The 286,099-nt window shown below is 34.8% G+C and overlaps 27 protein-coding genes across 45 annotated transcripts in view; 18 read left to right on the forward strand and 9 right to left on the reverse strand.

The window, feature by feature from the left end:
* Positions 1-32,707: 32,707 nt before the first annotated feature.
* LOC108215024 (probable serine/threonine-protein kinase PBL21) lies at positions 32,708-38,696 on the forward strand. The gene is made up of 6 exons (XM_017387337.2): positions 32,708-32,866; positions 33,264-33,351; positions 33,486-33,670; positions 35,120-35,309; positions 37,390-37,781; positions 38,136-38,696. Exons 2-6 carry the CDS (start codon positions 33,264-33,266, stop codon positions 38,412-38,414), a joined length of 1,134 nt encoding a protein of 377 aa, XP_017242826.1. The 5' UTR covers positions 32,708-32,866; the 3' UTR covers positions 38,415-38,696.
* Positions 38,697-40,199: 1,503 nt separating this feature from the next.
* On the forward strand, positions 40,200-48,298 carry LOC108210445 (uncharacterized). 4 transcript variants are annotated; one of them, XR_010289917.1, is made up of 8 exons: positions 40,200-40,496; positions 42,446-42,487; positions 43,450-43,578; positions 44,613-44,848; positions 45,617-45,653; positions 47,072-47,439; positions 47,678-47,735; positions 47,827-47,907. XR_010289917.1 is itself a non-coding variant. In XM_017381728.2 (7 exons), exons 1-7 carry the CDS (start codon positions 40,344-40,346, stop codon positions 47,901-47,903), a joined length of 732 nt encoding a protein of 243 aa, XP_017237217.2. In that variant the 5' UTR covers positions 40,203-40,343; the 3' UTR covers positions 47,904-48,298. The 4 variants fall into 4 exon arrangements, 2 of the variants coding, with proteins under 2 accessions (XP_017237219.2, XP_017237217.2); XR_010289918.1 differs by lacking the exon at positions 42,446-42,487; XM_017381728.2 differs by lacking the exon at positions 47,072-47,439 and having other exon boundaries at positions 40,203-40,496; positions 47,827-48,298.
* A 607-nt stretch (positions 48,299-48,905) lies between these two features.
* Positions 48,906-53,097, forward strand: LOC108210826 (uncharacterized). The gene is made up of 9 exons (XM_017382246.2): positions 48,906-49,352; positions 49,571-49,775; positions 49,960-50,050; positions 50,139-50,284; positions 50,594-50,837; positions 51,308-51,412; positions 51,519-51,701; positions 51,794-51,995; positions 52,375-53,097. Exons 1-9 carry the CDS (start codon positions 49,133-49,135, stop codon positions 52,884-52,886), a joined length of 1,908 nt encoding a protein of 635 aa, XP_017237735.1. The 5' UTR covers positions 48,906-49,132; the 3' UTR covers positions 52,887-53,097.
* A 4,070-nt stretch (positions 53,098-57,167) lies between these two features.
* On the reverse strand, positions 57,168-62,642 carry LOC108215458 (E3 ubiquitin-protein ligase ORTHRUS 2). Its single transcript, XM_017387965.2, has 9 exons — positions 62,113-62,642; positions 60,422-60,954; positions 60,028-60,153; positions 59,055-59,154; positions 58,907-58,968; positions 58,713-58,815; positions 58,341-58,485; positions 57,879-58,093; positions 57,168-57,749 (listed from the first exon to the last, which is right to left on the reverse strand). Exons 1-9 carry the CDS (start codon positions 62,530-62,532, stop codon positions 57,444-57,446), a joined length of 2,010 nt encoding a protein of 669 aa, XP_017243454.1. The 5' UTR covers positions 62,533-62,642; the 3' UTR covers positions 57,168-57,443.
* A 4,199-nt stretch (positions 62,643-66,841) lies between these two features.
* LOC108211191 (uncharacterized) lies at positions 66,842-72,863 on the forward strand. Its single transcript, XM_017382721.2, has 5 exons — positions 66,842-67,226; positions 67,829-67,956; positions 68,060-68,172; positions 71,864-72,049; positions 72,691-72,863. The coding sequence occupies exons 1-5, from the start codon at positions 66,913-66,915 to the stop codon at positions 72,718-72,720; spliced, it is 771 nt and encodes a 256-aa protein (XP_017238210.1). The 5' UTR covers positions 66,842-66,912; the 3' UTR covers positions 72,721-72,863.
* A 2,993-nt stretch (positions 72,864-75,856) lies between these two features.
* Positions 75,857-76,969, reverse strand: LOC108212237 (delta(12)-fatty-acid desaturase FAD2-like). The gene has a single exon (XM_017383963.1). The coding sequence runs from the start codon at positions 76,967-76,969 to the stop codon at positions 75,857-75,859; it is 1,113 nt and encodes a 370-aa protein (XP_017239452.1).
* Positions 76,970-77,642: 673 nt separating this feature from the next.
* Positions 77,643-85,516, reverse strand: LOC108211362 (lecithin-cholesterol acyltransferase-like 1). Its single transcript, XM_017382940.2, has 2 exons — positions 84,953-85,516; positions 77,643-78,587 (listed from the first exon to the last, which is right to left on the reverse strand). Exons 1-2 carry the CDS (start codon positions 85,348-85,350, stop codon positions 77,684-77,686), a joined length of 1,302 nt encoding a protein of 433 aa, XP_017238429.1. The 5' UTR covers positions 85,351-85,516; the 3' UTR covers positions 77,643-77,683.
* Positions 85,517-91,268: 5,752 nt separating this feature from the next.
* Positions 91,269-91,862, forward strand: LOC108212238 (uncharacterized). Its single transcript, XM_017383964.1, has one exon. The coding sequence runs from the start codon at positions 91,269-91,271 to the stop codon at positions 91,860-91,862; it is 594 nt and encodes a 197-aa protein (XP_017239453.1).
* A 2,452-nt stretch (positions 91,863-94,314) lies between these two features.
* Positions 94,315-94,893, forward strand: LOC108212240 (uncharacterized). The gene has a single exon (XM_017383965.1). It carries the CDS (start codon positions 94,315-94,317, stop codon positions 94,891-94,893), a length of 579 nt encoding a protein of 192 aa, XP_017239454.1.
* Positions 94,894-97,534: 2,641 nt separating this feature from the next.
* LOC108214127 (70 kDa peptidyl-prolyl isomerase) lies at positions 97,535-120,307 on the forward strand. 2 transcript variants are annotated; one of them, XM_017385927.2, is made up of 13 exons: positions 97,535-97,812; positions 97,914-97,988; positions 98,619-98,873; positions 99,000-99,080; positions 99,204-99,284; positions 101,034-101,228; positions 102,240-102,329; positions 103,866-104,041; positions 116,638-116,760; positions 116,851-116,997; positions 119,030-119,157; positions 119,246-119,408; positions 119,867-120,307. In XM_017385927.2, exons 1-13 carry the CDS (start codon positions 97,620-97,622, stop codon positions 119,987-119,989), a joined length of 1,830 nt encoding a protein of 609 aa, XP_017241416.1. In that variant the 5' UTR covers positions 97,535-97,619; the 3' UTR covers positions 119,990-120,307. The 2 variants fall into 2 exon arrangements, with proteins under 2 accessions (XP_017241416.1, XP_017241417.1); XM_017385928.2 differs by having other exon boundaries at positions 119,309-119,408.
* A 2,384-nt stretch (positions 120,308-122,691) lies between these two features.
* LOC108214129 (serine carboxypeptidase-like 12) lies at positions 122,692-129,221 on the forward strand. Its single transcript, XM_017385932.2, has 14 exons — positions 122,692-122,950; positions 123,266-123,411; positions 124,761-124,837; positions 125,373-125,495; positions 125,604-125,706; positions 125,799-125,836; positions 126,302-126,400; positions 126,494-126,580; positions 126,673-126,831; positions 127,674-127,745; positions 127,813-127,931; positions 128,602-128,715; positions 128,819-128,864; positions 128,978-129,221. Exons 1-14 carry the CDS (start codon positions 122,790-122,792, stop codon positions 129,059-129,061), a joined length of 1,428 nt encoding a protein of 475 aa, XP_017241421.1. The 5' UTR covers positions 122,692-122,789; the 3' UTR covers positions 129,062-129,221.
* Positions 129,222-130,426: 1,205 nt separating this feature from the next.
* LOC108214128 (serine carboxypeptidase-like 17) lies at positions 130,427-142,199 on the forward strand. Its single transcript, XM_017385929.2, has 14 exons — positions 130,427-130,681; positions 131,823-131,968; positions 133,807-133,883; positions 135,260-135,382; positions 135,496-135,598; positions 135,697-135,740; positions 136,350-136,448; positions 136,535-136,621; positions 136,708-136,857; positions 139,360-139,431; positions 139,493-139,611; positions 140,085-140,198; positions 140,295-140,340; positions 141,960-142,199. The coding sequence occupies exons 1-14, from the start codon at positions 130,458-130,460 to the stop codon at positions 142,041-142,043; spliced, it is 1,488 nt and encodes a 495-aa protein (XP_017241418.1). The 5' UTR covers positions 130,427-130,457; the 3' UTR covers positions 142,044-142,199.
* Positions 142,200-143,029: 830 nt separating this feature from the next.
* LOC108214130 (serine carboxypeptidase-like 17) lies at positions 143,030-161,416 on the forward strand. 2 transcript variants are annotated; one of them, XM_017385933.2, is made up of 14 exons: positions 143,069-143,346; positions 144,484-144,629; positions 144,992-145,068; positions 154,402-154,524; positions 154,595-154,697; positions 154,779-154,822; positions 159,186-159,284; positions 159,376-159,462; positions 159,537-159,686; positions 159,767-159,838; positions 159,901-160,016; positions 160,771-160,884; positions 160,989-161,034; positions 161,135-161,371. In XM_017385933.2, exons 1-14 carry the CDS (start codon positions 143,189-143,191, stop codon positions 161,216-161,218), a joined length of 1,419 nt encoding a protein of 472 aa, XP_017241422.1. In that variant the 5' UTR covers positions 143,069-143,188; the 3' UTR covers positions 161,219-161,371. The 2 variants fall into 2 exon arrangements, with proteins under 2 accessions (XP_017241423.1, XP_017241422.1); XM_017385934.2 differs by lacking the exon at positions 160,771-160,884 and having other exon boundaries at positions 143,030-143,346; positions 161,135-161,416.
* Positions 161,417-164,023: 2,607 nt separating this feature from the next.
* Positions 164,024-176,503, forward strand: LOC108214342 (WD repeat-containing protein PCN). The gene is made up of 11 exons (XM_017386293.2): positions 164,024-164,392; positions 164,482-164,631; positions 165,078-165,396; positions 165,487-165,550; positions 165,731-165,844; positions 165,952-166,114; positions 166,716-166,869; positions 166,968-167,563; positions 173,835-174,016; positions 174,561-174,821; positions 176,016-176,503. The coding sequence occupies exons 1-11, from the start codon at positions 164,228-164,230 to the stop codon at positions 176,326-176,328; spliced, it is 2,481 nt and encodes an 826-aa protein (XP_017241782.1). The 5' UTR covers positions 164,024-164,227; the 3' UTR covers positions 176,329-176,503.
* A 4,575-nt stretch (positions 176,504-181,078) lies between these two features.
* LOC108214343 (protein SOB FIVE-LIKE 5) lies at positions 181,079-182,285 on the reverse strand. 3 transcript variants are annotated; one of them, XR_010289731.1, is made up of 4 exons: positions 181,755-182,282; positions 181,574-181,668; positions 181,425-181,500; positions 181,079-181,350 (listed from the first exon to the last, which is right to left on the reverse strand). XR_010289731.1 is itself a non-coding variant. In XM_017386295.2 (4 exons), exons 1-4 carry the CDS (start codon positions 182,097-182,099, stop codon positions 181,340-181,342), a joined length of 504 nt encoding a protein of 167 aa, XP_017241784.1. In that variant the 5' UTR covers positions 182,100-182,278; the 3' UTR covers positions 181,079-181,339. The 3 variants fall into 3 exon arrangements, 2 of the variants coding, with proteins under 2 accessions (XP_017241784.1, XP_063944921.1); XM_017386295.2 differs by having other exon boundaries at positions 181,574-181,645; positions 181,755-182,278; XM_064088851.1 differs by having other exon boundaries at positions 181,574-182,285.
* Positions 182,286-184,067: 1,782 nt separating this feature from the next.
* LOC108212241 (nucleobase-ascorbate transporter 7) lies at positions 184,068-188,413 on the reverse strand. Its single transcript, XM_017383966.2, has 14 exons — positions 187,543-188,413; positions 187,097-187,194; positions 186,829-187,005; positions 186,640-186,740; positions 186,468-186,543; positions 186,325-186,384; positions 186,021-186,205; positions 185,764-185,860; positions 185,494-185,580; positions 185,355-185,413; positions 185,043-185,134; positions 184,765-184,842; positions 184,492-184,652; positions 184,068-184,386 (listed from the first exon to the last, which is right to left on the reverse strand). The coding sequence occupies exons 1-14, from the start codon at positions 187,703-187,705 to the stop codon at positions 184,168-184,170; spliced, it is 1,653 nt and encodes a 550-aa protein (XP_017239455.1). The 5' UTR covers positions 187,706-188,413; the 3' UTR covers positions 184,068-184,167.
* A 263-nt stretch (positions 188,414-188,676) lies between these two features.
* LOC108213454 (exocyst complex component EXO70I) lies at positions 188,677-191,237 on the forward strand. The gene is made up of 2 exons (XM_017385249.2): positions 188,677-189,616; positions 189,751-191,237. Exons 1-2 carry the CDS (start codon positions 188,816-188,818, stop codon positions 191,083-191,085), a joined length of 2,136 nt encoding a protein of 711 aa, XP_017240738.1. The 5' UTR covers positions 188,677-188,815; the 3' UTR covers positions 191,086-191,237.
* A 125-nt stretch (positions 191,238-191,362) lies between these two features.
* On the forward strand, positions 191,363-193,211 carry LOC108213583 (uncharacterized). Its single transcript, XM_064089791.1, has 4 exons — positions 191,363-192,016; positions 192,104-192,502; positions 192,632-192,719; positions 193,087-193,211. Exons 2-4 carry the CDS (start codon positions 192,470-192,472, stop codon positions 193,209-193,211), a joined length of 246 nt encoding a protein of 81 aa, XP_063945861.1. The 5' UTR covers positions 191,363-192,016; positions 192,104-192,469.
* Positions 193,212-201,767: 8,556 nt separating this feature from the next.
* Positions 201,768-205,938, forward strand: LOC108215082 (F-box protein At3g12350-like). The gene is made up of 2 exons (XM_017387420.2): positions 201,768-202,737; positions 205,388-205,938. Exons 1-2 carry the CDS (start codon positions 201,904-201,906, stop codon positions 205,826-205,828), a joined length of 1,275 nt encoding a protein of 424 aa, XP_017242909.1. The 5' UTR covers positions 201,768-201,903; the 3' UTR covers positions 205,829-205,938.
* A 3,605-nt stretch (positions 205,939-209,543) lies between these two features.
* LOC108211643 (U-box domain-containing protein 4) lies at positions 209,544-211,633 on the forward strand. The gene is made up of 2 exons (XM_017383297.2): positions 209,544-210,590; positions 211,300-211,633. The coding sequence occupies exons 1-2, from the start codon at positions 209,652-209,654 to the stop codon at positions 211,381-211,383; spliced, it is 1,023 nt and encodes a 340-aa protein (XP_017238786.1). The 5' UTR covers positions 209,544-209,651; the 3' UTR covers positions 211,384-211,633.
* A 5,319-nt stretch (positions 211,634-216,952) lies between these two features.
* On the reverse strand, positions 216,953-218,609 carry LOC108210530 (probable strigolactone esterase DAD2). Its single transcript, XM_017381858.2, has 2 exons — positions 218,165-218,609; positions 216,953-217,568 (listed from the first exon to the last, which is right to left on the reverse strand). The coding sequence occupies exons 1-2, from the start codon at positions 218,533-218,535 to the stop codon at positions 217,139-217,141; spliced, it is 801 nt and encodes a 266-aa protein (XP_017237347.1). The 5' UTR covers positions 218,536-218,609; the 3' UTR covers positions 216,953-217,138.
* A 30,745-nt stretch (positions 218,610-249,354) lies between these two features.
* Positions 249,355-255,692, forward strand: LOC108211837 (uncharacterized). 4 transcript variants are annotated; one of them, XM_017383538.2, is made up of 13 exons: positions 249,355-249,593; positions 249,765-249,936; positions 250,180-250,260; positions 251,726-251,808; positions 251,888-252,003; positions 252,093-252,203; positions 252,392-252,501; positions 252,771-253,080; positions 253,158-253,235; positions 253,321-253,371; positions 253,481-253,570; positions 253,935-254,012; positions 255,391-255,692. In XM_017383538.2, the coding sequence occupies exons 1-13, from the start codon at positions 249,584-249,586 to the stop codon at positions 255,442-255,444; spliced, it is 1,344 nt and encodes a 447-aa protein (XP_017239027.1). In that variant the 5' UTR covers positions 249,355-249,583; the 3' UTR covers positions 255,445-255,692. The 4 variants fall into 4 exon arrangements, with proteins under 4 accessions (XP_017239027.1, XP_017239028.1, XP_017239029.1 ...); XM_017383539.2 differs by lacking the exon at positions 253,481-253,570; XM_017383540.2 differs by lacking the exons at positions 253,321-253,371; positions 253,481-253,570.
* A 110-nt stretch (positions 255,693-255,802) lies between these two features.
* Positions 255,803-267,858, reverse strand: LOC108214938 (uncharacterized). The gene is made up of 9 exons (XM_017387200.2): positions 267,404-267,858; positions 266,806-266,965; positions 266,665-266,726; positions 264,503-264,597; positions 263,879-263,992; positions 262,058-262,123; positions 260,627-260,724; positions 258,890-259,320; positions 255,803-257,040 (listed from the first exon to the last, which is right to left on the reverse strand). Exons 1-9 carry the CDS (start codon positions 267,780-267,782, stop codon positions 255,959-255,961), a joined length of 2,487 nt encoding a protein of 828 aa, XP_017242689.1. The 5' UTR covers positions 267,783-267,858; the 3' UTR covers positions 255,803-255,958.
* Positions 267,859-267,963: 105 nt separating this feature from the next.
* On the forward strand, positions 267,964-273,425 carry LOC108192932 (alanine--tRNA ligase-like). Of its 9 annotated transcripts, XM_064088828.1 has the most exons (13): positions 267,964-268,305; positions 268,748-268,986; positions 269,084-269,224; positions 269,560-269,823; positions 270,003-270,052; positions 270,236-270,291; positions 270,512-270,680; positions 270,813-270,994; positions 271,170-271,248; positions 271,327-271,368; positions 272,078-272,211; positions 272,564-272,687; positions 272,961-273,425. In XM_064088828.1, exons 1-4 carry the CDS (start codon positions 268,164-268,166, stop codon positions 269,563-269,565), a joined length of 528 nt encoding a protein of 175 aa, XP_063944898.1. In that variant the 5' UTR covers positions 267,964-268,163; the 3' UTR covers positions 269,566-269,823; positions 270,003-270,052; positions 270,236-270,291; positions 270,512-270,680; positions 270,813-270,994; positions 271,170-271,248; positions 271,327-271,368; positions 272,078-272,211; positions 272,564-272,687; positions 272,961-273,425. The 9 variants fall into 9 exon arrangements, with proteins under 9 accessions (XP_063944898.1, XP_063944897.1, XP_063944899.1 ...); XM_064088827.1 differs by having other exon boundaries at positions 270,003-270,291; XM_064088829.1 differs by lacking the exon at positions 270,003-270,052.
* A 1,857-nt stretch (positions 273,426-275,282) lies between these two features.
* On the reverse strand, positions 275,283-276,895 carry LOC108212242 (transcription factor RSL2). The gene is made up of 4 exons (XM_017383967.2): positions 276,280-276,895; positions 275,916-276,176; positions 275,679-275,810; positions 275,283-275,570 (listed from the first exon to the last, which is right to left on the reverse strand). The coding sequence occupies exons 1-4, from the start codon at positions 276,841-276,843 to the stop codon at positions 275,478-275,480; spliced, it is 1,050 nt and encodes a 349-aa protein (XP_017239456.1). The 5' UTR covers positions 276,844-276,895; the 3' UTR covers positions 275,283-275,477.
* Positions 276,896-281,720: 4,825 nt separating this feature from the next.
* Positions 281,721-282,635, reverse strand: LOC108212243 (glycine-rich cell wall structural protein 1.0). The gene has a single exon (XM_017383968.1). It carries the CDS (start codon positions 282,633-282,635, stop codon positions 281,721-281,723), a length of 915 nt encoding a protein of 304 aa, XP_017239457.1.
* A 2,787-nt stretch (positions 282,636-285,422) lies between these two features.
* The window catches only part of LOC108213315 (G2/mitotic-specific cyclin C13-1), a 2,294-nt gene continuing 1,617 nt past the window's right edge, over positions 285,423-286,099 (forward strand). The window contains exons 1-2 of the mRNA XM_017385096.2: positions 285,423-285,870; positions 286,073-286,099. The exon at positions 286,073-286,099 is cut by the window's right edge and continues 206 nt beyond it. Coding sequence (XP_017240585.1) covers positions 285,559-285,870; positions 286,073-286,099 — 339 coding nt within the window. The 5' untranslated portion in view covers positions 285,423-285,558. The remainder of the gene's footprint in view (positions 285,871-286,072) is intronic.

A 286,099-nucleotide genomic window follows, 5' to 3' on the forward strand; every position in this document is an offset into this window, starting at 1 on the left:
ACTAAGTACAGTCTGGATTATATCTTACATTTTCCAGAAATCAAAAGTAAATACAAGTAGCCATTTGTTCCTCTAGCCTGAACTAATCTGTCCTTTGTTTCTTGGCTCTTGCATTAAGCAGCTTTTGCTCAGCTTTCCTTTTTGCAGCTTCCTCTACTCTCTTCTGAGTAAGCTTGTTTTCAATCTCTTCAATCCTTGTTGTAATGGTACTCAGTGCCACTTGCTCCAGTGTATTCTCAGGTGGAGGTTGCTCTAGATTTTTCTTCATCTTCTCTAAAGTCTGCAGGTGAACCATCTTCTTCAACTTCTTAAAAGTGACATTCATCTCCATTCCTTCAATTTTCATAATGATCCTTGATGGATGAGCACGAACTCTAGAAGTGTTGTGGACAGTCTCTACAGCTTTTCTTATCTCCAGAAGATCAACCAAATCTTTGAGCACACTCTTGTCTTCTTTTACCACTGACCACTTAACAGCTGCAACTGCACGAGTGATTCTTTTGGAATTGAGTTTTCCAATCTCTGTGAGTGGTATAGCAGTGACTTCAGAGTCTTTCTTCTTCTTGAATAGTACAGATGTAGGATTGTAAGTAACAACAGGTGCATTTGGATTTTCAGGAATTTCAGGGTTGAGTGGAGGCAGTGGATATGGTGGTTGACGATTGATGGCTGATAAGTCTAAGTCTCTCAGAGCAGCAAAGTTCAGACGATAGGCATATAGCAGTTCAGCAGTTAGTCTTCCCTTGCTAGTCCTTGAGCACTTCTCCCTGACTTGAGCTTCCAGATATTTCAGTATACGAGGATTGTATGTTGATAGTGCTTCATCAGTGAGTCCAATACTCTGAATCATACCATCCTTGAAATACTTAATAACTGAGGGCTTGTCATGAATTTCAACTCCAATATCAGTGATCCATTCTTCCACCATATCTCTAAATACTTCATTATGCTTTCTGCCGGTAGAGATGATCTTGTTTCTTACCACAAACAGCTCAGTTAAAGATAGATCTCTGAGAAACTGACTTGACACATGCTTGAGTCCATGGCCTTCTCTTTGTAGCTCAAATGATATGTTAACCATCCATCCTCTTCTGGGAAGAACAGCAACAGACACAGTAGAAATGATATCATTCAACACCTCGTGATAATCATGTAAATCTTTGTAGTTGTTCCTGAAGGAGTCAAAGATATCTTTTACTTCGTCATCATCATTATCTTGAGTGACCTCTGGAAAGTCAAACACAGATCTAGCAGCATCCCATTCAGCTCCATCTTTATGTAAGTTGGCAAGTCTCCTTTCCCTTCGAATCCGTCTTTGGTTTTCTAACTTCTCCCTTGCTCTCCTTTGCTCAGCATAATCCCTAGCAACATCAGCAATGTCTTGTGGATTTGCAATTTCAAACTCTTCAGCAGGAAAGATGTCATTGTGATATGCAAGTTCATCAGCAAAGACTTCAGCGTCTGGGATTTCTCCTTCTTCAAGATCTTCATTCTCAGCACCAACCATCCTTATCACCCTGTCATCCACAAACTCAGGGATGTATTCATCATGACTGTAACTGAATTGATGCCTAAGAGCAGAATCAATCAGTTCTTCAGACACCCCTGTTATCACCCTCTTTCCCTTTGCTTTTTCTGCTGCTCTCTCCCCCTCAGTTGAGTAATCCTCTCTGGAAGGTTGAGATGCCAGCAACTTAGCCTCCAGGGCAGCTAACCTTTGTTCCATTGTTGATTTGATTTCTACTAACTCCTCCCGTAGAACAAGATTCTCAGCTTCTAGATGTTGAACTTTGAACTTTAGAGCTTCAAATTCTGTCACAGATACAGTTGGAATAGCAGATTCAATTGTAGGTTGGGCTGAAGGGTTCTCACTTGTTCGTTCTGTAGGTGTTTCTCTCTTTTCACTCAAAGCTAGAACACTCAGTGGGTTAGAGGGTTTCTGTATAGCAAGTTCTGTTGGTGTTTCCCTCTCACTCAAAGACTTTCCAGCATCCTGAGATGTACCTGCAGAAGAAATCTTCTTAGCCTCTTCTAGAGAGGTCACAGAAGGTGCAATGAAGGTTCGTGAGCCTTCGTCCTCAGTTTCCTCGTCAGATGAATCTGAGTCATAAGAAACAAGTTGCCAACTACTCGAAGGTAGTGAGTCCTTAGTTGGATCCTGAGTTGGAATCTCAGGGTGGGTAGACACAGGGCTCGAAGGATGTGATCCTTGAATTGGCGAAGCACCCTGGTTTCCCACAACTGCCTTTGACGGCGAAAGACTTTGTGACAAGTCCTCTATAACTGGCACACTTCCTGATACGAAGGGCTCAGAAACAGATTGCCGTTCACCTTCGAGAGGTGAAGAGTCCTTTGAAGGATCTGGGAATGTTCCTCCCAGGGGGGTAGACAAGGATGTAGAAAGTGGCATGTCATCCAAGTTTCCCCCAGAAGCCTGTGAAGGCACTTGACCCTGAAAAGGATCAGAAACAACAGTGTCTATCCCTGACATGGACGACAAGGTGTTAGCAACCGTCAATTCTTCAACTGTGTGTGCAACCTTACTGTGCATTGGAATAGTATTTGGCTGAGGTGGTGAAGAAATAGACATATCTGCAGTTGTCTCAGTTTCTATTCTCCTTTCATGACTAGGAGACAGAGCTGCAGTTTCAGAAACAACCTCCTTATGTGGTGCACTAAAGGCACTTACTCCCCCGCTCTCAATTATTTGAAGTGGTTGGCTGAGGGGTTGAGATGTTTCTGCTTCAGGTGTTTGGGAAGTGGTGCCTTGGTTATGAATTTGGGGGATTTCAAATTCATTGGCACTTGTGATAGGTGGTGAAAGCTGATTGGAATCCAAAAGATTCTGAACCCAATCAGGTGCATCAAAGGACAAGTTGTCAGAGTCAGAAGGAATACCTGACTGTAGCAGTGGATTGTAAGTGTTGGTGAAAAGTTCATCAACATCCACCATTGCATCATTAGAAGGTGCAGCTACAGTGACTTGAACAGGAGTATCCACTTCATCTTCAGAATCAGTGGAGTTGTCTTGAAGTGAATCCTCTCCTTCAGATTGAGCATTGTCATCTGAGGATGTCTGTGCATCTTCCACTATCACTTCTTCTTCCATTTGAGAAGTTTGAGTCTCAGGGATATTAGCTTGATGAGATGACTCAGTGACTTCTTCAGCTTGTGTTTCAGGGGCCTCCTCTTCCTGAACCACTGGATCAGCAACATTTTGAATGTGTGGTGGAGGCAAGTTCTGGTTGTTTAAGAATTCTTGCATTGCCTCCGGAAGAACCACATCCTCATTGTTGGTGTAGTTCTGATGGTTTTCCAGCATAGAAATGACCCTGGTAGTCATGAAAGAGCATATAACATTGTCTATATTGGGATAGACAGCTCTCTCAGCAGGAGTCAGCAGTTGATTCAGCACAATCTGGAAGAACCTAGGATAGAGAAGTATGTTTCTGTTTTTCCTTAGGGAGTCCTGAAAAGCTCCCATGATCATGTGTCCCAGATTTATTCTTGAATTCTGAGCTATTGCAATTCCAATCTCCTGGTTGAAGGTTGTGATGCCATGGAACCCTCCAGTCTTTGGTGCAAATACATGAGAAATGGAATTAAAGAAGAAATTCCATTCTCGAGGTAAATGCTTCACGTACATTTTGCTTGGAAGATCACCATTTTCCCTCTGGCAGTGAATAGCAAAGAAAAAATTAATCCTTTCAGCTCGATCAGGAACTGCTTCAAAGTCTTCAGTTGGGAGTTGCAGAGCAGTGTTCAGGGTGTTTTCAGTAATTGATAGTGTTCGTCCCTGAATTTGACAAGTAATACCAAGTACCTGTCCTGCATTCACAACAGAAATAGAAGACAAGAAATCTCGTAGAAGAGATTTGTTAAGATATACTGACTCTGTCATAGCAAATCTAGCAAATGAATATTCAGACATATATCTTACCCAACGTCGATAATTCGCTTGCGTAATTAAATTATTATTTTCAACAATAGTGAAATTTGTTTTCGGAATCTCAAAATTTGCAGCCATTTTTAATTGAAAAAATTAAAAATGATTATAAATTTCGTTTCACGAATAAACACGAACAAATATTCACTTTATGTCACGAAAATAATTAATTAATAACGCTCCGAAAAACCCTAATTCCAAGAATTTTAGAATTTGATAAAATTCAAGTATGTTATACTACTCGAAATTCTAAGAATTATGGTATCGGTTTCGCAAATTATTGATGCCAAAAACACGTACAAAACAGTCCAAGAAGTTGAAAAGGTTCGAAAAACCCTCTTGGAAAACCGTAATGGATCGTAAAATGGTTCGGATCAAATCAAAGCTCTTGATGCAGGGAGTCTAAAACTGGTCTCTAAATCAAAAAAAGGCAAGGATTTGATGGTGTTTTGATCGATTTAAAAACGACGAGTGTGGTGGATTTGAAAAATGGCAGAGAAGAGTTTTTTTCGTGTGTATAGGCTGTGTATATGCGTCTGAGAATTGAAAGAAAACATACAAGTCGTATACATATACGCTCAGGAGAGGAGGGCGCAACTTGGTTAATTACCAAGTTGCCCCTTATACAGTAGAGAGGGAACAGCCGTGGCGCAACTAATGAATTGACGAAAATGCCCTCTATACATGCGACTGTATAGAGGCGCAAGTTCGTACTTAGCGACAAAATTAATCAAAGCGACCACACACATGTGAACCATGGGCGCAACATTTGACTTAGTCAAATGTTGCGCTTGGTTGAATACTGAAATTGTATTACTACTTAGAGAAGATCTAAGTCGAAAAGTCAGTATGAGTACATATGTATCAACAGGGCGCAACTTTTGACTTGGTCAAATGTTGCGCTCTGTTACCACTAGATCACAGAGTATGTACTTAGAGAATTTTGAGAAAAGTTCTCAAAAACTCACACCCAATTATCATTTTATTAAATATATTTTGATTAGTTCAAAATAATCTAATAATTTGATAAGTGGTAAATCACAATTAAATAAAATAAGGCTTAACCAAATTAGATTCAGCTAATCAATATTTACCTAATTATGCTGCAAATATAATTTAAATAAACACTAATATTCATTAATTGAATATAAGCACTTAAATAAATTAAGAAAATTAATTCTAAATATCTACCACTTAGCAATTAATCACATAATCACATAAATCATGCAAATCATATAAATCATGGCAAATAATTAAAACTAATTATCAGATAATTATGTAAAATACTGGATGCACTTTGTAAATTCACAAGTCCTGAAAATATGGACATTTTAAAACTTGTGAACTTACGAACAAATTGCAGTTATTTCTTGTCTAATTAATTAGACATATTTAACATCCCAAGTTCACCAACCAGTCTAGAGAAAGTGGATTCGTCTAGTGGTTTAGTGAAGATGTCTGCAATTTGTTGGTCAGTAGGTACGAAGTGTAACTCTACTGTTCCATTCATGACATGCTCGCGAAGGAAATGATACCTGATATCAATATGCTTTGTCCTGGAGTGTTGAACAGGATTGTTGGCAATGGCAATGGCTCTCGTGTTATCACACAGAATCGGAATTTTATCCAACATGAGTCCATAATCTTGTAGTTGATTCCTCATCCACAAGATTTGAGCACAGCAACTTCCAGCAGCTATGTATTCAGCTTCCGCTGTAGACGTAGACACGGAGTGTTGCTTCTTGCTATACCATGACACCAATCTTCGTCCAAGAAACTGACAGCTTCCTGAAGTACTTTTCCTATCAATCTTACATCCTGCAAAGTCAGAATCTGTATAGCCAACTAGATTAAAACCTGTATCTTTAGGGTACCAAATCCCTAGATTGGGGGTTCCCTTAAGATACCTAAAAATACGCTTAACAGCTATAAGATGTGACTCTTTAGGATCAGCCTGGAATCTAGCACATAAACAAGTTGCGAACATGATATCTGGTCTACTAGCAGTTAAGTATAAGAGAGAGCCAATCATACCTCGATACTTCGTGATGTCAACTGACTTACCAGATTTGTCCTGATCAAGTTTGACAGCAGTTGGCATAGGGGTTTTGGCAGTAGATGCTTCTTCCATTCCATATTTCTTCAGAAGATCCTTGATGTATTTAGATTGGCAGATAAAAATACCGTCAGGCTTCTGAATGACTTGAAGTCCTAGGAAGAAGGACAATTCTCCCATCATGCTCATCTCATACTTGCTCTGCATTAACTTAGCAAATCTCTCGCATAAAAGATCATTAGTAGAACCAAATATAATGTCATCGACATATACTTGTACAAGAATTATATCATCCTTATGTTTTTTATGGAAAAGAGTTTTATCGATGATACCTCTGGTGAAACCATTTTCAAGTAAGAACTTGGAAAGAGTGTCATACCAGGTTCGAGGGGCTTGCTTCAGGCCATAGAGTGCTTTGAAGAGAAAGTATACGAAGTCTTCAAATTCCTTGTCTTCAAACCCAGGGGGTTGTTCAACATAGACTTCCTCTTCCAGATCACCATTTAGGAATGCACTTTTCACATCCATCTGATATACTTTGAAGTTGGAGTGTGCAGCAAATGCTAAGAACATCCTGATTGCTTCAAGCCTAGCAACTGGAGCATAGGTTTCATCATAATCAATTCCTTCTTCTTGCGAATAACCCTTTGCCACCAGTCTTGCCTTATTCCTCGTAACAATACCATCTTCATCCAGTTTGTTTCTAAAAACCCATCTGGTGCCAACTATAGATTTTCCTTTAGGTCTTGGCACCAGCTTCCAAACTTTCTGCCTTTCGAATTGATTGAGTTCTTCCTGCATTGCAGATACCCAATCTGGATCACTTAGAGCCTCTTCAACTTTCTTTGGTTCTGTCTGAGACAAGAATCCAGCAAAGTTGCATTCATTCTGAGTTGCTCTTCTAGTCTGCACTCCTGTGTCTGGATCACCAATGATTTGTTCAACAGGATGGTCTCTACTCCATACCCTTTGTCTTGGCAGATTCAATCTTGATGATTCACCAAAATCATAGTTGTGTTGAGTGTGATGACTAGTAGATCCACTTTGACTTACTCCCCCTGAGCTGATGTATATCCTATTTGATGATCCTCCACTTTGACCACTGTGACCATGATGATCATTTGTATTGTTGCCAATACTTCCTCCAGATGGTTCAGGATCAGCATTCTCTTCATTTGCATTAGGATTTCTTATATCAGCTTCAGGTTCATCTTCTCCTAAGTAGATGTCTTCTAAATTCTCAAACTCCATAGAATCAGATTCATTTTCCTTTTGAAGACTTGGGAGTCTGGTATCATCAAATCTTACATTGATGCTTTCAATCAGCTTGTCGTCATTGATCAGATAAACCCTGTAGGCCTTAGACTCCAAAGAATAACCCAGAAATATGCCTTCTTCAGCTTTGGCATCAAACTTTCCCAAATGCTCTTCTTTTAACACAAAGCATTTTGCACCAAACACATGAAAGTAGCTCAGTGATGGTTTTCTGTTGGCCATTACTTCATAAGGAGTCTTATCCAAATCCTTGTTAATCAGGGTACGATTTTGAGTGTAGCAAGCAGTGCTTACAGCTTCAGCCCAGAAATAGATTGGAAGTCTTGATTGACTAATCATAGTCCTTGCTGCTTCAATCAAGGTTCTGTTCTTCCTTTCTACGACACCATTTTGTTGTGGAGTCCTTGGAGCTGAATACTGACGAGAGATGCCCTTATCAGTACAGAAGTCATTAAGAACAGCATTACGAAATTCTGTTCCATTATCTGATCTGATTGCCCTTACTGGCAGATCTGCTTCCTTTTCAATCTTCTTGATATGATCAATGATGACGAGTGCTGCTTCATCTTTTGAATGTAAGAATAATACCCATGTGTATTTTGAGTAGTCATCGACGATCACAAGAGCATATCTTTTCCTTGATATAGAAGGAATGTTGACTGGTCCAAACAGATCCATATGAATCAGTTGAAGGGGTGAACCAATGTCAGTCATGCCTTTGCTCCTGTGTGATGCTTTCTTTGACTTCCCTTTTTCACATGCATCACAGAGTCCTTCTTGACAGAATTCTTTCTGTGGCAGTCCTCTCACAAGTTCTCTTTTGACTAAAGAGTTCATAGTCTTAAAGTTCAAATGTGAGAGCTTCCGATGCCATAACCAACTATCATCAGCAGAGGCCTTGGTGTAGAAACACTTGACCTCCCCCTTACTTGCTGAGTCTATGTCGGCTATAAACAAACTTGATTTTCTTACACCACGAAGTGTAAGATCCTTGTTCTTCCGGTTCTGGATTAAGCAAACTTCCTTCTGAAAGATTACGTCGTATCCTTTGTCACAGAACTGACTGATACTCAGTAAGTTGTGCTTGAGTCCTTCCACCAGAGAGATATCTTCAATGATGACATTTCCAACTTTCAGCTTACCATATCCCGTTGTAAAACCTTTGCTGTCATCTCCAAAGATTACAATTGGGCCGGTTCTCATCACCACATCTGTGAGCAGGGACTTTTCTCCAGTCATGTGTCTTGAACAACCACTATCAAGAACCCACACAACTTTACTTTTCCTTCCTGTGCCCTGCATTCACAAATGGATTAAACTTTCTTTGGTACCCAAACGTTCTTGGGTCCAGGTGATTTAGTAGAAACAGGATTATCAACAGAAACTGGTTTAACATGTGCTTGTTCAGGGGTGACTGGACTCTTCTCCTTTTTAGTCTTAGCAGAAGTGCTTTTAGACTTGGAGTTGGGAGTTTCCTTCTTCTTAGAAGGACTAGCAGTCTTTGCCACAGGGGCAACAGAAGGTGCAGGCATATTCATATTCATAGTAGATGGTGCAGAAACAGATGCATTCAACATGGTAAAACATGCAGACATCATATTCATAGCACATAGCATGCAACCTACTCTACCACATGGCAAATGAACAGCATTCATGTTAACAGTATTAGGCATGCTAGAAACAGAATTATCTACTTTAATCACTTTACATGCATGAGTAAGATGATTAGTAGAATTGCAATTATTACAAACCTTTCTAGCATTAGAATTCCTAGAATTGGAGTTCTTAGGATCTAACTTGCCATTCCTGTTGTTCTTCTTTTTGTTGGAACTAGTACTTCCTAATCCAGTTTTATCTGAGTCATCTCTGACATGGGAATTAGAAGGTACATCTGGTGATTCCTGTTTTACTTGAGGCTTAACAACTTCCTCATTTTTCAACTCTTCCTTGATGACAAGGTCTTCTTCTATCAGAGGTTCTGTTTGTGCCATTCTAAAGATAGGGGTCTTGGTGTTCTTCAGAATTTTAGGTATATTTGTTCCTTCAGGAGCATTCTCAGTTCCTGCTGAAACAAATATGCCTTCATTCTCTTTTCTCTTCTTTCTTTTGGCTCTTTCCAAAGAACTATAGTCAAGGCCAATAGCAACCTTCTTATCAACCCTTTGACTATCCAAGATCTCTTTCTGTAGAAAGGCAGAATTCTGATAGGCCCTAAGCTTAGTTTCTAGGTCAGCAATCTGAGACCTAAGGGACTCCTCAATTTCTGCACTACACTTCTCCTTATTCTCTAGATATTCAATTCTATCTTTAAGGTTAGTGTTTATGAGTTTCTCTAAAGCTAATTCATCTACTCTTTCTTCAAGTTTAGCTATCTTTAGAGAAAGACTACTGTTATCTGATTCTGAAGCTAATAAACTAGTGTGCAAGTTATACATCTCTTGACCTAGTTCATTTATAGTCTTTTTATAATCAGCAGTAGTCATGTCATCAACAGAAATTTCAGGAGATACCTGAGATGGAGATTCCTCGACAGTGTCAGCCATTAATGCAAAAGCATAATTTCTCTGGACAGGTTCATCATCAGAATCTGTGTCATCCCAGCTTTTTCCCTCAGCAATGTAAGCCCTTCCTTTGTGCTTGGCCACCATTGCTTCCAACTTAGCTTTTAGCTTCTCATTTTCTTTCTTCAGATCCTCATAAGAATTCTTCTTATCATATGAGTTGCTTCTGACAGGAGCTGCTTTGGGTTTCCTGCACTCTGTAGCAAAGTGCCCTAAGTCATTGCAGTTGTAGCATCTGACCTTGCTCTTGTCATACATGTTTGGTTTGAAACTGCCAGTACTCTTTGACCCTGAGCCTGAGTATCCTCCTTTACCCTGAAACTTGTTCCCTGAAGCTTTCTTGTACCGGGGGTTCTTTCTGAACTTGATATGCTTAAACCTTGCAGCCATATAAGCCATTGACTTATCTTCCAGCTGCTCCAGCTCTTCTTGAGTGTAGAACTCATCCTCCGGTTCTTCAGAAACTTCATCAACTTCAGCTTCTACAATCTCAGTAATGGTAGAAGGATAGTCAGCTTTGATGGATGAACAATCACTCTGAGCAACAGTGTGATCATTGATGCCATATTCAACTAATTGTTGATAACCAAAGTATGGTTGATCAGCAATTAGTGCAGTGGTCTTCTGTAAGGCCATACTCTTGGATTCTGTTGATCCACCACCATATATAATCTTTCTCTGTTCAAGTTCCATCTCAAACGTCTTCAGTTTTCCAAACAGCTTTTCCAAAGTCATAGTCCTGAAGTCGCTTCTTTCCCGGATGGTCTCTGTCTTTACAACTAGATGGGGTGGCATCACAAATGAGAACTTTCTGTTTATCTCTTTCTGCGGATAAGTCTTTCCATGCAGGGTGAGTTCATTCAACAACAACATGAATCTCTCATAGATTTGAGAAATGTTCTCTCCAGGTATTGCCTGAAATGCTTCATATCTGGCAATTAGCATATCGTATCTGTTTTCCCTGACTTCTTCAGATCCCTCCATCAATGCCTCAATAGTGTCCCACATCTGCTTTGAAGTTTTCAGACTTAGTATCAGATGTGTCATTGTCTTGGTCATTGATTCAACAATTATGAGTTGCAGATTATGATCCTGTGCAACATATTCCTTATCAGTGTCAGTGTATTCACTTTTCTCTTTGGGAACAGACTTCTGTGGAATACGAACACCATTTTCAACAGATTCAGGAATAATCTTCATAGGCACAAATGGACCATTTTCCAGAATCCCAATGAACATGGGATTTGCAACTCTGATGTACAGCAACATCTTCATCTTCCAGTTGTTGTAGTCATCCTTGTCAAATGGAGGTACTTTGATTCCTAACTTGTGTGTCGACATTGTTATCAGATAAAATTACGATTGTACGGACAGCTAGCTTTTCAGATTGGTTACGGATCTCAGATCTGTATATCGATCAGCTAAGCTCTGATACCAATTGTTAGGTCCAATCAGACGTAGAAGGGGGGGTTGAATACGTCGTACCAATTTTCTTCGATTTAATTTAATTGCGGATAATCTTGTTTCAGTCCATGTTAAATCAATCGTAAATAAATAACTCCAGCAAGTCGGGGAATATTCTTGTATTAGAAATAATCCTCGGGTGCTACAAATTCCAACACAAGTGTCGGCTGCAGAGACTACAATCACTCTATTACAGACTCTCGATAAATACGATCTTCTAATTTAACTCTCGAGAATGTGTATAGTGTGTGCACTTACAAAGTGTGTAGTTGTTTTCAAATGAAAACACAAAGCCCTATTTATAGACTTTACAACAACTAACCATGGTTAACGAGTTCGTCCTGGACGAATTTGTTTTATAAAAATAAAACTAACTCCACTAAGCACAGTAGATGGCGCCACTTTCATATACACATATATATATAATTATATGTATATGAAAGTTGCGCTCCAAAGGCATATTATCTCCACTGTGGTCAAACTTGGCGCCTCGGTCAAAGTTGGCGCCAGTAGTGTATAACAGTGTGTGACTTAGAAGAATTATAAGAAGGTCAAATGTTGCGCCTTCTTCTTGGTCAAACATGGCGCCACTACAGGGCATCACAGGGCAAACAACACTTAGAAATATATTTCTAAGTGAATATATATGTCAAAGGTTGCGCTTTTGACCAGGTCAAAACTTGCGCTTGACCATGGTCAAAAGATGCGCCTGTAAATCCACAGAGGTGAATTCTTCACTTAGCATCTTTCAAGTGATAGAAACTAGCGCAGGTTTTGACTAAGTCAAACCTTGCGCCTGTTTCTTTGAAAGTCACTGTGACTTAGAGAATTTCTCTAAGTACAAGACTTAAACAAATCGCAGGTTTTGACTAAGTCAACTGACCCATTTGTAATTTGAATTTAAGATATATATGTATATGTATTGTTAATTGTTTTATGAATTACTTGAATTATTGAGGATTCAAGTAATTTCCAATTAACAATATATTTACATATATATATATAGATAAATTCAAATTTAATCCTTAGAGATGCAGCTTTAATTGACTTGATCAATTTAATTCGTTGATCGAATCCACTGAATTCTTTCGTACGTCCTGACGTCCTGTGCACTGGTCTGGTTCACGAACGACTCGAACTGAAATAATTCTTTGAATCCTTTGCTTGATAATATACTTGATCAGTCATTCCGGGTTAGATGTTGCTTCGATAAATTTGATTATAAATAATCAAATTAAGTATACTGGAATCTTCTGGTCTTTGATACTTGATCTTCAGGCAATCTTGATAGCAGAAACTGATTGAACTTTATTCTTCACTGAGGCTTGAACATGTTAATGAACTTCTTCCAGTGGACGGATGCTCGTCTCAGATATCTTGATTGTCTTTGTCTGTTCGTATCGAATCTCCAACCTGTAGATTCCTGTATTATACTTACGTATTGTTTCCTGTCTTTTGTTGTGTTGAGTTATCGAAATTACATTTACATTACATTATGCTTTACATAGACCCATTAGCCTAATGAATGCACTAATCAAACTTTTGTCCAAAGTGCTTGCATCTAGACTGAAAAGAGTAATGGGGTACTTAGTGGCGCCGAACCAATCAGCCTTCATCCAAGGTCGTCAAATTACGGACGGCATTCTAATAACGAATGAGGTTATTGCGATGTTGCAGAAAGGAAAGGCTAGTGGTCTGGTTTTCAAGATCGATTTTGAGAAGGCTTTTGATAGGGTCAAATGGGGTTTTGTTTATCAGATTCTCTCTCTCATGCAGTTTAATCAGCAATGGATTTTCTGGATTAAAAGAATTTTTGATACATCGCGTATCTCGGTCCTTGTAAACGGCTCTCCAACTAATGAATTTTCACCACGTAGAGGATTGCGACAGGGTGATCCATTATCTCCACTCCTTTTCAACCTAGTTGGAGAAGCACTCTCGCAAATGTTGAACAAAGGAGTATCGCTTAACATATTTGGAGGAATTCAATTGCATCCACAGATTGATCCAATTTCACACTTGCAATTTGCAGACGATACAATCGTTTTTCTTCAGGAAACTCAAAGCTCTGTAACAGGGGTAAAACGCATTCTGCAGTGTTTCCAGCTCATTTCTGGTATGAAAATAAATTTCTCAAAAAGCCAGATTTACGGGTTTACAAAAAATTCAGAAAGCATGAATAAGTGGGCGCAAACTTTGGGATGTATGGAAGGGACTCTACCCTTTAAATATTTGGGAGCATTTATTGGCTCCTCTCCTAAATCCCTGGCTTTCTGGTCTCCTCTAGTACAACGTTTTCGGAAGAAATTAGAATCTTTCAACGTTGGACACATATCTCTTGCCGGAAGACTGATACTACTTAAGGCAGTACTGGATAGTATTCCTGTGTACTGGTTTAGCCTATATGTTAGGTCCTATAAATTCACTATATAATCTGATATAGTGATCACAATCAGTAACACAGTAAGACAATATAAGAGATTGAAAGTAATAAACTCTTATATTCACAAAGCTCTAATGGTTACAAAAACTCTCTCAGTGATTTATAATGTATCACTAAGAGCTGCTAGGGTTCTGTAAAATATACTCGATAACTCAACTCATCTAGAGTAACCCTAATCTGTGTTTATATAGACACAGTTACAAAATCAATCTCTGATTTGATATCCTATAAATCTGCTATGAATTCTATCAATCAAAGATTGCTCCAGTTTTCTGTTTAGTTTCCATAGCCAGTAAATCACTCCTCCGCTTCTATCCTTCCTTGAAGTATATCCGCTTCTGAGCTCTTTCCACGTGTAAACTCTGACGAGTCTTGACTATGTAAACTCTGGTCAGACTTTATCAAACTCTGTCAGACTTTATCAAACTCTGTCAGACTTTACTAAACTCTGATCAGCTTCCAGATTAAACTCTGATGATTCCTGTTCTAAAACAGACTTTAAGAATATTAGTAATCATCAATTATATCTAACAATCTCCCCCAACTTGTGCATAAACAAGTTATGTGCAAGTTAACAGATAATTGATGATGTCAAAACATTTAAGTCAAATGCAACAGAGTTTAACTATATAACAGAAAACTTTTAAAACTTACAGATACTTTACTCCTTAGCTGCATAGACACCATTTGCTGTCTGTAGATACCCTCTGAGGAGTTCTCTCTCAGCTTCTTCAAGCACTGTAGTCATTTGTCTCTTGATCTCTCTCAGCTCTGGATCTGAAACTCCAGTTTGATAAATTGCAGCTCTGAGATCATAGATCTTGTTCTTCTTCAAGTCCCTATCCAGCCTGATATTGTAAGCTTTATCAGACTCTTCATTAAATGCAAGAGTTCTGATTCCACCTATTGTTTCAATTTTTGCTGAATTTTTCTTCATCTCCACCAGCTGTCCTTTATGATTGAGGTATTTAGGAATGAAAGGTCCAGCATTTTTATTTCCTGTAATCCCCATCTTTCTTCTGATTTGATCCTTGAGCAGGTTGGAGATGTGCTGGCATGACTTGTTCTTCACAAGAAATATGTGTGAGACATATCTCAATTCTTCCCAGTGTTTAGCATAGAGATCTGCTTCAAGTACTCTAAACACTGTTCCATCAGACATGAAGTAGATAAGAATATTATCTCCTCTGTCATTCTTCACCAGCTGGACTGAATCAAGCTTGTCCATTTTGTCTTGCAATACTCCAGTCTTGGGAGCACAGAGAGATGAGGGGTCATCTGGTCTTGATCCTATACTCTGATCAAATTTCTCATATTTGGATCCCAGCCCTCCTTTATCTCTTCCTGCCTTACGATGAGAGATTGGTTGAATTGAGCCCTTTTCAAAGCTTATCTCAGTCATCAGAGTAGGCTTTGCAAATCCAGCCAGTGGAGTAGTTGTTGGTTTAAACACAGCTTGAGCTTTGTCAGAGGTTGTGTCTGTTTTTGCATCCTTATTAACTTGAGCTTTGTCAGAGGTTAATATTTCTTTTTGAGGTTCTGCAACATGAGCTTTGTCAGAGATTGCAGCTTCTAATTTCTTTTCCTTTACAACTTGATCCTTGTCAGAGGTTGTAGACTTCTTCTTTTCCCAGCCTTTCTCCAGACGTTCATCTACTTTGCTTTTGCCCTTGGAAGTATATTCATCTTCAGAGTATACCTTTTTGACTGGTAAACTCTGATCAGCAACAGTAGGTTCCTTAATCAATATCCCTTTCTCTTTTGGCTTGGTAGTTGACTTTGCAGGCTTTTGGATCTTTCCAGAGTTTATAGCTTCAACATGTTCCTTTTTCAGCTCAGCTTCCTCTGCAGCAATCAACTCCAAATCCAAATTGGCTTCTGGATTTTCTTGTTCAAAAACCAATCTAGCAAGCTCTTCATCAGTCATTGGTTTGTCTGATCCAGTCACTGGTCTTTGCTTAGATCCAGATGTGAAGTTATGTGTTGGACCAGACTTTGTACTTTGCTTAGATTGTTTCTGACTGTCAGAGTTTGAAACTCTTCCACCAGTCCCTGCTTGAAATCTCTTGTGCTTGGTGAAATCATCAATATCATCATCATCATCCTTCTTCTTTCTCTTCAGAGTTTGAGTAGTAGACTTGCACTTGACTTGAGCTACTCTCTCCCCCTTTTTGACATCATCCTCATCAGGAATCAGTATGGATGTGATCAGAGAAAGTGAAGATTGGATGGCTTCAAGCTGTTTGGACATCTTCTCCTGAGTTGACTCAATGATAGTCATTCTCTTGTCCAGAGATTCATTTGCAGTCACCAGCTTCTGTACATTCTCTTTCAGAGGTAGCATGGTCCTTTTATTTTCCAGATCATTTGTCTCCTTGATACTTGCCACCTCTGTTCTGAGACTATCTATGGATTTAGATGTCTGAGCATGAGCAGGATGAAATGTCTTCAGATAAAGAATTGTGCCTTTGAGGCTTGACATAACATCAGAGTTTGTGATTTTATTCTCTGCCATAGACAAAAATTCTTCAGCTTTAGTTGTCTCCAGAGAATGCTGATGGCTAAGCCAGAGTTTATCCCATACTTCATTTGGAGGATCAACTTGAAGATCCCTGGGAAGTGGCTCAGAGTCTGTAGTCAGAGTTTGTAGCCTGGCATTATACTGGCTAGTAGACTCCCACTTTTGTTGAGTCAGAGGAACTCCATCATTTTCATCCTTGCTAGTATCTGAACTGTCATCATCATCAGTATCAGAGTTTGCCTTGTCAGTTTCAGGAACAGGATCAGCAACTTTCTCCACAGTATCTTGAACAGATTTTTCTTTAGCTTCAGACTGTGATTTGATAGACTCTGCACCAGTCTGAGCAAGAGACTGTAGAGCTTCCATAGCTACCCTGTCAGATTCATCAACTACATCAGACCTGTAGTTGTCTGGAGCTGTATCATGAACTATGGCACCTTCTGGAATTTTCATTGGAGAAGTGGGAATTGGATTGGAAGGTCCATGATCAGATTCTGGAGTATGAAGATCAGACATATCTGCTCCAGCTTCAGTTGTGGTTGGCTCCTTGCAAACAATTTCTTCATCTACCTCAGATGAAGTTGAAGATGCTGTAGGAGATGTCAGAGGAACAGCTGTGATAGGAAGCACCATCAGAGCTTGAGAATTTTCAGCTACTGTAGTTGATGGTGTTTGGTCTTCCTCAACTGTGAAATCTGTTATTTCAGTGATTGGAACTTTTGCCCTTGCAGGCTTTTGAGCCCTTCTTTTGAATCGAGCTGGCTTTTGAGGACTGGCTTGAACAGGTTCAGAGGCTGTTGTAGGAATAGATTCAGAGTTTACAGCATGTGCAGGTTCAAGATCATCATATTCATATGCTGCAACAAGTCTTCTTCTTTTCTTCTGCTTTTGAAGAGTAGCAGCTTCAGTGTGGACAGGAGTCTCAGAGTTTACTTGAGGGTCTGAGTTGAAATGAGCCTCAGAGTTTAAATGAGCCTCAGAGTTTAAATGAGCCTCAGAGTTTAAATGAGCCTCAGAGTTTACTGGCTCATCAGTGTTTGACTGCTCATCAGTGTTTGGTTTCAGAACATGTGTGGCAACAGAGGTTCTTGTTCTTTTTGCAGTAGAAGGGGCTGCATCAGACTTTGCACCCCTTTTGGACTTGGATGCAGAAGTTCTTGGTTGTTTGGGGTTTGTAGGGGAGACTGGAGGTTGAGGTTGTTGTGGTTGTGGTTGTTGGTGTACTGGGGGCATATCCATCCTAGCTCTTAATGGAGCTGGAATGTGTAGAGGCCTGAGTACTGGTCTCTTCTCATCTTTAGATATGAGATCTTTGAAAACCCTTTTATGAAGTTTAAAAGGTTTGATCTCATCTGCAGCATCAAAAGCCACTTCTCCAACAGTGGCATTAAACAACAATTGGCAAAATCTTGAAAAATATATAATCTGACGATTTTCATGCATTCTTTCACCAATATTTCTAATCACTAATCTACCAAAATCGAAATTAGTAGAATAGATCAGAGAATACCCAATCTGCAGCATGTCCATTGGAATAGCATCCCAGTTTGTAGATTTCTTCTGGAAAGCCCTGGTAATGCAATCAAAGAAAAAACTCCACTCCTTCCTGAGTCCTGGACGCTTTAATTGACCCAGTTTATCCAAGGAGTCGTAGTACCCCAAATCAATCATCATTGTTCTGAGATTAGCATCTCCATTTGTAATGTACGCAGCATGCTCTGGCAGGTTAAATGCTGTTCTGACTGTGGCTGGAGTAACAAAATACTCCTCCCCTTCATATGAAAATACAATTGATGGTGATCCATCAGCACCACCATTATCATATTTACCCGTCCTCCAAAAATTTATGATTTGGCTTCCTGAGAGTCTGGCAGGAGCGGTAAGGGCTGTGGCCAGGACACTTTGAGCTAAGAGTTGCTGAAAAGGATGATAATCACTTGGAACATCAGTGATGTCAAGGATGGCAGCATGATTGTTGGGAACAAATTCAACACCTGCAAAGGTAAAAGCTGAGGTCGCCATTAGAACAGAGTTTGTGAGTAGAGGAAAGTGTTTGAGAAAATGTGTGTGAGAAGATTTGAATTTCGGAGAGAAGAGAATAAGAGTTTGTGAAGAAAGTGTGTGTAGGGATTGAGTGTATAAGAGAATAATGAGCAATAAAATCTGATGTGATAAACCCTTCAGATTTTGTGTAGCTGTACACGCACGTCTCTTTGTGCACATGGACACCTGTCAGTTTTTAACTGGTGGACGAGAGTTAGTGGCATGGAGAAGAGAAAGTAATCATTATGAGCGCAGTAAAACAGTGCAGTTATAAATGCTGATTACACGTTCTCCTATTAAAATGTTTTTCATGTAAACCCACTAACAATACATCCGTTTGAAATACTCCCTTCATATTCTCTGAATATTTGTACTCCTGAAATGTACAAGATTTAAAAAATCAAGATTAAATCTCTCGAATTTTAAACTCTGAGATTTACATCAAATAAAAATAAATTTCTAAGTACCTCAGAATAAAGACATGATTTTTAGAAAATTCATCAGAAAATCAGAGTTTGTCATAAAATCTATAGCTCAATAATGTGCTTGTGAAATTATGTGTGGGATTGAACATATGAGATCAGAGACTTAAGAATTTCACAATTTCGTAATTATAAGGTAGACAAGAATAATTTATTTAAACTCTCAAGACATAGACAATAGGCATACTCTGATGGAGAAATGTAAAATAAATTAACCCTTTTTTTTTTTTTTTTTCAAGGACGCTTTTCAGTGTAAATGAATCACGACCTTTAAATATTATTGTGCAACAGTATTTCTCCAGTAATCAGAGATTGTGACTGGTCACCATAGATTATAAAATCTTGGCAATTACTTAATACCAGTAAGTGTTTGGGTCTTCCCAGTCACTGTCATATAGACATCTAAGATCTCAAAGGAGTACCATGCTTTATTTGCAGGGGTGTATATATCATCAGAGTTTATAATCACTGTCTAATTTACTGAGAGAAAATGCAAATTAGTCAGTCTCACTTATAATTAAGATATGTGAAATAATAGAGTCTCAATGATATCAATATGCATATAGTGTTAAGTAGTAGCACAAAATTGAGATCAAGATTAAGGAACTGAACTGAGATTTATGATTACTAATTCATATCATGCTTCATGATATCTTCACAGGTTTGTTTTCTCAGAGAAATAAAAATGAAATCATTAATCAAGATTCAGAGTTTACAAACATCAGAGAATATCGTCAGAGAATGACGATCAGAGAATGTCATCAGAGTATAGCACACAGAGTATATCATCAGAGAATGTCATCAGATTTTAACAATCAGAGTATATCATGGCAAATTTGTGAGCAATACATATGGTAATTTGACAATTGAAATTTGAAAGATCTGACCAGTATGTTTACTCAGTTCCTGATATCATTCCTAGCTCATTCACCAGCCTTGTGAAGGTTGCTTCACTGAGTGGTTTGGTGAATATGTCTGCTAGCTGCTGTTCTGTGGGAACAAAGTGAAGTTCAATGGTTCCTTCCTCCACATGCTCCCTTATAAAATGATATCTTATACTGATGTGCTTTGTCAGAGAATGTTGAACTGGATTTCCTGTCATAGCAATAGCACTTTGGTTATCACAATAAATAGGAATTTTAGAAAAGGATAACCCATAGTCCAACAGTTGATTCTTCATCCAAAGAATCTGAGCACAGCAGCTGCCTGCAGCTATATACTCTGACTCTGCTGTTGATGTTGAAATAGACTTCTGCTTCTTGCTGTACCAAGAAACTAGTCTTCCACCTAGAAATTGACAACTCCCACTTGTGCTTTTTCTGTCAATTTTGCAACCTGCAAAATCTGCATCAGAGTATCCAATTAGACTAAAGTCTGATTCTCTAGGATACCATAATCCCAATGATGTGGTTCCCTTGAGATATCTGAATATCCTCTTTACTGCAATCAGATGAGGCTCTCTTGGATCTGCCTGAAATCTTGCACATAGACATGTGGCATACATGATGTCTGGTCTACTTGCAGTCAGATAAAGCAGAGATCCAATCATGCCTCTATAGTTTGTGATATCCACTGATGCACCAGTATCTTTGTCTAGTTTGGTTGCTGTTGCCATAGGAGTAGTTGCAGCTGAACTGTCTTGCATACCAAATTTCTTTAAGAGATTTTTGGTATACTTGGCTTGATTTATAAAAATCCCATCTTCAGTCTGTTTAACTTGTAAACCCAGAAAATAACTGAGTTCCCCCATCATGCTCATTTGATACCTGGACTGCATGAGCTTGGCAAATCTTTGACAGAGTTTAGCATTAGTGGAGCCAAAAATAATGTCATCAACATAGATTTGAACTAAAAGCAGATCATTACCATGATTCAAATAAAATAGAGTTTTATCTATGGTACCTCTGGTAAATCCATTCTCAAGAAGAAATTGAGCCAGAGTTTCATACCATGCTCTTGGAGCCTGCTTTAGTCCATAAAGTGCCTTGTCCAATCTATAGACATAGTCTGGATGCTTTGGATCCACAAAGCCTGGAGGTTGTTCAACATATACCTCTTCATCCAGTTTCCCATTTAGAAAAGCACTTTTGACATCCATCTGAAATACCTTGAATTTCTTGTGAGCAGCATAGGCCAGAAAGATTCTGATTGCCTCCAATCTTGCAACTGGAGCAAATGTCTCATCATAATCAATACCTTCCTGTTGTGAATACCCTTTTGCCACAAGCCTTGCTTTATTTCTTGTAATGACACCCTCACTGTCGGTTTTGTTTCTGAACACCCATTTTGTACCAACTATGGATCTGTCTCTAGGTCTTGGTACTAGGGTCCATACTTTGTTTCTCTCAAACTCATTTAGCTCCTCTTGCATGGCTTGAATCCAGTCAGCATCTTGAAGAGCTTCCTCCACTTTCTTTGGTTCAGTTTGAGACAGAAAGCAATGATGTAAACACTCATTTGCTGTAGCTGTCCTTGTTTGCACACCTGCTTCTGGATTTCCAATTATTAAATCAGGTGTGTGAGATTTTGTCCACTTCCTAGCATGTGGAAGTTGACCATTTTCATCATTGGATCCTCCCCCTTGATCCATGCTCTCTTGATTCTGTTGATTATTCTCTGTAGCCCCCCCTGCATTTGTGCTATCAGAGTTTGAATCAGTATTCTCTGATGAGTTTGAGTCAGCATTCTCTGAGGAATCTTGGGTAGAGTCTGAAACGTTCTGATGCTCCCCCTCAGCAAGTGCTTCATCATCATGAACTTGTAAATTTTCATCAGAGTTTGCTGTATCTTGTTCACAGTCAGAGTTTGGCAGTTCATCAGAGTTTATCGAATCAGAGAATATTTCTTCATTTTCAAAATGCAGTTTTTCATGATCATCCATATCTGTTAAGCCCATGATTTTCTTGTCATCAAATGACACATGTATGGATTCCATGATCACCTTGGTTCTTAGATTGTAGACTCTGAAGGCCTTTGTTATCAGAGGATAACCTACAAAGATGCCTTCATCAGCTTTTAAATCAAACTTGGTAAGCTGTTCTGGATGAGTCTTCAAGACAAAGCATTTGCACCCAAATATATGAAAATACTTCAGATTTGGCTTCTTTTTCTTCACCATCTCATATGGGGTCTTGCCATGCTTATTAATCAAGGTTGCATTTTGAGTGAAACAAGCTGTTTGAACAGCTTCTGCCCAGAAATAAGTAGGTAACTTAGCCTCATCAAGCATAGTTCTGGCAGCTTCTATAAGAGTCCTGTTTTTCCTTTCAACTACACCATTTTGCTGTGGTGTACCAGGTGCAGAGAATTGTTGCACTACACCTCTTTCTTTGCAGAACTCTTCCATTGTTGAATTTCTGAACTCAGTTCCATTATCACTTCTAATGCTCTTCACTTTGTCTTCAGATCCATGGTCCAGTTGTGTCACATGATCCATCAGATGCAAGGCTGTTTCATCTTTAGAGTGAAGAAAATATACCCAAGTGTATCTGGTATACTCATCAACAATGACAAGAGCATATTTCTTCCTTGCAATGGATGGTACATTAATTGGTCCAAATAGATCAACATGTAGAAGATGATATGGTTTCTTTATTGAGAATTCAGTCTTACTCTTGAAGGATGTCTTTCTCTGCTTGGCCTTTTGACATGAATCACATAATCCATCAGATGTGAGTAGTGATTCAGGGAGTCCTCTCACAAGCTTTTTCTTTATAAGCTCATTTATAGAGTTGAAATTCAGATGTGAGAGCTTCTTATGCCACTTCCAACTTTCTTCTGCAGAGATCCTTGTAGACAAGCAGATTGCTTTTCCTTCAGAGTTTGTAGGCAAGTGGATTTCATAAATATTCCCATGTCTGTGAGCAATCACTGCCACTTTGCCTGTTGACTTGCTTACTATCTCACTGTGTTCTTCATAGAAATCAACATGATATCCTCTGTCACAGATTTGACTGACAGAGAGTAAATTGTGTTTTAGCCCTTGAACAAGAGCTACATTTGATATGATGACATTTCCAAGATTGATGTTGCCATATCCCAGAGTCCTTCCTATGTTGCCATCTCCATAAGAAACACTTGGGCCAGCCTTCTCCACAAACTCTGACAGCAGGGCCTTATTTCCAGTCATGTGTCCTGAACATCCACTGTCCAAGACTAGAATATTCTTCCTGTTGCCCTGCAATCACAAAGACCACTAATTGTTAGTTTTAAGGACCCAGACTTGCTTGGATCCCTTGGCCTTATTAAGTTTGTTAGCTTTTGCAGCGGTATTATTATCAGAGTTTGAGCTAACAGACTTTGCAACAGAGTTTGTACTAGAAACAGATTTTGTACTTGCAGAGCTTTTATTAAACTTCTTCAAAGAAGGTTTCAATTGATAATAATCATAATACAAACTATGATATTCTTTGCAAGTATAAATAGAATGCCATGAACTACCACAATGAAAACATGGATCTTGTGGTTTATATCTAATACTACTTTTTCTAACTCCAGACTTTGTAGGTAAAGAGTTAATGTCCTTGTTCTTCCTGCAAAAATTAGCAAGATGATTAGTATTACCACAGTTATGGCATGTCTTCCTAGGTGCATTTGGAACAGGCATGTAGTTATTACTCTTGTCTATTCCAATCTTGCCATTTCTGTTTTTCCTAGGCTCCTTGTTTTTGTCATCAGACTTTACTTCTTTAAGCTTGTGTTTAAGCTGTTTCTGAGTCATCAGTCCTATGTTAACCTGTTTGGGCTTATCAGATTTTAAATTTTTGTTAATCTCTGATTTTGGTCTACTCTGTTTAGACTTAGAGGATTCAACAACAAATTTGACAGGTTTAACCTTAGGTTTTTGAGTTTTAACAAACTCTGTTTTTGATGACTCAGCTTCAGAGTTATCAGTGTAACCTAGTCCCTTCTTCCAGTTTCCACTACCTAAGATATCCTGAGTAGTTTTGCCTGAATTAGTCCATGTTTTAATAATTTCCCTTTCCTTAGCAAGTTCTGATTGAAGAGATGCATACCTCTTTAATAATTCATCTTTGATAATGACAGCATCATCTCTTTCTTTCTGAACTTCCAACATCTGAACTAATTCTTTTTCAAGATAATCATTCCTTTTCTTTACACTTAGAGTTTCAGATTTTAATCTTTCATTTTCTAAAGTCTGATCTCTAAAGCTGGTATGCAAAGTTTTAAGAAACAATCTTAACTCAGTTATATCTTCAGTATCAAAGGCAAGAGTAGAATGAGGTACCTTAGCAGGAGATTCAGAGTTGTTGTCAGTGTTTGCCATCAGAGCATAATTGACTTCTTCTTCTGAATCAGATGTATCTGTCCAGTTTCCTTTCTTGGTGATAAAGGCTTTTTCTTTTTCCTTCTTGGCTTTCTTGCATTCAGATGCAAAGTGTCCCTTTTCACCACAGTTGAAACAGGTATACTTGTCAGCTTTTCCAGCTTTTCTTTCTTTGCCCTCATTCTTCTTAAAGTTTTTCTTGTCATAAACTCTGTCAGAGTTTCTGTCTTTCCTTGAAAAACTTTTGCCTTTGTTGAACTTTTTGTAGGCCAACTTCTTGAAGCTTTTCACCATCAATGCTGCTAACTGCATCATCTCATCATCACTTTCTTCAGAGTGAGGGAACATCAGAGTTTGAGTCATCAGAGTTTGATGACTCAATGTCAGACTTTGTGACATGAGCTTTTCCTTTGCTCTTAGCAGCTTCCTCTTGAACTTTCAGAGCAACAGACTTTGGTTTTCCTCCATGACGTTTGCTCCTTTGCTCCATTTCAAGTTCATGAGTCTTCAGTCTTCCATAAACATCATCAAGAGACATTTCTCCAAGATCAAGATTGTCTCTTATTGTGGTGACTTTCAAATCCCATTTTTCAGGAAGAGCCAGAAGGAATTTGAGATTTGAGTCTTCAAGATCATATTCCTTGTCCACCAGAGATAAGTCATTCAACAGTTTGACAAATCTGTCATACAGATCTGTCAGAGACTCACCAGATTTTGAGTCAAAGTGCTCATACTCCTGTGTAAGGATTGTTTTTCTGTTTTTCTTAATGGCCTGAGTTCCTTGACATCTGGTTTCCAGAGCATCCCAGATTTGTTTAGCAGTTTTGCACCCAATTACCCTATTAGACATTGCATTGTCAAGAGCACTGTGCAAAAGGTGTTTCACCTTTGAGTCTTTACTAATTGACAGGATGTCCTCAGGGGTATAATCTTTCTTTTCTTTTGGAACCATCTTCTGAGGTTCATCAGCAAGCCCAACAGAGAGCTTGGTGGGCATATGTGGTCCATCAAAGATCCTGTCAAGGTATTCTGGATCAACAGAGTCTAAGAATATTATCATTCTTTCTTTCCAGACTGGATATTCAGATGCCTTAAGGATTGGAACTCTAAAGGATGAAGCTTGTGATTTTTCAGACATGATTGTGTTTAAGATCTCACTGTAGTAATCTTAACAAACCTCGCTCTGATACCACTTGTTAGGTCCTATAAATTCACTATATAATCTGATATAGTGATCACAATCAGTAACACAGTAAGACAATATAAGAGATTGAAAGTAATAAACTCTTATATTCACAAAGCTCTAATGGTTACAAAAACTCTCTCAGTGATTTATAATGTATCACTAAGAGCTGCTAGGGTTCTGTAAAATATACTCGATAACTCAACTCATCTAGAGTAACCCTAATCTGTGTTTATATAGACACAGTTACAAAATCAATCTCTGATTTGATATCCTATAAATCTGCTATGAATTCTATCAATCAAAGATTGCTCCAGTTTTCTGTTTAGTTTCCATAGCCAGTAAATCACTCCTCCGCTTCTATCCTTCCTTGAAGTATATCCGCTTCTGAGCTCTTTCCACGTGTAAACTCTGACGAGTCTTGACTATGTAAACTCTGGTCAGACTTTATCAAACTCTGTCAGACTTTATCAAACTCTGTCAGACTTTACTAAACTCTGATCAGCTTCCAGATTAAACTCTGATGATTCCTGTTCTAAAACAGACTTTAAGAATATTAGTAATCATCAATTATATCTAACACTATATAAAATGCCAGTAAGCATAGCCAACTCCATCGAAAGCTTGCGTAGGCGTTTTTTATGGGGTTACAATGCAGGTATGCCAAAAGCTCCACTTATTAAACTGGGATAAAGTGTGTCGTCCCAAATCAGATGGGGGTCTGGGATTAGCAAAAATTCAAGATAAGAACATTACTCTCCTCGCAAAATGGTGGTGGCGAGCTTATCATGATCGAGACTCTTACTGGAACTCTTTTCTAGTATCTAGATAAGGTCAGTGCTGGAAATATGATCTGAGATTAATTCAAGAAAGACTGTGTTCTCCAATTGTCAAAAGCATTATATCTTTAAAGTCTGACCCAAGATGCCACAAATTTGTCGATCAATTATCATACAAATGGTCTGTCAGAGACGGAAAAAAGACGATGTTCTGGGAGGACATATGGATAACACAACAACCTCTCTGCATACTCTTTCCTGATTTATATGAATCCACGACGCTCTCTCACAATACGGTAGCAGCAGTCTTGAAAGTATGGGCTCTGCCGGAAAATTCGAGCAAACTGTGGGCAAATGAACTGCATGGTGATGGATTATTGGAATATGAACAGTTAAATGCTATCTTGCAAAGTGTGACTATCTCCAAGGGCCATGATATCTTAACATGGATCCCTTCTGGCTCCCAGTTCACTTCCATTTCGGCATAGGGATGCATAGAGCAAAGATCGCCTCTCCTCTCCCACGTTGACAAAAAACTCTGGAGCATAATATGGACTTTAAAGGTCCCGCCAAAAATCACCTTGTTCATGTGGAAGTTGGCCTGGAATGTGCTACCCACTAAATCTTTCCTAAGCTCTAGATTAAAAGTTCACAGTTTTTGCTCCTGGTGCAATTCTTCAGAGGAGACTACAGAACATTTGTTTTGGAAGTGTGAACTGGCCAAGTGGGCCTGGATTTTTGTTGGGGAATGGTGGAGTTGTAAAAACAGATTCAGCAGTGAAGCTCCTTTCTGTTTATTTTCCATGCTGAAATGTAAGTCCCCTAAGTTCTGTAAGCAGCCTTGGCAGTTGGTCGTCTCAGCAACGCTTTGGACTGTCTGGCTAGCTCGAAACGAGATGAGTTTTCAATCACGCAAACTAAAACGGAAAGATTTAGAGGTATTGATTCTGGAACGTGTAGCAAAGTGGGGCTTTGCCTCTGGAATATTAATGCAGGGCTATGAGCCTCTGTGGCGTATTAATCCGGTTGGATCTCTTCACGTTCACCATCATCGACAAATGATACAATTTTGGAAATATAAAAAAGAAAACTTTGATATTATCTGTTCGGTTGATGCTGCATGGGGGATTAATGCTCAGGATAGGCTGTGTGGTGGAATTGGTGGTTATGTAAAAAACTCTCTTGATAAAATGCTGTATTGCTACTCAGGGCCTGCCATCCGTTCTTCCAACATACATGAGGCAGAAATAGAATCAATCCTACATGTGCTTCACATCATACACAACAAGCATTTTTATGGGAAGAATATAGTCATCTGCTCTGATTCTAATGTGGCAATAAATTCTCTATACAAAGGACTACATGCAACATTCCCTCTGCTAATTCCATCTTTCGCTATTGAACCTCTTCTGAAAGTCGTTAGCATTCAATTTGTCCCGTCTACACTAAATGAACAGGCTGATGCTTTGGCTACTGAAGGTATTAATAAACTGGTCTTACACTCCTTCTGGGCAGAAGAGCGGGAATAAATTTTTGAGAAATTTTTTTAAGATAATTACCTTGTATCATATAACATGTTTGCTTATAAGGCTCCCACTAGTGTTCTGGTACTACTTTTTCAACTTCTGACTAGCAAAAAGTAGACATCACTTCATCTCCAGGTGGCCATTTTTTAATTCTTTCTTTGCCTGCTTTCCCTCTCGGCTGCGGTACGTTCTGCAGTGTATCTTTTCCTCCTGACAAAATCTTTCCCCTTAGGTTGTTATTGTCATATAAACTCTAAGGTTTCCGTTGGTTATTCCATGTATTCTCGGTCTTCCTCATTTCTTTTCCAGTTTTCTAGGAGGATTCCATATCCTTGGCATGCCTCCGTCTGTTTTGAGCCGTTGTGTGCTGTCTCGTCCGGCGTCTTTCTCAATGATTGTGGGTTTTTTCCCCCTCCTTTTATTCTGGCTTGCTCCATCCTCTTACTCATTCTTTCTCTTCTCCCCACTTTTCTTCTCTCCTTGCTCTCTTTTCTCATGGAGCAAATGTGGGAGATTCCGGATAAGGAATATGTCAAAATCAATGTTCATGTCATCGTTCTCCAGGAACCTCTCCCTAATGGCAACAGTGTTGGGGTGAGCTCTTTGATCAGAAACCGGGCTGGTAAGAAATTGTGGGGATCTATGGGTCCCATGAACGGAGTGGATGAGGAAAAAGCTATTATGGCTGCGATCCAAGCAGCCTGTGTCCATGCACATGAAAAAGAGTGGGAACTCACCCACATTGAAACTGAGAATCGAGACATGTATGACATGATCAGACTCCAACATCATGTCATGATCCCTGAGAATTTGCTGGAAGAGTTTAGACTCTTCAACTCCATCTACGCTAATCATTTCGTTGAAGGCTCGTCTGAAAGAATCATCTCATGTGTTCCCGAGCACATGAACTCTGTGGCTCGATACATGGCTGAATATGGGATGAAGCACATGCACTCTTTTGCAGAAGCCCCAGGTCTGTTTGGCGAACTCAAATTCTATCTGGACAGGGATATGGGTTTAGTGCATCTCCGATTGTTGAGCTGGCTGAAAACTTTGGTTTAGGGGAGGTCATTGATGGATCTCCGCCCAGACCCTCTCACAAAAGAAAGCGCATGACTGGTAATGGTGCCTTGTTCGGTATTGAGGAACCGGACATGCTGCCTTTTTTCAAACCTGAAGTCCCTCCATATCTTTACGAGTGTAACGTACCTACTTCAGTTTGGACCTCCAAAATGCGTGGACCAGGTAGCATGAATCAAACAATTCGTGGAGCTGGCCTTAACTTTTCTGGAAAAGGCAAAAAAGATCTTTATCATGATCTAGCTTTTAATGTTGATGGGATGCTCTCTCAGAAGGCCATCGACATTCTTGAATCTGGCTGTCTCAAAAGTGTGGCAGAAGTCTTTGGTCGTAAAGTGGTGGACCTGGATGAGCCGGTGGGAAATGGTTTATTCGCTAGAGACATAATACATCATGCAGTCAATGATACTCTTGGAATTATCGTTTCCATCCTGAAGGCGGAAGCAAAGGTGGTTGATCCATACTCTCCTGAAATCCTGAACCTACTCCCAGTTGACAAAGTAATCTCTGCCATGGGCTTCACAAGCTCATCTGATGCAGGCCCTTCCAATCAGCCAAAGAAAGTGTGCAGGTGTTCAAGCACCTAACCTATCCTAGCATAACCTATGTCTCGATGATTTCTTTTGAAATAGTTCTCTGCTTGTTATGTATTTTCTCGGTCCATCTTGCATGGTAGGCAAGATGTTTTCTTGGCTTAATGCCTTTTTGATAGGGAGTTTTCTCCCTCTTGTAAGCTTTTCCGAGATCCTAATTTATTATCTTTGATTATCAAAAAAAAAGCAGATGAGGGCTATCAAAGAGGAGCTTGGGGACAATGATGATGATGAGGATGATGTGTCTGCCCTCGAAAAGAAAATGCAAAGTGCAGGAATGCCTGCAAATATCTGGAAGCATGCTCAGAGGGAACTAAGGTACATATATTCTTGAGATGGCATTTGTCTGTGGAAGATTATATTTTTTTAATTGTATCTGCTTTTTTATACGTGAAAATATTATGTTACTTTTGAATCTCATCAAATTCGTTGCTTATTAGTGGTCTGTCTGTATGCCTGTTTTAGAGAAAGTAATTTAAAAATATGCTTAGTGAGTTCTTTTTTAAAAATATATGCACATAATTTGATATGTCAAAAAAGGCTTCAGGAGTGACCTCCGTAGGTATGTCTACGGCCTTACGGATTTGGGAGCCATCACCCCTCTTAGGTATCAAACTGAATTTCTACTTTTATTACAATCCTTGAGTTAGAGTTTTTCACCGATTACGAAAGGTACTCTTTTTCAAATCTCTCTATTTTACACTTTTGATTAGTTGTTCTCTGTATATATTTATGATTATTCTGACTTTTGATTTTCAATTAAATCATCTAGGGTTCTTTGTTTGTTAAAGATTGAATCTTTTTGCGAATCTGGATCGTAGACTTTGATTTTTGTGTTATGATTTTTAAAATGATGTCAAAGTATGCACCTTTGTATTACGTTTCAAGATTTGATTTTTGGGAGTGATTGTATTCCTGTGTACCGAGTGTATTCAGTTTTTATTATAATCCAGAAGACACTCAAATCTAAATTTTTTGATCCTGAATACTTCTAAAACTTGTTATGAGCCCCTTGATATGCGAGTGGCCGTATGTAGGGCTGTAATTCGAGCCGAGCCGGGCGAGTTTCGAGCCGAGCCTAATTCGAGCCAAGATTAATCGAGTCGAGCCGAGCCGGCTCGATTAACTAATCGAGCCTAAATCTTTGCCCGAACTCGACTCGGTTAATTTCACGAGTCGAGTCGAGCCGGCTCGTTTAGCTAAACGAGCCGGTTTTAACGAGTCGAGCGAGCCAGCTCGTATAATTTTACACTTAATCGAGCTCAAACCTCTACCCGAACTCGGCTCGTTTAATTTCACGAGTCGAGTCGAGCCGGCTCGTTTAATTAAACGAGTCGAAACCTTTACCCGAACTCGGCTCGTTTAACGAGTCGAGTCGAGCCGAGCCCACTTAAACGAGTTCGAGCCGGGCGAGCTCGCGAGCCGCCCGGCTCGAATTACAGCTCTAGCCGTATGTGGAGAAGATTTTGTCAGATATTTGTGTATCTGTGTGTATGATGTTTACATAAGTTATGACTTTGAAGTACGCAGTGTTGTTTTTAAATTGCTACAGTGAACACCGGCGTTGTTGTTTAATCATTATATTAGTTTAATGTTGAATTCCTTGTATATTGCATGCATATACAGTGATTAATTCTTTGAAATTTGAATTTTCTCTCCATGTTTAATTTGAATTTTTGTGTTTCAATTAGAAGATAATTTGATAAGATAATTGTTGTGTTTAAATTTGATAATTACTGATTATTGTACCTGAATTCCATAATTCACGGGGGCCATAAATGAGGTTTTATTGTGCCTTAATGAGGTATTATTGCGTCATTAATGGTTGATTTGTTGATTGGTGTATACCAAATTAAATTTATATAGTGTTAATAATGATAATTAGCTAAAACTGTGATACTTTTTCTTGTCAAGATTTTATTTTATTTTTGAGTAGATATATTTTAGATCTTTTTTCAATTTTCAATTATATTTTCCTGTTTATATTTTAATATTTTTTATATTAATAGTCAGTTATTTTGTTCGGATAAAATTCTATTATGTATCTAACCAAAGAGATCTCACTATCTCTTTGGTGTAGATTTTTTAATGATTTGATTTATATTAGTTTTTTATTACTTTCCTTGTTCTTTAAAAAATTATATAATATTCATATCTTTTAATGAGTTTGTGGACTTTTTCCGTCTTTCGTTTTATATAATTTTATTATTCTATTGTCTGTATGAACTTATTATGGTTTTTATTTGTATTGTATTTTTCAGGATACGCGAGGTGAAAGAAAGAATGATAGCGGGACCTTTTATGAGTGTTTTCTTTACGAACATTAAAGCTTTATTGTCTAAGCGTCCCCGGTCATCTTTGCATGTCCGAGGGTTAGATGGTAAACTTTTTTGAACGAAAGGAACTCCTGGGAGCGGCTATTGTATTCTGATACAATTCATCATACGTGAAAGTATCTTGTGACAAAAAAAAAAAAAGTTTCCAAACTGGACATAAATGAATCGTAATTTATCATATTCATTGCATATCAACTTAAAGGTTATAATCAAATCAAATGGATCGTAATTTATTATATTCATTACATATCAATTGAAAAAGATATAACCAATTTTATGTCAGATAATTTAAATGGATCTCAATTTAGCATATTCAATGCATATCATTAAATATACTCCCTCTATTTTTTTATATATATGATGTTTGACTTTTTGCACACACTTTTACATGCTTTGACCGGGTAGTTAAAAGTATTGTTTTTGAAATCTTTTTTTTTTTGAATAAAAAGTATGTAATCAAAATTTTAATTCACAAAAAAAATTAATTAAAGATATCTAAAGTTAGGTGCACAAGTCAAAAGTGACATATAAAAAAAACAAAGGGAGTATAAGCAAACTAGTTGTGAGTTAATCTTTTAGAAACATTTCATTAAGAAAATGTGTTTTCATAATACACAAAATTCACCACAAGATTTATGGGTTTCAATCAACAAAGTCATTTAATATTTTCAAATTCGAAAGATAATTTAAGTTTTGTAAAAATATAATTATATTTTGTTATTTTTTAAATTGTTGGTTAATATTATTAAATTTTAACGGACTATTCTTAAATTCATATAAAAAAGGAGTATGAATTGAAATAAAAACCAACAAATTTATATTAAAAAGCATTTCAAATATAAAATTAAAAATTAACAAAATATCAATTTCAGAAAAAAGATAACAAAACATTAATATAGAAAACACGTTTTGAGGACCGTCAAAACTACACCTCTTACGCGAAACTTTCTTCCATGAGTTCCATCAGTACACTACATGAGAAGGAATCCAACGTTGCAACCCCTGTGTAGTCGCCACTCTTGTCGGCTCACCCGACTTTATTACACAAACCCAATGGCAACTAAAGTAATTCCACACTTCCCCAAGGACAAAACTGTAAATAAGCACCGAAACGTTTAAATGGCGTAAGGAAGAAATGGGAAGAAAGAGAAGGAAGAGGAGAGCGACCTGCAACCAATTAATCATCAAACCCAAACCCCCTCTTTAAGGCCCGCATATACTTACATATATGCACACAAAAAACACACACTAAAACACACACACTGTGCAGATAAAGAGAGACTTTAAGCAGGTAACAAAATATATGTGTGTATGTGTGTACAGTTGAGGAGTTCAGCTGTACAGAGAAGAAAAATACTACTGGTCAAGTCAAACTGGTCACGGTTTTTCAACACTCTTTTGATTTTTTTGATTTTTTTTAATTTTTTTGTTTGTATATACAGTTGTAATTTTTGTTTTTTCTCAATGTGAATGTATTAATTTATATATGTATTGTTTGGTTTCAATTCTTTGGTTGATTGTAATAGATCTAAGATGTGCCCAGGATTTGAGTTTGTAGATGAGGGATTTTTAGTTTGTGTTTTGTAAGTTTCGTACTGTCTTGTATCATTTATTTTTGCTAAAATTAAAGGTGGAATTTTTCGTCTCTTTTTTCCTTGTCTGCATATATTGTGTGGATATATATACAGATGGGTTGCTTTTCTTGCTTTAGTCCTCACCGGAAAGATGTACAGAATTGCGATGATGAGACCGGGGTTCGTTCAGCTGAATCTTCAGGTTCTTGATCTTTGATTTCGGTTTAATTTGTTGTTATATTGATTTGATTGTACAATGTATAGAATTTGCTGGATGTGGAATTGGGAAGTGCTTGTTTTGTTGGATTAATCGGGTGTTTGGTGAATTGAGTGCAGAAAGAGGGAAGGGAAGAGATGCATTGAAAGGGAGAGGAAAGGAGAATGGTACTCGAAGTGGAGAAGGGGCGTGTAGCTATACGTTCCGTGAGCTTGCAGTTGCAGCTAATAATTTTCGAGATGTTAATCTGATTGGGCAAGGTGGTTTTGGAAGTGTTTACAAAGGTCGGCTTGAATCAGGACAGGTAAATTGTGGTTCATTGAAGTTCCCTTCATTTCTGCGCATGTTTATTAATCTTAATATATGTTATTATGTAGTTTACTAGTAGCCTTGCCCCTTTTGAAGTTAAATTTTCCATATTTATCTTGTTTGGAATCATGATTAAGGTTTAAGATCATCAAGTGGTCTTGTTATGTACAAGTAATAAATGGATGGGTTGGTTTATTATTATGACACTTTTTCTACTTTCGAAGCTATGGTCTTAAAGAATTCTCATTCAATAATAGGCGCGGTAAAAATTTAAAAAACGATATGAGGCTTGCATTTATTTAAACCTTTTTTCCCCTTCTTTGCAATTAAGTGTCTTTCTGTTTATCATATACTACTAGATTCTTGCATGATTTCTGGGGGTGTACATACTGAACGGGTGAAGGAGAACTCACTGGAACAATACTGATGATATGGTTCAAGACTATATTCATCCTTCAGGGGGGTTGTATCTTGTATGAATTTCTAGCTTGCTGAAGCCTATATATATCTAGATAGTTCCATCCTACTAGACATGGAACATAGGGATGACAGACACTTAAGCTTAAATGGAAATATAAAACACATATTTTGACTTGATGCGCAAAGGCGTATCTAGGCTCTAGCACTCTGTCAACCTCCCTCTATGCTCTTCGGTAATTTCAATATGATGTTGCTTCAAAGAAATATATATAAATAAAAAGGACTTTGACATGTCTTGTTTTTGTAGCTTTTCAGAGGACAACACCATCCTTCCATATTTGTTCTTATTCTGTTAATTTTTGTTCCTTGATTTTCACCAGTTTATGTGATGAATATACAAGTGCATATAGGATGATGGCCTATAAATACGAATAGCATCAACTCCATGATGCAACCGAATACTAAGCATAGGCTCTAAAAACTTGTTGGTTAAGCTTTTATATGGTGTTATAAAGGGGTTTCATAGTATCTTCTAACACTAAGAAAAGCAGATTTGAATTGACGCCCTATATGTAGGTGAAGATGCATTATTAACTGCTCAATTATCATCGCTAATAACTATATGCTAAGAGTAGCTGCTTAGTATACTTATTGAGAGAGTCCTGGTTTCCATTTTTGTATACATGGTACACAACTTAGATAACCAAACATATGCGTTGTACCACTCATAGAGCAGAGTCTAGGGCTAGCAATATTTTTGCTAACCTTACCTTTACTCCAAGACAATGGAGAGGCTTTTCCTGTGAAGGCATGATACGCCACTTTAATGTTTATCATAATTCTTCTACAACCTGTAATATGCAACATGTAATATGCACAAGGGTTGTGGTAGCTATTATTTACATTCTGGATATGTGCATGAGGATACTCCATATTAAATTGTATAATGCTTTCATCATAAAATTTCATTTTGCAATTTAAGACTGTCATAATATTGACTATGATACTTGAATTTCATGATCAGCTTGTTGCTGTTAAAAAGCTTAATCTGAACGGGCATCAAGGAAACAAGGAATTTATTATGGAGGTTCTTATGTTAAGTTTGCTGCACCATCCCAATCTTGTTACTTTGAAAGGCTACTGCACTGATGGGGATCAAAGACTATTGGTCTACGAGTACATGGCCATGGGCAGCTTGGAGAATCATCTCTTTGGTAGTAATTCACAATTTTTTTAATTTAAACCTTATAATCGAACATGCAATTATTTGTAGTTAGTTTTAAAAATGCCATTTGTTCTATGTTTTCATCTATATTAATTATTTTGCGACCACTTTTTTTCTTTTTGAGAGTGACTATATATCTTTACTGCATAATTAGTATTAATTCTGAACTAACGGTACACTGATATCTAATCAAGGCTGCTGAGGCTGTTGAATTTTGAAGATTATGTAAGTTGAAAATTCATCATTTTGATTCCTGGCATCTTATTAAACCCTTATTCCAAGATATGGTATTTGGTTATCCTATGAGTATAATAATTGTTATAGCATAGGGCCATAAGCTGCTCTTTCGAGCTTTTAGTTTCACTAATATGTATCTTAACATTAATTTTACCTGGCTGCACGTTGCTTGCGTATCTGATTCTGATGTAATTTGGTCCTTCAACATGTGATATTCCTTGTCTGTTTGTTCATCCTGTTGTTTGAGTTCAAAATATACTTTTTGGTTGAGAAGTATCATCTTTTTTAATAAATCACGTGTTCATCCTGTCTGTTTGTGCATTTTGGTCATAGTTTTTCTCTGAAATGGGATGTGTTGCCGTTTCCATCGCATGATTTACTTGTTTGTGTAGTTTCCTTGGGTAAGAGATCAAAAAAAATATAAATCCCTGCATCAGAAATATATAGTTGAAAAGAAGTGGAACGTGAAAACTGCAAATTGATTTCATGTGCTACCTCAAGTCCAGAATATTCCGATAAAGTAAATCTTTAACTAATATATCCTAGTATTTTCCTTTCTGCAAGTCAGAATAAGACGGCATCTCTCATTAAGTAGTAATTATGTATAAATTTTCTACTAGTTACTTTGTAACACGGAACTCTGGAAGTCGTATTCTACCATTTTGCTAAAGGCTGTTCTGCTTTGGCTATATGCATTCCTTTGGAAATTGCTGATAGCAGTTTCTGTTTCAGTTTGTCCTATAGATCCATCCATTAAAGAGATAATCCTGGTTGAGTTGAACTAATTTTGAGCCAAGTTGTTAGTATATCGGTGCTGCACATTATCGATTTCTCTTTCATTTCAGTGACTTAAGATGTATTTTTATGTGATTCGTTTGTTCTTAGATTTATTTTGTGTCGAATGAAATTTATCATGATGTTTTCATTTGGATGTTTTCTCTATATTCTTTTGAGTGAACTAATGTACCCAGTACATCCACCTATTTCCTTATGATTTAGCTGTTTTAAGTTTTATATTGTGCTCTTCTCAAAAAAAAAAAAAAAAGGTTTTATATTGTGCTGAGAGCAATTTATCACGATGTTCTTAGTTGGTGATCTCATATTCTTTTGATTTAAACAAAATTATATGAATATAGATTGTGCATCAGCTGATATATATGAAATGCTTAAAAGTCTTGAGGCTGTAGGTTTCCTCGGACAAAGAAGAACTTGGCTACGAGAGACACTTTGTTGTACTGTTATACATGTAGCACAAGCATCTATAGAAACTGAGTACTATGTCCCACCTAATTGCAGTTCCTATATTAAAAGGACAAACTTCTAAATTATATTACTACGACTCTTTTGTTTAGGTAGCCATACCCTTGTTCGACACTTGGACACTCGGACACGACACTTATTCCGTGTCAGATCCATTGACTGAAATGTTGACACTTTAACTAAAAGACCACATTTAAGTTTTATATACAATGTAAACCCAAAAAAAGAAAAGCAAAATAATAAGGCAAAATAAAAAACAAGCAAAGAAGGTCCCTAATTTGCAAAATTTCTTACATATTTGTCTTTAATTATGACTTGATAGTTATTTTGTGTTAAGGTATCTTGTTTATTAATGTATTATGTTGTGTCCAAAAAAAGGACAGTGTCCCCATGTCTCCAATTTTAAGATTTTTCAAGTCCGACATTCAGATATGTGTCATATCTAACACTTCGTACCTGAGTCAGAGTAACGAAGCTTCTATAAGCAGTTTAACTTTGTAAGTAGTGTTCATGCGGGTTGGTTTGGTTTTATGCATCATCTTGTCATTCTTACTGGACATGCATGTTGGCAGATTTAAGACCTGACAAGAAAGTACTGGAGTGGAGCACAAGATTAAAAATTGCTGTAGGTGCAGCTCGTGGTCTGGAATATCTTCATTGTAAAGCGAGCCCTCCTGTTATCTATCGTGATTTGAAATCTTCCAATATACTGCTAGATAATGAATTCCACCCAAAGCTCTCAGATTTTGGACTTGCAAAACTGGGCCCTGTTGGAGACAACACTCATGTCTCTACTCGAGTGATGGGAACTTATGGTTACTGCGCACCGGAATATGCCATGAGTGGAAAATTGACTCTAAAATCTGATATCTATAGCTTTGGAGTGGTTATGTTGGAGCTGATTACAGGGCGCAGGGCATATGACAGCGCTAGAAATCCAGGAGAGCAGAATGTAGTTGTTTGGGTGAGTTATATGTGAACATTATCTTGCTTGTTGCTTTCTAGGATTCCATTAAAGACTTCAGATAAGCAAAAATAATTATTATCTCTCGGAAGTACTTGGAAAGAATTTCATAAAACTTGATTAATTATAAGCTAGTGGTTCATATGATCTAAATAGTGTTGTTTAGTTAAACAGGTAATCTGAGTCATTACAGGTTTTTATTTATCCTACATGTTTCGTGGTGTCTGATCTATCGACTAATATTAGCTTTACTCTTCTACGATGTGATGTACCAGTGATGTGTCAACTTGTCCAGCAATTATGTTTTTAGTTTCATAGTTGTAATTTTAACTCTCATATTTGTTTTAACTGCAGGCTCGCCCTTTCATGAAAGACAAAAGAAAGTTTGTTCAGCTTGTTGACCCCTTGTTACAAGGACGTTTTTCTACTAGTTCTTTGCACCATACCGTTGCCATCACTGCAATGTGCATTCAAGAGCAACCAACTTTCCGTCCTCTGATTGGTGATATTGTTGTTGCTCTCGAGTACTTGGCCTCTCAAGCTGAGAGTTCAGACGCTACCAGAAGTGGATCTCGCACTCCACAACAGCCATCACCTTCTCATCGTCATCGATTGAATGTTCACTTCTCTTAAAAGCCAACAGAGGAACATCACTATGACGTTGAAGGAGGACCATCAGGAAATGCAGTAAGCAGGTCGATTTAAGTTGCCAGAAACACTGGTAGATCTTATGAGAACTAAACGAAAGCATGCTCCCATAATATAACTTAAAATTTACTTTATGTTTTAAGATATTTGGAGAAAGATGTGGCAAAAGATATCCGTGTACAGTTTACATGGTCAGAAATTAGTTCAGCTTGGGCATATTTTTATATTTTTACTTAGACAGGGTTTTTGCAGGCCGTATCAGACACACATGTTTTCACCCATACACAAATATTGGATTACAATACTAAGGATCGTTATATTCTCTATCCCCTCACCCTCTGTAGGTTAATAGTTTTATTTATTTATTTATTAGCGTCAAGGGAAACTATTTTTTACATATAAAAAAGAAGAAATTAGACACAAATTGTCATGGATAGCCTTATATGCAAAACTTATTCATCTCCTGTTCCTCGTTCATTTATGCCCATAGATTTAAAGACTCAAGATGTACACTAGGAAATGAATAGCCTTTTTATTTCTTTGTAACAAGTCTTGTTCTTTCTGTTCTACCCTAACTTTCGTTCGATGTTAGTTAAGGTCTAGAAAAATGCCAACCATCAGTGTATGGGGTACAGTAGAACCTCGCTGGATACTACTTCCATCCCAAAGGAACTGTCACTTTGACTATTTGCGGTGTTACTTCGACTATTTGCACTAAGTTGAGGTAAAAAAAACATGATTCCGTCCATTATTTTTCAATTTTTTTTTTTAGAATAAAAATATGAGCGTTAAATTTTTATTTAGAAAAAAAAATTAAAAAATAATATATTAAAGTATATTTTATTTGCACCTCAAATTATGCAAAAAGTCAAACGAAACTTATTTTGAGACGGAAGCTCTTTAAATTCATAAAAAGTCTGAGCACGGTTGGATAGCTCAGTGGTAAAGAGCTTATCCTCTGTCGTCCCAGGTCATGGGTTCGACCCTGGCTCACCCCGAGAGTTTCGTAGAACAGATACTCATATGTAAGGCTATAAGCCATATTTGTCAAAAAAAAAAAAAAAAAAAATTCATAAAAAGTCTCGATCTCAATTCGCAAATGATCAGCCTTTGTATTAAAATTCAATAACTCGGATCTCCCATGATAATCAATATACTTTTCTGGAATTTGATAAATATGGACTTCAACTTTCGCAAGTGATATTTTTGACTATATAAATGTTTTCTTATACACTTTGTGAAGATGAAGGATATTTTTTAATATTGATTTACGTATTTTTTTGTTGAATAACTTTCGCACAAATATATGTATTATATTTTGTTCATCTTCTGGTATCTTTTATATTGTGTTTTTGACAAATTCATCAATTTAGGTAATGTTAATGAATTTATAAATTATTAGATTCTTAAATAAATTTAATTCAATGACTTCCTAAAAATCACCTGACATTATTAATATACATCAACTCACCCATCATGTGATTTTCTGTGTTATTTATTTATTTTTTTCTAATCAGTATTTTTTTAAAAAGAATTTGTATCTTCATTTTTCGACAATCAGTTTAAGTATGATCAATTTGCATACCTATACTTCAATATGATTAAGAAATATATTTATTTTAATTTATAATTTAAGAAGGTTATCGGTAATGCCAAGTAAATCATATATATATTATACATATATTATAAATAAATATTTTAAATTAAATAAAAATTATTAAAAGTTTAATTATAGTTGAAATTTAAGCAAATCAATGCTTACATATTACGTTCCTACCAATTTATCAAGAGATTAAAGGCTGCCCTCCTGCATATCTACACACATCTGATAAGAACAGCCCATGTATTCAAAATACAAAATATATGCTTCTAGGTTTTGAATTACAAGTGATAATTAGATAAATCTAGTCTGAGATGAGCAGCGAAAATAATGATGGGCGAGATGAGAATTCATGGCCTCAATCAAATAGAAACAATAACAATAAAGCTACCAAAGAGTCTGAGGATATGCGTTTATGGGGTATCTTGATTTTTGGTTTTATTGGAGCTAGTGTTACTACTTTGGCTGTAAGTAATCTTGTCTTTTTTCTCTTTTTCTTGATTACCCATGTGTTATTTTAATTTGTTATTTTGATTGCTTGCTTACTCTGTTCTTGATTAGTATTTGCATTTATATGATTAGTATTGGGCGTGATTGTATTAGGTTGGTTTTCTGGGTTGTGGGTTTTCTTGATTTATTAGTACAGGAATTAACCGTAAGTTGATGGGGTAGTTTAGATTGATGGTATGATCAAGATAGAGAGTGGGCGAGCTTGAATTGAAGTAAAAATTAGTAAATGGGTGAGCTTGAAATATATATGGAAAGTTGTTGCCTGTCATTCCAAATCCTTGAAGAATTAGTAAATGAGTTCTGTTAGTACACTTTCAGCCTGTAGATTAAGACGGTCATCATGAGAATGTATTTTCGGAGTACCAACTGACTTGAAGAAGAAGAGGAGGTGGGTGTATTAAGAACGTTGCGCTGTTTTAGCTTCACTTTTGATGAGGGAGACTTGGAATAATTGATAAACATAGGCATTGGAAAAAGTTTGTAATATCTAAAAACAGGGTTCTGCTCTTTAAGATTATTAGTGGATTGCAAAATGCATGATGTGTGGAGATGTAGCCTTGTTGCTGGCTTTTGTTAGTGTTGTTAGAATGTTGCTTATTTTGGGAGAGAAACAATGTAAAACCAAATTAGATACTTTGGGTTAGTAAAGCTGTTATAGAGGTTTTAGTAGAATGGAATCAGACTTCTGTGTTGTGTCAGTTCTGGGTTCCATCATATTTGCCGTCACTTGTAAGGCTTCCTGGCGCCCCTTTGTCTTGTAGCTTTCAAGTTTGAGCCACGAATGACACATTCATCTACACAAAAGAGAAAAAAGAACCGTTTTGACTTGGAGTAGACGAGACTTGACGTCTTCAATCCCAATGTGTGGCTCTTCTCAAGTGTCTGATCATCAGATCATTCACATCAGTCTACTCATACTCCTTCTTAATAACCCTTGTGTTCATGTCTTCTCTTGTTTTATGTTCAGTTCAGCTTATAGATATTATTACATATAGAACCAAGATACCCAAAGTTCTAGTTATTGTAAGGTCTAAGGAGAGTGAGATGTGCACGAACCTTGTCTATACTATCAGAGTTGAGGTTGTTTCCATGGAGGGCCTGGCATTTAGAGAAAAACTGGCAAGTTTGAAGAGGACCAAGAGCTTACAAATTATGGAAAATTTTCAAGATATTAAGCAGCTGGATGAAGGCATAAAAGACAAAGGATAGGGATTTTAGGGGAATAAAGACATGCAATAACACAGTGTAAAGCAACATGAAGGACCAGTGCAGTGTATGTAGGCATTTCACCCCAGTGCCTTAACAAGTGATACAATCACGGAAAAATCAAAGAACAAAGATATTAACAATCTAAATAAAGATGACCAAATGATCTTTAAATCCATGATATATATAAGAAAAAAATGTTATGGTCCAAGAAAACAATAATTGGTGCACAACTAGAAAATTATCTGGAGTTGGTTATGTCATCTTCTTTCATGAGAGCGATTCTTGTGGAAGGTCTTGTTCGAGTAAAGGGCTTTCATCTGGTTGGTTATGGCCTTTGTTATCTGGGCTCGGCTGGAATGCCAGGGCCGGACTTGGCAATATATTTGTAATTCAAAATGTTCTTGCCTAATATAGTTGTCTGGGTGTCCATGCCCATATACTCTTGTCCAATTTTCGAGTGTCTAACATTGGTACTCAAGGCAAAAGAAAGAGTTGGGCCAACTGAGTTCTTTTACATGTCCATACATGATTGTGTGAAAATTTTGATAACTAATTATGTCACTAGATACTTCATATAATAGGAATATGAAGAATCATAAATAATAATAGATTTAGAAATACAATTACCTTTGTCTGCGAACTGTTACAAGTATGAAATGTTGCATGGAAAGTATGTGATAGTTGAATCATCTGGCAGGTTAGGCAGTTGCGGGCAACAGTTGATTGGTTCAGTGCTCAGGTAGTGGCCTTTTGTCTTGCATATAAAACTAAAAACTAATTATTGGTAGGTGAAGTATTCTACACTGATTTTCATGTTCGTATAGTTATTTGTCTTTTAGTTTGTACCATCCTATCCTTTAAGGCTTCTTATATGCTTTAAAAACATATTTTAGACTTCAGGTGTGAAACAATCAACAAACAAAAATTTCCTGTGTTAGATAAGGTTACGGGGCACTGGTAGCTTTTATATTTCCATGCTTGTGAATATCTTGTTACAATTTCTTATAGAAGCTAGCTATAATCTTCTAAGCTCAAATCTCTTGCATCCTAGGTTTGCCCTTACCAAAATTTTATCCTCTCTATTTTACCCGGGCTCTTTATCACATACCGACTTTTGAGTACCCATGTCGGATATTTGACACTCAGAAATTAGTATGATCACTCAACTGTGGGACAAAAATTGCAAAAATATTGAAATATTTTGTATAAAAAAATATTTTCAAATATTGCTAATTTCTGAGACATTTTGAAGCAAGTCTGGATGGCATAGTTTTCTTTATGAGAATAACACAAGAAAGACTGTTGTGTGCTCTTTAATAGGTCTTTTATCTGAAATTGCAATTACCCGCTCTTCCTACCTGATCAGTAATTTATTAACTAATGTATAGAATTGGAAGGTGAAGGACTTAAGAATCACTTGGGGTGGCATTTACCTTGGATGTTATTGTAGAAGTCTATAGTACTTGTGCCACTATAGGTTTTTTAGTTGGTTCTTTTAGTTTATTTTCATGCGTTTAAGCTTATATGTATGTATGAGAACCAGTGATGGATGTAAACTTACCCATCTTTTGGTGCATGACGATTATTTTTTTTGTTTCCTAATTTGCTTGAAGTTAAATCACAAGTTTATGCTGTATTATACATGTTTTTAAATGCATTTACCACCTAACCTGATTATGCATGTGATTCCAATATGACAAGATGACCAGATCTCAGTCATCGTGGAGAACAGCAAAAGGTGGTACATTCCGCACAAGTTTTCAGGAGGAAGCATGGAAAAGATATAATCGACGAATGCAGGAAGAATACGAAGAAGAACTGGAAAGAGTGGTAAGAAAATATTACTTCATTCTTCTGTACTTTTCTTCTTTTGCCTATTTCATGTCATATAAGTTTGAACTTAATATAGCATTGCAAAATTGTATGTTTCACTTAAACATGTTTAAATTTCTTTTTGAGTTGGTTACTCATTTGATGCTTGGGCACTTAATGATGATAAATGATATGTTAAGCTCTTTTTTGAATCCACAGATACAATATATTATAATATTACTTTCAAACAAGTAGGCATCAGAGTTTTTTTTGTTGCTAAATATGCATCAGCATTTTACTTGCAGAAGAACATAATTCATCCTTTTTGGAAGCTGATTTCAATTCACTAATTCAGATATATTTGTTTTACTAATTACTGCTATTCCTCTGCGTTGTACTGCGCTCTCCAGATATATCATAGATATTTGTAATCCAGCTTTATCCCATGTTTATATATTTAGTTTTAGGTATGTATAAACTTGTAATTTGAAGGAGCTATGTAGCTCAAAAAACCAACTAAAAGCTGGGCCTTGTTAATTTCTATGTATATAAGCATGTATGTGTGCCTCTGAGCTCAGATATGCAACTGTTTTGTTCCCCTGCACACCACACCTTGCCAGCTCTATTCTGTTTACATTTTTTCCAACAATAAATCCAACCATACATTCGAATAACATTTTAATATAAAAAGGCACGGCAAAAGGATATTTCTCGACAGTTGTTTATCACTTTCATGACTAAATGTACTCACAGTAATACTTCAAGTAGCGAGACACAGTCACTGTAAAAGACGGAAATTTGCTTGTTCCTTTGCATAGAGATATAGGTGACATGTATGGTTAAATTACATAATTTAGAAAATAGTACTCCAATAAACAAAAATCTAAAAGTGTGCGCTTATGCCATATAAGTGTCAAGGAATCATCTTCCCCTATCCCCCCCTCCCCTTTCCTTTATACTTTTGGTTTGGTGTTTGGTTTCTTATGTAACAGAAGATTAAATGTCTTAAGGTGAAAGCATGACTAATTAGTTTTCTCCTATGTGCTTCGAAGGAACGCATAAGACGCATGCAGAGTGTCTTCAATAGAGAGAGAAACAAACATAAAAGAGGGTATGAGAGCTGGAGGGAATATGGCCCCGGTCAATATCATCAGCATTTCCAGAGGGACGATTGGTACTGGAAGACAGACACATCAACTAGAGATCGAAGGAGTAACTATGGTCAGACTCCACAAAATAACATAAGTTATTCATTGTCCCACCACTACACAGTTTTGGGTCTAGACAGGTAATGAACTGTATGAATACTGTACTTGTACCTATATGTTCCTATGTACATGAGGGAATCCCATTCTGTATCATTGGATTCATTGCTATAGTTATTTAGTATTTTTCTAGTTCTTGATCAAGTTTTTACAGAGCAAGAATATCTTTTTTTATTTCCTTTTTATATAATTTCTTTTCTGGTAGTGTTGACCGGCTAATATGGGGATGAAAACTACCTATATCTGGTCAGGCTGGCTCTACTTTTATTCTTCCTGAGGGAGCTTTGGGATGTTGCCTACTCAAATAAATATTAAATGCTTTTATAAGAACTAGGATGACACAATGACCAGCAGTTTCCTGTTTTGATCAGTAAACAACTTAGTGAGAACCGAAAAGCATAATACCATTTGTATATATTATGTCTTAAGATGTTGAGTTTAGTTACCTTTATAACCGTAAGGAGAAAAGACCTTACCTTTTTAAGTTTTGGTCTTTGTAGTACTTTACCTAATAAAAAAATATATCAAGCAGTAAAAGTAAAAGGCAAGAAGTCTGTCCGATCAAAACTGGTGCTTCTGATGCCAAATATCGGCTGCTGTATTTTTAGTGTGTAGTGTTTTTATTGTTAAATGGTGTGGGTGGGTGTATTGCATGTTTGTTTTTACTTTTCCTGAAATTTAATGTGCTGATGTCCATATAGAATTGCATACAAGATATGTTACTAATTATTATTATGTGAAGACTGGTATGATTTGAACTTATCTTATTGTATTAATTCCCTTTATGACAGGTCGAGGACAAAACCATACACAGAAGATGAGATAAAGGTACGAATTGAGTGTTATCTAAGGCTTCTGCATTATTGATGATTAAGGTTATAATCTACTGCGTTGACTAATTTGTGAAGTTACACATTTCATATGTCATCACTCTTTTCAAATATAATTGTATCTATGTACTTGCTTCTGTTTGTATTGAATGACTGCAATAGCATCATGCTATAAAAGCACTTGTCATAGATGACCCTCTGCTTTATGAGCATAAACATCACCCTTGAAGAAACGCAACTACACAGTCACTTATTGTTTTCTCTGTGGACTCCCTTAAAAATTTACCTTTTGTCCAGTATTCTTGGCATACTTATCTCTATAGTTACTCTTCTATTTGTGGATCCATGATGAAGTAAGAAGGCTTTAATAATGTACATCTTGTCTTGGGGAGTTCAACAGATCCCTTGTATTGGTGAAGTCTATTCAATATTTTAGCGCATCCATCGTGGTAAGAAGTTAGGAGTGTTGATATATCCCGTAGAATTTAATATATGCAACGGGATGCCCATGGGGTCTAAAACTTATGTGCATACTAAGCCTTCAAATATTCCTCAAAAGAGTATATGCATATAATTTATTAATCCCCATTTTTCTAAAAAAGTATTGCTTGTTCTCTATAATCACCTTTCAAGAGTCTTGTTGAAAGAAAAAAAATTGTATTAATTGTTTGCTTTTTACCAAATTTGAAGACATGTTCTTATTTGAATTATCATAAATAGTGTTGCATACTTGTATATGTGTGTATTGTACTCAAAAGCACCAATTTTTAGCAAAAAACACGGTAAATTACAAATTTGCAAAAATGGTAGTTTTGGCAAAAGGAGTTGGATATCTCATATCAGACCCAAGTGTCTAGCAGTACAGGACCTGTGATAAATGGCATAGTGACATATTTTGTGCGGAATTGCAGAGTAGTGTTATTAGAATTCATGAAATTGATGTTTGGTCTTTAACAGTTTGTGCAGATGTGATTGGAAAATACCAGAATAGTCAGCTTAATCCCTTTAATGTTCTTTACCATTTGTTTCAATGGATGGTTACAAGAATATTAATATAACTCTAAGAAGAGACCAGTTGATATGATTTATCCTAAAAGGAGGATTATGTTAAATGTATTAAAGAGAAGATACTCCATTCTAATTAAAGAGGAGTTTTCAGTGCCACTCTCTATTATGATGTTACATGAAGACTTATCATCTGCGTGTCTTAGTTACATTATATTAGATTCTTAGTGCTAATAAACATATATCTAGTTACCAGTTCTGCAACTAATTGTAGTACAAAATATTCCTCAATTTTGAACTGACTGGCCTCCTTTCTTGTATGGGGAAAAGGTATTTTAGCTGATGATTGGTATTCAGTTGTCAGTACACTTCTTGCTGTTGTCAGAGCTCTGTTTATCTGTATTTATGTAGGATGCCTCAACGGCATACATCTTTGCACTTGTACAAGACAGAAATCTCATGGTGATAAATGGCTTATGTTGCTTTACCTTCTCTCAACTTGTTGGAACCTCTGTTGCTTCATTTCCGCAGAGTAAAACCACATCATACAACTTCAAATTGGTGACATGGTGTGAGTGTGTTACATGCGCTCACAGTATGAAGATGTGGGGTACCAGTTAAGACTAGCTAAGAACGATGTGCATTCTTCTTTCCTCTTCAAATTGCTTGTCAATGAGCCCACACTTTTCACTTTTTATATATTTATGAGAGGGTTGATACCATTTCACAAGTCTGAGGTGGTGTAATTGTGTTATTCTTTGTTTTCTCTTTTAGCAGGGGTAAATATCCTGTCTGTCTCGGCTTGCTACTGAATTATGTGTTTTTACAGAAATTCTTAATCTTCGTTTTCGTTAGAACATGTTTTCATATAAACTAATGACACAGATTCATATATTCATGTGCAATGTTGTGTTGCTCTCTATTTATCGTATTTCTATTGGTTCGGAATTATCAAAGAAAGCTTACCCAGTAAATGATAGGTATGTAATTGAGAAGTAATATATTCACATGTTGCAGACTGCATTCCGGGTCAAAGCAAAGCAGTTCCATCCAGATCAGAATCAGGATAATAAAGGTATTTCTTGATTAGCCAATGAAGTGAGCTTTTTTATGTTTTTACTTTGTACTGTTTTGATGTCTTTGTCTTGTTTTGTTGCATTTTGCAGTTGCTGCTGAAGAGAAATTTAAGGAGGTTATGACATCTTATGAGGCTATAAAATCAGAAAGGAAAGACAAGAAGTAACGGCATTACAGATATCGTAGTACTTGAACAGTCTGCTGTTTCCAATACTTTTCTAGCTCAGGAAATCGGGTAGTTTTCACGGCGACAGATGTTATTATGGTAGCCACTTAGTTGAGATTCCTTGTTGTAATTGTAGGGTTCTCTCAAATTTTTGGATATGGAGGAGAGGTATCTGTATATTATTTCAAAACTTCTCTGAAGTTTCTTGTATATTACTTATAATAAAACTTCTCCGGTCTCCGCATTTGCAACTATTTGAACAAGCATAACAGTCCTTGTTCCATAACATACATGTATATGTAGCCTGTGCTCCTGTAGTATTTTTGGAACACTCTGAGTTTGAGCAATAATTCTACTTCACAATGTCTTTATTGAATGATGATACAGTCATAGAATTTTGTGTTGATTACTGTTTTCTTTTTCTTTGACATTTGTGTTGATGCCACCATTTGTAAATGATCTCTCTTAGATTATTAGTCGCTGGGATGAAACTGGACACAGGAGGATTTTCCAAGGGGGATGAAGGGCTAAAGTAGTTGCTCTTAACTTTTTTTTTTTTTTGTCGAGCCCCAAGTCCTAACAGTAAAAATTCTTAAGAATTGGTATAAACTGTATGATTTCATAGCATCGATTTCTCGAATTTTTTCGAATTTTCCCTTCTTCTGATGTGGACATATTTTGCAGTGATACAGTGATGACCTGGATCGTTATTGCCTTAGCAGTGAACAATGATTAGCAAATTTATCTACAATGATTCACAAAGATGTAGGGACGACTAGGATGGGTATATATCAGTGTCTCCTGGCTCAACCCCCGGGTGAGTAAGCACTACCTACCAACAAAACTGTAAATTGGAGCTTGTGTCCAAGAACCCATACCACAGGTCCACAACTCACATACCATAATTTGATATAGCTCAGAGCTCACAGCACCCACCAGGGGTGTAGCTACCATTCTGCGGACCCTGTCAATTATATATATCTAAATACATTTTTTATCATAGCCACAAAATTTAGAAACTAGTTAATTTTTTTAACTTTTCACTATATGAACAAAATCTTCTGTCTGTTGCTTATCTTGAGCTTTATTTCTGAGAAACAAGTTACCGAGAAGAGCTGAAGTGCTGATGAGGAGTGTCATCTGAGTGACTGTGTTCTGTGTCGATACTGAGAAGATTTTGCGGTGAAACCATATACATTCCCTCTTTAAGGTGCATTAAGCAGAAGAAAATGGTAAGGAGTTGTGTACATCTTGTTGGGACTCTTATTGTTTGTTTTTGGGCTATCATGGCAAACTCGGAGTACATGAAATATAAAGATCCTGGCCTCCCCGTACAAGTGCGAGTCAAGGATTTATTGAGTAGGATGACCTTGGAGGAAAAGATGGGACAGATGACGGAGATTGAACAAAGTGTGGCATCGTTTGAGGTCATGCAGAACTATTTTATTGGTAAACTTCATTGCAAATATTCTTGGTTATGCCTTTCTACTTTAACAACTTGCATGATAGATGTTCGTTATCTAATGGCAAAGCTAATCCTAATCCTAGACCGATGTCATGAGTTTGAATCCTCTATGCTTAGAAACTAATGCATTCAAAAATAAGGTACTTACAAAGTATTATGATATTAAAGTTGCATAAGCCATATGATGTTATGGTATTTGCAGGAGCGGTGTATAATGATGGAGGGAGTGTTCCAGGCAAACAGGGATCTCCAGAGGACTGGGTCAATGTTGTGAATGAAATTCAAATGGGCGCTCTGTCAACACGCCTTGGGATACCGATGATTTATGGAGCAGATGTTGTTCATGGCCATACTTTTGCTTACACTGCAACAGTTTTTCCACATAACATTGGTTTAGGAGCAACCAGGCAAGTAGATGTTCCATAGTTTGCTGACTTAGACTCTAATATGACTGAATGGTGTTATATATTTACCTAGACTTGTTGGACTAGTCGCCTCTTCTTCTAGTTCTGTCAAGAGAAGGGTTAAATTGTACAATATAAGGTTGTACATCTGATGATGTGGTTCAATTTCTTCTGTTATGTTAAGCAGGGATGTTACATTGATCAAAAAGATTGGAGCAGCTACTGCTCTTGAAGTCAGGGCCACGGGAATTCGTTATGCGTTTGCACCTTGTATTGCGGTAATAAAATTTGAGGGAAATACAAAATCCAGAACTCAGGGATCCATCTTTCGTAGATTTATCTCTTATACCTTTGAATGCATTACAGGTTTGTAGAGATCCAAGATGGGGCCGCTGTTATGAAAGTTATAGCGAAGATCCCACAACAGTTCGAGCGATGACTGAGTTCATACCAGGACTACAGGGAGACATACCTGATAATTCTCTCAAGGGTTACCCCTTTGTTTCTGCAGAGTAAGGCCTGGTTCTTTTTATTAGTCTTTCCATGTTATTTTTATGAATATATCATCCTTATTGCAACTCCTCCCTCCCTCTCCAAACACCGGAACCAATGATCATTGCTCCAAATCATCAGTCTCCCTTGTCGTCTACTGAAAGATCTAATGAATTAAAATCAAGCAAAAAGATTTATAAGATGCAAGTACAACTTAAGTAGCAATTGATCCAAGACCCAAACTACCTTTACTTTGAATATATTTATTGGAGGTATATAGTTACCCTATCTTCGCTTTAAATTCCTGGAAACAATTTATATCTTTGCAGGGATAAAGTTGCAGCATGTGCCAAGCATTACGTTGGTGATGGTGGAACTATCAAAGGCATTAATGAGGGTAATACTCTTGCAAGCTGGGATGAATTGCTTAACGTCCATATGCCAGCCTACTATGATTCCATTAGCAAGGGTGTGGCAACTGTCATGATCTCCTTTTCGAGTTGGAATGGAGTAAAAATGCATGCCAATCGTGCTCTTATTACTGACTTCTTAAAAAATACTTTAAAGTTCAAGGTACATCAATTCTTCAATATATTTTAAATGTCTGTTTATTGTTGTATGACAAGGTGACGTTTGTTTAAAGAAATCATAATCCTCAGACTATAAGCCTATATACTCTAAATTTGAAGGTCTACATATAATCTCTGAATTGGATTACAATCTTCCTTTGTTTTCATGTTACAATGCCTAGCGAGAGACAGCATTACATAATCCTCCAAGATGAATTGGAAACCAGAAAATGACAAACAAAAAAAATCATGGGATTATTTCAAGGGATTGAATATGCTAAAAATGAATGAAAATCATTAATATGAAAGAGATTATACTCATTGCAACAAAATATAGCCCCAGATATTAGGAATATAATTAAACTGCATAGCTTGCTACGCATGTGTTGATAATGACTCATATATTTTTAAAGTTTGGATGAAGCATGAACCCATGATCAAGTTTTTGAAATCTTGTGATTTGACCTTTTCCAGGGATTCGTTATTTCAGATTCAAAAGGTCTTGACAGGCTGACATCTCCAATGCATTCAAATTACACATATTCCATCGAGACTGCAATTAATGCTGGCATTGACATGGTCTTGTCATAACTTTCCTATCTCTTTGAACTCGAAATTCTGGACTTTGTTAAGCAATTAGAATAAAAAAGATTACCAGTTTTTAAAGTATTTGGGTGCATTGCAGGTAATGGTACCATTTAACTATACAGAATTTATAGATGGTCTATCATTCCTGGTGAGAAACAACTTTATTTCCATGAGACGTATTGACGATGCAGTAGAGAGAATTTTAAGGGTGAAGCTTCTGATGGGTCTTTTTGAGAATCCATTGGCTGACTATAGCATGGCCAAGTATTTGGGTTGTAAGGTCAGTCTTCCAGTTACCAACTTCATATATAGTACTCAGCTGGCATCTTCTTACCAGATGCTCATTCTTTTAATCATTATACTGATGAATAGGAGCATAGAGAACTGGCAAGGGAGGCTGTGAGAAAATCACTTGTTCTGTTGAAGAATGGAAATTCCGCAAAGCAAACTTTGCTGCCGCTTCCTAAAATTGCATCAAGAATTCTTGTTGCAGGAACTCATGCTGACAATACTGGATACCAGTGTGGTGGTTGGACAATTGAATGGCAAGGTCTTAGCGGCAACGTTAAAGGGGGTATGATTCCTACCATTGCCCTTGCCTACTCACTTTTCACCATTGTAACACTGCGGGGAAAAGTGTTACTCTGCTAAAAAGCTAACAAGTGTTTGGTAAATACATAAGGAACTTACAAGTTGAAGATCGAAACATATTAGTATCTGATTTATTTTTTTAATCTAAGTTAAAGCTTAGAACTTGAGACCCTCCTTATTGATCCTCCTTGTTACCCATGTCAAGTTTCCAACTCTCCAGAAAACGCCTTATGATGTTAGGGACATTCAAAATTTGTACATATATCAATGATTCCCAAGGTCAAAAGTAGCTAGCCGTTTTGCTCTGGAGAGTCTTAAGTATAGTTCATTGAAGGAGAAAGCTAAAAATATTCATTTTACAGGTACATCTATACTAACTGCTATCAAAAGAACAGTTGACGCAGCAACTGAAATTGTGTATCAAGAAAACCCGGATACCAGCTTCCTCAAGTCCAACAAATTCTCTTACGCCATAGTAGTAGTAGGGGAGTACCCATATGCAGAATCAGACGGAGACAATACAAACTTAACAATCCCCGAACCTGGTCCAAGCATCATCACAAATGTTTGCGCAACTGTGAAATGTGTGGTAGTCCTTATCAGTGGCCGTCCAGTAGTTGTTGAGCCATATTTGTCTACGGTCGATGCCCTGGTAGCTGCCTGGCTTCCAGGATCAGAGGGACAAGGCATTGCAGATGTTCTGTTTGGAGACTATGAATTCACAGGCAAGCTTCCGAGGACGTGGTTTAAGAGTGTTGATCAACTGCCAATGAATGTTGGAGATGAAAAGTATGATCCGCTGTTTCCATTTGGTTTTGGTCTCACAACTGAACCTATCCAGACTGTTTCAGCACCAAGAGACCAGTTAGAGTAATGGAAACACATGATTTGTAGTCCCGTGGATATCCCTCGTATCTTGTTTAAGTTTTGTCAGAGGCATGTGTAAGGAATTAATTTGTGTAATTCACCATACCAAAAGAAACATTATCTGTTAGTATCTTGTCACTTGTCAGCTCCAGGCTCCAGCAATTTAAACAGTGTTGTTAATTCTACAAGTCCTTAGAACTTGTAGAAAGTTTTATGACTGTTTTCGTCTCATATTACCTTAAATAGTTATATTATACTCCCTCCATCGCAAATTAGATGGCCCGTTGACTTTGGGCACACAGTTTAAGGTTCATTGACCGCATAGCTACCCGACTTATTTTTCAAATTTTATTTTTGCAAATAAATATTTAGATATGAAATTTTTATTTACAAAAAAAAAAAAAAAATTCGGAAGTAGACGGTCAACGCACCTAAAGTTACGTGCCCAAAGTCAACGGAGCCATCTAATTTGGGATGGAGGTAGTGTATCATATTTATCCTTAGATAGTTATATATTATATGAGTAATAGTGATAGTGTAACAAGTGCATGTGATGTATTACATTATCATCACTTGTTTTCATTCTAGAGTATCGAAGTTTAGAGTTTATATGTTAGGTGTCTCTCGTAGCTCATATCCATATTTTCGTATATTTGTTGCATAATGATTATCTGTATCTGTATATTTGTTGCATAGTGATTATTTGTGTTTTCAAAATTTTGAGATAAAACAAGCTATAAGATTTAAGAGGAATTTAATCACATGTTCAATCCCCTTTTGTATAAAGGGAAAATAAATTTTTTTGCCACTCAATTTATAGTCTTTTTAGAAACTTGCCACCCAACTAAATTTTTTTTCTTTTTACTCACTAATGTTAGGTTTGGAATTTTTTTTAACCACCAACTTAGGTTCGGATTTGATTATTAGCATTATGATAATTTTTGTAGCATCATTTATACATGGTGATAGTATATAATATTTTGATGATGTGTCGTATGTTATATTTTTATATATAACAATAACAATATAAAATGAGCCGATGAAAAATTAAAACAAGGAAAAATCGTAATTAGAATTCTAAAAATTCAATAAATCATGAATATGAAATCAATAACTTCAAATAATTCACTCTCCCTAATAAGATAAGTGTAATTGAGTGATATGATATTAAAGTTTCAATCGACTTGCTCAGTCAAAGATCTCTGTCAATTTTATCTTCATAAATTTTAATAACTTTATCTTATTGCAATTTTAAAGATAAATAAATAGAGAGGTTAACTTAATTTTCGATGATTGTCCTCTATAATGCATCATTTTATTATTATTACTCCCTCCGTCCCTCTCATTAGTTTACAGTTTTTGTTTTTTCTCTACTGCTTAGCACGTATTTTAAGACTTTTATAAAACATAGTTTCATAACTTATTTTTGTGATTTTTTTTGTGTCTAAAAATTCAAACGCTGAATTTTTATTCGGAAGAAAAAAGTAAAATTATTTATGAAACTACATCTTTTAAAAGCCATAAAATGCGTGTAAAATTCTTATCACCCAAGGTAAACGACATTAGAGACATAAAAAGTACTATATATAAAGATATAGACATATACCAAATCATCAAAATATTACAGACTACCACTATATATTAATAATGCTACACAGAATTAATGTAATGCTAAGAATCAAATTCAAATCTAATTTCAGTGACAAAAAAAATGAACCTAACATTAGTGAGTAACATAAAAAAAAATTATATTTGAGTGGTTAATTTCTAAAGACGCAATAAGTTTAGTGACAAATAAAATTATCATAATGTTAGTAATCAAATCTGAACCTAAGCTGGTGGCCAAAAAAAATCCAAACCTAACATTAGCGAGTAAAAGGAAAAAAAATTTAGTTGGGTGGTAAGTTTCTAAAAACACAATAAGTTGAGTGGTAAAAAAATTTATTTTCCCTTGTATAATTAATATCAAACAAGTGATAAACAAATATAATTTTAATTAAATCTAAGCATTATCAGAATTGTCGTATTTGATTAGAACAATTATAGTTTGGGAAGAAGATAATGACAATGTTCATAAAAATGGTAAATTACATGTATGCTGAGATATTTATGAATGGACTATTCACTCGCATGATGTTATTTCCAGCTTCCACAATATAGGCTAAACAAATATGATATTCATTAAATCTAAGCAGTATCAGAATTACCGCATTTGATTAGATCAATTATAACTTGGGCAAAAGATAATGATGATATTCATAAAAATGACAAATCACATATATTTCGAGATATTTAAGAATGGACTATTCATCACATATATTCCGAGATATTTAAGAACGGATCATTCACTATGTTGTTTTCAACATCCATAGTATACTAATAATGAAAAAGAAAAATGTTGGGCCGCAGTTAATTTTTATGGAGCCATTAGACAATATCATGTACGGAAAAATGTTCAACGAATCTCCTATGAAATGTGGAAAAGATTGAGATTTTGTGTGGAAGTACATAAAAAGCTCTTAAGCAAATACGGAAAATATTGAGACATTATGCGAAAATATATAAGAGGTGAGCTTGCTCTAAATAAACAAATATTAGTTGACAAATCTTATGAGAGTTTAAAGCCAAAAAGTGAATCAAATATTTGTGTGAAAACATGGGCTTATTTTAGAAAACAATCACATTTACATAATACTTTTTAGTAGTCAATATTTAACAATATTAAATATTTTTTATTTGTAGCAATAAGTTATTTATATTCACAAATTCTCAAATATAACCTTATTTATAAATAAATGACTTATTTCAATAAATTAAGATAAGCCAAACAAAATTCATATAAATACCGCTTATTTTATCTCAGATTTTTTGCAGGGTTAAATCTCAAATTGGTCATTAAAGTGAAGGTCATATTTTATTTTAGTGACTCAATCTATCGGCGACTCATATGCACCACTATAGTAATGGATTATTACAGAAACGTTAATTTTTTTATTTACCTTGACGGAAACCAAAACGTGGCATACATGGCTTGGACAGGTAGGATTAGACTACTTAATTGTCCTAGGTGCAACAAACAAAGGTAGCTTGTTTGTGTATATATATATCAGCTAGGTTTTTAACATTGAATCAATTATACTACTCACTAAAATCATTTTAATTATTTTGTCCAGCTGACCATTTTTCCGAAAACACAAATTAAAATAATATAATTTTGTCAGTTTACCTTATTCGTATTTTTCTGCCTATTTTCTTGGATCTGAAATTGAGCAGGCATGGCCTAAAGTTGGACACACTTCACTAAGGGCAAACTTAGCATGATCCAAGAATCCAAATTTGGAACACCTACTTTATTATAAAATAATGATTTGTTATTATTATATCTTTCATTTATCGGACTAAAAATTAATCTATGATTAATATTTAAGTAATATTAGTTTATAATTAATAATTAATAAAATTAATGTTTTTGTTAAAACTTACAATAGGATGAAAGCAAATTTCATTGAAATTTAAAAAAAGTACATTACATGCATAAAATAAAAAAAAAATAAAATGCATAAAATAAAATCACGATATTGGAAAATGACTAGAAAACAGTACGATAAATATAAATTTTGATTTAAACGAACATAATATTTTTGTTTCCTCCGAGATAATCAAAATATTGTCCGTAATTATTCGGAAAATTAGTATGCATCAATATATTTTGTTTATTAATTCGAAATATTAGTTGTTTCTCTTTTTTAAAAAATCGACAAGCATGTTATTTTGTTTAATAATATCAATAATTAAGTATATAATTTAATTACTTTTACATATGTTAAAAAAATGATTTAATTAGTCAACAATTATTTAATTAATTTAATTAATTAACGGTAATTTAATTAATTAACAATGATTTAATTCATTAACAATGTTAAAAAATAATTTAATTAATTTAATTAATTAACAATAATTTAAATAATTAACAATAATTTAATTAACAATGAATTAACAATGACTGAATTGACGTACACGAACTTATGTTTCTATTACTATTATTAGCATTTCTGGCTGAATTGACGTTAGAATAAAGACAGTTCCCGTCAGATCAACTAGTCAAACTAACGTTTTTTTGACGTTTTTGTGATAATCTGTTAGTATAGTGGTGCTGGTGCATGTGAGTCCGTGATAAGTCAAATCACTAAAGTGAGATATGGGCTTCACTTTAGTTACCAATTTGAGATTTAACCCATTTTCTGCATGAACACAACTTTGCAGTTTGCACCAAATATAGAGCAAAGGATTCCATAAGCTTAATTTATAGCAAAACATTGTCGAATGTTTGATGGAACTCAATTAAAAGACTAGTCTTCGAAGTTGTATCAAGAACTATAAGTAAATATAAAGCTATTTGGAAACAATAGAAATTTACATAAATCATTTCCTTGGTCTAACAGCTTAATTTCCCTTGAGTCTTTGCCTTTTAACTCTTCCATTTGGTTCAAACTGAAGCTTTCCAAAAGAGTGGTGTGTAACTGACACCATCAAACATGCTCATATCAAGAAAGCATTTGGTCTTTCAGCAATTTGTCTTTGTTAACTTCCTTTTCTTGTTCTTAGTTGGTTTCGCATCAGCTTCTTTTCTCTTCTTGTCCACAATCTTTGTCTCAGCTTCAGAATTTGATAATCCGTTTTCTTTGTCTGGATCCTCGGATGAAGCCTCCGGAAACTCCTCCACAGTCTTTGCCTCACCTTCAGAATTTGATAATTCATTTTCTTTGACCTGTTCCTCAGAAGAAGCTGCAGGAGACTCTGCAGGTGCATCAGTTTCCTCCTTGCTAGATTCTTGAAGTTTCTCTATTAGATCCATGAGCTCTCTGTTAATCTGTACGACAAACACATATTGGGAATATTAAAATATTTGTTCTTTATGAGATATAATTGGAGGTAGAATACTTTAAACAATCTGCATGGCCCAGTTTATGAATAACTAGTAACAAGTACTTTTGCAAACCTGGGCATTCTGAAGGAAGTCGGAGATATCAGTAGGACATGCAGGGCAAGTCATGGTATTCTTCTGTGATCGAAGAGTTCTCCCACCCCTACTCCTCTCTCGAGTAAAAGACTGTCCAGCAAATTTTCCTTCTAGGCACGACTTGCAGAAGTTGTGCGCACATGGAGTTGTGACAGGGAGGGTCATCACATTTTTGCACAGGAGACAACTAAACTCTGCACATGAAAAGGTTACTAGAATGAATATTTTGGTGTAATTTAATCCGTCCACATTGTATAAATGATGCAACAAAATAATAATTAACACCTACTTCAAAAATACTGCACTGGTATTTTCCTTCACACAAAAAAAAGTATCCTACTAGGCTATGAAAAAATACATCAACCATAATGACTACTATATATCACAGGCCAAGTTCAAGTGTAAAGGTGATTAAAATAAAAGCAGTTTAGGGCACAAGACCTTTCAATAGTTTATCTTTTGATGCTGTTTTTTCTGCTTTCCTTATTGCTATCCTTGCATTCTGTATATCTCCGGTCTCAGCATCCCTTACTGGCTTTTGGCTCGTGGGTGGTGGCTTTTTCCACTTCCAAAGATTGTCTTCAACCTAAAAGTTGATATATTGTATAATTTAAGCAACACTACAGAAGATTGCATAATAATATGCAAGAACTACAAAACATTGTCAAGAGATGTGGATAAAATAAAGATGGAAGAGACAACAATAAGTTAAGATTCTTACATTTTAGTGCACAATAGAAGCAAAGGACCTTACCATGAAAACTTTATGAAAATATAATAAAAGTATGAGAAAGGGTCCATATATGTGCTTACATCAAAATCCCACGAAGGACTCTCCTTTCTTTCAAATATGTCAACTGCCGGTTTAAGCTCCTTAACTGTTGGCAGGGGTCTGGGCCGGTCACCATGCTCGTCGCTGAATAAGATTTGGATTTGGTGAGAAGCAGTGAAACAATTTATTAGAAAGCAAAATTACAAAAGAAGAAAACCAAAGCATGGCAACAAACCTTGTCCATGGTGCAGGCTCATTGTCACATCTTACAAATAAGTATCTGCACACCTTAAAACCCTGGCACATAAAAGTCGTTGTATTAAACCTAAGATAAAGTGATGAACTAAAGGGATCTTCCAGGAAAGTCCAGAGTAAGTATTCACCTGTTTTCCAACTTTTCGCCAGCACTTCTCAATCCTGTAGACACCATCATACCTCAACCCAGTTTCAGGGGCATAACTAGATCGCTTCTCTTTATGTGATCTGCCATCGAAATATCACTCGACATTATATAAAAAATAGAAGAAACCTAGAAGTCAGAAATACAATAAATAATCTGAAAGGACTCCCTTTTCTAGGTTTTGGTGATGTGTCCTGATACAAGTGCAAATTACATTTGGTTTAGGTAACCAGGCAGCTTGTAAGCCATAATTATCCTCAAATAGGAAAAATATTTAAAGGTGCCTCTCGAGACACGTCAATATATTTCATTTATTAGAAGGCAATTTTAGTTATATATTTATTATTTATCCAAATACATTCTATATGCTGTAATACTGAGAATGCTTCTTAAGAAAGGTCTATATATGAGCACTATCTATGCTCATTTTGGAATAGATAGGCAAGTCATGAGGTGATCATTAAACTCAAGGATCTATCTGTGAAACTTGGCTGAACTAATTCTTATGTTGGCTGCTCTGGGGGTCCCGAGAATGATATTAGGATTCCCTACACAAACAAATCAACTTCATTTTATATTCAACCACCTTGCCATCATTGAGTTCGTTTGACAAAAAAAGGACACGTAAAGCAGACCCAAATTGAGGCCAATATTATTGCACTACATGACCAAAAAGGATGTGCAACTGGTATGCCAATAACCTTTTAAGCAACTGTCCATTTTAGTTGTTAGGTTAAATATTAAGAAACATTTCTAGCCTGTACAAGTTTGACAACTGACATTGGTCCTCTTTTCTAAACCACAGCAAGAGCCGCATTTTGCATACCACTGAAGGTTTAATCCTGATTTAGTTTAATCTGAAAGGCAAGAAGTTTAATATGGTGCTACAAAAACAAGAATGATGATAATATCAATATAAACACATATAAGTTGAGCATCATGCAATAATATAATACCTGACTACCCGTACTGGATATCCCTTTTTGCAGCTAAATCTCAAAGACTCGTTGTAGCTTTCGAATTTTTGATCAGATGATTGATCCTTGTTAGTCCTTTTGTTCCCACTAAGGTCTCTTCCTCCACTGCAGCATTTATTTTGTAGATAAGTCTAATATTAGATACTAGGATCTAGATGCACACAAAGAAACCACAAAACCATCAGAAATGCAAACTCATTTGCTGAAACTGGGGATATCAGTACGGAAGCACATGGATATAACTAGAAATGCAATTAATAGACTATGACAACCCATATACAGTTCCATCCTATAATTGCTGCGTGCAAGTAAAAGATTGTACATTTGGATGGTCACAAAATAAAAATTGAAGTTCTATTTGATGTAAACAAACCTTCCAGTGTAAAGAAACCATTCACCGTGATCCTCATCGTCTTCGTAACCACCAGAAAGTACCACGGACTGAGCACCATATTTGGCCTGTCCAGCAATTCCAGAAACATGAGGATAGTGAATACCCCATTGCCTGCAGTCCATACGGAGATCCCAACTTTCTCCAACTAAAACACCCCTATTTCTCACTGGATCATACTCAGCAGTGATAGGTCCAAAGTGATCAGATGGTGTAGTGACGAAAATTCTCCCACTCGCAGCGTTAGCCATCCCGTTCCTCTTTGCACGGTCTGTAGTATATGCCTTATCAGGCCGGTGTTGGTTATGCACAAAATGAGAAATTTTCGCCTGTCCCCCCGTAGAATTTGCCATCGACATCCTGGCCATTCGAATGGCGGCAACCAGTGCAGAGTTAATGCGCGGCTGGCTTGCCATTTTGGCAGGAATGCTAAAGCGACATTTAATGCAAGTATTCTTTCCTTGCCGGGTCCACTTTTGAAAACAACTTAAGCAAAAGTTGTGGCCACAAGGTGTCTTTGAGATGAAATACAAAACAATAAATGAAATTAACCTAATTAGTTCACCAAGTTACAATCTCAATTGTCAAACTAAAATTTGAATGTGGCAAGTCTCAGATTGCAAGAACAATAAAATATCACTGAACAATGGATGTTAATGGTACATTCTATGAATTTGCAGGTCAACATTTCATTAATCAGTTCTATAAAACCGAAAAAAAAGTCACTAAAAGTCAGTTCGATTAACAAAAGAAACTACACTAGAGTTCAAGCTAAGTCGATTAGAATAAACTCCAATCACCATTATATAGTACAAGGCACTGAGTAATCAACTACGTTGTCAAATAATAAAGTTAAAAGAAAACTTTCAAGAGACTACACATATGCAAACTTTATGCGCAGAAACTAGAAAGCAAGGCAACGAAACATAATCCACATCCAACAAATTATAGCAGAAAGAGTATAAAAACAAGACAATCTACAATATAATTTAGTAACCCTAACACAATCCATGACTTAAAAATCCAATAGGCATCTTCTTTAAATTCAAAACAGCGCTTTAAAATCTTTTCCTAAAACATAACAAGTATGACTACATCTGTCGATATATAAAATATAGGAAGCACATATAAAAGTAGGACAATTACTGGGTCACATTGTGTTTGATCACTTGAAACAGCCATGTTAACTGTAACCATCATTAGCATCGATCCAAAGGAAACTTGTTTCACCCACCCCATCTCATACTCAACACACAACTTTCATTCAAATCAGCACGTTGACCCGAAAGAAACAACATACCCAAATCGACCAACATTTAAAGATTGATACATTATTCATTTTCACAGTTGACCCAGAAAAACCAAAATACCCAAATCAACCGTTGTTTCAAGATCGATAATACAAGCATACATTTTCAATCAAATTCAAAAAAAAATTATATACAGATACTAAAATACCCAACCTGATCATTTTAACCCGACCCAACTTGTCAAAAGCTCAAACCCTAACCCTAATTTGTTCTCATCCACAAATCAACAAAATCAATCAAAAAACCCTAATTCAAGGCCCAAAAACACACAAATCAAACCAAAAAACATCCACAAATCAACATAATCAATCAAACACACAAAATCAAACAACAAAACCGAACCAAAAGTAATCGAAACCATACCGTAACAGGGCGCTCAGGCAACTGAATACAAACACAGCACTTAAAATTGGCATTGATCATGCCCCCCACTTCATTCCTCTCCTCTTCATCCTCCTTGTCCCCCGCCGCCTCTTTCCCACTCAAAAGCTCTTGCCTCCTCCTGGCCTTCTGCTTCTCCGTCAACGTCGCATCGGCCTCAATCGCCTGGATCGCCGCCACCAGCTCCGACTTCTCCCCGGCCGCCGGAGCTCCGGCGTCCACCAGCGTAGTGCAATCGGGACACTCCCACAGATTCGACGACGACGATTGCGCGTTGATCGCGAGGCATGCAATGTGCCACGGCGTGACACAGGTGTTGCAGGTGAGTGTCTGGTCACTCGACGGCGTCGTTTTGCAGATGAGGCAAACGCCATCGTTGTCGCAGGGGAGTTGTTGAGCCATGGAGAGATGGATAGATACAGAGATTGTGTGTATAGATTGGATGACAGCTGCGGAGTGAGATATAAGAGTATTTAGGTTTGTTTGGATGTGCGTAGATATAGTATTATATTACGAAGGATTTATGTAAAGAGAGTCGTGGAGGTGCTAGGAGGGAGTATTTCAAATTTTCACAGATGTTTTCAGGAAACGCGGGATTTTGTTTCTATTTTCACATTTTATTAAGTTTACTATATTAAAAAGGTTTATTGCTCTTTAAATATTACAAAATTATTGTTTTAGTCTATTATAAATTATCCCGTTCTCATATAATTTTCTGCATAATTATTTAAGTCTAGCTACATGAAATAAAATGAAAAGAAAAAATAATATAATTTATTACATACAACTATATATTGAGATTTTGTTATTATTATTTCTTATATATCTTATCATATATATTCAAAATTGTGTAATACACTCGATTGATTGTAAATATTTAGTAAAACTTTTAAATTTTTAAATATGTGAAAAATGTTTTTTATATATTAGATGACTATACATTAATTTATAAAATGAGTGTATAAGTTATTTACCAATAAATAAATTATAAACCTAAAAAATTTTTGTAACATATATATACACGATGCATCCAAAAAATTATTTTGAATGAGTTGTGTAGGCTACTTTTATAAGTTAAGAATAATATAGTAATGTAGTGGAAAAAAAGGTGGGTGCAATTAAAAGATATAATGGTGCGAAAGGAAAGTTTCTACTGTATTGCAGTTAAGATCATGAAGGAGATTCATTTGTCAAATTCAATATATAGGGTCTCTATATCACATTTGTGCCGGTGGTTGGCTGATTTACAAGACTTCAGTATGCTAATCTGCGAATGAGAATCCCATACGCATACATTCCTTCTTGTGACAGGTAATGTTACATAATTCATCGTTCTTGGGTGTTTTTACGCATCATAAATAGTCAAAATCGAAGTAAACTTACAATATATCTCTTAAATTAAACAGTTGTATTTTCATATTGACAAGACAACCATGTCCATTTGAGTTTTTTTAGCATTTATTAAACAGAGTACTTCGTATAACAAAGTTGCAAAAAAATAAAAGGATGAGCCTGGTTATTTTTTTCTTTTTCTAGCCGATACTTGTTTTTATAACAAGTGACATATATGATAATAGTAGAATGATAAAGTAAGAGTTGGATACAGACCATATGGGTTCAATTATTATAGTCTATATTTATGGCATGCCGGATAAGAGAAAGGATGTTGCGAGAAAAGTTATTGCCGCCATGCAAACGGAAAACTTGCCGCTTAAGTAGCTTGTTAATCTATATCTCATAAACTATGCTTCTGTTAAGGTAATTATTATGCTAAAAGCAAGTTTGGTCCGGAAATTAATGCCCGACTAACGTTTATCCTAACAGAAGTGTATCACTGGAAAAGTTTTTATATCAGGAGGGTACCATGCGTAGAATTCAGAAATGCAGTGGTCCCGGTGGGAAAAATCAATTCCACAATTGGATCATAGAGAATATCCATTTTCATTATCAACAAATATTATACAATATCATGGATAACATCATATACACAAGCTACTGAAATTACACTACATTGATTATAATATAGAATCATAAACAACATGTTACCTAATATATCATAAGTAATAAAAATCAGGAGACTCTCGTAATATTTAAATCCTAAACAAGTCTTGTATATATTGCTCGTTGAATATAATTTTGAACTCGTTCCTTGATCATAGTTGTCCAGGTTGTTCGAGAATTCCATGACAATAATCTTATACTTGACTCGAAATACTGTCATACTATCCCATAAAATATGATGTCAGCATTATAAATTTTATTATCATAATTACGGCCAAATTTTCTTTCATGAACTTCAATTCAATTGTATTTTAGAATAATCATTGACATTTCTTGTACCGTCAATAACAAGTTTGTTGTCATTATCTTATGTTATACTCTGAATAAGCTCATGTACTCATTACTTGTAAGTTCATTGTCAAGCCTGATAACTTCGGCTCTGTTATCATGTTATTGTCAATTATTATATTTGGACAAAATTATAAACTCTACGTACGTGGACTTAATTTATAGTTTCAATCATGAAAATAATTTTAATGTTTGTTGTACGTGTCCAACACCCCAAGTCACAAACAATATTCCAAAGACCTGATATTATATCTTAAGTTGTTATTTGGAATTATCTATAACATCTAACAGTAATTAACACATTTATTACTAATTAGGAAAATAAGTTATAAATCAATCAAATACATATATACACATGAGAGGTGTACGTTACCTTATTCACTTCCAATTACAGTGAGAATATTAATGTAATGAATAGTGTGTAGTTTGGAGGAACGAAGTTGTTTAAAAATTCAAACATATACATGTAAAACTGAAGTCACACACACGCTATATATCCTTTTAGATTACTTTAATTATTTATCTTAGACTGTATTAAATCTGTTAAAAGTGTTCACCCCTCCATCATAATGGTACCAAAATAATGAAATTTTTAGATAATCTCTGTGGTTTTTTTTTTTTATAAATGAGTTAATTCAATAATAAAAAGCCATACGGCATCTTCATAAACAGTCGCGTCGAACAAACAAAATACAGAAACAATCACTGATTAATTCATTCATCCTGGAGATAAAATCACGTGATTTGTTGAAGATGATGTGCCTGTTTGGAAACCAGAAGCAGAAGCTGCTTCTGGCTTCTACTTTTCTTGACCCGTTTGTGTAAAGAAGTAAAAACACTTTTAAAAAGCTGAGAATGCTAGCTTCCCCCTCACAACTTCTGCTTCTGTTCCAAACATTTTATTAACTTATTTACTTCTCACTTCTACTCCACTTCTTTACTTTAAGCAGGAAATCACTTTTTTTAAGCTTGGCCAAACGGCCCCGATATCTACACATACTTCGCCACTTTCGCTTCCGCCACAAACAGTTCGAGCTATCGACTGAAAATGCAATCCCTTGACAATTTCTATTACTAAATCAAGCATCATACTCACACAAACGGTGAGAAAATAACAAAACTCACACAAACGGTGAGACAACAAAAAAACCAAATGCGTAAATGAAATATTGGCTAAACCAAGACAATCTTAGATTTGGGGAACAAAACCCACAAAAACAAGATAACTCGGACCACTTTCGAGGATAAAAGCACTGAGAAGAACGAAAATCCGTAGTTCCGTGGAATTGAGATCTAAGAAAAAAGAATACCAAATCGGAAAAGACTTTGAATCATTAGATCCGAAAAAACAAATGCCAAAGAAGTTTTATTGAAAGAAAAAAGAAAACACAAAAAAAGAGAAATAAAAGATTTTGGGGCTTTCCACCGGTAGAGATCCAGTGGAAGCCCCCGCCGCTACTAAGCAAAAGTAAAAGACAGAAGAGGGGAAATTAGGGTTTGCGGAGGATTCCCCAAGTATCAAAAGTATCTCTATGGTTGTTTTAAAAACAATTTTTATTTTATAATAGAATTTAAACATATTAATATTATCTCCAATCATGATGAGATTTATCTTCATTTACGAAGCAATACACTATTGAGCTTTATATTTAAAGACATACTCTACATGAAGCAATATATTATTCAACAAGTCCTAAACCATTTTTGTATAATAAACTTTTTTATTATTTTATATGTACAAAAAGTGATTTTGAAGTAAAAGTTAAAAAAATGATCGGAGAAATAAATTAGACGCTAACTCGTATGTGTAATTTTGAGTATACGAACACGTCTTTGCAATATGAAAGTGGGAAGATCATGATGATTATTATTTTGAAGAATGTTTCATATATTCCTTATTCTTCTCGTGGATAACTGAAGAAAAAATTACTATTCCATGCTTAGTTGGTGAGTCGGGTTGAGTGAATTTTTTTTTTGTATAATGAGTTGAGCGAGAACAATTTTGTACAAGAAACCTACATTATAACACCTGATTTATTATAGAGTTTTATTCTAATTCATTTGTCTATCAAATTATTGTGATTTGAGGTACTTATTTATATTAGTTTATTTTTAAATATTATTTTCAATTTATTTATATTTCTTAGTTTGTTTGAAGTTATATAATTCTATTATTACGTAGAGGTCCAGCTCTGTCCCGTTTATTTCTTTTCCACATGTAAAAGTGATACAAAGTTGAAAAGTTAAAAATTTAAAAATAAATTTAAAATAGACTAACGTTTGGAAGATGATCTTAGTACAACAATCTATTTTCAAATTTAAAACCAAGCTCTATAATTATCAGACCATAACTTTACCGAGCTGGACAATTATCCCATATTTATCTCCGCGTTGTAATATCAGAAAACCTGAGAAACAGCTTGTCCAATAAAAATGTTTCTGTCAAGCCAAACACCAGTTGCTCCAGTTTCCTCCTCCACTGTACACAGATGCTCACCATTAAAACCCACTCTCCCCCTCCCCCCTCTTTTTTCTACTCGAAGACCCCCCAACTTCTCTATCACCACTCGCAAATCACCCCTTTTTCTCGTTAACTCTGAAGCAACTAGCAATAATAACAATGCCCCTTTGCCTAAAACTGCTGATTCTGCGCCACCCATTACTCTTGTTGGTCAAGACTCTGTGCCTCTTGAAGGTGTCATTCAGTTTGAAAAGTCCAGCTTTTCTGCTCGCCTTGATAAATGGGGGTAACTGATTTTTACTTTCTTTGATGTATATAGATGTATGTGTGTTTGTTTCTGTAGTTTTTTGATGTGTTATAGGTTTGTCTGATTGTGAGTGTTATTTTTTCATGAGATGAAGATCTGGAGTTTTGAGTTTGAATTGTAATTTTATGATGTTTGTGTGTTTTGTGAATGTGTAGAGATTGGAACATGAGCTTGGAATTTACGTTTTGTAATTTAGATGTGGCCCATGGCTAATTTTTTGAAAATTAGATGAAAGTCTTGGATTTTCTTGATTGTAGTATTGTTTAAAGAGGATTAGTAGATGGCCTACAGTGGTTAAGTTAGTCGCGAGTGGTAGGAGCCCCCTCCTTTACAATACCATTTGCCTGAAAAAAACAAGTATTGTAACTTTGTAAGTGTGGAAGTTTTTCAATAATTTATTTCACGATATTAGATGAAATTATTGGAATTTTCTATTTCAAGTGTGTGTGTGTGTGTCTGTTTTGTTTGTAATTTGGATAAAAAATATTTATGTTTTGAATTTGAATTGCGTTTGTCAGTATGTGCGTGTCTGTCAGTGTTTATTGAGTAATTTTATGGTAGTGGTTTGTTTGTGGTTGCAGACGTGTGGCCTTGCTTGCTGGTGGAGATGTGCTGGCTTTGCTTCTATTCTCTGCAATCGGAAGGTTTAGTCATGGTTTCTCAGTTGTTGATGTTGAAACTCTTCGGACTGCTGATCCTTTCATTGCTGGTAATGTATTTACCGGGTTGTGTGAATATTCTTTGTTGGCTACCTATTATTACATTTGAGAGTGTGAAATGTTATAAATTATGGTATCTTTGGATTCTGGCAGGATGGGTTTTGAGTGCTTATTTTCTTGGGGGATATGGAGAGGATGGTCGGGGAGTAAATGGCCTTTCACAAGCTGTGATTGCTGCTGCCAAGTCCTGGATTGTTGGGATACCGGTAAGTTCAGACTTTTCATAGTTTTGAAGTTGAAAACCCAAAAAATTAAATGAATTTTCAATAGAAGTACTATCATTTGTGATTACCCATACAGTGATAAAGACAATAGATATCACGAATGGTTTATGTTAGCTGGTGATTTCATTATCCGAGGACACAAGTAAACATAGATGGATATTTTGCACTTGGTCTAATCTTGGAGCTTCAGGCAACGGATTAGCTGATATATTTTTTAAGTTAATTGTTGATGTCTCATTATTTATTTTAGAAATGGATTGAAGAAAATTATAATTTGCTATAGAGCAAGTATTTATTTCTTCTTCCATTTTCTTTGGACTTGATTCTAAAATACAAGACAACATAAGAAGAAGAAACCTTAGTTAGTGTTGTCAATTGGCTTCCCAAAAAAAACAAAAGAAACAAAGTGACGCTGAATGTTACTTCTACCCCCTTCCCATTTTCTTATTTTTGTCTGGAATGTACTCTTCGCTTGTGCAAGTCGCAAGTCGTGGAGTCGCGGTTTAGGCAACAAATTTCATATATATTGGTTTTAATGCTCCTTGAAAGATCGATTTAGCTTTAGTCTCACTCAAATCATAATTTCTCCTTCCTTGCCATTGGCTTCTTTTCCCTATGAAAAATTCAGTGGAAACACTCTCAATTTTGTCAGGCGTACGCTTCTTTGCATATATAAACTAGTATTGTTAGTGAGCTTAGTCACCCTGTGAACTAATGATTAATACGGCACCTATTAATGCGATTAAAGGCTTTGCCTAGGAACAACTCACACATGGTGTAATATTGGTGCCTTGCCTTGAGCGAGGATTGAAGGATGCATAGAACTGCATGAGACCATGAGTTGTGCGGCTTCACGATTTAGTAATTTTACATGCACTATCAGCTTATCCTCACGTTCAAATTTTGTAATGGAATTTACTAAATGACCATTAATTTTATGGCATTAAAGTACTTTCTTTACGTTACCACCTTCATTGATATTATCGACCAGGAGTGTAAACAAGTTGAGTTGAGTCGAAAAGTGCCAAACTCGAATAAAAATTTTGGTCTTGGGCTTGAGTGAGCTATTATATTTTAGCTCGAAACTCGACTCTTGAAACAAAATTTTGAGCTTGAAACTCGCCTAGACAAAAGTTCGATATGCTTGAGTTCAACTTGAAAGCTTTAATTTTCTCTACTAAATATTGACAAGAGCTCGTATATGATAACTTTTGCTCAGGTTCGACTTCATTAAATATGTAAAACAAATACTCCCTCCGTCCCATTTTACATTCCCCTTTGACTTTTGCATGTAATTTGAAGTGCAAAAAACAAGATATTTCCACTTCTTACTCTATAATTTCGTAATTTTTAAAATAAATGTTATATACTACAAATTTTTATTCACAAAAATAAATTTCAAAAACTAATAGGTGGAAGTATCTTAATGCACCTTAAATTACGTGCAAAAGTCAAAAGGATGTGTTAAATGGGATGGAGGGAGTATTAGTTTTAAATGCTTATGTAAAATATAATTGTGACATATAAATAAGATCAATAAAAGAAGCTCGATAAGGCTCGCAAGCCGATTGGAGTAACTTGAAGCTTGAGCTCAAGTCGGTTAAGTATTCGAGTAGCTTGAGCTGAGATCGATTATTTTTAATTAAATACAAATATTTTGCAACCCAAGCTCAGTAGCTCATGAAAAGTTTGACTCATTTACATCTGTATTGACCCTTTACATTGTGAAGTAAAACTCAGTTTGTTTGGCAGGATTTGTTATTATTTTTATATTTTTTACATGAGCATAATTCCTGTCTTCAGCAAAAATTTATTAGCTGGGATATCTTTTTAATAAATTCACATCTCCTCTAGGATTTGTAAAAGCTGTTTTTTTTTTCTGTGCTTCATCACGCTACTATTGCTTCTTTAAAGTGTGTGGACTGAATTACTGATATCAAAGTCATCACAAACATCATTTGTTTGATCTGAAATCATATTATGTGCTTATTAAGTTCCTCTTAGAGTTGTTATACGGTGGGTAGTGTCTGATGATTGTGTAGTGAATTATTGATGCTTTATCTTATCACTTTTTAGTCAAGTCGTTCATAGGAGTGGTGTTCTTGCTCAGATTTTATAATGTTCGTACCCCTGTAATTTTGGGGTTCCGACTGTTTCTATGATACTATAACTATCTAGTTCCTATTTTATTTTAGAGAAAAATCCTTAGAACTGCTAATATTTAGTTTTTTATATGGGAAACTATTAAGGATAAGAAACTGCTTGTTAGCATGCGGATCTATATATGGTTTTATTTGTGTAATTATTTACCAAGTCATGGACATTACTCAGTAAGTGTGTCCCTTGCTTTGTGAGACATCCTTAGCCTCGGTGATACTTTTGAGTCATGCTGAGGCTTGGGCATCACGTAGCAATGTCATCCACTTCTTGCTGGTCCTGTTTGTTTCAACTGATTAGCATATCCATCAGAAAGCCTAAATTACTCACCCTGTTGATGCATTTTCCTCTTGGTACCTTTGACCTTTGGGCTTCATCTACTGGTAATTAACCACATGTTCGTTTATATGTGTAATTGTGTATACTCGTCGATCTTTTTTGTGCAGGTTTTGTATTAGGGTCAATGTTTTGGAGGACAAATATTTTAAGAATATAGACATGTGCATCTAGTTACCGATCTTCATACATCCTATAGTTTTGTCCTTGCTTTACTACTAGTGTGGTGAGCATTACAGTCACCCATGGTAACTCTATCTGTCTATCATTACCTGACCTTTTACTCCTGGTTCATGTTATATGATCGAACTTTGTTATGTTTTTGTATGAGAGGGGTGCAAAAGATACGTCCATTCCCTTTGTGCTCAAGTTGTTGCCCATAAGCCATAACAGCCCAAACACACAGGACAGGCAAAGTTGCCATCTAATTAAGTAACAACCCAGTAAGCTAGGAAGTTGTTCGCTGTCAAGAAGGACCAGAACACATTTTCCTAAATACAAAGCTGTTCAGTAAAGAGTTCGTTCAATAATTAGTAATTAGTGTACTGCAAGATAGTTAATTCCGCAACTAAAGGCCTCAAATGTCCTTTGTAATGCTCTTTATCACCAGATATGACTTTCATGAATCTGTAAGTGTCCATTGTGCTGACCAATAATTCAAAGACCAAAAAGTATGCGCAACCAATTACATAGAGGATGTTTCAGAGAAGTCATTACTATAAGGGCAACAGAAAATATTACAAACCATGATTACAAGTCACATAGAGTACTATTTAGAGAAATCAAATCTAAATGGGCATGAAATGGTCTATTGTTTAGGTCAAATCATTCTAAATCTTCCAAAGTTGATAGCTAATTAGGTTTGTCATTTATACAATGTCTGTTGATTCAGTCAACTCCTTCATACATTGTCTATTTTTCTCTGCTTAAAACATCAAGTGCCATGCAATGACCTTCAATAATAGCCGACTTGGCAAAAGAAAAAAAATATTAGCTGACTTTTGGACGAACACCAAAGTACTACATGATCTTTGGCAGGACACTTTTTCTTTTAGACTTAAATTCTTATATTGGGTTTTTACACATTCCACCTGTCGCTGTATTGTTATTGGTTTTTACCTCATTCTCTTTGGGAAATATTTCAATTTCTAATAAATTCTTTTATTTGTTGCCTTTTCAGTTGGGGATAATAATTAGAGGATTGGCCGCAGGTCATGTACCACCAACAAGTTTCATCTTAGTTACAATGGGGAGCACTTCTGTATTACTCATTGGATGGAGAACTTTATTGTATAGCATTTTCCCCAATGATCAACGCAAGAAGAATGATATATACAAGCGTGGCAGCCCGTTTGAACTTTTTGAGGTATTGCATTATAATCTTTGTATTAGAAAGATAATTTTGACGACAATCCAGTCAAAAACATAATTAGATCACTTGTTGCACTGTCTCCATAGTTACTGTTATTGTAAGAAAAACCTAGAAACTAATCAGAAATGATGTGTGTGTGTGTGTGTGTTTGAGGACCCCTGCTACATATAGGTTTCACTCAAATAAGTCCGTTAATTCAATTGTTATGAAACTATTTGAATTTTTGAAGGATGTATATATATAGATATGTATTAGGAATATAAGGTTGGGTGACGAGTGCTAGGCATGAATCATCTGTGTTTTTCTTCTCACATCAACAGTTGATAATTTACTGAGGATACATGTTACTGGAGACTGAAATTTTATTCTATGACAGTTAAGCATATGTAGTTCCACTTTCACCTTAAGCATATGATATGCTTTTAATCGAACACTACATTGTCATTCCTATAAATTTTCACAAACAAATTTTACCGGGGAACAGTAAATCAAGTCTCCATTTGCATCAGAAGGTTGTGGTTCTGTTAGTGAATGTGCCATTGGTGCTAGGGATGCCATAATACTCAAGCAGCCCCAATAATACATTCACAGACTTGCATGGTTTCCTCACGGATTTACATTGTTTGCGTTTGCAGTTGCTCACATCATTGATCCGAAGATGGTGAAGAAGTTGCCGATATCTTAATGTGTTTGTAAGCTGATTAAACTCTCCTTTAACCAATTTCTATACATACATGCAATTGTTTATTAGATGTAACAACAACATTATTTGTAGTGTAATAACCATATATGCTTATTATTCAGTTTCTCTCTGTGTGCCCACACCTGCACCTTTAGTGATAAACTCACATTTTCTTGCTCAATTGCTGACCCGAGTCCTACTTATCCTACTAACTGTGGAAATTGTAGCCATTTGAGTTAAACCGAACCAACACAAAGATTGATTATGCAATTTATAAGCAAATATCAGGAGATGCTCTGCAGTTGTATTATCCTCAGAATCCGATGTCGAGGTACTGGGAGCATCATAATTTGTTTGAGCATGGTAAATTTTCAATTTCTTTGAATTGAACGTAATTTCTCAATTCCAAATTGAAACTGCACATCATTTTCCATGTCTTATTACGCAATTCTTAAAGAATTGAAGAGCTAAATTAACATTTATTTAAACAGTGTAAGAGTTTGAGAAGATCGTTGATTGAAGGGGCCAGAAAGCATATTTTCCGACTGGTTAGATAATGAATATTGCGAAATCTAATGTCGGCTGATGATGCATATCAAAAATTGACTTACTGTACTAGTCAACTTTTGATATGATGGCCATCGACAGCAGACCACAAGTGACAAAACGATGAAACATGCCTCATTTTCTCAAACGTTTGATTGCAACCGTCGTGTTTGATTTTTTGACATTCTAACCATCCTCTATTCTTACTATCATATCTACTCCTCATCACTGGGCTGCTGTGTTCGTTGGAATGTCGTTTGTCAACCAAACTCAAACTATACCATGGTTCGTTAAATTCCCAATTTTTCAAAATTAAGCAGTGTTCTAAAAATCCCCGATTTAATCGATTAATCACCTGCAAGGTCGGCCACCGATCCGATTTTTGAAATCCGATTAATCCTTATATATATTTCTTAATTGAAGTATATATGATAAATTATTAAAATTAAAATACTATATTACTTTAAATATGAATAATTGTAGAGTTTATGAATGTAGTAAATATATTAGTTACCAAATAGCTAATATAATAATAACTAAATATTAAATAATATTTTAATATTATAATAAATCCGATTATATTCTGATTAATCCTTCCGATTAATCCCCGATTTCCAATTAATCCTTGAATCGGTAACTCAACCGATTAGGTCCGATTCCCGATTTCTGTAATACTGAAATTAAGTAGTTTATCGTTAGGAGATTAAGCTTAGCGGCACGAAGATTGTATTTTATGGTCTTGTTCGAAAGTAGGAAATTTACGAAAAATTAAAAAAAAATAAATAAGAGTTTGAATTGAAAAGGCTAATTTCAAAAAATTTACTTCAAATAAATTTTTTTAATTAGATGATTGACATATGTCTTCTCAAAGATAAAAACGGCTAATCAAAAAACTATTTATCAAATAAGTTTATGAAAAACAACTCTTAAACTACTATAATTCAATCCATTAAATGTTAATAATTAATTTCCAGGACAAATCTCACCACTAAGCATTGAATTATATATTGTAGATAATATTTGAAAGGTAGAAAACTAAAGTAGAATACGCGAGCCGATTATGAAGTACAAGGTAGAAAAGTTGGGATGAAAAGTAGGTACCCGTATAACTCAATGATTATATTATATTCACGAATGATTGTACATTTCCACCTTCGTCAAGCTTTCCCAATCTGTATTCTACCTCTTAATATTGCATACTTTTCCTGTTTAGCCTAATACCCTCGTTCTTTTTTCCACATTTTATTATTTATACGCTTTCTCTTCATCAAATCTGTAATTAGACGTCATAGGCCAACTGAATGTTCCCATATAAAATCCCCACAACCAACTATTTTGAACTTGTAAAGTTTTAGAAAGAGCTACTTTCCAATGAGCACCAACAAGGTTCACTCAAAAGGACAACAAGTCCAAGTCCCCTTTGCATGGGAAAACAAGCCCGGATTCCGAAAGGAAGACACGTCCCCTCGAACCCGTAACGTAGTTACGGATGGAGGGGACTACGATGACAAAGAAAAGTGCGGTGGCAAGACAAAGTTGCCACCGCCACCTTATCTACAATCAGAGAGCGGAAGGGCAAGTCCGGTTAAATTGCAGAATATTCCTCTGCCTCCCTGTGCTTATCCGTCTCCGATATGGACAAGCGGTTCGAAGAGGGATGCTTACAAGGAGGATGATGATCCTTTTCTAATAGCATATAGAAAGTGCACAACTGGTGCTACTACCAGAAGATTACTCAAGAAGAAAATGAGTAGTGTGTCTACTTTGTCTTGCAAACATTCGTGCAGTGTGAGTGATGATAGTATTGTTCGGATTTCTCAGCTTTCTATTCCCAGACCGACGAAGGAAATCATCGGATCGTTGTTCAAGTTTGATGATTGAATCATGTCATACAATGCATTCGTCGTGTTATTATGTCGATTTTTTTGATTGTATAAAAACCTGCAGAACAAGTGACAGAGTCAACAGGGCAGGCAACAACCAAGATCCTCTGCTTGTCAAACAACAACCAAATCTCTCTTATTCAATAGCTGAATTAAATAAATGGTTTTAGGCCTGTATTTATAAGTTGTAATAGTTGTAAAATCAAATGAATAATAGTTTTTTTTTTTTGGTTATAGATTCATATAATACACACACGCGTGGTTGGATTTTATTCACACAATATGTTTGCGTTTGCCTCAAACTTGGCATTATGATTATGCATCAATGCTAAGATGATACATGTAAAAGATGTTTCATCCTGAAGGACAAATTCATCTTTCTGAGATTGTTCTGCTTTACTCAGATCCAATCTCAGATTGTTGTTTTACACACCATACATAAACATAGCTTAACTACTTCATTTGCAAAACACCAGATGTAAAAAATCACATTCATGTAGGTGTTTTTTGTATTTAACATACAATTACAACAAGATTAGAACAAGATAAAAATGTGCAAGAACACCATTACAATTTTTTTTTAATAATTATTTATACCAAGTCTTCCAAGACTGTTCTTATTTACTTTGAATCTAATATCAGAATATCATCACCTATCACACCAGCATAGCTTGATTTCTTATAACCAGATCAGAACTTATATTTATACCAATATATCCCTTTGTTTTGGTCACCTTCATCTTCCTCAACATAAACACATTCCTTAAAAGTAGTCCACAGTGCTTTATAGATTGGGGTGTCATCATACCGATAGTATTCCCCCAGAATAGGCTTAATGGCTTCAGTGGCTTCCTTTGCATGGTAATGTGGGATTGTTGGGAACAGATGGTGAGCTACATGAGTATTTGTTGATTGATAATGCATAGTATTGAGAATTCCAAAATCTCTGTCAATGGTACCCAGAGATCCCCTTAGCCAATCCCACTCACTGGAATCGTAGAAAGGTACGAAAGGGTGCGTGTGTTGAAGTATAGCTACTAGGAAGACATTAGAAGTCTGAACTAGGTATGGTCCTCCGTAAGCACAAGCAACCCATGCAAAGCCTTTCAATGAAACAAGTTTGTACAGTGCATAGACCATGGTCAGAAATGCAGCATCAGAAACAAAGACTTGAGCGCGTTGGTTACGTGAAAACATGGGACTATAGGGATCAAATTGGGAGGCAAATCGATCATAAGCTCGACCACGAAAGTTGACAAGCAAGTATAGAGGCACACCAAAAGCTAAAACTATGAAAGTAACCAAGAATCTTGTTGCAGGATTCGTGATCAGGTGCTTGAAAATTAAGGGAACCTCAGACTTGAGCATTGGGCCGTTGAATTCTTCTTTGTGCAGATGTCCTGTTCTGGAGTGGTGACGACGGTGATTGTACTTCCATGAGAAGTAAGGAAACAGGAGGAAGGAGTGGACGATGAATCCGACTGTGTCATTCAGCCATCTGTAGTCACTAAAAGCATTATGACCACATTCATGGCCTATGATCCAAAACCGAGAGAACACACAGCCTTGAAGCTGTGAGTACATGACCATATACACAAGGAAATAAAACCGAGACTGCTCTGTAATGATAAATTTTGCGAAAATGCAGAAAAGGGAGCATAACATGACGACATCAAAGAGAAGGAATGAGAAAGAGCGAAGAACAGGACGCTCAAAGCAATGAGGGGGAATTGCTTTCTTAACATCACCAAGAGTGAAAGGAGGTTTCAACTGGGGAGTTCTGGATACATTTTTTCGCTCCATGTCTTGTCAAAGATAACTGAAGAAATTCATTTCACAGAAGTACGATATATATACTGAAGAACAAATTCGTCTAGAAGACAGAATGTGCCTTCACTTGGGTACGCATCATTACAAATATTGTCGCATGCAGTTGTAGTATATTATCATAGTATAGCAAAGGTACAAATAGGCATCTCTGGCTGCAGAAGATGCCAGTCATTTCCTACTGAATATCCAAGGGTAAATATAGCTCTTCACTAATTTTACTAACAAACATGCATCACGTTCTGTATTAAACCGCCATAATTTAGACAAACGTCCGTTTATCTTGTTTACTTTGATATGCTAACCTCGTTTGTTTCTTGTCTCAATTTTTTATCTCTTGTGAAGAGATCAGATTGTGCGTCTCTAGAGTGAATATGGCATTATTGTCTCCAAGCTAGTTTAAACCAACGTGATGCATATTGTCTTTATAGCACAAGGGATGCCCTTGTTCACTTGATAATTATGATGTGAGGAAGAACACAAAACCCTACAATTTACAACTGTTTGCAGTTCAGTAGATCGTTTTAGGATCCAAGCGCTTACCACTAAACCAAAAGCAGCTACTTATTGGAGATGCCGTAACTATAACCTTTATAGTGTAACAGTCAACACCACGTTTCGAGTTAGGGAGATGCTGGACATCCAACAAATCACAAGATGTATGTATATCCCACCCATAGTATTAGGATATTATGAATAAGCTAAACTACTAGTTACAGAATTGATGGATTTAATCACCTTAGCTATTTCATCGAGTGCGACAGAGTCTTCCAGTATAGATGTATGAGAAGCATCAGGTATTCTTATCACTTCAACTGACTGATTCTTTTTACCAGCCCATTCATTTTGTAGTGCCATCAAACTTAACATATTAACTGTACCATCACCATCTCCATACAGAATCTCTGGTTGTTTGTCATATCCATTTTCTCCGTAAAACAATGTCTCTGCTGTTTTTACTCCGCTCCCAAATATACATGTCATGTCTACTTCAGGCGCCACCAAATTATTGACTAGAGGTAAAATTCGTGTGTTGTAAGGATGAACACCTTCGGAGAATCCAATGTCAACAAGAAATTGAGCAATGTCGTATGCTGAATATGTGGCGTTTGGTGTGATCACGAGTGGTTTACGACCATAAAGTTGAGGTGATGGCATTAGCCATAAATTGCTCTCTGAACTTCTTTGTTCTGCTCTTACTAGCAAGGGGTCAACTAGTGGAACCCCTAGTGAGTTGCCTGATGCAAATGTGAGCATTTCTTGGACTGTGCCGCCCCATGGGGCAGCAAGTGCTACAAAGTGTTTGATATATTTTTGGCGCCAAGAAAGTGAGTTTCGATTGAGGAGTTGAAGCACATACAAGCCGCCTAAGCTATGGGTGACAAGAATCACCGGCTTTCCATCATTGGCATTGCTTGCTTTTTCAATCAAATTCTTTAAGTCATTGAGGAATTCAGATCCAACTTTAGAAGGGTGTCCTTGGGCTGCTAAACCATAACGAAAATCGTAAGGAGCTCCGAAAAGGTTAAGGCCGTCTGCATATCCAAGTTCCTCTAGGGATTCCACCAAGGGTGCCATGTATGCTGATATGTGCCTGTAACAACAAATAAAATGAAGTCAAGTTTGCACACACATGTCAAGCTTAGAATTTGGTTTCCTTATTAAATTTAAGCATATTGTATACTTATATATAATAAGCGTATGGGATATAATTTGGTCGCATGGTCACATGGTACAAAAGCTTATCATCCGTTGGATCGTATATTGAACAAATAAGCACAGTTAGATTAGAACAAAATTAACTTCTAATTCTATAAGGCAACTGATATCTACTTGCATATTTATAATTCTTTTTCTGAATCCAAAACAAATTCTGTCTTTCACATGTTTATGATTTTTTTAATCCAAAATAAATATTTCCTACCGGCTTTAATTGTAGAATCATATAAATCGCACCGTCACAAAATTATTTTTATCTAATATATTTTAAAATTAATAAGTCGGATATTTTAATCCAAAATAAATATTTCCAACCAGTTTTAATTGCAGAATCATATAAATCGCCCCATCACAAAATTATTTTTATCTAATATATTTTAAAATTAGTAAGCCAAATTTAAATCATATTATAATAATTCTAATATAAAATACATTTATAAATATAATCTAATGGAAGTTGGCATCACATATTCTACTCAATATATATTAAAATTTGATACAAAAAATTTAATACTTTAGCATGATACATAAGAGAAAAAGAATGGCTTGATTACAATAGTTTATTTGAAGCCATTAATGGCTGTGACGGTATATTTTATAGTGCATCGCAACTGTCGGATGATCCAACATGTGTGATCAGTTTTTTTTTTTACAGAAACAAGTCTGAAAAGTAGAACCTATATATTTTTACAATAGTTCTGACTTACAAACAAATCATAATTTCAAATTTTATTTATTTGAAAATTTTAATTTATTATTTATAAATTAAATTCTTTCACACCATTTACAATATATTTAAAAAGTTTATAAATAATTAAAAAGCTCCCGTGCTTTGCACGGGCTATAAGCTAGTTTTAACTAACATCAGGAGGTTATAGGAAAATTCGTCACTTAACATGATATCAGAATTAAACGACCCCGTGATCCACTTTCGATCCAAAAATGGGTTCGAGTGGGTGGAATGTTAGAATACAATATGATTCTGCTAAGCAATTATCCTAACATGGTTTTGGGAGAATTGGTCACTTAATATGTACAACATCATCAAGCTAATAAGTTTATGCAAAACGAGCATCAGCCATTACGAAATTCAAACAAGAGCAATTACATATATTTTCTGATAAGTGACAGAGAGGGATGTTAATTTGTACGAAATTATCTATGAGATGTAGAGAGAGAGCTTCTGTATCTTGGAGAGAAAGAAAACTGTATAAACTTCACTATACAAACTTGATTACAATGTCTGTGCAGAGTAGTGTTTTTATATACAAATGCTAGCTAACAAACTCTTATACATACATCACCTGATACTATATGTATCTATATAACGTCTAACTAACTCTAACAGATGAGCATCTGATATATCGACCAGCTGTGACGTATTACTGTGCAAAGCATGGTGCTGTGACATAAGTGCATGGTGTGGAGACTGTGATACAGTCTCAATATCCCCCCTCAAGTTGGAAGTAGGTGATGAAAATACTCCCAACTTGGATAGAAGAGTGTCAAACTGATGGGAAGGGAGAATCTTTGTAAACACATCAGCAAGTTGATGAGTAGTAGGAAGATAGGTTAACTGCAGTAATCCTTCTAAAACTTTATCACGTGTAAAGTGACAATCGATCTCTATATGTTTTGTCCGCTCGTGAAAGACGGGATTCTTGGCAATGGCTATAGCAGATTGGTTGTCACAATGTAAGGTGACAGGTTTCAAATCTGTGACTCCTAATTCTTCGAGCAGTCTCACAGTCCAAGTAACATCTGCAGCAGCTGATGCCATGGCTCTGTACTCACTTTCAGAAGAAGAACGTGAGACAGTGCACTGTTTCTTAGATTTCCAAGCTACTGGAGAGGAACCAAACAGTAGAACATAACCAGTAATGGAGCGTCTAGTGTTGGGACATGATGCCCAATCACTATCAGAATAAGCTTGCAGTGTTAAAGAATCAGATGCTCTGAGTAAAATTCCTTGATGTGATGAATGAGCAACATAACGTAATGTATGTGCTAATGCATCAAAGTGTGGTGTACGAGGGGAATGCATGAACTGACTTAAAACTTGAACAGAATAGTTCAGGTCTGGTCTGGTATGAGTAAGGTAATTCAATTTACCAACGAGTGATCTGTATAGTTCTGGATCAGACAATAATGGACCATCTGTAGTATCAAGTTTAAGATGCTGTGGTAAAGGAGTGACAGCATTCTTAGAAATGTCGAAGGGTAAATCTTGTATCAAATCTTTAGCAAACTTGGTTTGTGTAAGAGCAATACCATCCTTAACATAATCGACTTCTAGTCCAAGAAAGTAATGCAGAATGCCTAAGTCTTTTATGCTGAATGTTTCATGCAAATGAGACTTAATTTGCTGAATACAAGTGTGATCAGTACCTGTGATGATTATGTCATCGACATAAACAGCCATAATGGTAATGTCATGATCTGTCTTCTTAACAAACAGACTGTAGTCATTTTTGGATTGTTTGAAGCCCTGAGCAATTAACTCATGCAGAAGTTTATCGAACCACTCTCTTGATGCTTGCTTAAGTCCGTAAATGGACTTTCTGAGTCGACAGACAAGATTTTGTGGATTTGGAATGCCTTCTGGAACTGTCATGTAAACTTCCTCAGAAAGATTGCCATGCAGAAAGGCGTTATTAACATCAAGTTGAAAAATAGACCATTTTCTGCTTGCTGCAAGTGCCAGTAAACATCGTATGGTGTTCATTTTTACAACAGGAGAAAAAGTCTCTTCGTAATCAACACCATATTGTTGGTTGTAGCCCTTGGCTACTAACCGTGCTTTACAACGCTCAAGGGAACCATCTGCTCGTAATTTTACTTTGAAAACCCATCTGTGGCCAATGGCTTTCTTTCCTTTAGGTAGTGGAACAAGATCCCAAGTCTTGTTTTTGTGTAAAGCTTCAATTTCTTTGTTCATGGCTTCTTGCCATAAGGGATGTGCAGCAGCTTCTTTGTAATTTTTAGGTTCAGAAATGTGATCTAATTTTGAAAGAAAAGCAGTGTGATGAGTGAATGCAGTATGACAGTGATAGTCCTTAAGATACTGAGGTTGTGTCTTAAGTCTGCTTGAAGTTCTAACAGGAATGGAAGGATTAGAAGAATTTGCAGAAGTGCTAGTATTAGAGGATTCTGGAGAGGAATCAGTACTGAAATTCGCAGTATCAGTACTGAACTCTGCAGTATTGTGATTATTTGAATTCTGTGATGCATCTCCAGTTTGAGTATTGGTAAATAACTCAGAATAAAACTCAGATGTAGGTTCTGTGACAGTAGGAAGATAAATTGGATTGGAAGAATAGAAATTGGTGTCTTTGGCAATATTATGAAATGGGAAATGTAATTCATGGAACACAATATCTCTGGATACTGAGATTTTCTGAGAGGAAATATCAAGTACCTTAAATCCCTTCTGAGTAGGTGTATACCCAAGGAACACACAAGGTGAAGCTCTGGGATCAAGTTTTGATCTGTCAACTTGTGAAGTAGAAGTATAACATAAACATCCAAAAGGCTTGAGCAAGTTGTAATCAGGTTCTTCATCATATAACAGCCTGTATGGAGTTGCATTTTGAATGCTTGAAAGAGGCATTCGATTAATGAGATATGTAGCACACATAATGCACTCTCCCCAGTATTTATCAGGTACTCTTGACTGAAACAATAAGGCTCTTGATGTTTCTAAGAGATGCCTATGTTTCCGCTCTACAACCCCATTCTGTTGAGGGGTGTAGGCACAACTTGTCTGGTGAGTAATGCCCTTATTCTGAAAGAAAATTTTTAATCTCCCTTGACACAGTTCAGGAGCATTGTCAGATCTCACACATAAAACAGTTGACTTAAACTGTTTTTCAGCATATACAATAAAATCTTCAATCACAGTAGATGCATCTGATTTGTACTTAATAAGATGAACCCATGTAAAACGAGTAAAATCATCTACTATAGTAACAAATTGATTACATCCAAACTGTGTTTTGACCTTATAAGGTCCCCAAAGATCAACATGTAACAATTGTAATGCAGCAGTAGTCTTAATAGAGCTATGAGGAAAAGGAAATCTAGTCTGTCTAGCTAAGGGACATACTTGACAGATAGAATCAGATACATTGTTCAGATCACAAGCAATAGAATTCTTCAAATACTTCAGTTGAGAAAATGGCATGTGGCCAAGTCTGAGATGCCAAAGTTGTGCTGTAGCAGGAGTGTGAGATGCACTAAAACAAAGCTTTGCTGATGAGGATTTGGACTCCACAGTGTAGAGACCATTTCTCAGGTTACCAAGAAGAATTGGCTGCCTTTTCTGAGAAAGGTCCTGTAAGAAGCAAGAATTGTTGTTGAAAAAAATCTGGCAGTTCATATCTCTACAGAGTTTATGAACTGATATAAGTCTAAAATGAAATTCAGGCACATGTAGAACATTTTGTAAAATGATATTGTTACCCAGATCAACAGTGCCTATATGTGCTGCTTTTATTTGACTGCCATCTGGTATGGTTATGCAATTATCTGATCCAGTAACAGCAGTGTAATGGATAAAATTATCCAATGATGGTGTAATGTGGTCAGTTGCTCCACTATCTAACAGCCAGTTACAGTCAAGAAATGATAGTAAGCAAGTTTTACCTGCCAAATGTGCTTGAGAATTATCAGATTGATCAACTTTGTGGTTTGAGATCATATGAAGGAGAGTGTTGTACTGATCAGTAGAAAGAGAAGTTGAAATTGCAGCAATGTCCTCAGTTGTAGAAACTGCAGCAACTTTCCTTTCTTTTGGTTGAAAACCTGCAGGATAACCATGAATCTTGAAGCACCTATCAATGCTGTGACCTGGTATTTTGCAGTTGGTGCAGTAATAGTTGGATCCTTTAGATTTCCTGGTGTTTTGACCTGAATTGCCAGTATTAGATGAACCAAACTTCTGTGAATCAGTCTGGTAATTACCAGAAGAATTGTTCCTGTGATTATTAGGCTTCTTGTCAGCTATTAAGGCCAAACTGTTTGTTTGAGCAACAGTCATTTCCTTATGGTTCTCCTCCTGTGAAATCATATTATATGCCTGTTGAACAGTAGGTGTTGGATTCATTAGGAGAATGTGTCCCCTAACAATAGAAAACTGATCATTCAGTTTCATCAGAAATTCAACCAGCCTGTGTTTTTGAAGCCTTTGTTCAACCTTTTGACTCAAATCACAATTGCAAGCAGTATTTTGAGGAATTGGATCAACATCATCCAGACGATCCCAAATTGCTTTAATAGCAGTGTAAAATTCAGAAACAGTTTGTTTACCCTGAGAAATATCAGCTAATTGTTGCTGAAGAGAATAAACTTGTGTAATTGACACAAGTCCAAATCGAGCTTCAAGATCTTTCCAGATATCTTTAGCAGTCTTGAAGTACAAGACACTACTAGCAATAGTCTCATCAAGATTGAACAAAATCCAGGTTGTAACCAGAGAATTACAGCGTTCCCAGAGAACATAATCAGGATCATTAACATCAGGTTTCAAGATAGTGCCATTAACAAAACCGAGTTTATTTCTAGTAGATAGACTCAGTAACATTGAGCGTTTCCAATTTGCAAAGCCAGATCCATTAAATTTCACAGAAACTAACTGATTTGTTGTTGCTTCACTAGGATGAATGTAAAAAACACTTGAAGGATCTACAATAGGTACTGTATTCGCCATAAGAAATGCAAGAAATGTGTATGTACACGCAGAGAGATGAACAATAGAGACTAGAGATACGAAGATCGAAGAAAAAAGAAGCAGAAAACACCTGATTGAAGAAAACACAGAGATGCAGAAATCACAAATGCAGCAGAGAGATTACAATCGCGAGAGAGATGAACAGAGTCGCCATGGAAACAATTCACCCGAGATCGTACTGCTCTGATACCATGTTAATTTGTACGAAATTATCTATGAGATGTAGAGAGAGAGCTTCTGTATCTTGGAGAGAAAGAAAACTGTATAAACTTCACTATACAAACTTGATTACAATGTCTGTGCAGAGTAGTGTTTTTATATACAAATGCTAGCTAACAAACTCTTATACATACATCACCTGATACTATATGTATCTATATAACGTCTAACTAACTCTAACAGATGAGCATCTGATATATCGACCAGCTGTGACGTATTACTGTGCAAAGCATGGTGCTGTGACATAAGTGCATGGTGTGGAGACTGTGATACAGTCTCAATAAGGGACTTACTTGAGATTAGGATCAAGGTAGAGGAGTGAATCAGTGGAGCCAAAATCAGGAACTCTAGTTTCAATACCAGGGGCATTACAGTAATCATCAACCTCAGGATCATAATAAAGTGTCATCCTCTCAGCAAAGCACTGAGTAAAGGGAGCCAAGAGCACATTCAACTCAAACCACAGCCTGAACCACCCTCCTTGCTTCTTCACCAGCGGGTTCCACCGCGTGCAGAACAGGCTGGTGGCTTTGTACTCAGACGTGAACCGCGCCTCTAGCTGGTTCCCGCCATTCCCAGGCACCAAGATCAGAGGGTGCATGTTGCTCATCATAGCCGCTTCAGCCGTGTACATAATCACAGCCATTAAAATTACTGTTCTAGCCAGGCCAGCCTTGTTTATTAGTCTCATCTTTACTCTGCCTCTCTAGCTTGTTTATTCTCTTAAGAGATTTGGATAACGTGAGGATAGAGGTTCTTTGTTATCTTTTTTTGTATGTGCGTGTGTAAAATTCAAATGGAAATATGAGAAGTAACGTCCCTACAAAGAAAGATTACTTGGAGGAGAAATTGCTACGCATGTTGGGTTTGAGTGGGGATAGCAGTAGCAGTCCTTTTTATAAAGCTATGGATGGGATATATATATGGGCCCTGAATTTAAGTCTTTTTAGTTTGACTACCAAACACTGCACCTATTCATTCTTAGCCCACGTTTCAATGGTTTCGATTCCAACTGTGCCCAAAAAATTGAGAATCCGCAACTGCACGAGCAACTCCATGAAAATTCTTTAGTTAAAAAATAAGGTTGGTACATCAAAATAGATAATTTTATGAAAATATCAGAATCCAATAATATTTTCTTATTTGTTCATAACTAGTTGAGAAGTCGCGCGTTGCAGCGGCCTATAAAAATTATATTAATGATTCAATATTAATATTTGTAGAATAAAATAATTTTATGGCTATCTATAAGAACTATATTAATGTTTCAAAGTTAATATTTGTAGTATAAAATAAATTTATATTATAAAAATCTTGATGTAATACCAATACTAATATATAAAATTGCAAAATTGGACTATAATTCATGGTGAAAAAATGAAAATAAATTTATACACGTAATTAACAATTTAAAGCAAGACGAATCTTAATTTTATTTGTTTTTTTTAAGTAATAATGTTCTTACATTGTCACCTTCCTCCAAATTTTTTGGATTGATTGTGCACAAAAACAATTAACTTAAATATAACTATCCTCTTAAAAGTTGCTTGAACGGAGCAAACAGATAATGCATGAATAATTTTTTCATATATACAAAATAAAAAATATAAAAATTAACAACAACAAACATGTCCGATAAACAAAACAAATATTATAAAAGAATAACTAACAAACATACATCACTAATAGATAATTTATTGACATCAACCATTAATATCATGTCAAGACTATATTCTTTTCCAATGTTTGAATTTGTCGACTCCAATATGACAGTTTATAACGACATTTGCTTGCAGCAACTTTTACTGTATAAACAGCCTTCACTTATCGTTGCAGAAGAACGACACCTCCGAGTTAGAAATCGAGCAAGAGAAAGGTATTTCTAAGTTTTGATATTTTTCATCCAAAAATTTCAAAAAATTAGAAAAATAGAACGAAGCGATGTGAGAGGCGCCACCTACATGCCTCTCGCTTCTCCTTTAAAAATCGAGTAAGAGAACTATCAGGTGGTTTGTGGTATTGAGAGAAGAGGGTGTGTTTAGATGATCCAATACCCTATGATCTATACGGGTATTGATTAAAATTTTCAAGCTACTATATTCCATAAATAATCTGTCTTTCCCATAATTGAATAATCTGAAACAAAATCAGATTAAAACTTTCAAGCTACTATATTCCATAAATAATCTGAAACAAAATCAGATTCTGAAACTTGTTTCTAATATACCCGAAACTAAAAAAGGTAGTTCTAATTTTTGATATTTTTCATCCAAAAATTCCAGAAAATTAGAAAAATAGAACGGAGTGATGTGAGAGGCGCCACCTACACGCCCCTCGCTTCTCCTTTATATTGATATATTGATTGATTGATGATTCTCCCTTATATGGAAACAAAATCAGATTAAAAACTTTTAAGTTACTATATTCCATAAATAATCTGAAACAAAATCAGATTCTGAAACTTGCTTCTAATATATCCGAAACTAAAAAAGGTGGTTCTAATTTTTGATATTTTTCATCCAAAAATTCCAAAAAATTAGAAAAATAGAACGGAGCAATGTGAGAGGCGCCACCTACACGCCCCTCGCTTCTCCTTTATATAAGTATATTGATTTTAGCTAATCATATCGCTACATATATGGAACAAATGTCACGTAATCAATTATCATAATAAAATAATATATTATTTTTAAAATAACTTGAAATAGTAATAACATGTTACGTTTAAAATATATCAAATCAATATAGACAATAATATCATAACATAAATCAAAAATAATTTTATTTCTTATCTGTAAATTATTTAAAAGAAAATACTTCTTTTAAACCACAGAAGGGCTTCTATTAAACTGAGCAACGGACCGGTATCGTAACATCAATATCAATATCAATATATAAAGGAGAAGCGAGGGGCGTGTAGGTGGCGCCTCTAACATCGCTCCGTTCTATTATTCTAATTTTCTGAAATTTTTGGATGAAAAATATCAAAAATTAGAATTATCTTTTTTAGTTTCGGATATATTAGAAGCAAGTATCAGAATATGATTTTGTTTCAGATTATTTATGGAATATAGTAGCTTTAAAGGTTTAATCTGATTTTGTTTCAGATTATTTAATTATGAGAAAGAGTAGCACATAAGTTTCTCTGCACCTATAAATACTCCTATAGGTTTTAGGATTTTGTATCATCTAAACACAACCTCATCTCTCTCAATACCACAACCCTATACTTATATAAAGGGGAAGCGGGGGGCGTGTAGGTGGCGCCTCTCACATCGCTCCGTTCTATTTTTCTAATTTTCTGAAATTTTTGGATGAAAAATATCAAAAATTAGAAGTACCTTTTTTAGTTTCGGATATATTAGAAGTAAGTTTCAGATTCTGATTTTGTTTCAGATTATTTAATTATGGAAAAGAATAGCACACAAGTCTCTCTGCACCTGTAAGTATCCTTATAGGTTGTAGGGTTATGGATCATCTAAACATAAACTCCTCTCTCTCAATACCACAATCCTACCTCTCTCTGGTAATAGCTCTCTTGCTCGATCTCTAACTCGGTGGTGCTGTTCTTCTGTAATGATATATGTTTGTTGGTTAGTCTTTTATAATATTTGTAGAAAAATATTATTTATGCAACACTTCGACAATATATGTTTGCTCGGTTCAAGCACCTTTTAAGTGAAGGCTGTTTAAACATTATTAAAAAAATAAAGGTTGTTGCAAGCAAAGGTAGTTATAGACCGCTATGTGGGACTCGAATATAGCATTGACATGATATTGATGGATGATATTAATAAATTAACTATTGGTGATGTATGTTTGTTGGTTATTATTTTATAATATTTGTTTTGTTAATCGGACATGTTTGTTGTTTATTTTTATATGATTTACACAGGAAAATATTATTCATTCATTATCTGTTTGCTCCGTTCAAGCGACTTTTAAGTGAAGGCTGTTTATATAATATTAAAAAATAAAGATTGTTACAAGTAAGGGTGGTTATAGACCGCTATCTCACGGATTTAAGGTAGATGTTTTTGTGCACAATCAATCCAAAAAAATTGGAGGAAGGTGACAATGTAAGAACATGATTACTGTACAAAAAAACACAAATAAAATTAAGATTCGCTGTGCTTTAAATTGTTGATTACGTGTAGAAATTTATTTTCATTTTTTCACCATGAATTACAGTCCAATTTTGCAATTTTATATATTTGTATTGGTATTACATCAAAATTTTTATAATATAAAATTTATTTTATCCTACAAATATTAATTTTGAATTATTAATATACTTTTTATAGACAGTCACAAAATTATTGTATTCTACATATATTAATATTGAATCACTAATATAATTTTTATAGGCCGCCGCAACGCGCGGCTTCTCCCTTCTTTTAAAAAAAAGGGAAAAAGAAGAAGAAATCTAGTACTAGTAGAGTTTCGTGTAAGATTTGCCAAGCAGCAGGATGCAGGAAAGCTGGAAGTGAAACAGAAGATGACACTGACTTGTTCAGTGGTTGTGTGTGTTACTGTATTTTGTTGCCCCAGGCCCCCAGCCAGACCTTCTGTAAATCAATCAATCCCCTGCTTTTTTTTCTTTTTTTTTTTTGAAATAGAATTTAATTCCCTGCTTGTGTTGCTTGGTTGAGCTGAGGACAATGGTGGTCATTGGTCAATCATTGCATGCATAAATAATGTAAAAAGAATGTAGACGGAGTTCTTGTGAGTTTATGATCATATACTACTAGACTAGTGTAGATATACCCTAATCTCGAAATTACTTAACATTACCTTTGCAAACAAGACAATTTGTGGGCTGTAGCATATGCTCTCGCCTCTCAGTTGGCCAGTACTGAACGAGAAGTTATGTTTTAGTTTTCTACGAACACGTTCTAGCGTAATATCAAAGATACTCTTTTTTTTTTAATGATTTTTTTTACTCATTTTCACGTACTTTTAAGATATATATAAAATACACTTTTATAATTAGTTTTCGTTTTTCTATGTATAAAAGTTAACTATTAATTTTTTTATTTTGTAAGATTATATCTAGGAGTTTTAAAATTTTAAGCCCTTTACCCTTCGACGGTGATTTGAAATTTTTCTTTATATATAAGTCTCGCTTACGGTGACGGCCAATTATTAGAGAATACTAGCCTTTAACCCGTGCGAAGCACGGGCGAGTATAGAATTCGTAATTTATTAATTATAATTTAAATTTTAACATCATTTTATTAATATTTTAGTATTAATGAATTAGATTTTAACCAGATTATATTTACCAACTGATTACATTACAAATTATACCAATATCAGTTTATTACAATATAGTATATAAATAATATATAAATTATATTTAAACGAATAATGGAGGAGTTTTTTTTATCTTGTATTACATCACAAGTGTTTGTAATTTGAACAGTATAAAACTCTTTAATATTGTAAGAGCAAGAGAAGTCTACATGTGATCGACTTGTAGTTATAAAGAAGATGACCAAACCAAAATTGTGTACGACTACAAATTAAACCTATGTTGGCTTATTATACATGTGATCGACTTGTAGTTATAAAGAAGATGACCAAACCAAAATTGTGTACGACTACAAATTAAACCTATGTTGGCTTATTATACATGTGATCGACTTGTAGTTATAAAGAAGATGATCAAACCAAAATTGTGTACCGACTACAAATTAAACCTATGTTGGCTTATTATATTATAGTATAGATACTACTGTATTGTTTTCACTGCCTCGCTCGCTCAGGTGTATTGCACGACTTGTGTCAAGGTAACCCATTCGAATCCTTTACGAGTTCTATTTTTTTAGTCAGGGGAACTCTTTTTAATTTGTGTTAACAATAAACTTCATGATATATCTCATGCGGGTCAATTTTCACTATACATTTTTTATATAAAAAAGAATCAATTCATTAATTAAAAGTCATACGACATCTACAGACTACAAATACAATTGAAATTAGACAGACACGGAAGAATATCATTGTTGAATCTTTCCTTCTTGGAGAGGCAATTAAACGATTTAAAGATGATTTGAACATATATACTTGTTTCCATATGGTTTTCATCCGACTATTTAGAACAATCGACCTATAATCCCATAATAATCTTCAAATCTGAATCAAACCCATGAAAATTTTCAAACCGATCTATGATCTTGATCATCGAGAACATCAAAACACACCAAAACAAACTAACTCTCAAGAGATATATAATACCATATATGCGCAGCTATCTCCATGCTCCCCAACCTTTATTTTTACATGCATGGCGTTGTTTTTTATTTTACATATTGACATGCCGCTCCTTAAATTACGACGCAACAGACACAACTTATCTTATTCAAACTGTTTTCTAGTCATAATTTTACTCAAACGTCGGTCCACTTGTGCATCTGACCCTAGCTCCGGACACCGATACCAAAAAGTAATCACCATGCTCAATTATTCAGCCTTTAAAAAATGCGTTTATTTTATCATCTCATCAGCTCTATATGGTCTCTGGACGGTGCCATACTCCACATCTCAATTCTCACTACTTCTTATTATATACTGCAATCACCAAACCTAAACACCCTAGCTCACAAGATGAGAACCAAGAGCAACCAAAGCAAGTTGATGAAGATCATAACATTGCCAGCTAGGGTTTTGAAGAAAGGTAAAGACATGTACGTTCGAAGCATGATGGATGTCGCGCAAAAACCGCGTTATAGCAGCAGCAGCACAAAGGCGTCTGTACCGGGACAACAAGTGGTCTCGGGGTACTTGCCTAAGAGTTTCAGCACGAGTGGGACGACTAGCAGATCCACTACCTACGAGGAGAATGATGATTTGCGCGAACTTATTCGCGCAAATTCGACGGCGCATAACAAGAATAGTGCGGGGCTGGATGTGGAGGGGTACTTGAAGCAGCTCATTGAGGAGCAGAAGATGAGTAAGCAAAAGCTTTATAATGATCGTTTCGTTGAGCAGATCAGTGTTGGTAAAGTGGGCAAGGGGGTGCCGAGGAGTCAGAGTGTAGGGTTGGGGAGAATCGATGAAGGCAAGGCTTGTGAGTTCGACGAAGAAGAAGAGGGAGTTGAAAAAGAACAAGAGAGTGTGAGGAAATTACCTGAAGTTATGTTGAGAAGTAGAAGTCATGCAGTTGGAGTTGCTGGTAGAAATAATTCTCTTGTGTTTTAATTTCTTTTTTCTCAGTTGTTTTGGTGCATTGGATAGTTCTCCGTCTTGTTAACAATATGTCTTCAGTCTAACTGTCTAAGGGACTGAGGAAAACGTATTTAATGGATTTCAAATGTTTCTGCTTAACTATTGTTTGTAACAGACAAGCTGAGCGACAAAATTCCGACCTCAAAAAGCATGTAATAAGCTTGATTTTATGTTTTCAATATGAAATTCAGGTTTAATAAATTTATATCCCAAAATCGGTCATATATGACCCAGAATACCTAATCAAAACTTTTGTTCATAAAAAATATATGTACACGTGAATATACTACACATATTTTCGATATATTTATACATTACTCCCTCCATCTCATGTTATGTGTCTTGTTTTGACTATTCAAGAGTCAAAATGATTAGACTTTGACCGCAAATTACACATATTGTACGACTTTAAGAAATTAAAAAACTTACTTTATTAGAAATTATATCTAATCCCTTTCAAAATTCATTTTTCAAATTTTTAAAATAATTAATAAATTTCCTTTAATTAATGGTCAAAGTTTGGTCAAATTGACCATCTAATAGTCAAAACAGGACACATAATATAAGATGGAGGGAGTATTTATAATCTAAACTCTTTCGGTTATTATTGTATAATTTTTTAATATATTATAACTAAATAAATTTTGTAGAATTGGAATTTTAAATTTTAGGAACAGATCCGAGGTCTAGTCGAGTCAATTCGATTTAAAATGGCTTCTCATGTTAACCCCAAAATATGATCATGCATGTATGACAACTCCATTAAAAACGATTTCAATTTTTTTTTATAAAAGTATAATAACAAAATGTCCATGACATATATAATCAGTAAAGTTTAAAACATGCATGTATTTATAGAAATGTAATTTCTTAATATTCAAATATATTCACTATTAAAGACACACATTTTTTCTATATAGACCATTATAATGTTGTGTTTGGTTTGGGGGAATGAAATGAAATAAGTAAAAATACTTCAAACTAATAAATATAGGAAGAAAGTTTTGAATTTTTTTTTTGAGGAAATGCGAAATTGTTATGAAGAAATTGGGAATGGAAGAGAATGGAGCAGTCCATCTTAAATTGAAGTACGTAAAGAATGGAATGGAGGAAGAAATGAAATTTCTTAAAAATTGTCCATAAAATAGTTAATTTTTCATTCCATTCCATTCGGAAATTTCTTATTATCCATAAAATAGTTCATTTTTCATTTCATTACTTCCGAAATCATTCACTCCAACCAAACACAAAATTAGTTTTTTCTTAAAAAAGAAATTCTGATACTACCGACATCACTATTCAAAGTCTATTTTTTTTCATTCTCAATAATACTTATTATTTGTATCAGGTTTTAACAGATTTATTTCATTAATTACTGCTATCTTCTTTTTATTTGCTTATTTCTAACAAAGTACTTGTTAGCCAAGATTTGTATTGAAATTAAATTATTTAATTATTATTAAGCTAATTAATGTGCATAAAGATGAAAATTATATTTAATCACCCAATTTTTATGTATTAAATATAAATTCATAAAATTATTTTCTATCAACATGCTTCAACTTAAATTATCTTCGATATTTGATTAATATAACTAAATGTATTAGGTAGTTTAAATACACAAAAATATTTGAACAATTGTGTCTTTTTTTTTTTTTTTTGAGAAATAAACAATTGTGTCTTATTCAGTTTCTTGTATTCAGGAATCACGCCTGACCATTCTGTCTTATTCCCAGGCCGTATATCATCCAATAAGGTTAAACTTGGGAATAATTTATTACAATTATATGCTAGTACTCTTCAAAACAGGGACAGAGCTGTTAGATTTAAATCTAGTAGCGGCAGAGATGTATAGTACTTTAAGCAATCCAGCTCACCTCGCTACTTGAACCAGAAAAAATAAAATGCATTAGTTATAGTAAGCTTTATCTCTCCACGTGTGTTTTAAGTGTATAATTATAATTAGCCTTAATTATAGAGCAACAAACCGGATATATTTTCTATAAATCACAGCCATGTGATAACAAGTTTGTTCTAGAAAATTTATTTCTTAAAAACAAACTTGCTACTTGAAGTTGGGACACACGAGTTTAGTAAATTATGGTTAGTAGTAGTTAACATTATCTTGTCTCAGGTCTCAGCTATTTGCTCCGCAGTTTCCTCCTCATTCCTCAAGACTTTCAAACTAGGCGGTTTGACCACCATTTTCACTTATATACACAACTGAACAAAAAGTCCAAAAACAAGCATGCTATTATTTGATTAAACAACAGCTTTCATCACTTGAGCTTTACTTGATAAAAATCAGAAACTTCTCTGATCCTTCCCTTTCAACATGGTATATATATGTTCAATTTCTTATTCTTCCTATCCAAAACTAATAAGCCTTCCTTCATCCTCATATTGCACTAAACCCCGAAATAAAATGAGAACAAGCAACCAGAAGAAGTTGATAAAGATCATCACAATGCCCATCAGGGTTTTGAAAAAAGGCAAAGACATGTACATAAAAAGCATGATGGGTGTTGCTCAAAAACCTAGATATGGAAGCACCAACATGAAGGGGTCATTAAAGAAGGTTCAGCCAGTCTCCTCAGGCTTGCCCAAGAGCTTAAGCGCAAGTGCTGCCTCCTCGAGGTCCTCTACTTTGGAAACCGATCAAGATCTAAGAGATCTCACTAGAGCTAATTCTACTAGTGGTATAGGATCATTAGATGTGGATTTGTATATGAAGCAACTCATAAAGGAGGAGCAAATGAAGAAGCTCAAAGAGTTGATGGAGAGGAATAATTTTAGTAAATCGAAATCATTGAGAGGGGGAATGGCGAGAAGCTGTAGTGTTGGAATGGGAAGGATAGATGAAGATAAGGCTTATGAATTTGAGGAAGAAGAAGAGGTAGAAGAGTTGGGTAGTCAGTTTAATGGCAGAACCAAGTATGAAGGGATGTATTCAAGAAGTACAAGCAATGGTTTTAGGAAAACGACCAGTGTTCCCGTTTTTTGAATTATATTGTTTTTGAATTACCATTTTTATAAAGTTGGACAATTAAGATTTTAAATATAATTTTTATATATTTATGAAATTCAGTAATATTCAATTCAAAATTTTGGATTTTGAAAAATATATAACAAAATCTTGTGATATTTCATAGGACTCAAAAATGATACATTGGAGGAAGGGCCGCGGAAGAGAAAGATTTCAACCTCTGAATAAAGAATCATTACAAATAATGAAGAAGAAACTAATAAATTCAGATACGAAGCAATGTAAAATAAATCAAATTTTATACCTGAATATTCGGTTTGATAACCTCCTACCAATTCTTATCAAAACGTAATCTTTCAATTAAGATTTTAAATTATTTTAAAAATTCTGGTGGTATTCAATTAGAAATTTATATTATACTTTTAAAAATCATTGATATTCAATTGGGATTAATTAATATATGCAATATTTGAATATTGGAAGATTTTATTTGATTTTATAAAATGATAGATTTTGTAAAATTGTTCGGTGTATGTATGTTTCTTGGAATCCCAATTTTTTTTTGAAATTTTGTGCCTAAATCCTAAAAAGTTAGACAACAGGTGCATTCAACTGAGATGTTAATGGTTTTTTTAAGGAATTTATCAAAATTATATTTTTTCAAGATTTTACTATTTTTTGACAATATTTACAAAAATATTAACTTTTTAAAAAATACTTTTAAAAATACGATTTGCAGCTATATGCAACTTCAGTTAATTTGTCTCACAGGGATTGCATCTGGTTGCAAATATAGTTGCATATGGCTGCAACAAGTTGCATAAAGTATTTTTACAAATATTTTCAAAAATTTAATATTTTTACAAAATATTTGAAAAAAATGTAGTATTTTTGTAAAAAATATTTTGGACTTGGATATTTATGAGAAAAACTCTTATTTTTAATCTATAGATTTTGATGGATCGTACACTATTTTGATTTTGTCGGGATTCTTGATAAAAATGTCGTATAATTGGATATAAATTATTTAGGTAATTTAAAAATCTCACGAATTTTGGTGTGATTTCAAAAAAGCTTAAAATACAATATTGAATACTCCCACAAAATCCATTTTTTATGACTTCCAAAAAAATTCATTAGCAATTGAATGCCATGAGATTTTAAACAATCCCAACATAATACAATTCGATTTTTAAGTATAATTTAAAATCTTGATTGAATACTATCGTATTTTGATTTAAAATCTTAAAAGAATATCTCAAACTTGGGATATATTATTTAAAATCTGAGATATCCTCGGTTTTCATGGGTAAAAAAAAGATTTTTTAATATCCCAGTTGAATACATTCTCTAATTTTGTCAAAAATAAATAAGAATACACTCCCTAAATTCTTCCAACAATTTACCTAGTATTAGTGTTAAATTATTGTATATTTATTATATTATAAAATTGGAATTTTAAAAATTCTGGTCACTCGACCGGTTTATGTTGAATAAATTTAAATTTTCTAATGCATCTTAAAATTTTAGTTTAACAAATTAAACAAAAATACGTTTACAGATTATTTTAAAAATATACTCCCTCCGTCCCAAAATACATGTTACTTTGATTTTTTTCACGTAATTTGAGATGCAAAAATAATATACCTATACATATTATTTTTCAAAATTTCTTTTTCTGAATAAAAATTTAACATTTATATTTTTATTCAAAAAAAAAATTTTAAAAAATAATATTTAGAAATATATTATTTTTTCATCTCAAATTACGTGAAACATATTTTGGGACGGAGGGAGTATCTTCTACGTACACATCACGGTAAAAAATATATCCAAAATAATAAAATTAATGTTGAAACCGTGGTAACAAAAATTGGGATATATATCAAAACTGACATAAGAAAAGAAAACATATGAGTTTATATCGCACATCGGAAAAAACCCTATAAACCCTAATTCTCTCTAGCCTCTAGCCTCTCTCTTGTCGTAGCCGCCTGGGGCTTCCATCGGTTTTCACCGGTGGAAAGCCCCAAATCACTTGATTGCTTTGTTTTTCTTTCTAGTTTTTGAATAATACATCTTCTCGAAAAACTTAGATCTAAAACCATCGGAGATTTCGCTGTCTCTCTTCCAAGCGGGTGAGTTTCGGTCTGATTTCTCTTGTTTTTGTGGTTCTATTTCGGATCTATTCTCGGAAGAATTCTTAGATCTAAAACCATCGGAGATTTCGTTGTCTTTCTTCTCTGTTTAAAGCGGGTGGATTTTCAGTCCGATTTCTCTTGTTTCTGTGGTTCTGCTCAGATCTAAGGTTGTTTTCTCTCCCTGGTGAGAGTTTTGTTTTTCGCTTCTTAATTGTAAGCGGGGTCTTGATTTGATGATGAAAGTTTGTATGGAATCGCCGTTTTGGTCGATAGCTCAAACGATAGCTCTGTTAGGGCATGATGAAGAGGGTACCAGTAATTCAACGAGGATGCATGAAGCGGGTACTTGTATTTGTATATACATTTTCTTCAAAATATCGTTTAACTGTCTCTTTATGAGAACAGGCGATTGCAAATTACTGTTTGTTCGACTCGATCATTGGTGTAGATGCCGTATGGCTTTTTATTATTAAAATTAACACCTTTGTTTCAAAAAAAAAAAAAAAAAAGAAAAGAAAACATATAATACACCTGGTGCTCTTCCGTTGTGCAACTGATTAAAGCTTGAAAACCCTTGCATCGGTGGATTGTACGGACGCGCAAATGGTGATAATCACAGAAAGCAACGCCTCCAACTTGGTTAACGAAGAAGACGAAGAACCCGGCGAAGTTATCGAGTCGGCTCCGCCACTCAAAGTCGGCGAGGAGAGACTATTAGGCTCTTCTGGTATCAGAAAAAGGCTCCTCAAACGTGGCCTCGCCTTCGAATTACCTGATATCGGCGATGAAGTCACAAGTAATTAATTCCATCATCTCATTCTCTCTTTTCTTAAAATTAATTGTGGTTCTGTTTTGTTTCACTAATTAGTTTGTGATTTTTTGTTGATTTGGTTTCAGTTAAGTTTGTTGGATGGTTGTTGGACGGAACTAAGTTTTCGGAGAGTGATGGGGTTACTTATGCGCTTGGCAGTGGTGAGTTTTCGACATTTCGCAATCACGACTACTCTGTTGCACGCGGTTCAGCCTTTTATTTGCTTTATTGATTTGAATTTGATTTAGCTTTTGTATATAATTGCAAATTGGTCCTTATAAGAGCTGGATAGAATGTAGTAGTTTATTCATTTTATACCGGATTGTTTCCATGTGTGATGTTTTATGGTTTGAGTACTTGTATATCATGCAAACTACTCTAAACAAATAAGAATCAGTAGTGGATCTGATTTATGTTCGATTAACTTTTATTTTTTTTTAAATTTCTCTTTTCGTGTGTGTGTGTTTGTTGGTTTTTGTGATTGACTCATGTAATGGATAATTTCTTTGGAATATTTGATATGGCCTCATGAAGTGTTGTGTTTATATGCACAATTTGAATTATAATGAGTGGTTTGAGACTGTTGAGCTGTGCATTTTTAAGACTTTATTTTTGTTGCTCTTATAATTTTAGTGCGTCTGATTGTAATACCCTGTAGTATCAGCTATCTATAAAACAGATAAAAAACAACGAGGGTTCAGTTTTATATACATTCGACAGTATTCTATGAAACAAAATTTATTGTCTTACCTTTCACTTAGGTATATATTTTTGTTTGTTGAGTTTTTCAGGCAAAATGGTTTCTGGCCTTGACCGTGGGATTGTAACCATGAAAAAGGGGGAAAGAGCATTATTTACGTTGCCTCCTGAATTGGCATATGGAGAAGGCACAAATGGTGTTCCACCAAATTCTGTTATCAACTTCCAAGTTGAACTCATTTCGTGGATTACAGTAATTGATGTCTCCAAGGATGGGGGTATTATTAAGAGGGTTCTAGTGAAAGGGGAACAAACTGGAAAACCAAGTGATCTGGATGAAGTTCTAGGTATTTTTGTCTTCTAATAACAGAAACATTAATTTCTAGAAAATGTTAGCATGGCCTTTTTAAGTGCTGCAAACAATTGAACTTTTTATCCCAATACAATAAACAACTAATGCTCTTAGTGTGCAGTGAAGTATGCGGTTATGCTGGCTGATGGTACTCTTCTTGCAAAAACTCCAGAAGAAGGGGTTGAGTTTTATCTAAATGATGGTGCGTAATCGTGAAAATTGTTTCTTGATAATTATTTAGAGAGCATGTGTAGGAGTAGAAATTAAATTCCCAATTTTTAGTGTTAAGTTAGTTTTTGAAGTTTGATATATATGCGTTCTGTAGGTCACTTCTGTCCTGCTTTATCAAAAGCTATTAAGACCATGAACAGGGGAGAGAAGGTCAATCTGGCAGTGCAACCCAATTGTAAGTTGATAACTCATAAGTAGTTTTTATATTTATTAATACCGCCTTCATTAAATCTAACTTCATTACACCCGAAGCTTTCCAAATTTAAAGCATACTACATAAGTAAGTTATTGAAGTAACTTCTTGTTGTGTACATATGTGGGTGATGCTACATCATCTTGTAATGTTATATTGCGCCATAAAAAGTAGTATATTGATTATATATTTTAATTTAAGAGCAAGTGGTGCATGAGTTATGTTGAAGTGGCCTCATTTATGTTTTACTTTGAATGAGGTATGTATGCGTGTATATTTTTTCAATTAAATTTAGGATTTAGATTAAAGTGTCAGTGCATCTCCAACAGATTACCTATATGATGTTCTGAGCTATAATATAAGGAATATCAGAGTATGGTGTAAAAACATCACTCTAACGACATCCTAGCTATTCCCCTACTTCATTCATTATTTTTAAGGAACGAGTAACCATTCCTATCTTGTTTTTAAGAATAAAATATTCATTTTCCTCTTTTTTTCACTCTTTGCCTCCTATTTCATATTTTTTTCCTTTAATGGTTTTTTATTTTAATATTATAACAATAATAGGAAATACAAATAAGGATTGTCATTGGAGTTTGTGATTCAATATGATGTCTCAGTTTACAAGAGGTTATATTTTTTATTATATATTTGTGGAACCCACTAGGATGCTTTTGGAGATACTTTTAGTTATTGAAAGTGAGTATGCATGTCAGGACTTAGGAGTTTACATGGAAAGCATTAGGACTATATAATTAGAAGTTGGATGTATATTTATAGTTGTTTAGATAGAAGTCAGTGTTATCTTAAGGCTAGAGGAGGTCGCCATATTATTTAGACACACACACAAAGGCATGATATATATATATATATGTGTGTGTGTGTGTGTGTGTGTGTGTGTGTATATATATGTGTGTATTATTTTAGAACACATGTAGCAATAATTCTACCATGATAATATAACTACTCCCTCTCATCGGATATATAAGACATATGCCGTTTTTTAACACTTATTAAGAAATGTAAACTCTTAAAATTAGTTCCTCCAACCTTATTTATTATTTTATCATTTATCATTCCGTGCAATTAATATGATTCGGTGACTACTTATTATTTTTTGGTAAAACCACTAAATGTTCATGCAACATTATATAAATTATTTTTTGTTTGAAATCCAATTCAAATGATTAAAGTAATTAATTAAATTTTAATTAGAGTTCAATCCAATTTAGAAAAATAATTGGATGAAGTTACACTAATTTAGAAAAATAATTGGATGAAGTTAACTATATATATTCATTCTTACATACGTATCCAAATATATGTATGTATGTATTTATGTATCTAATCCTTTCTATATGATTAAGCTTGAGTTTTTTATCTTATAATTTAAAAGATGTATATTTATTGTTTTGCACTATGAATGAATCTTTATTTACTTGGGAAAGGAGTGCTTCTTTGTATGTAGTATTTTCATAATCTGGGCTCCTCTTTGCTCAACATTATTCAATAATAGAATTCATGTCATATATTTGTTTCATAAGTTGCACAAATGTCAAGACACAACAGGTGCAGAAATTACTTTTATGAGCTGTCATTTGGTAAGAAGAAAAGTTTGTACCAGTGCATGATTATAAGCAGAGATACAACTATACTATACAGTAATGTGAAGAATTTGTCTTAATATGTGGAAGGTCTCAGTAATCTTACTCTTACATTTGTTTGCAGATGCTTATCAGTTGGGGAGTATGAATTCTGATCAAAATTCTCATGCGATCCCAAAAAATACTGTGCTTAGCATAGATATGGAGTTACTCTCATTCAAGCGTGTGATTAGTGTAACTACTGATTCCAAGGTTATGAAAAAAATACTGAAAGAGGGGCAAGGTGCACTTACAGCAGATGAAGGTGCTCTCGTTACTGGTAAGTGACAATAAGTTGAAAATTGATTAAATTGAAATTGTAATAGCATTTCAATAAACATATATAGCTATCTAAAGATCCAAGTAGCAGAACTTGTCGTGATGTAATCTTTACTTTATACAATTGCTATTTCTTACGCTTGGCATCTTTTATACAAGGTCTAAATAAGATTATAAAGATATGACGTTTAAATTTCTTAAGATCATTATGCACTTCTGTAGAAATTTTATGAAGGGAAAATTAATTCATTTGTCCCTGAACTATAGGCCGTTTATGGTTTAGGTCTCTGAACTAAAAAAAACCCAATATGTTGATACCTAAACTTTCAAAAATTCTGATTAAAGTCCCTCCGTCAAAATTTGACTAACGACTGTTAGTCAATGCTGACATGGAAATTGAAAAAATAAATGAAGAAAAAATTAAGAACACGATAAATTAAAACTTCATGGATTGAAATAAAATTTAGAGATGTTAATCTACGAGTGATTTCGAGGACCAAGGCGGTGAAAATTTCCGATTTGGAATTCACTAACGTATAAAAATCTGCATTTTAGTAAGTTTTTTGTTTCGTGTTCTTGAGATTAAAGTGCAGATTTTTATACGTTAGTGAACTCGAAATCAAAAACTTTCACTACCCGTATTTTTAAAATCACTCGTAGATTAACATATCAAAATTTCACTTCAGTCCGTGAAGTTCGAATTTTTTGTATTTTTGTTTATTTTTTCAATGTTCACGTCAGCATTGACTAACAACCATTAGTCAAATTATGACGGAAGGACTTGTATCAGATTTTTTAAAAGTTTAGGTATCAAAAAAGTGGGCTTTTTAGTTCAGGGACCTAAACCATAAACGACATGTAGTTCATGAATGAATGAATTAATTTTCCTTTTTCTAAAAGATAGAATATGGAATCTGTAAAGAAAAAAAAATGATGATTTCTTCATTCGAAAATATATTTTGTTCTCATCCATATGATTGTGCTTGCTTTGTGATATCTTAAACTATTGCAGTTAGGTATAAAGCAATGCTAAAAGATGGTAGCATATTTGAGAAGAAAGGCTATGATGGAGAGGAAAAACTCCAGTTCATTACGGGTGAAGGTAAAACTACTTTGGCTTGAACTTTGTCTACAATAATGATTTAGAAAAGCCACAGAAAGATTATTGAACATGGGCACTGACATACCTCTACACACGTGCCCTTTTTTATTTTTACACTTTCGACCTTACAATACATAGCTCAAGCATGGTGTGGTTATATTCAGTGCCCAAAAATGGGGTGCAGAATGACCTACTCATAAAAAAAGCTTGCCATGTAAGAACATTTAGCCATACTTGTTTGAAACAACCTTGAGTCAAATCCCTAGCCCATATAGAAATTGGGTCAAATGTGAACATTGAATTTATAACTAGCCCACTCTTCTACCCAAATACATTGAAGTTGGATATTTACAAGCCCGCCAATATTTCCAAATAAATCATGATTTATTTGAACTATAAGACGTCCGGCCTGTTGGTTGAATGGTAACAAACATGATACTCAGTCCCTGCTCATGCCTTCTAAATATCATGATACTGGTTACCACACTTAAGAGGACTCTAGGTTGATATTCTAGTTGAAGTGTCCCTATATCTTCAGGTTGCGGTGTCATATTATTTGATGGGGTGTTTCTGACTTATTAACTTAAAAAAGGTGGCAGGGGATGTTAGTGTTAACTGATTAGTGCATAAAGTTAAATAGTTACCTTTTTAAACTAAAACAATGACATATAAATTTAAAGAAAAGTAAAACAGATACATAGAAGTTAATAATCTTATCTATAAGAATTAAGAGTGAATAACCATAAGTCCATAACTAATGCTATGGAGCAACCACAAATCCATCAAGGGAAAACAAGGTCTAGTGTATGTGATAAATTGTGAGAATATTGGGTGTGCCCATGGCTTGAATCGAGTCCTCAAGGTGAGTCTAGCTTTCAGACCATATGTAGGGATTCATTCCTTTTATCTATAATCTAACGTATTGTGAGAGAAGTCATCAAATAGATCATATGTTGAACACTTCCTATAATTATCTAAATGAATCGCCATCTATTTTTTTTATTCATGTCCTTAAATTGTATCAATTGTATCTTATGAATAAGCTTTCCCATTATATTTTTTAATCTCACCCATGTAATCAACCTTATTACCCTCTAAAAATATACATTTTTTCATTCAATTCTTACTTCATTTTTCCAATCATAAGACCGAGCGTACGAGTATGTGAAAGATATGATTTGAGATGCAAGTCTGACGCTCAAATTTTTTGCATTACAACAATAAAATGATGAAGCTTTGCGTGCATTAGAGGTTAAGGATGACATCCTTAGTGTGACAGTGTAAATGGTTTTGCACTTAGGTTTGTATAATCTGTTGTGTTTCCATATGTTTCTTGCCTATTCATGTTTTTGTTACTCAATGAAAAGTAGCATCTCTCTCTTTGGTTTAAGCAGATACTATTATTTCTGAACTAAAACAGTCATTAACATGAAAATCAAATCAAATTATAAAAGACTTATTATTCATTACCGTAAAGGTAAGTCATTTTTATTACAACTCAAGCTGGACTCTATAGTTTGTTTGACCTCTTTGTAGAACAAGTGATTACTGGCTTGGACCGTGTGGCTATGACTATGAGAAAAGGCGAACAGGCAATGATAACTATAGATCCTGAATATGGATTTGGAAGTGTGGAAGTTAGAAGGGATCTCGCTGCTGTTCCTTCCTATTCTACTCTATCCTATGAAGTTGAAATGCTCAACTTTGTAAAGGTAAGATGTGTGAGAAACATTAATAATGAAGTGATTGTGGTTTTGCGCAACTATTTTATATAAAACAATAGGCTGACCCAGATTAGACCATAATTGGATTAAGATTTTCAGCTATTTAATGCAACTGTGGATGAATATTATCGCACTTATACCTGCTTTTGCTTTCATTAATGGTTATTACCATTCGAAGCTTAAGATGATTTTTGGAGCGTAAAGACTGAAAATAAGATGATGTATTAATACAGGTGACGTATTTATAAATTCTCTTCAATCTCTATGGTACTGGATACAGGCCAGAAAAGATTTGCAACATTGTTTCCAATTTAATGTCATCAGTGGTTGAAGTTCTGGTAGATCAAGGATTTGGCCTAGCACTTAAAAAATGTCAAGTATGGCTAGCCAGTGTAAGGCGTTTTGAGACGTAGATCCTGTTGGCAGTGCTGGAAACTGTACTCTTTTCCTATAGATTAGACTGTGTAATCTTTTACTTTATAAATGGAAAATCGATATTAAACTATCAAAGCTTATTAATTATGATGATAATGGAAGTAATAAAACAAATTATGAGGGGAGTTTCAGTTATAAGTAAAATCATTACATAATAGTTAATGTCTGCACTACTTGGAAACCTTGATGTAATATATATGTGTAGCTCCCAAAGGTTGTGAGCTAAAGTTTAGGTTGTCAAAGGATGTTAATGATAGTGGGAGCCTTCAAGGAGTAGGTAGGCTCACTAGACCTCATATGTCTTGGTTTATATGACGAGAAAATACCTGGATGTCAGTTAACATACACTTTCAAGTCATGCATCTGATAATATAATCCTTTACTAGCATCACAAAAAAAATGTTGTCATTATAATATAATTGCTTATATCTTGCGAGATTCATGGGCTACCTTAGATTTGTTTTCTTATAATTTGTATTTTAGTATTTTATTCTTTTTATTTATAATTAATTTTGTTATGGAAATGTGTGATAGGAGTTGTCCCACATCGGTTGTGGGAGGGGCAGAAAGCTAGAATATAAACATTCAGAACAACTCCAATAGAATAAGGCCTTTTGAGAGATACCCGAAAACAAAGTCGTGCAGGCTCGGTACAAAGCGGACAATATCGTACTGTTGTGGAGTTAGGCTCGCTTAGTTGGCCCAACAAGTGGTATTAGAGCTAAGTTGGACGATCCGTAATAATCTCTGATGGGCTCTAGAATGGGCCTAGGAAGAGGATATGGACTACCCAAATTGGGCTCAAGGATAAGGCGGGGGGAGTCAGATGGACAGACGGACTTCCGGTATGAGTTCAGGGGTGAGCCCGATCGCATACTAGGAGGCGGTATTTGTTAGGAATCAACTTAAGTAGCAATCTGTAGACATATGAGCAGGGATAGTAGTAGTAGTAAGGATAGTAAGGGTAATTGTGTCTTTTCATTACAAGTTAGTAGAACAAGTTAGTATAGTCTATAAATAGATCTACTCAGTTGTATTTTCTATGCATGCTTAATATGAAAATTGGCTTTTGCCTCCAAACTTTCTCTCTCTCTGCTTCTCTCTCTATAACAACTTTCTCTCTCTAGGTTTTCTTGCTTTTCTCATCTGAACTCTGTTTCTCATCTCCAATTCTGTCTGATCTCATCTCTATTCTCTTCTATTACTCTATAATTACCTATTTCTGCACTCATATAACCAGAAAACACCAAAAGAAGCCCTAAACTAGGTCGGAAACATACCAGTTCTTGACAAATTGGTATCAGAGCTCTAAATTTTGATCAACTACTGCTTCCATATCACTGTGCTGTTAAAGGCAAGCTGTGCGGTTGTGGAATCACCGAAATCGCAGGTCTAGTTTGGAAGTTGAGATCCGACAGGTCAGGATCTCTGTTTTCTTAACTGTTCTCATCAGATCTGTGATTGTGAAGTTGTTTCTGTGAATTTGGAGTGAAGTTCAGTTGATCGTGGATAGATTATAGTAATAGATAGTTGCTATAGCTTATTACAACAGAAAAGTACAAAAGAATTGTTGTGAGAGGTTTGACTAGTGATTTGGTGTTGTGCTGTAGTTTAGTTGCTAGTAGTCAGGTGTTTGAGTAATTGCCTGAGAGGAATTGTTGTGAGATCTTAGAAGAATTAGAAGTGTTGTGGTAGAAATTAAAACTGTGTATAACAATGGAGGATGAACAGATATCATGTGACTTGTCTCCAGAGTTGCAGGAACAGTTTGAGTCCTATAAGAAAAAATCTGACAAAAGATTTCAGGAATTGGAGGATTTAGTTGCTTTGGCTGCTCAAAAGATTGAGTTATTGGAGAAAAGGAAGGCTCAGAAGAGTAGAAGACCTAGATTGGCAAATCCTTTTGCATCAAAACAGGAACCATTGGATTTACATTTCACTCAATTTGAGGAGTATACTGATCACTTGAAGGAAACCAGGCCACTGTTTAGGATCACTCGGGAAGAAGAGATGTCTTCTCCAGAAAATTCAGAACCAAGCCCAGAGGAAAAGTCTTGAGATAATTTCTGCAATCTCAGAATATCAGATTGGGGATTCTGTGCATCATCTTGAGTTAAGACCTCCTAAGTTTGAAGGTGCTAGAGTCTTCGAGTCATCACGTGATTGGGAGCACCTTGTGGTTGTTGAACCTATCTATAATGATGACCCTATCTATGATGAAGATCCAATGGAGGGCGATGAGTGCTGGCCTGAGTATGAACTCATTTTAGGAGTCCTAGGAGGAGATAACTTACACTCATCTTGTTTATCACAGTCAGATCTTTGCACAAGTGAAAGATTAGAGGTACAGTGGAGGGACAAATCAGATGAGGTATTTGAAGATGGTGACATGCTAAAGCTTGTTGATTACAGGGGTGAAGAGAAACAAGGTGTTGTTTTGGAGGAATCTTCAATCATCCTTACCAGCATGAGGGAAATTGGTCTAGAAGAGAAGTCTAGCCATCTTGATACACAAATTATGACCATCTTTGATCCAGGGGTCATATGCAAAAAGATCATTTAGCTGTTGATATGTTATTCAAAGAAATGATCATGGCTAAGGAAGTGAAGCTACCAGAAGTGACACTAAGTAACTCAGTTGGTGGCCAACTTGGACACTGGCAAGAGGGGCTTAGTTTGAAGATCTTGGCAATAAAGCAGCTGTTAAAGGAACACCCTGAGTTGAGGAAGAGAGGTTTTGTAGTTAAGTTTGAGAATTCAGCTGGAATACAAGGCCAAGATATTTAAAAGGATGATGATGAGATTGACCAAGTTTTCACTGAGATTAATGAGGCTGATGAACTGTATTGTGGTTCTGTGAGGGCTGGGATAATGGGGACATCCTACAGGTACACTGAGCAGATACAAGGTCCAGGAGATATTATGAAATTTGAAGTCTCAAGGAAAAATGTTATAATATACATATATGATCCAGGAGGCTTTTTAAGTTGTTTCTATGGAATTCGATATGTTGCAGGAATTTTAAATATACAACAAGTAGTGTAAGTTTTCAATAAACAAGAGTTGTACCTGGAAGGAAAAGAAAGCATAGCAGTGAAGGCCTTGCCAGTGATGTACATAACCCAGGTGGAAAGAGGTTGTGAAGTGTATGATCCACCATGAGGAAATGGTGAAATTCAAGGAGGGTGGAATGTTGGGAATCAACTTAAGTAGCAATCTATAGACATATGAGCAGGGATAGTAGTAGTAGTAAGGATAGTAAGGGTAATTGTGTCTTTTCATTACAAGTTAGTAGAACAAGTTAGTAGAGTCTATAAATAGATCTACTCAGTTGTATTTTCTATGCATGCTTAATATGAAAATTGGATTTTGCCTCCAAACTCTCTCTCTCTGCTTCTCTCTCTATAACAACTTTCTCTCTCTAGGTTTTCTTGCTTTTATCATCTAAACTCTGTTTCTCATCTCCAATTTTGTCTGATCTCATCTCTATTCTCTTCTATTACTCTATAATTACCTATTTCTGCACTCATATAACCAGAAAACACCAAAAGAAGCCCTAAACTAGGTCGGAAACATACCAGTTCCTGACAGTATTCGACAGGTGTCGAGCCCGATGTTTGAAGGGGGAGATTGTTAGGAGTTGTCCCACATTGGTTGTGGGAGGGGCAGAAAGCTAAAATATAAGCACTCTGAACAACTCCAATAAGATGCCTTTTTGGAGATGCCCAAAAACAAAGTCGTGTGGGCTCGGCCCAAAGCGGACAATATCATACTATTGTGGAATTATGGCTCGCCTAGCTAGCCAAGCAAGTGGTACCAGAGCTTCAAGTTGTAACAATCTTCGATGGGCTGCGTTATGGGTCAAGGAAGAGGCCGATGGGCTACCCAGAATGGGCTTAAGGATAAGTCAAGTGGGCCTTCTAGTTTTGGCCAAAGGGGAGCCAGACAGCCAGACGGACTTCCAGTACGGGTTGAAGGGGAAACCCGATTGCACATCAGGAGGCTGAATTTGACAGGTGTCAAGCCCGACGTATGAAGGTGGAGATTGTTAGGAGTTGTCCCACATCGTTTGTGGGAGGGGAAGAAAGCTAGAATATACGCAGCCAAAACAACTCCAATAGAACCAGGCCTGTTGAGAGATATCCGAAAACAAAGCCGCGCGGGCTCGGTCCAAAGCGGACAATATCGTACTATTGTGGAGTTAGGCTCTCTTAGCTGGCCCAACAAATGTGTTTATATTAGAATAGTATGTGTGTCTTGATTGGAATAGCCTTTTAAAATAATTAGGCGTGCTAAGATAGGCTTTTAATACAAGTAAGCCTGTGGATGTGTTTAAATTTGAATAGTTATACGTGTCTTAATTAGAATAGGTTTTTAATACGCCTGTTAACATAGGTTTGAAAAATAACTTGGCCTCAAAGATGTGTGTTATTTGGAATAACTTTTTAAATTAATTAGGCTAGTTAAGATATTTTTTCAAATAAATAGACAAGTGGGCCGACCCAAACTTTTAATGTTTCAATTATAATGATATACTATAGTTATAGATGTATAATTGACTAATAGTATAACTTTAACAAAAAGTATAGTGAGTATTCCTTGGTCAATGACGAGCCAAAACGATATTTTTTTTATATGTTTTGGCTATATGAGCAACATTGGCTCACAGTCTTGTTTTTGCATTGTGCACCCTTTCGCGTTCTCTTTGTAAATATTAGGTTTATTTTTTCTTCATATTTGTAGGCCCAGAAGTTTAAATTTTTTGGAAATTTAAATTAACTTCTATAAAAAAAATGTTTAGGTAACCACATAGTGTTTCTTCTTGGTTTAATATCCATCTAATATGTGATTGGACATTTCGCTTCATAGATGGTGGACTTTTTGCATATTTTACATGCCACTACAAGAAATGAAAAACAGAAAAAATTGACCCCCGAAAATGGTCGGTTATAAGCAGTAAGCACACTGGTACTTGTCGGCCATCGATTTAGGGTCACCACAGAGTGATACGCGTGGTAGGTTAGAGCCTTGTGGGTTATGAAGATTAGTCGGGTTGCCATGCCAAACTTGTCAAAAGTGGATCCTGTAAAGCACATTTAGCCCCGATCTCAATCAAAACTGACTGTAAGCCAATCAGGACTAACAACAGTCAGCTATAAGGTGGTTTGAGTGGTTTTGACTTGACTGGTCAAAACTGACCATTGCCATATTTTATCTGATCAGTGTTAACACGCAAACTTAAAAAAATTGCAAGCTTCAATATCTGATCAGTGAATTGATATTACTTGGCACGATTTTTTGCCATAACAGTATCTATATTTATATGCATATAATTTTGAGAATGTTTGTTCTTATATCAAACAATAGGATAATACTTGAAATATTTTTAAACATATATAGAAGTCTCTAACATAATGGGAATATCCTATAATAGTATCAACCTATCTGCTAATAACACTTAGTAAGTCAAAGGCTTCTAAATCGTTTAGAGTTCCCTCATATACTTTCTCTTCCTTGTAAGGGGTCAAACTTATACAGATAAGTAGGTTTTTTTTAAGTTACGGGTATTCAAGTCTTTTTTCATTTTTGCAAGTTCTTGTGTTTTTTATTGTGATATTTTGTGAGTTTCTATGAGTAATTGTGAGTCGAGCGTGATTCTTATGCTAATGTCAAAATCGCACTAAATCACTCATAAGCAGCTTGCTCACAAAGCGCTATTTCGCATATTTAACAACATTATATCCAATAATTATTTGATAATATGTTCTGCGTAAATCAATACAAACTGTCAGCCGTCTTGCCACATATACCATAAAATTAGTAATAGAAGCCATTTTGGTTTCATATTTGTCACTGTCACCCAGAACGGTGTCATTTTACCAAAACCCATTTGAGTGTATAGAGTTAACGTTTTAACTTATTTTTTAAGCTTTGTTATAAGTAGTCAATTTTATCCTGTTCCCTTGTAGTGGGCTTTTTTTCCGTCTAATCTATATGTGACACTTATGATGGACAAGGGTTGACAGTTAGGATTTCAGCAACAGTCTCCTGATCCAATGGTATGTCTTTGGATCCATTAATGGGATCATGAAGGTTTGAACCTTGTCAAAGATATTATCAATAAAAAAGAGATTTCATAAGATCAAATTAAAAGTACATAATATTCAAATACAATTAGACCAAGGCAGTTAATGTGGATGGTCGTCTGGTCGTGAGTGGCAAAATTGCGATGTTATTTAATGTTGCTATCAAAGGAAAGGGTGAAGGTTCGATCTAGTGTTGTGAAAGCGCGCCTAGGCGCAAGACGCTACAAAGTGCCTCACCTATGTTAAGGCGAAGCAACTTCAATCAGGCCACAAGCACAAAGCAGCGCGCTTTCGTGAAGCTAAGCCCGCAATGATATAATTAATGTTATTGGCTGAATTTAAGGCCCAAAAGTACCAACCGAAAACATAAATAAGATTTATAAGCCCAAATAAGAAGACCATTTCAGCTTCCAACGACGATCAGATGAATATGGTGATGGGCTAAAATGAAAAGCAGCTTTTGATGCTTGAGAGCCTACATATAACTCAGGATCGCAATCAGCCTCAAAATCTAACGGGGTTAATAAATAACCTGTATGCTTCAAGTTCAAGAAGAGCACATTCATCAACGTTAGTGGACAAGAACAAAGAAAAGGTTCGAGAGTTTGAATTTGACGGGAACAGTTCAGGACATGAAAATGATTCAGAAGAGGATTTTCAAGATAAAGATGATGGATGATATTACTACTGTTGAGAACGTTGGAAGCTGGAAGCGTGGAATTCGGCCTATAAAACTTATATTTTGAATTTTTAGTGTTTTATTCTTATGATTGTTTTGCCTTCTAGAAGCATGATTTAATATATTTTAAAGGTAATTGCATATCGCACCCCCTAAGTATCGTTCAAAAACGATAGAGTACCGATACTTTAAGAAACTCAACTCGCACCCCTTATCTTTACTTCTCAAAACCGATATGCACCCCCTGCCGTTAACTTCCGTTAACTCAGTGCACTCCGTTAAGTCAGTATATATATAATTGCAATTCGGACCCCCTAACTTACGTTCAAAAACGATATTATATCCATATTTTTGAAAACTCGAATCGCACCACCTATTTTTACATCTCAGGAACGATACGCAACCCCTCCGTTAAATTCCGTTACCTTCCGTTAAAATTCTCCCCCGTCTCAATTTACATGTCCCTTTTGCTTTTTGAGGAGTTAAATTGACTAATTTTTTACCAACTATTTGAAAATATGTATTTATTATTTTAGAAAATAGAATAGATACCTCTATTAAAACAGGCTAGAAAGTATATTTTAATGTGTAACTTTCTATTTCCTAAAATAATAAATAAATATTTTTTTAATAGTTGGTCAAAAATTAGTCAATTTGACAAGGGACATGTAAATTGAGACGGAGGAGTATTTTAACGGAAGGTAACGGAATTCAACGGAGGAGGTGCGTATCGTTGTAAAGATAGGTGGTGAGATTTGGGTTTCCAAAAGTACAGGTATAATATCGTTTTTGAACGTAAGTTAAGTATAATGTGCTTTTTATATAAGCCTCTTGTCGTTTAATCAAAAAGTAAATCTAGCCTATTTTAATAGAGGTAAATAGTAGGGGGTCCGAATTGCAATTATCTCTATTATTTGTGAAATTCGGACCCTCTATTATTTGCGAAAACAAATAGACTAGATTTACTTTTTGATGATATTTTTTTTTTAAATTTTTGTTTAATTAAGTTATCCCCAAGTCAAAATGATTTTACATATTGAATGATTTTAAATTTTTAGTGACATGTGTATTAGGTATTTAATATACACTATTTTAAATATAAAAAATAAATATCATGTGATATTTATTATAAATATTACATAAATTTATCTATTGATTAAAATATATAAATTTTAATTATTTTGTTTGGAAAAATTGATCAAAAAAATATCATCAAAAATTAAATCTAGTCTATTTTAATATGTAACTTTATATTTTCTAAAATAATAAATACATATTTTCAAATAGTTAGTAAAAAATTAATCAATTTAACTCCTCAAAAAACAAAAGGGACATGTGAATTGAGACGGGGGAGAATTTTAACGAAGGTAGCGGAATTTAACGGAGGGGGTGCGTAATGTTCCTGAGATGTAAAAATAGGTGGTGCGATTCGAGTTTTCAAAAATATGGATACCATATCGTTTTTGAACGTAAGTTAGGGGGTCCGAATTGCAATTATATATATACTGATTTAACGGAGTGCACTGAGTTAACGGAAGTTAACGGCAGGGGGTGCATCTCGGTTTTGAAAAGTAAAGATAAGGGGTGCGAGTTGAGTTTCTTAAAGTATCGGTACTCTATCGTTTTTGAACGATACTTAGGGGGTGCGATATGCAATTACCTCTATATTTTAAAGTATAAATTAGCTATTTTTGCCCAAAAATTGTGATTTAATATATTATGACGATAATTTATGTTATAAACCTATGTAACTTCATATATAACCAAAATAATATTATTCAATAAAATGTACAATATACATTGGTTCGATCCTCCCAACTGCTCAAATGTAGCTTAGTATTATTGTTAAAAGAAAGAAAATTAAATTTGAGTATTAGAATTGAATATGTATATATATTAAAATTAAATAATAATATAAGTTCTTATATCTGATAGTAAAATAAAAATAAATAGAAACTATATATTATTCTATGAGCATGTTCTTAAAAGAGAAATAGAAGTCAATGAAGTATACAAAACTAACATTCTAATTTATACTCAGAGCAGTGGAATACGAGCAAAAATTTGACGAGCTCAAGACTCAGAGTCAAATTGTTGGAGATCCTAGCCACTATTTGGCTGGATTTGAATTTGGCCTGAGGTCCGATAAGTGTCACTTCAGCATTCTTTATGTGTTCGGATTCTTTATACGGGGACAAGACTTGAAAAAAAATTCAATGTGCAGATTCCAATATTCCTAATACTCCTGGCAAAAGAATATCTCCTCACTAAACCTCCCATCCCGAGAAATATTGAATTAACCTCAACAACTCGTGGTGTCAGACTAGATTTGACAATTTTTTTAAAAGAAAGTGTAAGTATACAATTAATGAAATTAAATGTATTATAATACATTCACAATTGATATGGAATAGAATATAAAAAATTATCAAAAGAGTAAAACTAAATCAAGAAAAAAATATGTTAAAAGGTATCCGTGCAAAGCCTGGGATATAAGCTAGTAATTGTCAGGAAGATTATGTATCCTAATACATAACACACAACTTATTTTGGATAATTATTAGTACATTCTCTCTTATCATATATTACTCCTATTAAGAATTTCTAGTTATTTATAAGACACATTCATAATATTATTTGATATTTTCTTTATGCTTTCATAGCTACACATATTTAAAAATTATTGCTTCTATTCGTGCTTCACTTCTCTAGTCCCGAGTTATCTTTCTGACTTTGCTATTAAACATATTTTAGGAATAGGGAAAAGTTTTAATCAGGATTTGAAGTGATTTTAGTCACTAACGAACTATATTATGCATTTTATCGGCACAATGGAACATAGCTTGTTTAGATATTTATAAGCTCAATGGAATAATTTGCAATGTATCATATTCTCAAGGAGTTTGTTGGTAAGTCATAGTTATGTTTCACTATTTGGTGAAACATAGAATTTATTATCTAATTTTACATTCCAAAATTAGATTTTTACATAGAGAAATTATTGGCCTTGCAAAACATTTCAGTTTATAAGATGATGTAGGACAACATATCGTATATGATGTCATAAATATTTGTTGAATGGGTCAAATGAGTTCAAGCAATTCATCACGCGGAGCAAACTGTAAGACGTTTTTCAATAATGTGTGGTTACATGTGGTTTTATATTATATTAGTCAAAGTTGAAGCGAGCTTTCTGTAAACTTTGGTCATGGACTGTTAAATTTCTGTCAAAGTTCCAGGGCTCTTTCAGTAAGGTGTGGTCAGGTTGTGAGCCTGTGACCATGTAGAAGTGCCTAAGCTTGTATAGGATGAAAGTTCCAAATTATATAGCGCTTGTCTCTATAATATCTATCTGTATAGGGTCCTACTCCACTAGAAACAAAAGTCAAATAGAAACTAGAAACCAGTATTATTTAGTAATTATATAGCTTTTTTAATTAGATCAATACATATATACAAGTCAACCTCCAATCACCCCCACCATCATTCTTTCCGGCCATTATCATTGATTCCGGACGTCACCAAATTTTGCCGAGTGAACACAACTAGGCGGGCAGTAATTGATTTATTCAAGATTACATAACAAGTGCATAGATTTAGTTGAAAATTGTATGGATCGAGAGAAGAAGAAGAGCGATGAGCTCACCGAAGAGGTATGGAGGTCGCTGGAAATGGGAGGAAAGTCGGGTTCGGTGAAGAGACGGTGGTGGGGAGGGGGAGGAGGCAGGGGCCGCGCGGAGCAGTTGTGAGGTGGAGTAGTGGTGGGGCGGGGGCGGCAGCTGGGAGGGGCAACAATGGGGAGAGAGTCTGGTAGTAGTGAATGGTGGTGGAGCAGGCAGTAGGTGGGTCTGGGTGGATGGAAATGGCTGATAATCACTAAAAATAACTGCAGTGATCAATGAAGTTTCTAGTTTCTGTTTTTGTTTCTATTTGATCATTTGCATATATATATATATATATATAGATAGATAGATATATATTTTATCTATGGACTTCATATGGGATTATTAATTGTTGAACTAAGATCAGGTTTTATCAACCCTCACTTTCTTGGCTTTTTCTGCGAATTTAAGATAAAATGTGGATTCATTTTCTTCTAGAAAGCATGGATACTTCACCTGGGTGAAGAACTGATTATGGGATACTTCACAATGCGGGGTACGTACGGGATATGTCACGTGGCATATCGATGATGTCAGAGATGGGGATACGCGGGGATATGTAAATGGGGGTGCAGGGATACGTCAGAATGACAACTTTCGTAATTTCCAGCAACTTTTTTTTAAAAATAAACTTTAATTTACACAATTAAAAAGGTGAAGTAGGCAAAACGCAAAATAAACAAAATAATATATTTGTGTGTATATATGAGTTGTATATGTATATGCTTATGTGTTTATATAAGTTGTAGATCTCTGCACTCAGGTATACTTGTATAATTGGTGAGTGTATGCAACACACACACACACATAAAATATTTTTAATATTTGCCGTACTCCCCTGCACCCGTATCCCCATATTTTTGATTTTGCCGAATTTCCGTATTTCTGTATCACGCACCCGCACTCATGCTTCCTAGATTTTCTTAAATGATACTCAAGTAAGAGTCCTTTTGGTTACCTATACCCGCAATGTCCCATAACCTATCCCAGATTTGCCCAACTGTCTGCTCAGTATCGGACTCCTTTAACAGTCTCTTATAGCATGTAGCTTTGTGTTTATCATAATTTGGTTCTTTTCATTTTGATCATTGAACCTTTCCTAATTTGTCGATTCATTTTGGTACACAGACAAACCTCCTTTATCAATTACCTTCCCAGTCTACTATCATCTTGTATTGAGTATAATAGTTGACTTGCTATTATAATCTTTGGCCATCAAAAAACTATAGACCTGAAATCACTTTTAAAAGTCATCCTGTCTGTCTTGGACGTACTCATTTGAAAGTGTGTACATGTATTACACACATTAATCTTGACATTGTAAAAACTTAGTGTAGACCTCCAGTACATGCCAAGATATATGATAAAAACAACTTAAACTTGAAATTCCTTATAAGAGATTTATGAGGTTTAATAATGGGCTTGGTCAAGTAATTTCGTTGTCCTTAGACCTAGACATTAATACGTAAAAGCAATAAAGTTAGCAAGTTACCTGTAAATAGTATCAAACAAGTCATAATGTTGTTATAAACTAATTAATGTAATCACATATACCTAGAAAATGAATATAATGTATGAATATCTTGTTGTTTCTGTACTAGTCAATTGAAACTTTTTATTTGCCTTTGAATACTACAATTGTTCGTAAATTAAATATGTTTATCTACTTCTTACATATTTAATCCTAATTTATATTCTTTTGTTTTGTTTCCTGAAATAAAGGAGAAAGAGCCATGGGAGTTGATTGGCAGTGAACGAATTCAGGCGGCTGAAATGAAAAAAAATGAAGGGAATGTACTGTTCAAAAATGGAAAATATCAAAGAGCTTTAAAAAAATATGACAAGGTTCCTTTTGCGGCTTCTTTTACTCTACTTGAGTTTCATGTGGTTCTTTCTGGATGAATTGGGATTTGTGGATAATTTGACACCTTCCAGGCAGCGACATATGTTGGTGAAGATGGATCCTTTGGAGATGATAGTCAAAAGCTTGTCAAATCCTTGAGAGTGTCTTGTTGGTTGAACAATGCAGCTTGTTGCCTTCGACTGAACAATTACCAGGGTGCTATCGAGCTCTGTTCTAAGGTATATATGATTTTTATGTGTGAATGTTTTTGCATATTATTAGCTGTACCCATTCAGTATGAAATCATTTGCATAACCTTGATGATCCTTGCTGTTTTGGATGTATTATTAAAATATCGACTTGTCTAGTATACATCAATCTCTATATGTCGAGCAAGAGAAAGTAAATCAGTCCTTAACACCATGGTAGTTACAGATGCGCTATCCTCCTTTGGCTAAAACAGATTGCTGACCTTTTCATCTGGCAATTGGTGTTCTTCCAAATTTTGGCCTTCTCCCAGACTTCCTTAAACTTATATTTAACACCTGAATCTTCTGAAGTTTGCAATTCAGTCCCTAAATGCAATAACTGGTTAATGTTGTCAAAGTCAAATGCCTTTATGGTGAATAAGAGTACAGCTAACCAAAATCAAGGACGATAAGTCGATAATGCTTTGCAGTTTTCAGGCTAACCTTTTGTATTGTAGCCTTGTAGGGCACATGCAAAACTGCAAATAACTCTTCAACAGCTGACATCTGACATTCAGTAATTGGAGCATACTACCATGAGATGGCCCAACTTATCTCGCAATACTACTCTCCTCATCCACATCAACATTATGCTCCTAATCCTTGATATCTTATTTATATTTGGTGTGTCAAAAATTGAAATTGCTGCTCAGCCTGCTCTCATGGACCTAAAGAATTGAATGTTTTACGGATTTGATCCACAGCGTGGTAATTTCTTCTGGTGATAGACCTTACTTGATAAGAAAATGGCTTATGTTGCTGCAGAAGTAAGAGAAATTACTGCCGTATGGATTATGGGGGGAAACATCAGGAAAACGGATTATGTCCACTAACTAGATGGGAAAATATAATTGCTGGTTTCACTTGACATTGTTTTATGCTTGCTGATCACAAGTAACATACTTCTTTCAAATCTACTAGATCCTACCTTATGAAGCTGCTATATAGATTGCTTATCATTAGGGGTGTTATGAAAAGAAAGAATAGTTGGAGAGCGTCTTTTTGGTCCCATTTAACATATAATAATAGTAGCTGGGCGATAATAGCTGCTCCGCAACCCAAGACTTTTCGAGAGATCTCCTCCAGTCACTAGTATGGGCATCGAACCCGCCCAACCAGCAACCAGAGGGGGAATGGAGAAAGGAAAGGGACAAGGGCGCTTCTTTTCTGGTTGAAAGTAGCAAGCCCCATTGGACCCTATACAGTCGAGCGGCTTATTAGCCCCACCAAGATAAATGCAGTACTCGGTCAACAAAGTTCCTAAACTTTGTTTCTTAGATGACCATACTTTGGTAGTTTGGTGGACCCTATCTAAAGCCAATCATACTGTCAATCTCCCCCATAGTCATCAGTGTCCTCCTAGGTTGCTTGTCCTCTAGTTATATTTCAAGCTATCTAATGTCTCAGGTGCAATAATTTAAACGACACTGAACAGTTCATTTGAGCATTCCAGAATCCTTTTTGAGCAAGCAACCCTTAGGAAGGGTGAATAGAGGAGACAAAGTAGAAGTATAACCATATGAGATGAACAAGGTGAAACTAGCAAAACAGCTCTGTTGCAAGCCTTTCAACTAGCAAGAGAAGGAATTGTGATAACCATTTGTTGAGTTGATGACTAGTCGACCAAGCAGCACTAAGCCATCGACTAATTATGTTATGCACTATTCAGAATTGCAGACTGCCCATATTTTTGTTTCTTTTAGAAAATTCTGACCAGATTTGTGTTTTAAGAATTCTGCAGTCCAGTAGGCTGTAGCAGTTTCATTCTGCTCTGTTCCCTGCACTAAAACTGCTCTGTTTCTGCAATCTGCTGAAACAGAGCGGTTTTGCTGAATTGTTTTCTGCAATTCTACTATATTATGCAGTTAAATTGTACTATTTTTCCACAATTCTGCTCCGCTGCAGTTGTCAAACTGCTCCTTTTTGGTAGTTAAAACTTCACTGTTTCTGCAATATGCTATTTTTTCATTGAAACTGCATTAGGTTCAATAAATTTTTTTGTTTCATTTGTGAAAATTCACAGGTCCTTGATACTGAGTTCTCCAATGTGAAAGCTTTGTACCGACGATCACAAGCCTATATTGAAACTGCCGATTACCACTTGGCTGAAGCAGACATCAAGAAGGCCTTGGAGGCTGATCCAGGGAATAGGTAAGCATTTCAGTGAAATAGTGAAAGGTTTAATTTATTTGAGAAGTTGAGGTCCCTTCTAGAGTCACGGTGCTATAATCTTCTGTAGGATGTTTGTATGTTTTTTTATGTACATGCACACAGACACAGACTTTACTATGTCTTTTTCTAGAGAGGTGAAGGCCATTCAGCTCAAATTGAAAAAACTTCAAGCTGAGAGCAACAAGAGAGATGCAAAGCTCTACTCAAATATGTTTTCACAAATGACAAAGGTTAGTATAATGTTTATCAAGTTTACCTATACTATCACATGCCCTTTTCTTTTTTGCTTTCACTACAGTTAATATAAATGCTCATTTAAGCCCTCATACCCTTCAAACTCGCTGTTACCATCTTGTAACCTATTATGCTGAGATGTGTCATTGCAGCACTGTGGTGTTATATTTGTTTCATGAGTTTGCTGTTTAAAACACAATCAATAGCACTTTTTTTTTTTGAAGCACAGTGTTCTTTTGTATCCTTCTAAATTTCTAATTTCTATGCATCATGAACAATCTTCATATTTGGCTAGCATTCAAAATCTAACTGATTAATTTACTGTTATGGCCTATGGGACTGCAATACTGCATAAAGTTTGCCCAACTTTTAGACTTTATTATTGTTTTTCAATATGTTTTGCTTTGTTGATTTATCTTGGACCTTTGTTGATCTGATCAGTTTCTTTTTTTAGAGATTGAAACTTGAGAATGTGGAGGACACTAAGAAAAATGAAGTGACAATGGCAATGGAAACGGAAAATGTTGGTGTAAGTTGCGGTTCTCCTGACAATGAGATGATAGTTGATCCTCGTTAAAAAAACAGAATGTCCTGAGAAGATAACCAGCCTCAAAGAAGAGTGACTGGGTGAGTATTACCTCAGTATAGATGAAACTTGGGGCATACACTTTCCATGCCTGCACAGAGATGTTGGACGTGGATTATTTCCGGCATGTTAAAGTTTTATATGTAAATTTTAAAAACTTTTAGCTACCTGTAATTATAGCAGAGCTTAAATATTTTCATTATTTGAGTTTGACTATTTGAGTATAGCAGATTAGCAGTTAGCCTCAGAATGACAAATTCATTAGTATTTCTTAATAGTTCATTAATAATAAAGAGATATATTAATATAGAGTATAGGCTACTAACGAATATAAGGTTTAGTTGCATATATGCCAAAGTGAGTTTCTGTTCTATCAATAATTCGTTCCACATTTCTTTAGTTTTTGTACTCGTTTTATAGTTTAAAATCTAATTTTGGACAAAATATTTAAATTGAAATCAAATGCATATATATTACTCATATGTCCTACATATTGAACCACAATTATCATATTATCAGATTTCAGTTGTTCTAGTTGAATCTCATTAATTCAATTTAATATCTGAACCAAAATAATAATATTATTAAATATCAATTGTTCTAGTTGAATCTCATTAATTCAATTTAATATTTGAACAACAGAAGTAATTTTATTAAATATTAATTGTTCTAGTTGAATCTCATTAAGTCAATTTAATATATTAGATTTAATTTTAACCAACTGCTGTGTTGCAAAAAAGAATATGTAAATACGTACAAATAATATAGGCACTATACTGAATTTTTGGGGTAATGTCCTTGGTGTCATATTTTTATTAGGAAAGTTGGTCAATAAATAAAAAACATACAAGTATTTTGAAAAAAAAATTGGCCTCTTTAGTATTTTTCTTTTCTTTGAGAAATAATGCTTCAAATATAGATGCTGAAAAATGACTCAAATATGATTCTGAACGTTAACTTATGTTAAGTTTTGAGAAATTTAATACTTAAAACATAGTATCACGTAGCGTTTTCACTTTTTTTTTTTTAAAACAGTTCAACTCAAAATGTTGTTTAAAATTAGATTTTCAGCTCAAAACGTAACTTAAATTTTGATTTTGTTAAAAAGAAAATTAGATGATATAACATTTAGAGTGAAGAATTACATTTGGGTTTATTTAAAATATTTGAAACATTATTTATCAATGTGATAATTAGCCTTTTCTCGTATTTTTCCCCTGTACTGGTTTTCAAGAAGAGTAATGCTAGGTCCACAGAAACTGATACAAAAATATGCACAGAATGACGTGGATTCTACTATTATTGTTCTCTGTCATTTTTTGTTTGCAGACGTGGATTCCACTATCATCAGTACTCTGCCATTTTCTTGTTTAGCTTTATACTCTCCTTGCTTTGTACTCTGATCCTTTTTTTTACTTTATACTCTAGTTGTTTTTAACTTTGTACTTTGCTTGTTTTTTCATCTTTAGTTTTTAGTCTTAAAGTCCACAACTATATTTTTTATACACATAAGTTATATATTTAATCATCTCCCCAACAACCTTTTTATATAAAGAAATATATTTGTATCATATTTTTAATATATTTCTTTTTTACTTTTATTATCCAATATATTAATTATATATATAATATTATTTTGTAATTTGACATTTTCTTCCTTTTATTACTATACTTTTGTACCCGACTTAGTTATTTTATATTTTAAAATTTTTATACACATACATAATAGTATAGACATATTTTATTTAACATATATTTTACGTTAAGAATAATATATGAATAACAAAATAAATTTTTGAAATTTTATATATTATGAAATTTGTTTATTTTATATTAAGAATTTTTTTAAACATATGTCTTAGAATCCGAATAACAAATTTATAGTAAATAAAATATATTTATACTATTAAAATATAAAAATACTAATATTATTTGCTATGAGATTGTTAACTTATCAATATTTAGGGTAAAACTTGTTTTGGTAAAAAAAGTTAAAAAGTAAAAATATTTAATATCCTAATTTAAAAATAATAAATACTATTCAAAAAGATAATGATAGTATAAAAATATTTCATATACGACAAATATGTTGTTAAAGTTAAATTATAAATAACAAAATATATACTTAAATTTTTTAAAATATAAAATAACTAAGTCTGGTAAAAGTACATTAAATAAATTATCTACTAAAAGCAATAAACATGTCAAATTACAACGATAATATTATATATAATTAATATATTGGTTAATAAAAGTAGATAGAAAAATATTAAAAATATGATATAAATATATTTTTTTATATAAAAAAGTTGTTGAGAAACTGATTAAATATATAACTTATATGTATAAAAAGATAGTTGTAGACTTTAAGACTAAAAACTTAAGAGGAAAAAAAACTATCAGAGAACAAAGCTACACAAGGAGATTATAAAACTAAATCAAGAAAATGGCATAGCACTGATGAGAATGGAATCCATGTCTGTAAACAAAAAATGACAGAGCACAGATGATAGTGAAATCCACGTCATTCTGTGCATATTTCTGTATCAGTTTCTGTGAACCTAGCATTACTCTTTCAAGAAATTATAAATCAGGGAGTCCACAGGTTTGACAGGCGGGTATAAACTACAGGGGTGGGTATACTCACCAGTCTCCGTATGGCTCCATTTAAAGAAGACATGGTTGATCCTGTAGTAGTAGGTAGGACCATAATAGATTGTAAACATAAATACATATACACAATGCTTCGTGTTTTGGCAGAGCATGCACTGAAGAAAATCAAAATTTGAAAATGGTGAAAAATGTATGCCACCATTTACATTTGTTGCTGCTGCTTGTTTTTGTTGGGATTTCACAGTATTGGGTGAGGCAGGTGCATGCAGACTCTCACTCACCGCCCATCAAGTTCCTTCCTGGTTTCCCAGGACCCCTTCCTTTTCATCTGCAAACTGGGTATGTCATTCACTACCTCATTTCTCCTTAACTGCATATATACCTTAGCTTAACCAGGATTCCGAAATAGGCGGGACTAGAATATGCATCTTTAACTTTTGGAAGTAAGCTGAGGCTTTAAAAAATTTCTTGTTATTTTTGCCAAGCAAAGTTGAGGTTTATTTGGCAAAAAAATTCTGTTGATTTTAGTAGTTCAGTCGGAATTTAAGCTTAGGTTAGCCCCTGCTGTTGTGAACATGCATACTTTTTGTGTTGCAAGCCCTGTATTAAATTCCAATTCTGTGCTGTTCTTTACGGAGAAGTTTGTATTGTTAGGTATGTGGGGGTGGATGAAAATGAAGATGTGCAATTGTTCTATTATTTTGTCAAGTCGGAGAGAAATCCAACAGAGGACCCTCTTATTATTTGGCTTTCAGGAGGCCCTGGCTGTTCTTCCTTCTTTGCCCTTTCTTATGAAATTGGTATGTACTCGTATCACTTTACTCCTGCCCCTTCTCATTGTTATATTGTACTGGCAAGTTTTTATATATTCATCAAGGCACAAACACTATCAAATAGAAGTGATGTAATGAGGCAGAAACGGAAGAATATGATGAAAAATTATGAACAAATTAAAAGAGAAGAGAAGGGTGTAAGAGAGAACAGAAGAGAAAAAAAATAAAGAATTTCAGGGGGCCTTTGGTTATTGGTTAATGAGTCCGGTTAACGGGAATCAAAACCTCAAAACCATATGTTGGTGTTTGGATTAGCCATTTTGTGGTATGGAATGGGAACCTTATTTCCACTTGATGGGTAAATCATTCCTTCCACACTCCTTGGGATACTCATTCCCATACCCCTCATTCTCATTCCCATCTACCATCCAAACACCCCCTCAGTTTTGTATGATGATATGTTAGAACAGATATGTAAAAAGTATTAAGCAGGAATTAGCATTGATGTCGAACTCTGAGAAAAACTCGTATGAATAGAATGTAGTATGAATATAATGGAAGACAGAATAAAATTTAAGAATGTTTGTTTTACAAATTATTACATATTTTATATCATATAAGCTTATTAAATAGTATTCAGCCAGCTGAATGGAACATATCGTGGCAGTAGATGTGCTTAAATGTATATATTGAAGAATGGATCATCTGAACCTCATCTTTGGGGGTAATTTTCATCTTCAGTGTCCACAATATCGGACCCTGTTAACTTGAATAAAGTTTGACAAATATATTCTGGCTCTCAGGTTTAGTTAAGTTTTAATACCATGTTAGAGCCTTAGAGGACCAAATTTAAAGTTTTGATATCATGTTCAGTTAACAATTACAGCAAAATCTTGAGAAGCCACTAGATAGACTTAATATGTGTATCGGCTTCATTGATCATATCTTTTTTTTAATCAACCAAAGTGATTTTGTCGAAAAGCTTCATTATCCTTAGATTTCACTTTGTTCCTCTAACATTCAGATAAATATTTGTTAAATTCTCTTATATTAGTGATAAAAGATAATATGACGGAAATCTTTCAAAGGCTTTATTGTATAATTCTATGTCTATATCATTAATTTTTTTTTTTTTTGACGAATATCATTAATTATTTTACTGAAGTTAAATGGTAAAAAATGCGGTAAGAAAATTAAAGTTACCAAATCTATTTCATTTTCAGAAAAACTCTTAATTTAATCCATGTATTGTATTAGCTGATTAGAGTACTTTGTCATCCATAATTCATAGATTATATTACAGATTTCCAGTCATTCATTACCTGACCTCGGTTATTTTGGCAGTCACATTGATAATGTATAAAGTTTAACTGCAGGTCCGTTATATTTTAAGAAAGTAGACTACAACGGAACCTTGCCAACCCTAGTTCGAAATCTCAATTCATGGACTAAGGTGTGTTATCTGCTTGAAATACCAAGTAATATTTTACGTATGCAATACAAGAACCCACCATCCTCAACGGAAAAGCATGTTCCCATCACGATTGTCTTAGCTCTTGTAACAGATTTTGCATATAATATGGGATCAGAATTTTCCAAATTTTGAGTTGTAGTTGCAAATGAAACACTTCTGATTAGTATGATTTCTTACTGTTTAGCTCTTGGTAGCTAGTGAATTAATACATAACCTTCCAACGAAAAACCTGACTTTATTATGCTCATTTGCCTCCATTTTAACTTAGAAAGTTCTCAAATGTTGATTTGCATAAATAATTTCAACGACTTCAATCTCATTACTACTCCACTGTTTATAAATGTTAAAAGGTTGGAATCAAATTTCACGTTTTGTAATGTTTGTTTATAAGGATTATAATTTAGCTATTGATAGTATTATTCCTTTTATCTCATAAGACAGACACAGATGAACTCCCAGTTGGGTATTGATATATGAATGATGATTTTGATATATGGTGAGAATCAATTTACAGATAGCAAATATAATATTTCTGGATTCTCCGGTCGGTACTGGTTTTTCATATGGCAGGACATCCTCTGCTTCTCACTCTACTGACACCAAAGCATGTGCTCTAGCCCTCCAGTTCTTGAGGAAGGTACGGATCTAATGATCATCCGTGTATAATGTATCATTCAGCTATTCATACATTTGTTGTCTGCATTCAAGGTATTAATTTAATGTCTAACAAAATTATGATTTTCAGTGGTTCATTGGTCATCCTGAATTCCGTTCAAATCCATTCTATGTTGGTGGAGACTCTTACTCTGGAATTATTGTTCCGATTCTCACTCAAATGATCTCAAACGGTAAGACTACAATAAAGTGTTTGAAACAAATCTTGAACATTTGAGAATCTAGTAAAGTGTTTTTTGAACTTATTATTATGGTGACAATGTAGGAAACGAAGCAGGCCTTGAACAATTTGTCAATCTCAAGGTAAGTAATATTTATGATATATAAAGATACTTTTAGTATCTGCGGCCATTCAACCAATAATTATTTGGGTTCTATCCATTCAGGCTTCATATAGGATATTATCACTAATTGGGATTCACAATATCCATTGATCAGACATGCTGAATATTTTGACCATATCTTATAGACATTCTTACAAATTTTAACCATGTCACACAGTTAAAGCTTATTGCATTAATTTAATTCGTCATCATGGTAACCTTGATGCATCACTTCGTCAAACTTGCTATGATATATATGACCAACTTAGATTAATATTTAATACAAAAAAAAAATACAACTGTTTAATTAAAGGCAGTGTATAAACAATGGACATTGCGATAAGAAAAGAAATGAAAAAAATGCTGCAGTAATGAGCTAGAGATTTACCTGAGAAGGTAACTATCCTATATTTTTTTAAGCTGTGCTTCTGGTATCCGGTTACAGGGTTACTTGCTTGGAAATCCTAAAACATTCCCCGCTGACCAAGACTTTGTTATCCCTTTTGCTCATGGTATGGGTATTATTTCGGATGAACTATATGAGGTTAGTTCTAGTAATCTTAAATCCATATTTGTTTGATGAATATATATGTCACTAGCCATATCGATTAATAGTTTTTACTTTTTCCTACATCAGTCATTGAAGCAGAGTTGTAGATCTGGCTATGAGAAGCAAGATACTGACAGTTTAGAGTGTTCACGTTGTTTAGATGCTTTTGATCAGGTTAGCCTTGTATTCTTGATTTGGTAAAGTTACCATGGTTATTTTTTTTTTTTTCAGTTGATTAAAATTATTATATCTATATACATTTCAAGTTGCGCAGTGGACTTTTCTATGAACAAGTTCTGGAGAATATATGTGATGAATATCCACCCGAGCTGCGAAGGTCACTGTCTGATAAAAAAGGAGTTTTTATGCATGGATCTGCAGAGAGAACTAATATTAAGTCATCCTCTTCTGTACTTAAATGTCGTGTATGTCCTCCTTAACTTAAGTCCTCATTGAAAATTTAAATATGTGCATGACTGCTTGTCTGAGTCAATTCAACTGAAGTGGTGATGTATGTATGCATAGATTAAGTTCACTACAAATCATAATTAAACTAAGAAGAGTAGAATATTATCATGATTCTTCTCACTGAAATTCTTAAGTATGCTTATATATAAAATTTAAGCATATTCAAAATATTTAAGAATTTCAGTGAATGCTTATTTCATGCTTCAACAAAAACTTGTGATTTGTTACTCGGCTGTGCTGGAAATTTTGCTGAGGAGAGTGAAGAAGAGTGTTTGTTATTGGTGAACTATCTTAATGAATCTACAAATTCATGTTATATGCCATATCCAAAGTTAGCTTGTACAAAATATTAAGCTTCCAACTAAAACCCACCATGTCATCCCCTATTATTCTTCTGTAAAGTAATCATCAACTATAAACAAATCAGCAGCATTGTAGCCTATTTGAACCCCTCTTCTTTTCGTAAGAAAAGGTTGAGCTTTCAAATGTGAGCGAGTGCCAAGCTAAGAACCCTAGCTAAAACTCTGCTTGCCTTTCAAAAAAGAAGACCAAGCTGGAAGCAATGACATACAAGTATATTGAATCATAGTTTATAATGTTGTCAAAAGTTAACAATGATATAATAGTAATGAAACAATTTGTGTGTACTCACACACGCACACATCCTACTACAACTATAATGCACTGGTTCTGATCTCTATTCATGACAGTTAAGCTCTTGGTTATATAAATGATAAATCATACACAAAATGATTAAATGATCATGCATTAAAGATTTTACATTATCATGGTACTGCAGTTTGCTGGGTACCGGCTTTGTAGATACTGGTTTAACAACGATAATGTCCGGAAAGCACTGCGTGTCAGAAAGGTATGTCCAGATGTCCTGACTTATCTTTGAAAAAAGAATGTAGAACTAAACAGCATGTTCAATACAGGGGACTACAGGGGAATGGGAAAGATGCAGAGATGCTTTGCCTTACGAATATGATGTTTCGGATAGTAGAGTGTATCATGCAAATCTAAGCAGGAAGGGCTATAAATCTCTAATATACAGGTAAGTTCGGATGCTATTTCATAAGAAAATGTTGATTTATTAATGATTTGTTTCAAAATATATTAATGATTCGTTTTGAGATTAATTATATAAGGCCTCCTGCTTTGATTTAGCTATGTTTTCATCTTAAGTTACAATAATGTGGAAAAAAATTATCAATTTTTTGGTGCAGAGTGTATGCACTCATGGATTGTTTTATAAACTTTAAATATAACTACAATCATGCTCAATTGGTCTAATATGTACTTTCCAAAATTTGACAAAGGAGTTGAGGGAGGGAGGAAGTGAAATTGAAAGAGAACAGTTTCTTTTGAATAGGGCCCTCAGTGCCATGTTTTAGAACTGAATTGTGTATGTGGCAAGTCGCATGATGTTTCTCTTTAACAGTAGAAAAGTGATACAATATGCTTTTATATAAATCAAGCTTTACATCGAATCGAATAAGTTGTGATCAACTAGATAAAGAAACTATGTGCCGTTAAACAAATTACTTTCATTTATGTTCAAAAGTATTAGAGTATTTGGGCAGACTCAGCAAGCAAGCACTTCCATGAAGTAATGGTATTTCTTTGAGGTTTTTTTTTTTCATAAATACCCAAGTAAAATCATTGTACTTATTTTTTTAACACGTCGATCCACTTGTGTTTTTTTGTCGAACTGTGATCAACAGTGGTGACCATGACATGATCGTTCCATTTCAATCAACTCAGTCTTGGATTAGAGATCTGAACTACTCCATTGTAGATGAATGGCGACCATGGATTGTCCAAGGCCAATATGCTGGGTAAGATACTTATTCCAGTAATCACCAACAGATATTTTGTAATATTCTTCAGAAGACTTAAAAATTTGATTTTGAAATGGTCATCTATCTCGTGGATTTGCAGTTACACTAGGGCTTACTCCAACAAAATGACGTTCGCTACTGTTAAGGTAACAAATCTCTCTGCTACAGTTAACCATCCTATATTTTCTTCTCAGTTTATATGTAATCTTGTCCTTTCCTTTACTAAAGTATAAATCGGTGTGTGTGACTGTATTCTCAGGGCGCAGGCCATACAGCTCCGGAATACAAGCCAGCAGAATGTTATGCTATGTTTGAAAGATGGATATCCGACAAACCTCTGTAACAAACTGTCACTGTTGTTGATGCAGCAGCAATTCGCCAGCAAAGGAAATTTTAATTTAGGCTCGGGTCCAAATCAAGAGTTTCTGTCTAGGTCAAGCCGAGCAAATATATAAAGTGGAAAAATAATTCAAATACGTGCAGTTTATATTTTACAATCTTAAGTGATCGTGCTCTAGTTCCTCAAAATTTACGCTGATAATTTTGGTACTGAAGGCCAATCATAGGACAGGCCTCCCCTATAGTCTTCGGTTTTTGCTTTAGTTCTACTTTGAGCTACAAAAATTGCAGGTAATGATATTCCACTCTTGACATCAAATCTTCGAGTATTCTGCAAGTTCAATACAGAGACAGTGTGTTTAAAAATGTTGAGAGTACATGAGTCAGAGTTTATGAGAAAAGATGCATGAAACCAAGTATTAAGTGCTCAACTGTCTGGTGGTTCATCTGTGGGTAAGTACAATAATGACACAACGTGGACTTTCGAGGGGACAAGTAAAATTGATGGACGTTGGCTAAACGATTATATATTGAGCCCAGGAAGTAACATCCAAAAGATTGTGTAATATTTTATTTTTGATTATATAATATCTATAAATTTCAGTCAAAATATAGTCAAAAGTCAAAAAAGACTTATATATTGAGACGCAGGAAGTAACATCCAAAAGATTGTGTAATATGTGATCAATGCAAAACTGCAATATAATTTTGTGTACTTTACTCCAGAAATGGAAAACTAAGCCATTTCAAGAAATGGCCATTCTCTACAATATAAATATAAAGCAAGTAGATATTGAAATTTTTTAAAATAAATGTAATTTTTTTAAAGACAAATATGCTACATCGTTTTGATTGGGGAAGATTTTTGTGCATGAGGGGATCATCATTATTAATGAAATTGGAGCGAGTGAAAATCCATCCACACATCAGAAAATCCGATTGATTTGTATTTGAAAACGACGTTGTTGGGTAGATAATATTGATATGGTTTGGTACCTATGTCCTGTATCTAACTGCAAGTCCAAATCAACCAATAAATTTTGAACCGATTCCAGTAGCAATAACGTGGACGGAACTGTGAGTTTATACATGCGTAGCCATACAATGTGATCGATGAATAAGCATATACTCCCTCTGTTTTTTAATATATGACGTTTGACATTTTGGCACACACTTTTAAGTGCTTTGACCGGATAGTTAAAAATATTATTTTTGAATTTTTCTTTTTCTGAATAAAAATATACAATCAAAATTTTAATTCACAAAAAAAATCAATCAAAAATAATGTTTTTTACTATCCGGTCAACCCACCTAAAGTTACGTGCCCAAGTCAAAAGTGTCATATAAAAAAAAACAGAGGGAGTATATAATTCAACAAGAAGCAGCGGCAGCAGAAAAACATGGAGCACGAGCCACTTACATATACACTCCAGCTAATTCATGGATTTGTTACGACACGAAATCTAATGTATCGAAATTCGCGATATCTTATTAACATATTATTGCTTGTTGTTGTTGTAAGCGGGGTAGTGGAAAAGCTAGGTAGCCAAGCCGACTTTCATTCACCAGTGATCGAGTATCTTCCAGGTTTCGGAGGACGGCTCCCTTTTCAACTCACGACAGGGTAAGTCTATCTCAGCTCACATACACGTGGTTTCTTTTGATTCAAGGACATGCATGTTAAGTTAGACACTAATTTGCGATTTTTTTTTTTTTAGTTTTATTTTGTAGAAAATTTATAAAAATAAATTCATATTTTGATTTATAAAATATATAATATGATAATTGTATATAAATTTAAAAATAATATTTAATTAATTCCGATTCATGATGCGGTTAATCATTTCGATTAATCCCCGATCATCCGATTAATCCCTTCACTGACCAAGTCTGATTCCCGCTTCAATGGGTAAAAATGATGAGAAGTGAATATTTTATTATTAAAAATAAAATGAGGAAACCTCCAGACATTAAATAACTAATATATTAGAGATGTTTTGATTTGCTTCAAATATCTTGAATTTTGATTTCAAATATTATTTTGGGATATGGTTGGAATTACATGATTTTTTTAACGTATATACAGAATAATTTTATAATTCAAAAATAAACTCAATTAATTACTATTCTCTCCGTTTTAAAATAGATATCCACTTTCAAAATATCACACCGTTTAAAAAAAAGTGAATCTTCACAAATTAATTATATTAAATGATCATGAATGAGATTGATGTAGAAAATATAAATAAGAGATATGTAGTGTAGAATTTGGAAATATGATTTTGCAGTGAAAATTAAAGTGCACAACTAATTTAAAATAATTTTTTCCCTTAAAAGTGGACATGTAAATCGAAAGAAACATCCCGACTTTTCAAATAATAAAATTAAATTCAAAACTAAAATACAACACAATTATTAATCTAAAATTTTATTACAAAAATAACTATTACAAATGCAAAGTACATATATAATCCACGTGTCAAACTTATTTAAAATCTCATATCATCGAATTCCGAATCCAATCCAAATCAACCCACTCTTGAATCAAACTTGAAAATTGAAAAGGAGACAGACTACACAACCACGACCCAGCAACCCCGCAAGTAACAATTCACGTTTAGTCTCCAAATCAGTGTACGTTTTTAATAGTAAAAAATTGTTCATTTGTTCCTCAAATAAATAACATTTTTTTTTAAAACACTTCTAAAAGCAAATTCCCCTTAATTTGAACGTGCTCTGGAGATTTTTTTTTCTGATGTTATTAGGTATGTCGGGGTGGATGAAACAGAGGACGTTCAGTTATTCTATTACTTTGTCAAGTCTCAGGGAAATCCAGATGTCGATCCTCTTATTCTTTGGATCACCGGAGGCCCTGGTTGTTCTTCTTTCACTGCCCTTGCTTATGAAATCGGTACGCACCACTTTATTATTATTATAATTTATATTGATATAAAGAAACTGTAGAAACCAGTTTTCAGTTTTTATAGAGTCAAACAAGTTTACTTAAAAGGAAATCACGGAGCTTCTTATTTTTTAGGCGATTCTTTCTGTCATGTATTTTCTTCCTCTCCGCCTATAGATATAACTTATAAGCTGTAACTGATATGTGTAGCCTGGGCTTTGTATCATTGGAATAGAATTCTATTATGTGTTTAAAGAACTTCACATTTATAGTTAATGATTCTCATTCTTGTTCCCATTGATAAATTTGTCAATTGTCACAAATAGGAACTAGGAAAAGCCATGCAAGAACATATGTCATAGAAAATTCATATAATTATTATTTCCATAGGTGATTATTGTCCACCAGGGGTTCAAGGACTCAACATGCTAGGAACGACACGAAACTGCCATGGACATCGCCGTTATTAGGGTAGTTTGTCATAATGGATCCGAAGATCAAAATAGCTCTATTCCCACTTGAATTTATGATTAAATTATAATATTACCTCAATTTTTAAGATATTTCTCATTTCTATTGCTTTTATTCTATTGTTCTTTAGATAGTCACAGTTTCTTTAGATATTATCTCAAAGAGACGACATTCCTTAGCAGCGTTTTATCAAATAACTTCATCACACAGCCAAACACCTCAATCAACATATTCAGCCCCAAATTTTACCAAACACATATTCCTTCCTACACCCCATATTCAGCACCGCCACCGTGGTCGTTTGATCAGGATTGTCATTGGAAGGGAAATTTGCACTTCAGAAACCTATAGTTGATCTATTATCTGAATGCCATTGTTAATCTTGCTTCTCGATGCCATTGATGATCTTGCATATTAATAATTAGTTCTCGATCTCCCACGAACTCTGGGTGGGAATAATTTTATAGGCAATTCTCGCTGGCATGGCTCGACTAGAGACAAGCACTAGGACTGAACACTCACGGGCCAAATGGTTGAGGAGTAAAAACTTACTACTGTTACCAAATTTTACCACAATAAGTTTTCATTATCATTCATCATTACATATACAAGAGGAAGTCCAATGCTAAATGCAAAATAGCTCCAAAAATTGCTTTTTGAAGCTGAAATTAATGTTGCGCATGCTAGTTGCATAACGAGTTTCAAATTCTACAAACTATTTTAACTCTTAAATACTCCATATATGTTTTTGGTGATGTACAATGCTACTTCCCTTCCATTTAGAGTGACTGATGATGGGGCAGGGATGCATATATCCATCTTTGGCATTAAATATAGAACCAAGGATGCATTTATGCATATTTGCATCCAAAATGAAACTCCTTAGTAGCATAGCATAGCATTGGTGTTGTTTTAACTATTGCATATTCAAAAAGTTGTAATAGTAGATCTAAATGGATTTTTTTGAAGATAAAGAGAGAGAGGGGGGATTCCAAAAGTTACCTACTGCACCTTTCATTTCCACAGCTTCTCAATAAAAGTTGAAAGTCTTTAAAAAGCTTGTCGAACCAAGCAAATTTTTAGCAGTCCTTATTTCTAAAAATAAGAATTCAATTAGATGGACATTTGATCAGATAAGTGCACCAATAAGCATTTAGACAAGGCTCTGATAAATTTGCTTCTATGTCCTTTCTTTCCTAGTTGTTTCCTACTTGCATCCATATTAGCAGCCTGCAAATTTATGCCCTGATTTATTTATTTTGTCCAATTCAACATCCTTGTGTGGTTTTAAGTTTTATTTTTTATTTTTAATTTCAGTTTATGAATTCTATAATTAAATTTACTTGCATGCCCCTGTCAATCTTGTGTATATGCAGGTCCATTATATTATAAGCAAGTGGAGTATGATGGGACTTTGCCCACCCTGATCTTAAATCCGCACACATGGACAAAGGTGATTATGTCCACCTATGAATATAAAATTTTCTTTTCTAATACTTTGGGACTTGGGTGAGGGTAGATTCTTATAGTTCCTCCAAAATGAACTGGAAAGTGGCAAAGAATAGTGCACAGGACCTTCCCAATGTACTAAATATGATAAACTCGATGCAAATTTCCATTGTCGAGAAGGCAGAAACTAATTCCATTAAACGAACAAAGCATGCATATAGTGATTCGCCATGTGCCTAATTCTCAGTAACTCATATAAGTGGTAAATGAGTTGTACTTACTGGAGTTAGTGGCAGCAGTATCTGCATTTTATTCTATGTAACATCTTATAACAATTTCAAAATCAGACAAAAAATCTGTTAGAAATTTTTCTGAACAGTATGTTTCCAAGTTTTGTTGGAACTGAATGGGAAACCAGAATGAAAGAAGTTGAGAGTAATGGAGAGAAAGGAAACTGAATGAACTTTCTTACTCGTGCTCATGAGTTTTCTGAGGGAAGAGAGATTTGGGATATAGATGGAAGAGATAACTTGTTGATCAGGTAAAAAAGGGGGCACTTCGTGAAAAAGGTTTTCATTAATTGTTTCCTAACCAAGCTAAAGCTCACGAGACACTGTTAAATGTTCTTCATAGAACGATATATATGCATACAAAAATTAGATTAGAGATGCCACACGATATGTTTTCCCGTTTTGTGCAAGATAGTTCATGAGTAACCTTTTTGTTTCTCATATGATGTATTACATTGTATCTATTTGTGTTTGCTACAATATAATGTTATATTCTTGGAAATCAGTTTGTAATTTGTACACATTTCAATGTGAATATAATTATTAGGATAGTGCGTGGACTAAACCATTAATCCCACCCATTCCATGATATAAATAGTTTTTAACTTAAAAAACCAAAATATGACAAGATTCATTGTATAAAACTATTTTAAAGATTTAATAAGGTGAAATTAGTCTAAAGTACTCCCTCTGGTCCATTATGTAAGACTTGACTTTTTCATACATTTTCAAGATTTTTGACTATTGTTAAAATTATTTGTTTTTAATTTTATTTTTTTAATGAAGTTTAAGATGTATAATATATTTTTATTCAGAAAACAAAAACTGAGAAATATTAATTTTAACTATTGAGTTTCTTAAAAATACATGAAAAAAGTCAAGCACATATGGATCAGAGGAAGTATATGTAATCTCGGCATATCCATATGAACAATAACTTACCTTTGAGTTTGTCCTTGAATTATGCAGAGAAATTTACTTTTGTTACATTGAGTGCACATTGACTTGTAGAGCAAGTACATTAAAGTCTCACGTGGATTAATCCAGTGATGTTTATTAAAAGTATTGTGTGGGTTTGAATGACTTGTAGGCCGCGAGTATAATATTTCTGGAGTTGCCTGTTGGTGTCGGTTTTTCTTACAGCAAGACGTCTATTGCTTCTCACTCTAATGACACCCAAGCATGTGCTCAGGCCCTACATTTCTTAAAAAAGGTGCAAATCTATTTCTACTCTTAAATACTTACATTTCTTAAAAAGGGTGCAAATCTATTTCTACTCTCAAATACTTATCATCAGTGACTAATTATAATTAAAGTGTTTTGCAGTGGTTCATTAGTCATCCTCAGTTCCTTTCAAATTCATTTTATGTTGCTGGAGACTCTTACTCAGGAATCTTTGTTCCAATTATCACACAAATGATCTCAAATGGTAAGAGTGCATTATACATACATTTTAAAAAAGGATAAATTTGACAATGTTGTCAAGTGTTTATAGTCATCTACTATGCATGATTTACAATGGTGCAGAAAATAAAGCTGAAGCAGGTCCTGAGCTTCCCATTAATCTCAAGGTTTGTAATTTGAAATATGTGATGATATGTATTCTTTTTCAGGACCAAGATTGTTTATATGCATTATTTACAATGATCATCACCTCTTAAGCAACATAAAGATATCGAAAATGTCAACTAGATAACTAAATCTTACAGCTACGACCATTTGATTGGTTAAATCAATTACAGGAAACTTAAATGCTGAGAAACTTTGTGTTCCACTAGGACTCAAACGCTCAAAGTCTTGTTACCGAGAGTGAGGGATATCACTCTGGCAAAAAGAAAAAGGGTTATCCACTTGACTAAATCTTGCAGATACTATTATTGACCGGTCCTCTTTTATCTATTTATTGTTAAATGTTAATTTCAACAGAACACCTCCTCGAACATCAAGGATTTCATTAAATATTAATTGAAATAAATAATCCAAAATGTATCTCTTAAAGAAAAAATTATACTTAGTACTTTAAATTTATTCGAGAAAAAAGAGGTTTTTATGACATCCTCCTGAATTCTACTTGTATTTTTAAAGGTAAAAGAGACATACTCAACAATACGAGCATAAAATATATAGATTGAACAAGAATCCATCCACCAGCTTGCTTAAATTCTGGTGTTCAATTTCAGGGTTACCTACTTGGAAATCCTAAAACATTCCCTCCTGAGGGAAACTATGGCTTCAGCTTTGCTCATGGAATGGGAATTATATCAGATGAAACATATGAGGTTAGTTCTATACATCGTTACTTCTTATCCTCTGATGAATTTAATTTATCATATCCTTGTTAAATTAATAGCTTTTTTGGTTACAGTCATTGAGGAGAAATTGCATACTTGGTGATCAGATGTCAGATTCTGATAATGCAGAGTGTTCAAAAGCGACAGAGGCTTATGACCTGGTGAGATTATCACGCTTTAATTTGTTAAGCATCGCACTGTTACATTGTATTTTTCACTTAGTAATGTTGCAAGTACTTTTCTTCAGTGTAGGAGTGGACTCTTTGCACCACAAATATTGGAGAAAAATTGTGCTGAGCCGCTGCGCAGGTCATTATTTAATGTACAAACAGCTGTTGTGGATAAATTTGAAGAACACAAGAATCTTAAAGTAGCATTTTCTCCGATCAAATGCCGTGTATGTCCTCCTTCCTTACTTCTTTACTCTCCATATCAGATTTTGTATGTGTAAAAGGACTTAGCTAACTAGTTTGAATCTAAATATAATCATGGTGTTCTTTATGTGAGTGCGTATTTCTAAGCTGTGGCAAAGATTATTTTCATTTATGGCTTAGCCATAAAGAATGCGGGAATAAAAGGTTACTTGATGAAAAAAATTCGCCAGCGATCATGGTGGGAAGGATGGAGGAGAATGGAATAAAAAGTTATAAACAAAACTTATGAAGAGAGAAAGATTGTAGAAGTGAATAGTGAATAAACACGAGGGAGTAGAAATTTTTTATGATGAAGATTGTTGGGAAAATAATAAAGGAGAATGGTGCATTTTTTCCACAATGGGTGGGTTAGGATTCTACTGTAATATAGTACGAAAGGAATGGATTAAGGGTATAAAAATTATAAACATCTCCTCCAATCCCTCCCAAATATGAACACAAATGTCATTCCATTCTCTTCCCATCCTATTCCACCCCATCAAGATGAACACGGCCTTACTGGTAATACATATAAGGGAGTATTTTATTTTTCTTTAGTTCTAAATGATAGAAGGAAAATTTATTTTTTGATCAGCTTTCAAGTAATTTTAAGATTTCATAAAGAAGTATTTTTTTTTTCTTTAGTTCTAAATGATAGAAGGAAAATTGATTTCCTGATCAGCTATTCAGCTTTCAAGGAATTTCGAGATTTCATATCTACACCCTCCTGCCTTGGTTTGGTTTTCTTTAATCTTAAATATGTACTTTAGAGCAACCCCGTCTTTGATAATGGTACACTTATTATGAGAAAATTAATACATTTTGTATATTAATATAACATAAAGTTCCACCGTACTACTATAGATTAAAATCAATTAGGTGATGCTTATATAAATTAATATTAAAACTTCAATTGACAAGTTTCAGCGTTTATGCATGGTTGAAAAAATTGCACTTCTATCTTTTTACCTACATTTAGGGATGGCATTTTTATCCTATTCGACAGATTCCCGACCCTGCCTGATCGTTTGAATTTTTTCAAGCCCCTTTGGATCTAAATATGGATCATGTTCTTAGACCCGAAAGAGTTTGGATCTGGATTTGGATCTTAAATATTCTGAACCTATACCCGACCCAAAACCCGATCTGAACCCAAAACCGATAATACACACACACACACACACACACATAACATAGTTATATAATTAAATTAAGTATTAATATTCAATAATTCACAACATATATATATACATATTGTGAATTATTAAATTATTAATATTATATTTAATTGTATAATTATGATAGATAACATACATAACTAAGATGTTTTTACTGAAGTAAGTATATATATATATATATATATATATATATATATATATATATATATATTCTAATGATCAAATACATACCACTAAATGCGAACCTTAAATACGAACCAAGAGAAACAAGGCCAATATGACATCACCCACCCCTAGATGTCATCACCTACCCTCTAGATGGCAACACCCACTCGAGGCCCACTCCCGCCCCCACTCAATCCACCTGAGACCCACTAAAGTCTCACTATGGCTCCGGACAGGACCCAGAAGGGCTCCCGACAAGCCAAAGAGCCAATGCTCTACCCCACCCCTTTCCCACTAGGGCCCACCCCCATCCACTTGGCCCCACTTAGGCCTTGTCAAGGCCCACCTAGGGACCCATTTTCGGGGCCCACAAACCTTCCTATACTCTTGAAAGCATTAGTTCGCATTTAACGATGTATTTAGTAGTTTGTACTAGAGCAAGACTCTATATATATATATAAATCAAGTTCTGTGGAATCCTCATTTCATTGGAGTCTTGGAGTCCACGTATGTTCTGCAAGTAATATATAGCTTAAAATATTATAAAAACATATTATTTTTCGATTGATGTTCTACAAACATCACTATTTTATTGAAAATCTTGCAGATCCCATACATTTTACAAGTAAAACATTGTAAAATATATTATTTTATAAAACATGCTTAGTTTGCTGAAGATATATGTTAATGTTGCATAACATACATATTGTACTTATAAATTTATGAGATTGGTACGATTTTATTGAAGTAATGATATTTATGAAACATGTTTTATAAGATACTGTAACACGTTTTACATGATATTTTAAGCTATATTTTATTTGCAGAACATATGTGGACTCCAAGACTCCAATGAAATGGGGACTCCATAGAAAACACTCTCTCTCTCTCTCTCTGTATATATATATATAGGGTAACTTCTCTTAGAATAAAAACTAAAAACCAAAATAAAAAACTTAAAATCACATTGAAATATATCAAATATGGTATGGCAATTGAATGTTGGGAGATGAAGAAAAATACAGTAAAGTCGGATTTCAAAAAAAGTGAAGTCGGATTTGGATCTGGACATTGAAAAACCCGGTCCAATCCGACCCGTTGCCATCCCTACCTACATTTAGCTCTTAAATTATATGACTGCAGAATGAGGGATACGCTCTTTCTAGTTACTGGAGTAATGATGAGAGTGTGCAGGAAGCACTGCATATCAGAAAGGTATGTCTTCCACTAGTTTTAAATAAAAAAGAATAAGAGCGTGAATAGACTTAATATACAGGGGACCATAGGAACATGGCAAAGATGCAACGATGAATTGTCATATGATATGGTGATCACAGACACCAGACCATATCATGCAAATCTCAGCAGAAAAGGTTATAGGTCTCTGGTATACAGGTCAGTTTATAGTATTCGGCAACAAATTTTCTTACTTGAATAGTTTGAAAGAGAAATTTGTATCTAAGTCTATAAAATAATACACTTTGAGAATATATATGTCCAAGTAACGAATACATTAGTATATCAAGTACAAAAGTAGAATGTTCCTGATACTACTACTCTTTGTATTTTGATACTTTGGCATAACACACTGTCCAATCAATGTAGAACTAATATTTTGTTCACCAATTCCCTTTACAGATCACACTTTTTTTTCTTATACATTGAAAAAAAAATTTGTGTGCACATCTGGGCGTGCACTAAAAATTTTAAAGCAGCTGTTTTTCTAGGATCAAATATTACAAAGATAAAGGATAGACAAAAGTATCTTTCACACCAGAAACATTTTATTGAAATCAATTCCTTTAGTAAAGGACACATACAAAAGCACACTCTTTTGACCTTTAACTTTCTTAAATGTTGATCAACAGTGGCGACCATGACATAGTTGTACCATTTCAATCAACTCAAGCTTGGATAAGAGGTCTAAACTACCCCATTATTGATGATTGGCGACCATGGATTGTTGAAGGCCAATATGCTGGGTTAGGATCCATGTTAATCTGTTTCCTCTTTATACCATCTCCAGTTGACTAAAAGTTCAAAATTTAATAATGTTTTTATTACTTTTTGATGTACAGTTACACAAGGACTTACTCTAACAAAATGACTTTTGCTACTGTGAAGGTAAGAAATTTATTTACTTTAGTTATCTAGTGCATACTTTATATCTTCTTGATTAAAAATGTAAACCAAACTTATCTAATATGTCGCACTCAAACTACTTTGGTCTAGATGATCATTATTCAAAAGTCACGCTTTTTTACTATCTGCTTGGTGGTTAAGTTCGTTTTTGTGTGAGGTTATAAAAATTTGTAATTGACCTTTTTTAAAAAAATTATTTGAACTGTTTTACACTAGTCGGTGTGGTGTCATGCATGTCCACATGCACCAGTGCACCACAACTCATTGTGCTTGGTGAGCAAGCATGGCAGTCCAGCACTCCTATCAAGTCAAATGAATTAGCCGGAAAAAAGAATGAACATTAGATAATTACTAAATTATTATTATTTTTTTGCCAGGGTTACTAATATTTACATATATTTATAATATATACCGGTACACTTTCTCATATAATATAGAACAAAGTTCAAAATTGAAACGACTTCAACTGAACCCAAACCTACTGACAATAATCTATGACCTGAATTAAAATCATATAAATATATTACCTACAAACTAATTTAAAAGGTTCTTATTTAATTTTATTGGTGACTTATATCTAACTTATATTTTTTGTTAACAATACAATATAAGGATTGTTTAATTTCGTAGGTTAATATCATAATATAAATCATCGTTATATGTTTTATTACAAACTTAAATGCAAATTTCATTTAAAAATATATTAAAAATAATTAACATAAAAATATTAAATTCTAATAGTTAACACACTCCTCCTTAATGCATCACCTTATCGTTAAATATACTCCTTTAAAATAAGTCTTTCACTCGTTGATCCTTCATATCTCATGTCTGCATTCTACTAAAAATATTTTATCACTAAATCTATTTACCTTCAACTTAATTTATCTCATGTCTACATTCTACTAAGAATATTTTATTTTTTCCGAATAAGTACTCTCTTGTTATATTTTTACTACCTTCTTCTTAAATACTTTTCTCCCAAATAAATCGATATCTCTTTAATTTTAGCTTTCTTCTTATTAAACATGTTTATTTAGAATAACTCATTCTCTCATTGTTTCTCATATCTCGGCAACGTACTAAATACCACATGTCTCGTAAATACAATTTTGATGATTTAAAAGCGCCTGGGGATTTTTCTTTATATAAGAAATAAAAGGATAATATAAAATAATGTTGGGGTCTTTCTCTGAGGTTTTAGATGAGTTGGTTAATAAATTTCATAGCGATAAAACGGGTTTTTAGATCTTCTTTTGCGTAGTGTTGTTGGTTCTATCCTTAAATGTGCTGGTTTGTTTGTTATGAGCTATTTATTCCTAAATATAAATTGCATCACTCTCTCTATTTGGAAAGTTGTGTTGTTATCACTCAGTTCTTAAAGATCATGTGTCAAATTATTGTTACATTTTTTTTCAAGATTTTGAGGCACGCTCATATAAACTAAAATCTTGCCCCCTCCTGGATATTTTGTGCTCCACCTCAGAGAGTCGCACAAACCTCTCTTAGATGTTAGAGAAATCGACTTTTGTGAAGTCTCTCTGTTCTTATTGTTTTCTGGTCATGTAATCTGTGAATACTTGCTACTCTTGATTTTACAGGGGGGAGGCCATACAGCACCAGAATACAAACCTGCAGAATGTTATGCCATGTTGAAGAGATGGTTATCAAACAGACCTTTATAATCCTTCTACAGCATATACCGTGCTTGAGATAGTGTTGAATAAAATGGTTGTTTGTTCGTTTAAGATATTGACATGTGCTTTGCATTATGTATAATACTGTGTATCACGGTTCACATAATCATTTACATGATAAGGTGAAAGTTGTGCTACTAAGAAGGTGATTTTGGGTACATGACATGATTGCAACAACGTAAATTTAAACTAATAATTCATAAAAATTGAAAATTAAATAAAAATATTTATTTTTTTGAAAAGCAAAGGAAATATTATCATTGGGTGGAGGCGAGTACATCAGGAGTTAAAATCACAAAAGATAGACACTGAGGGAACCTGAAAGACTCTGAAAAACTTGGCCATAATTACCCTTCAAACAAAAGCCTAGAGAAAGTTAGAAACTTACGCTAGACCCTTCTCCAACATTTACCCTGAAAATTTTAGTAGTAGGAAGATTGTTGTACTGCTTGCAAACGTCCCAGAACTTGACATCATATGCAGAGTAGCTTAAAAACTCAGCTAAGATATCAATCTCCTCGTTGGCCGAGTTATCGATTTCATTACTTCTGAGAGGAGGTCCCTAGTCCCATGTCAAGATTCCATAACTCAAAGACCCTTCCAAAATGCTGAGAGATTACTACCATAGTAGTGTAGTTGGCAGCTCCTTAATGAGCCAAATACGTAGCCAAAGTGTTACGGTGTCGGTTAGCATCAGTGAGCTTAATTTCTATGAAACAATAATTAGTTCTTGAATCGTTGTACAAAATTAGCGAGTTCGATCATGATAGTATTTATTTGAATTATGTAGAAGAGAGAATTTTCAAGTTATTTAGAATTTTTGTTGAAAAGATAAACTTAAACTTCATCTGTGGTGAACAAATTTATAAGAAGTCTGAATAAAATCAAATTTTGGCTTTTTGTTTTTTAAGTTAAGGTTCAATATTCTGCCGAAATTTTAAATTTTAAAGGATCCAAATTATGGCATAAGATAGACATATAAGTTGGGCAGCCTCGTATCAACTATGTTCACATTGATTTCTCAGAAAACAATGGCTTTCTATGGAAGTACATGATATATAAAGAATGCGCGCAGAACTACAGGAGCAGCCGTTGCATCAAACTTGCAAATAAAGAGCACGTAATCACCGAAGATGGCCAGCTTCTACCATTTATATTATCTACTGCTTTTACTTGTTAGCGTAATAATACTACAAGAGCTGCCCCAGCAAATGGCTGCAGACTATCATTCACCACTTATCAAGTACCTTCCTGGTTTCCAAGGACCGCTCCCTTTTGAACTCACAACTGGGTGAGTTTTAATTTAAAGTTTTAACCCTGTCATCTGTTGAGTATTTCCGGCATTTACCTCTCTCTATATATAGTTGAGGCTTTAAAATTCTCACAAGTTAGGGGGCTTTGGTATTTGTTGTTGAGGTTCTAGGAGAAAGGTAAATTAGGTCGCATCTTAGCTAAAATTTATTAATACATAATATAAATTAAAAATATTGAGATTAAGTGAACAGTCTCTAATTATACATTTCTCTCATCTATAAATATAGTCAACCTGAAAACTGAAATCTGTAAAACGTTGCACATTGTTTTTTATTGTATTGAAATGATAAATTTTATTTATAATAATCAAAAATATTAATAACATGCTATTTTAAAATTATAGACGACCAATATACTCCATCTGTCCCACCGGATTTTTTAAAAATATGTATTAAAAATAAAGGATAAGTTACGGAGGTTATGTAAAAACTTATAGAGGTTATGTAAAAAATTCAATTCCAATAGAAACAAATGAAAGGATAAGTTTTCTTTTTCGAGTAAAACTATTTTGAGTAAACAACAAAGTGGTGACCGCAATTTTTTTAAATTTTAGAAGATAGTGGTCAGATTTTAAAAATTACATAATGGCGGCCGGAGTTTGCTTCCGTCTTTTAATAAGGTGGCAGCCACCTTATTAAAAAGTGGAAGTAAACTCCGGCCACGTTTTTAAAATTCAGCCGCCATCTTGTAAAATTTGGAAAACAACGACCACCATTTTATTGTTTACTCAACTATTTTAACTAATATGTTCTAGACAAAAATATATATAATTTATTATTAAGTTATAATATATCTTATATATTTAAGAAGTTAAAAAATTATATAATGAAATAAATATATTTTTTATTATAGTACAAATTGTTTTTTAATTTAACTCTAACCATACTTAATTTCAAAAAAAAAAAAAAAAACTCTAACCATACTTCATTTTTAGTTTAAAGTGAGAGTTTTATGATTTAAATTTAATAAAAAATTCACTTTTTTCACTCACACACCTCAAGGGTTTGAAAGTAATGGGAACCTAACATCATTTGAACTCCAAAAGGAGGAGCATGGTCTGCTTGTGTGATGATTGCACTGTAATGTGAGAAATTGGGGTCTTTTAATTTATTAGGTATGTTGGGGTGGATGAAGCAGAGGATGTGCAGTTGTTCTATTATTTCGTAAAGTCTCAGGCTAATCCAGAAAATGATCCTCTTATTCTCTGGATCACTGGAGGCCCTGGTTGTTCTTCTTTCACCGCTCTTGCTTATGAATTTGGTACGCACCACTTCATTATAGTCTTACCACCATTAACTGTTATTATATCATCGTTGATACATTGAATGATGGCAACAATATGTTACTAGTTTTTTGGATGTTAATCTAATCAACAAATTGAACCCGGGGGTCTTCACAGAAACAGTCTCTCTGCTTTAAGGGTAGGGGCAGGGCTGTGTACATTTTACCCTCGTCAGACCTGCTCTAAGTGGGAATACGAGTACGTATGGTATGGTATGGTAATCAACAAATTGAACAACAGAAAGAAAACAAAATATAAATTAAGATTGGGGAATATTCATTTTTCAGTTGGGGAATATTGTTATTAAATTTACTTTTGTACTCGTCGTGCTTAATTGCAGGTCCATTATATTTTGAGCAATTGGTTTATGATGGGACTTTGCCTTCCCTGATTTTAAATCCTACCACGTGGACAAAGGTAAACTTAAAACTTCCATGTTCTTTCTTTTGCTCGGGAGTCATATATGAAGTTTCCATGATGAGATCATTCTATTATGTTCTGCCTGCTTCTTTCTCTTCTATGGCCGCATTCTGTCCGTTCATTAATCTCTAAAATGCAGTACGGAATCATTTGGCACTTGCCTTTCACTTTGCCCCTTTTTTGAACCCTAGGTCGCACCTTAAGTAGTTCATTATCACTAGTGTTTACATTACCTTTGACGTTAATGTTCCCGATTTTGAAATCTTTGCTCTTTTACTACCTTGTGTCGAAATTTCATTTTGTCTCAATGATAGGTAAACTCTGACAATCCATTAGCGAAAAGTTTAAGTTGTTTTCACATTTAGTTGATTGATATGCATTTTTCAGAATTTTTTTTTCAATGGACCAACCATTGCATTATGCTTATTGTACTCGTTTGTAGCACCCATTGAAACAAGCAACTATATTAATTCATCTTTTTCTAATGGTCTTTGCATTGCTTTCTAGTTCTTTGCTTTTCACTATTATGGTTAGTGTTGAAGTATATTCCAATTTAATTAGAAAATTTTGCAGAAGCTTGATCATTTCCCACTATGGTGTACTTAGATATATTAGTTGCTTCTTTGCTCAATGTAAGTTTACTTTTTAGAGTTGGGTTTTCATCATCACATGTTAGTATATTTTCAACACAATTTGTAGGTTGAGTTTCAGATCGAGAAGTCGACGAGGACATGGGATAATATTGAGAATTAAGATAATTTTGATAAGAAAATGAGGGCATTGAATAATTTGGAGAGTTTGGAAATATTGGATTAAATTGAGAATATGGAAAATTTGGATGTAAGGACTAGCTGATGATTTTTTTTAGAATTTTGGCTAAACGGAGAAAATTGAATATTCGGATGGGGAGACCATTAATTGAGGATATTGAAAATTTTTATTTTGAGGATTGGGATTTTGTGGAATCCATTTTATATAAAACGATGTAGGGGTTAAGTAATATTGGTTTCCCGAATGGGTGAGCAATCAAGAGCAACTGCCAGCTTTGCAGGCAATCAAACAAGCAATCCATGGTGGGGATGCCCTTGGTGGCAAGTGAATGCGATGAATTTAGTGATGTTTTTAATTATTTCGATTTTGTTTAACATTAGCAGATAGTCTGAAATGCTTGTATCTTTAATGACATTGAAAAATCATTCTTGGTACATACTCAACTGCCTACACCGTCTGTTTGGGAACCCTTGGAAAACAATGTACTTTTAAAAATTTAAGGGTAAGACTGCATACGTTGGTTAATTCCGTACCTGAATAAAGTAGGAGCCTTGTACAATAGATAGACCTTTTAGTACCAGGAATAACATTAGCAAGTTTATGAAACATGTCGTATTTTGATATCACCATACTGAGTCAAAACCGAGTAATTGAAAATATCTTTTCGGGAATGTGAGATGATAGAGATCTCCCTCTTACACTTATTACTTGGAACAAAACTTACATAAACCCTGGACCTATGTTTGTTTCATGGGACTACCTAAAGTCCTAAACTATTGACCAATGTACTCTAGTCATATCCTTGTATAATGCTTAAGTTGTCATATGAGCTTAACTCTAAAATATATGATAATAGCTCTTTTTTTGTATTAATAATACACTAGAAGAGGGTACATTGGCAGAGAGCGGAATTAATAGTATCTCCAAAATAAGATAGAGTATAGTACATGAGCTTGTATAGGGTATTGAATATGATGAATGAGTGTAAATGGTATATATCAGAAAATTATTACTCAATAAACAAACATTGCCAATAGAGATATGGATATTGGTCATGTGATTAACTAGAAGTGACTCACGGGTTGAAACTGAGTTGACTTAGTGGAAGCTCTATTTTTGCATATCTTATTATATGTAACAATAAATTCTTAAGTTTGAGAAATATTTGGTGCTAATTCCTGAAAGTTTGTTGGAAGAAGGAAAAAGAAAAAAAAAAGTTGAGATGTAAGGTAGGAAGCATGGGTGCTGCAGGTGCCTGCACCGGGCGAGGTGCTGGTGCGGCTGGGTGCACAAAAGAGGTGCGGGAGGGGCAGTAATCGTAATTTTGGGGTCAACAAAAAAGTTTAACTTTCAATTATAAACTTATCATTCACGATCTCATCCCCAAACCTATAACTGAGCTCTAATCTGTAACTGGGAAATGAAGAGAAAGGGAAAAGAGGGCGAAAGAAAAATATATTTAATGCTCCACCTTTGTTTTGTTAATTAACTATATATATAATATATATTTATAATTTATTATTTTTTGCTATATCCCCCGCTCCCGAATCCCCGCACCACATATTCCCGCACCCACGCTCATGCTTCATAGGGGGAAAGTGATTATAAACTTTTTACCGATGTTCCTCAATATTTTAAAAGCGAATAGACACTTGGGATATTCATGAAATAGTAAATTGTGTATTTATGGAATGATAAATAGAAAAAAAAAATTCTAATATACACATTTTTGTGAAATTTGTCGTCTAGCTTCCTCTGATCTCCTTAAAAAAAATTTGACAACACGACTTATTTATTTTTTGACTCTTTAATTTTTTATTTCCGAGTGTTGGATGTTTGATTTATATTGTTCTAATAATGCAAAGAAGATAAAGAGAATAGAATGTGTTTATATAATAATAATTCTTCAACTTATCTATCTAATTACATAACAGCCTTATTTATACTGATAGGTGTACACATAAATATAGTAATTTTTCATAAACCATCAATATTGGTGGTTTCTATTGTACTACCGTGAATAACTTATTGGTTTATATTTAATAGTATACAAACCTCTTATTTATCATTTACTAAATAATAAAGTTCTTCAATATTTAACACTCCTCCTTGAAGAACTTCTTTTGTATGCCAAGCTTGTTCCTCAGAGATTCAAACTTTGCTTTTGGAAGTGGTTTTGTGAATATATCAGCTAGTTGTTCGTCTGTACTGCAGTGAACTAGACTGATTTTCCTTTTGTTTTCAGCTTCTCGAACGAAGTGATATTTTATCTTGATATGCTTCGTCTTTCTATGTTGAACTGGATTCTTTGCAATAGCAATTGCCGAAGTGCTATCACAATATATCGTAGTAGCTGAGTTTTGTTTTTCACCCAATTCTGATAGTATCCTTCTAAGCCATATTGCTTGATTTACAGCTGCACATGCTGCTATATACTCTGCTTCAGCCGTTGATTGTGCAATTGTATCTTGTTTTTGGCTTAGCCACGAAATACACCATTTCCAAGTGAGAACACATATCCTGAAGTGCTCTTCATATCATCTACTGATCCTGCCCAATCACTATCTGAATATCCAATAAGTTCTTCAGTAGGTTTGAACCATATTCCATAGTCTGTAGTAGCTTTTACATAGTGAAGAACTCTTTTTACTACTTTCATATGTAGTTGTGTTGGTTTCTGCATAAATCTAGACAGCATGCTTGTGGCATACATTAAGTCTGGTCTTGTAGCAGTTAAATATAATAAACTGCCTATTATACTTCTGTAACGTTTAAGATCTGCTTCTCCTGAATCATCATCCTTGCTCAATTTTTCATTTTGAGCAAATTAGAAGACAAAGTCGACAAAGGAATAACTTCAAGTCAGCAGAGATTGGATGTATATGTTACATCCATGTACCAAGTGAAAAACGACACAAATTAGAAGACAAAGCCAACAAAGGAATCTTCCTTGGCTACAGTTCACAATCAAAGGGATATCGGGTTTACAACCCACAAAATAATAAACTTCAAGTCAGCTGAGATGTTGTATTTGACGAATATGCTTCTTGGGATTGGGAGCATAATGATATACAGAAAAGATATGTGGTAAGTCAACCATTTCTGAAAGAACCAATGCCAGTTATAGTTGGTCAACCTGAACAACCTGTCGAGTAGGAGTCTGAGAGTAGTTCAGATGAACCAGACTCACCAAGATATGAATATGACAGTTTTTCGGATTCACCTCCACAAAAAACTCGAAGACTATCTGAATTATACGAAAATACTGAACAAGTACCTGATCTTGATCCTGAACAGGTCCAGTTTTGTTATTTTGTTACAGATGAACCAAATAACTATGAGAAAGCAGCTCAACATAAAGAATGGAGAGATGCAATGGAAGAAGAAATCTCCATGATTGAAAAAAAACCATACATGGGTATTAGCTGATAAACCACCGCATAAGGATACTATTGGCGTGAAGTGGGTATATAAAATCAAATATAATCCAGATGGTTCAGTCCAAAAATACAAGGCAAGACTAGTGGCAAAGGGTTACTCACAACAGTTTGGTGTTGATTATAATGAGACCTTTGCACCTGTTTCTAGACAGGACACAATCAGGACAATTATAGCTCTTGCCGCACAACGTAAGTGGAAAATATACCAGCTCGATGTGAAATCTGCATTCCTAAACGGATTCCTGGAAGAAGAAATTTATATTGAACAACCACCAGGATTTATAATTGAAGGAAAAGAAGATAAAGTCTTAAGATTGAATAAGGCTTTGTATGGTCTTAAGCAAGCACCACGAGCATGGTATAGCCGAATTGATGGATACTTTCATCAACGGAAATTCATAAAGAGTCCAAATGAAGCTACTTTATACACTAAAGTAGAAGGATTAGACATACTAATTATTTCTCTCTATGTCGATGATCTTATTATCACAGGTAGCAATCAGTCAATGATTACAGAATTCAAAGAAAACATGATGAAGATGTTTGAAATGACTGATCTTGGTAAGATGAATTACTTTCTTGGAATGGAGATTGACCAATCTAAAGATGGAATCTTCATTTATCAACAGAAGTATGCTACCATTATCTTGAAAAAATTCAACATGGAAAGATGCAGTCCAATCTCTACTCCTATTGCTCAAAATGGAAAATTGAGCAAGGATGATGATTCAGGAAAAGCAGATCTTAAACGTTACAGAAGTATAATAGGCAGTTTATTATATTTAACTGCTACAAGACCAGAATTAATGTATGCCACAAGCATGATGTCTAGATTTATGCAGAAACCAACACAACTACATATGAAAGTAGTAAAAAGAGTTCTTCGCTATGTAAAAGCTACTACAGACCATTAAAAATATGGTTCAAACCTACTGAAGAGCCTGAACTTATTGGATATTCAGATAGTGATTAGGCAGGATCAATAGATGATATGAAGAGCACTTCAGGATATGTGTTCTCACTTGGAAATGGTGTATTTTCGTGGATAAGCCAAAAACAAGATACAATTGCACAATCAACGGCTGAAGCAGAGTATATAGCAGCATGTGCAGCTGTAAATCAAGCAATATGGCTTCGAAGGATACTATCAGAATTGGGTGAAAAACAAAACTCAGCTACTACGATATATTGTGATAGCACTTCGGCAATTGCTATTGCAAAGAATCCAGTTCAACATAGAAAGACGAAGCATATCAAGATAAAATATCACTTCGTTCGAGAAGCTGAAAACAAAAGGAAAATCAGTCTAGTTCACTGCAGTACAGACGAACAACTAGCTGATATATTCACAAAACCACTTCCAAAAGCAAAGTTTGAATCTCTGAGGAACAAGCTTGGCATACAAAAGAAGTTCTTCAAGGAGGAGTGTTATATATTGAAGAACTTTATTATTTAGTAAATAATAAATAAGAGGTTTGTATACTATCAAATATAAACCAATAAGTTATTCACGGTAGTACAATGGAAACCACCAATATTGATGGTTTATGAAAAATTACTATATTTATGTGTGCACCTATCAGTATAAATAAGGCTGTTATGTAATTAGATAGATAAGTTGAAGAGTTATTATTATATAAACACATTCTATTCTCTTTATCTTCTCTGCATTATTAGAAAAATATAAATCAAACATCCAACATTTGGTATCAGAGCCTAAAGATCAAAAAGGCCTATTCTTACTTCCGCAATATAATATATAATAATGGCATTCTCTCAGCAACAAGTTATTCCCATTTTCAATGGAGAAAACTACAAGTTCTGGAGTATCAAAATGAAAGTTGTCCTGCAAGCTACACAACAGTTGTGGGATGTTGTTGATAAAGGCATACCTCAGGCCGATGCTACTCCTAGCACACAAACATCTACACAAGTTGACTGGACACAAAAAGATGCTGAGGCATTAGCCAAAATACATCTTGCAGTTTCAGATACAATATTTCCCAGAATAATGAATGCTACTTCATCAAAGCAAGCATGGATTATATTGAAAGTTGAATTCGAAGGGAACAAGAAAACAACAGCTATAAAGCTTCAATCATTGAGACGTGAATTCAAGAACCTTAAGATGAAAGATGGTGAAATAATTAAGGACTACTCTTCCCGAATAATTAGGCCGGTCAATGAACTGAAATCAAATGGAGAATATATAACTGACCAAAGAGTTGTAGAAAAAATATTGGTCAGTTTATCCGAGAAATTTGATACAGTGGTTACTGTGATTGAAGAATCACAGCTTACTGTCTCGGAATTAATAGCATCATTACAAATTCATGAAGATAGGATGTCAAGACCGAATGAGGCATCCGGAGAAGGAGCTTTCCAATCGAAGCACAGGATCTCCTCCTTTAAGAGAAATAAAAAAGGAGGCACGTCAAATCAGTGGAGTCCAACCTATGTCAAAGTCTCAAAGAATGTGAGAGAAAAGAAAAATTTGCGTCATGTTCAATCTGTAAAAGAACGAATCATGGAGAAAAGAATTGCTGGTATAAAGGTAAAACTAAATGCAACAATTGCAAGAAGTTTAATCACACTGAAAGTGAGTGTAGATACAAAACACATCAAGCGGGCATGTCAGAAACAATAAAGGAAAATGATCAACTTTTTTTAGCAAGTCAAGTTGCTCCAAATCAAAAGGATGCTTGGTGATTGATAGCGGGTGTACCAATCACATGTCCAAAGATTCTCAAGTTTTCACAGAAATAGACTCGTCAATAAAAGTTCCTGTGAGAATGGGAACTGGAGTTGTTGTAAAATCTGAAGGAAAAGGTACAGTTGCTGTCCAAACAAGGAAAGGTACAAGAATGATTAGGGATGTACTTTACGTTCCTAGTCTTGATCAAAATCTACTCAGTGTTCCACAAATGATGGAAAACGGGTACACAATTCATTTTGAAGGTAATATATGCGCCATCTATGATCCAAGTGGAGTTAATATTGCATACGTAAAAATGCAAAAGAAATGTTTTCCAATTGAGTGGAACTGTAAAGCACAAGAACAATCAATGCAAGCCCAATCAAATGAGATAACGTGGTTGTGGCACAAGCGCTTTGGCCATAGTAATTTACAGAACTTGAAATTTCTTTCAGGAAAAAATATGGTCAAAGGTCTTCCTATAATCCCAGAAACTTCAGGTGTATGTGAAGCATGCCAATTGGGAAAAATGTCTCGAAAGCCATTCTCAACTGGACAAGCATGGAGAGCATCGAAGAAATTGGAATTGGTACATACAGAGGTCTGCGGACCTATGAGGACTCCATCACTTGAGAATAGCAAGTACTTTATACTGTTTATTGATGATTACTCTCGAATGACTTGGGTATACTTCGTTAAAGAAAGATTGGAGGTATTTAAAATCTTTAACACATTTAAGAGCCATGTCGAGAAGGAGAGTGGACATCAAATCAAGTGCGTAAGGAGTGATAATTGGACTGAATATACCTCATCAGAATTTATAGCATTTTGTGAAAAGGAAGGTATACATCGACAATTGATTGTTCCATATACACCACAACAAAATGGTGTATGTGAAAGAAAAAATAGAACTGTTATGGAGATGGCAAGATCAATGCTGAAAGACAAAGGTTTGCCAAATAAATTTTGGGCAGAAGCTGTCTACACAACAGTATATCTTCAGAACCGACTACCTACAAAGGCTATTCATAAGAGAATACCTCTCAAAGCATGGTCTGGGCATTGACCATCAGTAAGTCACTTGAAAATATTTGGATGTATATGTTACATCCATGTACCAAGTGAAAAACGACACAAATAAGAAGACAAAGCCGACAAAGGAATCTTCCTTGGCTACCGTTCACAATCAAAGGGATATCGGGTTTACAACCCACAAAATAATAAACTTCAAGTCAGCAGAGATGTTGTATTTGACGAATATGCTTCTTGGGATTGGGAGCATAATGATATACAGAAAAGATATGTGGTAACTCAACCATTTCAGAAAGAACCAACGCCAGTTATAGTTGGTCAACCTGAACAACCTGTCGAGGAGGAGTCTGAGAGTAGTTCAGATGAACCAGACTCACCAAGATATGAATATGACAGTTTTTCGGATTCACCTCCACAAAAAACTCGAAGACTGTCTGAATTATACGAAAATACTGAACAAGTACCTGATCTTGATCCTGAACAGGTCCAGTTTTGTTATTTTGTTACAAATGAACCAAATAACTATGAGAAAGCAGCTCAACATAAAGAATGGAAAGATGCAGTCCAATCTCTACTCCTATTGCTCTGATACCAAATGTTGGATGTTTGATTTATATTGTTCTAATAATGCAGAGAAGATAAAGAGAATAGAATGTGTTTATATAATAATAACTCTTCAACTTATCTATCTAATTACATAACAGCCTTATTTATACTGATAGGTGTACACATAAATATAGTAATTTTTTATAAACCATCAATATTGGTGGTTTCTATTGTACTACCGTGAATAACTTATTGGTTTATATTTAATAGTATACAAACCTCTTATTTATTATTTACTAAATAATAAAGTTCTTCAATATTTAACACCGAGTATTTTGTGCAAACTAATACTCCAGAACACGTACTTGAAGTGATTTTTAAACAAAAAGCAAACACAAATCACAAATTAATTTACCAGAGGAAATCTCTTAATTTTTTTTATTTTATCTCATTGAACTTGAATGACCAAATTTATTTAAATTTTGAGATGTTACTTTTTGGCTATGTTTGTTACAATCAATATAATCTCGTAAAATCCGGAATATGTACTTATTTCACTGTAGTCAGTATTAGTACATTAGACTAATCACCACTTCTTAGTTCATTCAAAACAAATCAGCCTGTGTGTACTATTACATAGTCCTATCCGAAATGACTTAAAAACTGAGTAGACAAGGTGAACCCGATGCAAATTACATATGGATCAAGTGTTATAATCCATATAATCAAACATGGCCTTTAAGGTTGAAAAGTGAATATTTGTTAAGTAAGTAAATGGAAGCCTCACATTGATTTATTGGCTCATGCATATTAAAATTAACATGCGGGCTTGTATGTGACTTGTAGGAAGCAAGTATAATATTTCTGGACTTGCCAGTTGGTACTGGTTTTTCCTTCGGCAGGACATCGAATGCTTCTCACTCCACCGACACGCAAGCATGTTTTCAAGCCCTGCAGTTTCTAAAAAAGGTAAAGATTTTATGTCTAAAGTCAACTACCTGTTTATAGAAACTGGTTTCTAAGTTAAAATGTTTTGCAGTGGCTCATTAGTCATACTGAATTTGTGACAAATCCATTCTATGTTGGCGGAGACTCATACTCAGGAATTTTTGTTCCAATTATCACCGAAATGATCTCAAATGGTAAGACTGCATTATGTGATAATAATTAAAATTTTAAGATTATATTTAGTAATTAATTTGTTACGGTTAACGATAATGCAGAAAATGAGGCTAAAGCTGGTCCTGAACAGTCTATTAACCTGAAGGTTTGTAATTTTTATAGGCAATGATAATATATATTCTGTTATAAACTTATAAGACTAGGCATCATGTAGAATATTCATTACTTTGCATTACATGAAAATATCCACTGGGACGAAAAAATACTGCCTAAACCTTTTAGTTGAAGCTGATCTCAATTCTATATATAGTGAATACTTTAATCACAATATTTTCTAGACTTGAGAAATATCATCATATTAAAATACTGAAAAATATCCACATCTAGTATTTTTAGATCTATTATAATAAGTAATAACATTAGACCGGTATGACTTCACCGGTGAGCTAAGATTAGGCTTGTTGTTACTTTTTTAAAGTTGAATAGATTAAGATTAAGGACCTGTTTGGGGATTAGCGGTTAGCTCTTAGTGGATTGAATTAGATGTTTTGACTAGCTGATTGAAATAGATGTTTTGACTAGCAGATTAAATTAGCGGTTTGTCGTAAAACTGTTTGGCAAATAGCTGATTGATTAGCTTTTTTTGACACAAACCAAAACCTCTAACTCAAAAAGCTCCTTAAAGTAGATTTTTCAAAATTAGCTTTTTGGGTCCAAACCTCTATTTCGATCCGCTAACTACCAAACACAAATATTATCTTATTTCAGTGGTCAAACCTCTAAAACACCTCAAACCTCTAATTTTGTCCAAAACCTCTAACTTCCAAACAGGGCCTAAATTTTGCTGATTACAAAAAGTTAATCTTTCGATAGAAATTGCTTCATTTAATATCTAACTGAAACTATATCGATGCAAAGCAAGAAGCAAGAAGTTAATTTGTTATTTATCAGGACTTTATAGTTTATATTTTTATATAAAACAATTTATAGGTTTATTTTAGTTATTGTTGGATAAGTTGGTGTTAACAATAAAGAAATAAATAGTGATCACGATAAGGCTAATTACCTTATTAGTAGGTTTAACTCGCTTTTTAAAATTTTAGGGTTTTACTCGAGCATGTTGAAATTCATTATTTATAATATTGAATTTCAAACAATTATATTGAGATTGAAATTCTTCAGGTGTTAAAATATTATGTCAAGTAATTCATACATTTTCCTCTCTATTATTATTTAGAAATCGTTTGACTTTTTCTTTAGATATGGTCATGGATCATTTAAATGCATGGTAGCTTATACCTCATATAAAGCACGTACGAGTAATTTTTAACATATTATATTTTGATTTGATTTTACTTTTATTAATATTTTAAAATGTAGTTAATATCATTTATGCATTCATTATAATAGATTTTATATTACCAGATATATACTTGTATTTATTATTTTCAATACAAACATATTTTAACAAAAATTTAGAATATAATTTTTGTTTATTTCGTTTGTTGCTATATATTTTAAAAACATTCATTACAAAATATTATTTTATTAGAGCATCTCAACGATGGTGGGTAAAATTGGTGGGCTAAATCGGACATGTTAGACATTGTGTAAAATTTGTTGAAAATGTAACACATTTTGCTTTCATGGTACTAGCTATATTAATTGGTTATATCTTAAAACTAGTAAGTTATTATTACTTCAAAATGTTATTAATAAAATATGTCATTTTAGTATGGAAAAGATCATGTGGCACTTCATTACAGATCTCCAGAGGTTCGACAAATATAGGCAACATCAAGAGATTGGCTATAATTATAGAAAAAAGTTTTATACCATTGGAGTGGTGCAATTTGTACATATTATCTAAAAGTTTTATTTTTAGCATGTCACATTGACTTTTAGCTAAGTGATTTGTAGGGTTGGAGATGCTCTTAGAATACCACCACTAAATAATTTCTCTTTATCTTTATTTTTATCAGATATACATAACTTATATATTTATTTAATTTTAATATTTGTACTTAATTATAATACTAAAATTTAGCTTCTTTTTTTTTTTTGAATAGGAAAATAAATTTCCATTGATACTAAGTATCGAAAATACAATATCCGATGGCACAGAGTTTCTTTCATCCACAAAAGTATACCATCTAACCGAAGAGTAAGCAAGTACCCACCAATTGGGCCTCGTTAAAACCCCGCAAGAGTAAAACCCTATGGGAAAAACCTCAAGGGGAAATAGAGTACCCACAAAACAAAAATACAACCTTTACAAAAAAATTACAAGAAAAAACTCGTATCATCTAAAGCTCCTACTATCATCAGTCTTTATGGCTACAAAGTGATTTGTACACTTATGTCCTTTTCCATCTGCTATCTCCAAATTCCGTAGATGCAATATTGAACCTGCAATTTGATTGTAGACATTAAAAGAAAATAGTTAGCGAACATTAAAGATAAAAATAGTATGGAAGCAATTCAAAAAAACACGCATCAAATGGTAATCAATTAAAAACAATAAAACTCGCCAATAAATGGCACTTAGTTGCGGTCAAATTATTCCACAACATCATAACTCATAATGAGACAATTAAGCCTTCAATTAAGGCACAAATAACAAAACATTAACGCCTTCAATCAAGGCACAAAAAATGCCCTCAATTAAGGCACAATTAATGCTTCCTTTCCGAACCGATTTCGGAACAGCCGCCTTCACCGCCTTCCTCCTTGGCCACCACCGCTATCCTATCTCTCCCGCATGTGGGAGTCATTAACATTTTGTATGTGATCGACCGCCTTAGAATCAAGAGGGTAATCTCCGTTAAGTGGCCACAAGCCAACCCGCACAAAACGATCGACGGCAGAAACTCGCCGGAGAACATCAACCAGCAACCCAACAGCAAAATCGGCGACATCTTCAGAGAAAGCATCTCCGGCGTTGGTGACTTTAACGCCACGACGATGACACTCAGCAACATCCATGTGGTTCACGCCCTCGCTGGTACCAACCACTATCTCCACGCCTGGAAGCTTGTCGAAAATTTCTCCGGTGAGCGAAGTGGGACCCACAACCACAAGGGCCTTGACGGTTTGAGAAAGAGAAGAGAATTCCGGGTGATCGGGTTTGAGAAAGAGTAGAGAAGAGGCTTAATCAGGATGGGTTTGTAAAACCAAAGAAAAGAGAAAAGGAGAGATGAAGAGAGGAGTATTTTTAATTTTCATCGATTTTTGAAACAATTCATTTAGCTTTCTTTAACTATGATAATGTGTTACTTTTTTGTAGTCGTGAGGGTTCGAACCTTAATAAGTTCATTTACTATCACCATATTATGCCTTTAGTTTAATATTATATAAAAATGCATATGGTGACAAGAATTTTTATCTGGCATTTGTTAGTTATAAAGTTAATTTTAACGACTATATCACAAAATCATAAAACGTGAGTTAGAAGAAATGTTACTCTTTCTGTGTGTGTGTGTGTGTGTGAGATTCTTCTCCAATACAAATCACAAAAATAAAAACTAAATACAAACTAATACAATTAAGTCATATGGGAAGGGTTGTGAGGCCAGGGATGGACCCAGAGAGGTGGGCCTAGAAGGGGCCTTGGTGGGGCTTGGTAGGGTCAGAGTGGGGCCTAATGGGACTAAGTGGGCCCAAGTTTTGGCACTTGGGGCTATCTAGTGCCTGTCCGGAGCCTTGACGACGTTCTCGTGGGCTCGGAATGGATTGAGTGGGGTGGGCCCTAGGTGGGTGATGTCATATTGTATATGGGTGGGTGATAACATATGGAGGGTGGGTGATGTCATTTAGGGGTGATTTATGCTAGTTTGTATTTTAGTGGTTTGTATATTAGCAATTACCTATATATATGTGTATGTGTGTGTGTATTTATGTGGCTCCTCAAATACAAACCAAATTAGAGTACAAATTACAAACTTAATCTAGGCTCTTAGATGAATCTAATCTAATGGCCTGTTATAAGTCACCGCACACAATTAAAATACATCATCTTACACATGATTCCAAGTAACTCATAAATTGGTGAGTTTTTTTTTTGAAATATAACTTCTCTATTATTTTTCTTCATCTCCAACGATCAATTTGCATACCATATCTGTTATATTTCGATGTGGTTTACATTTTATTTTATTTTTAGTTTATAGTTTGTATCTTAAGGAGGTTTGTATTGGAGTAAGACCTTATGTGTGTGTGTGTGTTTACTATGACATATTTGTTTGCTTTATTTGTGAGCTTGCTCCGAGTAGACCAAATGTGTGACATTCGAAAATTGCATCGATGGCCAACCAACAAACAATCGTGTTCACAAAATACTTCTCTAAAATAATTCTTCATATTTATATGGTGATTAGATATATAATGTTAAACTTCTAAATATAATGTAAATGGTAATTAGAATGCCACCAATATGGTCCTAATATGTATAGATTCTGAATGAAACCATCTGCAATGCTACTTTGTTGGGTTTCTGGTTTACGATTCAGGGTTACCTGCTTGGAAATCCATCAACATTCCCTGATGAGAAAAACTTCCGCTTCGCCTTTGCTCATGGAATGGGAATTATTCCTGACGAATTATACGAGGTTAGTTCCAGTTATTATTACTCCTTATTCTTGGACGAATTTAATCTGTCACTTTCGTGTATTATAATATCTTTATTGTTTGTTGTGTTAGTCATTAAGAAGAAATTGTGGACCTGATTACCAGAAGTCAGATTCTGATAGCGCAGAGTGTTCAAAAGATTTAGAGGCTTATGAACTGGTTAGTTAGTCGTGCTTAAATCTGATTAATCATCGCACAAGTCATCTAGTAATATTATGTATATTTCTCTTTAGTGTAAGAGTGGACTCAGTAAAGTACAAATTTTGGAGATGAAGTGTGCGGAGCCGCTGCGCAGGTCATTGTCTTATGAAGAAATAGCTGTTGTGGATAGATTTGGAAACCAGAATAATGCTGAATCAATACTTTCTGAGTTTGAATGCCGTGTATGTCCTCCCTTCTGTCTTTTCACTTGATGTCAAATTCAAATCTGAAGTAATATTATGCATAAACAATATGACTGCAGGATGATGGATATCCTCTATCTAATTACTGGATTAACGATGAGAATGTGCAGAAAGCGCTACATATTAGACCGGTATGTCCCCATTGTTTCTAATAAATAAAATATTGAAGACCATAAACAACTTCGATATACAGGGGAATGTAGGAAAATGGGAAAGATGCGGTAGATTATCCTATAAATTTGTGATCGCCGACACTAGACCATATCATGCAAACCTTAGCAGGAAAGGTTATAGATCGCTCATATACAGGTCAGTCTCACACTATGCTGCAACAAATTTAGAATAATCTAGGTGATGAACTGCTTTGAAATATATAAAGTAGTACATTTTGAGAATATTTTTATCAGCATAAGACTGACGCAACCATATGTGTTTTGGGCATCTTATGGCAGTGTGCAAACATGCACTTGAGTACTTCACTAGAAAAATTATAAAGTTTTTCAAGTTTTTCTATTATTCAGATTTGAATTAAAATCATCCTAACAAATGAAAGTAGTAGCTATCTTCCATATGCATAGTGAAGGCAATACTGTAATTTATAATTAGCAAAAATGACATTATTTAGAATCCCACTTCTAGTATGCCATATAGTTGAAGAGTATGCCATATAGTTGAAGCTGATGGCTTGAATATATAGATATAATAATTTTCATGCTTCCTTGCTTGGTATATAATGTGACATTTAAAGGGTCGAGGTCGTGCAATACGTCAAAGAGTCTCATCCCTTGATGTTGATGGTACCAGTCAATTGAGGAGTAATAGTTTTTTCAACGATGGCCTTAGCAAATTACGTTAAACACTGCAATGTTACTCTTCTATATTCGAAGTGTATTCGTGTGGGTGTGCTCTGCAACTTCTCAAACAAACACACTTCTAGATCATATATGACAAATAGAGAGGGCAAGTAAATTTTCTTCAGGAATTTTATATGGGAAACCACTTTGATAAAAAGCACATTTTTTTTTATCATCCCCTGCAAATGTAATTGAATGGTAATCAACAGCGGCGACCATGACATGATTGTGCCATTTCAATCAACTCAAGCTTGGATAAGAGGTTTAAACTACTCTATTATCGATGATTGGCGACCATGGATAGTAGAAGGACAATATGCTGGGTGGGTTATATGATATAATCAATCACCCATTTATCCCATCTACTATTAGTAAACCTAAAAGTTTAGAAATTAATTTCAATTTTTTTTCACTTTTTGATATATAGTTATACAAGGACTTACTCCAACAACATGACTTTTGCTACTGTTAAGGTAAGAAACTTCTTTACTTAGTTCATTGTACTACAAGTTTAGCCACAAATGCACTTCTATCCATGCCCCCCCTCAATCTCTCATGTGTTTGTGTGTTTAGGGAGGAGGCCATACAGCTCCAGAATACAAGCCTGCTGAATGTTATGCTATGTTCAAAAGATGGCTATCGAGCAAGCCTTTATAACCCGACTATCTTTTTTCAATTCAGTAGTTTGTGCTATGTATTTTGATGTGCTGGTGTGTTGAAATTATAAGCCGGCCATTATTTAATTTTTTTCATTTCATCAGCTTAGCAAGAATTTAAGGCAAGTAGAAATTAATTTTACTATTATATATCCACTAATTCTGAATAAGCCTTTGTCATTTTACAACAATCACTCTATGAGATCTAAAGTATGTTTTGCAGTGTTGATTATTCACAAATGTATAGTGAAATGGAGGAGAGAATTATAGCTTATTTACAAGCTTAATAAGTGATCGCGAAGACTTAATTCGAGTTATTAGAAATATTGGAATGGATTAATTATCGAGTAGCCCACTTACTGTGTCCAAATGTATAAGGTGAGACTCAAATAAGTCACTTATTTAAATTTTTTATCAAAAATATCACTCTATCGTCAGTCGAAATTATTAAAGTATTATATATTGAGTTTCACATAGTTTTTATGAATGGGATTACATCCAAATTCTGAATTTTACTATTTTAGATAATATTTTTAGATTATTTTTTTAAAAAAATTCTATTATTTATTTTTATTTAAATCAAATAAAATAATCAAAAAATTAAGAGTACGTGCATATATGGTTTAGCATATATTAAGATAACTTCATGGAAAGAACAAATAACAAATGAAGAGTATATGCATATTTGCAGTAGATACAAATATTCTTAAGATTTTGCCTTATAGTTTATCAAATTAAATTCAACTCAAAATGATATACAACTGAAGACCGATCAGATAAAATTTAAAATATATATCTTAATTATAAGTTTGTCTATCCATGAGCACATGCTATTTATATGTTTGACTCGATTTAATTGGTGTGTCTGTTATTTATCCAGAGATTCACCATTACTAAGAAATAGAAACCAACGAAAATAAGTAAAATTTATAAATGTTAGTGATTATCATGTGCATATGAACGCACGACAAAAAACCGTTTAACTATTTTAAAAAGGGAAAATAGATTTTTTTGTCACCGAACTTACTATGTTTTCAGAAACTTGCCACTCAACTAATTTTTTTTTCCTTTTAGTCACTAATGTTAGATTTGGATTTGTTTTTAGTCACTAACTTAGGTTCGGATATGATTATTAGCATTGTGATAATTTTTTGTAGCATCATTAATACATAGTGATAGTATATAATTTTTTGATAATACTCCCTCCATCCCAAATTAGATGAGCTCGTTGACTTCGGGCACGCACTTTAAAATTCATTGACCGCATAGCCACATTACTTTTTTTAAAATTTTATTTTTGTGAATAAAATTTAGATATGAAATTTTTATTTGTAAAAGAAAAATTAAAAAAATAAATTTCGGAACTAGACGGTCAGTGCACCTTAAGTTACGTGCCTAAAGTCAACTAGCTCATCTAATTTGGGATGGAGGGAGTATGATGTATGTTTATATCTTTGTATATAGCAATAATAACATAAAATGAGGTGATATAATATTAAAATCAGGAAAAATCGTAATTAGAATTTTAGAAATTCATTAAATCATCCGTATGGAATCAATGACTTCAAATAATTTATGCTCTCCATGATAAAATAAAATCTAATTGAGTGATATGATGCATCATCTTTCACTATTAAAGTTTTAATCACCTAGTTCAGCCTAAGATCTCTCTTAAATTTATCCTCATAATTTTTAATAACTTTATTTTATTATAATTTTCAAGATAAAGATAAATAAATAGAGAGGAAAACTTAATCTTCGATGATTTATGAGATTTTTTTTTTGCGTATAAAATTCAAACATTAATTTTTATTCGAAAGAAAAAATAAAATAATTTATGAGAGTACACTTTTAGAAACCGTAAAATGCGTGTTTAACTCTTATCACCTAAGATAAACGATCTTGGTACGTAAAAGTATTATATATAAAGATAGACATATATCAAATTATCAAAATATTACAGGTTATCACTGTATTTTAATAATACTACAAAAAAATTAATATTTAATATAATGGTAATAATCAAATCCAAACCTAACTTTAGTGGCAAAAAAAATTCCGAACCTAACATCAGTGACTAAAAAGAAAAGAAAATTAGTTGAGTGGCAAGTTTCTAAAAGCATAATAAGTTCGATGACAAAAAAATCTATTTTTCCTTTTAAAAACACTTATAATCGAAATAAACGAGAATTATCAAATTTTTTAATTTTTTTTTGACAATAAGATGTACTCCCCCTGTCCCTCTCATTTCTTTACAGTTACTATTTTGGGATGTCCCTCTCATTTCTTTACATTACTATAAATAGTAAGTTTTTTTCATCATTACACCCACTATCTTCCCCCACTATCTCATACTCCCTCTGTTTTTTTTTATATGACACTTTTGACTTGGGCACGTAACTTTAGGTGAGTTGACCGGGTAGTAAAAATTATTATTTTTAATTGATTTTTTATGTGAATTAAAATTTTGATTTCATATTTTTATTCAGAAAAAGAAAATTTGGAAAAAAATGTTTTTAACTACCCGGTCAAAGCACTTAAAAATGTGTGCCAAAAAGTCAAACGTCATATATTAAAAAACAGAGGGAGTATTTAACAATAAAAACTACTATTACACCCGCTACTTTCCTCCACTATCTCAAATCTATTATTAAAAATTAATGGGTCCTACACTTTACCCATTTTTCATCTAACTTTACTCATTTTTCATACATTGTCTTGGTATCCGTGTCCCCCTCCAATGTAAACAACTGAGGGGGGACGGAGGGAGTATCAAATTTTGTAATACAAATATACGCTATCTCTTCGAGAAAAAATTTAAGCGGAACCCCCACAGCCTCTCTCCTGTATCGGCTGTATGTAACAGGGCACAGGCGCGTGAAACATAATTAGGGTTTTGGTAAATTTTGGGAAGTTTATTAGCTTGTTTTATTATCGCTGCAATTTCCTCACTTAATATTTACTTCCATTCATCCCCCCACTCTCCCTCTCTCGTGTATCTACTATCACAATGATGATGGATATATATCGGAGCCGCTCCGTCGAATGGAAGCCGACTCCGGTGGTGGCTCTGGCCACCAGTCCCGACGAATCTCAAGTCGCCGCCGCTCGCGAAGACGGCTCGCTTGAGATTTGGCTCGTTTCTCCCGGCTCCGTCGGCTGGCATCATCAGCTGGTATCCTTTCCCTCATCTCTCTGTTATTATTGTGCTATTTGTTTGCTGTTTGGACTAATTTGTCTTCAACTGTTTGATTGTGTTTATAGACGATACACGGAGATCCTAATTCCAGGATTTCGTCTTTGGTTTGGTGCTGTTCCTCCGCGTCTAGTGGTCTTGATGGACCAGGTCGATTGTTTTCGGCTAGCATTGATGGTTCGGTTTCCGAGTGGGACCTTTTTGATTTGACGCAGAAGGTTTGGATTGTAATTTGGAACTAACTATAAGCATTTTTGTTTCTACCAGGGATATGTCTACTTTTTGTAATGTATAACTTGGTTAGTTAATAATAAATTGTGTTACTGTGTAGTCGACTGAATTCACTTTGCTATACTGAACATTTTTTGTGTTGTAAGCATTATTCGACTGAATTCGCTTTGCTATACTGAATATTTTTTGTTCTGTAGGCATTTAGTTATGTAGATGTATGAGTAGGTGGAATTTTAGTGGTTAGAAATAATGTTCACTTTACAGAATGTAAAATATGCGTAGATAATGATGAATTCTGTTTTACATAAACCGAAATGTCCGTGATACAATGTGGATTAGTGTTTTGTGAAAATCATGTTTGTCAGAGTAGGTGGAGTTTATTTGTTGAAAAGGAGATATGTTTTAATCAGGCAATTTGTTGTTGTGTGTGCAGATTGTGGTAGACTCGATAGGTGTCTCAATTTGGCAGATGGCTGCCACACCTTATAATCGTTTACAGAGTGATGAGAGGGTGGAAAATTCGGAACTACATGAAAATGGAGATGGTAAAAATAGGATTAGTGGACATAGTAGTGATGATGATGAAATATCAGGCAGTGGAAGTGAAGACGATGATGAAGTTGATTTACACAAGGAACCTGTTATTGAAAATACTAGTGTAGCTATTGCCTGTGATGATGGTTGTGTGCGGATTTATACAATATCAGATTCAGATGACTTGGTGTACAACAGATCGTTGCCAAGGGTCAGTGGTGAGATAGCCTTTCCCTGGTTGAAAGGGTGTTTGTTAAGAAGTTTTCGTCAGATAAAATGATTTATGGACATTGTTATTGTACATGCAGGGCGAGTCTTGAGTGTGACTTGGAGCCCTGAAGCAAATAAGATATATTCAGGGAGCAGTGATGGGTATGTTTGTTACACTATATATCAAGATATGAAAAATGTACCATGCGTTCTTCCCTCGAGTCACTTCTCAGTACTTCTTTTACATAAGGAAATAATTTTTTTTGATTTGAAGTGATAAATATTGCATACTAACTGGATTAATTTTTCTATTTGTTATTCTTAAACAAACGTGAATATCAGGTTTATAAGATGCTGGGATGCGAAAACTTCTCATGAGATCTACAGGATAACGGTCGGGCTTGGAGGGTTGGGAAGTGGACATGAACTCTGCATATGGTCGCTGCTTGCCCTAAGGTTCAAGATGAATCTATTCCGCCAGTCACTTGTATATTACAAGCTTCACATGTTGGTTGTTGATGTGCTTCATGTGCTAACAACTGCAATTTTTTTTTTTAATTCAGGTGTGGTTCTCTTGTTAGTGCAGATAGCAGCGGTTCTGTTCAGTTCTGGGATAGTCAGTTTGGTACTCTTTTGCAGGCGCATTCTCGTCATAAAGGTGATGTAAACGTCCTAGCTGCAGCTCCTAGCCATAACAGAGTGTTTTCTGCTGGTTCAGATGGTCAGGTGTGGATGTTTCTTTACTAATTTTTTAAAGAAATCATATGTAGTATTTAAGCTGTGCATTAAGCATACATCTGTCTTATTGAATTATATAGTTAGTTAACAACTTTTGTATTTTATTCTTTCTATTAAGGACTCCCTCTGTCCCTCTCATTTGTCTACAAATGGGTTGGACACGGAAATTAAAAAGGTATAAAGTAGCGGGGAAGAGAAAGGGTAAACACGTAAAGTGGTGGGATTGATTGTTATTTAATGCTATGTTACCCGGACTCGGTTGAAAGTGTCCAAACTGGACATGTTTCCGAGTGTCGGACTCGGCAATATTTTGAAAATTTTACATGGTTTTCGCCTAAAATAAGTGTCGCAGTGTCAAATGTAGAGTCGGGGTAACGTAGATTTAATATGTGAAGTGAATATAGTGGATGAACTGGATATGTTATAGTGCAACTCAAACTCAGAAAAACCTGTGCATGTCACATTCAGACGTAAATTTGTTAGTCTTTGCTCATATTCTGTCCTTATTTTGTAATTATTTAAATACTCTTCCTACTGCGCAATTTGATCTTAACATACATAATTATAGTTAAATTATGTTTCTTTATAGGTTATTCTTTATAAGCTATCAAAAGATGCAGTTCAACCTATTGATGGTGAATCCCATGATAAACTTGCAAAAAAATGGGTCTACATTGGTTATGTAAGAGCTCATACCCATGATGTAAGGGCCTTGACGGTTGCGGTACCTATCAGCCGAGAAGGTTTAAACTTTCTCTTTTGAACATACATTCTAAATTGGCTTTGGTTGTATCAAGCCATTTTTATCCCTTGGTTCATAACATTTACCATTTACATGCAGATATGTTGCATGAAGATAGCATGAAGAGAGTTCGTGGTAGGCACAAACCCCTTGACTTTAGTTACCACAAGTGGGCTCACTTGGGTGTTCCAATGCTTATATCAGCTGGTGATGACACTAAGCTTTTTGCATATTCTGCCAATGAGTTTACTCAGTTCTCTCCACATGATATATGCCCCGCACCACAAAATCCACCCATGCAATTAGTGCTGAACACAGTTTTCAATAAGACTACTTTGCTTCTGGTCCAGGCTTCTTACTGGCTAGATATCTTATGTGTGCGTGCAAAATCTGGAGGTATCCCTGATAGAAGTTCTGGATCTTCTGTCGGAATTGCAGACACAACTTTGGTTGTTAGAGTTAAAAGCAAGGCTTCTCGTAAAATCATTTGTAGTACCATTTCCTACTCGGGGGATCTTTTTGCATATTCCGATCATGAGAAGCCTAGCCTATTCAAATTGACAAAAAGTGAGGCTGGGAAAAGTCAGTGGGTTCTTGAAAAATTAAAACTACCAAAATTACCATTTGCCCATTCGATGGCTTTCAGTTTTGATTCTTCTCAACTGATGATAGCTGGACATGATAGAATGATATATGTAAGTTCTCTTTCATCTATTTCCTCTGCTAACTGTAAGTATGGTTATAACTTATAACCTTTCTCAAATATGGCCAACAAACTTCTGTGTTGACAAGGTATATAATATATTAGGTCCATCTAGGAGATAGGTCTCTTACAGCATAGCTAACATTAATTATACTCAAGCCAAGTGTTCATATATTTTGCTGCAATTCATGACTCAAACATAAACAATATATACGGATGTAAAGAACATTTCATGCATCAAATATTACCGCCTAGGTGGCAAGGCAATTGCCCAGGCAGCAATTAGGCGAACACGTATGTATTGCATAATAAAACGTGTGCGTTTGTATAATATATATTTTACATATATGATAGAAAATCATTGATGTGTATTATATTTATATTTATATGTGTACACAAACACACATGCATATGTATATATATATGTATGTATGTATGTATGTATGCATTTTGAATATAATTATTTATGATTGTATGACTCTGGGAAGAAAGCATTAGGAAAAACTTTAATTCTGAAAGCAGAAGAGCAGAACAGAATAACAGATGCTTCTTTCCTCTTTAGATTGTTGGAGATTAGGGTTCCACGGCTGTTTTCTTTGTACAATGATGTGTTTCTCTTTATAGAAAAGTACAGGCTGGAGTCTGGACTGGGTTGGAAACAGGTGGGCTTGTTATACAACTAGAGTTAGGTGGATTTAGGCATTGCCTAGTCTACTAATGGCAGCCTAAGGGTGCCTAGCATTGTTGTTGAGTCGCTTGACTAGTCATCAACTAGTCGAGCAGTCGTGTTTCTCTGGGCGACTTGACTTGTCGACTTGGATTTTGTGTGTATTGTGGGAGACTGGATAACGACTGGTTGACTGATTGACTAGAAGATCATGTCGATCGACTGTTCATATTTTTAAAAAATCCATAGCCCAGTTGCAATACAAGGTTGTAAAATAACCTAATCTCATAAAAACTAAAGGTTGTAGCCACTGCACACTGCACCACAGTTGCAGTGACTAGTGCGGCCACTACAATGCAGACCACAGCCACTGCTATGCAGGGTGCAGACTGCAGTAGTGCAGTTGCAGTATCTTCGCAGGTTTAAAATCTCCTATATATACAAGAGAAAGAGGAGAATTTTTTTTAGAAGTTGCAACTGATAAGTTAGAATTTAAAATTTAAAACACACACACACACACACACACATATTATATGTATATAATTATATGATATATATTATTAATTTTACACTCTGTCGACTAGTCAAGACTCGAGTTGCTGGACACCTCGGTTGACTCAACTCGACTTTGATGTAACAACCGTGGCGCGCCTAGGCAACCTTAGGCGTTGCCTAACCCTTAAAAATCCAGGTGACTTGGACTTCTACCTGTTTTCTGTTGCCTTTCCGCATAGCCGATGCCATGATAAATATGATTCATCTTTAAATGTTATGCAAGTTCTTGCTGATAATTTAGTATATCTATCATTTTTTAATTGTCTGTTATCATCTCATATCTGGTGTCTTCTTACTTGCTTGTATTAAGAATCCAAACCTCCGTCAATTATCTTTCTTTTATGCTTACTTTAAATGCTTTCATTTTTCAAAACAAAAAGTGATACTAAATACATTGTTTCCTGTAACCTAAAAGTCACAACTGAGCTGGAATGTATAGTAGATAGTAATTCTGCACATCACTGGACTCAATTATGGTTTAATTTTCAAAGATGAATGGAAGCTAAATTTTGTAGAGCTCAGTTTGACAACTCTTTGATCTATCCTGTAATTAATAGAGTGGGGCAGCCATGAGCTCTTTCGATACAAGTCATGTTGTTGCAGTTCTTCCAAGCAATGAACAACATTAGGACCGGTGTTACCTATTGATGGAGTGCCTCTAGAGGAGTTTCCATCTGCTATTGAGCAAACTGGAAGCTTAAATATAGCCTGGTATGCTGATCTGTCAGTGTGGCTCTATGCCTGGGATTCAAGTTGCCCATACCAAGGTGCTAAACAGGCTCATCTTGCCCAAATGAGTTGTTTGCATTGCCAAGGGTCTCTGAAATTGCCTTGGTCTCGGCCAAAGTGTGGGGACAGTATGACTTATTTACAAGCCATCCTGTTCTAACTTCTTTCAGAGTGAGGAACAGAAAACAGTTCTTTTTCAACACAATAGTTCCTGTTGCAGTGTTACGTGCTGAAAGCTTCAGTCAAGACTGATAACAGAACAAGTCGTCAAGTGGTAACCCCATAATGGTAAGAAGATGCTAATCACCTCAAAGAAGAGTAGATATTAGAGGGAGTTGTCTTTTATCTGGAATTCTATTTGTTCGCTAAGTTTTTGGATATTATTTCTTAGCAATCGGGCTCTCAGTATATAACAGTTAAATATTTGGATTTGATAAATGTCTTGACAATCTGCGGGTTGTTGAGTATTTCTACCAATTTTATGCTGTCCCTTGTCTCAACCTTTTTCTTAAACTTGTCCTACATGAAATGGTGGTACATGCCTTTCAATGTTCTGCTGCGACCAGCTGACCACATCCCTTCTAATGTCCTTCTGTATATCAGTCTCAACATTCTTTTTAGCACTTACAGCCATTAACATTGCTGAAACATAGCCTTAAAATCGTTAAATTATCACCACAAACAAAGCCGATATATTAGTTGCATATTATTCCTTAGTCTCATACTGACCTTTAGGAATTTTATTCAAATCAATGTAACTCGGTTTATTCAGATTCTACGGAGTACAATCCCATTAGTTCTGGCAACTCAAAATTGAGAGCCTCCATCAATGCTGACCAGGTTCTCGGTAAAATAAGGAAGAAGCAGATTGGAATTGATACGTAAAAAAGCGAGGACGAAAGACGAATGGACTGTCCAAAAGAAGTTACCTGGATTTGTGGCCAACTCATCTGAAGCAGCTATCATCAGTCACCTCGCCTTCAAAGTGAGCCTTTGGTGTTGTGTATGAGCTATATTTTGTGGTATGTAAGATCTGTTAACTTGACAAAGTAGAGTCGATCACTTCAATTTTTTGAAAATAATTTTTTTTTTAAAAAAAGGCCCTATAGTTATTAAAAATTGCAAAATGACCCGTGGATTCTGAAAATTGCAAAACAGTATAAAAATTCATAGAAGTGCACTTCAACCCTTACACTTTTGACAATTTTTCACCCAATACTTTGCCTTCTACTCCTAGAACTTATGGTTTTTGGTTCTCATTTTTTAAAATACTTGAGAGAGAGAAGTATCATGTGGAACAAAGAATCGTGGCCTTTATTATTAATTGTTTATATTTTTTAAATATAGGTTAGTTGTTCCCAATTTAGTTGAGCTTTTTATATATGGATGATAAGTAGAGAAAATTAATTTATCACAACAAAGCTTTTCAAAAATTTCGGGTTTATATTCTAGGGATTTTGATATCATCCGAGCTTTATTTGGATTTTTCCCCAACCCAGGGAAAAACAAGGCTTTTTTTTCGAATTTCAAGCTGCTCCAAGTTTTTACCAAAATTCAAGGCCGGTTAAAGTTGAAACCTAGTCTGGAGAGGTATTATTTTCAAAACACACACACACACTTATATATATATATATATTTAATATACCAGATTTTTCAAAATTTGAATTTTGTGCATCTTAACCTAGATGGAGTCCTTGTCATACTCTCTGAGGTTATCCAATTTTAATTACAAAAGTATTTTAGATTTTTAAATTCAAATCCATTGTGTGCATTCATACAAATATCCCTAGTTTTATACTAACAATTGTTTTCTCTTTAGGTTACTCTTTAGGAAAGATAACCTCTAAAAAGAATGGCATTTAATTGAATGTAAGTTGTACTCTTAATTTTATTTTTATGTATATATTTTGTGCTATTTTCTTTTAAACTATCACTCTTTTTCAAAACTATAACTTCAAAAAAAAAGTCACACATATTTGCATAAATAAAAAAATATACAGTCCATAAATTTTAATATATATATATATATATACATATACATATCTTATATTTTTTAAAAAAAATTTTACCTTATCAAAGTTTGTAGGTTATGCTATCATGCAATATTTATAAATCAAATACATATACACATTTATGAATATATTCAATCTTTATACCGAATTCATAAAGTGTAAGAATATTTAAAAAATTTGCAAAACTTTAAACTTATTTATATGTGTATTATGCTTAAAGGGAACTTCAAGCCCCTTGGAATTCTAAATATGATACATATGCTATATGTGAGTTTTTAATATATATGAAAATTTGTATTTTATGTTCTTTATTCCAATTAGCATTATTATGCCTAATGTTGAACCATCTAAACTAGCTCGTCTTGGACAATTTCACTTGGTTCCAAATTGTGTTAATATTATATTATCAAATAATTTGTCATGTATAAAATATTTTTGTTTATATATTTATTCTCTTGCTTTCAAGGTATTGACTTATGTTAATGCTACAATTTTGTTTTTACATGTAATTGTTTATTTTTACTTTTACAGTTCTCTTCAATGAAATGTGCATTTCACTTTAAGCTTAATATAATTTCCCATTACGCGTAATTGCACTTTTCACTTTTATGAACTATGATAGTGGTTGTAAAGAAATGCTTTGTGCTAGTAAAGACAAAATTTGATGGGATCTAGTGTTCAAAATGGGGTGGGGGAAATGGAGAACCCGTCCCAGCCTGCCCAGAATGGGGTAGACACGTCCCGTGAATATGGGGAATGAGGTAGTGATTCCGCTCGCCAAAATCTGGGGCAAGTATGTTATATGTCTAATCATCGCCGGGTTCCCCCCGCCATGTGTATATATATAATATTCTTTATTATAATATATTTATTATTAGAATTATTTTGCATTGTTATTTAGTTATCCTAGTTTGACATGCATGTATTCATTTATTTTTTGGCTAAATGACATGTACGTATTTCTAGTATACATCTATCGTATATTTTTATTATATTCTCAAGAAAAAAATTACTATCTTTTTAAGCAGATATTTAAAATGTAATATTATATATAGGAGCAGGGCATGATGGTTGAGGCAGAAATATTTTAAATCTCCAGTTGGGCTGAGATGGAGATTAAAAATATATACCCGCAGGGAACGGGCCGGAAAAAATATATGTGGGGTGGGGATGGGAAATGAAGTCCCCACCCTAAACCCGACCCATTTTGAACCCTAATGGGATCTAACACACTATCAAATCATTTGTTATGATATACGAAAATGGGAATGTATTAATTAGGAGGATGAAATGTACAAGATGAAGATGTTTGACGAATGAAGACAATTTAATGTCATTTTTGTTTGCCAAAGCAATGTTGCTTTCTTCCGAGTTGCTTATAACTCTATTTTATGATGGTTTATTAGTTGTATGTGTATGTTGGTCTATTATTATATCTAGTATCTACATTCTACCTCACACTATGGGAAACACCTTGCGCTTGGTTGGACTTTTAAGATAGCCATACGAGCATCTATTGTGATTGTTAACTTGGATGATTGTAGCTTAAGTCGTGAGATTGCTGCCTATTTGACGAGGATGAAGGAATTAATGAATTTGTGATGATTTAATAGTGGAAATGATGTAGAAAATAAATTATTGCTGAAGGCACCTATTTCCACTAATGATAGTGCCGGCATGGAATGCAAAGTTGAGTTGGACCTAGCAAGCATAAGTTGTAATATATATTTATATTATTATCAAAAATTTAATTTTTGGGTGAATTATGTTTCCCATCTTCCTTTTGTGACCATAACTACATCTAAGGTTCATGTAATTGTAATGTTATATAAATTTTTGAAGTGATTGTGTATTTGGTGTTGAGGGAAACAAGTGCTTAATCCTTAATGTCATATAGAACAGACAAATATCATCTCTCAATTGGTTATCAACACCACATACTGCATTTCTTATCTTACTACTGCTTTATTTCAATTCGCTTATGTTTCGTTGTGTTATGTTAAAATAGTTGAGATGGCCTAGTAGAAATTTCAAACTGAACTCTGAGATTATTTCTCTATATTTAGGCAAATAAAGAATGTATCAATAATTTTACCATGTTCAAGATTCTTGTCCTGTTAGGGTTACTTGTAATTTTAAAACCATAATCTCTCTTTTTCTGTTTTTGCATTTATTTTTGGTATGCCTAGTCACATTGTTGACTTTAAGAGTTGGCCTTTCTGTTTATTGTGTAAGCCAGTTTCCTAAACTGCGTTGATCTTAGTTGATTGATCCAAGTAAGCCAATATTCTATTATGCAGGTTGTAAATGTGGAAAGCTTGAAACTGATGCATACATTTACTCCTTGTCGCAAAGAGATAGATAAAGAATTGCCTCCCAGCGAGCCACCCATTACAAGAATGTGTACGAGCACTGATGGGCAGTGGTTAGCAGCTATCAACTGCTTTGGGGATGTGTATGTTTTTAATCTGGAGATTCATAGGTAAAAATTATTATGTATCCATGTATACAATATTGAAGCCTCATTTTTTTGTTGCTAAGATCAATTATGGATGATCACTTGTGAAAAGAATAAAAACAAAAACATCAACCATTACGGAGTTGCTTATCTTGGGTACATCAGTACATCTGTAATTGAGTTGCATGAACTTATTCTTAGGAATTCAGTTTTTTTATTAAGTGATCTGCCTTGCTTTACTATATATAATGATCCTGCTCTCTTGTAAGATGTCATGTAGTTCATTTTCAATTGGTTATTTATAAGTAAAAAGTGTTCTATTTTGAAGCTTTTTCAAACAGAGTTATTCTGTCTGTCATACCCTTAATCCTTGTTCTGCATTTTAGCATTTGTCCTGCATCATATATGTTTAGAAGTCGAGAAAGTATGTGTTTGTAGATCTTAACTTCAACTAAGAGCATACCAGTCTGTAGAAAGTTCGATATTGAATGTAGTGTATACTTTTTATCTTTTAGTATGCTTGTTGCATGTCAGTTTGGATTAACTTCTTATAGTTGATCTTGTGCAGGCAGCACTGGTTCATAGCAAGGTTAGACGGCGCATCGGTTACAGCTGGTGGCTTTACTCCTCGAAACAGCAACATCCTTATAATAGCTACCTCTTCGAACCTGGTGTATGCATTTGATGTGGATGCCAAACAGTTGGGAGAATGGTCTATGCGACACACATTTCGTATGCCTCAGAGGTACCAAGAATTTCCAGGAGAGGTTATTGGGCTTTCTTTTCCACCATCCCAAAATTCATCTTCTGTTATCATCTACAGTGCGAGGTATGTAATTGTCCAACTATATTAGTATTTAGTGTGTATACCAGTGCCTTGTATAAAAATCTCTTTGCACAACAACGGCAGTGCATTTGGAAATTCAACTTTATTTTGGATCCCTTTCCTTTATTTGCCTGTTGGATTGTGAACATGCATATTTTGTTTTGGTGGGTCAAATATGTGAACTATGGGGGTTAAGGTTGACTTGTAGCTCCTATACCAGAACTTCATAAATAGGGATATGTGGTTATGATATATTTCTAGTCTTTGTAGATGAAACTGTCATCCTTATAACCCTGATGGCAAACTCTTTATCTAGAAAACAAAAAACCAGAATGTGCTGTTGTAGCTAGGCAACCAAAGTGCCTTCCCAACCCTACAAACAAAAGCTTTGGCATTAATAATGTACCTATGATGCTGGCACTTATGAGCTTGGGTGAGTACTTGCCTAACTCGAAACAGTGCAGTACTGAAACGATCAACTCGTTTTATTCCAGTGTTAAAAAGAAATTTGATTTAAGTGACATCAAATTGGTATTGTGGCACTGTATTTGACAATGGAATGAAGAACCAAAGACGTACACTGTAATATTGTGTTTGATGGGGATCAAGAATGACAAATGAGAGTTAGTTATTAATTTAATATAGTAAATACAAACTCTTAAACGAATTTAACGGTGTAACTGTTGAACGTGCAAGTCTCGTTTTATGTTTTCCTTGCAATGTGTATGGTTTGCTAGCTAGATCTGATTGGTACAAGTGTATAAGAAGTGATCTGTATCTGTTTTTAACAGATTGTTGTAATTATTCAGTTTTAGGTCTATTATTTAATTTCAATATTTTAATATACAAAGAAGAATTAAGTAATGAAGTAAACAAAGAGAGTAAAGTGGTAGATGCACAGGTAACAAGTGTTAACTGAGTACGTACTCCAGAAAGGTTAATGATACATATTGGATTTTAGGCTGGAACTGCTCCATTATTAACATGTTCATATCTCAACAAGGATCCCATCTCGTAGTGCAGTTAATGGGTTGGAGATGATGAAAAACAGAAGTAACCATTATTATCTGACTATCTATCCGGAATTTTACAGTTTTCATTTTCCAACATATAATATATGGTGTGTTTAATATTACAATTTATCATATTTGTCTTGTGGGTGGTTGTAATAATGCACATCAATGTTTTATGCTTCAGGGCTATGTGCTTGATCGATTTTGGATTACCAGTTCGTGACAATGACCATGAATCGGTTAAATGTCATGATCCAGCATTGAGCAAGTCACAAAGTTCTTCAATTAATGGAAGTTTGAAACGCAAGCTAAAAGGACGTGATATTGAAACTAAAAACACTGGTAGAAAGAACTTTGAAATTTGTGGTTTTGGAGATCCTGTTTTATTTGTTGGTCATATTTCGAAAGGTTCCCTGTTGATTGTAGATAAACCATGGATGGAAGTGGTTAAAACACTCGATGCTCCACCTTTGCATAGATATCTTTATGGTACATAAGTCCATGTCCAAGGGGATATTTCTAATAGCAATAGGTGGGAGTCGGGAGAGCTCAAATATAGCAGTCCATCCTCCATTTAATGTTGTGTCCGCAAGGATCCGAAGCATGTTTTGTAATGTATTGTGTACTTCATTAACATGCAAAAGTAAAGCTCTTGTTGCATTTTTCCAATCATTTGTATTGTCTGCTTAATATATTTAAGATTAAATTATCTTAATTTCAGAACAGAAACTGGCGAACTGATTTAATTATCATTATTTGAACTCTGTGCCCTCCTCACCAACATTGACGAAGTAATTACACAGATCAAATTCCTGGCAAAATTATCCTTCTCTTTACAATATCTTTATTAAGTCTGGTAACAGGTTTCTGACTGTAACTCTGACTTGCTGATTACATAATGTAGTAGGTTATTTTTAATGATTTGTCAGTAACCTGTATCTGTAAGATTAGCTTCTATCTTGTTTTTCCTCGAACCAATAAGAATGAATCTCGTATTATTTTTGACAAAGGCTGCAACACAGTTTAGAATTTTTTGCAGACCTTTCAGTTTCAAATTGTAGATATATCCTCTGTAAATTTGCTCCCCTCTTTGATTTAGATGTTTGATTATTAAGTTGATTATTTTTATACCAAACTGTGCCCCCAGATTTATTTTTGCTTGTAAGTAGTGTTTGAGGAATGTGTGTTCTACCTGGTATCTCGGAAACAATAGATTTAATATATAGAAAATAGATCCAAAACTTTTTATGTTGGAAGAAAAGCTTAAGAACATAAGCATCAAGCCGGTTATGAGGTTATGTCATCTGAAATGTGATTCCAGATATCTTTCCCAGTTTTTCTTGATTGTTCTTATGTCATCATGCTCCTTTAGAGAGAAATGTTGAAATATATATTCTGCAGCAGCATACTCTTAGTCACTCCTGTGTAGAACGTGCTACACCTGACAAAAAGGTGGATTGAAAACTTGAGTTGAGGTACAAATGAAGGTCACCAGTATGAGCATGTGATGCACTGTGATAACGATATTAATGGTTCAGTAATTTAGCAAGGGAAGATGTAGGTGACCTATTCCTTCAGGCTTCAGCCAAGGAATGAAAATCGTTCTTCTTAGGGAAATACTCGATTAAGATAATTAGTAGGTGACCGACCCCAGATACAGCTCAGGTAGTGTCACAGAGGGCCTGCAGCCCTACACCAGTCAGGTGGGATTACGCGACAAACTTGATGATAGCTGCTTGAGTTCTCTGTATGCTTCTTGAGCAATGTCTCTCATGCATTGCAGTTAAGTCTTGGTACTGAAATTGCTAGGTAGTCCTATATTAGTTTCCCTCGTTTTGATTGTTAAAATTTCAGAATTTCTGTCTGGAACCTTGATATTGTGTGTTAATTTTCAAGTGTTAAGCATTTAGTTGATCTAGATTCTCATGGTGACAAAGACTAGTCTTCATCCTGCAATACATTTTTATAATTTTGTGCCCTTGTCTCTATAAATTTGCTGTAGGGTCTTGCCTGCAGAATTCCAAGAACCTTTAGTAGGGTAGAGATTACTTCATTCTTATTTGTCTGTTTCAATGTATATCAATAAACATGAAAGTTTATTTGGTCCATTGAAGTCCTACAACAAAGCCACTGGCAATGGAGCTGTGAAAAATATAAGATATTTCAGAGGCCTTATATGCCGTCTGCTGTAATATTTCATCTTCTCCATGAGAAAAGGATGCAAACAAACTGTATTTCACAGGAAGTAGGAGGGTGAAATGCAAACACGCATCATCTCTGTTACCAAGATTCTGTTCCGCGAGGACAAAATTATATATTGAACCAGGACCTCAAATCATGAAATCATACAAGTTCAATAATGGGATATTTGTAATGAATCAATCATTCCTTGATCTGCAGCTGCCAAGCTGGAGGTGGGGCACCTTTTTTGTCTGCGTTCCAGAAAAATCGATGCTCCAGGGATCTTCCTTATTACAAGGTTTGTCCTGTTTAAGTTTTTAGCTGCTTTTGCTTTCCAAATACACTTATTTGCGGAATGAAAGGTAAGAGCATCTCCAAGAGGCTCTTAATTTAGGCTCCTAACTTGAGATTTGAGGAGGGAGAGGAAAAATGTTGCTCCAAGAGACTCTTAAGTGACTCTTAAATCACTAAGAGCCTCTTGTTTCTCTCTCCTCTCTCCTCAAAGTTAAGAGCCACCATATGGCTCCTAACTTATTTTTTCACAATAAAAAAATCCTTCCCTCCAATTCACCTCCATCTTTCCTTCTCTTTTGTTATAGTGGAGCCCAATATATGAATAAAATATGAAATAGAGAAGAGATGTAGAGAGGATTGTTGGAGTTTACACTCTTAACTTTGTCCTAAATTACTAAGAGCCACATTTTTTATATTATATTTAGGAGCCAACAAGGAGGCTCTTGGAGATGCTCTAAGGTTGCAAGGGCCTGAAGATATTACATGCACATTGGCCCTTAGTGAGTACAGTTCTATTATATTCATGTCATATTTGTCTGATTATCATCAGTTAAAACCTTGATTATTTTTTAGCTCTAAGAGGAGTTCTGTTTGCTTTAATCTAGCATGTAAACTTGCATTTCTGCGGATTTCAGGATATAATGTTGTACAATACACTTGCATTTCTGAGGATTTTTATATATAATGTTGCACAATACGTATTGTACAACATTATATCCTGTTAATTCTTAACGGCGTTGTGCAGTTTTTTAAAAGTAGTAGAGGAAGACAAGTCCTCCGCACACTTTTGTTTGGTTATGTTATGTACTAGTGTCTCTGATAGGACTGTTTCTATCTGTATGTCAATCACCACGTTCATTACAACCTTGTGTATGACTGTCGATGCTCTATATTACTCGGAGGAAAAAAGAAATTGTAAAACACTTTCAAGTACATTTCAAGTATATACCGTTAGTCGATATCAAAATTTTATGACGGAAAGAGTGATGTGTTAAAGTTTATCCGATATGACATCTATCTATTTACATCTATTTCAAAGATAAATGCGTTATATTGCTGATTTGGCTAAAAAGAGATGTTACCCAATGAGATAGGTCAAAAGGTGCCACATTGGATAAATTTTAACACATCTGCTCTTCCTGTTATAAAATTTTGATGTTTACTAACAGAATATACTTTTTAGTGACTTAAGTAACCAATTTGTTATCGTTTTGAGTTTGATGACCAACTTGATATATTAGACAAAAGTGTCTCATTTGATTATTAACTCGTACTTAATACAGAACCTACTTGTTTAGTTTTGATATGTACATAAGATTAAAGCAGTTTGAGGGTTTGAATCTCATCTTTTTATTGTCTCATTCACATGTTCTGTTTATGCTATTGTAGTATTAAACTCTAGATGTGAGTGAACATGTTTGTCTGACTCTACAAGTTTATATTCTTCATCATGTATAGTAGACTTTTTAATCTGTTTATGCACGCGTGCGGATAAATTCAGAATTTCATCAATTTATTAGGCGGCCAACGAGTAATTAAAACTTAAAATTGTTGCTCATACACTAGTTTATGAAGGCGAGGACAAATTCTTGTGTCTGGGATCAGACAAGAGATTTGACTTATGATCCCATAGAACATGAGTCTAGCTAACCTGTACTGCTAATCTGCATACAGAATATATTAGTTTATGCATTCACTGGCTTGTGCAATTCTTCCACGCATGTAGTACACACTTAATCACAGTAAATGGATCCCGTATATCTCACTCGGAAGTAGAGGCCGAGAAAAATGACATTCTTAGTATAAATAAATTGAATATATGATTTTGTGGTAATATGTAGTTTGGGTCCGGGTCTAGGTCCCTAACATGCATCATACTGTTGGCGATTTTTTCCCGCTGAATGACATTAAGACTAGATTTTTGATGAAAATACATAAGATTATGGTATCTTTCTAACGGAAAAATTACTCATTCTAGGTTCTTACTATCCACCGGGTTTTTTTCCGCTGAACGTATGATTGTTTTGAACCATTACCCATATAGTTTGTGTGGACATGTACATAGCTGGGAGGGTTTGTCATTATCCAAAAATGTGTTGTGTGGCATTTCCCAAGAAAAATGTTGAAAGGCTAAGGACGAATTAGAGATTTGGAAGGGATGCCCATGAAAACAAAGTTGAATTATTGAATCAGTTGGTGTTGTTATTAGATGGATCATATACATATTGTGTAGCTGTCATTAGGTGGTGGGGATGGTGCTTTCGGCCCCTTTTCAACAAAAGACTCACCATTTGTCATCAGAGTTCCATCATAAAATTGTCTTGTTTGTGTTGTGAATCAAGTATGTTTACCTTATGTAACCACTTGTGTTGCTTTTCGATAAGCTGGCATTTCTCCAAGTAGAAGAGGATGTTGTATGCGCCTCTACTTCATATCTTCACACACTAAAATTGCATTCTTTCTGTTTCAGTTGAGCATATTGATATAGTATATTCGGTTTCGTTTGATTCAAACCCTTGGAAACATCATCTTAACTAAAATAGGGGAAAATCGCGTTAGGGGCGTTCTCAGTTCTTCCCGTGGATGCAGATGCATGAGTCTTATGCACCAGGCGCCAGATACATGTGCCTATTTGCATTAGTTAATAACATATTATTATTTGAAGACCGGCTTTTGCTTGGTTGTTCAGGTTTATTATTTGAAGTATAAACATTGATTGTGTTTGGCAATTCGAGCTTTTTATGCAGAATATGAATTGAGAAAGAACAGAAGGATCTTAAATTCTGGTACTGCCCATTTATCTCAAAGAGTTTTAATTTTTATGTGCTCAGGTTGTTTCCGTTTGCACAGACAAGAACAATAGCAAATATGAACAAATTAATAAAGATAGTAAAAAAAACAGAGGGAAAAAGGGCAGGATCTTTGAAATCTACTGCATTGTTTTTCTTTCCCTCTCTTTGTTGAGCAGCAGTAGCAGATACAGGACACAAGATTATACATTATGAATGCCATCCCCTACTACGACTTCCTCTCCTACAAACCACCTGTGTCGTAAATCAGCACTGTTAGTTTGTGAATGTGTGTGTACAGACATGTGTGCATAAGAGCAGCCACGCACCTGATTTATGTGAAGCTGCTTTTCCAGAAACAGAGGATTTCAGAAAGCCAAAATGTTTCCGCAATCCAGATTTTCCCTGAAAACAATATTAACTCAGAATGGTCTAAACAAATAAAAGTTTTGGAGAGAGTAACATGTTTGTGGCATACCTTCTGCTGAGTTGCAGAGGAGCTCTGATTTTGCATCATTGAAGCTTGGTTGGTGGAATGGCCAAACTTGTTCTAGAAATGCATGCATTAGTAAACTGCAACGTACCCAATGGCCCGTGCACAAGTGAATAACAAAGTAATCAAAAGACTCAGAGCTTTGTTCCAGAACAGAGAATGATACCTTAGCAACAGGGGAGCTAGCAGTATCCACAAGATGAGTATCCTGCAGTTTCTTATCTTTTACTTTACTCTTCTGCTTCTTTTTCACCTGCTCTAAGCCCGAAGCTGAAGCCGAAAAGTATGCAGAAGAGCGATCTCCATCTTGCATACATCGAGGGCCTGACGATGCATCAGAGACCATCGACAAATCCTCAGTTTCTGGATTTTGCTGATCCACATTAAGGCCAATGCTTCTCCATTGGTTCTGATCATACTGATAAGCAGTAGTAGCTGAGGTATGATCCAGGTAAGCCGTCCACCCGGATTCACACCCACTGCTACACTCAGAGGTGGACATATTATTCATGTTCCTCACCTTCTGAGAGTGTGTTTATGCTTGTTGCTTATTCACAGGGGAATATATAGAGCCGAATATATTTTACATGTGATTTAGTGGAAGTATATGAAGAGTGAAAATAACATGGAGCAAACAGTGTACGGTATTATGAGGAGCAAATCATTCCTACGACAGGATGTTAGGAAAAACCACCTCATTCTTTACTTTTGGATATTACATGAAGTACCTCTTTATATTTTAATATTAAATTCTGATCCATGATATACAAATTTCAAGATAGATTATGAGCGAAAAAAAATCCTTTATATAATTTAAATTTAAATTGTTAATACATATACAGGGTTGAAGAAAAATATCTGCTCCCTGAGCTTTTCTCGTCATGCTACAAATATCTGTATGTTATAAATTATCTTTTTAAAAATATGATTGACCATGATAATAAATTTTATTTTATGAGTAAATTTTAAAATGTCGGTAAATGTTTACAAAATTTCATAAAATATTGGCTGAATATCTAAAATAACAATCAGATTTTTCCGCCGTTATCTTTTAAAATGGTTGCCGCCAATCCTATATCATTTGTAACATCCCACACTGATTCGAAATTTTATAAATACATGTGAACAATTAATGTGTACTAATGTGCTAGTACTTTTGGACTGATGTTGGTTCCCATATGTATCTAATTATAGACTTGAGATGTTATTGGTTCTAATATGTATCTAGTTATGAACTTGGTGTTATAAACGGTATCAGAGCTTACACTTTTGGACTGACTTGTGTTGGGTTGTTGAGTTCACTGATACCATCTAATTGTGAGTTTGAGATGTTATACTATTAGTGATCAAAAATTAAAAAAATATATTTCAAGATGGTGGAAAAAAATTTCACATCTATCGTCAACAAATTTAATTACAATCTTGAAAATATTCTTTAGTTTTAATTTTTAACTACGTATTTAATGAAAATTAATAATAATCATTTTTTTATAAACGGAGAAAAATTCCGATGAGAACCTTTGTTGGTTTAAAAAAATAAACACTATCTTGAAATTTACTAACACCTTTTTTTATCAAATATTCGGCGAGCCTCAAGTCCAAAAAGCAGAATAGAAATACATGTGCGTGTAATCAAACCAGAGCCACAGACAGTTTAGTGTTAGAAATACATGTGTGTCTAAATGAATCAATATGCTAGCTGGTTCATTTTTAGTTTTGAGGGGTCATGGAAAGAGAAGATGAAATAAAATAATTGCAAGATGGTGATAACGGAAAAGGGCAGCCAAGGAGATAACGGGAAATTAAAAAAACTACATGAGACATTGGTGTAAGAGCCAGGCCAGCTCACTGCCACCTTTACGTCTCCTTATCTATTTTGGACGGGTCATATTCGGGAAAACGCTGGGCGCACATAATTGTGTACAAAGACATGCACATAATGACATGTGATGGATTTTAATTGGATGGCCCCTCTGCATTTACACCAACCACCCCAATTAAAACCCGCCACATCATTTGCCACATTATTATGTACAAATTTTCTGTACACAATTATGTGCACCTAGCACTACTCTTTGATTCAGATGTAAAAATAAGGGGATCCGGTATATATTTAATTTAAATATTTAAATTTTAGTTTTTTTAAATATTATTCTGTATTTACAATTAAATATTAAATATAAGCTCAAATTTTAAAATTCAAGAAATTAAATTTAAAGTTTCATTTGAATTTTATTAAACAAAATTTAATCAACTTAACTTGTATAAATCAAACCATGATTATCTAACTCATGAGTTTATAAGTTATAAGCACACAAGAAGTTAATAATACTAATTTTTATTTCAAAATTTCTAATTTTTTATTAAACAGTTTAATCACTTATAAGTATCAACTTACTTCTAACATTTATTTCACTTCTTTATTTTCACTGAAAGACATTTATTTTAAACTAACCCAAACGGACCCACAATTTTTTCTTCTAACATCATAGGTTTGGAATCTCAAATTGTTAAATGAAGTAAACATGTAAATTCATGCATGCATATGTTGATAAATTTGTATACAGTTATAATTATAATTATAAAGGAGGGAAAAGCTTGTTAAGGTTGCCTGGCAGCTTATAGAATTCATCACTTCTAAGATCTGACTTGTATGATCTGAATTTCTCCCACCAATGCAATCCACTGTCCTTTTGCTGTTCATCGCTCCCGCGAGGAAGAGTTTGATCCAGAATTAACGCCACAAAAGCAGCCACTGTGACATGAGATCCGAAGAAAACAGATATCATGTCATTGAACTGCATGGTAAGAAATATGGCACATTAGGAATTAGAATGAAAAGAAAATGGATCAGAGGTTGAAATTGTGAAACTGTTTCAATGACAAAGCGTATCGCGTGTTACCCATTTGGCATTTGTGTGTATGGGACCGTATTGATAGATGATTTGATGCTCTCTGAAGTACTGAGGAATTGTGAGACCAAGGGAGAAAGAAAAGCCTAATATAAATTTTGTTCTGAAGCTGTTGATGTTGCAGAACTGAAGGTTACCAAGTCCTGCAGAAGCTGTACAGGCAAGGTGATCAGTACTCATTCAAAATCTTTTCATAGAGCAATGTAGAGCTCTGACTCTGAGTTGCAGGAAACTTGGGAAAATTTATATTCAAGAAGGACTTACAAACGTATCCGAAGAGTATGCAGTATAATGCTGCTACTATTGGCATTGGAATTGATGCGAAAATTGCTCCAAATTTTCCTAAAAACATCATCAGAAACAGAAATATGAACAATGAGAAAGAAAATAACTACTCAACTCTATATGAAATGATTAGATATGTATATATTTAATTGCAAATGATTTAGAAAAAAAGAAACAGAACAGTTTCATTAGATTTTTGGGAGATCCAATGACCAAAGAGTTTTGGGGAAATCTAAGACAAGGATGAAGTATGTCACCTATGACAGAGAATAGAATCATGAAGCCAGCTGAAATCTGAGCAACTCTTCGACTGGCAACTCTTGTTAGTGCCAACACGCCAGCATTTTCTCTATGGAAAGAAAAACAGAGAGAAATTTGCACCTGATCAATGCCTGGTTGGCATTTTTTAGTAGTTTATACACAATGTATAACATAAAAACTGGAAAATTAATGCGAAATAGCACAAATATCCAAATTTGACAGTAACGGTCCATACAAAGGGTGTAATAATATCCAACCGTAGCAGAAATTTGAGTAAATTTTGATACTAAAAGAGTCAGGTTTGTTACACTGATGCTGTAGATCCCGTCACACTACCGAAGAATGCATTGAGTAGAGTTCCGATCCCCTGGAGATTCAAAGATATCAACATAGGAAGTCAGTGTCAATAAACAAACAGAGTTTGGAAGAGGACTATAATGTACATACCAGCCAGCCTATACCGCGGCTCATAATAGATGGTGGCACAGGTGTTGCACTTCCATACCTCGCTGTTGCAATAAATGTACCAGTAGACTGCACATCACATTTTAGCTAGAGATATAAGAAAGTGTCCATCAAGTTCTTTAGGCATCAATTCAACAAGAAGTAAACCCGTATACCTAATTATAGTAGCAGATTATGAACTTCTTAAAGAAGATTATGACTTTTGACAATTGACGAAACATATATGGAATAGCTAGGTCATATGAAGCAAACCTCAATAGAAGCAACAAAAGAGGAGACTATCACAGCAAAAGCTTCTCCGGTTGTGAATGTCGGAGCCCCCCACTGGAAAGGGTAAGGAAAATAAAACCTGCATGTGGTCAAAGCAAAATCTAGTTGAATCACATTTCGGTATTAAAACACAGGCAGTTCATTAAGGTACATTTTGTTCTTCAGAAGCTCAAACACATCCAACTAGCTTAAATTTTCAGTAACTTGTTATTATTTAGCTAAAGCAATAAATCACTTACCAGGGAGCTGCATTGACAAGTCCAGCACGATCCGTGCGACAACTAGTTAAAGCATCCGTAGATTTCTTATTTGGACCATCACTCCAAGTAAGAATGCCTGCATAAATCCATACAATTGCAACAGAGGCTAGCACTGCAAACCGATCACATAAAGGTCTTTTCGATTTTATATATGGAGGAAGGTACTGCAAATGAAATAAATAACCAAGATTATGAGTGCACTTATGGTAAGCAAAAAGATTCATCAATATTAATAGAATAAACTTTTATGCAAGTATCTAAACTAAATGGAAGAGGTGCTTGCCTGTGAGATTGCAATCATTATTACCAACTCTGGTAGCCCAATCGCGATACATTTTGCCAGCTAAAAATAAAAAAATTAACGAAATACATTATATACCAGAGTGAAAGCTTTGTGGATGTAAACAGAAGCTATTGAAGCCTTACCATTGGAAATGCAAGATAATAGAGTCCAAGACCAGTAAATGTAACAAGAGGAACAGCTGATAGAGGGCTAAGAATCCTACAACAGAAAGACGATTCACGGATTACATATCAAGTGTAACAAAAATTTGCTAAAATTATTCAATAAGGAGTGATCAGTAATAAGTAAGGGTACCTTATAACATTTCTCCACAATCCAAAAAAACCCATAATCATCTGGAAAGCCGCGGCAACAATAAGAGCACCCTGTATCCCTGCCATTGTCTGGCTAAACCGCTGAAATGTCATCCAAATTTCCAACACAAAAATCAGAAAGACTAGAAAGCCAGGAAAATAAAAACCAGATATCACAACTAAGTCAAACCTCGTGGGGATCTTTTATTCTCTGATATCTTTGTGCTTGGATGATCGAAGTTATGGGAATTGTAAATGCATATGAACCACCGACTATTGATGGAAGCCGGGTACCAAATAAGGTTTGTGCTAGTGTATTCAATCCTGAAAGGAAGAGCTGTGTTTGTATCACCTGAGCCTTGTGAAGCTGCAAACGCAAAATTGTATTAACATAGTACTATGTATTCAACGTCATATTTATCTAAGTAGTATTAATTGATAACAGAGCTCATTCTTACATTGTCACCACCCATTTGCGGAACTAATATACTTGGAATCAAAACTGTCATACCAAGAACCAAAATGTAATGCTGGAACCCTAACAACACTGCTTCAACTGCAACAAATATTAATATATGAATGAAAATTATTTCTGATGAATGAGTGAAACTGAAAACATCGAAACAAGCTAGAAATGGAGCAAAATAACATGGACAAAAAAATGCGGAACTTGTTTGAAAACATGATAAAACTGTTCTCCGCTGAGTGCAAGCCTGTATAGTATAAACACGAGAACAACGAGAATAATTGTTCTGCACTTTTCAAAAAGGACATGCAGTTTTTTTTTTAATATTGTATTGTATTGCTTCTCACGCTAAAACATGTTTCCAAACATGTTCTCCGTAGAGCGCGACCGTGATATATATTAGCCGATACAAATAAAGGAGGGACATGAAGAACTGACACCAAGGAGGGTGACTTTGTACACAGCATTGAACATCGGCAAGCTGCTCCATGACCGGATGTGGCTTTAATTCAACTTTTTTTGCTCCTCCTCCTCCACCGCCACCACCACCGCCACCCTGGGATTCAGCTTTCTTTGCTCCTCCATCACCTCCAGTAGACATTTTTGCAGGCAGTAAAGAAATGAAACACCTGAAAACAAGTTGTGTGGCAAGATAATATGGTATAGAAACTTGAAAAGATACATAGTATCAGAGTGATCATCTGTAACTTGTAAGAAATCATAAATTTGGCTATTAATTGTATTTATTGGGTCATAAACTATAATTATGATCATGGTATATTTGGAGATATCAACCTTAATTCTACCGTTACACAACTAATTACTTTGTATAAACTTAAATGAAAATCTTTTTATCATGCTATTTCACCAAACGCAAATAGTTGACAAAATCATCTATTTTTTTTTTGTTTGGTTTGAAAACGTAACCAAGGTTGATGAATAAATTATGAGATTATTATATTCTGAGTATATTAAATATTTGCACATCATACCTAGAATTCTGAGTAGTATAAAATATTCGCACATCATATTTTTATTTTAAAAATGTTGATACCGTAAACTTGCATATATATTGAGGGTCAAACTGTTGTATGCTGTCGACATATGTTTGCTGCATCTTCTCACTTTCGATCTCCAAAGATATATATTCAGCCACACACCTATTTATATTCAACCTCAAAGGTATCATCTGGCCCAGACAGCAAATTTATTCTCACACACTTAGCAAAATGATAAAATGTTTATGTTCTTTTAGTGGGCCTATTTTGACTATACAAATGTGTAATATGCTATGTATAAATTGTTTACACAACTTTCTTTGTCCGGCTCACTAAATCATTTCAATTTAAGTTGACATGATCATTAAATCGATATCGGAATACGTATAAGAACTCGAATTATGTTTATGGTCTGATTCAAAGCGGACAATATCTGTTAAAAAGTATTACATGATCCGACGTATGCATGGACTTGTTCAATACAAAGCTAGAGACAGCATAGATAGAAATCTCCGTTCTCTTTGTTTCCACTTGTAGTTGCCGTTTTGTCATAGTTTCAATCGAGCCTTATATATTTGTCCTCTACCCCTCTGTTTTATTCTCAATCTTGCGCTCTTTTCACCACTATATTAATTATATCCTCAGCAAATGCAATATACTCTGCAAATACTTGCGTTCTTCAGAAACAAGAACTCTTGTTTTGTCTCAGAAAAATGTCCATCAACTCGAATGAAGATGATCCCACTCTCGCGAAGCTCGAATCCGCGTGTTCTGATCTCAAGAACCTCCTTCATGCTTCATCCAGCATGGAAACAAGCCTGACAAAAATTGATGAAAAGTTCTTTACCATGAAAGAAACTTTAATAGTGGCCTCAAAAAGAGTGGCTCCTCTGCAGACACTTTCTATAGCTACTAAGGCGCTTGATTCGCGGATAAATCGTGCTGTCTCTCCTGCTCTGGCATTGCTGGACAGTTTCAAACTCTTTGAGTCACTGCAGAGCAAGCTGATTGAGCTGTCTGCAAAATTAGCTGAGAATAAAGTTCCTGAAAAGCGCGTAAAGTTGCTGCTTGAGTTTGTTGATTGTGTTGATAATCTGAATAGAGCTATTAATATGATTAGTCAAGAAGGAGAGCCGGCAATTCAGAGGTTGCAGGAAGTGGTTGAGTTTTTGAGCAGGACTAAAGCCACCGATCAGTATCGTACTCATAGACTTAAAGAGACTTTGATCACTTTGAAAGTTCTTTATGAGACTGAAGTTGATGCTATGAAGTTTGATGGATTGCTCGACGAGGCATTGCTGAATTTGCAAGATGAGTATGAGTATTGCTTGCAGCAGTTGAAGCATCCGAATATCGGGGAGGTGGCAAATGGTGGTAGTGATGATGATTCAGTGGTTGAGGTGGGGGAGCCTTCGGATTTGGGTAGTGAAGAGGAGATTGAAGTTCTTAAAAGAATCTCGGAGACTCTTGCTGCTAATGATTGCCTGGACATATGCATTGATATCTTTGTCAAGGTACTTAATCTCACAAAATGGTCATGTCTTACCAAATAAAACTAAATAGAACCTTATGATTTATGATACTAGTTGAAATCAATCTTGTAATTGAAGTTTGTGCTATGGAGCTGATGTTTATGATCTATGAACAGGTGAGGTATAGAAGAGCAGCAAAAGCGCTGATGAGATTGAGCCCGGATTACCTCAGAACTTACGATCCACAAGAAATTGATGAGATGGAATGGGGGAATTTGGAAACCTCCATCTCTCTATGGATCCAGCACTTTGAGCTCGCGGTCAAGACTGTTTTTGTATCCGAGAAGAAGCTGTGTGACCAAGTTTTAGGCAACATCATGGATGGAGTCATTTGGCCTGAATGCTTTGTAAAAATCGCGGACAAGATCATGGCCGTCTTCTTCAGGTTTGGTGAAGGTGTGGCAAGAAGCAACAAAGAGCCTCAAAAGCTCTTCAAGCTATTAGACATGTTTGATTCGCTAGAGAAACTAAAGCCTGAATTTGCTGAGATCTTTGAAGGGGAAGCTGGAGCTGATATATTTTCAAGATTTAGAGAGCTTGAGAAGCTTATTGTTCATGCATCCACCAAAGTCTTTTGGGAATTTGGACTTCAAATTGAAAGCAACCAAGATGGTTTACCTCCTCCACAAGATGGTACAGTCTCAAAAGTCGTTCGTTACGCCATCAATTATCTCAAATATCTTGCTACTGATGCTTATAGTTCACCTATGGCTCAAGCTCTGAGAACTGAACAAGTTTGGAAAGCTGGTGTTCTTTCAAAACCTGAAACAGATGAAAGTTTACTAAAAAACGCCATATACAACATCGTCGAAGCTCTTCAACGCAACATAGAGGCCAAAAGAGGACGTTACAAGGACAAAATCTTGCCTCATATCTTCGCGATGAACACGTACTGGTACATTTACATGAGGACTAGAAACACGGAACTTGGTACTCTACTAGGGGAGCAGTACATGAAAAAAAGGTACAAAATGGTTGCAGAAGAATCTGCTTACTTGTACCAAAAGCAAGCTTGGGGAAGTTTAGTAAGATTGCTTGACAACGAAGAGAATAACAGACTCAACAAAGAAGGACTTGGGCCTTTGGTAAGAGGCAAAATGGAGGCTTTCTTGAAGGGCTTCAATGAAATCACACTAAGGCATAGAAGTACTTATAATATACCAGATGAAGACTTGAGAGAACAGATGAAAGAGGCTACTATTAAGCTTGTTGTGCCAGCATATACAGATTTCTTGAATACCTATTCATCTGTTCTGCAAGTTGAGTCTTATTTGAGTCCTGAATCAATGCAAGGTGTTTTGCTTAAGATTTTTGGTGGTGGCAAACCAGGAAGCAGCAACCGAAGGCGCGACAGAGTGATGCAGGGAAGGAGCTCGGTGTCTATATCGAGTGATCGGAATTCAGAGAAAATGGACTTTAGGAGGACAAAATCAAGTGCAAGTGAAGCATGAAAATATTAACTGGATTGGTAATAAGATCAGTGTACAATAAACAGGTTCAGTGATAGGCATTAGGCACTTGTATGTTTCTTGGTTTTGGGAATTACATATTGTAGTACTTTTGTTATTGCAATGTCAATATATTCAAATGCTTGTGTCTTGAACATCAACCTCTACTTCATGAGAGAAGGATCACGCAAATAGCTATCCCTTAAATCCCTTAAATCATAAATCTTGAATCCTATTTCAATGGCTTTTTACACCCCCTGCCCCAAGAGTTCATACTTATTTACAAGAAATGCCATCCAAATTTCTGTTTTTTATAAGTTTTCCACCTCACAAACTTCCAGCACATGCTCACTTCCCCTTTCTGTAAAATTTGGACACGTGTTCTAGACCACGTGACACTGTCCAACCCATTCTACAGCCCAAACTCTACCCTCTCTTCTGCCATGTCTTCATTTGGCAACAGAACAAAAAGAAACTCGCTGCGCAGTACAGGAGCTTTCCTATTTCGTGATTATCCCCAGCCGGTTCACAGTTTGACCATGATACTGTCTTCAGAATATCATTTGATTTCAATTTCAGTTTCGATTTCAAATTCAAAACTTCAAACCAACATGAAAGGAAGCTACACCATAGAACACATCTTCTCCACCTATGAAAGAGGTAAGGTTCCCAGCTGCTTTATACTTTCAAATTCCAGCATTATATTAAACTTGAATCTTTTCCATTGTTAAATTATGTTGTACTAAAAGAGGATACCTCAGGACGAGCTTCTGTTTTTATGTTTCTTATTTCTACATTTGCTTTCTACTCGGTTTGTAGTGGTAATTTGGGGTCTGATATATCATTTGTTAATCTGTTTCTTTCATGGATTTTAGGGGTTTTTTCAATCATCTCAATCTGGATAGTTTCCCTGCGTTGAATGGGGATGGTTCTGGTGAAGTCATGGCCTCTGTTTTTTGTTTCGTAACTAAATAAATGTCAATCTACATCTGACTATTTTCATTTTTTATGGGAGACTTAGGTTCCAAATGGAAAAGAAGAAGGCAAAATGTGGAAACAGATAAAGAAAATTTAAAACCATCTGAGGAGGGGAAGCCCAACACTGGTGAGTTTTCTTAATGGCTTAATCTCTCTCTCCCCCTATCCGCTTTCTATATCTATCTCTCATTTTGTTTCTTTTTGCTGTGAAATTGTTTGATGAAATGTCTGAAAGAAAAGGCTCATAATTTTCACACTTTGAAAGTATATTTCTTATTTAAATTAATTGCTTGATTTTGGGATGTATATGCAAGTTGCTTTCAATATTTATTGTTTGATACTAACTTATGATGCAGTATATTTGATTTAGACGAAACAAAGATGCAGATTGAGGATCCTGGCCAAGTGTATGGCCATGTTGTTACTGTATGGACTTTGCGTTGTAAGTTTTGATGAAATGTCCAGCAGAAAAACTTGATAAATTTGTCAATTTTTAGGTTTTTTTATGATATTAATGTCCAGCAGTGCAATTTGTGTTTGGATGTTGAGATTGTGGTTTTTGTTATTGTAGATGGGAGATCTTTCTGTTAAGTTTAGTGAGGAGAATCGCATCGCTGCTCAGGAGGCCAAGGGGAAGGCTGTTGAAGCAATTTCTGAAGGTATTCTGCTTTTGGCTTTGTGTTTGTGTGTGAGTGTGTTGTGCGGAGTGGAGTGTTTGACATGAGAATTTTATGAGCAGAGCACATTTAGATGTTGTATGAGAATTATTTCTGTTATATGAGAATTTAATTCGTTAATTGGAAAGTATTGCTTAATACCTTCTCCTAATGATGATAGAACATATTCTTACTTTTACGGAACTGCCAAACTGAAATTAGCAATTGAAGTTCTATGCTAAGTTGAATAAATTGTAGTATGTATATATGGTACCGTGTTGGCAATTGTTGGTTGTATCTTTATATCTACTATAATGATACCCTTTTATCCTATAAGTCTCCTTACGGTGCTGTTTTTTAATGTATGCAGGTGAGGTCAACTCATCTTTGCTTGGAGAAAGGGAAGACATGACTTTTCGTTATAAAAGGGTTGATTTGCCGGATATGCTGGAGCGCAATGAAGCAAATACCCAAGGGAAAACAGACAGCGGGTGAGCAGTAAGATTTTAACAATACTGAAGAACTTTAACAATATTTGTTTGCGATATTTGTTGTTTGGATGACAATCTATAGTTTAAAGTGTTGACAGTATGATAACTATATAATTCAAACCAAAAGCTACTGATGTTGCAATCTTGAAGGTTCCCCTTTATGGCTAATGTTATGCCAAAACTAATCATCTATGTTACACTTCAGTACTGCAAGAAGATAGCACTAAATGTATGTCCTAAATGTAAATGGAAGTCGTCTAGAGTTCCTTAAAAAGCTTTACGAGCTGGCTAACAGGTTCTTCACCATTGCTGCAGGTGACAGGAACTCTGTAGAAACAATTGCTATGTGCTCACATCAATTCCTTTTGTGGTTCTCGGATACAAAGCCCCAAGGTATGGTTTACTATATTGCGGCATTATTGTCGCATATTGTACACACTCTGTATATTGGTCGGATGCGATTTTCGTCACTCCCTTATTTGATAGGATGCAGAAAAAATCAGAACTGTAAGCTTTATGCTCATTCATTGATCGGAGTAGGAGTTGCTTTAAGTTTGTACTTCAAGAGGAAGATTAAGAAAACATTTGAGATGGCTGACTATGCAACAATTGTTGCTGCTACTGTGGTACATATATTTTGTTTACATTGGAGATCTATTCTTACCATTCAAGTGCATTGTCTCAATAGATTTTCATCAATCAAGATAATTTGTTAAGACTTATAGAACATTATAAAGCTAGGCACTACTGTTAAACCAACACTAGAAATTCTGTGTCCTGGCTATAGTTATGGTTTCATGGTTCTGCAGTTAGATTCCTTCTAAAGATTGAATTGTTTGAAATATATAGAACTTGAGAAGATGACATAAACAAGTTATTTTTGATACAGTGTCTATCAAGGGCTCTCCGGGATGAAAAACCCAAAGCTTTTAATGGCAGCATCAGCTTTGGTTTTACCCATCCAGCCTCTAAAGGTGTCAGTTGTTCACACAGGAATGATGTAGATATATTTCTTTAGCTGTTCCTTGACAGACTATCATACTTTTTTCTTAAATTGTTCTCCTGCATCAGTTTTTCTCAAATTTCTCGACTTCTAGCAGCTGATCTGCAAAAGAGGGTGTAATCATTTGATATCCATTATGAGTAGTTTGTAGACTGTTGCTTTTGTTTATTTATTTCAGGTTGCATTTGCGAAAAGAGCCCTTAAAGATCCAAAACTCAAGATGGCATACAATGTACATAAGATGTTATCACTACTAGCAAATGATGCCTTCCTTCAGACTCCCTTCATGCTGCCTAGCATCTTGCGGCAACTATTGGTGACATGGTGTTAGCACCTGCAATAAGCTTCTAGAGTAGTAGTTGCATTGATGTGTTGCAAGGGTTAATCCTTACTTGGAGACTTTGTTTTTTTTTTTTTGTCAGGTTGGAGACTTTGTTGTTCTATTACATTTTAAACATGTGAAATTCATGTTTTATTAATAAATTTATTTTCATAATATTATTAAAATAAAATTAATTTCATCACTCAAATAAACAACTTTTCTATTACTTTAATTGTGTTATTTATAAATTATAGACAATCCATAATATATAGATTCACCCAAATGAATAACTTAAATGCCACACTTACTATAAACAATACTTACTCGGCTCATATCTTGGCTGCAGCAAATCTTTCTTTGCTATGCACGATGATGTCAGGCGGCTTTTGTCCGGTCTTTCAGACTAACTCTCTGGGGTCTCCTCTTTATCCTACAGCTCTCCACTTCATGCCGTTTGATCCTTGATATGTGTGTACAGTATGCTCTTCCTACAATTTCAAATATCACAGCACTTCAGCCTTTATATACTGGGTCTAGTTGGTCACTCTCTTTTACAATTTCTCAACACCAAATCCTCTCACGCTTGTGGCCTTCTGTCATCTTCTTTCCTTTCTCTATGGACTTCACCTGGGAAACTCCTGATCCAGGCTATAAGAAGATCAATGTCTTCTGTGAAATCTCTGAGGATCCCCTGCTTCATGAAATGCTAGTGAGTGCTGGGGCGCTTGCTAGGGATTCAGGAGGAGTGCAGCTGTGGGGTGCCTTGGGGCTGCTCCCGAATCTCACTGAAGAGCAAGCAATCATGTCTGCCATCCAATCGGCGCTAATACATGCCCAGAAGAAGGGATGGGAACTGATCCATATTGAAACATCCAACTTGGAAGTGTATGACACGATTCGCCATCAGGAACACGTCTTCCTCAATGATGAGCAACTGGAAATATATAGTAGTTTCAACACTATCTATGCTAACCACTACAATGGTAACAAGATGAAAAGAGTCATCACCAGCGTCCCTCAGCGCATGAACAGCTCGGCGGCGTACTTGGCAAACTATGGCCTAACTAAGAAGGTCGCGTTCGGGGAGATATCTGGCACAGTGGGTGATCTCGACTATTACTTAGCAAGGGACATGGGTATGACTCTGCCTTTTCCCTCTATTGACATCCAAACAAACCTGGGGGATGGTGAGGTGATCAATGGCCCACCTCCGCCCAAGAAACGCAAGTTTGATGAACAATCCAGTGGTGACATGCCAAAACGGGCGTACAGGGACAAAGGGAAAGAAAAGGTCCTGGAACATTTCTCTTTCAATGAAAATGGTGTGTTTGCACAGAAGGCTGTTAGGATCATGGATGAGGGGAAGCTCAGTCGTTTCTCCCCTGCTTTTGGTGGCTCTGTCGTCAACATGAATGCTGCTGTTGGAAAGGAGATCTATGCTAGGGACATACTGCACCATGCCATTCTTGGAACCCTGAAAGCAGTCATCCCCAATCTTTATGTCTCCAACCCAAGCCTCCTTCAAAATGATGTTGATTCTCTGATGTCCGTAGATCAAGTGCTGGAACTGATGGGTTTCAGTGGCGATATAGCCACTTCCTCCAAGAACCCTGTTTAATCGTGTAACCTTTTGCATGCTGTGCTGGTTTAGAGCATGCAGTCTGTACTCGTTCCTTGCATTAGTTTGTATCTAGGTAGGTGTCCCTAGGCCTCTTATTATCTTTTGGTTGCTTTGATGCCCAGTCAATGTTGGTACTGTGGGTTGGTAGGTCTCTCTTTTGTGGGCTATAAGCAGCTTGGGGACACTGTAATCAGTTCTACTTTTAATATATATTGCTACTTGCTCTTCAAAAAAAAAAGACCGTGATATTAAAATATTAATAAAAAACAAAAGAACAACGTTTCAAAAGTTGTTCACTTTTCCCTGTCAAATTTAACAAACTTTAACCTTTATTGAACTTAAGAACAAGCGTAAAACATCAATATACTTATATAAAGGAGAAGCGAGGGGCGTGTAGGTGGCGTCTCTCACATCGCTCCGTTCTATTTTTCTAATTTTCTGGATGAAAAATATCAAAAATTAGAACTACCTTTTTTAGTTTCGGGTATATTAGAAGCAAGTTTCAGAATCTGATTTTATTTCAGATAGGTGGCGTCTCTCACATCGCTCCGTTCTATTTTTCTAATTTTCTGGAATTTTTGGATGAAAAATATCAAAAATTAGAACTACCTTTTTTAGTTTCGGGTATATTAGAAGCAAGTTTCAGAATCTGATTTTATTTCAGATTATTTATGGAATATAATAGCTTGAAAATTTTAATCTGCTTTTGTTTCAGATTATTTAATTATGGGAAAGAGTAGCACACAAATCTCTCTGCATCTATAAATACCCTTATAGATTTTACTTGGCTTCCGGAAATCATGAGGTCATGGAATTCTTAAATTCTGTAGGCTGGAATGCTAATTTAAATATCATAAATTGGTCAAAAAGATGTATACTCTAAACTGTTACGAGTATTGTTTTACATAAGCTATGCAGTAGTGTACATATTAACTCTGTATTTCTATGCTTTTAGACTGGGATTCTTTTAATTTCGGGTAAGTTGCGTAAGTTAACATCCGAGTTGCAGTTTCCCCGGTGAATCAACTCGAATTTTCGGATGAAAGATATGAAAAATAAAAACTATTTTTTTTTTTGTTTCAGATTAATTGATATGGTATATATCTTGATATAAATTAATCTGATTCTGTTTTAGATTATTTATGGAATATAATATCTTGCAAGTATTAATCTGATTCTGTTTCAGATTATTTATGGAATATGTAGCACTATAAATACCCCTCTAGATCGTAGGGTTTTGGATCATCTAAACACAACCTCCTCTCTCTCAATGCCACAACTCCAAAAATATCAAAAATTAGAACTACTTTTTTTAGTTTCAAATATATTATAAACAAGTTTTAGAATCTGATTTTGTTTATGGAATACTACCTTTTTTAGTTTCGGATATATTAGAAGCAAGTTTCAGAATCTGATTTTGTTTCAGATTATTTATGGAATATAGTAGCTGGTGGCGCCTCTCACATCGCTCCGTTCTATTTTCTAATTTTCTGGAATTTTTGGATGAAAAATATCAAAAATTGGAACTACCTTTTTTAGTTTCGGATGTATTAGAAGCAAGTTTTAAAATATATTTTTGTTTCAGATTATTTATGGAATTCTACCTTTTTTAGTTTCAGATATATTAGAAGCAAGTTTCATAATCTGATTTTATTTCAGATTATTTATGGAATATAGGAGCTTGAAAATTTTAATCTGATTTTGTTTCAGATTATTTAATTATGGGAAATAGTAGCACACAAGTCTCTCTGCACCTGTAAATACCTCTATATGTTGTAGGATTTTAGATCATCGGTAGGTTGTGTTTAGATGATCCAAAATCTTATAACCTATAGGGGTATTTATTGGTGTAGAAAGACTTGTGTGCTACTCCTTTCCATAATTAAATAATTTGAAACAAAATCAGATTAAAACTTTCAAGCTGCTATATTCCATAAATAATCTGAAACAAAATTAGATTATGAAACTTGCTTCTAATATATCCGAAACTAAAAAAAGTAGTTCTAATTTTTGATATTTTTCATCTGAAAATTCCAGAAAATTAGAAAAATAGAACGGAGCGATGTGAGAGGCGCCACCTACACGCCCCTCGCTTCTCCTTTATATAGAAACAAAATCAAATTAAAACTTTCAAGTTGCTATATTCCATAAATAATCTGAAACAAAATCAGATTCTGAAACTTGCTTCTAATATATCCAAAACTAAAAAAGGTAGTTCTAATTTTTGATATTTTTCATCCAAAAATTCCAGAAAATTAAAAAAATAGAACGGAGCGATGTGAGAGGCGCCACCTACACGCTCCTCGCTTCTCCTTTATATAAGTATATTGATTTTTATAGGCCGCCCCAACGCGCGGCTTCTCAACTAGTTAATAATATAATTTTAATTTCATGTTTATCGAAAATAAGATTATCAAAAAATGAATTAACATACAAATAAAATTTATCAAAAATAATTTTGATATATGTTTAATAGTAAAAATAACTTGGGAATATATATTAAATATATATGTTTAATAGTATTATTATTTTAATATAATTAATTTGAAAATAAAAATGTTTAAAATTGACGTGTAGCAACATAAATCTTAGATGCTTTCTGAAAACTAATAAATAAAATAAAATAAAATACGATTTTTCAATACCTAAATTCTGATGATCTCAAACTCATAAGAAAGACAATTCGCAAAGACCACTCCACTTTAAACACATGATAGACTAATAAAAAGATGAAAGTTTGTTTTTGTTGAAAGAAATGATGTTGTCATAATATTTTTTACAAATTTCAAATAAATTATTATCTTCAATTTACAACTCAATTATTTACAAAATATCATCAAAATTTCGTTTTCTGATTATAACTGAAATTCGTCTTTCGATTAAAATATATAACATTTTAATTGACATAAATAGTATTTATAAAAAAATTAAAAACAATATTGTGGATATTTATTTATTAAATTATAATCATAAATATCATATACATATTTATATTAAAATTTTAATTATAAAATAATTGATGTATATTAATGAATAGATATTAATGTCTAATAAATAAGTTATTATCAAAAGTTAATAATAATATTTCTATATTTAAATATATGTATAGTGAGAAAGATAGTTAGGCTTTTAGAATCATTTATTGTCGTTGTATTAGATTTATAAATCAATTTGTTTAAAATTTATGAACTTATCTATTATAAAATAATCATTTTTATGCTCATGCGCAGGGGTGGCAATCGTTTCGTTTCGTATACTTTCGTTTCGTGTATTTTCGTGTTTCGTGTACTCGAAGGTGAAACCCGTATCCGCTCGTTATTAATTTCGTGTACCTAATTTGAAACCCGTATCCGATCCGAATCGTTTCGTGTATATTTCGTGTACTTTTCGTGTATATTATATATAAAAATATTAATATATTTTTTAATCAAAAAATGGATTTAATATATATTTTCCTTTATAAATTTATTAAATGTGAATGATATATTTATACTTGTATACAATTCTCTATAAATTTGTTAATGTATCTACAATATATATCCACACATACATATAAATATATACTTTTTACTCAATTATATATTTAATATATCATAACATATATATAATAAGTATTATCTACAAATTTTTCGTGTACTTTCGTGTATTTCGTGTACCCCAAATGAAAACCCATATCCGACACGAAATCTATCGTGTAATTTCGTGTTCGTGTACTTTCGTGTTTCGTGTATCGAAAATCAAAACCCATATCCATTTTTTTCGTGTCGTTTCGTTTCGTGTTAGCGTGTCACGTGTCAAATTGCCAGGCCTACTCATGCGTAGTGGGCAAAAATTACTGATAATGTTTGCATCGCCTTATTCTCGACAAATGTAAAGGACAAAAAAATTATAAAAATTTCAACTTTGCGGAAAAAGAGCTTGCTATCACTAGGGATGGCAACGGGTCGGGTCGGATCGGGTTTCTTAAGATCCAGATCCGATCCATTATATTTCGGGTCGTTTCGGGTTCGGGTCCGGGTCTGGAAAATGAAGATCCAGATCCGATCCGTCGGGTTTTTTCGGGTTTCGGTTCGGGTTCGGGTCTAATTCGGGTATTTAAAAAATAAAATTAGATAAAAATAAAAATTATATATATCTATAAAAAAAATGTGATGATTGATTTTTTTAAAATTTAGGAACATAAAAAAGGGTTTTACAAGTTTCGTCTGATACAATAAACACGTGAAACATGTTAACTTAATTGTATACAATCATTCAACTTATCATTTATATTTTATATTTTTATTATATTTAGATTTTTTAATGCACAATAACTGAGAAAAATATTGATGAAATGAATAATAATTCTATATTGGGCATATAAAATTAAGTAAAATGTTAATATTCATACCTAATAATTCATAATATTTCAATATGTATACTTTACATTAAACACATAATATACATAAATATATATATATATATATATATATATATATATATATAATATTTCGGGTTTTATCGGGTTTCGGGTTCGGATCGGGTTTAAATCGGGTTTCGGGTCGGGTCTCGGTTCGGAATACCTGAGATCCAGATCCAGATCCAAACTCTTTCGGGTTTAAAAATAAGATTCAGATCCGGATCCAGATCCAAAAAAATCGGGTTCGGGTAGACCCAATCGGGTCGGAACGGATCGGGTATCCATCGGGTCGGGTAAAACTGCCATCCCTAGCTATCACTGGTCTGGGGTTTGGGATCCCACACACGGCAAAAACCTGGCTATTTAAATTTTAGGGGAGAGAAAGCTCATCAAAAGGCCAACTCTTATAATACCACATCATCAATATTACCTACTCTTTCTGTTCCATTTTAACTGATATTTGACTTTTTAACACGTATATTAAAGTGTAAAAAAATAGTATCTACACTCAATAAAAATATTTAATCTTTATATCAAATTAAAGTTTGGATTCTAAACTTTTATTTGATATAAATTTTAAAATACGTGTAAAAAAGTCAAAAGCAGTTAAAATGGGACGGAGGGAGTATAATATAACATATATTTACTTCAACTCTATCTCTTCTCACATATATTATCTTAAATATTGAATTACTACTAATTTTTAAATTATAAGTAACAAATATAGGTAATACTATTGGAGTAAAATAATTTTTTGCTAACCTATATTTTAGGTAAGCATTATTTTATTATATTTTAGGTAATCAATATAGGGATTACTTTTGGAGATGCTCTAATGATCTAATAATCACTTGATAATTTTTGGAACTAAGAATAAGCATTTTAATATCTAAGTGTTTAAACGAGTCCCTACTGGATTAAACATTTGAGTAAAGTTATACTCCCTCAGTTATATTTTTGACATGTATTTTTAGACTCCTATAAAATATAATATATTTTTTATATAAAAATTTTGAAAAAAAACTTTTGTGTTTCAATTTTTATCCAAAAAAATATTATTAAACTATATTTTATAAAAATGGAGCTAAGCAGTGAATATAAACAACGGAGGGAGTACTGGTTGAAACCAGAAAAAGTGGACACGTAAGCTTGTGAGCATCCGGCATCCCTGTAGCTTGCAGCTGGAGAAGTCTTAAGCGTGGCACGCAAATCATTCTAGTCATCTGCGTAAGGCCCAAACCAGGCCCATCTAAAATCTATGTTTTGACTGCTTAAACACCGCATTAACGCCGTCATTATACACACACATTTATAAAAATAAACCACCGGAATAACCTGCCGGAAAATCAAAATGAACCCCCCGAACGATACCGTTTCAATCCCATTCTCCGACTTCCCCGAAGACGTCCAACTCAGCATCCTCTCGTTCCTGACCCCATCAGAAATCACAGCTTTTTCCTGCACATCAAAACGATTCAACTCGCTCTTGAACACCGATTCAAAGCTATGGTTCTTTCTCTGTGACCGTAAGTTCGGCTCGAAAACTCAGATCAACAAATGGGGTTCAGGTAAAATTTCATATAAGCGCCTTTTCAAAGTTTTATCAGAGCTTGAGAATTTAATTGGGTTTTGGCGTAGAAGTGGTCCCAGCAAGAATGATGATGATGATTTTGTTACACCTCGGCTTTTGTGTTTTGATTGGGGCCCGTGTTATGTGATTGGGTCTAGGGTTTCGGGTTCGAAGAGTGGGGGTTATGATGTTGTGAAAGTGCCTTGTTTGTGGGTTTGTTTGGATTCCGAAGGCGAAAGGTTGAGTTTTCTTGATTTGAATTGTAAAGTCAGGGTTTTTGATGATTTGGGGTGTGTTGAGGATGAGTTGATTAGGGTTGGTGTTAATTTGACGGGGAGGTTTCATTTTGTTGTTGAGGAAAATGTGTGTTTTGACAAGGTTGGGGTAGTGGAGGATACAATGAGCGTGAGGGATAAGATGATTGGGAGTGTGGGGAATCAGTTGATGGCGGATATGTATCAGTATTTTGCGAATAGGACGAGTCCGGCAGGGGAGAGGTGGCTGAGGAGGCAGAAGCGGAAAGAGAAGGAGAGGAAGAAGTGGGAGCGGGAGCATTATGTCAAGATTGTTAATTGTTCACCTACGCCTTCACGACCTTTGCAGGGTCTTTGGAAGGTGATGTTCTTCAACTTATTGCAGCTTTTTTGTGTACATTTATTGAATTATAGCCGTGCTTTTGTAAGTTGAGCAATTATTTTGTAGTGACCTGGCTAAAATGTTGAGTGAATTTATTGATAACCCAAAATTACTGCTATATTAGTTTGTTTTATGATAGTGAGTGTAAGATTAGCTTAAAAAGATGCAACTTTAACCAAGTTAGATATTGCTGATTAGTTGGACTGACTTGTACAATCTCCTGGACATCGCTTAGTTAATGATTAGATAGAAAGGCCACTAGTATAGTGCATAGTAATCTAGGGTTTTTATTGTCTAAAACATGTTCGTCACATGCGAAAACTGTACCTATGGGTAACTGAATCAAATTAAACATTTAAATAATTACACTTCCGTTAAGTGTCAGTTAAATATTGCCAATATCAACCCCAGTTCAGTTGCCTCATCAACACGTGAGTCTAAGTTTAAACCCCTCCAACCGACTCAATCAAGACTAAAACTGACCCAAACCCTTACTTTTTTCTTCAAACAAGATAAGTTCATTAATGTTCACAAAAAAATCCACTGCCGGATATCAAATACAATCTAACCCAAGTTTTTACGTAGCAGCCAACCCTCTCTCTGCTCCTGATCTCTTTCTCTCTTCGAATTAACCCACAAATAAGGTAGTATATACATATTAAGTGACAGATCTTTCTTCATACCATCCTCCCCATCTCTATGGTTCCTATCGTTATATATGTATCCCCTGGTGTGGTAATCTGGATAGTGGCAGAGATTTTTCTGGTGGCAGATTTGTAAGGAAAGGAGAGTATGTTAGGGTTTTGGCCACATAAGATACTGATTGCTCAGATGTTGCGCTCCCACTCAACCACTGGTTACAACTCGCAGGACACGCTTCCATTTCCACTTCTTACGTCTCGTTCTGCCAAACACCTCTTCTCCACTAACAACAACAACAACCACTAATGCACGTGCTTCCCTCCACTTCTCAATCTTTACTCTCTCAATATGGATTCTCCAGCCACCATTTACGCACAAACATCTACTGCCACTTCGTCTCTGGTTGTCGCACAATCTCTGACGTTTGAAATTTCTTCTACCTGGAGGTATTGACGCAAGATGGTTGCTGAAATACTTTTGAAAGAGTGTGTGATGTTAATATAAAAAACTTGAACTTTAATTTGTTTTTTATGGGAGTTGTTGCTGTGTAAAATCTCCAATTTCTTTATTCTTTGGTAATTGATTTTTTTAAAAATATTTAACTTACTCATGTAACATATTGATTTCAAGGTATGTACATCTTTATATCCGGGTTTGAAGATGTATATTTGTTTGAGACGAGGTGATGAAATTGGAAGGATTCAGGGTAAATACCTATTTGTTTTTGGCTTTTGAAGATGGGTTGTTAAAGAGTATAGCAGTTTTCATTTGTTAAAGTCAGGTTGGGTGCTCTAAATGGTTTCATTAAATATTAATGAAACCGGCAAGCTTAATTTGATTTTGGCGTCATAGTGGCAACAGCAATCAGCAAGGATGATAGGCATAAGAATATTATGCCCGCGCTTGCTTTTTCTGTCGGCCTATGTTCTATACCCAGACCTAGGAAAGGTTCCAAAATCCAATATGTCTAGAGATTTTTTCAGAAACCGCAGGGTGGGTGTTTACATTTACTGTATCTGATATGTAATGTTGATATTTTTAATAATACAGGGTGTTGATAATGAATTAGTTTGTGTCAATGTATCTTAGTGGGGAATTGTCATGTCCAAAAAATTCCTTTTTTTTAGCCAACTGTTCATTGTGAAAAAATTGAAATTATGTACACTCGTGATTTTGATCTGGAGGGGAGAGGAGTTTGATGGGGGTTGTGGAGGCTGGTTTTTGGCTTTTCAATTTTCAGGAGTGTGGGAAACCAGTTTCTGTTAGACATGTATCAGTATGTTACAAATAGGACAAGTCCATGAGGAGAATGGTGATTGAGGAGACGGAGAGGGAAGGAGAATAGGTGGTCGAGTTGTGTTAAGTTTGGTGACTACAGGCCTTTGCAGGGTCGCAGAAAGGTTATGCCGTGTTTATCTATTGCAGCTGTCTGGTTTATTCTATACGATGTTAATAAAAAAAATTCTATTAAATCATAGTTTTGTTATAAATTGTTAGACGGTGAACTTGTAGTAGATCATGCTTGGTTGTAATGTTGAGTAAAATTTTTCTAAGATTTAGCACTATGACCAGAAAATATTACTTGTTTGTTTTATGATAATGAAGCATAAAATGTTACAATTGTTAAAAGATGTAAATCATTTCCTGCACATGTAGTTGATGATTGGATATGGATAGGCTCCTAGGGACCTAGATTTGATTTGAGATTGCAACTTATGTTAGCACATTTTTATTTTTTGTCCACATGTTCCCAAAGCTATGATTACTTCTCCTTCTATCAAACAAAGAATGCTCTCTTTTATGTAGGACCATAGGATTTTTCTTTTGAAACATGTGCCTGGTCAATATATGCAAGTAATTGGTGGTTGCTTGTACTGCCTTGTGGTGAAACTGTAAAGTGTATCTTAAAATGTAATGAAGAATGGTGGCTGTAATAGATTAATTAACTGTTTGCAGCTTATTTCATCTCTCCTACTTGTGTCTGCAGGGAATTTGTGATGACATGAAATTGGGTTTATATTTGGTTGCCTATGATGAAATTGGTGGTATTGCTTGCCGGAGGATTGAGGATTCATCTAAGCCTTTTTCAGGTTTTTTCCCAATGTTTTGGACATCAAATGCTACATTTATCGAGTCTCCATTATCTCCTGAAGAACAATACATATATGATAGTCGCACACATATTCGGCCACCTGAAGCATCATCAGATCACATACATGGTGATGAAGCAGTGTCGCGCATTTTATACATCAAATTAAGTTGTGACTTGGTTATTCCAGACTTCGCAGATGCTTATGTGAATACGCAGCAGGTGGAAGGAAGAATTTGGCAGTATGGTAATGGAACATTTGGTTTTGGGTTTCTCCGTGATGGTCACATTGTTGACCTGAAGCCTATTACAAGAAATGATAATAACATAGAAACTTAATGTTATATTGATGGGTAGTTTTCCTTAGATTTTATGTGTTTGGTTGTGGGACTTGCCACATTGGTGCTCAGATTCTTTATGCATGTTCAGTGAAATCAAATTATATGCAAGTGCAGACACTCATGAAAATTTAACACTTTTCACAGTTTCTGAAGTTAAACAGATTTGTTGCGTGTACACCCCCCCTTCCAGACACTCATGAAAATTTGACAGATCTGTTGTGCTTGCGAGCCTGAGGTGCACGCAAGCAATCTGCCAATAACACAAGATGCTATATCAAATCCACATCCTTTTATTCTACAGCGAGCCTCAACTCTGTATGAATTGCAGTTGGAAAATGTTTTAGATCAAAAACGAAACTTAAAAGTCCTCGTTGCAAGGAAGAAACTTTGCCTGAATTCTCTGTGGATTACACTTAGAAAATGTTTTATATCTGAACTAGTTGAGAAGCCGCGCGTTGCGGCGGCGTATAAAAATTATATTAATAATTTAATATAAATATTTGTAGAATGCAATAATTTTGTGGCTGTTTATAAAAAGTATATTAATGATTAAAAAATAATATTTGTAGGATAAAATAAAATTAATATTATAAAATTTTGATGTAATACCAATACTAATATATAAAATTGCAAAATTGGATTATAATTCATGTTGAAAAAATGAAAATAAATTTGTACACATAATTAACAATTTAAAGCACGACGAATCTTAATTTTATTTGTATTTTTTCTTTTTTTGAAAATTAAGTAATCATGTTCCTACATTGTCACATTCCTCCAAATTTTTTAGATTGATTGTGCACAAAAACATCTAGCTTAAATCCGCGAGATAACGGTCTATATCTACCCTTGCTTGTAACAACTTTTATTTTTTAATATTGTATAAACAGTCTTTACTTAAAAGTTGCTTAAACGGAACATACAGATAATGGATGAATAATATTTCCCTCTGTACAAAGTAAATCATATAAAAATTAACAACAAACATGTCCGATGAACAAAACAAATATTATAAAATAATGACCAACAAACATACATCACTAATAGTTAATTTATTGATATCATCCATCAATAATTCAATATCATGTCAAGACTATATTATTCTCCTGTGTATGGATTTGTCGACTCCCACGTAACGGTCTATAACTACCTTTATTTTTTTTAATACTGTATAAACAACCTTCACTCATCGTGGTAGAAGAACGGCACCACCGAGTTAGAAATCGAGCAAGAGGACTATCACCGGAGAGTGGATTGTGGTATTGAGAGAGAGTAGGTTGTGTTTAGATAATCCAGATGCCGGGGTATTTATAGGTGCAGAGAGACTTGTGTGCTACTATTTCCCTTAATTAAATAATCTGAAACAAAATCAGATTAAAAATTTCAAGCTGCTATATTCCATAAATAATCTGAAACAAAACCAGTTCTCCTTTTTATATAGAAATAAAATCAGATCAAAACTTTCAAGCTACTATATTCCATAAAGCTTCTCCCTTATATAGAAACAAAATCAGATTAAAACTTTCAAGTTACTATATTCCATAAATAATTTGAAACAAAATCAGACTCTGAAACTTGATTCTAATATATTCGAAACTAAAAGAGGTAGTTCTAATTTTTGATATTTTTCATCCAAAAATTCCAGAAAATTAGAAAAATAGAACGAAGCGATTTGAGAGGCGCCACCTACACGTCCCTCGCTCCTTTTTTATATAAGTATATTGATTGATGATTTGAACCTCAAGTCTTGATGGCAAGGAAGAAGCTTCATTTGTTAGTTACCGGAAATATTATTAGAAGCCTAACGAAAAAAGGCGCCAAAATTCCAGCTGGTCCAGAGAGAGTATATAATCCTGCTAATTTTTGTGTTTTATGGTTTGGGGTATGATCATGCTAATGATGATTATAAGCTGGTACTATTCAATCAGTCCTGCAATGAGTTTGACAAGAAGTTTATATCTATAATCTAATACTCCTAGACCTGCAATTTCTTGACATGAAATGTTAGAGTAGTTTGGAAAAACCAGGAGGGGAGAATTTGTCTGCTTTGCAGCTATGAAGTTATAGTGTCGAGGAATCATGGACCAAGTTGTTTTTTCTGGCCGGACATGTTGATTATTTTATGTCACTGTTTGATACTAATTAGTGATTAACGGTTAGCTGTTAATGGATCGAGTTAGATGTTTTGCCTAACTAATTGAAGTAACTCGCTTGACTAGTGAATTGAATTAATTATTTTGCGTGAAATTGTTTGATAAATAAATATTTGATTAATTTTTTTTTTATATCAACTAGATACAATGATCTGATCCAAAAAGCAACCAAACACTAAGGTTTCGTTCACTTGAAAGAAATGGAATGAGGGGAAAATGGAATGAAAATATATGGACAAGTTTTATGAAAAAGAAAAGAAAGTATGAGAAAATAATGATTAAAATATGAGTGAGTTAAAACTTTTAATTAAAAAGATGATATGAAAAGATGATGAACAAATGGGATGAAGATACCTTTTAAAACATGTGGATTAGATTTTTAAATAAAATAATTAATATCGAATGATTGAAGGAAAAATTGTAAATAATTTCACTGATCACGCACAATATATAACACAAATTCTATTACATTTTCCCTCATTATTCCTCTAAGTGAATACAATCTAATATTAGTGAATTCACGTGATCACACCTCTAATATAATCCAAATCTCTAATTTTCTCTCGATTGTAACTTGAAAGCTTTGACAGTCAAGCGATAGTAACCAAATGATTTTGCATCAATAAGGTGATGCTAAGCTTGTTTCATGAGAGCCTCGACTAAGAAGGGTCACGATAAGAAAAAATTCCTGGCATTCCCATGTTTTTTAGATATCTGGGTGAGTATAGTTATGGTGTCAAGGAATCCTTTCCAAGAAATGAGATTTCGCCGCAAATTTATCCGTCTCCAACTCCCTCAAGGTTCTAATCTCAAGAATCGGTATAATTTTCTTATCCACCGTTTACACCTACTACTTGCAATAATAGTTTTTTTTTTTTTTTTTTACAGGAATAAGGAATAGAGAGTTGGAAAAACCAGCTTCCTGACCGAGAATTTACTGCTGATAATAAAGAGGATAATAAATTAAATAATTTGTTGATACATGATTTTAATCAACTTGCACACTAGAGTTCTATATATAAATATGGTCAACCCGTCTTTACAAATAGACAAAAATCGACCCTTGCTTTAGGGAAGGCCCCGAATCTTACATAAGATTTCAATTTTTCTCCCTTCTCCGGAAACAGAAAAACTTTATTAAAAATTAAAACGCAAGAATACAGGGCAGGCTGCTTCAGGGCCTGTTTGGCAACGTCACAGAAGTACTTCTTTTCCAAAGAAGTTGACTTCTGCTTTTCTTGACCCGTTTGTGTAAAAAAGTAGAAGCACTTTTAAGAAGCTGAGAATGCTAGCTTCTCTCTCACAGCTTCTGCTTCTTTTCCAAACACTTTATTAACTTTTTTACTTCTCACTTCTACTCTACTTTTTTACTTTAAGTATGGAAGCACTTTTTTTAAGCTTGGCCAAACGGCCCCTCAGTCCAGAAAGCAACACACAGAAGCTTCCTAGCCCCACCCCCACGCGTTTAAAACCCGAGCTTTGACACGTGTCACTCTTCTCCGTACCATGCCACGTGTCACCCCTATCCCAAAACCTCTTTATAATTTTCCTACTCATTCTAAACCTCTCTCCATTATGCAACTAAAGTCAAAATCAAAAAGAGCTAAAATGACGTCATTTTAAGCAATCCAGAGGTTTAACTCGCCGGTAAATTAACTAACTCCGGCGATGGAGAAGAAAACTCAGGCCAACTATAGTTACTTACAACGAAGCTTCGGGAGTGTCAATAGCGCTAAGTCTACACCTTTCAGCGACTGCTCCGTCGACTCTTCTCCGAGGACTTATTCCGACGACTCCGACGATTGTATAATTAGTGATCTCGTTTCTTCTCTGCAGTCATCATCAATTGAAGAGCAGAAACAATCAGCGATGGAGCTCAGGCTCCTGGCGAAGCACAACTCCGATAATCGCTTCAAAATCGCACGCGCCGGCGCGATTAAGCCGTTGATTTCACTTACTTTGTCGCCTGATTCGCAGCTACAAGAGTACGGTGTCACGGCGATATTGAACTTATCTCTCTGCGACGACAACGCGAGACTGATGACGTCATCCGGAGTGATTAGTCCGCTAGTGAAAGCGTTGAGAAGCGGTAATCAAACGGCTAAGGAGAATGCGGCGTGCGCGTTATTGCGGTTATCGCAGTTCGAAGATAACAGAGTTTTGATCGGACGGTCAGGAGCGATGGAGCCGTTGGTGAAGCTTCTAGAAAGTGGAAATATTCGCGGGAAAAAGGATGCGTGTACGGCTTTATACTCGCTTTGTTCGATCAAGGAGAATAGAATTAGAGCGGTGGAGGCGGGGATTGTGAAGGTTTTGGTGGAACTTATGGCGGATTTCGGGTCGAATATGGTGGATAAGTGTGGATTTGTGATGAGTTTGTTGGTGGGAGAAGTGGAAGGTAGGCTTGCGGTGGTGGAAGAAGGCGGAATTCCGGTGTTGGTGGAGATAATCGAGGTCGGATCACAGCGTCAGAAGGAGATTGTGGTTGCGATATTGCTGGTTTTGTGTGAGGAGAGCTTGATGTATCGGAGGATGGTGGCCAGAGAGGGTGCTATTCCTCCGTTGATTGAGTTGTCGCAATGTGGAACCACTCGAGCTAAGCACAAGGTAAATTCAGTAAATTGGATGATGCATTTGAATTTTGAATGATCACAGATAGTTAGTCTGGTAAATAATTGGCAAGATTCAGTTCAATATTAGTGCTAATTAGTGTTCCCTAATCTAGATATTAGTGTCAAATAGTAACTTATTGTCGATTGTAAATTGGGTGGGAAACTATGATTAAAATATCTTGGTGTGGTAGGCTTGAAATCTCAGTGTTAAATGTACTATTTTTTATCATACATTAGGTAGTAAAACAATATATTGTCGCTGTAGGCTTTGAAGTATGAGAGCAACACTTATTGTAGGTTTGTGTAGTGACTTGATTGAATAAAAAAGTGAGCCAACATCAGATTAGAATATGAAACGCAATTTGGTCACTAGAAACAGACCAGAATATAAGATTATCAGTAGGTGACAATGAAATTTTGGGCTAATACCCCGACTTTCAATCTGGCGGTTCGTGGTAAATTTTGTAGCTTTATGCGATGAATTGGTAAATCCTAAATCCAGTTTTCCAATATGTAAAAAAATCGTAAATGGTTGTGTGCTGTGTGTTTAGGAGGTTGGTAAACACCAATAGTCTATCTTCTTTGTTTTGATTCTCCTTGTTTGATTGAATTATTAAAGGGAAGAAACAAAATAATGGAATATGTTTGTTAATGGAGGGGGGCTTGTCTGATGAGGGGTTTTGTGTCGTGTATTTACTTGACAGGCGGAAACACTGATTGAGCTTCTAAGGCGACCAAGATCCACCAATACATCTTCTACCAGCACGTCATCGGATGGGTCTCTCTGAATTTGCTTCGGTCTCATCGATGCAAATACAGACCCCGGTCCCCTGAATGGAGATGATGATGAAGAATCTACGTTCTGTTATACTATAAGAAGTTGTAGTAAGGATGTAAATATTTTTTTTTCTCATGCTTGTAAATGTGTAGGGCGGGAGAAGAATGGCTTCCAGTTTTTGACATATTAAATTGCAGTTTTGTTCTTTTTGCAAGATGTAAATAAGTTTTTGGTAATATTTTTTCTAAACTTGGAACGAATCAAGACTTTTCCGGTATACGTTACTTTGGGTGAAGTGATCAAGTACATGCTGCCGTTGGTCGTCAGAAACACTGTTAGATTATTTTTATTTGGATGGCATAATATGAGAAGAAGAGCATGATATTTTTGAAAATTCTGAAAGAAGAAGAATGTGTAAAAGAATGTTGAATAAAATATCTGAAATTTTATAAAGAAGACATAGACAAAATGACGAAAGAGTGAAAAGACATACTTCTAAAAAATAGACAAATGTCCGGAACGAGTAAAATTAATAATATATTTCTAAATATCGTCCAAATGAATAAAATTCAAGTCAAGCACAACAACACTAGAGGATGGGAATTTCATTCAAGTTGACACACGGTTAGATAATGTAAAGGACTTGCTTCCCAAAAGTGGCTACGCTTGGTTTGGTTTTTTATTATGAGAGTTTACATAATCTATGTCAAAGTAAATACTACTCCCTCCGTCCCTCCCATTTCTTATCAAATGGGTTGGGTACGGAGGTTAAGAAATATGTATAAAGTAATGGAAAAGAGAAAGAAAAATGGGTGAAGTGGTGGGACCTATTGATTTTTAATATATAAAAAGAAGATAGAGGAGTAAAAGTAGTATGAAAAAGAAAGAAAAGTGGAGAAGTAGTGGGACCCGTTGACTATTTTTGATAAGTTTTGAAAGGTAAAGAATTGGATGGGACATCCCAAAAAGGAAAGTGTAAAGAAATGGGTGGGACGGAGGGAGTACTAATTTCTAAGATTTTGGTATCATGGAGTTAAAGTTTCCCAAAAATATTTTTATATTAAGTATATGGAAGAGTAAACGAAAAGAAATCGATCGACAAAATGTTTTAGCTTAGACATCAGAATATGTAACGACTCACGCCACACTAAACAGTAATCTAAAATCGCGGTGGCGCATGTTTTGCATATGTGGTTTGCACTTTACGACTAATCAAAAAGTAAAAGAGAGGAAAGGTCTAAACTCAACACATCTTCTTCTCCACGAGTTTCATGAGCTAAATAACAATCATGCAAGTTGGTGTAACCTAATCTCAACCACAAGCTATTAATTAGTCTTCTCTTTTAGCGTATTATTATTGTGTGTGTTTATATGCTCGTCATTATTGGTAAAGTATTCTTTCCGGCTTCGCATCTTAAGTAATATTTGAAATTTTAATATAAATACTAAAATATAGAAGAATAATAATTGATATAATATTTTAATACTTGCAGTAAATCAAAATTTAGATTCTAAATCTTTAGTTAATATAAATTTTATAAAACAATAATTATATTTTTAAATATGAATTTTAACACTTTATAATACGTGTAATTTTATAAAAAAAATATGGATATAAATAATCAAAGATATTATTATCATTAAATGAAGATAGAAAAAAGTAGAAACTACATAAAAAATCACACTAGCTCTCTTAAAATCTTACTTCTCTCATCTCCGCTTCTGTTTCGTTACATCAGCAGAAAGACCTGAACCAGATTTTTACTAAAAAAAGCTTTGCTTTTTGCTAATTAAACAAGCACTTTTATCTTATCCGAAATGACTATTCTGGTTTTGTATTCTAAAATTTGGGCCCGAGAAAAATAAAGGCCTATTTTTGGGCCAAGCCTCTATCCCGACTGCCCAGTTTGGCAGATTCATGTCAGTTTTAATTAAGCGGAAGTTGATTTTGTGCGTAAATTATTATGGGGCTGTTTGGGTTAGCTTAAAATAAGTGACTTCTTGTTTAAATTAAAGAATTGGAGTAAAAGTGAGAAGTATATATAAGTTAATAAAGTGTTTGGAAAAGAAGCAGAAGTTGTGAGAGAAAAGCTAGCATTCTCGGTTTATTAAAAATGCTTCTGCTTATTTACACAAACGGGTCTAAAAAAAACAGAAGTCAGAAGCAGAAGCTGCTCCTGCGAAACAACAGGGCCATGGTTTGTATATTGTGTGGTCACCAATATATCTTAAACACTATGTTTGTATATTTAGCTGATTTGATTGATGTAATTTTTATATATGCAAAGAATTCATCATTATTACAATATATGAGGCGATCAAATAAATTATATTTATAAAATTTAATACTTAACATATAATCATAAACACATATTAAATAATTGAAATAATAAATCACATAGCAGCTCAACTCACCGTCTTTTACCGGCAAAACACATATTTTAAGATATGAATTTGTTTTCTTTTTCAATATAGTCCGTCAATTTTCTGTAACTTATATACATGAATTACATATCTTCTTGAAAGCAGAATCATCATTATTAAAATATATGAGGCAATCAAATAAATTACATTTATAAAATTTAATACTTAACATATACTCATGAACACATACTAAAAAGTCGAAATAATTAATCACATAGAAACTCAACTCACCGTCTTTCACAGACAAAACACATATTTTAAGATATGAATTTGTTTTCTTTTTCAATATGGTCCGTCAATTTTCAGTAACTTATATACATATACATGAATTATTGGAAGCAAGTTCTAGAATATCAAAATTCAATATCACAGTCATTTAATCATTTTAATCAGACAATGATTAGTTGTCTTAAATTTTTATTTGATAAATATGTGCATATAGTGTTAAAATATAGGTTGGCAACAGTTTTCTTGGAACAGTTGCAGTGATTTTACGGTTAGTTATAATTTATTTGTTTATCTTTTCGATATTTTACATTGCTTATTGTTTTGCCTCTGTGTTCATCAAATTACTTATCCTCCTTCAAATATCAAGTAGTAATTACATATCCCTCTTCGAGTAAAGTATGAAGTAGTTACTTATCCTTCTTCAAGTATCAAGTGATTCTGCATTACATATACACACTTTAGAGTTTAGACATAATATACATCTATACATAATATACATCTATACGTAGAAGTGTGAAAACGTGTGATTGGTTTGATTTTGATTTCCATAAAATGGATTTGGTTTGGATAAATGAACCAAAACCATTTCCAAACTATATATTAATAAATGTGTTTATGATTTTAGTTTAACTTATGGGTAACCTAGTTTAATAAGTAAAAACAAATATTATATGATGAACAAAAATTAATACACTCAAGTGACAATGTAATGAATAGTAAATATAACAATAACGTGTGTGGATGTATGAGTTGATATAGTGGTTCAAGCTCTTGTCTTCTCCAAAAAAGGTCATGAGTTCGAATCAAGTGTTTTCATGTGTTGTAACTAGCAAAAAAAAAAGAAAAAAGAACACAATGTGTGTGTGAAGAGTAATAAAAAATCTTAAAAATGAGACACAAATATAATTTGATCCATATTTTAAGAGAAATGTGAGATTAGAAACTAAACCAATTTTTTTTTTCTGAATGTGATTTCATATTGATCTAAATTTATAATTGTGATCGGTTTGAATTGGTCTAATAATTTTGCAACCATATTGCCACCTCTATCTATAGTCTATACCCATCAAATAATGTCTTGTATATAAAAAAAAAAACATTCCCTGTTTCTCCTAGTTTTAGTTACAAACACCAACTAAAAGCAGAACGTACCGTGAATCACTAAAGCATACAGTATAAATTTGAAGAAAAATACTACCTGCACAGAATTAAATACAAAAACATACTCAATTTTGTGCATACAGCACTCTTCAAATTTAAAAGTGGTTCTGCACCGTACCCCTAAACATGACTAGTCTCATTCGTGCTGTAATTTTAGAGCTCTGCATCACATGTCTCTTTTTAAACTGAGTCTGGTCTGTGGGACTACATATGTTAGTTGGAGATTGTCTTTTGCGGTAGCTTCGGTCAAGCTTGTATCGGCAAAAACCAGTATCGCAGCGCCTCTCTCTGAACTCTAGTTGTTGTTCCTCTTGCTTTGATAGTGTCATAGTGATGGATGTGTTCCACCGGTCGGCTGAAACTCTCCCGCATGTGAAGCTATCCCTTCCGACCAATGCCCGTCAGTTTTTTGAATTTTTCAGATCTGGTCCCCGACCCGGACATCTCTAGATTTTTTTTTTATCACATGATAAAAATAATTATTTTTAATTCTTTCAGAATTACAATTGTAAATTCATATTTTATTTAGAAATTTTTTAAAAACAAATGATTTTAACTCATTTATGATGTGCCCAAAAAAAAAGAGGAATTAATTATATTTGCCCTGGTAACATTATCATCATATTTTTGTTATTCAAAATTCATATTTTACCATCTTTTGATAAACTATAGTAATTTTAATTATTAAATTTATTATATTTTCTTGTTATTAAGGAATCGTATTTGTTTCAAGTAGCGTGTTTTTACAAGTTGGGATGTTTTCTTTTCGGACATTAAGATCTTATTGTCTAAATTTTCGGAGACATTTTCATGTCTTTCAGTTAGATGATGAGCTTTTTTTGAATGAAAGAAACTCCTCAAATTATTGGCTTATATCGATACGAGCAAGTGTATTTTCCGTAAAAAAAAAAAAATCAGCTTGACTTTTTGCAATTTATTTGGCCCGATCTGTGGACAAATTTCCGCACAGTACGAAACGAATGCAATCAAGTTGACATCCATGCTATGCAATGACAAAACAAAAAAGGACGAAACATCTTAGCTAAAACGACTGGAAATCACACATGACGAACAACTGTAATTTCCAGTGTAACACGAAATGGATAACACGAGATGTTTTCCCATATGCTTTGTTTTGTTATGTAAACCAAACGAACGGTAGTGGTTAAAATAAAACAAGAAAAAGCAGACGTGGTCACATGAAACTAAGAGCAAGTCCAACACTATGCTAAGAGGTTCCCTAAAAATATTATAAAATAATATGTCTTAGTGATTTAGCACAAGATTTAGCACATGAGCTCCAATAGTACTCCCTATATCCATTCCTTATTATTATAATAATATTAAATAGTGGAGGAAAGAGGGAAAAAAAGAGAGGGAAATGATGTGGAGGAGAGAGGGAATGAATATTTTAATGATAAAAATAGTTTAGAAGTGGCTAGCATATTCTAAAAATAGGGAAGGGGAGGCTTGTGCTAGTGATTTAGCACATCACTAGCATAGTGTTGGAGTGCAATTTTATCCCATATTCCCTATTTTTGAATTTAAGACTTGATTTAGCACACCTATTGGACTTGCTCTAACGCAATGTTCTCTTATCCTCTTTAGATATTGCAGTATGACATAGATAACTCCAAATTAAGTGGACACAAAACTTTCCCAACCGTTATTCGACACCTCTTCTCAGGACCACCAAACCCATAGCTGTTGTTACAAGACAAATTTATAATTATGTAAATAAAGAAAATCTCGAAATATTTACCGAATGATGCCTGAATAAAGTCTCGATAAATATTATCAACTATAGGCTGATTAAGTTTCGTGTAACTCGCTGTCTCATCATCATTCGGTACAATTTTGAAATATATTTAGGAATTTGTTCGTCGCTCTCATCATCATGCCTAGCCAAATATACAATGTATAGTGTGATTTGGTCAGATGAGCGGTATTAGTCACCGGGAAAGTGCCCGGAGCAGCTCGTGAGCCAGCAAACTGGGTGCACTCATGTGTGGCAAATGTCCTTCGATGTTCAACATCACCACCGTGTTCCGACCACCTAGGTGGTTTTTCAGATAGGCTGCGACGGAGGCTGGGACAGACACGTCTTTCGCGGTCTGAATTATGCAACATGGAACTTTAACCAAGCCCAGAACTCCCCTGAGGTCGCTGTTGAAAACAGTACGAGACACGAATAATGAAATATCGGGCCTCATGTTGAACAGTGTTCGGCTAAATTCACGAACAGCGGCAGGAACATCAGCTCCGACTGCCAGTGGAGCGAAGCCGTTCACCCAGGCCTCGTAGTTCGCCTCCATTGCTGAGAACACCTTGTCTATTTCACCTTGCTCGAACCCACCATGGTACTCTGGATCATTCAAAAACCTACAAGAACTCACAAATTTAACGAAGGTCTCATAAATTTGATTTACTTGCATACCGACATACATACAAAGACATAAAAACACACACCAAAAACACAAAACAGACATACTATAACACACAGACCAGATCAAACACGGAGACAGAAGACAGTACGAACAAAGAGACAGAAAAACACACTACTCAGAAACCTAATTACTGAAGATTTCTGGTATCAAATTGAGTAGTAAATATGTTTGGACTTTGCTTTCATGAAATCAAATTCAACTCTCTTTCACCCAACTTGTCAAATTAAGTCGATATCAAGAACAACAATATCAAACTTACTAAGTCAAAATTACATCACCCATTAAAAAAAATTCCAATTATAGAACCTCAAATGACCCCAATTCCACTCCATTTCAGTATAACCGCAATAACAACACACATCAAATCATAAAGCAAAACCCAAAAAAATACCATAGAAACACCAAAAAAATATAAAAATGACTAACATGTACACTTGGGTGAGAACCTTAAACTGCGAGAACTAAACGTTCTGCAAATTCTGTTCTGCAGAACGTTTAGTTCTCGGTTCTCACCCACGTGTAAGGGTGTACCTGGGAGAAGCACCAATAAGTATGAGCTTAGCGAAAAGCTCGGGCCTCCGAATGGCAGCAAGAATACCAATCATAGCAGAAACAGAGTGACCCACATAAAAGCAACGATCAACACCCAGGAAATCAAGAATGCTGAGGAGATCATCCACGTAAGCATCGAGTGAAGTGTAGCGACGGAAATCAAAGTAATCAGGATTGACACTTCCAGCACAGACTAAATCATAGAGAATGACTTTGTAAGAAGGTAAGAAATAAGGTAAAATGCGATTCCAAGCGGATTGATCGGTGCCGAAACCGTGGGCGAGGAAGAGGACCCGACGGCCGGATCCGATGACCCGGACGTTGAGAGCGTCTAAGAGAGTTTGACCCATTTGGTTTGGCGAGAAGATGGAGCGGGGAGTTGTGGAAAATGTGGGTATTCGTTGTATAAATTACATTATCCTAAAGCTTTTTGGTGGTCTGCTATTTATATTGCTATTATTCATGGGGTAGTGATAAGACAAATTTGTTGTGACCACACTCAGCATTTTCTCTATTTTAAATTATTGTTTTCTTGTAGCGATTAGATTTTTCGTATTTAACTTCTCTTTTTTAACTGAAGCCGTGGTTTGTTTGTGTTTTTACGCTATAGAAGTGACAGTGATGATCGGCGAAGGAGGAAAATTCTGTTGAGGTTCAGGAGCCAAGTCGGTTATAATTAATCTTTATTTTGTAGAGTATATTATTGTTATTTAAAATTATCTTAAATACAATATATTAGTTTAATATTACAATAAATGATATAAAATTCTATTACAATTCTTGTAAGTTTAATATATATTTATTAGTTAACTAAAATCTTATATGACTTTTCAAGACAAAAGTTAAAAGAATATGTAAAACGATTACACGAGTGAAATATTTTTCTTGGCTAAAATTTTAATCAACTTCCTGCTATTAATTAAATATGTTAAACATATCAGATATATTATCATATTCAAATGATATAACTTATTTATACTAATTTAAAATAATTAACGACATCCTATTTTCAGGACATAGCTAATTTCATTGAAATTTAACGAATTTTATTTTATATTATTTTAATCAACCAGTTTAACCAAGAACTCTCATGGACTGTCTCTAACTTAAATAATTATAATTATAATGTTAAAAATTGGTATAAGCTACATCTAAACACGGACTATTAAAATGATCTCGTCGAGTTAGGTTGATGAAAATTGCAAGTGAGGTTAATGAATATTGCAAGTACAAAAGTCTCACATTAAGTTCATTGGGTTCATGATTATGATAGTCAATTACACTGTTCAGTCTTTAGCTCCAATAAAAATGATTCATGCCCTCTTTTAGAGGGGAGTCCTCGGATCGCTACAAACAAGAAAGTGATCCCCTGAATCGCGAGACATGGGGCTGCTTTTGCTGAATTCATATTCTAACACGTCTCATAGCCTCATTTCTTATTTCAAGATAGCCTCAATTAAAGTGTCACCATCAAGAGGCTGCTTTTGCTGGACTCATATTCTAACACGTCTCATAGCCTCATTTCTTATTTCAAGATAGCCTCAATTAAAGTGTCACCAACAAGAGGCTGCTTTTGTTGGACTCATATTCTAACACGTCTTATAGCCTCATTTCTTATTTCAAGATGGCCTCAGTTTAGGTGTCACCAATTTTACTTACTAAATCTTTTGTGGATTCTCTCTAGTAATACTCCCTATGTATTGTGTTTTCTTACCTCTCAAGAGGATGAGCACTTGTGCTTGGGGCATGCGAGTTACGGGTTTCTTGATGATAGCTTACATTCTAATGGACTTGAGTCCCGATGCATCGAATAATATTAAACCCATCTAGGTTATTTGTTTAAAAAAAATTATATGACAGCTTGAACCCCTATGTAAGCCTTTATATAACTCCTATGATTATTGTTTACACCGCTAGAGAATAATTTCTCATCATTTTTCAAGGATCGAATACAAGATTAGCTGCACTTTTCATCACTCTCTATCATGTGTTATTCGCGATATTTTTCTACAATTCAAACTAATCTCTTAACTTATCGATTCGGGATTTATTCGAAACTTTTTGAATAAATAAAGAATTTTAATTAAATCAAAGTATAATTGATAAATTAATAAAATATTTTTAAGAATTAATCAAAGACACTTTTAATAAATGGGAAAATTTTTAAAATTTTGTTATAATACAGTATAAATGACATTGAGTTAGTCAATATGCTATATAAAATTTGGAGGTTTGCATATCGCCCCCTAACTATCGTTCAAAAACGATATTGTACCCATACTTTTAAACTCAACTCGCACCACCTATTTGTTACATTTCAAGAACGATACGCACCCCCTTCCGTTAAATTCCGTTAAAATACTCCCTCAATCTCAATTTACATGTCTTTTTTTTTCGAGGAGTCAAATTGACTAATTTTTGACCAATTATTTGAAAATATTTATTTATTATTTTAGCAAATAGAAAGTTATATATTAAAATAGATTAGATTTACTTTTTAATAATTTTTTTTTTTAAAATTATTACTTAATTAAGCTATTCCCAATGTCAAAATAATTTTGCATATCAAATGATTAGAAGTTAGTTCATCCTAAGTTTCTCAACATTGCAAAACAAAAGAGTGTAGGGCCACATTACAATAGGAATCAGATTCAAATTCATCATTTCAATGGTGGTAGCCTTCCACCAGAGCCGGTTTACCTTCATGCTATATATGTATAGATGTCTCTGTACATATATATGGTCCCTCTTTTTCTTGTTTCCGCATTCTTTCCACTGACAGCTAAATAGCTCATTCTAGACTCTCTCCTTTTTGTGTGGTACACATACACATGATACATCTTACACAGATTTAACCATCTAGCAGCTACCAATCCTTACAACCTTTAAGGGACTCTATCTAGCTACCTGTACAAGATAACGTCAATGTTCCTCATAAATAGAGTAGTTACGATATATCATTCCATCAATTGATCCACATTTCATAACTTAAATAAATGATTAAATTTTGATTGTTTAATTAATCATTTAATTATCTTTCAATTAATTTGTTCATGTTTTCACCGATTAAGTTTGATTTCATCTTTTATAATATTGTTTTAAACATCTTGGTTATTATCAAATTACCCTCTCTATAATATTATATGATGGGGTTGTTTGACCGAGGTTTAAATGCCCGACTAATAAATTTATAAATTAGAAGAACTTATCCGTACAGTTAGCAGCGTAGCTACGTTCATCACAAAGGGTCAGTTAGGGTTAAAAATGGATCGGGTTCGGGGCGGGGACCTTATTTCCTAGCCCCGCCCATATATATTTTTTCTGCCCATCCCCGCCCCACCGGGGATTTAATATAATTTCGCCCCACCCCGTCCCGCTGCTATAATATTACACTTTGAATAATATTTTTAACTTTTTCTTCAATTTTAATAAAAATATACGAGACATGTATACTAAAGGCAAAAAACTAAATATAATAGAAATCAAAGAGACATGTTATACATTGTAAAATTATAATTTTATGTATTATAAAATAATAATATTAAATATAATAAATATATTATACTAAATATAATTATTTATTTATATTAAATATATGTGGGTCGGGGCGGGGAATCCCTGCGGGGATTCAAAAAATACCATACTTGCCCCATATTTTGGCGGGGCAGAATATCATTCCCCATCACTACCCCATTCCCCATATTAGCAGGACGGATCTGCCCCATTCGAGGCGGGTTCTCCATTTTCACCACTCCATTTTTAACCCTAGGGTCAGTTGCACCCCCTCACACTTTAATAACCTCTTATATATATTATATCAAATTTAATTTTTTGATTTTTGACCCCTAAACATAAAACATTTGATCCCAAAACTACATAAATTTATTAAAAAAATTAAAGCATCTTTTCTATGGTGTGCCTAATGGCACGCAATAGGCACTAAATTTTTATGAGAATATAGTAAATTTTGATTTGTGGATGAATAATAAATGTTAATGGGCCTCCTGTTTTCACATCAATTCCACCAATAAAAAAGCCATTTTAATTAGAGTTGGTGCTTATTCCCAGAATAGCCCTAAAAAGACATGATCCCAAGCGGAGATTTGACATTGTGTACACTGTACCGTTGAGCCATTAGAAAGACCGATTTTTTTATGAGATTGTTTTTCAACTCCTTGGCTATATATTCTGGCTACGCCCCTGCCCCTGCGTACAGTTTATGTAAAGAAGTATAGTAGTACTTAAAGAAGTTGAAATTACTAATTTTGTTTCACTAATTTTACTTTTTTTCCAAACAATTTAATTATAATAAGTCTTAACTTGCTTTTAATCTATATAGAGGTATTCTTCACTATTTTACCATGAACATTTATTCTAAACTCATCGAAGAGTCTCGACGTAATAATCATCCTTAGATATCCGTCTTTTTCGTTTGCAAGGGACTGTACTCAAAACATACATATAGCTTTATCTTTAGCTTTATACATAGTGGAAGATATTGGTGGGAACAGCTATTATGGATTAATGAGTCTGGATGGACATGTCTATTTACACATATACTCCAACTCTCCTAGCTCAAAGTTGATCGCCTTTTTACCCACCAAATCCCATGTGAATATTGTACCACTTTGCCCCATCTCTTTTCATGATGCTACAAACAACTGATCAACAAAGTACCATTTCGCAATTTTTGTAATCAATATTATCCTCAATTAATCCACAAGTCTCTAGCAAAATAATTGAGTCCACAACCACAAGTGCCGGGTGCATATCTCTCTCCTTTGTTTGTTATAACGTCACTTCAATGAAATAAATCGGAAAAGATAAAATTATTGCTTTGAATATATTTTACAAAATTGTGTTAAATTCATGTCACATATATAAATTTTCTCTGTGAAGATTGAACGAGCTAGGGCACAATGGTATATAACATCGTGGTGTTTGGCCGCGATTTTTAAATCCACCTTCTGGATTTATAAAATTACAAAATTGTGTTAAATTCATGTCACATATATTAATTTTCTCTGTGAAGATTGAACGAGCTAGGGCACAATGGTATATAACATCGTGGTGTTTGGCCGCGATTTTTAAATCCACCTTCTGAATTTATAAAATAGAAACACATATCCGTACCGTTACCGTAAAAAGTCAAGAAGTACTCGTAAAAAGTTGAAAATTCTATGATTTGTTTCGTGACTTCTACTTCTTTCTCAAATACTTTAATCACTTATAATTTAAGTCTTAACTTGTTTCGAATTTTTTAAATTGATCCAGACAGCCCTATTTCTTATGGAGTAAAAACACTATATCCAGAGACTGAATAGATTGGAAATCCGTCTGTCGGAAAAATTAACAGACTCATTCTGATTTTTAATCATGTTTTATTTTCAAAATGATATATATTCTCACTCAAATAATCAATAAAATATATTTATTTTAAAAACTTAACTTATTTAAATTATTGATTTCTTTGTGCGTTATTTGTACATGATTCATTGTCACATCAGTGTTATGTACGCTGTGTATCGTTAATTGGAACTAGGGATAATTGTGAGAAATGATTGTTAAAATATCGTGAAAAATTTAGATTGAAATCGCGGATTGCTCTGCATAAAAAAATCCGATAGTAATATTTTTTTTCGTAATAAAAAACAACGAATATATTGTTATAACAAAAAATAACGAATGTATTGTTATAACAAACGCTTGTGAAGATCCGATGTTATCTATAATTTTCCACCGGAGCAATCAATATAGAAGGGCTTGTCGGCAAAACTAAAATAAGTAAAAGGAAGTAGCTTTCAATCGATAAGAGAAAAGAAAGAATGTGAGGACACGAGCGTGAAATATTGCAGATAAGTTATGGAAACCGGGACCCTCCTCCTCTCTTCCTTCTCAGTAATTGTAAGCGAGCATATAATCATACAATGACATTTAGAAAGACTAGAAGTGTGGTTCAGACTTTGTACAGCAATGGGTTGTAGTAAAAGTCTAGATGGTTTGTGACTCATTGTGCTTATCTTATCTTTTACCTTTTCTCTCTCTCTCTCGATCGATTTTGATTCTCCCATATATATTTTGACTTTGGATGTCTACATTCGACTACCTTAATCAGATGCATGCAAGATTACATGCTTTCTTATGTAGAAACGAGGATACAACGTTACAATAAGTACAGTTGTTGTAGTGGATTAGCTAAAGGGAAGTACAGTTGTTTCAGTGGAATTATCTCGGGGCCACTATCAAAGTGTTCATTTGTTGTCTGTTTTGACTTTTGATGTGTAATAAATTTTGTTAGTATTTTAGTTTTGGATTTAGCGTTAATATTTTGAAAAATAAGTGATAGGGTGAAAACCCGGAACGGCGGAACCCGGATACCTCACCCTTTGCCTACTTAGAAAGCTTACTAACCCCAAACGACAAACCCTAACCCGGGCCTATTCCGGGCCTATTCTTGGATCTGGGTACCCTCGAAGGCATCAGTTACCTGGGGACCCGAATAAGGCCAAACCGACAGCTGCTGTACGGGACACAGACTGACACAATGAGGACAATATATAATGGTCAACTACTGAACGATAAAAACAAGTAAAGGAACATTCTAAAAGACTATTCTCACGCTGACACCTGGACACGTATAGGGGATTAAACCCCTACACGTGTAGGACTAGGATCCAAGGTACGTCCCCTTAAATCCTAACCCTTGGCCTATAAATAGACCAAGGAAGAAGGGTTTAGGGGTTACATTCTCTCTACAATGATATTTCGCACACACCTGAGCACTCAGTTTAAATACAAAAACATTAAGCCACCAGCAGCCACCATGCACCACCCTTCCACACACATAGATAGCTCATTTATCAGTCATATCCCTTCCAAAACCTACTCTTATTCTCACGCCGGAGGCGCCGCGGGGCCAAAACCCCCCCTACGGTGTATTTTTGTAGGTGCCCTTCCAGCAACAACACCTCAGAACAATTATTCACGTCGGAGAAAGGACCAGACCGGGATTTGGCGTTATCATTTGGCGCTAGAAGGAGGGGAAGGTGTCATCTGTCCTGTGGTCACGGTGCCACTGGACTCGTCTTCTTCAACAAGCTCTCGAAAAAGGAGTCCAAATCACACCTGTAAGCTCTCAAAAAACATCCAGCCTCTCAAAACCCACTCAACCATGGCTTTTCTTGTTATGTGCATGATAGAAAACCTTACTTGAACAAAACCCTAAATTTGTCTGTAGTAGAGCATGATAGCAAACCTTACCTGAGCAAAACCCCAAGTTTGTCTGTAGCATATAAAGTCTTTTTGTCCCATACCTGCTCGCATTTTGTCACTTAACTATTTGTGGTACTTTTGAAAATATATCGTAAGTTGACTACCGGTGCACACTATTTCTATCATCCTGTCACTATCTATACTGCACACATACACTATCACCAAAACAACAATCATATACCCTGTGTGAACTCTTGTCTGTGCTCACTGAAACCATGGCAAAAAAGACCCGTTCCAACCAGGTCCCTCCCTTGGACCCGGACAACCCTCATGCAAACCTGATCACATATCCCATCATAACCGGGGTAGTCGCAGAGGATAACCAGATAGTCAACCCTGATGACGCCCGGGTTACTATTGAAATGAATCAGTACAAGTACTTTGATGTCCCGGTCGCCCCCAACTAGACCCTTCACCTAATCAGCAAAGAACTGGCAGATGCAATACAGATGTACCAAGAGTACCAGGGCGGGATCCGCCGAGAAGTTGAAATCATTGGCGAGTCCGAAGACTCCAGGAATAGTCACCAATCCCGGGGCTCTGTCTTCGACCAGCTCGGAGAAAAAGCAAAGAAAAAGAAACAAAAGGAGAGTGACGCAACAAAGCAAAGAATCCTGGCCGAAAGAAGGGAACGAATCCGAAAAGAGGAAGAGGAAAAACTGGAGCAAAAAATTGCTCTCCGGGTCCAACTAGAAGAAGAAAAGTTAACAAAGGGATCCCGGTTCAAGCGGTACCGAAAGGAAACGACACCCGAGCTCATCTCCGATGATGAGAATGAAGGACCAGGACAGACCAACCTAAGGGACATGATAAATGAGCTCAACCGAAAAATTGGGAATGACTCCGGGCTCGAAATAGGGGGAACCCTGACTCCCTTCAGCCACTCCTTGGAGTCCATTCCCCGACAGAAAGCCCTGAAACACTACAACTTTGAGTCCTTCAACGGACTAGGGGACCCAGAGGAACACCTGCACTACTTTGAACAGATAGCCCAAATCTACTGCTACAATGACCTGACTAAATGCCGCTTCTTCGCGTCTACCTTCAAGGGGGGGGGGGGGGCAGAGATGGTTCAGCCGGATTCCCTCCCGGAGCATCGGGTCCTGTAAAGACTTCAGAGAAGCTTTCCTCAGAAGGTTCCGGGCAAATAAGACACATGAGCTCCATATGTGTCACCTGGAGACAGTTCGTCAGTATGACAATGAAGCACTTTCAGACTACATGAAACGTTTCCAGGAAGCAATCAACAAAATTACTCGTCTAATTTATTTTCTTATTTTGAGCTCACTTCAAATTTTAATTAAATATTTACTAACTAAAAGTCTAAAACATTCATGATTCATGACAATCTAATATCAATAGATGCAAGAAAATAATTGGCTGATAAATAAAAGAAAAAATCAAATCAAATTTCATATATTTTTTGTCTAACCAAGTCGAGTTCAATCGATTATGAGTTTATGGGTGGAGTTATAGACTTATAGTTGACCATGAATAAAACTCAACTCGAGTTTTTTTTATCAAAATTTGGTTGTGATATGAGCTCGATAACGAGCTGAGCCAATTCGAGTTCATTGACCAACAGGTATGTCTGTCCAAAAAAGCTAACAAGTTGGTATATATATATATTAGTTGTTTGCTTGTACTTATAAATACGACAACTACTCCTTACTCCTTATTATAATGGATGTTGGATGTTATAATTGTTGTCCTCGTCGAACCATAAATTAACTTAAAAGACGTGAGCAGTGTCTTTACAATTCCGACTAGGTAGAGCTTTGATACTGTTAGGTCCAATCAGACGTAGAAGGGGGGGGGTTGAATACGTCGTACCAATTTCTTCGATTTAATTTAATTGCGGATAATCTTTGTTTCAGTCCATGTTAAATCAATCGTAAATAAATAACTCCAGCAAGTCGGGGAATATTCTTATATTAGAAATAATCCTCGGGTGCTACAAATTCCAACACAAGTGTCGGCTGCAGAGACTACAATCACTCTATTACAAACTCTCGATAAATACGATCTTCTAATTGAACTCTCGAGAACGTGTATAGTGTGTGCACTTACAAAGTGTGTAGTTGTTTTCAAGTGAAAACACAAAGCCCTATTTATAGACTTTCCAACAACTAACCATGGTTAACGAGTTCGTCCAGGACGACTTAGATTTACAAAAATAAATCTAACACAGAATGTATTAGGAGTGGCGCCACTTTCATATACATATATGTGAGTATATATATATATATCAAAGTTGCGCCCCAAAATGCATGTATACACACCTGTGGTCAAACTTGGCGCCACTTAAGTCAATGGTTGCGCCATACAGGAGGATGAGAGTGTACATCTCCACTTAGCCACAAAACAGAGTTGATTGTCAAGCGCAAGTTTTGACTAAGTCAAACCTTGCGCTTTGACATAGTCAAACTTTGCGCCCCTTCAGGAAGTGAACCCCTGTGACTTAGAAACTTTTAAGTGAACTTGCGCTAGATGAACTTTTGTAGTCGCAACCTTTGACTTGGTCAAAGGTTGCGCTCAAGAGCGGTTCCCCTGTGTCCCTGTACCATACTTAGAAATTCTAGCACATAAGTCTTGTGCATTTGTATGAAGCGCAAGCTTTGACTTTTCATGGTCAAAGTTTGCGCCTAAATGCAACTGAGTTCCCTGTGATGTACTTAGACATTTTTACAGGTCTTTCATTTGTGCAATAATTAAATATACATATATATACAATTAATTGTGTTAAGTTAATTACTTGAATTATTTAAACTCAAATAATTCACAATTAATATATATATATATATATCTAATTAATAATTTCCTTTGGCAATAAATCCTGGAGCAGCTCGATTGACTTGATCAATTAATTCGTTGATCGAATCCATTGAATACTTTCGTACGTCCTGACGTCCTGTGCACTGGTCTGGTTCACGAACGACTCGAACTGAAATAATCCCTTGAATTCTTTGCTTGATAATATACTTGATCAGTCATTCCGGGTTAGATGTTGCTTCGATAAATTTGATTATTAATAATCAAATGAAATGTACTGGAATCTTCTGGTCTTTGATACTTGATCTTCAGGCAATCTTGATAGCAGACACATGAACTTTATTCTTCACTGAGGCTTGAACATATTAATGAACTTCTTTCAGTGGACGGATGCTTGTCTCAGATATCTTGATTGTCTTTGTCTGTTTGTATCGAATCTCCAACCTGTAGATTCCTGTATTATACTTACGTATTGTTTCCTGTCTTTTGATGTGTTGAGTTATCGAATTACATTTACGTTACATTATGCTTTACAATCTCCCCCTATTTGATTGTTAGAGTTCGACAAGCAAATCCTTTAAGAGGATAACTCAACTGACACAATGAAAAAGCATACTAATTTAAACAGGAAATAATACTAAGTACAGTCTGGATTATATCTTACAATTTCCAGAATTCAAAAGTAAATATAAGTAGCCATTTGTTCCTCTAGCCTGAACTAATCTTTCCTTGTTTTCTTGGCTCTTGCATTAATCAGCTTCTGCTCAGCTTTTCTTTTTGCAGCTTCCTCTACTCTCTTCTGAGTAAGCTTGTTTTCAATCTCTTCAATCCTTGCTGTAATGGTACTCAGTGCCACTTGCTCCAGTGTATTCTCAGGTGGAGGTTGCTCTAGATTTTTCTTCATCTTCTCTAAAGTTTGCAGGTGAACCATCTTCTTCAACTTCTTGAAAGTGACATTCATCTCCATTCCTTCAATTTTCATAATGATCCTTGATGGATGAGCACGAACTCTAGAAGTGTTGTGGACAGTCTCTACAGCTTTTCTTATCTCCAGAAGATCAACCAAATCTTTGAGCACACTCTTGTCTTCTTTTACCACTGACCACTTAACAGCTGCAACTGCACGAGTGATTCTTTTGGAATTGAGTTTCCCAATCTCTGTGAGTGGTATAGCAGTGACTTCAGAGTCTTTCTTCTTCTTGAATATTACAGATGTAGGATTGTAAGTAACAACAGGTGCATTTGGATTTTCAGGAATTTCAGGGTTGAGTGGAGGCAGTGGATATGGTGGTTGACGATTGATGGCTGATAAGTCTAAATCTCTCAGAGCAGCAAAGTTCAGACGATAAGCATATAACAATTCAGCAGTTAGTCTTCCCTTGCTAGTCCTTGAGCACTTCTCCCTGACTTGAGCTTCCAGATATTTCAGTATACGAGGATTGTATGTTGATAATGCTTCATCAGTGAGTCCAATACTCTGAATCATACCATCCTTGAAATACTTGATAACTGAAGGTTTGTCATGAATTTCAACTCCAATATCAGATATCCAACCTTCCACCATATCTCTGAATATTTCATTATGCTTTCTGCCGGTTGAGATGATCTTGTTTCTTACCACAAACAGCTCAGTTAAAGAAAGATCTCTGAGAAACTGACTTGACACATGCTTGAGTCCATGGCCTTCTCTCTGTAGCTCAAATGATATGTTCACCATCCATCCTCTCCTGGGAAGAACAGCAACAGACACAGTAGAAATGATATCATTTAACACCTCGTGATAATCATGTAAATCCTTGTAGTTGTTCCTGAAGGAGTCAAAGATATCTTTTACTTCGTCATCATCATTGTCTTGAGTGACCTCTGGAAAATCAAACACAGATCTAGCAGCATCCCATTCAGCTCCATCTTTATGTAAGTTGGCAAGTCTCCTTTCCCTTCGAATCCGTCTTTGGTTTTCTAACTTCTCCCTTGCTCTCTTTTGCTCAGCATAATCCCTAGCAATATTAGCAATGTCTTGTGGATTTGCAATTTCAAACTCTTCAGCAGGAAAGATGTCATTGTGATATGCAAGTTCATCAGCAAAGACTTCAGCATCTGGGATTTCTCCTTCTTCAAGATCTTCATTCTCAGCACCAACCATCCTAATCACCCTGTCATCCACAAACTCAGGGATGTATTCATCATGAGTGTAACTGAATTGATGCCTAAGAGCAGAATCAATCAGTTCTTCAGACACCCCTGTTATCACCCTTTTTCCCTTTGCTTTTTCTGCTGCTCTCTCCCCCTCAGTTGAGTAATCCTCTCTGGAAGGTTGAGATGCCAGCAACTTAGCCTCCAGGGCAGCCAACCTTTGCTCCATTGTTGATTTTATTTCTACCAACTCCTCCCGTAGAACAAGATTCTCAGCTTCTAAGTGTTGAACTTTGAATTTCAGAGCTTCAAATTCTGTCACAGATACAGTTGGAATGGCAGATTCAATTGTAGGTTGGGATGTGGGGTTCTCACTAGTACGTTCTGCAGGTGTTTCTCTCATTTCACTCAAAGCTAGAACACTCAGTGGGTCAGAGGGTTTCTGTATAGCAAGTTCTGTTGGTGTTTCCCTCTCACTCAAAGTCATTCCAGCATCCTTAGTTGTACCTGCAGAAGAAATCTTCTTAGCCTCTTCTAGAGAGGTCACAGAAGGTGCAATGAAGGTTCGTAAGCCTTCGTCCTCAGTTTCCTCGTCAGATGAATCTGAGTCATTAGAAACAAGTTGCCAACTACTTGAATGTAGTGAGTCCTTTGATGGATCCTGAGTTGGAATCTCAGGGTGGGTAGACACAGGGCTCGAAGGATGTGATCCTTGAACTGGCGAAGCACCCTGGTTTCCCACAACTGCCTTTGACGGCGAAAGACTTTGTGACAAGTCCTCTGTAACTGGCACACTTCCTGATACGAAGGGCTCAGAAACAGATTGCCGTTCACCTTCGAGAGGTGAAGAGTCCTTTGAAGGATCTGGGAATGTTCCTCCCAGGGGGGTAGACAAGGATGTAGAATGTGGCAATTCATCCAAGTTTCTCCCGGAAGCCTGTGAAGGCAATTGACCCTGAATAGGATCAGTAACAACAGTGTCTATCCCTGACATGGACGACAAAGTGTTAGCAACCGTCAATTCTTCTATCGTGTGTGCAACCTCACTGTGCATTGAAGTAATATCTGGCTGAGGTGGTGAAGAAAAAGACAGTTCTGCAGTTGTCTCAGGTTCTATTCTCCTTTCTTGACTAGGAGACAGAGCTGCAGTTTCAGAAACAACCTCCTTTTGTGGTGCACTTAAGGCACTTTCTCCCTCGCTCGCAATTATTTGAAGTGGTTGGCTGAGGGGTTGAGATGTTTCTGCTTCAAGTGTTTGGGAAGTGGTGCCTTGGTTATGAATTTGGGGGATTTCAAATTCACTGGCACGTGGAGGAAGTGGAGTGAGTGGATTAAGATCCAGTAAATTCTGGACCCAATCATCAGGTGCACTAAATGACAAGTTGTCAGAGTCAGAAGGTATACCTGATGAATGCAGAGGATTGTATGTATTGGTGAAGAGTTCATCCACATCCACCATCACATCATCAGTTGGTGCAGCTACAGTGGATTGGACAAGACTATCTGCTTCATCCTCAGAGTCAGTAGAATTGTCCTGTAGTGAATCCTCTCCATCAGATTGATCATTTGCTTCAGAGGAGTCATCTGCAGCATCTTCCACAATCACTTCTTCCTCTCTAGGAACATTGTGAGCCTCAGGAATGTTTTCTTGAATGAGTGGCTCAGGGATTGGTTCATCTTGTTCTTCAGGGACTTCTTCAGCAACAACAGGGGCAGCAACAAGTTGAATTGGTGGTGGAGGCACATTTTGATTCAGAAATGCTTGCATGGCCTCAGTGATCACCACTGGTTCATTGTTGGTGTACCCTTGATGATTCTCCAGCATTGAGATCACTCTTGTAGTCATGAAGGAACAGATGACATTGTCTATTCTTGGATAGACAGCAAGTTCAGCAGGTGTCAACAGCTGATTCAGCACAATCTGGAAGAAACGAGGATATAGAAGTACATGTCTGTTCTTCCTCAGAGAGTCCTGAAAAGCTCCCATAATCATATGTCCTAGATTGATTCTTGAGTTTTGAGCAATTGCAATCCCAATCTCTTGATTGAAGTTGGTAATCCCATGGAACCCTCCAGTCTTTGGTGCAAATACATGAGATATGGAATTAAAGAAGAAATTCCATTCCCGAGGTAAGTGCTTGACATACAATTTGGCTGGAAGATTACCATTTTGCTCCCTCTGACAGTGGATAGCAAAGAAAAAGTTAACTCTCTCAGCACTGTCAGGAACAGCTTCAAAATTCTCTGTAGGTAGCTGGAGTGCAGTGTTCAGGGTATTCTCAGTGATAGAAAGTGTACGTCCCTGAATTGTGCAAGTAAGTCCAAGTACCTGTCCTGCATTTACAACAGAAAGAGAAGACAAAAACTCTCGTAGAAGAGATTTGTTAAGGTTAACTGATTCTGTCATGGCAAACCTAGCAAAAGAAAATTCTGACATAAATCGAACCCAGCGTCGATAATTCGCTTGCGTAATTAAATTATTATTTTCAACAATAGTGAAATTTGTTTTCGGAATATCAAAATTTGCAGCCATTTTTAATTAAAATTAAAAATGATTATAAATTTCGTTTCACGAAAAAACACGAACAAATATCAACTTATGTCACGAAAATAATTAATTAATAACGCTCCGTAAAACCCTAATTCCAAGAATTTCAGATTTCGATGAAATTACAGTATGTTGTACTTCTTGAAATTCTAAGAATAATGGTATCGGTTTCGCAAATTATTGATGCTTAAAACACGTAAAAATCGAGCCTAGAAGTCCAAAGGTTCTTGAAAAACCCTCACGAAAAATAACGACGGATCGTTAAAGTTTTGGTATGAAAAGAAAGCTCTCGTCGAGGGGATCTCAAAACTGGTCTCAGAATCTAAAATGGGCAAAGTTTTGTCGGTGTTTTATGAGTTTAAAAAACTCGAGTTCGAAAAATTCTAATGGCAGTGGAGAGGTTTGAGTTCGTGTGTGTATAGACGTGTGTATATGGGTGAATAAAGAGAAGAAAACAGCTAAGTGTTTTGAATATATACACAGAGTATAACTCGAGGCGCAAGTTGGTTAAAGACCAACTTGCCCTCCATATACGACACAGGGAAAGCGCTGGGCGCAATAAGTAGAAAGACCATGTTGCCCTCCATAGTGAATACTGTGGAGGCGCAACTTTGGGGACTTAGAAAAGAATTCTAAGTAGACTCAACACTTGTAAACGCCTGAGGCGCAATGTTTGACTGGGTCAAACGTTGCGCTCCTCAGTGTACCCTTGGAGAGAACGCCTGAGGCGCAATGTTTGACTGAGTCAAACGTTGCGCTTCACAATGTTGCCTTGGAGATTTTTAACAAAGAAACTCAACGGCAAACACCCCACTTATTATTTTATTAAATAAATTTGATTAAGACAAAATTATCTAATAATTTAATAAGAAGAAAAACACAATTAAATCAAATAAAGTTAACTAAGTTAAATTTAGTCAACAATATCTAATTAATTATGCTGCAAGTATTTTAATTAAAGTTTAATTAATGGACAACTTAAAATAATTTGAATTGCTTCAAATCCATTAATCAAATATAATTAAAATATGAATTAAATAAACACTAATATTCATTAATTGAATATAAGCACTTAAATAATTCAAGAAAATTAATTCTAAATATCTACCACTTAGCAATTAATCACATAATCACACAAGGTCATGTAGATCATATAAATCATGGCAAATAATTAAAACTAATTATCAGAAAATTATGTAAAATACTGGATGCACTTTGTAAATTCACAAGTCCTGAAAATATGGACATTTTTAAAACTTGTGAACTTACGAACAAATTGCAGTTATTTCTTGTCTAATTAATTAGACATATTTAACATCCCAAGTTCACCAACCAATCTAGAGAAAGTGGATTCGTCTAGTGGTTTAGTGAAGATGTCTGCAATTTGTTGATCAGTAGGTACGAAGTGTAACTCTACTGTTCCATTCATGACATGCTCGCGAAGGAAATGATACCTGATATCAATATGCTTTGTCCGGGAGTGTTGAACAGGATTGTTGGCAATGGCAATGGCACTCGTGTTATCACACAGAATCGGAATTTTATCCAACATGAGTCCATAATCTTGCAGTTGATTCCTCATCCACAAGATTTGAGCACAGCAACTTCCAGCAGCTATGTATTCAGCTTCTGCTGTAGACGTAGACACGGAGTGTTGCTTCTTGCTATACCATGACACCAACCTTCGTCCAAGAAACTGACAGCTTCCTGAAGTACTTTTCCTATCAATCTTACATCCTGCAAAGTCAGAATCTGTATAGCCAACCAGATTAAAACCTGTATCTTTAGGGTACCAAATCCCTAGATTGGGGGTTCCCTTAAGATACCTAAAAATACGCTTAACAGCTATAAGATGTGACTCTTTAGGATCAGCCTGGAATCTAGCACATAAACAAGTTGCGAACATGATATCTGGTCTACTAGCAGTTAAGTATAAGAGAGAGCCAATCATACCTCGATACTTCGTGATGTCAACTGACTTACCAGATTTGTCCTGATCAAGTTTGACAGCAGTTGGCATAGGGGTTTTGGCAGGAGATGCTTCTTCCATTCCATATTTCTTCAGAAGATCCTTAATGTATTTAGATTGGCAGATAAAAATACCGTCAGGCTTCTGAATGACTTGAAGTCCTAGGAAGAAGGACAATTCTCCCATCATGCTCATCTCATACTTGCTCTGCATTAACTTAGCAAATCTTTCACACAAAAGATCATTAGTAGAACCAAATATAATGTCATCGACATATACTTGTACAAGAATTATATCATCCTTATGCTTTTTATGGAAAAGAGTTTTATCGATGATACCTCTGGTGAAACCATTTTCAAGTAAGAACTTGGAAAGAGTGTCATACCAGGTTCGAGGGGCTTGCTTCAGGCCATAGAGTGCTTTGAAGAGAAAGTATACGAAGTCTTCAAATTCTTTGTCTTCAAACCCAGGGGGTTGTTCAACATAGACTTCCTCTTCCAGATCACCATTCAGGAATGCACTTTTCACATCCATCTGATATACTTTGAAGTTGGAGTGTGCAGCAAATGCTAAGAACATCCTGATTGCTTCAAGCCTAGCAACTGGAGCGTAGGTTTCATCATAATCGATTCCTTCTTCTTGTGAATAACCCTTTGCAACCAGTCTTGCCTTATTCCTCGTAACAATACCATCTTCATCCAGTTTGTTTCTAAAAACCCATCTGGTGCCAACTATAGATTTTCCTTTAGGTCTTGGCACCAGCTTCCAGACTTTCTGCCTTTCGAATTGATTGAGTTCTTCCTGCATTGCAGATACCCAATCTGGATCATTTAGAGCCTCTTCAACTTTCTTTGGTTCTGTCTGAGACAAGAATCCAGCAAAGTTGCATTCATTCTGAGTTGCTCTTCTAGTCTGCACTCCTGTGTCTGGATCACCAATGATTTGTTCAACAGGATGGGCTCTACTCCATACCCTTTGTCTTGGCAGATTCAATCTTGATGATTCACCAAAATCATAGTTGTGTTGAGTGTGATGACTAGTAGATCCACTTTGACTTACTCCCCCTGAGCTGATGCTAATTCTATTTGATGATCCTCCACTTTGACCACTGTGATCATGATGATCATTTGTATTGTTGCCAATACTTCTTCCAGATGGTTCAGGATCAGCATTTCCTCCATTTGTATTAGGTTCCCTCACATCAGCTTCAGGTTCATCTTCTCCTAAGTAGATGTCTTCTAAATTCTCAAACTCCAGAGAATCAGATTCATTTTCCTTTTGAAGACTTGGGAGTCTGGTATCATCAAACCTTACATTGATGCTTTCAATCAGCTTGTCGTCATTGATCAGATAAACCCTGTAGGCCTTAGACTCCAAAGAATAACCCAGAAATATGCCTTCTTCAGCTTTGGCATCAAACTTTCCCAAATGCTCTTCTTTTAACACAAAGCATTTTGCACCAAACACATGAAAGTAACTCAGTGATGGTTTTCTGTTGGCCATTACTTCATAAGGAGTCTTATCCAAATCCTTGTTAATCAGGGTACGATTTTGAGTGTAGCAAGCAGTACTCACAGCTTCAGCCCAGAAATAGATTGGAAGTCTTGATTGACTAATCATTGTCCTTGCTGCTTCAATCAAGGTTCTGTTCTTCCTTTCTACGACACCATTTTGTTGTGGAGTCCTTGGAGCTGAATACTGACGAGAGATGCCCTTATCAGTACAGAAGTCATTAAGAACAGCATTACGAAATTCTGTTCCATTATCTGATCTGATTGCCCTTACTGGCAGATCTGCTTCCTTTTCAATCTTCTTGATGTGATCAATGATGACGAGTGCTGCTTCATCCTTTGAATGTAAGAATAATACCCATGTGTATTTTGAGTAGTCATCGACGATCACAAGAGCATATCTTTTCCTTGATATAGAAGGAATGTTGACTGGTCCAAACAGATCCATATGAATCAGTTGAAGGGGTGAACCAATGTCAGTCATGCCTTTGCTCCTGTGTGAAGCTTTCTTTGACTTCCCTTTTTCACATGCATCACAGAGTCCTTCTTGACAGAATTCTTTCTGTGGCAATCCTCTCACAAGTTCCCTTTTGACTAAAGAGTTCATAGTCTTAAAGTTCAAGTGTGAGAGCTTCCGATGCCATAACCCACTATCATCAGCAGAGGCCTTGGTGTAGAAACACTTGACCTCCCCCTTACTTGCTGAGTCTATGTCGGCTATAAACAAACTTGATTTTCTTACACCACGGAGTGTAAGATCCTTGTTCTTCCGATTCTGGATTAAGCAAACTTCCTTCTGAAAGATTACGTCGTATCCTTTGTCACAGAACTGACTGATACTTAGTAAATTATGCTTGAGTCCTTCCACCAGAGAGATATCTTCAATTATGACATTTCCAACTTTCAGCTTACCATATCCCGTTGTAAAACCTTTGCTGTCATCTCCAAAGATTACAATTGGGCCGGTTCTCATCACCACATCTGTGAGCAGGGACTTTTCACCAGTCATGTGTCTTGAACAACCACTATCAAGAACCCACACAACTTTTCTTTTCCTTCCTGTGCCCTGCATTCACAAATGGATTAAACTTTCTTTGGTACCCAGACGTTCTTGGGTCCAGGTGATTTAGTAGAAACAGGATTATCAACAGAAACTGGTTTAACATGAACTTGTTCAGGGATGACTGGACTCTTCTCCTTTGTAGTCTTAGCAGAAGTGCTTTTAGACTTGGAGTTGGGAGTTTCCTTCTTCTTAGAAGGACTAGCAGTCTTTGCCACAGGGGCAACTGAAGGTGCAGGCATATTCATATTCATGGCAGATGGTGCAGAAAAAGATGCATTCAACATGGTAAAGCATGCAGACATCATATTCATAGCACATTGCATGCAACCTACTCTACCACATGGCAAATGAACAGCATTCATGTTAACAATATTTGGCATGCTAGAAACAGAATTATCTACTTTAATCACTTTACATGCATGAGTAAGATGATTAGTAGAATTGCAATTATTACAAACCTTTCTAGCATTAGAATTCCTAGAATTGGTGTTCTTAGGATCTAACTTGCCATTCCTGTTGTTCTTCTTTTTGTTGGAACTAGTACTTCCTAATCCAGTTTTATCTGAGTCATCTCTGACTTGGGAATTAGAAGGTACATCTTGTGATTCCTGTTTTACTTGAGGCTTAACAACTTCCTCATTTTTCAACTCTTCTTTGATTACAAGATCTTCTTCTATCAGAGGTTCTGTTTGTGCCATTCTAAAGATAGGGGTCTTGGTGTTCTTTAGAATTTTAGGTATATTTGTTCCTTCAGGAGCATTCTCAGTTCCTGCTGAAACAAATATGCCTTCATTCTCTTTTCTTTTCTTTCTTTTAGCTCTTTCCAAAGAACTATAGTCAAGGCCAATAGCAACCTTCTTATCAACCCTTTGACTATCCAAGATCTCTTTCTGTAGAAAGGCAGAATTCTGATAGGCCCTAAGCTTAGTTTCTAGGTCAGCAATCTGAGACCTAAGGGACTCCTCAATTTCTGCACTACACTTCTCCTTATTCTCTAGATATTCAATTCTATCTTTAAGGTTAGTGTTTATGAGTTTCTCTAAAGCTAATTCATCTACTCTTTCTTCAAGTTTAGCTATCTTTAGAGAAAGACTACTGTTATCTGATTCTGAAGCTAATAAACTAGTGTGCAAGTTATACATCTCTTGACCTAGTTCATTTATAGTCTTTTTATAATCAGCAGTAGTCATGTCATCAACAGAAATTTCAGGAGATACCTGAGATGGAGATTCCTCGACAGTGTCAGCCATTAATGCAAATGCATAATTGCTCTGGACAGGTTCATCATCAGAATCTGTGTCATCCCAGCTTTTTCCCTCAGCAATGTAAGCCTTTCCTTTGTGCTTGGCCACCATTGCTTCCAACTTAGCTTTCAGCTTCTCATTCTCTTTCTTCAGATCCTCATAAGAATTCTTCTTATCATATGAGTTGCTTCTGACAGGAGCTGCTTTGGGTTTCCTGCACTCCGTTGCAAAGTGCCCTAAGTCATTGCAGTTGTAGCATCTGACCTTGCTCTTGTCATACATGTTTGGTTTGAAACTGCCAGTAGTCTTTGACCCTGAGCCTGAGTATCCTCCTTTACCCTGAAACTTGTTCCCTGAAGTTTTCTTGTACCGGGGGTTCTTCCTGAACTTGATATGCTTGAACCTTGCAGCCATATAAGCCATTGACTTATCTTCCAGCTGCTCCAGCTCTTCTTGAGTGTAGAACTCATCCTCCGGTTCTTCAGAAACTTCATCAACTTCAGCTTCTACAATCTCAGTAATGGTAGAAGGATAGTCAGCTTTGATGGATGAACAATCACTCTGAGCAACAGTGTGATCATTGATACCATATTCAACTAATTGTTGATAACCAAAGTATGGTTGATCAGCAATCAGTGCAGTGGTCTTCTGTAAGGCCATACTCTTGGATTCTGTTGATCCACCACCATATATGATCTTTCTCTGTTCAAGTTCCATCTCAAACGTCTTCAGTTTTCCAAACAGCTTTTCCAAAGTCATAGTCCTGAAGTCGCTTCTTTCCCGGATGGTCTCTGTCTTTACAACTAGATGGGGTGGCATCACAAATGAGAACTTTCTGTTAATCTCTTTCTGTGGATAAGTCTTTCCATGCAGGGTGAGTTCATTCAGTAACAACATGAACCTCTCGTAGATTTGAGAAATGTTCTCTCCAGGTATTGCCTGAAATGCTTCATATCTGGCAATTAGCATATCGTATCTGTTTTCCCTGACTTCTTCAGATCCCTCCATCAATGCCTCAATAGTATCCCACATCTGCTTTGAAGTTTTCAGACTTAGTATCAGATGTGTCATTGTCTTGGTCATTGATTCAACAATTATGAGTTGCAGATTATGATCCTGTGCAACATATTCCTTATCAGTATCAGTGTATTCACTTTTCTCTTTGGGAACAGACTTTTGTGGAATACGAACACCATTTTCAACAGATTCAGGAATAATTTTCATAGGCACAAATGGACCATTTTCCAGAATCCCAATGAACATGGGATTAGCAACTCTGATGTACAGCAACATCTTCATCTTCCAGTTGTTGTAGTCATCCTTGTCAAATGGAGGTACTTTGATTCCTAACTTGTGTGTCGACATGTTATCAGATAAAATTACGATTGTACGGACAGCTAGCTTTTCAGATTGGTTACGGATCTCAGATCTGTATATCGATCAGCTAAGCTCTGATACCAATTGTTAGGTCCAATCAGACGTAGAAGGGGGGGGGTTGAATACGTCGTACCAATTTCTTCGATTTAATTTAATTGCGGATAATCTTTGTTTCAGTCCATGTTAAATCAATCGTAAATAAATAACTCCAGCAAGTCGGGGAATATTCTTATATTAGAAATAATCCTCGGGTGCTACAAATTCCAACACAAGTGTCGGCTGCAGAGACTACAATCACTCTATTACAAACTCTCGATAAATACGATCTTCTAATTGAACTCTCGAGAACGTGTATAGTGTGTGCACTTACAAAGTGTGTAGTTGTTTTCAAGTGAAAACACAAAGCCCTATTTATAGACTTTCCAACAACTAACCATGGTTAACGAGTTCGTCCAGGACGACTTAGATTTACAAAAATAAATCTAACACAGAATGTATTAGGAGTGGCGCCACTTTCATATACATATATGTGAGTATATATATATATATCAAAGTTGCGCCCCAAAATGCATGTATACACACCTGTGGTCAAACTTGGCGCCACTTAAGTCAATGGTTGCGCCATACAGGAGGATGAGAGTGTACATCTCCACTTAGCCACAAAACAGAGTTGATTGTCAAGCGCAAGTTTTGACTAAGTCAAACCTTGCGCTTTGACATAGTCAAACTTTGCGCCCCTTCAGGAAGTGAACCCCTGTGACTTAGAAACTTTTAAGTGAACTTGCGCTAGATGAACTTTTGTAGTCGCAACCTTTGACTTGGTCAAAGGTTGCGCTCAAGAGCGGTTCCCCTGTGTCCCTGTACCATACTTAGAAATTCTAGCACATAAGTCTTGTGCATTTGTATGAAGCGCAAGCTTTGACTTTTCATGGTCAAAGTTTGCGCCTAAATGCAACTGAGTTCCCTGTGATGTACTTAGACATTTTTACAGGTCTTTCATTTGTGCAATAATTAAATATACATATATATACAATTAATTGTGTTAAGTTAATTACTTGAATTATTTAAACTCAAATAATTCACAATTAATATATATATATATATATCTAATTAATAATTTCCTTTGGCAATAAATCCTGGAGCAGCTCGATTGACTTGATCAATTAATTCGTTGATCGAATCCATTGAATACTTTCGTACGTCCTGACGTCCTGTGCACTGGTCTGGTTCACGAACGACTCGAACTGAAATAATCCCTTGAATTCTTTGCTTGATAATATACTTGATCAGTCATTCCGGGTTAGATGTTGCTTCGATAAATTTGATTATTAATAATCAAATGAAATGTACTGGAATCTTCTGGTCTTTGATACTTGATCTTCAGGCAATCTTGATAGCAGACACATGAACTTTATTCTTCACTGAGGCTTGAACATATTAATGAACTTCTTTCAGTGGACGGATGCTTGTCTCAGATATCTTGATTGTCTTTGTCTGTTTGTATCGAATCTCCAACCTGTAGATTCCTGTATTATACTTACGTATTGTTTCCTGTCTTTTGATGTGTTGAGTTATCGAATTACATTTACGTTACATTATGCTTTACAGATACCATGTATATCATCTCAAAATTACAACTTAAATATCGGACCCAACAATCCATCATAAATCTGTCTAAAATAATTAGCAATTTTGTATACATAATTTGCCTATTCGTGCTTTTAAAGGACACATGTACTCCTTATATAATGGATGCAGGATATTATAAATATAATACTTTTTTTTGCATCTATCTATAAAAAAACCTACAACCCTTAAACAAAGATAAAAATATAAAAAATCATTATGATATTGGTCATAAGTCAGAGGATGAGGACACGTTGCCACCTTCTTCGTATAAAGACCTGTCACTGACTCACTGGTACAAGAATCGTTCGTAGACTCACGAAAGGAGGCGTAAACATGCATTTCAAATATTCACGATGAAAGAACACGTGATCACCATATTGACATAAACACTTATCATAGATCCAATAAATGTCTTTCTTGACATAGCCTTCCTACAGGAGGCTGTTTAAATATGAAATACAAACCTTCATGATCAAAGAACATGAATCGCTCTTTTAGTTTATAGACATGTTACTTATTTAATGTAAGAATTGCTCCCCTCCTTAAACAGAGTACAACTATTTTCCATCTATTATCATAGAAAAACTAAATATTATTTTAAGAGGTTAAAACCAGCAATATGACTTCGGATATCAGTCTCAACCCCTAATACCGCATCATCATCGAGCTTCTTTTTAAACGGATTTGTAAATTATTCTACCATTCACATATGACATACATTTACCTTTTTTAATTACAAAAATAGTATTTAAAAAATTATGGATGATTTGAGAAATCAATGAAATTATTTTTTTAATTTTTTAAATAGAAAATATTAACTAATCTAACATATAATTTAAACTCGAGGTCCATTCTTGCGCGAGCTTTTACCCTGGTTAAATTTTTAATCATCAACTGAATATGAAAAACATATCTTCTATTGTCATTTTTAATGAATCTTGCCCTTCTATTGCTTGTCCTAAAACATATGAATGTGCAGCATCATAAAGCCCTAAAACAGCTGCAACTCGAGAGATAACTTGACCACAGCCCTTGACTCGTCAGTAATTAATCGATATGAATGAATGAAATAATGATATGAAAAATGTTTAAGATTAAAGTTTCATGAATCAATCAATAGAGAATCTTGTTATATTTGTGACAAATATGATCTTGTTTCTGCAGTTCAGTAATAGACATATGAAGAATATTGGGAACAACGTGAAAAACACTGTGTCTACCTCCAATGCATTGATCAATATTCGGAGCTTGCCAGATCCCAACACACCAGTCCTATCATATGGAAGTCAGTCGATGGTTAGGCATGTGCTTGCGAAACATGTATATATGATGAACGAATTTTTTTTATTGAATAGTTTATGTATTCAATTGGATCGAACCTTAGATCTTTGTATGAACTTTATTTTATTATTTTATCAAAAACTTGTCATCAATTGGTGTTGAAAATTTTAACGATTGTGATAGAAAAAATAATAAAAACTAGGGTCAAACAAATTACAAATTATACCTATAATTTATTGTTGTATTTTTATCTATATCATACATAAATTTATATACAATCACATTAATGTAATAAATCAATGATGATAATAGATTATTGAACTTTTAAAGTTCAATTTTCTATGATCAATAAATGATATAATATTTAAATCTTTATTTCGATTAAATTTTCATATAGATAACGATAATAAATATTTATATCCAATAAATCTTTTTTTAAGAAAATATCCAATAAATCTTGAAATATGACTTTTATACAGAGAAACTTGAAATGAAAATTATTATTATTATCAAAATAAGATCGCTTAGGTGATATATATAGAAAATAAAATTTTATGAACCAAAATTTAATCAATAAAAACTTATACACGTTACAAAAAGATAACCGACATAAAAGTTACGAAAATGTAACGTCCTGTTTATCATTATATATAATCGATCAAATATCAGATACATATCATTCACAACAATACACGAGTTCCAGTATGCAAGTATCATTCATAATATTTCTTTAGTCAAAGAGTTTAAGCAAACTCTTTTTAAGTGAACTATGGTGCAGTTGTATTGTAATCAGTTGGGTGTACTCCATAGTTATCATGAATCAACTATATTTTTAAAGGTACAAAGATTTTGTTTAATTGACTTCTTGTCAAACATCATTTATTATATTTTTAGAAATTTGTTGTTAAATCGTCATAACTCATTCATTTTTGTTTTTAATTTAATCTCAGAAGCTTTAAATTTGATTTATCTTCATATGCAGATGGATGTGTATCAAAATGTTAAACAATGAAGAAGATGCTCCTAAATAATTCAAAATCCAGTAGATGGGACACAAATGGTGAGTGATATGAGCTTTATTTTCGAGAACACACACTCAAGAAGGATATGCCCACCATCATAAATTTTAAGAATTTTACAAAACTAGTAAGAATATAATATGTTTATGGTATTATTTTTCCTACTTATTAACACTTTAAATTTTTAATTTCATTTTTTTAATATTTTTACATATGTTATTAATCGACACTTTTCTTCATATGTATAGCATGATCAATTCGAGCTGTCCCTTTTGGCGTGGAGCTCATTTCTTGCAAATTACCCATATTAAGGTGGCTTTTGATGTGGGAATGTTGCTCAAGTCATAAAAAGCCTTCGAACACGATTGTTTGTTTTGCATTTCTAGACAACTTTACATCCTAATTAAGACTTCAGAACTCTAGCTACTACTTGTCCTCATCCTCATCTCTCTTCTCTTTGTTGAATGATCACTTCAAATTCCAATCAAGATTTGTCGCGGAGAAAGAATTGAAGTTGCGGTATGAAAAAGAAATAAAGAGACATATAGAACAAATGAATGTTTGAAAAAAATGAGGGCAAGGATACATGATTTTCAACTACTATACATTGATAGGTAGATATTAATTTTATTTCTCAGAGGAGGAAAGAAATTATGTGTTTAAACAATACATTTTGTATGTAATCATAAATGTACAAATACATGACGCTATAAAATACTGAATGTCATAAATTATTATGTTCATCATCTCATTTTCTGTTAGAGTAATAAAAATTTAGCGGTGAGAGATGTATTTTAAATCAACGATAATTGAATTATATAATCATTTGTGTATCGAAATCGATCATCTATATTTATCTCAGAAATATGTGGGGTATATTCGGCCCGGATTCTCGAAAGAATTTTTCATTCATGAAATTTAGTTGTGTTCAATTCAGATTAAAAAATATAAATTAAAATCTCAGAATATTTATAATTTTTAAGGATCTTTAAAAGATTTTGGTATTCAGTGGGTATTTTAAATTATTTTTAAAAACCTAATGCATTTAATTGAAATTATTTAATATTCATTAATATATGAAATTCATTAATATATATATGAAGATATTCATAAGCTGATAGGTGATATATTACGAAGTTCATAGATGATGAATCGTTTTTGGATTAGTAAGTGTATATTTTATTTTCAGAATTCTCTTCACAATTTATGAAATTTTTTAAATATTGTGCTCAAATTATAAAAACTGTGCATCAACTCTACGGGGTTGTACACGATCTGATTTTTTCATAGTATATATTGATTCTTAAAATCCTGGTGTGTCCAATTCGTATAAAAAAAATTACACTACGTACAAATCTTGTAAGTATACAGTCATCATTTTAAATTATCCAATTTCTTTTGATTTTGTAAGGACATCTCCAACCGTGATTCAAAAATCCAAATTTAGGACAGTTCTGCCCCAAACCACTCCAACTATGGACTAAAAAGTTATCTAAATTTGGATCAGTGAATATTATTGGTCCAAATTTGGATCACTACTATTCACTGATCCAAATCTTTTAACATTAAAATATTATTACTTTTATTATTTGATGATTTTGTTAGTGTTATTAAAAATAGATTAATTAAGATTAGAATATAATTAAAACAACGATTAAGATTAAATTAAATTTCAACAATTTATCAATCGCTACAGAAAAATCAAGGATAAAAATTGCCCATCTTGAACTTCGAAATGCTTTAATTGAGCATTTGTGAGAAAAATATACTAATTTTGAGAACTAATATTTTACTATAATATTTTAATACTTTTAATTTATTTTTATGCACCGTTTAAACTTTTTCGAATTATTTTTTATAATATTTTATCTTTGTCTAGTCGTTAATTGTATTATTATAATTAATGATGAAATTAGTTAATCATTTTCTAAAATATTTAAAATCAAAATATATGAATCTACTTATATATATAATAGCCCAACAGGTTCGTGTTAAGCCTGAGCCTCGAACTCAGGACCTCTTCGATGCAAATACATCAATCAAACCAATTGAACTACACAAACAATTAGTTTGTCATTCAAAAGCATTAACCACATACTTTAAAGCTTTTGTATTTATATTCGTTACAGTATCTTATTTATTTGAGACAAGTTATTATTTCAGTTAAGTCTCATATATTGTTTACATGATAGATTAATATCTATAAATTAATTATTTACGTAAATAAATTTAAAATTGAAAAAGAATATGAATAATCGGGTTCGAGCCATGATTCAGATTTCTAAAAATAAATATAATTCATATTTGAATAAAAATAAACGAATTCAAATCTAACTTAATAGTTAAAACGAGCACCGATACAATATTATAGAAATTTTAAGTCATGAATGTTAGAAATAAGCACACAAACTGAGGTTTAAGCGAGCATATTTGAAAGGAAAAATTGATGGCCTTTCAACATGGACTATGTCATATTAATTTCTTTTATTATAAAAGGTGATTTATAAAGAGATTATAATATTTTGGAGAGTACGAAATAAGGTGACTGAAAGGATATTCCTTTTAATTAGAATATTTTTTATGTTAAATTTATGAATTCAGAATTTGATGTGTAACTAAATTTTTTTTAAAAAAATTTATAGATATAAGAATAGTGACAATACATCAAAGTTGGTGTCAGAAAATATATCTAAATGATGTAGTTTTGATGATATATGTAATTGAAATACTATAACTTGTGATATAAAGGTGAATTTAAGGAAATTCTATATTGTTAATCAAAAGTCAACCATATAATAATAAAACGCGTTTACCAGAACTACTAAAAAGATTTGAGTTATAAATTTTACTTGGTTAATAAAATAACACAGAGGGATAAGTTATATATATTAAAGTCTTAAAACTATAATTTTTAATATGTCATCATTCAATATATAATATACCAGTTAAATAAAATGATTCAAACTACAATTAAATTAATCATTTACAAATTAAGCTAATAAAATATAATTAATTCTGAATCGGATAATCTGACGCGATACGGTGAAAACTAATATCTGATTTAAACAGAACTAGAACAAGAATAGTTATTTCATAATTCAAAATATCGGATATATGACTTGATCTTTAACAATTGAACATGATATGCCACATTGATCACTCATAATAAATACAAGTATCAAAATCTTTAAAAATGTGAGTTTGCACAAAGCTAAAAAAGTAACTACACGACTAATTGAACTAAATAGTTCATGGTTTTATGAACTTCATGATGCCTAACTCATATCTACTCTCTTTTTACTATTTGAAACTTCTAAAAATCATTTGTTTAGGATTTAGTTTATAACGATTACATGAAAAATCATTAAAAGTCTTAATCGACAAGCTCAAAAAACTAATTATAAAAAATTAAAATTTTATAACGAGATAATGTTATAACATACTGTATCAAAGTAATAATCATCTAATAATTTTAAATTAACAATAAAAATATAATATGTTGAAATACTATATAATTGATATGAAAAATAAAAGGATAAGACACATCAAAGGTGTCAGAAATTTTTGGGGGTGCAATTATACGGTTAGTAGTTCAATTGATGCTTTTATAATAAAATTAGGTATGTGTCTTTTTACGTACAACATATGTTTCAATTTGTATTTATACAAAATGTGTGCAACATATGCTAAAAAGAATGTGTTGATGATCTGTTCCATCATATATTACTTTAACAATTATGCAAACGTACGCTCAAAAAAGAAGAAATAAATGTAAGACAACGCGGACCACACATCTTCATTAATCATGATGTAGGATATCGTAATTCACATATCAAGAACAAGTTTTCATCAAAATCATGGTATATTAGTTGAAATAATTTAATAATTTCAACAATAAATTATAGATACTTTTAATGAGTTATAATATATTTAAAATCTAAAATATCAGTATTAATTTCGAATATAATTTTGAACATAGATAATATGATAATGGTCTCTATATCCTAACGAATTTGAATATAGAAATATCAGTTCAAATGTAGTTTTTGATCCATAAATTGTTTTAAAATATACTCCCTTCGTCTCATTTTAAGTGACCTTATTTGACTTTCACGGAGATTAAGAAAAAGGTAGTAAAAAAAAGAGTAAACTTAGTTGGAAAGTGGGTAAAGTGGTGGAACATATCAAAATTTAATAATAGATTTGAGATCGTGGAGGTAAGTAGTGAGTGTAATAGTATTTATTTAATGATAAAAGTATAAAATAGAGAAGTAGTGGGTGTAATAGTGAAAAGTAGTGTTTAAAAATAGTAAGTATAATAAGTTCATTATTTTAGAGATGTCCCAAAAAGGAATAAGGGTCATATAAAATGGGACGGAGGGAATAGTACTTATTATTATTATTAATGCTATTAGGGTGCAAATATTATATTTTTTATATTTACATATTTTGTCAAAAAATAAAACGTAATAGTTACGCTCGAAACAATATGATAACACACGGATATTATTTAAAACACAATACAAACTCAAGGCTCGTACGAGAACAATATGATGACACATGAATAATGATATTATTTAAAACACAATACATAACTCAAGGCTCGTACGAGAACAATATGATGATGTATTTTATGTTTTCATAAATCATTTCACAATCCATGAGTTTTCAAAAGACCGTTCTTAAATTTTAAAGACATCATAATAATTCTCAAGTTTTTATAAGTGCTTCTGTCTTTTTACACAAACAAATAAAAAAAGTATAAGCCGTCCTTTTATAAAAAAAAAGTCAAAATTGGTCTTCACCAAAAAGGCACATAATATACGGTTTTTCTAGCGTGTGCCCATGGGCATGTGCTACGCGTGAAATTTGATAAGTTTGAGAGATTTTGATTGACTCTCATATCTTAATAATGGTGGACCCCCTGCAAATACAACAATCACACCAATCAAAATCTCTCAAACAAATCAAATTCTGCGCTTAGCATGTGCCCATGGGCACACACTAGACCAACCCCATAATATATATGGGGTTTGTCTAGTGTGTGCCATGACCACATGCTAAGCACCAAATTCTATAATTTTGGTGGATTTTAATTGGTGTGGTTAGTGAATTTGTAGGGGTCCACTATTATAAAGAGGTAGTAGGAGCTGATCAAAATCCACTAAATTTATAGAATTTGGTGAAACCGATATATATGAGTAGTGCTAAGTGCACAAAATTGTGTACCAAAAATTTGTACATAATGACATGACAATTGATGTGGAACATTTAATATTATTTTCATTTTCCCCCGGACACAAGAAAGTATAAAGATCGGGCGAAACAAGCGGCTGTGAGTCGCAGTTAAACCAAACAGCACTTAAATCACAAATCCCCCCACTTTGACAAATCGCGTACTCGTTTCTTTGTAACACAGATACAGAGATCTGTACGCCTCTCTCGACCTTTTTGCATGGACATGTCCGTCTTGATTCGATCCCATCATCCTTTACGTAAATTTACCGTGGTTTTTCACCGCACTCGTCAGCTGTCTTATTTATTCTAACCCTTTTTTATTTATCTCAGCACCTGTCACAAATGGGTAAACGTAAGTTACACACATACACATTGTATTGTTATTTTAATTTTTGTCTGTTAAATTTGATTAGGAGAAATAAATCATTGCTTGGGTCCCTTTATTTACAGGAAAATAACTTGATTTTGGAAAATATTTTTCGGGCGATTGTTGAATTGATTTATTATTGGTTTCGATGTATAGGTAGTTCGCAACGCAAGAATGTGGCAGCCACATTGGATAGCTCCGATACGGACAGTGCGAGTTCGACTTCCACTTTGCGGTCCGATCAAATGTTGTTGTCGGGTGGTTTCGATTTTCAGCTTGAGAAAGATAGTGTCCTTGATCAGGCTTTAGATGATTTATACGAAAAGAGGTAGTTTCTTATTTCTCCAAATTGGATATGAGCCATTTGACACTTGTATGCTAGATATTTAGTTTGGAAGATGTTGATGTAGCGCATCAAATTGGGTACAAAATCTTTTACAAAATAAATAACACAAATTAAAACATCTCAACTCAATTGTCATGTCATTTTATGCAAAATTTTGTATCTAATTTTGTACATGTAGCATTACTCTAATGTAGCAGTGTTGTTTTTTGACGACTCCTTGTACAGGTCGTCAACTAGGGAAAAGGCTTTGGTAAAGATTATAGTGGCTTTTAATAGCAAATTGCAGCATGAATTTGTCGAAAAGAAGTAAGCATCATATAGTTGTGAAAGTTGCTTGCTTATTACATCTTAATTGTTGATGTTTCTTTCTTATATCATATTTATGATGTTCTCTCTTACTAGATATCTTTGCTCAAATGGGTAATTGTTTTGTTTCCTTTTTGTGTATGTATTTAGTGCACGTTTAAGTTGGCGTAGTCTGAAGTCGAGGTTTTAAACAATGTAAGGCTTTATCAAATTGAAGAGGAAGCATTTTTCTGTTAACATGGAGAGAATGTGAAGAAAAAAAGAGGATGTTGGAGGGAATTGTGAACAAACTTGTGGGAGTAGAAATTTTCTATGACGAAGATTGTAGGGAAAATGAGGAAGACAGAGAATGGGAGCTTCCATCCCAAATTAGTGGTTCAGAGTTTTAGTTTAGATTGTTAGGGAAGGAATAGAATTATAAACATTCCCCATAAATGAGTACATATGAATTCTTTCCATTATCTTCCAATTTCATTCCATCCAAATAAACACAATTCATAGATTAAGTTAAACATACGTATGTAGAGTTTAATTCGTAAAATTCAAGTGAATGTGTTCTCAACAGAATCATTCACTTGTAAAGAAAGTTGGACCCTCAACATAGTGACTCTCCCTTTTCGTTGCAACAAGCGAAAATGGTTAATAGTAAATTATTTTATATGTTATTATATTTACAATATGGAGTTGGGGTACTCCTGAATTCAAATAGTAAATCACTCTCAGGAGTTGTCTTCCCTATTAGATTCCCGAATCAAATAAACTAGGGCATTATACTCCAAGTGATGCTATTTGCACAAAGTTATGTCAATAATCTAAGGTATTCATATCGTCTGATATATATTAATTACTTACTGTTTTCAGCTTAAGCATTCTGTTCCTTGAGCCGATACCATGTTAAAATGGTATTCCCTCTTAGAAGTTCCATCATTATTTATAATTGTTTATTATATGGATTTATATAGGTGGAAAAATAGTCTATGTCTGCAAACTTAATTAACTAGGATCCCAACTCCCAAGTACTTGTCAGTGACTTAACAGTAACTATGCGATTTATGTTGCCTTTACTATGGAGGTTGAGATATTTTTTCCCTGCAGAGTGCAGAGGAAAAAATGTCTCTGAAAACCATATAACATAAATAAACTGTTTAAGCATATGAGAAGTTCAAGATTTCTCGCCACCAATCTGAGTTCAATTTTTTAGCTTCTGGTTGCTTTTTTAATGTAGTATTCTGGAAGTTCTACAAAAGAACATGAAAATTATAAATAAGAGGGATGCAAGATGTAGTAACCTTATAACTGTTTAAAACACCCGCAATGAAATATTGCGGAAGGAGATTGGCAGATTGCCATCCAGGGGTGGCTGGGGACCAATTCCCATATATATGTATATATTCTACTTATGTTAGTCTGGATTAAAGTTTTTCAGGTATTCATGTTTTTTATTATCAGTACATTATGTTTCTAGGTTTGCGACATTACTGCACCAGTGTTTGAACTCCATAAAGAAGGGATCTTCCAGTGAAATAGCATTAGCATCCCACACTATCGGTGATCATCTCGCTCCCTGAATAGTTTTATATAGTTATTGCCGACTGAGTTTTGAAGCATTAGTTTTTCCTCTTTGTAGGACTGTTAGCACTGACCATAGGTCCAGGGGAGAGAGCCCAAGAAATATTGGAAGAATCATTTTCTCCTATTATAGAAGCTCTAAAATCTAAGTCAGACACAACTAAGATTTTAGCGGTACAAATATATGTCCTCTTTACTGAAGACTGTGTTTGTATTATTGCAGTTTTGATATATTCATAAGCAAACTGTATTTATGTCTCTAGTTATTGGAATGTTTGGCTATTATCACTTTTATTGGCGGGGACAACCCAGAGGAAACAGAAAAATCAATGCAAACAATGTGGCAAGTGGTTCTTCCGAAACTTGGTTCTAATGTATGTCAATGTTTTTTGTTATACTATTATTGAGCATTTGCTAGTATATTTCTGATTAAAAGAATCCTGTTATGTGTCACATGTTGCAATATTAGATTCTTTTTAATCGTGAATTGCTCCGATTTCTCTGGAGTTTTTAAGCATGTAGGGAGTGATATATGGAGATTTAAGCTTGTATATCTTATCAGGTAGTTACTATAAAACCTTCACCTGCTGTTATAACATCAGCGGTCTCTGCTTGGTCATTTCTCCTTACAACAATGGATGGTTGGACGCTGAATCAAAAAATTTGGCTAGAGTGAGTGATAAGTGGCCCTCCTCTCCATTTCTCTGTTTCTGCTTTCTACATAAACAGTTTTAGGATTTTACGCTCAGACCTTGTGGTTACTGAAAGCTGGAACGGGCTGATTAGAGGTGCATGCTCATACATCATATGAAAGTAGGAGATATAAACCTGTTGGCTCTGGAAACTTTTCTGTTCTATCGCAAACATTGTTCACACTTCATGATATGGCTGTTGGCACAAAATATTGGAAGAGTTTTAACCTGAATTTCACACTGATGCAGGTCCATTTCTTATCTCTCTTCTTTGCTAGACAAGGATGATAGATTAATTCGGATTGCAGCTGGTGAAGCACTTGCTTTGATTTTTGAGATGGGATACCTGGAAAAGTTTTCTATCGCAACCACAGGTTTAAGTGACAGCTCCAATCACAACAGGATCAAGGCTCGAGAACTCGCACATATTCAAGGATTGAGGGCAAAGATCCTTAATCAAGTGAAAAGCCTCTCTATGGAGGCAGGCGGTAAAGGTTCTGTCAAGAAAGATCTTAACTTTCAGAGGAACACTTTCCGTGACATATTGGAATATCTGGAGGTAATCCATTCACTACATGTCGTTTCTCTCTTCTTCTTTTTTGAACTGATGTATCGATCTGTGGTTTGATTGACCAGGATGGTTATAGTCCAGAGATATCGATGAAGATTGGTAGAGCGTCCTTCAGCACGATAACATGGTCTCAACTGATACAGGTTTACTTATGCTTCTTGATAAAGGTTTTTTGATATTTTTGTCAGATATTTTTTTTTTGGCCTCATTTCTGTTTGCGTTGAATAGCTCAATTTTCTGAAGCATTTTCTTGGAAGTGGATTTGTCAAGCAGATGCAGGTCACTTCTTATAAATCATTTTTTTTTTTTGCCTTGGCCTCCTTGTTGGCTGTTCCATCAAGATGTAATGAATAAATTTTTATATAAAATATTACCTATGTTAAAACAGGAAAATGAAGTTCTTCATGATATTTTTGGCTTCTCACCAAAAAGAAAACTCTTTTCTGGTACTGAAAAGCATATATCTGGCACAGAGAAGGTCTGTAGATATTATGTCACTTCTACCTCTTTGACAAAAATCCATGTTCATTAAGTAATGTCCGGTATAGTGATAGATGATCTGCCATACATGGAGTTATGGTGATTGAACTTTTTGTGTTGTTGCTGGTTATCTGCACGGCACCAATGTCTACTTATATACCAAAATGGCTAGTCATTATCTATTTAGATTAAACTTCTGGCTCTGAGGATTGACCTTAACACTTCTCATATGACATTCTGATGCTTCCATATGTTACATTGCACTCTAGTTATGAAAATATTACTTGATTTTGTGCTTTATTATGTTTCCGGCATTTTTTTTAATCTTTTAAACTAATATTTGATGTTTGATTATAATACAGAGGATGTACAAGTCACCAAATTCAGTCCTCAACAAGTCAAGGACTCGGTTCTTAAACAAGCAGCGAATGCTGTGTCAGGTAGCTTAGTTTGATTTGCTGTTATCTATTTTGATATATGCAGCATCTAGCTATGCATTCGCAGCACTAATTAGTTTGAGGATTTGAACCCCAAAGTAGACGTTTGGAAACATGCATTTCATTTCAAATTATGGATTTCAAATAACAGGATATGAGTTGTCATTTCAAATTCTCATGTATATACTAATATTTGAATGTCCCGGATTTCAAATGAAATCCAAATCCATATTCCCAAACATGTTATTTGTTCAATTCAGAATTTCAAATGAAATACAAGTTCCCAAACGGACCATATAGTTCTGTTGTGGTATTACACCGAATTCTAGGGTTGTGCATGGTGCGGTTCCGGACATTAACCGTTACCAAAGCGATGAATGCGGTTCGGTTCGGTTAATCATCATTAACCATAACCGCACCAACTAAAACGGTTTTTCGGTTGCGGTTAACCATTAGTCGGTTGCGGGTTTTTTTCGGTTTTTCCACTATTATTTGCTACTCTTGTGAATAATGATTTTTTTTAAAAAAATATAAAATTTTCATGAACATGTACAATATGTTCGGTTACTATTTACTATTGTTTCTATATGAGGATATAGGAAACATTACATACTTTCATCTAAAAAACCTTAATACACAATAAAAACTAAAACATACATATTTTGACAAAAAATTAGATGATGTCAAGTCAATAAAATAACCTAAAATCAACTAATCATGAAATTCAAATAAAAAGTTTTTGAAAAGTACATAAATAAAAAAAGTAGAATAGGGTTCATAATAAAATTTGATCAGTAGATTGACAACAGAAATATTTCTGCTTTGTGGCAAATCACAATAGCCCAAGTTTTCGATCAAGCGCTCCTCCAAATATCTGGGTGCTCGATTATTTAAGTGACTCAGCAAGTATGCAAGTATGGAAGAAGAACCTCCATATAAAATTAGATGTGAAGTTTAAAAATGACTAAAGTGCTTAATTACTATTATTAATATATATATATATATATATATATATATATATATATATATCGGTTAATTTCGGTGCGGTTTTAGCATAAAACCGAAAATAAAACCGCACCATTAATTTCGGTTTTTTATCTCGGTTATTTTCGGTTTTATTTGCGGTTTGGTTTTCTTCGGTGTGGTTTTTCGGTTTTTTTAGGTTTTTTTTGCGGTTTCGGTTTTTCCTGCTCGCCCCTACCGAATTCTACCCAGAGGAGAATATACTTTACAGCCAATGTAAAATGGTGCAGTTGGTGGCTGATGTAATCCAAAGCTTTAATGGGATCGAGAATATTATCTAGCTTAAAACCTTTCCGGTTTTTAAATAACTCATTTTCAGCACCAGTTTAAGCATGATAGTTTATGAACTTTTTTGCAGGATCGGAATGCTGGACACTTTGCAGCAGCTGATATGGGTAATGATGATGTTTAGAGTCGACACAAATTCATTTAGTACTATAAACCAATTGGGGTGGTGAAATAGCGGTTTGATTAGGCCAACCCCTGCTGTAACTTTTATTAATGTCCCAACAATGTATAATATGGGACTTAATTTAATTGGTTTAGTGATTGGTAGCATGCTTGCACAAATACATTTAGTATACAGAAATATACTCATCCTTGAAGCAGTTCTGTAGATTACATTCATGTTTAAAGCATCAATAATTGCGATACTGAGAATGATGTTTTGTTAAGTTATTAAATATTTACAACAGTTCGCATAGTACTAATTTAGCACTAGTTCGTCTCAAGCATTTTACTTTAACTCCATTAATCAATTCAGCCAGGCGAAAGGATAATACTAATGCTTTATTTGCCCGAGAAAAAGATTACACGAACTTGTATAACTTTTAAACCAAAAAAGAATCCTAACTTGCAGATTTGCCAATATACAAAACATGATTTCTTAAAGTTAATTTGTTCAGGGAAAAAAAAAATATGTTCCACTAGTAACGAGTCAAAGGGGAAAAATGTTTTTTCATTGCTTGGTCCTTCCTGTAATGATTTCTTCCTCCACCCCTCCCTCTGCCTCTTTGGGAACCTCTGCCTCGTCCACGTCCTCCCTCCTCAGCATCAGCTATCACCTCTTCATCTTCTTTTGACTCGGCTGGCTCTATGAATCTTCTGTGACCACCTTGAGGAACATTGCCTCCTCTCCCAAGCCCATAGACAGATTCCCTCTGGGCCTGACTAAAAGATGCTGCTTCATCATAATTAGCAACTGCAACTGAACCAGCAACTTTGTAGCTGTAGTTTTTCCCATCTTTAACAAAGTATTGGGGCTTTTTGCGGGACCCCCACTTGGAGTTGGAAGTATTCGGAACCTTATTTGAAGTCTGATGTGGTTTCTCTATTGTAGAATCTGACTTATCGCCAAGTAGCTCTGTATCTTCATATCCTGAGTCAGCAACGCTTAGGCCTAAATCATCAAAAGAATCATCATATTCGTCATCATACTCGAGCTGTGAAACAAGAGCTGCTGTCTTTGCTACATCCTTATGGCCTCTGGAATCGAGTGTGTGAGAGTCGGGCAAGTCATCGGTAGACTTCCTGACATATCTACCAACTGTGGATGAGGATGAAGATGAAACTTGCGTGCTTGAATTCTGTTGCTTGACTACTGCCGGAGATATATTTGAGGGAGCTGCTGTTACAGTAGAATCTAGCAATTTCCCTTTTCCCTTGTCATGTGCGCTCAAAGATGACGCCTTGGGAGGTGGCCTGTCTTCCAATGATGTATCTAGCAGCTGCAGATCTTTATGAAGTGTCTCCTCTAGAATCCTCTGAATAACTTCTTCAGGATTCTGGTTATATACTTCCAGGCATGCAGATAAAAATCCTTTTCCATAATTGGGGAAAAGGTCCTTAATCTGGCTGATTTTAGACTCTAGAATTGCTGAGTCTTCATCCGTAGGTAGTTCTATTACATGCCCTGGCACATGTAGAACACTCGTGATATTTCCACCAAAATGATTAATAATGTTGGAAGATAGCATCTTATGTTGTTCGTCATCCATTACAATCCATCCTGCATAATAGATTTAATGCAGAAGTTTTAGAAAGGTACTTTAATGTACACAGCGGAACATATTTAAAATAATCTTTGCTAAGCAAGACAGGTAAAGGGAGTTCTGTCTTCATATTATCCTTTTAATCTACTGAAGTTTTAGAAAGGCGATTTAAAGTTTTACAGTCAGGGAACAGATTTAGAATAATATTTGCTAAGAAAGAAGAAACTGTGTCCATATAACCCTGTAAATCTACTGCTGTGCAATAATAATACTTTTCCAGATCAAGAATATTTTTTCATAACCCTAAAAAAGTGGAGTTCAAGAAAGAAAGAAACAGTTAATTGAACAACATTTATGTTAGTAAACTAAAGTGTCCTATATAAATACAACTACATTTTGAATATTTTAAGTTCTCGTCGGTGGATATTGTAATGTTGTAAAATTTTATAGCTAGACAATAAGCGTAAATACAAATTATAACATGAAACAACTGCCAGGAAAAGACACAAGATTGCAGCAAGCACACAGAGGGCTGTAGTACCCAGTAGCACACAGGATAGAGTCCGAACGAATACTGAGCTAACAACCAAATAAGTTGCAGAATTTAGCAGAAACTTAATTAGCTACACTTTTACATGTAAACTACAATACCTGCCTTCAGAATAATGGTGTATTGATTTTTGGTAGTCATAGTTTAGAGGAGCCTAAACAAATAAGAAAGCTCAAACTAAGCTCAGTATAAGTTGAGGTACCAAAAGGTTGTACAAATAAAAAAACGCAAAGGAAAAAAAAAATATACAGAAACAGATATATATGTAATGGACTAGACTAAAACATCCACCATAGGGTCACGAGAGCAGGAGAGCATATCTGGAATCACCTAAAATCAGTAATTCAGTAATTATTTTGAGTAATTGTGTGCCAGCATGTGTTTCTCAAATCTCACTTATAAAAATGAACCCTAGAATGAGCATCATTATTCATAAGGTCTGCCGAATTCCCCTGTTCAAAAAAAACATATTGCCGCAAACAAGATTTTCGTCTTCAGCAGTTCAGTTTACTATCTTTTCTTTCCTACTCTGGAAATCAGGAAAACCACTTCGTTAAGTAGTATCCATTTTCTTATTGATGGAAATGCAGAAATAACAAAGCATTCCAAGCTTATATCATTTTCTCATAGTCATTCCATCAAATTATATACTAAAACTCTAATTATGGATGACAACTGGGAAATTATATCCTTAACATGCAACGAAAAAAAAATGAATGAAACCATTTCTGCTGAACGGAATAATTCACCTTCATTTTGTACATAATAATAATAACAGTCACAATATATCACTTTAATCTCGTATCTTAATTTTTTTAGTAGTAATTTATAAATGAAGCAGCACACAACAGAGTAAGAGGATAGAAGTTTCCTAAAGGGATTAAGAAATACAACTCATCAGGGAATGTTGAGCAGAGTACTACATCAGCAAACACATCTACAGGTCGTGCACCCAACTCTCTACTGTAAATACAGGGCATGCAGTTAAAGTATTTTTTAGGAATTGGTATCTATATTACGGAAGAAAACAATTACATTAAACTCATTATCTAAAACATTTAATTTCAAAAGTACATGCATACAAAACAATTTCCGGTCTGCAGTTTCGTTTTCATAAAACCATGACATAATTCACACTCTTTAGGCTTAAAGGTACTAGCAAACAAATATCTTAGGCTCAGGTAACAAGTTGGTCCAGCGCACAACTTTTTCTGGAAAACATCATTAATTCAAATTCGACTTTTACCAATGTGTCACTTGCCCAAAAAATTGATATTACTACTAATCAAATAGTATGAAAGTAGTAATAGACTTGCCTTTGTTTAGTAATAAATCAATTCTATCCAACAGCTTGTAATTCTCTTCCATATGTTGAAGAAAAGTTTTCCCTTTCCCATCCTGATTGACAGAAAATGCAATGACTTCCCTAAATGTCTGAATTATAATCTCTGCCCTTACAAGAGGATCCTCCACTTGAGCAGGAAAAATCTTCGTTGCAGATTGAAGAGGAAGCCCCACATCAAAAGCGTCATCACTTAGATAACATAAGTATAGTAGTTTCCAACCAAAATTTACTATCCTTATTGACAACATTTTCAAACTGACAGCAACATTAGTTCTCAGGTCAGCTGATATATCATTACGACCGCTTTCTGATGCAAATAGAAGTTGAAAACCACGCTTTAAAGAAGGCAACAATGAATCATGCAACTGTGCAAGAGTACTGATTAGTTCTTCATTCCCATAACTGCATAAATGAAAACTTTATGTTGGTTGATAATGTAAAGTAAATGTTTCTTAAATCTTAAGGACGCTTGAGAGGTCACCACGAAGAAGCAGCAACAGAGTTGTAGAGGAATAGTTCAGTAAAATACAATAAAATGAAGTTAATAAAAAAATGGTATCAGGAAAGTTACTGTACTAAATAAATTCGAAGTCAGGAGATCACATTTGAACCTTCATGCCACAGATGACCGATCAATCTAATTCAGGACTAGTCGCCTCATGGGTTGTTTATATATAAAACTACTTACCTTCTAAAAACATGCCTACTTAAAAGTTTAAAATCACCTCACCTTTCTATGCTTAGAAAAAACGGTATAACACTCTTTAATTACTATTAAAAAGTCACCTAGATAAAGATGAGCCTGACATTTCAGGCCGACTCTAGATAAACAAGCACAAAGTTCACGACACATCTACCATCAAGTTATAAATATTAAAAAAACCCAACAGATGATATAACAGTACTTAGTTTCCAATGTTCTTCGATTTTGTTAAATATATTTAGTGGAGGGTAATAACACAAAGCTACGAGGGATATGAATGTGTCTTACAGGAAAGTGAAAGTTAACTGCATCTTACAAGTACAGGAATCTCATTGATCTTAAGGAACCAACATGTATATCCAAAACAGGGGATGATAGAGAAACCACTACAGTGACGTAGTTATGCCTCAACCTAGGATACTAAAGTTCTGGGATATCCAGATATGTTTTCTTATTAAACTGTTACTAACGAACACATTCCCAAAAACTCACTAAAACTTTCCTTTGTTATCATCAATAACAATGAGATACAAACTAGCAGAGGCTGACTATTTTACAGAAGCCAGACCAGGTACAGGCAAAGAATAACCAGCCTGGTCATTTTACAAAAGCCAGACCAGGTCCAGGCATAGGACCGCTAGTATGAGCACTAACGACAAATTATAAGTATCAAATAACATAACTTCTGATAAATTAGTTCAGTGAATATGCAGAATTTCTTGTTACTTAAATTAATAAATATCTTAACTACGCTCCACATTTTATGTAGTCTCTGCCCGAATTACTAATCACAATGTATATCAATAAAGACCCTCTAACATGCCAGAGAATAAATGAATGCAACACAATTGTCCGCCAACTTGATGCCCACTAAATCCCCACATTTATCTCCCCTAATGACAATGTAACCACTGTATAAAAGATCAGCTTATATTGTAAGGCTTAAAAAGCTACAAGTAAATAGCATTCATCGACCGACCAATATGTTAGCAGTACATTTGTTACCTTGTTTCGACAGAAAATGAGAAAAAAATTGCTGCATGCTTATATGCACCAACAAATGTATCCATAGATATGATTGCATCATTTAGAAAGTCCATCACCTACAAGGACAGAAAATATAATTAGTAAACAGCTTAAACTCTTCTCTCCGCACTCAGATTAATTTGAGTAAGGTTACTACGCGTACTTTCAAAAAAATGTTATACACCCCCCCCCCCCCCCCCCCCCCCCCCCCCCCCCTCTTCCACAGGCCACGGACATAACTTAGTTTGACTTTCATTGCAAAAACCGACAGATAACAGAGGCTGAATACATTATTCTTCTTAATATGGCAGTAAAAAATTAATGGCAGAACAGCTTTTGGAAGACTGTATCCTGTTAGATGAACGAGTTCCCAAAACAAACCTTCAAGTTTTTGAAAAAATCAAAAAACCATTTAGGATTTTCTACATTAATAAACTCCAACTTGAAAATAGGGCTGTCAAACGGATAATTCGGATACGGATATACCTATATCCATATCCGTATCCGCAATGGCCGGATTCAGATACGGATAATATCCGTTTTATTTCGGATACGGATAATATCCGTTTTTTCTCGAATACGGATGCGGATATTTCGGACGGATGTCAGATATTTTTGATGAATCTAACGTATTGACGATGATTTTCGAACAAATTTTTTATGACTAAGCCCAAATAATATTTTTATATATGTATAAAGTGTTTGAGTATTTGTACAATTATATAAATTTTATGTAAATGTATTAATTTAATGCATATACACACACTACAAGCTAGATAAACTTAAATTTTAATTACATATACTTATATATTATATAATTTAAATATCATATATGTATTTAATTTCGGATTCGAATATCACGGATTCGGATACGGATAATATCCGCTTTATTTCGGATACGAATAATATCCGCTTTTTCTCGGATACAGTTGCGGATTTTTCGGACGGATATCGGATCTTTCGAATTTTTTTGACAGCCCTACTTGAAAACCATTATGGAACTGAGTTGTGCATTACTAGAGGTTCATCATCTTAGCCCATTTTTAGGGGCAATGATCAGGCTATAGTTTCCGATAAGTTACAAAAAAAAAAAAACGCGGTAATAAGGCACAAAGTCTAGATCCATGGTGCACCTCACCTTTGCTACCATTTTAGATGAGAAACTCCCATATGACCTCTTGCAAGAAGGCCACTAATAGCATTCGATGAAAAACTCCAAATTACGTTTAAATATCTCAATATAACCCCACCCCCCCCCCCCCCCCAAAAAAAAAAAAAAAAAAGCCCAAGACAAAAGAATTGTAGCTTTTGGCTCAGTATAGCGTAAAACAGAAATAGCACAATACATCTATGGCATGCCTCAAGCTATGAGTATGTCGCTATCTGTATAAACATACTAGCATAAGTTACCTCAAGATAATCAGTATGAAGCCGCCTGGAACCTTGATCTTGACCATCATGAACGGAAAACAAAACCTGTACAAAAACCAAATGAGAATGAGGAAAACTTAGTTTGGCCTCCAAAAAATATATTCATCATTATAATGAAATTAGGCTCATAAATGCAAGAAAAGTAGAGGTTCAAATAGGCCTCAATAATGTTCAAATAGACCTCAATAACAGAAGTACTGATCATGTGTTAAAATGTAGATATATGCTTCTAAAAAAATATTTCACAACACTGCCACTAGACCAAGTGTGATAATTTCATATAAAGTGATCTGGCCCAAGAAATTGTTAAGCAATAAATTTGCAAATGTGCCACATAAATGTCACTGCAGATTCTAATTACCCTTGTCCCAAGACATTTCTCGTATTGTTTCCATAGGCTTATTGTTGTGCTTTTAATGTTTCCTATATTACGAATACTGCTGCTACAAATTTCTTTCAATACTATAATCACTCATCAGATCATTTCATTTATCCAGCAATCCTCACAGACTATGAGACAGAACTCAGAGGCAACAGCAGGAATCCCAGGACATGCAGGAGAATGACTATAGTCCTATGATTAGTCAACTGACATGACAAACCTCCTGAAGAAAAGGTACTCAAAAAGAGGTGACATGAAAATTCTAGTATACTTGGAGCACCAACAAAAGAGGATTGTACTTAAGAACAATGTCAAGCTACGGAAAATACACATATGTTAAGGGAATCATAAGCTCAAAATTCTTATGCCAATATTGAATATTCTGCATAATCATGCAACCACTTTTATACTGTTCTCAATGGATGACCCTGCACTCATTTCCAACTATGAGAATGACATAAGTAATTTAACAACTAAGATGTTTGCAGTCAGGAAAGTACAGTAGTATCGTTTAGAGAAAGAACTAACCCAATACAAGGGCATGTGGGTCATTATAAAGTATACTAGAACTAAAAAGTATAACTCCAAAGAACCATAATACGGAGCTGAAGTGCATTCCTGAATCAACACTAAAACCAAAGAATGTAAATGCATTTCCAAAATGTCAACTAACTACTAAGAAAACCTGAGCATACACAAAGATCCTAGAAATTCAACCACTTCCTCACCCTGCTTTTAGAAGGGATATTAAAATCCTCCAATGGACAGTCCAAGCTCATTATAAAATGTATGGGACTAATAACTAACAGGTACACTGCTTGCCATAGCAATCCAATTACAGCCTGATTGTATAGGCTACATGTTATACCATTATGTAGCATTGGGATCTTGCTCTTAAAGGCGGGATTTATGCATAGGTCATCCTATAATCATAGCAAGGGTTTTTATTACATGGAGCTATAGTTCAGAAAAAGATTCACTAAAGGGCAGGCAAGAATCCAATATTTGCAAGTATACAGCAAGCCAATGTCAGTACTCAGTAGGGCTCATTAGTTGTGATGCTGATTACAAAAGTCCAATGGCATGATATGATCTTATTCGAGCTAATGGAGTCCTGTCAACTCAGTACTACTGGAAACTTGTTGAAAGTATGTATTATTTTGGGTTATTTCTCTAAACAGCTAGTTTTTGAGGGGGGTTCTCACAAACTTGTGAACTATCCTGATTCAGACTACTACACTTGAGAGAATTCAATTTAAAAATGCCATATACAAATATATAATCCATGCATGAAAAATCTTTGCTTCCAAGAACAAAATTTGTAAGTACAAAGAAAAAGAGAGACAGGAAGAAAGCAATAACGAAAAAGGCATATAATCAAACTAGTGAGCCAAACTACACTGGTGGAGAAAGACAACCTCTAAAGATGAGGTGCACCGTTGGTACATTGTATGTGCAATACTAAGAAAATGAGTTAGGACTGAAGAAAAATCGTCATAGATCCTGGGCTGGGCCTTCACTGAATTCACTACCTGTGAAACATAATTACAGAAACATATTACATACACATTTTTAAAAGAAACAGATACGGATTTTGAAGTGCATTAAGATGATCACGAATTCCAAATGTAAACTGTTCGTTTGCAGCAACTAATTTATAATGTAACTACTGCATTTCCTGGTAACAAAATCCATGAGTATTGAACAACTTTTGGGTTGATACATATTGGAGAAACCTATAAAGCTAGTCCAAATCAAAAGTTTATTTCTGAATGTTCCAGTAATTTGGCAGGTTATAAACAAGTAAACAACTTGTACAATTTGTATACAACGAGCATGCATTAAACATAAAAAAATGTCAAAACCATATATATATATATATATATATATATATATATATATATATGAACTCCATGCCTGTATTACAAACTACAAAATTCAATAACCTTGACTGATAACCAGGGTAGCAAATGCAGACAGATTCAACCAGATATATTTTTTTGCAGCCATTACTAGAAGCCAAATAACTAGTGAGCTCATACCAGATTTCTAGTTAAGTCTTCATTTTCATGACCATAGATGGCACATATATCTAACAACTTGGGCATATCAAGCAACTTCTTTTCCTGCAGCAGGACTACATAAGAAATCAGTAAACAAAAGCCACCTAATACTAGGCTGTTATATATTACAAGTAATGAGTATAGACAGTTCAAACAACCAATAATTATGATCCATGCAAAACTAATTAGAAAACGAGACATGCCAAGTCTTGCACAATGTACTGTACACACAAAAATATATTTCTTTGATATTAAAAAAAAATAGAGTTTTGAAATAACTTCCTCTTGAGGGTTCATACTTGCAAGAAAATGTTGAGTCCATCTCTTGTTCTGTTTAATTATTTCTTTTAAGTCAAAAGAATATAAGACTGGAGATACAATGTTTAGTAACAGTGCAACAAATGTATAAACAACAGTTGCCAAACAGCAAGAAAGCCTACAGCATCATTAAATAACAGTGTTCGATTTATTTGCTTCAGCGACATAATATTTCTACCAATCAAGAGCATATTAGCAAAGACGTACACAGGACTATGGCCCATCAAGGACTAAACAAGGCTTATTTAATCAGGTCAAACAGAAGGCAGATTATGTAGGTAAATCCTGGTGCATTACCTACTGTGCTACAGTACGTAGATTCTTCTAGAGGGAATAGGTACTTAGTTTTTTCTGTGGTGATCACTTAATCCCTGGCAAACTTAATATATACTTGTATTTGTACATTTTAAAAAGTAACCAAGAGAAACCAAGACACAAAGTATTATGATGAGTCCAGAGTGAAAATAAATAGTACAAGACATGAATCATTTTTACCATCATTGTTGAGTTGGTCGACTAAGCACTGGCTGGGCATCGACATGCTAAATGTAATAAAGTCAGGTAACAAGTAGAGACGGTTCAGTCAACTGCACTATTTAATTCTAGCATTACTGCACTGTTTTTTCTGCACTACGGCACTCTTTTTCCCGCATTCTAAAAGACTTCTTCTGCATAAGTTCTAGTTTTTGATTTTATGTTTTCAAGCATCTGTTTTCTATCCGATTTTTGCTCTGTTTTTCTACTTCTGTTCCTTCACTGCATCTTTCTAGGCTTGCAAATCTGTGCCTCAATATTTACCAGTTTTTAAATAAAATAATATTGCTACATTAAAAAGTAAATGACAATATGATATTAGTAATTTCATTTGCATTTATGTTCGTCTCTATTTGACTATTACCTTATTCACTTCAATTATTTAGAAATCTGTTTTATCTTCCCGGTTTGTAGTTCATTTTTCAAATCCCTGAAAACGTGAACTACAAGCTTTCGATAAGTCATATATTTTTATTAAAAATAAAATTATATAACATATATAATATGGGTCCAGGTCTTGACATTAAAATGTTGCAGCATACTACGAGCGCCTTTTTTCCGCTGATAGTATGCTGCCAATATTCGATTGTTCTGGACCATCACCGGTATAATATATAGTAATATTATATATAGTGTATATAGAATTATTATTTATATTAATTTATATCTACTGACTAGTCTACAACTAATCAACTAGTTACCTAGCCAGAGGACCATCTACTCCAATTGACTTAAAGACGTTACAACCATGATTTTCTTTAGCAGCCCAGCCCAACAACAGTTTAAGCCGGTCCAAGGATAAATTTACTAGTTAAGAGAGATATAAGTGCATATAGTCAGCCTCAAAAGAAAATTTGATAAAGAAAACTGCATATAGCAATTTGACAGTGTCAGTACTCTGATGCATACGTGTAGTAAAACATTATCTGATGTATATGTCATACATTTTGTAATTTAAAAAATAAATGTACAAAGTATTATTTCTTTTAACTCTGAAAATTAAAGACAAAGAAAAGAATTTTTTTATTTAAAAGTAGAATAAATCAAAACTTTTTGTTATAAAAACCAATATGTGAATCTGAATAGAAAGCTGTGACAAATATTCATTTAAAATTTTCTTCAAAATGTTCAAATCAATATTTAAAAGAGATGTTAAAAATTTGACTCGAATTTATGTAAATATTGACGAAAATAATCAGCCCCCTCTTTATTTTTATGCTGGCTCCGCCACTGTTCACAAGTAACAAGCGATATCCAAACTTAACAGCTGAAGGCAAGTAATGACTAACCTGCATGATCTTTTGGACTAAGACTATCCCCGGCCTTAGCTCCTGGATCTCGACTGGAAGATCTGATAAGAAATCGCAAGCAGCATTAGTAAAGGCAATGGAATCAATTCAAACATATTCACAAGAGCGAATATAGCTTACATTCTATATAGAACCATATAGACACGCCTACTTAATTCATACTCCCCAACAATAGTTCCTGCAACAATTCCTCTAGCTCCGCGATATGGAAAATCGTACCATCTAGTTCTAGATTTCAGGAAACTTTCCAGAAAATCGTGCAAGGATGTATCACTCGCCACTGTAACAACAATAGAAATTAGAAAGAATAAACAGAATCCTGTAATAATTACTGCAATCATTAAATTTGAAACAATTTTTCTATTTTACACATGATTTGTATTTGTTTTGCGACCAATGTATCGCCTCAAAGCCTTACCATACTCACTCTTCTATTTCTAATATATCATTCTCTTTTATCATGATAAATAATCACTTTGTGTGTGAAATCTAAGGTCTCGAACATACTACAAAGTACGAATTAACTAAGTTGCATAACTTCCAGCAAAACTGTGAGCTGAATACTAAGCCACTTAAGATCATTATTATTCGTTAAATTAACAATGCTACGATAAAATTGTAACAACTACTCTGTAAACTAGAAAATTAACATCAGTAATCAGCCAAACATTCAAAACAACAAACCATCAGAATATGAAAGCTAAGCATTTACAACAACCTTCTTTCCAGAATTCCCGAGGATTCAATTTCAGCAAACGCGACAATTCTCGATTAAGCAAATCGACAACACGTTGCGACTCAATAGGATCCAATCCACCTTCATCAGCAGCCAATCCAGAAGCAACCGCCTCATCATGTGGCAAATATTTTACGAAATTGCCACTCCGCGTCTGATTAGGCACCGAAGCGCCGTCTTTCCGTGTGAGCCTGTTTCCGGCGGTCGCAGACGAAGCGACGGCGCCGGAATCGGAGTGACGGAGAGAATCGGAGAGTTTTTGTGCTGATGAATTAGGGTTTTTGGGGACGAATTGTTGTTTTCTAGGATTGAATGCGCCTCTTGAGCCTTCGTTTTTGTTGTGTGTGTAGCGATTAGACATTGTGTGTGTGTAACTCTGTGATTTTTGCGTGAGAGTCTGATGCGTCTGGCAGCAGTGTCTTTAGAGATGCATCTATACTATACTATAATAAGCCAACATAGGTATATTTTGTAGTCCCTTTTTTGTTTGTATTTTTTGGTTTGGTCGTTTTGTTTATCGTACGGAAGCTAATACTTCGATCTCTTAATAGTATTAGTTTTATAAACAAAAACAAATACTACAAATTTCATAAGATACACTCATCTTTTAAGCAGACCCTGTAGTTTCACTTCAGCGCCTCCACCTCATTCTCTCATATCACTTCCCCTCTCTCCGACGTAGTTTTGCTTCCCGATTAGGGCTTTTCTCCGCCGCGCTTCGCAATCTCCAATCACCGATTCCATGGGCTCCGAAGAAATCGAGTGGCCCGCGAATCGAGTTCGCGACACTTTTATCAAGTTTTTCGAAGATAAGCAGCATGTTAATTGGAAATCCAGCCCTGTTGTTCCTCACAATGATCCTACTCTGCTCTTCGCTAACGCAGGTCTGTCGTGCGTGATGTTTTTCAAGTGATTCTGGTTTTACTGTGGTAATTTATTGGTTTTTACTGTTTGATAGTGTTGCAATTTGTGTTGTTTCTGATCTTTGTAGTAAAGTTTTAAGGTTCATAGCCAGCTGTTTACTGTTTCAGCATGTTGAAAAGTATTCAGTGATGTTTTTATCGACAGTTGTGAATTGTTATTCGCCGTTTAAATTGAGGTTGAATTGATGGATTTTTACTATATAGGAATGGTGAGAGTTATATATATATTCGAAGTTTATTTATATATTTTAAATCTATAGTTTAGTATTTTATTGATGTCTATTTTTCTGTTATAGTATTTTGAAGATTATGCGGTGAAGTGTTTGGATTATTTTGACAGGTTTTTAGGTGATTAGAGTGTTGAATTGTTATTTGATGGTTTATATTGGGTGTTCTGTTGCAGGGATGAATCAATACAAGCCTATCTTTTTAGGAACTGCTGATCCCAACACTCAGCTGAGTAAGCTAACACGTGCTTGCAATACACAGAAGTGTATAAGAGCGGGTGGGAAACATAATGATTTGGATGATGTTCGTAAAGATACTTATCACCACACTTTCTTTGAGATGCTTGGTAATTGCTCTTTTGGGGACTATTTTAAAGCCGAGGCGATCTCGTGGGCATGGAAGCTTCTCACCAAGGCATGTTCTAATGTTTTTTGGTTAACAAATTGAGCTACAATATATAATATATGAGCAAAAATCGAGACATTAGTTTCTTAACGGTTACTGATATCAGGTGTACAAATTACCTGAAGATCGAATTTATGCTACCTATTTTGGTGGTGATGAAAAGTCTGGCCTTGACCCTGATACTGAAGCTAAGGCTTTGTGGCTCAAATATCTTCCAAAGAAACGCGTATTGCCATTTGGTTGTAAGGTAAGAGCTTCATATTAGGTTTTCTACCCTTTGTTTCTTTTTCGTGATTAAAGCATCTCGTGTCTTTGTATTGTTTACATGACAAAATAAATGGTTTGTCGGGTTTCTGAAGAATCATTAATAGTGTTGTGTCCAATTTAGGTATATCACTTTTGGAACTATAAGTGTTTAAATAGTCATTGAAACATGTGAAAGTGTTTCTAACCTGAAGTAGAGATCTGTGTTCTGATATTGATATGTTGATGAGGTTTTTAAAATCCTCACGGGCTTACTTTTTTGTCAATTCGGTTGGAGTTTAGTAGTGTACTATTTGTATGTGTTCTATGTAATCTTAGGGGTAAAGCAGTGGCACCAAAGCTGGGAGTTGTATTCGAATCAAACGCGGTTGTTGTGCAACTTGAACCAAAGCCGGTAGGCGCGATCACTGAAGTCGAACCAAACTGTGAAGTATTTTAATATCACATTTTTTCCTTTTATTTTCTGTTAACGAAAATCAGCCTTGACCATGAACACGAAATGTGCATCCACTAAATTGAGGTATCCAAACCCTAGATATTCGAATATAGGGGCAAAATTAGCTTCATCGTCAGTCTACAAAGGTAATAGTGCTTATTGCTCCTTCTGTTTCCCCGATTCTTTGTATCTCTTATTGTATCTATCCACGTATTTGTGAAATTGAAATTCATACAGATCTTATATGTATATGCTTGCGCGTTGTTAGAGATCTTATTATTAGGTATCTTATCACTATTTGATGCTTCTAATTCACAAATTCTAGTCACTTTACTTGGACGGCGGACGATTACAATTTATTTGGCTGTAAGACAGGTTTGTTTATCGATAATTTCGGTACATAATTTTACAGTATATTGATAAGCGGATTTGTCTTTTTTCTTTTTTATACGTTTTAATATGATAGTTTGGTTTTATAGAGTAGAAGAGGATGTTATATTTATAATAGTTTTTGATAAAGGGGACAAAGTGTATTAACTAATTTGTTTTTTGTTGCAGTGTTATGTCATCTGTTTCGAGTAGTTTAAATTCGTGTCTGCGTTAAACCAATGAAGGTAACTCTAATACCATTTTATTATTCACTGAATGCATGGTATCTTGAAATCGCCTTCTTTTAAAATACGGTGATAGATATCAGTCTAGAGTTGTTGCTTATCCTTGTTTCACTGACGATTGTGATGCTCTCAGTGCTGTTATTTACCACTCCTGTGTTTTTTAGCAATTAAACTACATCACACTGGCAACCTCTATATGTTTTTTGTTTAATTCTTATAGGCCTTAAAACTGCTCAAACACACAACCTCCGTCCAAGGTCCTGCATCTGAGGAATTTTCCATGAGAGTGCACTGAGGAGGAACTGATTGAACTTGGTAAACCATTTGGTAAAGTTGTCAACACCAAGTGTAATATTGGAGCCAACCGAAACCAAGCTTTTATTGAATTTGTAAGCGTGCATCAGTTTTCTCATTCTCTTCCGTTTGGCTTAGTCACCTATCCCATTTTAATTGTATTAATGCTTGATAATATTTGTTGTTAACTAATCTGTGTACATGTTTCTTTTGTTTTGGTTTAATAGGCTGAAGCGGCTCAGGTCCGAGGGAAAACTTTCTACCTACAGTATTCCAATAGGCAAGAAATAGTGAACTACAAAACTACTGCAGATGTTGTTAGAAATGTGCTGGAGATGTTGCAGATCGCCGAGAGCTTAGTAGCTGAACGCAAAATACAAACAAAGAGGCGAATAAAAAACTGAAAGAGGTAAGCTTAACTACCTAAATCATATTCACATTGCAGTAGGATTTTGTTAGACCTAAAATGTGCTGGAGATGTCATTTGCCCTATTTTTTGAATTCTCTGCATTACTCTCTTGCTACATATCTGCTACCTATATTCCCTCTTTCTTATTTTCAAATTCAGTAAATTTCTCCAGCAGATCACAGATCAATAACCGCGCAGGAATGGCTTCACTGGATCATCTATGGTGTGGTGGTTGTTTTGGTTTTCCCTTCCAGGTATTTGATATTGTTAAGTGTGTATGTTTCCATGGTTAACTCATGTAGTAATGATAATCTTAAGAACATCAATTACAGCACTGGAGCAAAATCATTTCACAATGAAAGAAAATCCAACAGGTACGTGATTCTCACAAAACATCTGCATTTCAGCCTCTCAGGTTTTGTATTTTAATGTCATGCTAACTTTATTTATTCATCTTGCTTTGGTCTCGAAATTCATGGAATGTGAAATTCATCGAATGTTGTATCCAGATGTATACACTTCTTTACGTTTTTTCTAGACTATCTGCGTCATGTTATGAGACCTGTTACTCCTATGCGATTTGTGTATGTGTTGTCCTTAAAACATGTTTTGTATCCCGTGTGTGTGCTGTGTATTTCTATTCAGCATTATTTATTTAAACATTTAGTTGTGTTCTTCGCATTTAGGTAAAGGCCGTCGAGGTCCTGGTCCTTTTGATAAAGTATACATACATGTTAATGTTAATGTTAAGGTTCTCCTAAAATGGATGAACTTTCATTTGAAGAAAGCCGGATATGAGAAGGAGGTTACCAATTTTTCTTCGGATTTAAAGGTGTGGGATAAATTTGTCAAAATCCAGTCACAGTGGAAGTGTGGAACTTATTCAATTTAAACATGGATTATCTTCATCCTGACTACCTCATACTCCGACTTTCATATTTTCATTGTAGTAAAGATATAACATTTTCTATCTATCTGACAAGATGAATTTCTTAAAGTAAACTTTGTTATCGCTAGAATGGCTTTGTCGGTGTTTTAAAAGTTTTTCCTGTGCTCTAACATGGGAGGTTTCATCATTTGCAGGACGGAGCGGCCTATGCTCACTTGCTAACTGCTCTTGCTCCAGAACTTGGAAGTAAAACTGTCTTGGCGACAGATGATCCTACTGAAAGAGCAAATTTAATCGTGGAGCAAGCTGAGAACATGGACTGCAAAAGGTATGTCACTGCAAAAGTTATTTTGCATGTTGCAGAAATTTTTCAACATAGGTCAGATTATTTTGATAATTAGTCATGGAGTTTGATACTATCAGCATACCTCATTTTATATAGGTTTAACAATCTTAAAGAAGGTTGCAAATTTTACCAACAAACAAATCCGGTCATGTGCATTTGAACCTCTGTTGTGTTGTTACCGTCTGTTTTATTCTCTGCAGGAATGGCCTACATGTGATCATGAAGGAAATAATTGATTAATACAAAAAAGCAAGAGTCATAAATTTACCGGCATAACAGTAACAAATTAATTGATGCTGACAAAATATCTACACTCTTTGTATTTCCACTATAGGTTGCCCAGTCAAGACTATATTGATGCAGTTTAATTGCAGTGAAGCACTAGCCGAGAGATGGGAGACAATCGACTAAGTTACAGATAATAATGTTTGTGGCATTGTTTCTCTATCATCATGATGGTAATATCATGCCTAATAGAACTTAATCTAAACACATTTTACACACAAAAGAAATTGTATTTTGACAACAGAACTCTTTTAAAGTAAACATACTGCTATAATTGTGTTTCACTACATTGTTTACTTGAGTTGAAAATGAGTTTCAATTGTAAATGCTTCTATTTTACTTATGCTTTATGCAGTCAAAGACATACCAATCTCATTCCTTTGTAGTTCACACATGTAGGAACCATTAAGTATGCATGACCTTCCCTGTTACCTTTGCATATGCAGGAGTTTGTGCAATATCCTGTGTGATCAACCTCATCCTGATGTACTTCGGGGATGCAATATTAGCGAGCACAAATACATGTGCCTATTCATATTGGCCAACCAATTTCTATATGCAGTCAATTTGTGTGGATAAGTTCATTCCAAAGCTGGGTGTCTTTAAGTCAAGGGTGCAGTGCCCTCTGGAGGAGGTGAATGAACTCATGAAAGTTGATCAAGTGCTCGAGTTTATGGCTTTTGTTGGGCCTGGTATCTCAAAAATTGCTCAGGCTGATGTTTAGTGGTAGTCCTGCATGCTATTATATATATGTATGGTTAAGGGGTAGTATTTGAGGTCTCAGTTTCTCTTTCTCAGTAGTTTGTATGGTATTTTGTTTGCTTGGTCTTCCCAATTGGTTGGGGTTCTTTTCGTTGTGACCTTTGCAAGATTATATGAGATTTACGGAATTACGGTACTTTATTTTTTTAGATAGTTCTCAATCTTCTTAATTGTATCACTTGAAATATTGATAAATTAACTTGATATTCATTTTTATATTAGAGAAAAGTTCAAGCATAATTAAATTTTAGAATTTTTATATTAAATAGTGCAATGAAAATGTATATTAGAATTGAATATAAAATAAAATAATATAACTCAAAAGTAATATATATCTCAATATATATTTTCAAATCAAGCAATTTATAACTTTAAAATATCAATGAAATTCATGTTTTTTTTTTATTTTTTGAATTAAGTTTTTAGTTTTCTCATTTTAAATCGAAAACCACATTTTATTTTCTTTTCTTTTGACCAACTGAATTTTTTCTTTTTCAACACATTCCTGCAAAAAATTGTAATGTTCCTCTTGTAGAGACTGTCATTTTGTGAGTTTGTACTTTCTCTTCTTGGTCAATGCCCCCGGTTTCCTGTTTCTGATGTCGAAACAAATATATTGAATAACAAATTATACATTCATAAGGTATATTCTTACAATGTCAATATGATTTATATCTTAATTTTGGAATTTTGTTTTAACAGAGAAGAACTAACTTGAACCGGGAAAGGAAGCGGATAAGTTTGAAAATCTTTTAAGGCTCAAACAGACCAACATATTCGTTGCACCGTTATGTATCTGATATTGACCATAATGTGAGTACGAATTAGTAAATATATTTACATTTGAATGGTTTGTAAATGTTATTTCAACTTGAGAAAATGCAGTAATAAACTCTTAATTTCAGGTGACCGAAGCGGGTTGGTGCTTTATTTAGTAGCTATGGACAAGTAAGTATATCAGGCTTTGATTAATTGTGATCAATCATTAAGAGTTATTGTCTAATGCAAAATTCATTTCTCAACACAACTACACTTATTCATTTCTCGACACAACCACACTTTAGAGTTTAACCCATGCTGAAAAATAAAAATATTAAATGTACATACTATTATTTTATAATATATAAAAATATTGTACAAGACAGACTTTCAAAAGAGAATATAACCAATCGATTAATAAAATTTAATATCATTTTATTTAATTATAATAAAACACTAATAAAATAAAACACTAATATTTCAAAAAAGAAAATAATAAAAAAACATAATAAAATGATATTAAGCTTGAAAATTAATAAAATTAAAATTATATGGTCACCCGTGCTTTGCACGGGTTATAGGCTAGTATATATAATATATGTACTGGGAAATTAGTTTGGGCTCCAAGTAAAACGAGTCAAACAAAGTGAGTCGTAATGGGCCGTTTGTAGAACAAAATTGTTGTCCGTTTTATGGAAAATATTCATTTTTAAAAATATTCGGCCTTCTTCAACTTTTTAACTAGACTAGATAGTTTGATCTAATGATAATTTTGGCTAATTTTAGTTAGTATTATAGATCTACATGATGAACAATCATATTTGGAGGCGTTTGGATTAAGGTTGCTAATGGAAATCGGGAATGGAGGTTAATGAGAATGAGAATGGCATGGTAACCCAAGAGGTGGGAAAGGTATGATTTAGCCAACTAAAAAGATTAAAGTTCGCATTTCATAGCACCAAATAACTAATCTAAACACTTGTCATGAGATTAAGGTTCCAATTCCAGTTAACCGGGCTCATTAACCATGAACCAAAGACCTGCAGTTTGCTGTTTGAAGAATTATTAGTTGGACCAGAAGAATTCCAACATCATATTTTTTTTTAAATTTTTTCTGACAGAATTCCAACATCATATTAACTTCTAAAAGTCACCATTTGGAAATATTAAGTCATTGAATTTTCACAAAATTTAAGAAATCCAGAAAAAAGCCTAATAATATATGCACTATATATGCATAGCGACGATTTACAGTGTGCAATGAACAAATTTAGACATGTCGGAAAAAAAAACATGAACATTGTACAAGGGCAATGTACTTGTTTTTAAGTACTCCTCATCATCCATTAATGAAATTTAACATCTATAGAGGTTATTATTTTCTTCTTCTTTTTTTTAATTATAGTAACAATTAATTAACCATCGATGAGAGTTCAACGAGATCATAGAGCTTGAGAAATGTTCTGGTAAAGACCCATGTCCATTCCATTGTAAGCAATAGGTGCATACATCCACATCTCATCAGAGCTCAGTAACTGCAAAACACATAATTAAATTATATAGATGCACCTTTAAATTATGACTTAAAACAAGAAAGTGCAGTAGATTAATTGTTCATAAATTAGGCATGTTTACTCAAATACCTTGATCTGAAGCTGCAGAAACTTCACGTAATGAACTGCCTCTTCAAGCATTGTGCTAATGTCAACCTTTGTTCCATTCGGGACAAGGTTTTGCAGGATCCTCAATCTCTCGTTTATTTTTTCCCTTCTTTTCTGCAATAATATAAAGAACACATACCATTAGTAAGAAAATGATATACTCATCTGAACTTTTTAAAATTATATACAGAATACCAACATTCAGTATGAATTGCTTACCCTTGCATAGAGGCTCTGGGGATCAGTTGCAGCTCCTCTACCAGCTCTTGGTTTTCCACTTGAATTAAGCGCTACAGCTTCTGTGGAATCTGAAGTTGCTCCATTATTCAGCTCTTGGGAGGCATTGGAATCATCCTCCGAGCTGTAAGTACTTGAACTCTGTCCATTTGTACCATTTAAATTGTTCTCTGCATCAATCTTGACGCTTTGAGTCACCCTCTTAGTCCTCTTTGTCTGCACATTCTTCTTGTATTTGGGTGTCTGCATTTCAGTTTAATTACTTAGACATCATAAGCACACAACATCACACATTCTGTCGAAGACTAAAAAAGTATGATACAAAAGATTAATGTGAAGCACTTACATCTCTCGGAACGCGACATCTTTTCTTTGGAATATTCTCAACAATTGCCACAGTTTCAGGCTGTTGCAGCACTTCAAAATTTGTCTCGATGCCTAAGTCAGTAACATCTGCAATCCCCTTCCCCACCTCCGCAGTCACAACATCTTGCACGTAGTGCTCATTGGGAACAAATTTCCCTAATGCATTATTTTCTTCGTCCATTAAAAAAATATTCATGGACTTGGAAATGTTATCCATCATTGGGATGATGTTAGAACCACAAAACCGGGGGACTTCATGGCTTACATTGGGCAAACAGGCACTGTAGTTATTACTAGAAGTACTAATATTAGTATTGTCTTGAGAATGACAGAAACTAGTGTTGAAAAATTCGGAAGAAGAATAGAGATTATCATCAAAGCCAACAGAATTTGCATCAGCATTGGCTTCATTAGTAGGCAAAAAAATTGTGTGATTACCAAAACCTTCCCAGAATTGGAACGCGAAATCTGCCTCATCGTCGTTGGAAAACATTTTGTTCAAAAAATCGCAATCTTCATGTTGAAGGACTCCCATAGACTCCATTGTAACTCAAGGAAAAAAACACAGATATTAAGTGATAGTACTGTTAAGTGCTAATTAGAGAAGCTTAATATGATTTGACTTAAAACACAACTGAGGATGTATTTATAGTGAGAAACACTAGAATTGTCAAAGAATGAAGCAAGAATTGACTTGAATTATTTTATTTCAATAATTATTGTTTTCTAATGATTTTGTTAAAATAGTAATAATGTGCCTGTAGAACTCCAGGAGTCCACTGCACAGCTCATAGTTGGACCGAGTACATGAACTGGGATTATGTTAAATAAATCAAGGAAAAAGATGATTAAAGTAGATTAAAGTCGATATCGATAGCATTGCAGTGTCGTAATCTTAATGATTGAAAAAGAGCTAATCATGATTAACTAGAGGTTAAACTGTTAAGCAGATTAAGAGTGATGAGCATTGAGCAATAGAAAAAACAAAGTACTTGGGGAGGTACTTGTGGAATCTTGAGAACGTGGGAAGTTAAATTAGTTGGTAATAGAATGTTAGGTGAAACATAGGTATTCAAACAAGCGTGAAGATGAATCTGACAGCTTTTAAATGTACCAATGTTCATGTGATCCCAAACATTGTAACTTCCAAGTTCCACCTGGAGATTGAAATATGTAGAACTTTTTTACTCTCATCACATAATTGTAATGTATTTTCTTTCCTTTGTATTTCCCAACAACACAATGTTTATTGTCCGTGCTTTTTAGTAAAATTATAGACTTTTTCTGGGAAAAAATAATCAAATAAAAAAGAGTTAATGACATTTTGTAACCCCTAGGTTTGTTCCAAACGCAGTTTAGTACCTGAACTTTAAAACGTGGCAATATGCACCCTAAACTTAACATTCTCGTGCAAGTTGTAACTCCTATTCACTATTCCGTCCAAATATGCTGTTAATTTTAACTATTTGAGCGGTAACTGTGTGTATATCAGTTGCTAACAGCTAATTTACCCACTGTGACCCCTCAAAAATTATGTATTATATTTTGAAATTATTTCTGAACACACACAACGATGTAAAAAATTTTAAAATAATTTTAAAAATATGTATCTAGATTTAGAATCTGAAAATTTATTTATTTTTAAATAAACGATGTAACTTATTTTAAAATAAGTACATATTTTAAAAATTATTTTAATTTTTTTTACATCATTGTGTGTGTTCAGAAATAATTTTAAAATATAATACATAAACTTTGAAGGGTCACATGGGGTAAAGTAGCGGTTATAAAGTAATATACACACTGTTACCTCTCAAACAGTTAAAGTTAACGGCAGATTTGGACGGAATAATGACTACGGGTTACAACTTGCACGAAAATGTTAAGTTTAGGGTGCATATTGCCACGTTTTAAAGTTCAGGTACTAAACTGCGTTTGGAGCAAATCTAGGGGTTACAAAGTGTAATTAACTTAATAAAAAATAATAAGCTTCTTTACGGTTCATATCATATATAAAAAAAAGACAAAAGTTGAATTTTAAAACATGATTCTACAATTTATATAGGAAATCACTAAAGTATAGATATCAACAACATTGACAATTCTCGATCCGCAACCAAGCATGATTTAATGGAATAAAACAAAAGGTTGTATAGATGTAAAACTAGATATGTATAATCCTATGCATGATTTAATGGAATAAAACAAAAGATTATAGATGTAAAAAATGAGCATGTATAATCCTGTCTAGAATAATATCTAAAGGACAAACAATTTAAAATATGGACTTGGTAGTAGAGGTGTTTCTTTGAACTGAAAAGATTAAATGAAAGGCCAGTAATGAGCCATGCATACGACATTTAAGTGATGATGATCCAGAGATTACCTGAATTTAGACACCCTTGCTTACTACTACTTCCTCCGTCCCCCTCAATTGTTTACATTGGAGGGGGACACAGAGACCAAGACAATGTATGAAAAATGAGTAAAGTTAGATGAAAAGTGGGTAAAGTGGTGGGACCTATCAATATTTAATAATAGATTTGAGATAGTGGAGGAAAGTAGTGGGTGTAATAGTAGTTTTTATTGTTAAATATGAGATAGTGGGGGAAGATAGTGGGTGTAATGATGAGAAAAACTTACTATTTATAGTAACGTAAAGAAATGAGAGGGACATCCCAAAATAGTAACTGTAAAGAAATGAGAGGGACAGGGGGAGTAGCTTTTAGTTCTCAGTTCTTACCCGTTAATTCCGCCAATTGTATACTCGTATTGTCCGCGTTTAATAGACACTGCTGACTTCAACATGCTTAGCCCCAACATTCTTAAGCAAATTACAGCAAGTGGAATCTGTCACTCTGGTAATTTAGTAACAGAATGTTATTTTAAGCGGAATCTATCATAGTAGGGCTGTTATTCGGTCCGGGCGAGCCGAGTTTCGAGCCGAACCTAATTCGAGCCGAGTTTTATTTAGTCGAGTCGAGCCGGCTCGTTTAAGAAATCGAGTATGAATCTTTGTCCGAACTCGATTCGTTTATTTTCACGAGTCGAGTCAAGCTGGCTCGTTTAGCTAAACGAGCCGATTTTAACGAGTCGGGCGAGTCGGCTCGTTTAATTTAACACTAAACCGAGCCTAAAACGCTACCCGGATTCGACTCGTTAATTTTTACGAGTCGAGTCAAGCCAGCTCGTTTAACGAAGCGAGCCAAAATCTCTGCCCGGACTCGAGCTCATTTAACTAAACGAGCCGAGCCGAGCCCATCAAAGCGAGTTCGAGGCGGGCGAGCTCACGAGCTGCACGGATCAAATTACAACATTATATCATAGCATTTAATGGAACTGACCATAATGATCAGTTAAATTGAATCTATAATGTTGAATTTGTTGAACTTGTGACATTTACTGCATAGATAGTAGTTTGACAACTATAATTATCCATTAGAGGTCGGCTAGATTGTTGATATGGAAAGAATATGATTGGACTATAATATTTTTCATGAAATTATTTACTATATTTTTAATTTTTGTATTTCAACATACTTTTCGGGTCATAGTTACAGTTGCTCTCACTCTCATACTTTAGCAACAAAAAGTTTGCACTCCTAGTTAACCTCTCATTGATTTAATGAGGCCGAGTGGACAAGAATAACCCCCCCCCCCCCCCCAGATCTTTGTTATGAAGTTCGAATGAATTATAATTATTAAACTACATCTGTATATATTGCATGCACGATGAATATGATCGAGAGAGGAAAATAAACAGTTTAGCATAAAATCTACGAATTCAGAACCGTAAAGATCAGATTCGAGAAATCCTGAATAGACGAGGAGATTATGTTGTCTTGAAACAAAAATATCCTTTTGGCCGGTTTTGCACGACGAGTAGAGCTGTTATATACACTACACAGATTTTGTTTAATTTGCCGGTAAATAAAAATGAAAGATCTGTCTCCCTCATATCTCAGTTTAACTAAACCTTGTACGTCAACTATAACCAAAATGCCAACTATTTTTGTCTCATCAAACTAACCAAAACTTGGTATTATTCTGCCTTAGAAGCCCACCAGAAGACACGTACTAGTATAATATTCGGCATTCAGGCCTCGAGTGTTCATTCTTATTATTTTTCATCTTATAATATGACCGCCATTAATTCTAAATTCATAGGGAAGATATCTGTATGTGCAACTATGTGAACATTCATTGTTGCTTTGTGATATTGTGTCCCTTGCTAAGAACCTTCCCTAGCAATTCATGTTTAGAAAATTGTATGTGGGACCAGCATTGGGGAGGCGGTTAATATGAATTAGTTTAAACTAATTTGGTATACTGTCAAGAAATCTGTACTTCTCACAATGCTCAAAAATGTACCAGACATAGTGCACTTGAGCAAATACTGGCAGTGTACATTCAACTCAGGCTTCCTAGCTCGTTTTATCAAAGTTCACTGCCAAAGTTTTAGTTTCAGCCTCGGTTGTACAGGTTTGACATGAACCTCGCAGTCCATCTAGAAGTTAAAACCTACTTAAAGGAATTTCCCAGGACCAAAACAGAACAACAAACAAATAAATAGAGTAGGATGCAATTAGTTTTGGAATACATTTCTAGTACAATCTAAATTGACAAATCAAGCGCACTCTCTGAATAGATTTAAAGTTCTGCAGATTTCCATCTTTTCTTTGTGGGCATAGTTAGTTTAATTTCAGAGCTGAATGTTAACTTCTGTGCAGTCGCATGTTGTTATTGTGTAGTGAGATGTTGCAATGTTACTGTTATAGTGGTTGTAGTGTTTTTTTTTTTGATAACATATTAAGATCTAAAATCAAATATCGTAGTTGATTTTGGTATACTGCATCATCTGAATAAATATTGTACGTATTAAGTAATGATGAATTGATTTTATCAGCTTTTCTTTCTTTCTTACTTAACGATGAATTGATTTTATCAGCTTTACCTTCTTTGTTACTGCTGCCTTCATTTTTCTTGTCGATTGACAGGAATACAGTATACTACAGATGCTTCTTATATGTAAAAATATGACTGATGACAATTAGTCTGGATTAGCTTATCTAAATTAAGCTTGATACTTGGTTCCAACCATATAGGGTGTGCTTGTCCTGTTCATATTATTATGTATTTTTACATTGTTATTATGATCCTGATGTCCCTCTGGCGCAGTATGTTGCTCATTTGCATCTGGAAATCTGGTTAACCATCTCACATAAACTGCATTGGCTGTTGATATTGTAGATTGTGGATCAAAGTGAATGACTACTACTAAAGACTAAAGAGGCTTACCTTTTACTGATACATTGAAGATAGAGCTAGGAAATCGCGGAAATTACATTAAAATCTGAACTACATCTATTGTCTCCCTACTACTATCAACTGAAACCATACTGAAACCATTCTATATTCTAATTAGTTCTTGCCAGAATGATCAAGGGTGTGTTCTTTTTGAGCTTCCTCATGCCTTCCTCCCCCATAGTTACCATATCCTCCCCCACCCCCACTACCATAGCCTCCCCCATACCCTTTGCCACTTCCAATGCCCACGCCTTCCCCATACCCTTTACCAATACCCACGCCTTCTCCACCGCCTCCTGGAACAAACCCTGCATTGTTTCCAAAATTTCCACCCTTGTTACCACCAATACCATACCCGAGTCCTCCACTACCTGAACCATATGACATTCCCCCACCTTCTGCATATCCACCACTATTCCCAAAGCTTCCACCCTTGTAAGGGCCAACGTCATATCCGAGTCCTCCACCAACTGAGCCATATCCACCCTTAGCCCCCAAGTCATACCCGAGGCCTCCACCTCCCGAAGCAATGCCTCCACCTTCCGCTCCACCATTCCCAACAACTCCAACTACACCACCCCCACCCCCACCCCCGCCACCATTTCCCCCACCAACCCCTACACCAATACCCACACCAGGAATACAACGAGTATTGCCTCTCCAGTCTTTCCCGCAATTACCAATCCCAACACCAACGCCACTGCCAGTACCTTTACCAGCACCTCCAGCACTCGCATCCACACCGCTATTACTAACAACTCCTCCAGGAACCACAGGTCCTCCAGGACTCACAGCTCCTTGAGGACCCACAGCATTAAAGGCAGCTCCATCATTGGTGTCCTGCATTTCCTCTGTTACCCTTCCCATTCTCCCTGATCCAATACTTCCACTTCCACCATTTCTGTACCATCTATCCTTAACTCGAATCCATAGCTTTCTTTCTCTAGTACCTCCAGCTGCACAACTGTAGAACCCCAAGCACAAGACAAACCAAAACAATATTCGAGAAAATTGTTTGTACTTGTCCATGACAGTTATCAATAAAATTGCAACTCGGGACAGTTATCACAACTCTTTTATCTCACATTTATAATGAAGGGGAGCTGGTGAGGATCACTGTTATATAGAAGATAAAACAGACTAAAAGGATGGGAGCCTACAACATAACCGTTTCGATGCGAAAGCATGCTGGCCATGGTTGTCAGTAGGTAAGAAAGACATAAGGCATGATAGAAATGATGGTAGCTCCATGGTGTGAGCACGTTATTGAGCATCATCCCATTAACATGAGCTCGATCAATGCAGTACATTTCTGCATATTTACAATTACTTGAAGGACACCAAAGACAAGCCCAAGTCGTTTTTGTCCTTTACAATTCACTTGAGAGCTCTTCTATCTTTTTTCTGGTGACCGTGATGATTAGTTCAAGGTTTCACATTGAATTTCTTTCTGGCAAGGGTTTAAGGATCTCATCATATATTAAGTTTCTGTGAGTGCTCTCGTGCCATATTGAGAACGGTTACACCTGAAACGTGTTAGATAAAAACTCCGCAACTTATATTTAATTTAACACCCTCTCATTTTTTTTTACCCTTTTTTCCTTGTTCGGCACGTATTTACGTATTTTAAAACGCATATAAAACACAGTTTCATAATTTATTTTTTAAAACTTTTTTAGTATAAAAATTTAAACATTAAATTTTTATTTAGAAGAGAAAAAAATTAAAATAATTTATTAAACTATATTTTGTGAGAGTATTAAAATGTGTATCGAATCTCATCCCACAATGTAAATAATTAAGAGGGACGAAGAGACTATATTAATTATATTCAGACTGTGAGCCCGTTTGGGTGAGTTAAAAGCATGACTTATTAATTTTGATGTTTGTGTAATTTTATATTATATGTGACTTATGATAAAAAACTATAATAATAATAGATTTGACAAGTTATTTATTTGAGTGATGAAATTATTTTTTATTAAATATATTATTTTATAAAATAAGTTTGTTTGTAGAAGTACATTCTACCGATTTCTCACTTTAAGTTAGTTTTCATTTTATTTTAAACTTTAAATTAATGCATGATTTATTATACACACATATTTTTCAGCTTAAAAATCGAAACTAATTTAAATCGGGCTCAATAAGCCCCGCCAAAAGTGTTCGGTACTTATAAGGTGACATTTACAAAAATATGAGAGCCTGTTTGCCTTTGTCTGAACTTAAAATTAGGGACTTAAATCATTTCTAATTTTAAGCGGAAATTTTTTTGTTTAAGTAACAAATCAGAAGTCGGATTAAAATCATAAATAAGTCAGAAATTAAATTAAAGTCGAAAGTTATTTTCAGATAGTTTTTCAGTGACTTAATTTTTTTGTATTTTTTTATAGAAATTCATAAGTTACCCATAAATCACTTTTATTTTTATTATTATATTTTTAATAACTCATAATAAATCAAAAATAATCAAACAAACATTTTAAACTCTTCTACTTATTACCTAAGTCACGTTAAGAACCTGTTTGTCTAGGCTTAAAACCCGGGCTTTGAGTCATCTTGGCTTTAAGCTGAAAAATGTTTATTTGTATAGTAAGTTAGAGCATCTCCAACCATGAGAAGCCTTTAGCTAAAAGTCTAGCTGGCATTCCAAAATTAAAAATTTTAGCCAATATCCACAAAAAACATCACTCCAAGCATAGCAAGCCCTTGTCTATAATTATAACCATCCCCTTATGGATGACTTTATTTGTCGAACCACTACAGATCTGTAGTGAATTTCACATCATCTCCCGCAATTTATTTTCTTTCTTCCCGCTGATTACATATAAATTATTACCATATTAAACTGGTATATTCTATTTCTAACAATCTAAATATTAATAACATATTATTTTTAAATTATAACCAACTAATATAGTCAATATCATTGAAGCATAATGTTTTGCAGATTCAGTAAATTTTACATAATATCTTACAGTTCCAATTCAGCCAACGATTATAACCAACTCCATTGAAGATACTCTTAGAAGTCAGCTTAAAGTCAAAAATAAATTTGAAGTACTTTTTCAATTTCAATTTCTTTTGAATTTTTTTTGATAAAAATTATTTATAAATCATAAATTACTTACAAATCACTTTTATTCTTGATGTTATACTTTTAGTAACTTAACTTCAAAAAAATATTAGACTTCTATAATAATTTATCAAATGAATATTGTAACAACAACCACTACTACTGACTAATAGGAACTTCAACTAGCTTACATGTAATACGATTAGAATTCTACATAATTATGAGTTAAAAAATTATATTTTATTAAAGATTGAAAAACTCACAAGCCAACTTATATTTGTTGTTGTTAAATATTTTTTCATATCTTCCAAAATCATAACAATGTGATAATTTTATTAAAATATTCGTTTTACCTTTCATTCTAAAATAAATTCTTATCCTAATATATAATTTTTTTAAAAATTTCAAAATTTCAAATAGGATCAGGTGACAATAGAAAGTTTTATACCTAAACTATTATAATATAAGTAAATATTAAGAAAATGATAATGTAACCGAATAGAAAAATATTATTAATTACAATAAATAATAATTAAAAATAAAAGCTATTTAAATTGGTGCTTGACACGATCATAAATAAGCCTTGATTCTTAATATATCAACAAAAAAGTAAAAAACTCAAAAACAAATCCTCCCATTTTTGTCCAATTCATTCAGACAATTTGGGCAGACAAACCAAAATATTTTCGACACAAGCACGCAAACACCTCGAAAATTAAAAAACCAAACCAATTTAGGCGGAAACACACCTCAAAAATTTTCGAAACATGGCGGCATCTCATCTCATCCCTCTCTTTATTAAATCCCCCTCTCTGCATCTCACCATTTCACTCCCACAAACACGCACCATTTCTCGAGTCTGCGCACAGATTCACAATGACGGGTCAAGAAAACTGCATTCGGGCGACCCGTCAAGCCACTAAAAGGGCCGCTTCAGCCATGAGCGTGCTCGCTTCCCAGCAGCCGTTCACCAAGAAGCGTTCAGTGTTGGGCGAGATTTCATCCAATGTTGTTGCGGCGCCGAAGAAATCGGAGTGTGGGGCCAGCAAGCGAGTGAAGAAAGCTGTTGTTACTAAGAAAACTGATGATGCATTCGGTTCGAGTATCGATGTCGACGGGGATTCGAATGACCCACAGATGTGTGCTGCTTATGCTTCTGATATTTATCAGTATCTTCGTAACATGGAGGTTTGTTATATCTTTTTTATTATTTTGTTTGATTCATCTTGGGGTTTTTTTAATATTTTTTGGTTAGAGTGATTTTTGCTTTGTTTGATGATTTATGTTATGTTGTTACTCATTAAAAGATGTAGGATTCGATTAGTCATTCATTTGGTCATTGTTTGGCAATTAAAGAATGTATTTTGAGATTTTATTTTTTGTTGTTTAGATCGAAACCAAAAGAAGGCCTCTGGCA

The sequence above is a fragment of the Daucus carota genome, chromosome 3 (genome assembly GCF_001625215.2).
Source record: "Daucus carota subsp. sativus chromosome 3, DH1 v3.0, whole genome shotgun sequence".
Classification (NCBI taxonomy): Eukaryota; Viridiplantae; Streptophyta; class Magnoliopsida; order Apiales; family Apiaceae; genus Daucus; species Daucus carota.

Excerpts from the sequence above, each read along its gene's own strand:
- LOC108215024 (XM_017387337.2), top strand. The coding sequence starts at position 33,264 with ATGGGTTGCTTTTCTTGCTTTAGTCCTCACCGGAAAGATGTACAGAAT. Across the intron at positions 33,352-33,485 it reads TCGTTCAGCTGAATCTTCAG|AAAGAGGGAAGGGAAGAGAT; the intron begins GTTCTTGATCTT and ends AATTGAGTGCAG. Across the intron at positions 33,671-35,119 it reads GTCGGCTTGAATCAGGACAG|CTTGTTGCTGTTAAAAAGCT; the intron begins GTAAATTGTGGT and ends TTTCATGATCAG.
- LOC108210445 (XM_017381728.2), top strand. The coding sequence starts at position 40,344 with ATGAGCAGCGAAAATAATGATGGGCGAGATGAGAATTCATGGCCTCAA. Across the intron at positions 44,849-45,616 it reads ACAGTTTTGGGTCTAGACAG|GTCGAGGACAAAACCATACA; the intron begins GTAATGAACTGT and ends CCTTTATGACAG. Across the intron at positions 45,654-47,677 it reads ACACAGAAGATGAGATAAAG|ACTGCATTCCGGGTCAAAGC; the intron begins GTACGAATTGAG and ends CACATGTTGCAG.
- LOC108210826 (XM_017382246.2), top strand. The coding sequence starts at position 49,133 with ATGGTAAGGAGTTGTGTACATCTTGTTGGGACTCTTATTGTTTGTTTT. Across the intron at positions 49,353-49,570 it reads CATGCAGAACTATTTTATTG|GAGCGGTGTATAATGATGGA; the intron begins GTAAACTTCATT and ends TGGTATTTGCAG. Across the intron at positions 49,776-49,959 it reads ATTGGTTTAGGAGCAACCAG|GGATGTTACATTGATCAAAA; the intron begins GCAAGTAGATGT and ends TATGTTAAGCAG.
- LOC108215458 (XM_017387965.2), bottom strand. The coding sequence starts at position 62,532 with ATGGCTCAACAACTCCCCTGCGACAACGATGGCGTTTGCCTCATCTGC. Across the intron at positions 60,955-62,112 it reads TGCCTGAGCGCCCTGTTACG|ACACCTTGTGGCCACAACTT; the intron begins GTATGGTTTCGA and ends TTCATCTCAAAG. Across the intron at positions 58,094-58,340 it reads AAAAGATAAACTATTGAAAG|AGTTTAGTTGTCTCCTGTGC; the intron begins GTCTTGTGCCCT and ends TTTCATGTGCAG.
- LOC108211191 (XM_017382721.2), top strand. The coding sequence starts at position 66,913 with ATGTTTCTGTCAAGCCAAACACCAGTTGCTCCAGTTTCCTCCTCCACT. Across the intron at positions 67,957-68,059 it reads TGCTGATCCTTTCATTGCTG|GATGGGTTTTGAGTGCTTAT; the intron begins GTAATGTATTTA and ends GGATTCTGGCAG. Across the intron at positions 72,050-72,690 it reads GCCCGTTTGAACTTTTTGAG|TTGCTCACATCATTGATCCG; the intron begins GTATTGCATTAT and ends TTGCGTTTGCAG.
- LOC108212237 (XM_017383963.1), bottom strand. The coding sequence starts at position 76,969 with ATGGAGCGAAAAAATGTATCCAGAACTCCCCAGTTGAAACCTCCTTTC.
- LOC108211362 (XM_017382940.2), bottom strand. The coding sequence starts at position 85,350 with ATGAGACTAATAAACAAGGCTGGCCTGGCTAGAACAGTAATTTTAATG. Across the intron at positions 78,588-84,952 it reads TACCTTGATCCTAATCTCAA|GCACATATCAGCATACATGG; the intron begins GTAAGTCCCTTA and ends TTGTTGTTACAG.
- LOC108212238 (XM_017383964.1), top strand. The coding sequence starts at position 91,269 with ATGAGAACCAAGAGCAACCAAAGCAAGTTGATGAAGATCATAACATTG.
- LOC108212240 (XM_017383965.1), top strand. The coding sequence starts at position 94,315 with ATGAGAACAAGCAACCAGAAGAAGTTGATAAAGATCATCACAATGCCC.
- LOC108214127 (XM_017385927.2), top strand. The coding sequence starts at position 97,620 with ATGGTGATAATCACAGAAAGCAACGCCTCCAACTTGGTTAACGAAGAA. Across the intron at positions 97,989-98,618 it reads TACTTATGCGCTTGGCAGTG|GCAAAATGGTTTCTGGCCTT; the intron begins GTGAGTTTTCGA and ends TGAGTTTTTCAG. Across the intron at positions 102,330-103,865 it reads CCAGTTCATTACGGGTGAAG|AACAAGTGATTACTGGCTTG; the intron begins GTAAAACTACTT and ends ACCTCTTTGTAG.
- LOC108214129 (XM_017385932.2), top strand. The coding sequence starts at position 122,790 with ATGGTGAAAAATGTATGCCACCATTTACATTTGTTGCTGCTGCTTGTT. Across the intron at positions 123,412-124,760 it reads TGCCCTTTCTTATGAAATTG|GTCCGTTATATTTTAAGAAA; the intron begins GTATGTACTCGT and ends GTTTAACTGCAG. Across the intron at positions 126,401-126,493 it reads TTTCGGATGAACTATATGAG|TCATTGAAGCAGAGTTGTAG; the intron begins GTTAGTTCTAGT and ends TTCCTACATCAG.
- LOC108214128 (XM_017385929.2), top strand. The coding sequence starts at position 130,458 with ATGGAGCACGAGCCACTTACATATACACTCCAGCTAATTCATGGATTT. Across the intron at positions 135,383-135,495 it reads CCCTACATTTCTTAAAAAAG|TGGTTCATTAGTCATCCTCA; the intron begins GTGCAAATCTAT and ends AGTGTTTTGCAG. Across the intron at positions 135,741-136,349 it reads AGCTTCCCATTAATCTCAAG|GGTTACCTACTTGGAAATCC; the intron begins GTTTGTAATTTG and ends GTTCAATTTCAG.
- LOC108214130 (XM_017385933.2), top strand. The coding sequence starts at position 143,189 with ATGGCCAGCTTCTACCATTTATATTATCTACTGCTTTTACTTGTTAGC. Across the intron at positions 154,525-154,594 it reads CCCTGCAGTTTCTAAAAAAG|TGGCTCATTAGTCATACTGA; the intron begins GTAAAGATTTTA and ends AATGTTTTGCAG. Across the intron at positions 160,885-160,988 it reads GTAGAAGGACAATATGCTGG|TTATACAAGGACTTACTCCA; the intron begins GTGGGTTATATG and ends TTTGATATATAG.
- LOC108214342 (XM_017386293.2), top strand. The coding sequence starts at position 164,228 with ATGATGATGGATATATATCGGAGCCGCTCCGTCGAATGGAAGCCGACT. Across the intron at positions 164,393-164,481 it reads TCGGCTGGCATCATCAGCTG|ACGATACACGGAGATCCTAA; the intron begins GTATCCTTTCCC and ends TTGTGTTTATAG. Across the intron at positions 167,564-173,834 it reads GACATGATAGAATGATATAT|GTTGTAAATGTGGAAAGCTT; the intron begins GTAAGTTCTCTT and ends TCTATTATGCAG.
- LOC108214343 (XM_064088851.1), bottom strand. The coding sequence starts at position 182,099 with ATGAATAATATGTCCACCTCTGAGTGTAGCAGTGGGTGTGAATCCGGG. Across the intron at positions 181,501-181,573 it reads CCTCTGCAACTCAGCAGAAG|GGAAAATCTGGATTGCGGAA; the intron begins GTATGCCACAAA and ends TATTGTTTTCAG.
- LOC108212241 (XM_017383966.2), bottom strand. The coding sequence starts at position 187,705 with ATGTCTACTGGAGGTGATGGAGGAGCAAAGAAAGCTGAATCCCAGGGT. Across the intron at positions 186,206-186,324 it reads TAATGATTGCAATCTCACAG|TACCTTCCTCCATATATAAA; the intron begins GCAAGCACCTCT and ends TTTCATTTGCAG. Across the intron at positions 184,387-184,491 it reads TACACACAAATGCCAAATGG|TTCAATGACATGATATCTGT; the intron begins GTAACACGCGAT and ends CTTACCATGCAG.
- LOC108213454 (XM_017385249.2), top strand. The coding sequence starts at position 188,816 with ATGTCCATCAACTCGAATGAAGATGATCCCACTCTCGCGAAGCTCGAA. Across the intron at positions 189,617-189,750 it reads GCATTGATATCTTTGTCAAG|GTGAGGTATAGAAGAGCAGC; the intron begins GTACTTAATCTC and ends ATCTATGAACAG.
- LOC108213583 (XM_064089791.1), top strand. The coding sequence starts at position 192,470 with ATGGCCATGTTGTTACTGTATGGACTTTGCGTT. Across the intron at positions 192,503-192,631 it reads TACTGTATGGACTTTGCGTT|ATGGGAGATCTTTCTGTTAA; the intron begins GTAAGTTTTGAT and ends TTGTTATTGTAG. Across the intron at positions 192,720-193,086 it reads TGTTGAAGCAATTTCTGAAG|GTGAGGTCAACTCATCTTTG; the intron begins GTATTCTGCTTT and ends TAATGTATGCAG.
- LOC108215082 (XM_017387420.2), top strand. The coding sequence starts at position 201,904 with ATGAACCCCCCGAACGATACCGTTTCAATCCCATTCTCCGACTTCCCC. Across the intron at positions 202,738-205,387 it reads CTTTGCAGGGTCTTTGGAAG|GGAATTTGTGATGACATGAA; the intron begins GTGATGTTCTTC and ends TTGTGTCTGCAG.
- LOC108211643 (XM_017383297.2), top strand. The coding sequence starts at position 209,652 with ATGGAGAAGAAAACTCAGGCCAACTATAGTTACTTACAACGAAGCTTC. Across the intron at positions 210,591-211,299 it reads CCACTCGAGCTAAGCACAAG|GCGGAAACACTGATTGAGCT; the intron begins GTAAATTCAGTA and ends TTTACTTGACAG.
- LOC108210530 (XM_017381858.2), bottom strand. The coding sequence starts at position 218,535 with ATGGGTCAAACTCTCTTAGACGCTCTCAACGTCCGGGTCATCGGATCC. Across the intron at positions 217,569-218,164 it reads CTTATTGGTGCTTCTCCCAG|GTTTTTGAATGATCCAGAGT; the intron begins GTACACCCTTAC and ends GAGTTCTTGTAG.
- LOC108211837 (XM_017383538.2), top strand. Across the intron at positions 252,204-252,391 it reads TTCCGAAACTTGGTTCTAAT|GTAGTTACTATAAAACCTTC; the intron begins GTATGTCAATGT and ends ATATCTTATCAG. Across the intron at positions 253,236-253,320 it reads CATGGTCTCAACTGATACAG|CTCAATTTTCTGAAGCATTT; the intron begins GTTTACTTATGC and ends TGCGTTGAATAG.
- LOC108214938 (XM_017387200.2), bottom strand. The coding sequence starts at position 267,782 with ATGTCTAATCGCTACACACACAACAAAAACGAAGGCTCAAGAGGCGCA. Across the intron at positions 263,993-264,502 it reads AAGACTTAACTAGAAATCTG|GTAGTGAATTCAGTGAAGGC; the intron begins GTATGAGCTCAC and ends TATGTTTCACAG. Across the intron at positions 259,321-260,626 it reads TCATTTTCTGTCGAAACAAG|TTATGGGAATGAAGAACTAA; the intron begins GTAACAAATGTA and ends TCATTTATGCAG.
- LOC108192932 (XM_064088823.1), top strand. The coding sequence starts at position 268,164 with ATGGGCTCCGAAGAAATCGAGTGGCCCGCGAATCGAGTTCGCGACACT. Across the intron at positions 268,306-268,747 it reads TCTGCTCTTCGCTAACGCAG|GGATGAATCAATACAAGCCT; the intron begins GTCTGTCGTGCG and ends GTTCTGTTGCAG. Across the intron at positions 269,225-270,235 it reads TATTGCCATTTGGTTGTAAG|TGTTATGTCATCTGTTTCGA; the intron begins GTAAGAGCTTCA and ends TTTTTGTTGCAG.
- LOC108212242 (XM_017383967.2), bottom strand. The coding sequence starts at position 276,843 with ATGGAGTCTATGGGAGTCCTTCAACATGAAGATTGCGATTTTTTGAAC. Across the intron at positions 276,177-276,279 it reads GATGTCGCGTTCCGAGAGAT|ACACCCAAATACAAGAAGAA; the intron begins GTAAGTGCTTCA and ends ACTGAAATGCAG. Across the intron at positions 275,811-275,915 it reads CCCAGAGCCTCTATGCAAGG|AAAAGAAGGGAAAAAATAAA; the intron begins GTAAGCAATTCA and ends ATATTATTGCAG.
- LOC108212243 (XM_017383968.1), bottom strand. The coding sequence starts at position 282,635 with ATGGACAAGTACAAACAATTTTCTCGAATATTGTTTTGGTTTGTCTTG.